The 288,358-nt window shown below is 33.6% G+C and overlaps 19 protein-coding genes across 36 annotated transcripts in view; 8 read left to right on the forward strand and 11 right to left on the reverse strand.

Annotated features, from left to right (window-relative positions):
* Nucleotides 1-730: 730 nt before the first annotated feature.
* On the reverse strand, nucleotides 731-3,626 carry LOC135833780 (histone acetyltransferase p300-like). The gene is made up of 3 exons (XM_065347538.1): nucleotides 3,390-3,626; nucleotides 1,925-2,125; nucleotides 731-1,007 (listed from the first exon to the last, which is right to left on the reverse strand). Exons 1-3 carry the CDS (start codon nucleotides 3,429-3,431, stop codon nucleotides 834-836), a joined length of 417 nt encoding a protein of 138 aa, XP_065203610.1. The 5' UTR covers nucleotides 3,432-3,626; the 3' UTR covers nucleotides 731-833.
* Nucleotides 3,627-6,445: 2,819 nt separating this feature from the next.
* Nucleotides 6,446-60,739, reverse strand: hts (adducin 1-like protein hts). 6 transcript variants are annotated; one of them, XM_065350950.1, is made up of 19 exons: nucleotides 60,507-60,739; nucleotides 32,114-32,281; nucleotides 30,130-30,316; nucleotides 27,323-27,474; nucleotides 23,525-23,899; nucleotides 23,242-23,340; nucleotides 22,928-23,131; nucleotides 22,305-22,438; nucleotides 21,490-21,613; nucleotides 20,083-20,106; nucleotides 19,364-19,477; nucleotides 19,181-19,273; nucleotides 18,890-19,088; nucleotides 18,673-18,777; nucleotides 17,701-17,772; nucleotides 17,301-17,357; nucleotides 7,319-7,386; nucleotides 7,008-7,156; nucleotides 6,446-6,739 (listed from the first exon to the last, which is right to left on the reverse strand). In XM_065350950.1, exons 2-18 carry the CDS (start codon nucleotides 32,222-32,224, stop codon nucleotides 7,031-7,033), a joined length of 2,244 nt encoding a protein of 747 aa, XP_065207022.1. In that variant the 5' UTR covers nucleotides 32,225-32,281; nucleotides 60,507-60,739; the 3' UTR covers nucleotides 6,446-6,739; nucleotides 7,008-7,030. The 6 variants fall into 6 exon arrangements, with proteins under 6 accessions (XP_065207022.1, XP_065207024.1, XP_065207023.1 ...); XM_065350952.1 differs by having other exon boundaries at nucleotides 18,730-18,777; nucleotides 60,507-60,738; XM_065350951.1 differs by lacking the exon at nucleotides 20,083-20,106.
* On the reverse strand, nucleotides 9,296-17,294 carry LOC135836244 (protein PFC0760c-like). Its single transcript, XM_065350949.1, has one exon. It carries the CDS (start codon nucleotides 16,623-16,625, stop codon nucleotides 9,735-9,737), a length of 6,891 nt encoding a protein of 2,296 aa, XP_065207021.1. The 5' UTR covers nucleotides 16,626-17,294; the 3' UTR covers nucleotides 9,296-9,734.
* Nucleotides 60,740-64,749: 4,010 nt separating the features above from the next.
* Nucleotides 64,750-71,363, reverse strand: FANCI (Fanconi anemia complementation group I). 2 transcript variants are annotated; one of them, XM_065350956.1, is made up of 26 exons: nucleotides 71,161-71,363; nucleotides 70,880-71,037; nucleotides 70,702-70,812; nucleotides 70,437-70,612; nucleotides 70,191-70,358; nucleotides 69,898-70,112; nucleotides 69,631-69,827; nucleotides 69,421-69,557; nucleotides 69,110-69,333; nucleotides 68,831-69,032; nucleotides 68,633-68,768; nucleotides 68,389-68,542; nucleotides 68,129-68,289; nucleotides 67,894-68,064; nucleotides 67,620-67,814; nucleotides 67,362-67,534; nucleotides 67,107-67,277; nucleotides 66,885-67,036; nucleotides 66,583-66,809; nucleotides 66,341-66,511; nucleotides 66,056-66,242; nucleotides 65,766-65,982; nucleotides 65,592-65,670; nucleotides 65,388-65,522; nucleotides 65,218-65,313; nucleotides 64,750-65,145 (listed from the first exon to the last, which is right to left on the reverse strand). In XM_065350956.1, exons 2-26 carry the CDS (start codon nucleotides 70,991-70,993, stop codon nucleotides 64,855-64,857), a joined length of 4,260 nt encoding a protein of 1,419 aa, XP_065207028.1. In that variant the 5' UTR covers nucleotides 70,994-71,037; nucleotides 71,161-71,363; the 3' UTR covers nucleotides 64,750-64,854. The 2 variants fall into 2 exon arrangements, with proteins under 2 accessions (XP_065207028.1, XP_065207029.1); XM_065350957.1 differs by having other exon boundaries at nucleotides 71,144-71,363.
* A 10,272-nt stretch (nucleotides 71,364-81,635) lies between these two features.
* Nucleotides 81,636-105,832, forward strand: Vmat (Vesicular monoamine transporter). 3 transcript variants are annotated; one of them, XM_065350962.1, is made up of 13 exons: nucleotides 81,636-81,846; nucleotides 102,478-102,614; nucleotides 102,701-102,814; nucleotides 102,897-103,047; nucleotides 103,122-103,180; nucleotides 103,271-103,354; nucleotides 103,438-103,620; nucleotides 103,696-103,797; nucleotides 103,885-104,059; nucleotides 104,144-104,195; nucleotides 104,282-104,465; nucleotides 104,564-104,697; nucleotides 104,794-105,832. In XM_065350962.1, exons 2-13 carry the CDS (start codon nucleotides 102,488-102,490, stop codon nucleotides 104,857-104,859), a joined length of 1,431 nt encoding a protein of 476 aa, XP_065207034.1. In that variant the 5' UTR covers nucleotides 81,636-81,846; nucleotides 102,478-102,487; the 3' UTR covers nucleotides 104,860-105,832. The 3 variants fall into 3 exon arrangements, with proteins under 3 accessions (XP_065207034.1, XP_065207032.1, XP_065207033.1); XM_065350960.1 differs by lacking the exon at nucleotides 81,636-81,846 and adding an exon at nucleotides 91,705-92,029; XM_065350961.1 differs by lacking the exon at nucleotides 81,636-81,846 and adding an exon at nucleotides 92,378-92,412.
* A 496-nt stretch (nucleotides 105,833-106,328) lies between these two features.
* On the forward strand, nucleotides 106,329-107,754 carry LOC135836249 (uncharacterized). Its single transcript, XM_065350963.1, has one exon. The coding sequence runs from the start codon at nucleotides 106,528-106,530 to the stop codon at nucleotides 107,191-107,193; it is 666 nt and encodes a 221-aa protein (XP_065207035.1). The 5' UTR covers nucleotides 106,329-106,527; the 3' UTR covers nucleotides 107,194-107,754.
* Nucleotides 107,755-108,517: 763 nt separating this feature from the next.
* Nucleotides 108,518-112,798, forward strand: Golgin104 (Golgin 104). 2 transcript variants are annotated; one of them, XM_065350966.1, is made up of 15 exons: nucleotides 108,518-108,906; nucleotides 109,026-109,658; nucleotides 109,729-109,921; nucleotides 109,997-110,209; nucleotides 110,285-110,404; nucleotides 110,482-110,593; nucleotides 110,667-110,794; nucleotides 110,866-111,008; nucleotides 111,112-111,292; nucleotides 111,360-111,599; nucleotides 111,669-111,806; nucleotides 111,883-112,086; nucleotides 112,171-112,185; nucleotides 112,271-112,420; nucleotides 112,500-112,798. In XM_065350966.1, the coding sequence occupies exons 2-15, from the start codon at nucleotides 109,060-109,062 to the stop codon at nucleotides 112,566-112,568; spliced, it is 2,505 nt and encodes an 834-aa protein (XP_065207038.1). In that variant the 5' UTR covers nucleotides 108,518-108,906; nucleotides 109,026-109,059; the 3' UTR covers nucleotides 112,569-112,798. The 2 variants fall into 2 exon arrangements, with proteins under 2 accessions (XP_065207038.1, XP_065207039.1); XM_065350967.1 differs by lacking the exon at nucleotides 112,171-112,185.
* A 666-nt stretch (nucleotides 112,799-113,464) lies between these two features.
* LOC135836254 (E3 ubiquitin-protein ligase RNF38-like) lies at nucleotides 113,465-119,857 on the reverse strand. 4 transcript variants are annotated; one of them, XM_065350969.1, is made up of 15 exons: nucleotides 119,638-119,857; nucleotides 119,378-119,540; nucleotides 119,090-119,254; nucleotides 118,852-119,008; nucleotides 118,636-118,774; nucleotides 118,411-118,446; nucleotides 118,217-118,293; nucleotides 118,008-118,135; nucleotides 117,770-117,929; nucleotides 117,586-117,705; nucleotides 117,337-117,504; nucleotides 117,118-117,254; nucleotides 116,864-117,031; nucleotides 116,659-116,794; nucleotides 113,465-114,934 (listed from the first exon to the last, which is right to left on the reverse strand). In XM_065350969.1, exons 3-15 carry the CDS (start codon nucleotides 119,251-119,253, stop codon nucleotides 114,872-114,874), a joined length of 1,653 nt encoding a protein of 550 aa, XP_065207041.1. In that variant the 5' UTR covers nucleotide 119,254; nucleotides 119,378-119,540; nucleotides 119,638-119,857; the 3' UTR covers nucleotides 113,465-114,871. The 4 variants fall into 4 exon arrangements, with proteins under 4 accessions (XP_065207041.1, XP_065207040.1, XP_065207042.1 ...); XM_065350968.1 differs by lacking the exon at nucleotides 119,378-119,540 and having other exon boundaries at nucleotides 119,638-119,856; XM_065350970.1 differs by lacking the exon at nucleotides 119,378-119,540 and having other exon boundaries at nucleotides 116,864-117,016; nucleotides 119,638-119,855.
* Nucleotides 119,858-120,287: 430 nt separating this feature from the next.
* Ide (Insulin degrading metalloproteinase) lies at nucleotides 120,288-125,250 on the reverse strand. Its single transcript, XM_065350965.1, has 22 exons — nucleotides 124,884-125,250; nucleotides 124,629-124,813; nucleotides 124,344-124,551; nucleotides 124,094-124,263; nucleotides 123,901-124,023; nucleotides 123,619-123,821; nucleotides 123,349-123,549; nucleotides 123,142-123,279; nucleotides 122,961-123,064; nucleotides 122,781-122,883; nucleotides 122,611-122,712; nucleotides 122,435-122,544; nucleotides 122,207-122,351; nucleotides 122,026-122,136; nucleotides 121,836-121,956; nucleotides 121,667-121,758; nucleotides 121,493-121,595; nucleotides 121,270-121,427; nucleotides 121,052-121,186; nucleotides 120,768-120,977; nucleotides 120,597-120,695; nucleotides 120,288-120,509 (listed from the first exon to the last, which is right to left on the reverse strand). Exons 1-22 carry the CDS (start codon nucleotides 124,961-124,963, stop codon nucleotides 120,402-120,404), a joined length of 3,009 nt encoding a protein of 1,002 aa, XP_065207037.1. The 5' UTR covers nucleotides 124,964-125,250; the 3' UTR covers nucleotides 120,288-120,401.
* Nucleotides 125,251-125,449: 199 nt separating this feature from the next.
* Nucleotides 125,450-127,503, forward strand: LOC135836256 (uncharacterized). Its single transcript, XM_065350977.1, has 7 exons — nucleotides 125,450-125,611; nucleotides 125,872-126,011; nucleotides 126,093-126,236; nucleotides 126,314-126,506; nucleotides 126,590-126,691; nucleotides 126,775-126,897; nucleotides 127,248-127,503. The coding sequence occupies exons 1-7, from the start codon at nucleotides 125,552-125,554 to the stop codon at nucleotides 127,338-127,340; spliced, it is 855 nt and encodes a 284-aa protein (XP_065207049.1). The 5' UTR covers nucleotides 125,450-125,551; the 3' UTR covers nucleotides 127,341-127,503.
* A 62-nt stretch (nucleotides 127,504-127,565) lies between these two features.
* On the reverse strand, nucleotides 127,566-194,688 carry LOC135836255 (uncharacterized protein ZK1073.1). Of its 4 annotated transcripts, none has more exons than XM_065350973.1 (9): nucleotides 194,252-194,671; nucleotides 143,897-143,947; nucleotides 140,408-140,471; nucleotides 134,270-134,387; nucleotides 133,948-134,158; nucleotides 133,790-133,864; nucleotides 131,009-131,124; nucleotides 130,454-130,616; nucleotides 127,566-130,326 (listed from the first exon to the last, which is right to left on the reverse strand). In XM_065350973.1, the coding sequence occupies exons 1-9, from the start codon at nucleotides 194,321-194,323 to the stop codon at nucleotides 130,096-130,098; spliced, it is 1,101 nt and encodes a 366-aa protein (XP_065207045.1). In that variant the 5' UTR covers nucleotides 194,324-194,671; the 3' UTR covers nucleotides 127,566-130,095. The 4 variants fall into 4 exon arrangements, with proteins under 4 accessions (XP_065207045.1, XP_065207046.1, XP_065207047.1 ...); XM_065350974.1 differs by lacking the exon at nucleotides 194,252-194,671 and adding an exon at nucleotides 168,480-168,653; XM_065350975.1 differs by lacking the exon at nucleotides 194,252-194,671 and adding an exon at nucleotides 144,562-144,689.
* LOC135836257 (very low-density lipoprotein receptor-like) lies at nucleotides 154,196-158,124 on the forward strand. Its single transcript, XM_065350978.1, has 6 exons — nucleotides 154,196-154,546; nucleotides 154,728-154,852; nucleotides 155,242-155,355; nucleotides 155,707-155,818; nucleotides 155,918-156,067; nucleotides 158,002-158,124. The coding sequence occupies exons 1-6, from the start codon at nucleotides 154,468-154,470 to the stop codon at nucleotides 158,091-158,093; spliced, it is 672 nt and encodes a 223-aa protein (XP_065207050.1). The 5' UTR covers nucleotides 154,196-154,467; the 3' UTR covers nucleotides 158,094-158,124.
* A 4,729-nt stretch (nucleotides 194,689-199,417) lies between the features above and the next one.
* LOC135836258 (uncharacterized) lies at nucleotides 199,418-205,245 on the reverse strand. The gene is made up of 16 exons (XM_065350979.1): nucleotides 204,965-205,245; nucleotides 204,638-204,880; nucleotides 203,598-204,564; nucleotides 203,382-203,515; nucleotides 203,131-203,313; nucleotides 202,932-203,062; nucleotides 202,678-202,861; nucleotides 202,498-202,605; nucleotides 202,228-202,416; nucleotides 201,984-202,161; nucleotides 201,760-201,902; nucleotides 201,489-201,684; nucleotides 201,258-201,411; nucleotides 200,753-201,174; nucleotides 200,409-200,669; nucleotides 199,418-200,305 (listed from the first exon to the last, which is right to left on the reverse strand). The coding sequence occupies exons 1-16, from the start codon at nucleotides 205,046-205,048 to the stop codon at nucleotides 199,584-199,586; spliced, it is 4,299 nt and encodes a 1,432-aa protein (XP_065207051.1). The 5' UTR covers nucleotides 205,049-205,245; the 3' UTR covers nucleotides 199,418-199,583.
* A 20,071-nt stretch (nucleotides 205,246-225,316) lies between these two features.
* On the reverse strand, nucleotides 225,317-227,983 carry mrn (general transcription factor IIH subunit 4 marionette). The gene is made up of 9 exons (XM_065350982.1): nucleotides 227,651-227,983; nucleotides 227,477-227,581; nucleotides 227,279-227,410; nucleotides 227,025-227,210; nucleotides 226,772-226,949; nucleotides 226,610-226,693; nucleotides 226,349-226,530; nucleotides 225,958-226,273; nucleotides 225,317-225,886 (listed from the first exon to the last, which is right to left on the reverse strand). The coding sequence occupies exons 1-9, from the start codon at nucleotides 227,803-227,805 to the stop codon at nucleotides 225,818-225,820; spliced, it is 1,407 nt and encodes a 468-aa protein (XP_065207054.1). The 5' UTR covers nucleotides 227,806-227,983; the 3' UTR covers nucleotides 225,317-225,817.
* An 81-nt stretch (nucleotides 227,984-228,064) lies between these two features.
* LOC135836259 (uncharacterized) lies at nucleotides 228,065-230,798 on the forward strand. Its single transcript, XM_065350980.1, has 3 exons — nucleotides 228,065-228,556; nucleotides 228,650-228,967; nucleotides 229,053-230,798. Exons 1-3 carry the CDS (start codon nucleotides 228,313-228,315, stop codon nucleotides 230,672-230,674), a joined length of 2,184 nt encoding a protein of 727 aa, XP_065207052.1. The 5' UTR covers nucleotides 228,065-228,312; the 3' UTR covers nucleotides 230,675-230,798.
* Nucleotides 230,799-231,082: 284 nt separating this feature from the next.
* On the forward strand, nucleotides 231,083-234,467 carry shop (shopper). Its single transcript, XM_065350981.1, has 10 exons — nucleotides 231,083-231,383; nucleotides 231,472-231,671; nucleotides 231,742-232,017; nucleotides 232,372-232,531; nucleotides 232,621-232,810; nucleotides 232,889-233,017; nucleotides 233,088-233,280; nucleotides 233,365-233,565; nucleotides 233,642-233,814; nucleotides 233,898-234,467. The coding sequence occupies exons 1-10, from the start codon at nucleotides 231,355-231,357 to the stop codon at nucleotides 234,039-234,041; spliced, it is 1,695 nt and encodes a 564-aa protein (XP_065207053.1). The 5' UTR covers nucleotides 231,083-231,354; the 3' UTR covers nucleotides 234,042-234,467.
* A 2,491-nt stretch (nucleotides 234,468-236,958) lies between these two features.
* LOC135836263 (uncharacterized) lies at nucleotides 236,959-257,072 on the forward strand. 3 transcript variants are annotated; one of them, XM_065350985.1, is made up of 7 exons: nucleotides 236,959-237,094; nucleotides 254,987-255,182; nucleotides 255,274-255,539; nucleotides 255,638-255,819; nucleotides 255,896-256,082; nucleotides 256,156-256,375; nucleotides 256,454-257,072. In XM_065350985.1, exons 2-7 carry the CDS (start codon nucleotides 255,053-255,055, stop codon nucleotides 256,852-256,854), a joined length of 1,386 nt encoding a protein of 461 aa, XP_065207057.1. In that variant the 5' UTR covers nucleotides 236,959-237,094; nucleotides 254,987-255,052; the 3' UTR covers nucleotides 256,855-257,072. The 3 variants fall into 3 exon arrangements, with proteins under 3 accessions (XP_065207057.1, XP_065207055.1, XP_065207058.1); XM_065350983.1 differs by lacking the exon at nucleotides 236,959-237,094 and adding an exon at nucleotides 254,770-254,904; XM_065350986.1 differs by lacking the exon at nucleotides 236,959-237,094 and adding an exon at nucleotides 254,798-254,904 and having other exon boundaries at nucleotides 255,007-255,182.
* On the reverse strand, nucleotides 251,768-254,713 carry LOC135836264 (cytoplasmic dynein 2 intermediate chain 2-like). The gene is made up of 10 exons (XM_065350987.1): nucleotides 254,578-254,713; nucleotides 254,422-254,506; nucleotides 254,108-254,323; nucleotides 253,913-254,034; nucleotides 253,716-253,828; nucleotides 253,437-253,635; nucleotides 253,200-253,348; nucleotides 252,981-253,123; nucleotides 252,717-252,907; nucleotides 251,768-252,630 (listed from the first exon to the last, which is right to left on the reverse strand). The coding sequence occupies exons 1-10, from the start codon at nucleotides 254,643-254,645 to the stop codon at nucleotides 252,558-252,560; spliced, it is 1,359 nt and encodes a 452-aa protein (XP_065207059.1). The 5' UTR covers nucleotides 254,646-254,713; the 3' UTR covers nucleotides 251,768-252,557.
* A 2,507-nt stretch (nucleotides 257,073-259,579) lies between the features above and the next one.
* nsl1 (non-specific lethal 1) overlaps nucleotides 259,580-288,358 on the reverse strand; it is a 48,403-nt gene continuing 19,624 nt past the window's right edge. Inside the window, exons 2-11 of the mRNA XM_065350988.1 lie at nucleotides 277,036-277,784; nucleotides 273,502-273,741; nucleotides 268,038-268,148; nucleotides 267,806-267,944; nucleotides 267,600-267,707; nucleotides 267,453-267,519; nucleotides 267,203-267,362; nucleotides 266,859-267,100; nucleotides 263,156-263,290; nucleotides 259,580-260,543 (exon numbers count right to left, since the gene is read on the reverse strand). Of these exons, the coding sequence (XP_065207060.1) occupies nucleotides 260,418-260,543; nucleotides 263,156-263,290; nucleotides 266,859-267,100; nucleotides 267,203-267,362; nucleotides 267,453-267,519; nucleotides 267,600-267,707; nucleotides 267,806-267,944; nucleotides 268,038-268,148; nucleotides 273,502-273,741; nucleotides 277,036-277,784 (2,077 nt within the window). The 3' untranslated portion in view covers nucleotides 259,580-260,417. The remainder of the gene's footprint in view (nucleotides 260,544-263,155; nucleotides 263,291-266,858; nucleotides 267,101-267,202; nucleotides 267,363-267,452; nucleotides 267,520-267,599; nucleotides 267,708-267,805; nucleotides 267,945-268,037; nucleotides 268,149-273,501; nucleotides 273,742-277,035; nucleotides 277,785-288,358) is intronic.

Consider the following 288,358-nt stretch of genomic DNA (forward strand, 5'->3'; position numbering starts at 1 on the left):
CGGGTCCATCTTGAGCAATTTTTGCCAGTTATACTTTGTCAAATAGGTTGCATATTTATCTGCAACAAGGCGCATTTTTTCTTGTTGTTTATTTCAAGAATGAGTGAGCTATTCTAAGTTAAATTTTATTAATACGTAATTATTTTCACGAATTTTTTTAAGGAAAGCGACTAAAGTGGTTACAAGCAGGTTTTCGAAGGTTTTAAATTTATTTCCGAAGTCCTTCTCACAAAATTTGATCAGAGACCTCAAAGTGAGCAAGCAAAACTTGAAAATGAGCTCAAAAGCAATAAAATTGCTGTAAAATTTCAACCTTTTTTTTACTTTAAATGTTTAAAACTGTGTGTTTTTTTTATTCAAGTAGAAAGAAAAAAAATTGATGTTCTGAAAATTCTCTCAAAGATTCAGCTACCTACTTTATTTCAATTTTGAACCAATGCCAAGTAGATATGTTCATAATTTTTTATACAAGAAATTTATAAAATTTTCATTCTATTATTCATGTGCAATAATACAAGTACATAATGTACTTACTTTGTACAGCAATGCCCACACAACATACCATAGAGCAAATATTTTTTTTTTCATTTTTTTTATTTCTCAGTATCAGTAATTCCCAAACGTACAATGCAATATCCGATCCGATACGTCGATTTCCCCTCAATACTCACTCCATGTGAAATAATAATGAATGATAATTTCACCAACCACAGAATGAAAGTATAAATTTATTATCAATCACCAAAGAACAGCTTGAGTTTGCGTGTATATTAATAAGTAGCTTCATATTACTTTAAAAAATTACAAACTAAGCGAATCTTTTTCGTACGCGATTATGGGAGAGGAGACGATCCAGCTCCTGAACTGGATGGCACACCCAATGCAGAACTGCTCGAAATTCTCATATGACCAAGTAACAATTGGGCTTGTTGTAATCCTTGCTGCAATTGATACTGTTTCTTTTTTGGATGCACTGTCAGACATCCAGGCACAACACATTCTGTGTCCTGCAAATTAATATCGAGATTAGGGCACTATAACAGGGGTAGGGCACTATAACAGGAGGTATGCTGGTCCGCCATTTTCTTGCAAAAGAGAATTTTTATTTTAATAAGTCGAAAACGGAATTTACCAAGTTTTCTTGCAAAACAAAAACGTTACCCAAAAGCAGGGATGGTAACTGTAACGATAAAATTTTTAACCAAAATGAATTTTAACCGCTAAAATGAGGCAAAAACTGTAACTGTAACCGTAACCGAAATTATTGATTTAAAATTTTTTAACCATAACCGATTCATTTCTTTGTTTTGATTACTTACGGTTATTTTTTGAAGTAAAAATTTCATTTTTTTGTGTGAAGTATGACATTTATTACGTTTTTTTTGACAAAAAATGGCTCAATTGGTCTGAAACCTTTAAACTCAAAAAATGTGGAAATTTTTTATTTTGAAATTTTTCAGAAATTGATCTGTCTCCAAATTTTAAAGTTGCATAAATCTTCAAAAATGAAGGTAAGCCAATGCCAAAAATTGCAATTTTTTGCTAAAAGAATGCTCTACAACCTCCTCAGGTCAAATTTTTCATTTTGACAATTTTTTATTTTTTGCTCATTTGGTACACTTTAGACACCCGTAGTTCCCTCCCATGAATAGACAGAGGGTCTTGTAGGTAGCGCACTGTGTTCCCTTCGGCGGGAGCCGAGATCTACACGTTGGTACCAAACTCGCCTAGGTCTGCCATACTACCTGTAGCCGGAAACAATGTACTGAAAAATTTCATTTTTTACATAAAAAATTGTATGTGTATTTTTATAGAGTTTTAATGCTCGGGTATTTGGTTCGCAAGAAAATGGTGAACTAGCACACTCCCTGTTACAGTGCCCCGATCGAGATCATTTAGTTTAGAATTGGTTTCTTATACTCACTTCACAATATACGCCATGGTTGTACAATGCTGTTGACACTCCCTTACAAAGTGGACAATTTGTCACAATCAACTTGCAATGTTTGAAGTGTAGAAAAATTTGCTTCATGCGTCGACAGCTTGCTGATGGGCAGTTCCGATCTCGGCATTTGCGCTCGTGCACCACAACTGCAATGAATTTTTGTAGCGACAGCTTCAATTCCTGCATAGCATAAAGTCATACGACATTACAACGAGCTGGTTGATTTTCTGTATCGAGGTACCTAACTACCTACCTATAAAGCTAGTGATGTCAAATTCAACATTTTTCAACTATCGGTAGAGAAAATCTATCATAACTAAACTACTCAGTAATACAGGGTGTTAAATAAATCGTGGGCAATAATTTCACAATAGATGCAACTCGAGTAGACGAACAAAAACCGTTATTACGATAAGTTGCCTATCTTGTAAAATGAAGGCGCTACGTGCTCCGCAAAACTAGAAATTTACGAATTTTGGAAAATTCATGAAAAATAAGAAAACGTTTGAATCATTTAAGTAATGCCCCTAACCCATAGAATTCGAGTGGACGAACAAAAACAGTCATTATGACCAATTGCCTATCTTCAAAATTGAAGGGGCAAACCTGATTCAAAATTTTCAAATTTTGAGTGCTCCAAATTTGAATTTTGAAATTGTGCTGGCCCCTTCAATTTTGAAGATAGGCAATTTGTCACAATAACTTTTTTTGATCATCCACTTAAAAACTATGGGTTAGTGGCATCATTTAAATAATAAGTACAAACATGTTTCTACTGTCTGTGAATTGATGAAATTACCCCATTTTTAGAATAAAATTTACCAATTTTGAAAAATTTATCAAAAATATGAAGATGTTTGAATCATTCAAATGATGTCTCTAACCCGTAACAAAGCAATAAAATTGGTGCTTTCAACTGTATTTTATGTGTATTTTAAAATAATTCCACCTACCTACCCATCTCTCAACTTTTTTTTGGAAAATGACATGGACGCGTATTTTTTGAGAAAATGAGACAATTTTGACGAAAAAATAACTAAGTATATCCATATATTGCTTTTAACTATCTGTATTTTCGATAGCCCTAAAAAATGATACTTGTATCAGTAGTATCGTCGATACTTGGGGCCGAATTCATAGACGTTACTTAAGGAGCACTCGGCTAAGTGGTGAATTTAGATTCAATTTTTCTCACGAACAAATAAAAATTTCATTTTTTTAAAATGATAAATCAATACTTCGGAGTCCAATCTCTCAATTTAATAGAAAACAAAATTTCAAAAATTCAATTACGCCTGGAAAAATAGCTTCAAAATTCACCACTTAGCCAAGTGATCCCTAAGTAACGTCTGGGAATACGGCCCTTAGTATCGTTGATAGTATAATTATTAATTACCACTGACATCATTAATGTATAAAGCATTATTAAAAGGATTGTACTTACTTCATGGTTACCGTCCTCTAGATCTATAGGCAATTTATCCATTTTATTTTATGAGATGATCTGCTTTAGTAAAATAGAAAATACGAAGGTCGAAATCCTGCACAGGAGAAATAAACGCAATGCATAAATATTACCAGAACCTAATACTTATACCAACTGCATGTTGAAAAAAAACTTGGCAACTTCATGGAGGCACAGCAGACCTAATCGAATGTGGTACCAACGTGTAGATCTCGGTCTCGCCGAGGCGAACACGGCGCGCTACCTACAAGCCCTTTCATCTATTCATGAGAGGAAGCTATGGGCGTCTAAAGTGTACCAAATGACTAATGAGCAAAAAATGAAAAATTCGACCTAGGGAACTTGTAGTGCATTTTTTTAGCTGAAAATTGCAATTTTTGGAATTGGTCCACCTTTTTATTTTTGAAGAATCTACGCAACTTTGAAGTTTTGAAACAGCTCAATTTGATAAAACTTCAAAGTAAAAAGTTTCGTCAAATTTTACTCAAATTGATCTGTTTCAGAACTTCAAAGTTGCATAGATTCTTCAAAAATGAAGATGCCCAATTCGGAAATTCCAAACATTGCAATTTTCAGCTCAAAAAATGCAATACAAGTTCCCTAGGTCGAATTTTTCATTTTGACAAATTTTCATTTTTTGCTCATTTAGTACACTTTGGACGCCCGTAACTTCCTCCCATGAATAGATAGAGGGGCTTGAAGGTACCTAATCGTAGCGATTACCCAAGAGTTTTCAAAAATGTTTTGACGCTGAAAATGTGTAGTAAAAAGATAGAATTTTCATTTGCTTTCAAAAAAAAATTTTTTTTGGTCGTTTTTATTGTTTAAGGAAATGTTTAAAAATCTGAGCCATAACTGGTATGTACTTTATCCTACATTTCGGTAGAGAAAACTTTCATTTTGATTGAAATATCCCTTACCTTTCTGAAAAGTTTATTGATTTAAGATCAGGCATCCTGGGGTAATTTATCTGGTTTTGTAACACTTATAATAATGGTTAACTAGTTATTTAGTTATCTACTTGATATTGCAATTTGAATAATTAATCTGGAATTTCAACTAATGAACCTTAGCCAAAGGGTTTGATTATTTTTAAAAATGGTATGTATACGACTTTTTATGGAATTACGTCAAAAACTGTTTTAGCTATTGGGAATGCTTTCCTGCTTCCTTCTCGTCCACAAACGTATCCATATGGTAGGTAGGAGCTCATCGTACTACTTAGTTCAACAAGAACTTGCCCTATCAAAGATAAGCTCAAGGCAATTTGAAATCAAAACCCTTTGAAAAATACTTCACATTGCTTAATAAGTGATGAGTTTCAGAGAAGAGGACCGAGGGGAGGTGTGAGTTGAAAAATCCATGCATACACGAGTGATTTCAATAATATGTTCTAAATACATGTATTCTACACATGAAACATTTCAACCTCTCAAGTGGATCTCGAGCCACGAGTCTAATAATCACCCATTATAACATAAATATGAATTAGGTACAGGGTGGACAGAAATATCGTGAACCCCCAAAAAAGTTTTCTGCTAAATATCTCGGTTGGTCACAGTGAATGATAATAATGATAGTATAAGATTGGTTGTTGGACTGAGATGATAACATTCCACCAACCATATCTACATACTTCACGTTACCAACCCATACATATTTTCAATTTCAATAAAAAACTTTCTCTGGGGTTCACGATATTTCTGTCCACCTTGTACTTTGTCAAATGGGTTGCATATTTATTTGCAACAAGGCGCATTTTTCTTCTGTTGAAATTTTTCTACATACGCAATCAAATGAGCTCGAAACTCTTTTATGGGTTAATAACAGTTTTTTCATGCGTTAGTTTAAAACTACCTATTAAAAAATCGTTTGTTTTGTCTTAAAAAAAGTTTTTCACCCAACACTGGTCATAATATAAAATCTGAAAAATTAAATTGTCACGCCCTTATGGAATATCATAGTACTATGTATTATTCTTTTGACTCTCCAAGCATAGATTTTTGCTTTGGCGAATACACTCATGCCATCAATCTCGATAAAAAATAATTATAAGGCAATTATGTTATTTATTAAAACGATAAATTATATAAAGGCGTACACATAATATTCAATATTAATGTTTAAAATATCTCTGGACAAAAATTAATGCAAAAAACAAGTGTTATAATATAAAATTGTACATTTAAAGCGGGTACACGATAAATTAAAATTTTTTAATTTTAAAAATTAAATAAAAACTATTCACATTTAAAATAATAAATTTTATAGCGGTGATTTTTTTCGTGCTTTAAACACTAAATCCTTACACTTTAAAAAAGAAGTACAAATTACTCGAGAAAAAAAATAATCTTCACATCTTGAGAGAAAAAAAAAACACTGAAACACTTCCTCGCGACAATATCATAAATGCTCAAACTGCATTCTAGCAGTTGAAAGATCCTCGTTCTTCGCACACTGCTGTGTTGAAGAAACATTCGCCGATAAATTTATATTTAGAAAAAAAAAGAGAAAAAAAAGAAACATAGGAGGCAGTAATTTTATACATTTTCACTCAATTTTAACAAACAAAAAAAATATAAATATACTTTGGCATTAAAAATGGTGAAATTTTTTGCCTTCTTTTGAATATGGAACCTTAAAGCGGAACACGTATCAGTCAATTTACAATAGCTGCCGTCACAAGATCAATCTCAACGAAAAAAACGTGTGTCATTTACATACGTAACACTATCGATTAACATTCACATAAATTTCACATAAGAGAGAAAAAAAAATAGAAAAATAAAAACATTAAATAATAATAAAAATAAATAAATAAGTAAAAAAAATAGAAGCGCGATTACGAAAGCGATCAATTGTTAATTAAATATCATCTTGACACATTTTCGCGGAAGATGAGTAATTTTCAATACTGATAGGTTGTGTAGTCGTTTGATTATCGAAAATAAGGTATATAAAAAAGTACAATATCTTAGATACGAGGCAAAAAAAATATTTACGTAACAAAACTGATTTCAATTTTTTTTTCAAAAAAAAAAAAAAAAAAAAAGTACAACGTACAACGTCACGTAACGTACGAATAGGTACGGATTCCGGGGATCACGACGTACAAAAAATTTGGCTTACGTTATTTATTAACAAAATTGCAACAGCTAAAAAAAATAATTGAATAAATAAATAGAACTAAAAAAAAACACGATGCTATCGATGGCTGGTAATTCAGCGAAGTTTTTCTGTTTCAATATACTTCATCGGTCTACGTACTTTGGTGCTCTAGTTGTTAAATAATTCTCGAAGAACGTTTCGGCAAAAATTTACAACAGTATCTGAGAACATATTTCAAATTGAACGTAAATAATATATATTTTATATAATTTCATGTTGAGTAACTATAATACTTTTCAATTTTGAGTCGAAAAGTTCAAAAATATAAGGAAGTTTTTTGAAGAAAAAAAAATTAGTATAATTGGATGAAAATTCTAAAAAAAAAGTATTAGCATAGACGAACAGCCGTGGTAACACATAAAGCGATGAAATTTGTCAACACACACACTCAGATAAATAATTTATATCAAAACGTCTAGCGTCGTTTACCTTTTAAACAAACTGCATACGCCTTAAGCTTCGACTTGCTTCTTCTTTTCTTTTTTCTTCTTTAAGAATGACGGCGTACGAAGACCCTTCTTCTTCTTTTTCTCTTTCTTCGACGAATCTTCCGTAGATATATCTTTACTAGGTGAACCCTGCGTGAGAAAAAAGTTTTCGAAACCGTTTCAATAAATCGCATAGGCAAATCTGTCACTCGAATGAGTTTCGACAGCTCAAAAGCATACATTGTGTATTTCTTATTCCGCAGATATTTCAACGATAAAGAAATAAAGACGAGGAAAAAAAACGATACGTACTTCTTTACTGCTATGAGAAAATGTCGTTTGTAAGGCATCTGAATGATCACCATTGTATGTGTTTTCGCCTGTGAAAATAAAATACAATTTAGAAAAAGAAGAAAATAGCAACTAAATAAATAAAAATATTCGAAAAATAATATTTTTTAAGAAAGTCATTTTACCTGTTGATAGGTACAATATACCAACACCATTATTTTTTAAACTTTCACCATATTGTCTCATTAACATGGTTAAATGCAAAAATGTCGAACACAACTTTTCAAGTACATACAAATATAGGTAGAACCCAGATTTTGAACTTTCAAATTAAACCTATCGAATTAGCTTTTGAGCAGTGAAAATACGCGAAATTTTATTCATCATTTGTTTTTAAAAAACTTCCTGTCAGATAATTTCAAAATTTCAGAATTTTGTGATTTTTTTTCCAATTTTACAAGAAATTGGCTCCATCTCGTAATTGGAATAAATCAGAAATAATGTTTAACAATTTGGAAAATATAAATTCCCAGGGCTCGTACTCGATTCCCCCCTCCCTCGCTCCCTCCAAAAAAAGAAACTTCGGTAACCAAAAAAGTGACAAAACTCGAGCAAAACATTTTCATGCAAAAAAATCACAAAAAAAACAGAATATTACGAATTAAAAAGTTTTCTAATTAAAAAGTTGAACTATTTCGAAACTTTTTGGTGAAAATCGAGAATTTTTGACTATTTTTTTGCAACTTCTGACAAAAAAGACAATTGTTGGAAATTCTTCGGAAAATAAAAACGAGATTGAGAATTTCAACAAAATGGCAAAAAAGCGAGACATTTGGATAATTAAAAAAAAAGTAAAACATTAAAATTTTTCAAAAACGAGTACTTCTAGAAATTTTGTTAAAAAGCGAGGAATTCTTACAATTTTTGGCGAAAAGCGAGACCTTCATAATGAAACAAAAAAATGTGATACTATTGGGCAATTGATACTTTTTAGCAATTTTCAGCAATCACCTAAGCAAGGCTTTTGTGTAATTTTGAAGAAAAAAAAGAATTTCAAAGCAAGAATCAGCAATTTCAAGGATTAAGAAATCACTTCTTTTTGCAATTTATGGCAATTTAATTTAGGTAAACGAGCGAGACTTTCAACAGCCTGAAAACTAGAATTTTTAGCAATAAACTAGACTTTTGGACAACTTTTGGAATTTTTTGCAAAAAAAAACTGAGAATTTTTGACAACTTTTAGCAAAAATCAAGATTGACAATTTTAGCAGAAAGTGCGGATTTTCGGCAATTATTGGCAAAAAATGGCACTTTTTCGCAATTTTTGTTGAAAATGCGAGAGCAATAATTTTTTGGTCATTTTTCTGTTGAAATTTTTCTGCTAAGTTCCCAACAGTGGACTTTCCCCCCTCCCATCCTTGCTCTCAAATGGCATAAAGGTGAGATCTTACACATTATACTGCAAATACCTCATTAAACGAGCTCAAAAACCCAACCCTTCACATTAGAAGTGGTAATTTTGCACTTTTTTACAATTTGAAACTCAGTAGGGGGGGATAGGAGGTAACATTAATTAATAAATAAGCTTTAAAAAAATAAACTGATAAGAATTCCATTTTCTCAATTTAATTATTACCAACAAAAAATTTCATATTTTTTCAGGCTTCTAGCATATCGGCCAAAAAAATGCTCAAATTTTTTTATCTCCTCTCACATCACATCTCCCTTTCCAGGAAAATTGAATTGACTATAATTTTGTTTACAATTTTTACAAGAAAATTTGGTCTAAAAAAATCGATTTGCATCTCCTCATCGTTAGAATGAATTAATTAAACAAGTTAGCGCAGATGATAAAATTAACAACACTATGTTATGAGAGTTCTCTCATGCTTCAGGTAAAATGAAAATGAAATGAATGAAAAAAGTGCAAAATCAGTCAATCAAAAAGCAACGTGAACAATCAAGCTATGTACAAAAAATACGATTTACGCAATATGCACAAAATTACAAAATGTATTTCAAGCTATTACATTTTTTTTTGTTCAATATGCAAAAAACATCAAAAATCACCGGTATACGTTAACACAAGTTATGACTCTAACTACATAAAAAACGTATTTTTTAAATGCCACAAAGTACACGCTAAATAATATTACCAAACAAAAATGACGGTAGGTAAAAAATAAAAAACACACATTCAAAATCTTAACCTTAAAAATACACACAAACACGAACATCTTTGGATCGGGTTCCGCGTTAAGCAATAAATTATAAAAAAAAATTATCGAAAACGAAAATGAAAAAAAAATGACGAAACGATAATAATAAAAAAAAATTATTAAAAATAACGATAGCGCAAAAATAGCTTAAATCGATTAATAACTACAAGAGTCAAATAGTAATAAAAAAATCCAACAATAAAAAACAAAAAACAGTTTCATGTTTCACAGGACGACAATAGAGATTCGATTAGTTCGAATTCTTCGAGCGAATTAACAATAGGCGATAGCGTATTCGAGGTTAAATTTTCGATAATCGATTCTTGGTTAACGAATTGAGCGGCGGTCAGTACGGGCGTGGATGTTTTCAGCGAACTATTTGTATTAATTTGATTACGACTTTTCAACAGTTTTCGATTGACTCGTTTTTTCGAGATGTTTGTCGTTTGATTTACGTTTTTCACGGTAGGCGATGATACATTTCGTTTAGGAGTAACGACGGCGTTGAAGGTGGTACATTTACTATCGACGTTATTTAAATCTCGAGTTGAGATATGACAATAGCGATGGTAACGTCCGCTGGGCGACGAATCGAGCGATAATGATTTGCGAGCGGTGTTTCTGGACGTTTGTTTTTTCCTCGGCGTCGTTTGGAATTTGATCTTGGGCGAGAAATACTCGTACGAGACGAATTTAGGATAATCATTCTTGAAATCGGTCAATAATCGAGTTACCTGCTCGAAACGATGATGATAGTAGGGCTGGCCGTTATCTTTGGCGTCGGCGTTGGTTTTATTTTCCTCGCGAAAATCGCGTTTACCTTCGCTGGTCGATTCGGAGCAGTTTAACGAATCGTCGAAAGACGAAGATTTCGAAGTCGAATCGGACGAGCTACGTTTATTATCCCATTCGATATGCAGCTTTAATTTAACGCTGTATTCGGTCACATCTAATGGCTCGAGTTTGGGTTTCTTTTCGTCTCCGGCACCGTTATTACTGCCGGAGCTGCTGGTAGCGTTATTACGTTTCGACGAATCGTCCTCGTCGGTGGATTCTTTTTTCTGAGACGACGAAGTACGTTTAACGCTTCTACGATTCGTGAACTGAACTCTGGTTTTGACGTTGTTACGTGATTTACGTTGTTCGGGGCTGTATCTTGGCTTTGTCTTGTGTTCCGGCGTCAGCGAAATGGACGATTCGCTTTTATCTATCGAAGCTTCCGATATGGTAACGAAGCTTTGATCGATTTGACTAGACGAAGACGATTCTCGTTCTCGATCTTCTTCCGGTTTACTCGAAGAAGCGTCCGAAATGGTGACGTAATTTTCATCGAGCATTTCGTTCGAAGAGTTGGCGACGGCGGTATCTGCTACTTCTTCTTTTACGTTCGAATTAGCCGTATCGGCGCTGATTGCATTAGCTGTATTGTTGTTGTTAGCGGCGATGTTTTTGACGAAGATTTTCTTCTCGTTTAAATATCCGAGTAAACTGCAAATTTCAGCATTAGTGTCGCAACCGATCGAATACGAAATCGATTGATTTGATACAGCGATTAAGTGTTTGTTTCGTACAAATGCTGGTTCGAATGCCGGATGGTTATTGTCGATAGCATCAGTAGCGTTAGTGTTGGATTCAGTTGACTGCGTAGGATCGATGTTGTTTTCAATTATAGCGGAGTCGTTGTTGTCGCAGGATTCGGCGATGGCTTCATTTTCGATAGTTTGAACTTCCTCAGATTTTTCACTAGAACCGTTCGAAAGCTCGTGGATCGGGTCATTTTCGATAATATTGATATTTTTAGTCGACTGATCATCGACATTATTGGTCGATTCGGTGAGCTCCTGAATAACGTCGTTTTCAACAGCAGCAAAATGATCGCTGTTGCTATCGAATAATTCGTCGGCTTCGATGGTTTCTTCGGGTTCATAAACGATGTAATTTTCTACAGATGCAATTTCACTGATCTTTTCAGCCATTTCGACACTTTCCGAGGACTCGGAAACAGCGTCATTTTCTATCGAACGGTTTTCGACATTTTCGGCCATCCATTCGGGCGGAGGCTGATTACTGACGTCGTCGGTAGTTTCGATGGATTCATCGGTTTCAAGCGATTTTAAGATGTTACCTGTTGATTTATCAAGTTCAGAAGACTGATCCAAGTCATAATGCGGTATCGATACATCGTCAATGTTTTCTTCGGGTTCACAAACAATGTCATTTTGTAAAGATACAACTTCACCGATGTTTTCAGCCACTTCGACGCATTCCGAGGACTCGAAAACAGAGTCATTTTCTATTGAACGGTTTTCGACATCTTCGGCCGTCCATTTGGACGAATCTTTGATGACAATATCGTCGGACTTGACATCATTGTTACTTTCAGGCGATTCGACGACAGATTCCAGGGGCTGATTACTGACGTCGTCGATAGTTTCGATGGATTCATCGGTTTCAAGCGACTTTAGGATGTTACCTGTTGATTTATCAAGTTCAGAAGACTGATCCAAGTCATAATGCGGTATCGATACTTCATCAATATTTTCGATAACCGATGAAGACTGATTTTCAACAGTAGTATCGGTCAATTCAACAACATCGGCGATGGTTTCAGAGAATTCGACGACAGAAGCCGGAGGATCGTCGCTTGTGTCATTATTTTGCACCGTTACAACGTTGTCGACAGTTTCGACGAATTCGCCGGACTCTGACAATTCGCAAATGTTATTTACAACGATGGAGACGTCGTTATCGCCATTTTCGGGCGAATTGACCATTTCCGAAGGTTGATCAATGGCGTCACTTTGTGCTAGTACGTCGTCAACATTTTTGACAATCGATTCGGACAAATCTGGAACAATGATATCTTCAGATTCACTAACGTCATCGTTATTTCGAGTAGATTCGACGATTTCTGAATTTTCACCAATCAAATTTTGCATCGCCACAGTGTTGTCAATTATGGTAGCCGATTCGGCGGTTTCGACCAATTTGTCAGATTCAGGCGATTCGAAAATAACGTCGTTTTCAACGATGGACACGTCATTATCGTCATTTTCGGCCAAATCGGCCATTTCCGGAGGTTGATCAATGGCGTCACTTTGCACTGGTACGTCGCCAACATGTTCAACCATCGATTCGTACACATCCGGAAAACCAATATTATCAGATTCGACAACGCCATCGCTGTTTTCATCGGTCGATTCGACGATTTCCGAAGACTGGCAGATCACTCCATTTTGCACTGCTACAGCGTCGTCGATCATGTCAGTCGATTCGGCAGATTCGGATGATTCATGAACGGGATTGTTTTCGATGATCGCAATGTCATCGCTGCTCTCCGGCGATTCACCTAGTTCTACAAGCTGATTCGCAGCTACATCATCATCATCGTCGATATTTTCGGCAAATTCTGCGTTAACGTTATTTTTGACTATATCTTCGTCGTCGCTGTTTTCGGTTACTTTGAAGAATTCAAAGAGATCAGGAATGCTGTCATTCTCAACGATAGCTGTAGCAACAAAGGCATCGTTGCATTGAGACGGTTCGACACATTCTGAGGGCAGTGGGATGGCATCCTTATCCATCGTTGTTACATCGTCCCCGCTATTTTCGGTTTCCAGATGGGCAGATTCGGATGATTCGGAAGCGGCTTCGTCGTTTTCAGCTACCACAATGTCGTGGTTATTTTCAAATGATTCGATTGATTCGGATGAGTCAGAAACGGCGTCGTCATTTTCGGAAGATTCTATTGATTCGGATGACTCAGAAACGACGTCGTCATTTTCGGACAATTTGTCTGATTCTGACAACTTAGAAACGACGTCATCATCCTCGGCTGATTCGGACGACTCAGAAGCGACGTCGTCATTTTCAGAAGATTCGACTGATCCGGGCGACTCAGAAGCAATATCGTCATTTTCAGGTGATCTGACTGATTCGGGCGACTCAGACGCAACGTCGTCATTTTCGACTTCCATGTCGCAGTCATCAACTTCGGGAAATTCGACTGATTCCGAACGTTCCGGTGAGGATCCATTTTCACTGATTTTCCCAGACGATTCGATCGAATTATGCATCGTCATTTCAACAACCGTAACATCATCATTATTTTCAGAAGATTCTGCTGACGCTTCGAGTTCACAGACAACTTCATTGTCAGCAGCTTCGACATCAGCAACAGTTTCGTGATTTTCCAAGAAATTCGCGTCGTCTACAGAAATACGATTGTTATTTTCTTCGCCAGTGATATCCGCGTCCAATTCAACTTCATATTCTAGTTGCTGACTGGCAAGTACCTCCTCGCTATCGCTTTCTGCCTCTTGATGAGCTACATTTTCAAATGTTTTTATCGCAGATTCGGTGATTTCAGTATGATCGTCAACAACAATGGCGACGTTCGAAAAATTAGCACTTTCGATGACCGAACGATCGTCTTTTTCAGCTTCTGGCGCTCGAATATCATCCTCGCAAGGGGCATCTTTCACAATCGAATTATCAGTTGTTATTTTACACGGGGTTTCTTCTTCTTCTTCTTCGAATTCTGCAGTCAATTCGGGGATATCGGCGATACTCAATTTTGCAGTTTCATCTGCCGCAGCGACGATCAAATTAGAATCTTTACAGACGTACGACGAGTCATCGTCCATGTTGTTATCGGTTTTGAATTCGTCACGAGGTGAAGTTTTCTCGACATCGGGAAGATCGTTGCAGAGGATATCTTGTTCGGTTTCTGGATCATGGGAGGAATCCTCATTGTTGTTCGCATCGTTGAGGAAACTTTCGCCGAAAACTTCAGAGACTTTTTTGAATCCGATAAAAGCCTCGCTCACGTCGCAAGGTAGTTGATATTCGGCATCTGAAGTTCTAATGATTACGCTATCGAAATCAGTTTTTTTAGGCGGTGACTCGGTAACTTCAGAGTCGACAGCAACGTTTGGTTGTTCGATAAATTCGCATACTTCGCCGTTAGCTTGACTTCGGTGCGAAACGTTCAATTCCAAGTTGTGTTCGGAAGTAGGCGTTGAAGATGTTTCAGTTTCGACAGCAGTAGAAGCAGGAATCGGTTGCGTATCATCGTCGCAATGCGCGATGACACTTTCAGGTACATTTGACGTGACTCCTGCGTTAATATAATTATCAGATAAATGATTCGAATCCGAATCAGGTTTATTTACAAGCACCGAAGCACGAATTGAATCGAGATGTTCGTGATCCATATGATCAACACGAGTAGACATACTTTCAGCATCATAACGAAAGGTATAAAGTGCCGGCGATATTTCATCATTGATTAGATGATCATGTAGCGATTGATCATCGCTATCGATTACCGAATCGAACGAACATTCGTCGTTTTGGATGACCGAATCGGCATAATGGTCACTATCGAGATCACTGAAGCGCCGATTACTCGGCTCGCTGTCGTACACGAGACCGAAATCAGTAACTTCTTCTTCTACAGACAGATCAGGTAGTTCGGTGTCTTCGTGATACGCAGCTGACTCGTCAGACTGGTCGAAAAGCGTGTTTAAGCAAAAATCATCGACTTCGAAATCGAATATCTTCTCAATCTGAGTAACCCATACAGCATCTTCGGCCTCTTCTGACCCAGAAGATGCGCGACCATCGAAAGGCACTACGATGGGGCCGATTTCGGTCGAGACGACTTCGCTGTGTAGCTTCATATCGGTATAGTCGCCTTCGGACGAGCACGTGATCACATCTTCCATAAGAATACCCGAATCCAAGACTATTTCATCCGATTCGTCGTTCGCGTCCAAGCTGCAGGAGTCGTTTTTCAACGCTTCTAGGTATTCGGTCGAATCTGCTAGACAGCTGATGAGAGATGATTCGCTGATAGTGTGGGCATCGCTATCGACTCCTGTTCCGTTGACATCGGAAGCTGCGAAATTGGCCATCGGAGATGAAACGGTTTCCGAATCGTTTCGGTTGATTTTCGCGTTCTTCACGTGCTCTAGCAGGATGTCGGCGCAAGCGATACATTTCTCCAAACTATTCCATACGTCGGTGTCGAGGTGATCGGCTCGAGAAGACTCATCTTCGATCACGTACGTATCCGGAGTATCGCTTCGTTCGAATTCTGGCTGGGCTGCGATCGCGATGGAGTCGATTAGTTCGCCCTGTGGTTGAACGAAAATCGTAGCGGAATCTTCCAGAATTGATTTCAACGAGCATTTCGAATCAGAAATATGGCTTTCTTCGTAAATAACAGCTAATTCGGGTTTGTATCTGGCGCCGATAGTCAACGGTGCTTTTTCGATAAACGACGTAACGCATTCGTGATCTATCGTCGGTTTCGCGGCGCCATTTTCATGAGCGAAATAATCCTCGTCGACGTCGTTGAGCGACTCGTACGTATTCCATTCGACATCTGCGACTCCATCGTCGTAGCCGTCGTCTTCATCTTCATCCTGCATCAACGCAGACGATAAACTCGTATCATCGAAGTCATCAATCTCGTCTGCATCGTTGAATTCCGTCTGCGGTGCATCGTCGTCATTTTTCTGTTTACAAATCACGGTTATTTCGTCAAAAGACGTATCATCGGATACGTTGGTTTTCGTCGTACTGGAATTCATTTCGTTCGATTCTTCCGGGTTCTCGAATTCGTGCCCAATATACGAACTCAGCGACAAAAAGCTGCTAGATTTTTCGTAATCCTTTTCTGGTGACGTTGGATCTTCTTCTTCATCTTCGGTGGTTGGATCTGAAGAGAAATCGTGCACAGATCCCAAAGATCCTCGAGAATACCTGCTACCACGCTGCCACCGCGGTAACTCGATCAAAGTCGTAATTTCTGTATCCGAGCAATCGAAACTGGACGACTTGAGAGAAACGTCGCGGAATTCCGGCGCTTCCGGAGCTACCCGCAGGAACGCCGGACGTACTGACCGCTGCTTGAAGATAGAACCTTGTTTAAGTCGCGTCATTAATTCGCGAGCGATTTGTTTAAACACATCCTTCATTTCGCCACCGTCTCTGGATGGGAACGATAACGACGGCGGCGACGAATCGTAGTCTTTTTCACATATCGAAGCGCAGACAGGTCGTATCATCGATTCGCCGATAGTTTTCAAAATAGGACGCATTTTTTTTACCTCCCAAATTCGTACGATAAATTTCTTTAATTCTTCCGAGTAGAAATCGTATGTGTCTGCGAATAATCCAAATACACACAATGATTATACTTTGGGTCGGCGCCAGTCTGACGACCGAAGGTGTTAATTTTCTGCTCCCCGAATACATTCCAAAAAAACACACGTACGTAACAACAAAGTATAACACGAATGCTTTACAAATATCTACGACGACATGAAATCCTCTACGACGCGTTTTACCTGAGTAAAAAGATACACAATAGAGATAGAAAACAAGAGTACAAGTTCCCTTAGGTATTTCCGTAGCATTTTTTATAATTCAAGTACAGCTTAAGCGCAACACCGTGGTTAGTTTTTGATCGCAGGTCATGCAGAAGCGATATAAATAAATACAAAATAATATGGAAACTACGTGTAAAGCGTTTTTCATAAGGTGCGAATTGATCCTTTTTTCCAGTTTTGTAATCACACACCATCTTTTTCCAATCGTCATTAATAAATACAAACACAAACTAAACAATTCAAGTTAATGATTAGTCCACGTGAGATTAATTGGAAAGGTTTTAGGTCGTTATTCAGGAACTCACACACACACATACAGGTCATAAGTGACTTATACGTACGATACACTTGCACGATATCGTTTTGCAACCGTACTTTACATACCTCTGATAAACGCTTTAGTGGCAGCTTGATTTTTTGAAAGTTTACGATTGGCTTTATCTATTCACCAAAATGAAAGAAAAAAAAATGTAAACTACCAGCATACACAACATGCAATTCGAAAAAATAAGAAAATTACAGCATATTCGAAGAGGAACACGTGCTCAGAATATTCCTCTTTTTATAAATTACAAAAAAATGATGAAAAATCGCAGTAAATAATCGACTCGATACAACGCTGAAATATTCTAATAGCAAAAGACAAATGAATCACTTTAACCATGCGAAATGAATCTAACAAAATGAAACCTTCACAAAAATAGAATACTGCAAGATATAAAAAAAACCCTCATCACCTACGAAGATGCAATGCAACTGAAAGGAAAAATTTTCCAACACTTACCATCGCTTAAAACCACTTCAGCTTGGCTGGCTTTTGGTACTGTGGTAGTTTCGATTTGGATAACTCGCATTTCTGGAAAACAAAAATTAAAAAAATTAATTACAAATGCAAATTTGATAATTGTAATACGTCATCTACGAATCAAGTTTTACAGAAAAAGGCAGCCAATTGAAATGTGCAAAGCAAAAATTAAAGGTTTATTATTGATCTCATAAAATTAGAACTGCAAAATTTTGCATGCAAAAATAAAATGCAATAAAGAGACCAATTTATATGGCATGCAGACAAGGTGCAATCTCTCGGCTGAATCAGAAATCATGAGATTTGGATTTCTGTAGAGACAATATTTGAAACTTCCCAAAATGAAATTTCAGCAACCCAGACAGATTCAGTTACAAGACGTGAGCAAAACATTTCAATGCAGAAAAAAAAATCACCCGAAAAGTAAGAATACATATTTCATTTTTAAAAAAGCTGAAAATTTACTTTGTGGCAAATTACCCAAGTACTGGAAAAAAAATGATATTTTCTTTACAGAAATGTTGAGCAACTTCTGGAAAAAAATTGAAACGTTTTGGAAATTTTGAGAAATTTTCAGCAAAAAGGTGACAGTAAGTATCAAAATCAATTTTTGGCAATAAAGTGAGATTTTATGGAAATTTTTGGCAAAAACTAAGACTTTTTGGAAGTTACTCCCAGCCATTATTTTGCTATTTCTGTCGGAAAAGTGAGACTTTTTTGCAAATTTTTAGTTAAAAAAGTGACTTTTTGGGAAAATATGTATCAACGAAACGCTAGACTGACAATTTCATCGAAAAAACAAGACCAAATCAGCAAAAATTTCACCCAATTATCAAAGCAAGCAAAGCACACGAAAAATAATTAAAATCGATACGATATACGTTTGTCAAATCTGCCACCAAAATCTACTATAATATACAGAGAAACCAATGGCATTCGATTAAAGCCTACCATGCGTTAGGCTTTCATCTTCAGTTTCGCTGGTAATTCCGGTATTTTGTCGTTTACCTGAAGGAGGTAGAGATGATGATAACGCGTCGCTTTCATCTTCATCATCTGAAACAATCCCCAAAGGCGACATTAGATAACTTGGAAACTCATCAATAACAATTCCTCTCTTTCCTTCTAGCATCCTACGTCATAGATAATTTCCGCAAATTGTACTTACAGTACGAATCGCCGCGTTGCTTTCGAGTGATATCTTTTTTATAATTTTCGATTTCTTCGTCTGTGACGGCGTCGAAGGGATTCTTAGCGTAGGGAGTTTTATACACGGTAGCATTATGTTGGTATTCTCGTTGGATGATACCTTTTGAGGCGGCACCTACTAATATGACTTGATCACTGGTACCGGAAATATTCGCATCCTGTGTTAAAATCGATAAAATACTACATTACAATCTTGATTCCGATTATTCGAAGGAATATACAGTAATTTCAAGTTTCACGTCACATTTACCTGTAATTTTTTGGCTTCTTCCCACGAAACGCCTTCTAAAATATGTGATTGTGGTCCCGAGGTAATTTTATCAGCTCTTCGGTTTTCTTTGATCTGTGCAAAATAATAAACCACGTTTAAGTACAAACAACATACAATATTTCAATAAATATAGTACAACGAACAGCTTTACGATTTACTCACCTGCTGCTGTAATTTTTTAAATTCTTTCGGGTTCGTATTTTTTGGAACAAATTGTAAAGCATTTTCAATCTTGACGGGCGTACTGGTATGGGAAGGACTACCATCGGCAACCCACTGTCACACAGACAAAACCGGTGCCATTAGTATTTTTACGAAAAATCATACTTAAAATTCCAGAGAAAAAGAACTATAAATAGCTTCGTTAAATTTTAATTCCAAAAAAAAAAAAATGAAAAAAAAACTTCAAAAGCGTTAATTTTGTTACAAATGAAAAAACAAAACAAAAAAATGAAAAATTTTGCAAAAGAAAAAAAAAAAACTCGATAAAAACAATAGCAAACCGGATTCATAGGCTTGGTTTTGTCTGTGTCTATACTGCAACGGAACACTGAAGAAATTTTAGGACAAAAAAGGACAAAAAAAGAAACAAAAAAAAAGCAAGCCGAAACAAAACTGAAAGATTCAATGAATAAAAAAAGCTCAACTATCTCTTTTTTAGATTTAGACACAGAGGGGAGATTTGGGCATTCAGTCCATACAAAGCACATGCAACCTCGTAACAAATCATACCCGGGTTTGCTATTTGAATTTATCGCGTTTTTTTCTATCTTCTTAAGAAAAAAAATGTAAATAAATTCGAGTAAAAAATTACGAATTCGGACATCGACATTTAAAGCCACGTAACTTTCGTTAATTAACAAAACAGCTGCAAGCATTACCTCTTCATTGTTCGCGTCAACCCACTACAAATAAACAAAAAGAAAAACAAAAAAGATAAAAATACAACACGCAACGATAAAAACAAATTAAGGAAACAAAACAAAAAACGAAATTAAAATCAACTCGAGAAAAACTACGAATACGACGACGAAAATAATAAACTACTTAAGAGTACTAAAAAAATGTAGAAAAAAAAATAGAACTAATCAAATAAGTGCAAAAGATTAATACAGAGAAAAAAGAGAGTAAACTATGAACGAACAACTAGATTAATAATTCATGCGGGAGTTTTCGATTGTTTGAGAAAATTATCAACTAAGACCACAGAACGAATTAAGAATCCCGGTCGTATTTCTCTTTCGTTTTCAATTATGCGCTTATTTTCTCAAACAATCCAGCCCACAAGAGCTATTTGTCAATATAATCCAATTCCACGAACAAAATACACGTTTCGGTTTTCCTTTTTCCCCATCAAAATCCATCAACTACTCTCGCATTTCATTCGGAATACTTTTTTTTACATCAGATAAAAAACGCATGCAGACCCCCATTTCGTAATTTCTACAAAACAAACTATAAACCCACATACCGTCTAAAAAAATTTCTACTCAAGCTTTCGAAAAATTCGTAATTTTTATTCTCTTTAAATATTAACCCCCTTCGAGCTCTCGAACGATCCTCATCATCTTCATCTATATACGAAGAAAATAAAAATCCAGAAATGCTCGATAATATTAAACTTTTGTAATTCATTTTTAAAATGCACAATTCTTGTAATGTCATTTAAATAAAAAGCACACAAGCAATGCATACTATGGATAAAACACATTTCTGGTGAACATTTTAAAACATTTATAAAGAAAAAAAATATGTATCTATACCATAATAACTTACTATAAAATAATAAAATAGCGAAAGTTTCTGTATTTTTTTTTTCATCTTTCTTTAAATATAAATCTCAAAAAAGTAGATAAAAATTCTGCTCTATCCTTGGTATCATCTCCCATTCCCCCACCCCATTTTATACATCAACCGCATCAAGCGAAAGAAATCCAACAAAACACAAGTACCATGTACTTGCACATGCCCCAAAACTTCCTTAAAAAAATACTCGTTGCTAAAAATTGACCTAAGAAATTTTTTCTTGGTAAAAAGAAGCGCTTAGTTTTGGAATTTCTTCTTCTACGAGAAGAAAGAGAGTAAAAAATAATAAAAATAAGAATGTGAACTAAAGAAAATTTGCGGAAAACTTAGTAGACGTTTTGATTACCAAATACATACTTTCTATGTAAATCAAAACCACTCGCGATTACCAATTATAATCACCGTTATCTTTACTAAGTATTAAATTACTAGCGTAATTGAAATATTTAATTTTGTGTTCCACCGAAAGCGATGGTTTCTACCTTAGTAATCTTCTTCGGGTCCGACGTTCCGGTTTCCAGGATTTCGACTTTTTGGTACACGTTGGGCGAGTTCAACCATCTAATACGATCGCTTCCTTTGCCTCCGAACGCTTTTTTCCATTGGCTGGAAATTTAATACGAGACAAATACGTTAATGATGTAAAAGATAAAAATGTGCACGGGGCGAAAAAATTCTGAACTCGAAAAGGGACATCTGCTGGAATGAAATTTGAAAATGACTTCTACAGGAATCTCTACAACTTTGAAGGAATCTAAATTTTTCAATCCTCACAGGAGAGAGAAACACATATTTTTCAAGTCATCTTGAGGAGAAAAAATTGAAAGAATCTTAGAGTCAAGATATTTGTTCATCGATTGAACCTGGTTAGAAGTAACGTGAAGCTGAACTAAAATTTTTCAATGGATAAAAAAGTACTTTCATACCCAAATGAAAAATCTTGAAAAATTTTCAACTTTTTGATTTACAAATAGCATCAATTTATCGTGAATCTTATACCGCCCACCCCTCTGAATATGAAAAAATTGATTGAAAAATTGAATATCAATTTCATATTGAAAAGGTATTTTTTTCTTCATAAAAAACCGAGTCAATAAAGAGGCACCTACGAAGAAACTTCTTATTGTTTTTAGATTCGAAATTTCCGTCGATTTATTCCACTCAGAAACTTCCTCAGTTTGTTCAAGTCATATTTATAAAAAAAAATTCAACGCCAATTAAACCTTATTATCTTCATTTTTTCCATATCAATGGGAATTCCACTCGCTAATCAATCAATTAAACTTCGAACACCTACCCTTTGTATAATTCTTCTTCTTCTAATAAATATCCCAAAGAGGATACCGCCGGTGGCACTTCGACATCATTTCGGGGACGCGGCAATTCGCCTTTAATCAATGGCTGACGGTACACATAACCAGTTCGGAAACCCTGTGAATCAGGTAAAAGAAAAAAAAACTCGTAAGCGAACGCCATTCATAACACGTAGCGTATCTAGATAAACATCGTACAAGTACACGCGACGAGTCATCGGTTTATCGGACTCATTATCAGGATAATCAACTCGAAACTCGTAATAATTTAGTACATGTAATATACACGAACGATACAATATCAAAAACATGGAAACAGATTTATCGCGACTAATAAGTTAGGTATCGGAAAAAAGTACCCAATAAACGAATGAATGAAAAAAACAAACCAAATAAAATCACAACAGAGTAGGTAGCTTATCGTGTATCGAACGCAAAAGTAGGTAAACATCGACTACCGAAACAATTTCGCGAGATTAAAATCATAATTTATGAATAATTAATTCGTCATTTTTGCTTACACGTTCGAAAAAAAAATTACGTAACGAGTTGCACTCCAAGTTGGGATATCATTAAGCTACAAAAGACGATTAATCGTTTCGCTTACCGCGTTATCCAGCATTCTCATTAAAGCTTCGAATTCCAGACCACCGATACGCCACCTTTTTTCGGTAGCTGCGGCAGCCGAAGGCACGTGCGATACGGGAGGTGAAATATTTTCGGGTATTTTTCTAGCCGAGTCGTACATCGATTTTCTGGTCTCGTCTGACAGAAGCACCACGTTATCTTTTCCTAGAGGCAATACTTTCAGCTGCGGGGTACAAAAACCACATGACCGAGTGTTAGAAAATTCGCCACATCGATTAATAATGAGCTAGACATTCACGCTGAGTGGAATATTCTCCATTATCATTTACGTACTTGAGTTTCGCACGCGTTCACTGTATTATAAGCGTAGAAAAATGTTTCTTCGATCGTTTCTCCGCAGCACAAAGCACCGTGGTTTGTCAAAAATATAACCTAAAAATGAAAATAAGTATGTAGATCAATAGAGATCGAAATATAAATTTTTTAGTTAATTAAAAATTTGTAGGAATATAAGACAGGTACTTCCCACTTTTTATCATTCAAAGGGTATATTTACAGGTAAATCATGCCGGTAAATACGAAATTTTCGACGACAATGACGAAAATTCATGCTTACTTTATTATTTGGTCCTAAATTTCTGACGATTTTGTCTCGTTCTTCGGGTTCGTTGGGAATGCCGATATAAGAATGATGACTAATTTCGCCGATTACGGCGGCTTCTTGACAAATCGGCAGTAAGCCGTCTTTGAGCGACGATACCGCTAATACGGATGGCGTGTGTAAATGTACAATGCATTTGAGATCCGGCCGAGCGGCGTATATGGCAGCGTGTAGCTGGAATCCCGTCACGTTGACCGAAAAATTCGTCGTACCAGATTCGATAACGTTTCCTTGCATATCGACTTTGACCAGCGACGAGGCGGTTACTTCGCTATACAATAATCCGTAAGGATTTACTAAAAAATGCTCTTCTTGTTGACTCAGACGAGCCTGCGGACATGAAAAATCATAAAAATTAGTAAATTATCAACCACACAGTGCCTACATTTAGTTCTATACAATATCTATTCCATCGAATATTTTTGCCTCGGACGAAACATAGTGAATATTTATTCGTCTAACCGATTGCATTTGCTTTTTTAAACGTGTGTGACGTTCCAAGTCAATTTTCAATTACGTAAAACAACACTCCTTGTATTTTATATTTCATTTTTTTTTTATATTCCTCTACTCGAAAAATATTCGTACGTATCGGAGTTCTGTACATTATCAACTCGTAATTTACCACCTACTTATAAATACGAATCACTTTGGCCCGACTGGCTCCAAGCCAACGTTTCCTCAATGCGAAGGGAAAAACAGGGATTACCATCGGTGAAATTCATTCGTATTCGTATAATAATCGTTTCGTTGATTTCGAAAAAAGCAGAAACAGAAAAAAAGATTAATCGTTAGCATAATACGCGTGTAATCGTCCAGACAAAAACTTCTATTACGATGATTTCGAAATTAATCGGGCGCTTCGAATATCAAAATTATTTTAATCCGGTCGTCTTCCCTAATGAATTCGTCAAAAAAAAACAGAAGGAAATTACAAGCAAAATTTTTTCTCAAGTAATGGAACAACTATCTACAGTAAAAACTCCAGACGAAAATACATCTCAAATTCTTCTCTCAACTTTTCATTCTAACCATATAATTTTCTCTCTTTTACGTTACCTACCTTCTCAAAATCACATAACACGTTTATATTAAAACCATATTTTATGTTATACTTTTCTTTCTACGCATTGCTGATTCATTTTATCAACTTTTTATAAGAGAATTCTACGGCTAAAAAATTTTAACAAATAGAAAAGAAAAAAAAGGCAATTTTTCATCAGAGATTTTCAATTCTTTCGTCATTATTACTTCTAGTGAAATACTTAGTTGAAACTTTAGCATGAGGAAAAAAATTCGTTGTGATTACATAATCAACACATGTCCCATCGAAAAAAAAACGAAAGAACAGAAAAAAACACGCAGTAATTTTTCACTCTGACAATATAAGAATTTCTAAAAATTCGTGAACATTACTCATTCGTTCGCATTTATTTTTCTAAAATAAAAAAAAAACTTTATGTGTTTTCCTTTCCCTCAGAAAAAATATGCTTCTTCAAAAATGAGCTTTCAACATTTTGATGGTATTTTTCGGACTTTCTGAAGCTGTGGCTTATTCCATTAAAGATTTAAAATCTGAACTAAAATTGAGAGAAAAATTCGAAAATATTTCCCTCTCATAGCTTTTTGCTGGATTATTCAGCAAAAAACAATTTTTTCGATTTGTGATGACACTGATGACTGTCTTAAAATCAGGTATGTAAAACAAATCAGGAAAAAAGCTTAAAATCAGGGTCGGTACTGAAATCGAAAAACAAAAATTCGTTCTTTTTTCGAGCTACATTATTACTTCTGAAAAAAAGTTCAAAATTCAATACATTAGCATCCGCCCCGCACCCCCACCACCGATCAAAAATCCAATTATTTTACCTATTGACAGGCCCACGCACAAAACCTACTAGCATTTTTTGTTTCTACGCTAAAATTTTGTGCTTTTAAATTCGTGCATTTTTTCATCATTTCTCTGAATTTTGTGCCGATACGAACCCTTCTCGAATTATGGTGTTTTCAAATTGTGGAAGCAATTTTCAATAGAAAAATATACCAAGTAATCTTGGAAATTGTAAAACACGAACTAATGATTTTTTCTCAACACCGCAAAATAGAAAGTGAGATCCAAAAATTGAAATGCTGGACGTTTGGAGGATCTTTTTGGAATTTCTGCAACACTTTGAACACAGAATTTTTCGGAATTTACTCCTTCCTCAAAAAAATTCCAAATCGGTGTTGACATTTGAGAAAATTTCAAGCAACGTATTTAAAAATTTTTTTTTTATTAATAATTTGCAGTTTCTTTATTCACTCAAAAATACCGCACGGGCAAAAAATCATCACACCAAAATAAATTTAAGCTAAAATATTTTCCCCTAGTCATAAGTGTAATCGACATGTTCATTCGACGGTAAAAATAATTTTCTATCAAAACTCGATGAAATGTTGGCATAATTCAGACACGAACTGTGTTTTCCATTGCGTAGGAAATTTCATTAGGAAACGAACCAATCAGCTGGTTACTGGGTATAAAGGCCCAACACCTTTTATCCCGCACACTCCCATTCCTTCATATCTCGCAATCGCAAGTCTATTTCCGAACCCATCCATCGATACCATCTTTCTACAATAATCCTTTCTTATTCCCAGAAACTGAAATTCTACCACCTTTTCATCGGCTCGTCTCCCCTACACACAGTCGATAAAAGAAAAACCTACCTACCTACATACACCTTTACTTATTATACCTACACCATTAATATTCGTACCCTGTGTTCGAAGGTATTCTGTGCATATTAAGATAGTACTTTCTTCTGCTTTTTCTTCGAAGAAAGAGAGAAGAGAACCACCAAGAACCGAATAATGAGAACTCGTACGAGTACCGTACGTGGGTGAAGAACGAGAAAATGAAACAACTACAATACGAGTACAACTGTTCACAAATGTCCCAACATAATGCATGCTAATTAACATTAATTCAAGTTGAAGGTTTAAAGGTTATCATTTTAGTGGCACGTTGAAATCTATAATAATAATAATAATTTTATACCAGAGTAAGTATGTACAAGTATGATCATCGATCCCTATACGAAGGTCTACACCTTATCAACAGCCCGTATCTGTTTAAAAAAATAATACTAAAACGAGTAGATACGCTGCATCGGGTATCTGCGGTAGCCATTGGCCAGAGGCACTTTTCCCAATAGCACATCAGTCAGAAGAGTGATCATAATCAACGAGGGAAAAAAATACAAAAACAACACGAGCAGTCACCCGCGATATGGCAACGGAAATTCGATTCGAAAACACACATGTAATTAATTCCTACGAGAATCATCTGACTGCTCGGTGCTGTTACCGTCAATTCATCCTTAATCCCAAATGACCGCGAATATCTCTGTACTCGTGCAATAAACAAATCGCGATCCCTAATCGTGTCCTATATATTATGCTATGTACATTACGAATAGTTTTCGATTAGAATATGTACATTGTACGTATGTATTTTTTTAAAAATACACTACATTTCACCTCGACGTGCTATGTACACCACCGTATCGCATCGCCTTACTACGACGCAATCTAAGAAATATCGAAATGCACTCGGTATCGACTTTTGATAAGAATAGAGTAATGTAAACCATTACAACAAAACATATATCCGTCCAAAGAAACAAAATATTCGTGGAAAGTACACTAAATATGTACTTGTTAAATCAATATAAAACGAAGTGAAAGAACAATGATGGTGATGCAACTAACCGTAACATGATTATAGATTCCTTGAGTCCATCCGTATAAATCAATCAATCTAAACAACGCTGCTAATTTACATCTTAAAATTTTCTCGCCTTTTGCATAACCCATAGCTTCGACACCTCGGATATCGTTAATTGGAACAGCGCAACTGGTACCTATTTGACGAACAGAGAGAGAGAAAGAAAAAAAACACCTTTAAAAAACTATATCATACAAACGTTAATTTTTACTTATACTATATTTCATATTTTTTCTATAGCACGTGTTGCTGATTCGAGCTCTGAACACGTGTGTGCAAACGCATACCTTTGGATGATAATCATACCAACCAGGTATAATTAGTAGGTATTAAAATGAACGTATTACATTACGAGACCATGTACTCGTCTGTTCAAGAACACACATTACAACGTTCATTCATTATGTGTACTCGGTATACCTAGACCTACACATTTTTTCCCCTCATCACTAACCAAACAGTGAAATTATTTCGAGTACGAGACGCGTAGGTATAAATAAATACTGTTATTATTCCGAAGGTACAAATTATTCATTACATGTTGAGTACATTGTACGAATAATATGTGGTATATTAACGAAGTTTTCAAGCTGAAGAACATTTTCCAGGGATTATCAATAAAAAGTGGGAAAATGAGCAATATTTTCTATAAAAAAAAGGACGAACTTGAAAAAGAAACATACTATAGGCATCAAAGAGAAAATTGAAGGGAAAAAGTAACTATATTAACTTTTTGTTTTCATTGAAAAGTAACTAAAAAAGTAGCCAACATTTTTACAAATGCATCGATCTTTCCAAATTTGCCATTAGACTCGTTATTGATGATACAAAATTCAAAAACCGAAGCATTTTCGAGAAAATCGTTCAGATTATTCAAATAACTATTTCATAAAAATGCAAGAAAAATTACTTCTCGGGCGAGAATTTTTTGCAGTTAAAATTCAGATGCTAAAATACATTTCTCAATGAATTTTTAAAATTCAGATGGAAAAATCAAAAATTTACCAAATTAACCGAGAAAGATGAAATTTGACGTGTGTACTATTTTCGGCCACCCCCCCCCAATCACCCCGAAAGCGATTGATGACAAATTCAAACCTTTTCGAGCCGTTCTGGAGCCTCCAGAAAATTTCTGAAAGTTGATTTTCCCACGAAGTTGAAAAAATAAAATTTTCATAGAACCCTAATTTCAACATGCCGAGTCGATTGGAGGTGGTTCAAAGTCGTCCTGGAGCCTCCACCCATATTCTTGACATTCCACTAGCAAATGGCCCCTACGGTCTAAACTGAGCTATTGCCATGGGGGTAATAATATAGGCTGTGCGAAATCGAATAGAAGTGATTCCGAGCACGAAATATGCAGAAATCGCTAAGAAAAGTCAATTTAAATTTCAAAAATGCAAAAAGTTCATTTCCAAACATTTTGAGAAAAATGAATTTGAAGTTTTTGAAGCTAAAGAATGTTAAAATTTCAGAATGTTTTCAGATGATTTTTCAGGTTATTTCATCAATTTCGCAGAAGTGGAGATTTTTTCCTGTTTTTTTTTTAGGGGGGCGCATAATTGATCAAATGGTCGTTTTTTCGAACACAAAAAAAAATTGGATGATTTTGATTCATTTCGTGAAAACGCGATTTTCTCCATAATTTGTGACCGATCAAATGGGCCCTGCGCTAGGAAACACCATTTTACAAAATTCCAGATTTCCCCGAAGCGCTATGAAAATTGGTCAATCAAATTAACTCAAGTAAGTATAAACAAAATTGGTCCTCATCACATATCATTTTTCCAAAATCCGTTTCTGCCATTTTAGAACCGCAATTTCCACAGCGATTTCATAATTAAAAATTGAAAAAATACATAGGGTATCCGGTTCTGACCGATGAAAAAGATTCTGGAAAATCAGTGCTTAATCGGTCAAGTGGGTCACTATCAAGCACCAATCGCGTTGATAGGTGGCTCAAGTTCATTTCGACAGATTTTATCGCACTAACTGGAATTTCCAAAAAAAATGCTGGAGGCTCCAAAACGACTTGAAGCCATCTATTTACAATCAACTAAGATATGAAGTAAATTTTTTAATTTAATTAGGTAAAATTTTGCAGAGATTTCAACTTTTAAAAATACGTTTCAGGCTTCTAAATTAATTTAGCAAAATTACGTTGTTTTTTTTTCTATTTCTGAGTCGAATTTGCTTTTTAAAAATTCACACAAAAAATAAACCCAAAAATTAAGTTGCTGATGTATTTTTGCAACCCCTTTCTATTCAATTCGGGCTGAGAAATGTGTCTATCAATACTGCTAAACAAGAAAATGAGGCTCAAATTCAAAGTTATTAACTCGCATTCACCTAGAGAGGGGCAAGGGTTACTCTTACCTTGTCTTCCCCAATTCTAATTTTGAGGGAAAATGGTCGAGCATCCATGAAAAAAAATAACGATTATGATTTAGGTACAACTTATCACATTGATACAGAAATTCAGCAATGAGAATCCGCTCGAAATGAGGATCAAATTTGATCAATAATTGACGACTAAAGTGCCAAAATATGCCGTTTTCACAATTTCGAATTTTCAATTCAACCCTCTTTTTGGAAAAATATTCAATTTTTTTGTTTTTTCAGTACGTAGCACCATGGGGGTGACATTCGACAAACTAACATACAACAGTCATTTTCCTTCTAAATTCGCCAGAAGAGCACAGCAAGGCTCTGGTTATGCAATAATTTAGTTTTGCATGTATTTATCGACTGATTTATTTACTCATCTATTTATTTACGAATATGTACTTACTTCTGAAAAGGTGATTGTTAATACCGCTATATTTCGAGCCGACCATGTCGGATATTTGTTGTAACAGACCAGCCGAACTGTTACCGGCTTTAATTTGCGATTCTATAATTCTTTCGAGTTCTTCTCGAAATAAACGACTATTCATGATTGATTCGACTCGTTTTCGCCTTTCCATTTCTCGCATATCCTGTAGAACAAAAAAAATCACCCTGAGTAAATCAATCCATTCCACCAATAATTAACGTACCTACTTACACTAATCTAATTCTAAGAACGATCATTTCTGCGAATAAAATTCCATCATCTTCTTAATAAAATTAGCCCGAAAGTGAAGATGTATGTATTTTACCTCACAACTTACATAGATGTAGTACCACCGACTGCATCAGCAACGGTGACAATAGAGCCACCAGCCAAAATAACCAGCATCAGATAGTATAGTACCTGCTCCTCGTACAACCGACTACTTTTTCAACCATATACGCCAATTCCCAAGGTCAATAGGTCATCTTTCGTTAGCGCTAATATAGTAAAACCGTTACCAGATCAATTTTTCATTGTACCTCGACATTCGAATGGAATTTGAATTTTGACCTTACGCCATCTTAAAAGGTTAGTTTGGATCGAAGAAGTCGAGAAAATACTCAGTCGTCGAATGTTCCATCTTTTGAACAGCGAATACTTCGTTTCTGTGAGAAGTGTTACTATGAATTTGGATAGGATATGAGAATCGAGACTGCGACATTCTTCAATTTATCAATGACTAATACATGAGTAAATTTTAGTTAATTTTCCCACCATTTCTATGCATAAAAAAAGTATAATTTATTATCGATGCAGTTGAAGTGCCCAAAAAAGTGGTTTTTTTTTGTTATCGTTAATGGTTTTGAAAATGAGTAAGTTTCAAATAGTCGTATTATTAATTATTATACATGCTGTCCATAAATTACATGAATGCAGACAAATTCTTTTACGTTAAAAAAAATGGTATTGGGATGGACCTGAGATGCACAACTTTTTGAGTTATTGAGGTTCGTCGAGTTTGACGACTACTTTGAAAACTTTCAAATCAAATCTCAACTTCCTACATAATTAAAAACATGAAAAGATTCCTGCTCAGCATTATTATTGCTGATAATAGACAGGTCAGAAAAAATGTAAGCTTTTCTGAATGAAGTCAGATTTTAACAAAAAAAGTCGTGATATTGTACTAAAATAAGTCGAGAAAAAAAAATTCGAATTTGTTTGAAAGACTTGGCAAAAGCTGAGCAGGTAAACTGAATCTTGATCCGTTAAATTTACAAAAATTGCAATTCGATTAGGTAGTAGGTAACCTTGTCGGCAAGCACAGTTGTCAGTAGTCGATTCTTAACCCTCCTCCCATAATTTCTTCCTCCAAATAACTTTCCTTTGCTATACGCTCCCAATAATTCTCAACATCGAACTCGCATTCGATTCGCTAAAATATGTATTTTCAAACTCATCGTCAGTATCATCTTCGGCTTTAAATATTAACTACGATTTCGTCGATTTCGATATCGGTCTCATCGTTTAACACCAACTTCACAAACCAGACAAATTTGTCTGATTTATGAACGTAAAACTATTCAAAAAATTCTACATTTTTTTCCGGCTTTAAAATCGAATTCTAAATTTCATCGAAAGTGATTCAATAAGCTAAATTTTAAAATAGCCTTCGACGTTTCACATACACACATCGTGGGTTTCCCTTCGCCTCTTCCACATTCTTTACACCCCTTATAAAAATTCCAACAAATCAAACACATCCAGACAAATCACCGCAGCCTCGAGTGCCTATTTTTAAAACTTTAAATACCTCATTAGGAGTACTTAAAAAGGAGTATTAATTACCAGCTTCCTTTCATATTCGTCCTATTCGTTTGAAAGAGTAGAAAAAACAACAACAACATAACTAAAATGAAAAATCGCCCATTTCAAAAGTATATACATAATATACCCTTACCGCGTCTATATCCGCGGGTCTAACTTTCATTTTTTCATCTTCGTCGTATCCGTCTTCAATTACGCCGTTTGTATGAGACGGAGGAATGCTTTCAGTGTTCACCGCCGACATTTTTCTTTTTGGTACGATTTGCCTTTTTATAATCGTCAAATCCTATGTACAGTTTTCCTGTAAAATGAACAGAAAAAATAATGTAATTACAAGAAAAATAATTGTGTTTTATACCTGAAAAAAACAACAAAAATAAAAATAATTTGCACATCAGTTCCATAATAATTACATTCCCATAAACATTATTTATTATGTACTTGAACTTCTCAAAGAATATGTTTTTCAAAATTTTAGAGATGAAAGAAAAAATTCAACATTATTCAAACAAATTATATTTTTCAAATTTCCAATTTTTGCGATCGATTTTTTCTTAATCAACTTCGTGTGATAAAAAATAGTCAAAATTGACTTTTAGGGTGAAAAATGCAACCAAACGTAACCTTCACTAAAGAAATTTGACAAATACATATTTCGAAAATCTCGACAACTTTATGCAATAAAATAATGTTTCGCTAGATATAGACTTATGCATTATACTTTCACATTTAAATTAGATCACACCATTTTTATTTCACATCTGTATAGGAAGTACACTTCTTCAGTTATTAGGTGACAAAAAATGTAAACCGGGCGTTTAATTTTAAACCAACAACGTAACGGGGACTTCGGTAAAAATGGTACTCATTTCTCGTGTTTTGTGTACGTAATCTCAAGGTAATAGAGCTTCGCATATAATACGTTTAATTTCGTAGCAGCGTATTTAAACATGGTATTACTACTAGTAGCATACATATTTTAAACCTCGAATTTACACGCCGATAATTTTTTGTAAGGTAGTTAAGTCGCCAATAGCGAACAGAATCAGGGGAAAAATTCTTGCTTGTATTGCGGAAATACTACTGAAGCTTTTTGACCGCCGATTGGATTACAATACACTTTGAACCTTCCCCTTGGAGGATTTGTGTATGATTTTTGCTAAAAAAAAAATACTTCTGGAGGTGCGATATATTTTTTTGGAAAAAGGCTTTTTTTGCCCAATAACGGACACTCAATAGCTATCACTTTTGAAAAATTAAACAAAAGCTAGCTAATTTCGTTTGTTTAAAAATCAAGCACAAAAAATTGTGAGCTATTTACCTTACACGTATACATATGTATTTCAAGCTTTACATACCTACATATTATAAACGTAATTACAAAACTTGAAAAGAAGATAACAGCCGAATAAAAGTCCCCAAGTTGCAAATAATGAACTTGAAAATCACGCGATCTCGTACCATTCGGTAGTAAAATAAAATTTCCTCACCGTACAGCTGCTGATAAATGCTCGTATTTCCCTCGGAAAAATTCCCTTCTTTTACCTTAATTCATCGAGCAAATAAGAAAGAGAGTTCGTACATTTATTTTTTTTTTCACTTCATCAATAATACTATAGATAACTGCGCCGGGTCGAGTCGTGGTACGTAATGTTGCTTTTGGAAACTATCGTGGGTAGGTAAGGTATAAGTAAAGTGTATCTACCTTAGACTTTCTGGCGTGTTCGCAATGTTCACAAGAGGCTCGTGAAAACTTCAACTTCGTGACTATAAACATTTTTATAGATGGAAGTTGCCTTCTCAAACGTGCATCTTACGAGTAATTTCAGCGAGCAAACGTGTCGAATTTTTTATCCTTTTCTCATTTTTTTTTCGATAGGTATAAAAAAACCTACAACAGGCATTGGTGGTACACGTACACTTTACACCAACGCCTTTGGTTCATATTTCAAATGAAATGGGTACTTTCACAAATGAAAAAATAAATGGACAGGACGTAGCATTTACGTATACATTTTGAGTAAAATTTCAAAATCAGAAGTTCATATAAACAACGACTTTTTCGTATCCCTCCCCTCCTCCTTCTCCCTATCGATTGTGAAATAAGACGGAAAATTTAGGAAATCAGAATTTTGAGATAGAGATACAGGTAGAGGTACCTAATGTACTCACGAATGGATTGGTTTCTCAGAAATTGATATTGAATAATTGACGAGCTTGGCTGAAAAATGAAATTTTTCATGGGTACTCTTGCCAAAAAATCATGACTTTCGTGACTGATAGAGAGGCACTTTTGCCAAATGAATGATCGTGAGGTCGACAACGATTAATTACTGTAAAATTTTTCAACACGTGATAAACAAAGAATTGAAATTTTTTTCATGTTTTGCAAAATTTTAATAAAATGTCAACTTTAGACATCAAAGTCTTTTCAGATTATTCCGCTAAAAAAAAATTTCAACTCATAAATGTTTCAATTAAAGGACAATTATTAATTATCTCTTAATTTGTAAAATCATAAACAACACACCAATATTATCATCTAAAGGAATCATTCTCTTCCCTTAAAAGAATGCAAAAAATCACCGTCACATTCAAGAAAATTTTCAGATTTCTCCGACTATTTCTAAGAATTAGTCGATTCACTTTCCTAACATTTCCTCCATACCATTTTTCAAGGTTTCTGAATCCTATTCGTAATGCATTTTTATAGAGAATGAATGAGAGAGCAGCAATCTTTTCACATAAGTAGCTGTAAACGTCACAAAAACTTGGTTTTTCAAACGTTATTTTTTACATTTTTCAATTTTTTTTTTTTGAACCCCAAAAACTTAACACAATGAAAAACATGCCATTTCAGCTAAAAAACCATCATCAACGTTGAACGTTACTTCTGGAGACAACTCGTCTAAACATTTCATCGTTCTACAACCGGTTCGAATATTTTATTCTAATTTCACACGCCTCACCGAATCTTCTTCTACGACGACCATCCATCAGAACTTCCAATTCTCAATTCTCACGCAATTATCCAAAAAAACACAGCAATTTCCACACACCATAACCGACATAATCGAAGCAAGAGGCGGGCATTGCGCTGAGCTTCATTTCAATGATATTTTCACACTCATTTACAAATACCTACAATCTACATACGAGCTAAGTGTACCACACATGTGTTTTTCTCTCTCTTTACGAGCTATATGTATGTGCTGAGTCTTCATTTATTCAGTACAACACAACACGCGACTAATGCCAGTTATTACGATCATCATCGCTAGTGAAGCAGATATACTTAGGTTTAGGTATCCGATAAAATATTCGTTCAAATGAGATGTATGGAGAGGTTCACTGGTGGAATACCAACCATGTCTATCAATACTCTGTAGTCTGCAGTGTGTCGACGAAGTCCCAAAAACTGACCTAAAAAATTTTTACCGTGAATTTTCTAAATCTGCAGTTCTCGATTATCAATATTTCAGAAATCTCAAAGGTCAAAGTTGGACTTTTTATCAGGTAACTGGTAATGGTATAATGAAATTGTTTTATTCTGGAGAAAAATGACAGTTTATAAATAATAATGAAGAACTTTCAAGAGTGAAGTTTTTTTTATTACTACCAATCAAAATTTTTCTATTTTACATCACTGGAATTTTCAAGTCACCCTATTTGGTGCATTAGTAGCGTTAGTTGGGTCGCCAAATTTGTTAGGCAACTTTCTCGAAAATTTGTAATGAAACAGGTAATTTTCATTCAACCATCAAAAAGCTCATTTTGAATTAATTTCAGCGAAAAAAATTGTTTATTAATTCAGTTTCATGCTTTTGAACCAGTTGTCATTCATTTTTTTTTTCTTTAAAAAGGTGGCAAAAATTAGCCTACGTATTTCAAAGAGAGTATGATTCAAGTTTGAAACTACAAAGTTATAAACCACTAACATTCAAAAAAAAGAATTGAAAATTTTGTGGTTGCAGAACGATGATTACGAAATGTTATTCATGTTTCGGAACGATTTTCATGAAAAATTTGATTCTGTACCCAGTTTCATGGTTTTAATTATAGAATTACCTAAAAAATATATATGTACATAATTAAAAATAAAATATGATCAATCAGGAAAATGATAATGACCACGAAATAAGATGTTTAGAATCAATATCAACTGACATATTTTATCAATAGGTAATTGAAAAAAAAACACAAAATTGATAATCATGCAGTTGCAGAACTCTAATCATGAAATAAAATCTACTTTTCAACAGTGTGATCAAAAAAATTTCAGAACGGAAACCAGTTTACTACTCTCGGACTGATTGTCAATTTTTTAAAAAGGCAGATAGTTTTGCAATTTTTCAAGAACTCCATTTTCAAAAAAAAAAAAATTCAAATCCAGCATCCAGCACTAAAAAGAAATTACAATAATGAAAGTTTGCAGAAATTCATGAAGCTCCCCACTATCTCCTGCAGTTATTGAGTTATTCTTCTTTAATGATTAATTACGTTCTGTAATTTTTGGGACATCATGTACACAGACCAAAAAAATGTACACGCTGTAAAATGCATCTATTGTACGAATCCTTTCAAAGTTCTAACACCCCCCCCCATCTGTTCTAAAATTATTTAAATTCTGGAACTTTTGCGGCATATTGTATACTACAGATGAAATTGATCAGAAACTGGAACGACTTCACAGCGTCTGTACTTATTCTTCACAGTAATTGGTGAAAAAAAAAGAGAATAAAAAGCACGTTCCCAGTTATATAATGTGTGTGATATATCATCGTACCTATAGTTACCATTGTACAATGTGTACATGTATACTCGTATACACAACACACATAATGAAAACGAGTACAGTACAACACTATGAGATTCTACAGGATTTTTCTTCTATTCGCAGTCACGTTCGTAAGTATTACAATCGTAATTAAGTTTTGTTAGAGGTGCGTACAAAGTACAACGTACTTCGATAAATCGTACTCGTACATCTGGGAGGAGTGCGATAATCGATAAATCACGAGAGAATTTTCCACCTTTTTTTTCTTCTTCTTCTTTTTAAAATCTACATTGCCCACAACAACAATGCTCATCCAACAAATACTCGGCAGCATCCTAATTTCGAATACAAACTCGAGGTTAATTTTCAGTCGCCGTAACAATAGGAAAAATCACTTTAATTCGGCTACTAACGCCAATGATTCGGTGCTTTTTTGCCTCACTCGTACTCGTAACGAGCTGAAGGTTAAAAGCTAACACCATAAGCGACGTACGAACGAAAAAAAAAAAAAAAACTCCAAAACCGGTTTGAAAATTTTCATTAATAATCGCGCGGCGCAGCTTTTGAGACGCGCGTGCGCATTAGCACCGCCGGTTCGCGGTTCAAGTGTAATGTATTGATATAACAGGGTTGCTAACAAAATTTCTCGGAAGAAATGCAGTACTTTTGCAGTACTTTTTGCAGTACTTTTTGCAGTACCTTGTTTTTTTAATCCAGCTTACACCGAGCCCCCCCCCCCCACAAAAATCTTTTTAAAACAGTTGGAATTAAGCAGTAATTTTTTAGTTTACATGGAAAAACTTGTTAATTTCAGTTTGTTTTTAGTTTTCAGTTTCAGCTTTCATATCTTGAGGTTCAAAAAATTTTTTAAAAGATGAATTCCATTTTTTCAGGAGTTTTCAAACACTAATTTGCCACTTGGCAGCAAAAACTTGAAATTTCAAACGCTAAAATTATGATGAAATCCGAATAAGTTGAATTTATAATTTGTAATTAGGGTATTATTCATAGCCTATCATGACTGAAAAAAAATCGTTTTCATTTTTCAATTTTTAGAGGCCTTAAACATAAAAACTTTATCATTTTGAAAAAAAATAAAATAATAACCACAAAAGCAAACAAGAAAGTAGCCCGAGCGTATTAGTGAGGGCAGAAACTTTTGAAAATTCCTGTTTTGATAAATGAAAAAAAAACGGGTTTTTATGGGAAGAGATTGATTTTTTTGACTTAAAAATTTCAGAATTTGAACAATTTTTTTAAATAAATTTCAGTTCCAAAAAAGAAAAGCAAAAAAGCCCGAACGAAGTAAGGGCATAAGCTCTCAAAATTTTCGTATTTCGAGCAATAAAAAAAAATTTTTCATGTGAGGAGTTTATTTTTGGATTTAAACATCTTTTTGAGTTTGAATGATGGATTTTTAGAAAGTTTGATTTTGTAAAAGTAAAACCAATAGACCTATAGAAAATGAGAAAAAGAGAAACTGCATTCAGCCCGAGCGAAGCGAGGGCGAAAATTTTTTTAAATGTGCTATTCAAGTCTCACAAAAGTTGGTAATTAAACCTCTTTATTAAGACTAAAAATCTTCAAAATTTATTGACATTGACGAGTCCCAACACGATCAGCACATTTGGGCAAATTTGCTGACTTTTTATAATTTGACAACTTTGGATAGGTGGTCCGTTGGAAAAATTGAAAGGTATACATAGATGAAAACTGACCAAACATAATGTGATTTTTATGAGTTTTTTTAAAATTTAGAAATATGAAAAGAAAATCAAAATATTGCCCGAGCAAAGCGAGGGCGAAGAAAAATTTTGTAGAATTTTGTTTGAAAAATAGTGGTTTTTAACCATTTTAAGCACAATTTTCGCCAAAAACTGAAATGAGTTTGAGAAAAAATGCAGTACTTTTCAGGCAAAATGCAGTACTTTACAGTACTTGCAGTACCGAGGATTTCAATGCAGTACTTTTACAGTACTTGCAGTACCTGCAGTACCTGTTAGACACCCTGTATAAGTAAACTCTTCTCCATACCTCTTCCATGCTATACCTCTTCCTCTCTTCTTCTTTTTTGCTCCTCTCTAACACCGTGACGCGTTTTAATTAATCATTCGCCGGCTCAATTAATAAAAATTTCGCTACGGCAGACCGAATACCCGCACCCAGGCAATTTTTCCTCCAGTTCGCTCCTCCTCGTTCTCCTCTGCGCTCTTGGATTCTCGACAAGTCGCGAACGGCAGCCTGTATGTCGACTCTAGCTCACACTCGTATATTGTATGAGACGGACAGGGCACCGATGCGGTGCACCACGAGTGTTAAAGCTCTCCTCCTTTACTCTTGTCTATACTTCGGCACTCATCTATATGATCGTCGACATAGTCGTCGTCGTCGTCGCTGTCGTGTGCTCTTTATCACCCGACGTTGCCTCCGCATGATGTAATGAGTTATTTATATTGTACGCATAGACATGCATACGTTGTATACGTACATTACATACTGTGTACGTCTATTATATGTACCATAAATACGATCTCTGGACACCAAAAATTGATTCAATCGAGTTACAAAAGGAAGAGGAGTGGAATCTCTAAATCCTGTACGAGAAATTGCATTAATTTTTCAACGGAGATTACAGTTACAATTATTATTTAAAATTCATTGTTTTTGTAGCCACTTGTTTTTCTGTTGCTGTAGTCATGTGTTTCTTGCATTCAAAAGTTGATTCTTTCAGAAGTACCCTAGTACGAGCATGTCTGCAGAGATTACCAAAAATTGAAAAAAATTCCGAAATGAGTAACAAATCAGTACCGAACTGCACAATATTGTGCTTACCTATGTACATTTACTCCGGCAACATACTACCTATTCCAGGTATAAACATCCCAAGTAAGTACATAATATCGTACGTATTGTTTTCCATACACCGTTGCTTGTACGGCTCCTCTTTTCCGTTACCTACTTCACCTCATCCTTTCCTCTTTTTCTTTTTTTGCAACCGGTTTCATTGTTCAAAAGAAGTAGCGTCAGCGTCCTCATGATCAGTACTTACGACCAAGGCACCATCAAAAAATACATTCGACGAGAAGGGGGGACCCAAACGCGTGGGTTTCGTCATAAGTATCTCCCAGGCTCCCCTTGCGACTAGTTTTTCGCGCAGAATACGCCGCTTTGCGCCTGCGCTCGGGGACTTGAAAACCAGTTCGTTTGAGTTTTCCAGCGTGCGTTTTAAGCGTTCGTTGGTCGGCATTCGCCCATTCGGCAATCGGCAATGGTACCTCTACCTACCACGCGGCAGAACATACACATACGAGACGAATTTATGATTATATACCTGTCAACCAGACGGATAAAATTTTTCAGACGTCCGAAATCGTATAACATATCATTACTACGGTAAGAATGGGAGAAAGTAACGATGCCGCTGCGGTGAGCTGGGTACATTTTTCAACACAGGATGAAATTTCAACACCGGGTGCTGCGTTGAATAAACAATGTAATATTTGTAGGCAGATAGGCGAAAAAAAATCCGTCGGTAATACGGGGAGCGAAGGAGCTGTAGAGGTGAATGTCGCCTCCAACGACTCATACAAAGAAGAAATTCTCGACGAAGTACGAGTATGATTACGGAACGAGTTCTGAATAAATTTTAGCTTTCAACGAAATTTATGCAGTTTTTTTTTCTCTCCCTCGCTGAACTAGGTTTTCTTGAAGGCAGATGCCAGATGTGGGACAAAATTTTAAAGCAGAATAAACTAAGATGAACTGCGTTGAATAGAAATCATTCTTATATTTTTTAATGAAAAAGTATAATATTATCATTCCTATCGTTTACGGATTCTCTTTTATTTTAGAATTTGCATTCAAATATGAAATTCATCATGGGCGAGGAGAGAAAATACGAACCGGTTGAATAATGAAAATCGAATTTTTCGATAAGTGCATAAATTTTGAGATACAGGATGTTCTACCGAATCTGAAAAAATAAATAAATTCCCAGTACAAAGGCCCCCAAATTCTTCGATTTTTTAAAAACATTCTTGGCATTCAAAATCGATTTTGAAATTCTCAAAATGGTCCCCTAGCTGAGTTGAAAAAAATGTTATTTTAATGATCGCAAAAAAGAATACTTAGTATAGTTCAATTCGCTAGAAATATGAATCCGGAATGCATAAATTGATTTTCTGGATGTAAATGAATTTTTCAATTATCATACGCAGTAAAATTTTATGCTCCAAAATTTTCTATTCCTTCATTTTTTTTTTTTTTTTGCATATGATTCTCCAAGAGTTTTCCCAAAATTAATAATAACTTTGAAAAAAATCAAATTTTTCAAGAAAAATTTCTCAAAAACAAAATCATCTCAGTCCACTAGTGAGAAATTTCATGATCAACCAAGTAATTTAGTTTGTTTCAGTTTTCACACAGGAAAAAGTTTCCATTGCGTGGTGCTGAAATACACGATGGTTTCCGAAACAGAACTTAGCCGATTTTGAAAAGATTGCGTAAAATTGATTTGAACAGTTTTTAAAGCACTATTTGAGAATCTGAAATTTCCAAATTATGGCTGTAAGCTCCAAAACCAGCTTGAACTCACCTACAAGCGACTCATCATGTTGAAATTGTGCTATGAAGTAAATTTTAGTCTTCCAACTAAATAGGTGTAGAAATTTCAATTTTCAAAAATCTGCTGGAGGCTTCAGAACTGCCTAAAAATGGAGTAAAACAGATTCGGGGTAGGGGTCAAAAATAGACTACAAGCCAAATTTCAGCTTTACAGGTTAATTTGGTAAAACTTTCATTTTATCCAATTTTTGACCCAAATTTGATTTTTTAAAATTCACCAAAAATCGAAAAGTTCGCTTCAGTAGCTAAAATTTTGGTTGGTGATATTTTTCTATACTCTCTTCAATGTAGATTTGTTTGGTTCAACAATTTTTCAGCCTGTTGGACTATTTTTCTTGTTAGTCTATATACATACCGCGAAAAAAATGAAGAGAAATGAAATTTTAGAATTGGTAGGATCTCCCACTAGTACAGTTCGATTTTTAAAAAAACTTACTTTTTACATTGAGATGTACAGGGTACACACACACACAGTAATAGCTCTTTAATTCAATTTTTTTTACTCACCTGGAACAAAAAAGAAATACAATCGCGGATTAGTAAATTTAATAAAATTAATTCTTTAATCAATGGTAAGTACCTAAACCTATACATTTTCTTATAATAAATAGGACCTGTCTATTTGAATCAAGACTAGAAATTTGAAGGGAAAAAAATCAGCTTATATATTTCAAAATTCATACACAACCACATGTAAGCAATTAGGCATTTACAAGTCGGAATGAAACTAAAAGTATGTACAACACAAACATTCCAGTGAATTTCAAAGACAAAACATATCACTTTTTTTCTAGTCTATTTCTCCTTCTTATTTGACGAATTTTGCAATGAAAATGAACCTGAAAAAATGATGAAACTAAAATTCTTCGTTTTTAAAATCGTTATCGAACGAAACAATCATTCGAAGCGACTCGAGTTCGACATAATAGCGCGTTAAATTTAATCTATTCACGTACACCGCTCATTACTCCTATTTTTTCAGTAATTCGCGCGCATCTGTATAATATTTAGGACACGCCAAACCAACCATATTACCGCTAATTCTGCTAATAAAAAAAAAAATCCGCCGAAAAATTCTCGTACCGCTCAAGTGGCGAATACCTTCGTTTGCCCCCGTCACCGCATCCAAACAGATAAATTTTATAGTAAAACGCCCAAGCTCGATGTCTGTCTATTTGTGTGAGTTTGTAAGTGCGGTTGTCGTTTATTCAATTTATCGAATCGTCGACTGCGTGTAGGAAGCTAATCAACAATCAACGATCGCGAGAAAAATTACAGTGCTTTGTCACCGACGACGACGACGACAACAGCGAGACGTGAAAAATGCCCTACCTTACCCTTCGGTTCTCAAATTTTGAAAAATTTTCCATCTTTTGCAGATACGAGTTGAAAAAAGGCTACTTTAATTGCAATACACGCACCTTTCATTTGGCTGAAGTATCGAGTATAAAAACGTAAGACGAGAGGCCGGTTATGCACCGTGTACTTACAAATCAAAATGTAGGTCATTCGCGTCGACGACGGCGACTGTACCAAACCGAACCTACGTTATTATGTACTATTGTATATACAAAGTTGACTGGCTATACGACAAAAAGATTCCATTTTTCTCGTATACCAGCACGTAGTATACGAGTCTATGTACACAACATACAAATACATAACGAGCATTACCTCCAGGCTGACGTCCAACCTCACAGTACTTATACGTTTTTTTTTTTTAAAGGCTACACCTTTAATTATTACCTTCGCTCATTAACAAAACATAAACATATAGAAACTAGAGAGAATTTATATATAGTAAACGTTTTCTATTCATTATATAATTGCTGCGGTTTGCTCTTCTGCGATATCTTTGTGTCTTTGAACTTGATGGTTCATCGTCCAGCACCGCGATGCCACAAACATGAAATGGTAATTTTCGCCTTGCCATCTTTTTCAAGCTGATGAAAAATGTTTTCGGTTCTTTGGTTTTGTAATTATTATTTCTAATAAAGACAACACACTCTTTTTCTTCGGATTCTTTCAAATTTTTCAAAAAAAAAAAAAAGAAAGAAAAGAAGATCGAAAACGACAACAAGACAACAATGTAAAAAATAGTTGAAATAGTTGGAGTGAATCGAATGCAATAAGAATTCACTTTTTTACGATGATCATTATTTGTTCTCTCTTCTTTCTCCAAAACTGCCGAAATTTTTTTCAAATAATTAGGTACGTAAAACGCATATAAAAATGAAAAAAATTGAACAAAAATCACCTAAAAAAATTTCAAATGCAACAAAAACAGGAAGAAATCGCAAGAATTGTTCAAAATTAGTTGAAAATAGAAAAATACTACGAAAAATTTATCTCAAACGTATGAGAACGAAGGGAAAAATGAAAAATCACAAAAGTTGCTTCAAAATGTTCTAAAGCTACCATTTCAAGGACATTCCTTCCCATCCATTCAACAAGAACCATCGTCCCCGAATATCTTAATTTCACAAATTCCTGTTAATTCTCCATTCGTAATTTCTCACGTTAAAGCATTCAGAAATCATCGATTAACAATAATCTCTACGTCTCCGATCATCGTAAGTTCAATTTCCAACTCGATTACGTTTTCAACTTGAAGTCGAATCAACATTAATGACAATAATCTGCAAATAATTCGTGTTTCGTTCATGGCTATCACGATTATTAATCAGCTCGATTTCGATTGTCGTGTCAACCAAGGTAAGACAAAATTACGAGCCGTATCTAGGTAAATAAAACAATAATTCATTTCCATCCCTCTTCTGACTTATAGGGTTTCTCATACTCGAAAAAATTAAGTAGATTTTTTTCGATCGACGAAAGCAAACATCACTCTTTCTGATCTCATCATCGTAAAAGGTTACGACGACATCCAGATACACACTGAGATACATATTACAAGCTTACTTAGTTACGCATACCATAGAGTACACACGCAAAACGGTACTCTCTCGATTTACCTACACTATTAAACGTTTACCGTGACTCGGTAATGGTCGATATAGGCAGAGAAAGACAGACATCCAATGAGAGTGTGCGAGAGAGAACGAATTGCACAGAGTACGCAGCCCAGCAGCGACTGCAGCGACATCGAGGACGCTAAATTCATTTCACCTTGTAATCGCGTTCACGCTACAATAATTCCGTTAGTTAGGTAAAATTTTGCAAATCTGCTCGACTGAGATGCAAGTATGTAAATGTACTATAATATGGCACCATGTGTAATGTGCCTATATACCGCTTACATCTCGTGTAAATCGCAAATTCGTTTATGGCGAGGCAGAAGGGAGAAGAAGGATCGAAGAAACGTTAATGAGAAAAAGAGCTGCACGATTTCAATTAACCAGCTAAAGGGTTATAACCAAAAGTACATACCTAAAATGTCACTGTCAACTGACACTGATGTTTCGTCTCTTCTGCGAACCTATTACAAGTTCATAATTATACTACATATTTCACCCCCCCCCTTCCCCAGCATGAGAGCTTCTTTCTGAGAAAATTGTTTGGAAAGGGAAAGGTCAATGGAACCTGAAGAAAATTTTCTCAAACTTTGTACGTATGAAAAGCTGACGATTTAAACTTTTTGGCTTTCTGCTGGAGTCTGATTCTAAATTTGAAAAATGAGTTCAACCCGACCCAACAAATTATTTCAAAATATGGCCTGAGAGGTATACATTTGGACCAATGTCCTCCCTACCCCGGAGCTGATTTCGGAAAATTACAAATTTAAATTCAGTAAGTAATTCGAAAAAGAACCATCCACAAAAAATTTGGCCACTTGAAAATATTGATTTATGGATCACAATAAATCATTTCTGAAAAACGACTTCAAATTCGAACTCTAAGAACACACACACATCTTAAAACCATGGAAAATGAATCGTTTGATTTTTATCTCATAAAAATTAAAGACTTCTACTACGTACTATCAACTTCATTATACTTGAAAACATTCAAAACTCAAACATTCTTCTCGCATACATTAGACAATCTAATCATCTTACGCAACAATATCATCTGAACCTTTCACCAATTACCTACTTAAAAGTGCATTATTCATCAGCTTGAATTTCTTTTCGTTTTGTTTCAATTTCAACGTACCTACTCGTCGCACTTCAAAACTATCACCACATTCTTCGACTTCTTCAACCTTGAAGTCGAGAATTTTTTCGTATAAATTCGTACAACTCGCATAACGTCATCGTCGTGCTTCTCTGCTTCTTGCCTTCGAATCAGCATCGAATCATTATCTAAGTATAGTCGTCGGTCCTCGCATATGCACTAATCGAGTAATTATTATTCCGGTGTCACTTTCGATGCAAATGCTAAATATCGCGTCATTGTACATAGATAGATAGCATCTTCTGAGCACCTACTTACAGCACAATGTTTATTCGTACTGCGCTGGCAAAAAACAAATTTCTATATACACACATACACAATCCGTAGGTAAACATTAGAGACGCGTATATTCTACGTACGATAGAATAAGATTAATAATTTTCCCCCAAGTTTCTCATTTCAAATTGAAAAACATAATATCATCTTACCAGTTCAGGATTTTATTATGGAGGGAGGGGGAGGGGGGTCAAAAATATTGTTACTGTTTTGAATTTTTCGTTGGAAGGACATTTTGCAAGCATTTGACCATATTCTACTTTTCCTTGAAAGGTGAGAGGGAGTCGAAATTTTGCATGCCAATTCATTTTTTCCCCATTTTCTTCGGACAGACATTTCAAGATTGTAAGAGGTGAGGGGGGAATATAATACCTTTGCCGTTTAAATTTTTTCTTGGCGGATATTTTTCCAACACTTTACGACTTTTCATTTCGAGGGGGAGGGGCGGAGGTAGACATTTCATACGCCAATTTTTCGCTTTTCCGATGTCTTCAGATATTTTAGTTTTTTGATGGAGGGGGATCAGATGGGAGTGCTGGCAATATTCTTGCTATTTCAATTTTTTGTTTATCAAATTTTTAAACTTTTTCTGAGCACTTTAATGAAATTTTTCATCATACTTTTTCAACGCGTGTGCTATACGAAAAATTGAAATGAATTCTTCGAAAATTATACACTTTTGACACAATATTTATGTAAAATTTTCGGATTAAAACACCAAATGTTTTTTGAAAAAAAATGGAATTCTGATTTAAGTCATCATAACAGAGGACAAGAATGCGTTTCTGCACAAGTTGCTGGACAGGGAGTTCTGAAAAGTTGATAAATTTAAAATATGTATACTTAGATAACTCGAGTTGACAAATTGAGAATTTTTCAATGAAATTTTGAGGAGGATATGAGCTTAAAAAAATCAAAGTTCAATCAATTGGAGAAAAAAAAACAACATTTTTTAGTAAGACAGGATAAAAGCCGGACACCAGGAGGTACAAGCAAAAAGCAGGCCTGCAAACAATGATCTTTCAAATATACTCGTATACTAATTGTAAGCACATCGGTATTTGCAGTTATTTGACATTCAGAAAAATTTTCCAGCGTTCAATTTCTGATAAAATGCTGACGTATTTCAAAAACAAGCAGAGAACTGCCTTTGCACGGCCAGGACGACCAAAAACCTACATTGTCGACATAGAAATCGTGAAAAATAGCCAAAAATTGATGAAATTTCAGGAAAGTTGACCAAAACATGACAAAAATTGTCCAACTTGTTAAAATGACATCAAAGCCACCTAAAAACGACTAAAAGTCAACAAGATGTTTCAAAATTTGGAAAAAAACAAAACAAAAAATCCCACAAAAAACGCGTAGAATATAAAATTGCCAAAAATTAAATAATTATTGGAATGATATTACCCACAAAAATTAAACGAAAATCGCATCTTTCTCAGTATGTATGCATCACATCCAAACACATACATACGTTATGAAAAAGAAAAGAAAAAGGAAACCTTCTGTGATTAACACTCGTAGAATTACTACCCCCCCCCCCCAGAAAAATTCCTTTTTACAGACATTTCTTCGAGAGAAAACCCCCAACGCCAGAATCAAACACTGAAAAAATCGGCTCGCCTGAAAGACATTCCTAAACCCTCAATCCATTCGAATTTCAAAATTATAAACACGTCTACACGTCGTATTTTCCTCCTCCGCCTGGCTACCGGGTCATTTCCGATTCCGCACACGAGGAACCGCGTTCACTCGAAATTGAAAGTGAAAATCTCTAAATGTTGGCAAAATGAACAACGTAGTACAAAAGAAGCAACTACGCATCTCGTTCGGTTCTCTGAAAACAACAACGGATTCGGGATTACACAACCTACAACCTACACCGACTGCCAGAAAAACCACCCCAATATTTCGCATACCAAGTGGGAAATTAGATTTATCATTTACAGCCCATACGTTCGGGCGACCTTCGAGAGACGAAATCCAGCATCCATAGTATCGGCACGACACAACGGTGCGCGTTTTCCAACCCCTCCGAGCCGAAGTTCGAAGGTCTTCGTCAATAGCCACGTAAAAGCCATGCGCACCCTTATACCGGCCAAAAAGCTCTCTTTATATACTATGTACTTCCTGTGGAAAATTCAGCCCTACACCGCGTATACGGACGAAGATCCCTCTACTTCATCGTACCCACTTACGATAAAAAGAGCAGCTTTAAAACACCAGATCCGGCCCGTGCAGACAAAATTCTCACACTACGTATCGTTCGAATAAACCAACCATCGTCGTCGTCGCGAACCAAAATTCTCATACTGGATACATAAAAGACAAAAAGCGAGGGAAAACGAGGAGACAAGACAATCATAAAACTTATTATATCATACTACAGAAAGAGAATCGATTCGGCTGGCAAAAAAAAAAGGATGCTTTTAGCTTTACGCTAATTGAATGAATTAAAAAAACATTTCTCGAACAAACCAGTTCTATCATTTTTTTTAATGCTCTTATACACATACAGTGTACTTGCAACGATAAACTCTTTCGCATCGTTCATCGAAGGCCGACGCGATAGTAAAAATTCAAGTAACCGAAATGAGAAAATACTCGCCATAAAATCCTATTTTTCTTCTTAAGTTGCATTGCAGCATCCACTCGTCCTCTCCTTAGCACCTTATCCGACCACCACACCCAATACTTTAAAATTCAAAACTTCAATAAAAGAGAAGAGTGGATCAGTCTGCTAGTAGTAGTTGGTTGATGGTGATGCGATATTGAACGATATGCCTATTGCCTATACTTCCCGTGCTGGTACGGCAATAATCACGTCATCATATTGATCACCGGTATTGCCGGCACAACCGGTCACGTAACAGGTATAAATTTTTACCCATCATTGCAACCGATAATATGGTGTCGCCAACGCTTCGATGCTTTTCAACGATAACAATACGAGATCATCTCGATCATTTCAGCCAAAAAGTTGACTCACAAGTAACCGCTGAACGAAAAACTGCAATGAGTATTTTGCCACAGTTCTCGGTTCGATATCGTTATCGTACCATATCACTCGAATATCGTAAATTCAGTCACAGGAGAAACCGGCTTCTACAAATCGAGTACAAGTTAAACACTAAACGGTATATGAACCTAATCCTAAGTACTTGTTCGAGTAATAAACATCTAACAAATCGTTGGCTGGCTTCGTTCTTTCAATACAGTATGTAGGAACAGATTTTAACTCCATCGTTTATTTTTACAACGAGGAAAATAAAATACGCTTGCGCAAACTGATAAGCCACCGATATTCATAGTATAATGTACACGAACTATGCATACGCATAGGTATTTATATTTGGTACTGAAAGGCGTGTTTCGATAACCGAATCTTAAAAGCTGCTATAATAATTTTTACACTCTTTTCGGACAATCAACATGGGATATTTTCACCCACGTGGCCTGCATATCGCGCAGTCAACAAACACAGTTCCAATATTCAGAATATTTCTCAAGATGCCAATAAGAGGAAGCTGCGTATCGACTTGAAGGAATCGATTTTTAAAATTTCTCAAAATTCGAGAAAACTTTCCAAAAAACTACTGTAAAATAATTTCAAAAAGACAAAAAATGCTGAGCTTCTAAAAACTCAAAAATTCGAAAATTGTGAAAAATTTCAACAGAAATGCTTGAAAATTATTTGTGGTTTTCATTTGAGAATTTTCAGGCATATCGTTCGTTACTGAATTCGTCCAAAAAAAAGGTGACTTACGTAATCATTTTGATCCATTAAAAACGTAATCAATCGATCACTCAAACAATAATGCATCGAAATAATTCTTCAGGGGAAAGCGAGGGTAAAAATGTTGAAATTGTAACTTCAAGTTGCCACTTTCTTTCGTACGAAAAATTACATAGCTCGAAAAGTTTCAAAACGTAGTTTTCATATCGTTCCGACTCTCAAAAATTCTGAAAAAAATATATTATAAACAACTTTTTGTGCTTGACAATTAAAAAATTGGGATGGCATTACTTCGTAAATACGATTTCAAAAAATTGAGAAAGTTAACGAAATGCGAATTTTTGACATATAACATGAAAAAAAATGTTGATTGGCGAAGTTGACCCAATCTCATTTGACCTTTACTACATATTACGTATCCGTTGAAAAAGTTAAAAAAACTTGTCACTCGATGAAATAAACGCATCACAAAAAATCAAAATTCGAAAAAATTCAATTTTCAATTCCAAACACCAAAAAAAGTTTAAATTTATTCGGTTGTCTTATTTTGACCTCTTTCTGACGTATTTCATGAAAAAATTGATAAAAATTACAATCATAGCAAAAAAATTAAAGTTTGTTTATTTTTTCAATTCACTCAGAATTTTGATTTTTTGGTGATGAATTAAAATTTTTCAATGAATTTGTGTCAGTTCAATATTTCTGCGACTGAATTCATTATTTACCTGGCACTTCATTTGTTGGGGCCTTCGGGAAACGGTGGTTCGGGGCAAATTGTCCCCTTTGCACATCTTTCTTGTTAGAACAGAACTCTATAAGTACACGATGTTCAACAACACTTCCAAATCAATATCAGGATTTCTAAAGAACCTTCTGCTAAAATTTCGCTCACTCCTTCTTACACTTCGTAGTAATTTTTTGTTCTCAAGACCTCTTTTGACACATTCAACACCGCTTACGGTAGGATTCCCTGAACTAGACAATTTGGATTTCCCAGGAAAAGCGATGGGTGCATACACATAGCTCTACCTTGGATGGAGGAGGGGGTTTGAAGAAACTCTAAAAAACCTACCGAGTATTTTGACTGCATAATGTGTACTTCTCGAGAGTCCGGATTCAAAGGAAATACATATCTAAATGAAGGAAATTTTCGCAAATTATAATATACATTTTCTCTGTACCGAGAACCATGAAAATTTACGATATTGCGGCGCGTAGGAGGTAGGCGCAGTGAATGTACATAATATGCTTTCGTATATTCTTTAGATTGAAAAAAATATTTATGAAAAGTCAACAATAGCGGACAAATTGCCAAGAAGCGATTGGCGGCTGCACAAAGACGCTGCTGCGGAACGCGGACTATACGAAGGCTGTTTTATGAGGTAATAAGCTCGTAGAAAAATTTCGATACATTGATCAGAAGGGACGAGAGGAAGTTGAAAGAAAACATTTATTATTTTCAATTTACCCAAATTTCATCTTTCAGCGTACGAAAAATACGACATACATTATTTTTTCAATTGGCCACGATACCTGGGAAAAATTGCAAAACGAATTCCATCAGGGTAGAGAAAGAGTTACGAAAAAAAAACTATTTGCTCTTCTTTCATCCACCATTGCTCGTCAATATTGGCGGAAACGTTGAGGTCAACATTCTTCATCTGTAGGTACTTCACAACGATATGTTGCTCTTGATTTTCTATGTGAAATGTCATATAGGTATACTGGTTGGATAAACGAAGCCGGTCATTGTCGATGTCGGTGTAGCTGAACAGCTCACGTAACGTTTATGCATTACATACGAACGAGTACACATTACTATTTTCATTCATAACCCGATAAAAGCGTATTTATTACGAATGAATAGCGTCATCGAAAGCATAAATTATTCTCCAAGTTGTACATATGATTGTTATTCATTCTGTATGTGTGTGTACAGCGACACACCACCACAGATGTATTATGTACAAGGATACGTTTGTTTGTACATGTTGGATTGTGGATTGGTGAGTTGGATAAAAAAGAAAGGAGAAAGGGCTGAGAAGGAAAAAGGAAAGATCGATGGCGAGCTTTCGGATTCTTCGTTTACTTAGGGCGGGTAAGAAGGAAGCAGACAGGCGTATTGGGCATAGTGTATTATTATTTTATCGTATTTTGGACGTTTGGTATTGTTGATTGATAAGCTATTGCATGAAAATGTCAAACTTGGGTAAATGGAAGACTGATGCCAGCGGAGGTGGTTCGAGGTTCGAGGTTCGAGGTTAAAGCCCTTGAATTACAGGTATGAATTTCTTCTAAGGAATCGATTGATTTCCCTAATGTTTGTGGCTTCTCGTACTATTCCAGCTTTTTTCCAATTCCTCACGAAAGAGATAATTATCCTAATCGTACAAGTGTTCTGAGTCGAGACAAAAAAAAACTGAACTGCATATAAAAATGCTGATTTATATTCTTCAAGCATGAGCAATTTTTGACAATTTTTTTACTCATGGGAAATTAAAATCCTGGGAAATTTTTCAGTCTGCCTTCGCAATACTCAAAAAAATGAATCAAATTGAACTCAATTCTCAATTTCTGCTCAAAATTTCAGCAAAATCATGTCTCGTGAATGTATTTAGACCATAGACAATTTAAAATCACCCAAATTCAATCGAACTCTTCCTCATAACTACACAACTTACGGAGCTATTTTCACTAAAAATAGCCAGATTTCTAATAAAAATGATATCTATCGCGAAAACATAAATCCGAACACTGCGGTTCATCTATCAGCTGAAAATCTCACCACGTATACCTCCAACAAGCACACAAAAGCAGAAAAAATTAAACAAGAAGAGGAAAAAACTCATCACGTAGCTAAGTTCTCACCAAACCCATTCATCGCCCAACGCATCAATAGTATAATCAGGAAATCTCAGCATCGCATCGCTTTTCGTTTCGTACGACTCTACGTACCGTAGTCGTTTTATTTTCACCATTTTCTCTTCATTCGGCCAAACTTTTCAAATCCAAAGCCTTACAGCTGGGCACGAGGTCGTACTGTAAATACCGTCGATCATCGTCGATGAAAAATAAAAAAATAATAAATCATATTCACTCGCTCTCGCTTCTCTTCCTCTCTTCCGACATCTAATTCTTTTCAAAACCATCATCAGCATCGTCACTTGTTTCATTTCGTTCTGTGTTTATGTATTTTTTTTTTTTTTTTTTTTTTTAATTTCGTACACGCCGATGTACAATCACGCACAAGACCACGGTAAATGATTCAATTGACGTCATCCGGTCGTCTCGCAGCGTACTACCGATAGCAATTAAACATCGTACACGGCGTTTGTTCTACATACACTTATACATTCACCAGCATCGGCATTCTTCCCTCGTTGGAATTCATCCGACTAATCGCCGCCAACAGTCGTTGTCGTCGAGTGATAATCATGATGAAAAAAATAGAGAAAACTAAGAGAGAAACAGGCAAGAAAATCCATCCCCGTCAACGTGGCTAAAATCAATAAGCAACCCTTTACCTTGGCTGGAATAATGGCAATATATCTCCTCGTATTATTTGCTCAACAGATATTACTGGCTGACCAATTAGATTAAAACATACGTACTCTGGTCAATGTACATTATATGACCGAAGCTTTGACCCCAGATTGGAGAAACAGTCAAACGGTTCACGATGGAAATCAAATTATGCTAGGATTACGGTTATACAGAGACGTCAAAACATAAATCCTTTTTTCAAGGGTCACTTGCGCTAAACGTGAAATGATTTTTCAATGTAAGTAGGTGCCAACAGATGAATTTTGATGAAAATTTTCAACAAAACTAAAAGAAATTTCGCAGTTTTTGAAAATGGAGAAATTCCTCGCAATTATTCACCGGATTTTCCAAGTGAAACAGATCTAATCCTTTGAAATAATTATTTTCTTTTTTTTCCCTCAATTTTCCCTGATCCCGTTTGAAGCTAACAAAAAATTTTGAGTCAAAAATGTTCAAATTTTGAAAAATGCACATTCAAAAAGGTGTCTTGAGGGAGAGGGTCAAGTCTTTTCGGTTCTGGTTTCCGTTTATAATCAAATTCCAAGAAAAGCGTAAACCCCTCCCCCTTTAATACGTCTCTTAAGATACCACAAAGGCTTCCTAGAACATAGCCGGCTATAGCTCAGTGAGTGTGGAAAAACTGTCTTGTTATGGCGAATTTTTACATTTTTAATCAAAATATTCTTTGTTCAGATGAATCGAACTGGTGGAAACGATGACTTCATCTCAACTTTCGTACCCTCCCAACCGAAAAACAGTCACTTCTGAACTATTTCGAAGCCTCCAACAACGAGTTTTCAATATTATTCCATGAATTTCAAATCACTCTGGAAGGCCAATAATGAACTGAAACACCTAAAACAATAATTCGTGCTTATATCGATGGTTTTTTCGAGTATTTCAGACCGTTACCACTAAATTGTAGGGGCGGCCACCGCTCGGAAAATTCTGAAGACATTATCAAACATAAAAACTACACTAAAAAAAACGTGGATTTTTCCCCCAAATTTCAAACCTTTCTGCACATTGATTCAAGATATTCACAGGGATCGCATTCAATTTTTTAAAAAAACAGTAAGTAACTTTAGTAACCAAGAAAATTCCAAAAAGTAACGAAAAAATCAATCATTTCTATACAAATTTGCTGTGATTACAAAGTGAGGAGGAGGAGAAGAAGGAGGAGGTATGCTTCAGGGGTTTTCAAAATAGCACAATTCAATTTTTTGAGTAAAATTGTAAAATTAAAACATAAAAAAAGTGATGGTCCAAATCGTGAAAAAATTTCAATTCAATATCAAATATTAATTTCACGGTAGTTCTCAAAGTTGAAAAAATTCAGGGTCATTGCCCTCGAGTATCTATGCCTTCATGCGAATTTTCAAGTCAGTTTGAGGCAGCAGAAAACCGCTGAAAATTGTATTTTTGGAGTTGCCCCCCCCCCTTTGACGTAGCTGAAAAATTATCACACGGAAGTAGCAAACAAAAAATAGCATGAAAATCAAAATTCAAAAACCTGTTTTCGAAAATAAGTTTGCAGAAGTTTGAGTTACACATACTCTCAGTTGACAGTGAAAATAATCCATTTTCGTTCTCAATCAACTTTTTCTCCAAATAGGAATTTTCAAAACATTGAAGTTCGATCAAAACTGAGATGTCCATTTCTGCAATTAGCCAAAAGAATCATTTTCTTTTCTCTCACTTTTTTGAAAATTTAATTACCAAATTGTAAGCGGAAATACTGTACAAATTCGATAAAAGAATTGATTTATCCGCACCCTATCAGTATACACGTTTAGCCAGCGTAATAACCTTATCGACAGCCAAGGGTTGGTATCGTTGACCTTATACACACGGTAAGGTATACACGACCGACGACGATACCCGAATCGATAAAAATAATTAATCGTTTCATCTACTTACAAAGGTAGTTGTACTATATCCTTATGGAAAAAAAATTATGCACGAACGGAATAGGTGCACTACAGCGAGAGGAAAAAATAATAATAGTAATAACGTCGCAGCCTAATGGAAAGGGGTGGATAGTACAGGAAAGGGGGAGAAAAGGAACGGCCGAACGAAAATTCTTATCGTTGGTAGACATCAACGGCTGTTTATTCGTGTGTATTCGACAACCATACACGAGCCTTTTAGTCTCTGTGTATACGGTTTTCGTGCTGTCATCGAACTTTTTTCCATCGAACATCGTCGACTTTGTTCAATGTGTAATTTCGATTCGATTTTATTTCTCTCTTCCTTTCTCTCGATCAAATAAACCATTCCTCGGAAGTTCAAACAAGAAATTCATCATAAATTTTACTATCGTCGAATCCGAACGTATATATACAATATACATGTAAGCAATAAAAACCATAAAACACCCAAATCGTCATCAATATCATCAGTCGTTCACCGCGAGTACACTTCGTCGATAAGCATCTAAACAATGTTACTTATAAATTCTCCATTTGGTAAACGAATGCCATATCTTTATTCACCTATCAGAATGTATTTAAAATGACAACCAGTTTGACCACTCGTCATGTATGGAGTGTTAACAGATGCATAATACTAGTCATTGAGGGACGTAATACTAATATTAGTGCATACGAATTATATTGTACGTCAATTTTATGGACGATTTTAGAGGGATTAAAATGCATCATGATGCTGAAAGCTCTGATTTTTTTTCATCTTTCTTTTTATTTTTACATTTAAAATTGATGAAGAACTGTCGATGGAATTTTATTGAAAAACTGAAAACTTTTGGTGAAAAATTGAAAAAGTCCCTCCAAAATATATGTACCACGTAGATTACCACTAAAGATTCGCAGAAAAATTGGCAGAGAAAATTACACAATTTTAGATTTTTTCAACGTAAAGAGAATTTTCCTTGAAATTCCAGCGATAATTCGATGGAAATACTGGAAAATCCTGTGATTTAAAAAGAAGCTAACTCGCATTTCCAATTTTTACATTATCAGGCGAGCAAATTGGCCAATAATGACCTTGATTCACAATTTGACATCATTAGCTCGCGAAATTTATATCGAGAAAATTAAAAGTAATTTAACCATCAGAAAAAGAAACGACATTAGTCCATTAAGGGGTACACTTGACAGTATTGTTGATTTCGCGAACGCTTTCTGCATATAAAAATCACAACTACTCACGCATAGTCACGAAATTGACTGAGTGAAAAATCAAGCTGATTCTTTTTCGTGGTTCGGGACAACTTTCATTCGAAATTACCCCTAATCGAGATTTTTCCAATTTGCAAACTTTTTCATTTAATTGATTAGCTGATTACACAAGACAATGACAGTGATACTAAATGATAGATGTTCAGTATATTTTTTTCATTTTTAAAAAATAAAAAATCTCTGAAAAACACCAAGCTCATTAGGAAAATAACGCTGACAAATCCTTTATAAAAGGAGTAATATTATTGAATGAAAAGCACTCGAATAAACTTATTCAATCGAAAAGCACCCCAAATCCATGAAGGTCACATAGTTTATCCTCGAGGTCATCTCAACTCATTTTTTTCACGTTCATATTGCGAAAATGGAATAACGAACGAATTGAAATGAAATTTCCCTTCTCATTAAAATGTACCCTGAACAGTTTCCCGAAACCCATCTTCAAAAACAGCCAACCTCCTCCTCCTCCTCCTCCTCTCTGCTTCAATCAAGCCAAATCGAAAAAGAATCACTCGATAAACCTTTGCTTTGCTTACGTACTCGTAAAATACACCATTTTTTCTCAACTAGTGGCCTATTTATTAATGTCAAACTTTCTTCGTCCTTCGCTCAACTTGCCCACCACGTTATTCGCACGATACAGTTACTCTTAGCTCGAAACTCGTACAGCACCGTTGGCCATAAAATTTCGTACACGTTGTGCCTATCGTAGCGTACAGAAAGAGGCAAGAAAAATCAGCACAATCGATTTTTCACTAAAAACACGCATGATCGCTGAAAATTATACGACCGTATCACGCGGTCTGAAAAAAAAAACTGCGTTAAGAACCTCCATCGTAGGTATAGCTCCATAACCTAGTTCGAAATATGTAAAATTTTGCGCCATTTCACCTGTGAGTGTAGGTTTAGGAGGCACACGTTGTTGGCTATAATGTTGTAACCAGAATTAAATTTCGTTCCAATGTTGTCACGCGACCGAATCGCTCGGCTCGTATTTGAAAAATTCATCCTGCCAAGCTTTTCGGCCTTATTATCACAAATGACAAAGAAAAAGGACAAAGTATAAATTACCTATTGCGTATTGTATTTTTTTCAACAATACAATCAAAATCAAATATTACCAAAGTAGGATAGTTACCCTTCGAAAAGAAGATTGCCCTAGATACGAAACGACGCCAAACCCAATAGCTCGAAATAATCACACTTCTCAGTTTTCCCCCAAAAAATTTCGCAAATGATTTCATAAGTTATGCTTCTACGTTTCGAGAAAATCCAACTTTTGCAACGCAACAATCTTATCGTCTCAAAAAAAACACACACACATACTTGTACAAGTCTTCCACTCGTCTCATTTCTATTCTAAAACAATATTCAAATTCTACATCTCTATCTTATTTCAACAACAGTAGCGTTTTCATTCTTTTGATACTCGAAAAACAATGATTAAGATGACACATCCGTAACGTATTAATACCATTAAGATAAGAATGGCGTGAAATTGTTAAGATGAGCTTCTGTAAAGAGATAAGGAACCTGATAAGATGGTATTTATCGAACGTTTTCATAGACATTTTTCGAGCGTGACTCGAATATAGAAAACTAATGGTAGAAATATTCTTAATGAAGCAATCATCCACGTTATCATAACGATACATTACCTACTGAATGATGAATAAATTGAAACTAAAATTAAACGAACCATTAGACAAATTGTAAATAAAACTTCATTCAAAAGGAAAAATAATATCAGTCAATTTAATTCGTCAAAAAAGTCAAGAGAATCGAGTTATTATATTATTGAGATTATTCGGTATGTTTCTTCACAGATGGTAGCAGAGCGTAGTTTTTAAGAATATTAAATGCAACTATGGCACCTTTTTGGTCTAGCATGATCCATTCAAAATCAAAATTATCATGAACAGGGCACATTAGGCTACTGAATTTTCCATTTTTCTACTTCTTCAATACAAAATCGTGTTTCAGATGGAATGATTCGGTAATGTTTCGGTTTTTGACATATGGTAGCAGAGCGTGGTTTTTACAAAAATGAAATCATCAATGAAATTTTGGGTTTTTCGACATGCATCATTCCAGATTCAGATCAACGTGATGAGAGAAAAATTCACCCGTTCTTCACAATAAGCATTGCCAATTGCCATTGCAGAGGCACCTAAAACTTTCATTTTCCTTTGCCTTAAATACAAAATTGGATAACGAATGCTACCATGTTTCGCTAAAAAGTTATACAATAATGACTTATCAGTATCACAAAACAAAAATAAAACCACACGCTCTGCTACCATCACACACTATTCAACAAACATATCACCTTGTATGCAGACTCTCTTAATTTCTTTCGGTCGACGACTTGGGTCAACTTTACAAACTTATGGAACTGTGGAACACTCTGAAAAAATCGAATACTACAAAAATATTGTTTTTAATGTCTGAGGGGGAAAATCGAGGACAAATCAAACAACGTTTCGAGCATAAAGTTGAATTTCCAAATCGCGTTTTTCTCACCAGATAAGTTTCCCTTTGAACGAAAAAAAAAAAAAGGAAGGAAAATTACAACTAGGGTAACAAATTCGTGAGTCTACGTCGATTGTGGTGAAAAATCGATAGAAACTGAGTCGCATAGTCTGACCTCGTGGTGCTTGAAAGCGAACTCTACCACCTATCCACCAACCAGAGAACGCAGAGCTGAGGTAATAAAAGCGTCAGATAATTGGAGTACGTTTGCGGCGCCAATAATGTCGCCACAAATGATATAGGGGGGCTCGATACCCAACTTCAATTACAAAATTGTCGGCTTTTTGGTAACCCTTTGGCGGTGACATTACATATTATTGTACTCGAATCTACAAACAATCAGACAACCAAAGGAAAGGAAAAAACTTTCGGACAAGTAGTATGTCTTTACAAATACTTCATATAATAATGACCGAGTTCAACAGTTGACTTGTTTAGAATTAAACACGCATCTTTACTTTTTGATCAACGCCCACCTTCTATTTAATACATTGAAAGCAAGTATCAAATTAATGTCGCGCGATTAATTACCAACATTTTTACACCAATTATTTAACGACATGCATTCTTGAACTGTAACACCAAATCTTTCCAAGTGAACTTTCCAAAAGCAATGTAAGTATGCCAAGCGATAAGCAAATTCTTATCAGCACATAAAAAAATGTATTATACTTTGAAGTTCGATTTGTCAACACGTATGTTACAATTAGTACGAAATATTACTACGTACAACCAACACCGAGGCATTTTTGGATACGAATGAAAAATTCAAATTAATAATCGAAGCGTTGAATAAAAAAACACCTCGTTACGATAACCAGTTATTAATTATTTTCATCGAAGAACGACGAAAGGTTATCAAAAATTACTCATTATTATCTACAATCAAGCACATTGACTACTGAAATGTACGAGTATTTTTATTTGCATAGATGTTTCTTCGAAAACTACATAAATAATTTTATCAGTCGGCGTTACATAATGAAAATGAAATGAACTTAAGCGAAGGCAAATAATCAAGCGTACATAAAATTTTCAACTCTATAATCCTCTACACCGGGTTAAAAATAGGTTTCATTAATAACCTTGTTAAATGCAGTACCAGACGGCTGAAAGGGAGAAAACGATCGTCATATCTTCGTAGCAACGTCATAAAAGCTTGATACATATCAAAAAATACAAAATAGAAAACTACTCGTAGTGGGTAATTGAAAAACATCATCGATTACACGCTCCTTTGCCGTAAAATGATAAATTCGCCGAGTTCGCTATCCGGCTAAGAAATGATATCGAATTAATCTTAAGCTCTCCCATTGCTCCGAGTTCAACGAATACTTTATTATCACCAGCTTGATCAAACAATGTAGAATGATCAATTGTTACCATTAATTAGTGAAAAAAGAATGCACCAACAATATTGTACATTGAACGAGTACCACACAAATTTCCAAGAATCATTCCGGCTACGGATTCGATTTGTACTATGTATTGCATATGAATGCATCGTACTCGGCATCGTGCTAATAGATTGATTATAATTGATGATATTTCTCATTTATTGCAATCAGTAAGCACTTACCGGCATAGTGACACACCCGATAATATTATAATAATAAGTATGCAACCAACAAAACAAATTAAAATGAGCATTTCTCCTATTGTATTACGTACGAAAATTAATCAACCAATAACTCACCTCAATTGTCAGGAGAACATCAGAGTCCGGGTACACTATTTATAAACACTTAAATAATTTCGAACGGCAGGAAAAATTATTAATTACAAACATAAATTATAAAATTTATTCACATAAACAACGATTATAACGACGTTCCGCCATTTTCGCTTCAAGTTTCAAAATATTCGACGATTCACCGCACTTCACACTGAAAGACGCTCACTCGGTTTGAAACTGTAACAAGTGTCGTGAAATTAGAGTTGTTGAAATATCGAAAACTATCGATAACTATCGATAAATTCACTATCGATAAGTTATCGATAACTTTTTACGTTATCGACCTTATAAGGTCGATAACGTAAATTTTTTTAATGCAGATAAAGCCTGAAAAATCGGTGAAAAACCAGTGTTGCCAGGTGCTGAGTCAATGAAGTCGCCCATTTTCTCGCCTTAAAGCCCCAAAAAACGCCAAAAATGAAGAAATTTAACCGCCCAACACATAAATTTGGCGTTTTCAAGCCAGTTGGCGCAATTATGTACAATCTGGCAACACTGGAAAGCTTATTGATAAACTATCGATAAACTATCGATAGTTTTGCCAAACTATCGATAGTTTATCGATAGTTCATTTTTCCGATATTCAACAACTCTACGTGAAATGCAAACGGAAAATGTTCTCAGCCTACACACAAATGCACTAACACACGCACACAATCACAAATTTCCGAAGAAGCGACGACGTCACGTCGAGACGAAAGGGGAGGAAGAATTTTTCACAGGCAAAATCATCAGTACGCTAGGTCCGTCCGTTTACGTTTGTTGAGTGCCTCTGTAGTAAACTGTTACCTCGATTTAAAGCCAAACTTTCTATCTATTTTCCAGGGATTTCCAGCCAGCCAATAGCTAAAAGCCAAAAGCCAATAGCTAATGCAAGCTAAGCGTATTTTGACATTGCACGCAAGATGTGACACTCCGTTCATTTGGAGTGGAAATTCCGATTCTTTTTCGCTCGTATCAGTTTTCTGGACTTGAAAAAATTTTTGTGACTAAATATGATCTATGATTGCGTTTGCGATTACGACATCATTAAAAAATAAAAAATAAAAATGTACATGGAATAATATTAATCATTTTCAATTCTGATTTCTGAACTATGCATATGCAGAAGTGGTTTATTGTATATCAGACATTGAGGAAGTAAATTGTAAATTCGATTCCATGATGTTTTGTTGCTTTGTTTATTTTAAATATCGCCGATGAACTCTGTTCCAGTGCTACATACATAATGCGGTACCACCTCTTGTGTTAGAATAAGGCTTTTGACGTATTGCGGGTTGCATATCGGTTTGCCTGAACTTTATCGGTTTGGTGGGCATTCTTATCAGTGAGTATCAAAATTTCATATTTTGAGCAATTTTCACAAGGTGTTTTTGAAATGTATAGCTTTTATTTAGTTTTTTCTTCAATTTTAAACACTGTTAAACCCTGTAATGGAAAAAGATACTCTCTTCGTCGAGTTTTAAAGAAGTTGACAAAACGTCTTTAAAACTCGACGAAGAGAGTATCTTTTTCCATTACAGGGTTTAACAGTGTTTAAACTTGAAGGAAAAACTAAATAAAAGCTATACATTTCAAAAACACCTTGTGAAAATTGCTCAAAATATGAAATTTTGATACTCACTGATAAGAATGCCCACCAAACCGATAAAGTTCAGGCAAACCGATATGCAACCCACAATACGTCAAAAGCCTTATGGCCAAGTATTAGAATGGTCAAGTTGTAGAAAAAGAGGGAAAAAAAGGGCAAAATATATTTGTTGCCAACCCACTTTGTTTGGAGAAGAAAATTTCGTAAAATAATTAAAATGAAAAGTAAAGCCCAAGTATTAGAATGGTCAAGTTGTAGAATAGTCAAGTAGTAGAATAGTCAAGTATTAGAATGGTCAAGTATTTGAAAAATAGGGGTAAAAGAGCAATCTGTTATAAGAGGATGAGGAAGTGGTACTTAGACTTACTACTTTTTTGGATAATAGGGTACAAGGGTAGCCATTTTCAGGGTTGGGGGGGCGTTGTGTCCGCTCACCTCGGCTTCGCCTCGGTTGCGCGGGTCGCTTTGTTGTTCATACTATGTCTGTTAACTTCCCTCGGCCTTCGGCCTCGGTGAGTACAGTTTTTTAGAAACTACCGCAGGTACTGTCTACATACACGGTAATGTCCAGCCTCCGTCTGAACTCACCAAGGGGAGTAATGCTCATCGAATGAAATATAAATTTTAAACGGCTCGGCTTCGCCTCGCCTAATTCTCACATTCTCCTAATACTTGACTATTCTACAACTTGACCATTCTAATACTTGGGCTTTACTTTTCATTATTTACAAAATTTTCTTCTCCAATCTCCAAACAAAGTGGGTTGGCAACAAAAATATTTTTCCCTTTTTTCTCCTCTTTTTCTACCACTTGACCATTGTTCTAATACTTGTCCATTCTAACACATGAGGTGGTCTCACATAATGCATGCATATCAATAATTATGTATTCTCATTGATTTACACAATATTAATTACATTTTGCTCGTAGAATAATTTGTAATTATCATTTTTGTGTATATGAATATCTGCCATGTGGTAGGGAATAGTCAATCAATATCAGAATTCACTAATTCAGATATTCTATGAAAAGGTTACTGCCATTTTACGAGCAAAATATAAAATAATAAATATTTAATGAATTATTTTATTACATTGTTAGCGATGTGTGATCAACTGATTATAGAACAAACGTTTTTTTCGATTTGAAATTTGAAATGGGTTGATTGTTGCGAAGAGCAAAGATGCTACATCGCATCATATCATATTAGATTAGCATAGTTTTCAGTGTTTTCACATTTTTAAATTTTAATAATGTAGTGATCGAATCGAACTTGATAAATATCTAAATGTCAATGACAACATGAAAGAAATTTGAGGTAAATGAGAATAAATAGACGTGAATAATAAGTACATATTATTTAATTCGGCATCGCCGTACTTGATATTCCGTGTTGAATGTTGATGCTAAAATTTTTCCAAGTCCAGCCTCCACTCCTCCACTCCTCCAGCGGCTCCAGCAAAGCAACAGAAACAGAAACTACAGAAAGTAGATAAGGCGAATCGGTCCTCTGAACGACGCATCTGATTGGTCGAATGTCACATCCCGCGTGCGATGTCAAAATACGCGCAAGCTAATGGTATTCGGCGTTAACATCTCGTGGCGGCGCCACCATCGACTTGCTGAAAGGGGGACTTTTTGCAGAGAATCACATTCATTCGCATCTCGACAAGTCGTGTGTGCGCGTGTGTAAGCGTGCGTGAGTATGGAAATGTCCCCCTTTCAGCATGATAACATGTGTTTCATGCATTTCACCGCCAGAGTGCAACACATGTTCGTTGACTCCGAATTTAAGCCAATAGCCAAAAGCTGGCTTAATGAAAAATTGCCAGCCAATAGCTAATAGCCAAAACCCAAAAGCTAATGAACTTGGGAGTGATTTTCAAATTTTTCAATTTTTTAAAATTTTTTTCTCAGATTTTATTTTTTTTCACTCGTGACTCACGTCTTACACTCACTGACACCACAGAAATGAAAATTGCCCTTTTATTAATCGTCTACACGTCATAACGAGTATTTTGAGGGGTCACAAATCACAATATGTATTTTTGTTTTCGTAAGCCAAAAGCCAGCCAATCGCTAGCCAATGAAATTTTGCCAGCCAATAGCCAGCTTTATTTAAGCTAATGAAAATCAAGCTAAAAGCTGATAGCCAAAAGCTAATCGATGATTGGCTGGAAATCCCTGCTATTTTCAAATTAATTTTTTTTTCGAGTGTTGAAGAAAAATCATTAAAATCAAAAATGAAAATGGAAACATCAAAAATTCAAAATCTACGGAAAAGAAATCTTTGTGATGACAAAATTTTTAAAATCAAAATTCAAAACAAAATAATACATTTTTCTCTAAATCAAAAATTCAAATACACTAAACTTCATTTTCATCAGATTCAGCATTTCAAAGACATAAACGGCATAAACCAGATCGTAAATAAATACATTAAAAATTTGGAAAAAATAATAATACTTAATTCAAATTTATAAAAATCCAAGATAATTAATTAATTATTAATTATGTACAATGAAAATGCGTCATTCTCTTTTTAAAAAATCCGTTCAAGATCAAGAAAGAAAAAGTTCTATCGTCAATATGAAAAAATGCACCAGAGCGGAATTTCTTTTCACTTATTTAATATTTGAGGTATCAAAATTCAAAATTCACGAACATAAAAAAAACATAGACTACGAGTATATAAAAAAAATAAAAAACTGAGCAAATTCAAGAAACCCTTCTACGCTTCTGAGAAGGTTGTGAAACACCATTAACACGACGCTGAGACGTCTGAGAAACTCCATTTGCACGTCGCTGAGACGTCTGAGAAACTCCATTTGCACGTCGCTGAGTCGTCTGAGAAACTCCATTTGCACGTCGCTGAGTCGTCTGTGAAACTCCGTTCACTACTCGCTGAGACGCCTGCGAAACACGGCTAGCACCTAAAGTAGTGGTATTACCATTAGTAACCGACGTTGAAGCGTTTCCAGTCGATTCATCTTCATCTTCGGTAGAGCTCTGCAAAATGTAAAAGCGTGAATTTTCAAAGCACTTTTGAGAATTACTTTCAGTTTCATCCTTATAACCTACCTCATTTCGTCTACTAAAAACTTCGTCGACTTTTTTAGCATTCAATCTAAAATCTCTGGTGATGGTTAATTTCACGTAATTAGATATGGCAGTATCCTAATTACAAACATAAAGTACAAATTGATAAACAGATTTCTCTTTTACAATTTCCAAAAAATCCTGATTCAGACCTTGCACTTTTTACCCAGCTGCATCACCGCTTTTGAGAAATATTCCAATTCGGAAACTAATTTTGGTAACAAAATGTATTGCTTTTTGGCTTGAGTGGCTAACTGGCTGACACTTTTAGTTTCGTTTTCGTAGTCCTGAAAAGGTAAACAGAATACGTTAACATCAATAAATACATATAACATCGATAAAAACATTGTAATCACCTTTTCTACATATAACAATAAATCAGAAGCCTCTTGTCTTAAAAATTGCGATCCAGCTACTTTTACCAATTTATGAAACCTGGAAATAACATATGTAATGAGGATAAAATAAGTACAGGTTGCGAATAATTACAAAATGTACCTCACAATGATGTAGACAAAAATAATACTCACATCGCATTTTGATAAACCAAGTCATTAGGCGACGAACGAAGCGTGAAGTACTTTGTCAAAGAAGTTAATACATTGAAATTACGAGTTAAAACCTTAATGAGTGATTCTAAACAAGGACCAGTTGGCGCAGCTATCGATATTATATTTTTTGTCATTAGCGTCACATGCAGAACGTGTTGACAAAGTTCGCGCTCTCTGCGTTTTAAAATACCGCATTCTAGAAAAAAATTGATATATTAGCTGTTCAAATAGATAGTAAAAATTTGCCAATGAAAAAAAAAAAACCTTACGAGTTAAAGCTCCATCTTCACTGTCTTTTAAATAAGAAACGATTATGTGTTCGGATTTGAATCTAGTAACCATGTAGTCGGCGTCATCTAAATTGGATATCAGTGTACTGCATAGCATTGGAAAAACGGTGGCTTTACTTTGATCTGAGACCATATTTAGGGGCCTTACATTTTTTTCCTCAATGGTCTGTAGAAAATATAATATAAAACATTAATTTTTCATCACATCTGCAAATTACGTATACTCAATTTAAAAAATATTATTAGTCATTTGATCTAATTTACTTCGTTGATAGAAGGAAATATATGACAAAGCTGTAAGCTTAGAGTGTTCAGTAACGTGAGATCTGATCTGCATCGATTTTGCATAGTTAGCAACAGGTTGATGAAAGTTTTAGTACTGTTGACATTAGGGAAAGTGTATTTTTCGGCGATAAAAATCAACCAATCTAAAATCTGAAGATAAATCACAATTAATGGCAATTTTTTGTAAAAATAATTCACTAAAAAATCTGAAAATTGCATACTTTGCCGGTGGTTTCATGCTCAACTGGTAATGTTAAAACAACTGTACTTAGAGCAGTCAATAATACAGTCGTCAGCATTTTGGAGCTAGGATCGATGTCGTCTTCCGCTTCCGTGGTGGCATTACTGTCTGAATTATCTGGAGTTAGAATTGTAGTGAGCAAATTTTTATAAACTTTGAGTATCGGTAACAATTGTTTCGGTAATCCATCATTAGGTGAAACGAACACTAGAATATTAAAAATATGAAAATTATTTGTTGCATACTGAACGAAACAAAACTATAAGGGCGATAGGTACGCACCCGTCTCTTGCAAAAACTGAGGAAATTTGCTATGGTAGTGCAATTGCATCAGAGTGATTACTTCTGAGAAACATTCAACACTAGCAATAGCCGAAGGTCCATCAAACTCAGCTATTTCCTTGTATCGCGACAAGCATCTCAAAAATAGCAATCTGCATGAATAATCAAATATTAGCACAAACTAGGGCATAGTTTATTGTGGAAAATTATTTTCATACGTACTTGGCCAATGAAGTAACATCGTTAAAAACAGCTGACGACCTTTGCTCTTCATTCAGTCGAACTTTCATTTGCCTTATAGCATCCAAGCTGGCATGCATGCAATAATTGAATATGCGTCTTCGAGGTTTTATTTCGTTGAGGGCTTCAGCAGATGACCATTCCACTTCATCTCTTGAAAAAATGAAAATGAATCAAATTTGACGAATACAAAAAAATAATCAAGAATGAATTTTAAGAAGAAAAAAAAACACATACAACAAAAATAAGCTCAGCATTCTGTTGATTGTTTTCAAACTTAAAATCGTCGGCGGCACTTTGAACTGGTCTTTCTTGGAAATCGAACTTCTTTCTTTTTTTGTACTTTTCCTCTTTTTCTCGCCGTTTTCTACCGTCGTCGTATCTTTCTTTTTGGACGATTTATCAGAATTCTGTTTGAAACAAATTAAATAAAGTTGGATATTGGATAATGAAACGAAATTAAAGGAGCATGCATAAATATTTGTTAAGGCTTACTTTGACAAAATCAGAAACTAAATGATACGATCTATGAAGTAATATCAATTTAGAGGCGATTTGAGTTGTGTCGTCTCGATTCCAAGAATTCACAATGTAAGCCATCAAAGCTTCGTAAGAAGATAAAATTTGTCCAACTTTTTCTTGTACTTTAAAACTGTCTGGAGTAGTGTCAAACAAATTGGTAGTTTCATCCTATAAATCAATAAATCAATAATTTATCAAATTAGTTCGACATGAAAAACTCATTTTTCTAGCAGAAAAAAGGACTAACAAGTAAAAAGTGATTCAAATCACACTGCGAAAATCTTTCTATCAGCGACAGCATAATTTCTGTAAATTTTTGAACGCTACGAGGAGTATCGTCTTCGTTATCGTTGGAATGCATCGAATTCGTTTTTAGGAGAACGTCTTGTATTAGTAAGATTAATCGGCCGATAGGTTCCTAGAAACAGAAAAGAAGCTATAATAATGAAAGAAAAATTATTCAATTACGTTGTTCATATTACTTGTAATATCACTTCACTATTCTGAACTGAAATAAGCTTATCGAATGATAATGGTGGTAACGTTTGGCCGTCATTTTCGTAGAACTGATTAAAATGGTCCAATAATACGTCAAGAACAGTTACACATAATTCAGGATTAACGGATATTGCATTAAATAGGCCTGGAAAATAATAAGAATGTAAATATGTCGTTATTCATGGAATAAAAATATGAAATTATTACACTAACGAGGCATAAAATCAACTTCTTGGAACATTACCTTTGTAGAGTGTTGTTTTCACAACAGCTTGCTGCATAAAACAACGTTTGAGGATTCCAATAACTTCTAAGCAGATTGCTTCATTGACATATGGATTAGTATTGGCTCTAATCTGTTGGCTGTACGTTTGTTGTGTATGAACGTCCATGCATATCTATCAAAATAGAAAATAATGCATTTTTTAACAAATAAAATTAAATAGGTAACAATAAAAAATAAAAAACCTTGGACAAAATTTACTCACTTGGGTGAATACACTTGGACCTTGGAAAGAAGTTTGTGTTAGAGTATTTTGACTGAATGTTGATAATTTTTGTAATTTCAGAAATTTTAAAAGTTGAAGGAACCCCAACACAGCTGTCTGTCTGATTTCTATATTTCTAAAGAAAAAAACAGATTTTTAATTGCAATGCAATAATTCAAATTTTAGTCACCAACTTACCTGGAAAACAACGCTTTTCGGAGACACATAATTAAATTATCACGTAAAGTAGATGATATTTGTACTAATGGGATCAATGCAGTGACAATACGTTGAGAAACTATACCAGGCATCGTATTAATAAATTCCAAAATTCGAATCACCGTATTAAAATGATCAACCATGGTCGTAGATGCAACATTACACAAATGAAGAAGACAATCTGAAAGTTGAAATAATTTTATAACCAAACAAGAACACAACAGAAAGAATTTCATTAATAGTAGAAACAAACGATACCTGTATATTGGTTAGAAATGCTACCAGTAATTATCCGATCAGTGAGATTTTGCAGAATAGTTTTAGATATTTTCCTATGTTTCTTTATCAGTGATACTAATATTATACGACCGACTCGCCAAATTTTCTTCAGCGAACTTTCTTTGGTTTTGGGATTGGAGAATGACAATAACGAAAAGGCCAAATTCATCAAACCTTTAACAACTTTATCATTTTCACATAGTCTGAAGGGGAAAAATTAACAATAATTAGAAAAAGGTTGCTATAAAATTATGCAGAAAAACTTGAACATCATATTCATTGAAACCAACCGGCTTTGGATGGTCAAAGAAAACAATTGATCGATATCTGATTTATAGTCAATTATGCCAGACAACCACGCAGATTCTTTTTTCCGTTCTTCTTCACAGATGGCTTGAGTGATCATAATTCGTAGTAAATCTGATACCTAAAAATAAAAATTTTCAGTTGAAAAAGACTGTAATATAAGGAACATACAAAAACCCACAATAATTTCTTACTTGAGTTTCGTAAGCTGGCATGCATGATAAGATCAGCAAAATTGATAACAAAAAAGGATCCAGAAGGAGGCAAGAAGCATTTGAGGCATTTTTGCATAATTTCATCAAATCTGATAAGCGTGAAATTCTGGCGAAGTCTTCGATATTCGAAATAATGGCGTGTTCAGCTTCTATAATCTCAGATCTTGACTTTTCATCTGTACATCACACAGAATTGATTAACAAATACCCACACAAATCTCATAGAACAGTAGAGACAATTCGTACCCATTTCACGATTGGTTTCTTCATCGATAAAGGAATGTAAATATTTTGAAAAATAAGATCTCAATTTTAGGAACACAATAACGCTATGATCGTCTTTACATAGCCGAAGTAATTGTTGCACTAATGACGGTAGATTTTTCACTAGCATGTTGGAAAAAGAATCACACATTTTTCTCACTACTCGTTCGTGTTCATCGCTGGTCATGATGATTTCCCTGAAATATTTTGAAAATCACGAATAGTACGAAATTGTGAAAAAATAAATGAGTAAAATTACGCAAAAGACAACTTACGAGAACATAGCAGTCATTGGTACGATTACTGCTGGATTTAAATTAGCTGTGCATAGAGTTTTTATAATATCTTGAATGTACTCCTTTCCGGTCATATCTGTGCCTCCACAAGAGACTTCCCTTTTATCAGCTAATAAGCTCAAGATTTTGGGGAGTAATTCTTTCCAACTGTAGGAAGATAATATTATTATCATTTCGATGATAAATTCTGGTAACAATAGCCTTAGGCTAATACAAAATACTCACCCTGTTTTTGAGGCAGATTCAGGATCTCGAATTAATTCGATACACACGTTGCTAATTTTAACAAGTTGAGCGGCTGTAAGTTTTTGCAACTCCGGTACCAGTTTATTGAGAACATTCGATTTACTTACATTAGGCGTTTCCTCCAATTCTAAATTAGTGATTACAGCTTCAATAATCTACAATGTGTACAGAAGTGGGGAAATTAGTAATCGATGATAAATAAAAAATACATATTAAAGATGTAGTTATTATAAATTATACTAACTCTGAACCGTTTTTTCTGAGGCATCATCTGCTGAGATAATCCTAAAAACATGCAACTAACTATTTGAACAGCATCCGGTCTGGACAGAATTTTTGGAATAGTGTCCACGATCTGAAAATACATTCATTAGGAAATACTCGTCATCAAGCGATAATTCGGTAAGCTATTTCGAACGTACCTCGACAATTTCGACATTTTCTTCCATAAATTGCTGCAGCGGCTGAATTTCAGCGTCTGTCTTGTATGTTCTTTGAGCAAAGTCAAGAAGTTGTTCATATTTAGCATCATCCATATTGTTGAGTTTCTACTTTCTATATCTCGATGCTTATTAAACGTCTGAAAATAACGAGAAAAACTTAATTAAGCTCGTGAAATTGATAAATAGTGAAGAATGCTCGAAGTCGAAGTATGAAGTGAAAAGTGATTGTACAAACTTACAAACCTTCGTTAAGTACTTACAGATTCACAGGTAAAGTATCTAATGATAATAACTTTCAGCTTTGGTGTTCTTCATCTTATAAGCAGCTACAACATTCATTTACGAGAGATTATTTCAACAGAATATTTCACATTTTATGGAAAAACTTTCCTAAAAGGCGTGTGGTGTTACACCATAAATTCTTTATCACAATTCACAACGTTTTTGCCGCTTTTTTCGAATTTCAAAACAAATTGCGGATGCAGTATCAGTGCGGTTATACACGAGAAATCAAAAAAATTCATGTCGTCATCGTGAAAGAGAAATTAAAATCTGTGTTACGTACGTAACTGTTTGAGCCTTTTGTGTTGCGTACTGCTATGTTGAAGGAGTACTTTTGAAAAAATATGCCATCATTAAAATTTTTTTTTTTTAATTCTGTATTCATTGATCTCGATGTTTATAATTATTATATCATGTGTGCATGATTTCAAAAATATATACCACTTACCATTGAACAAGATTTGAAAGTAAAACTCATGCTATTGAATGAAGTTTTTTTTTTGAAAAATTCTTCGTAACCAAACTTTGAACTTTTGACGTTTGAACAATAAGTTTTATAAAAATGAATTACCTATTTTCTTTTACCGGCCTTTAAAACTAGCAATCTGCAGTGCTTGTACATGCATAGATTTTACTTACAACAGCAAAATAGTGAAGAAAAATCAATTGAAATAAACATAAAAATCGACTAGTCCATTATTTTCTCTTGAAATGGCGTGTTATTTCATTAGTGCACTGAGCAGTGAGCATGGAAATGAAATAACAAATTAAATGAACTTTAACTCACTTCATCACTTGGCTAAAAATGTTAAAAAGAAATGTGTAAAATTAATGCCTACTTAGTTCTTAGCCTTTCCTTACATACCATGCTTCATGAAAATAAAACTGATAAATTGAACGTGATACGACAAAAAAATGAATGGTTGATTGTAAACAGGAATCAGGATTTATCAGGATATTCTATAACCCACCCAAGCAATAATGTTCGAAAAAAAAACAAGTCTAAAATAAGAATGAAAGTTTTCGTTTCCGTTTACCAACCATGATAAATGTATTTCTGCGGGTGATTCATTTCGTTCAAGAGTCAATCACCAAATTGGAGCCATCAAAATACTTGGGGTGAAAATAAAATAAAAGCAAGTGATACCTACAAATGGAAGTGAAATGTTTCTCAGAATAGTGTTTCTGAATTAAATCAGAATTGAGAATATCATCGTCTATACGTCAAAACACAATCGTTGAATAATTTTCATCTTTAATTTCTACAACTATACCTAGGTTTCTAGGTACCATGAGAAAGTCCGAGATTATGTACCTAAGTATATATATCACACGTTCCTATAAATTGATTTCGCATAAAGGATATTTCTATCGAAAATTATCCGCAGTTGGTAAGATTTCCTTCGAGTGAAAATAAAAGAAAAAAAGAGAGAGTAGAGTTAATAACATGAGTCGTTTAAGGTTAGAACTAAAAGGGATATATTACCCTTAAAACAAACAACAATAAACTAAAATTCGTAGTATCACTGACAGCAAAGAATAAAAATTTACATTAAGTAATTCCATCCAGTTAATCCACAATTCCATCTACAGAGGTACAAAAACACTTTCCTTTGTTACTTCATGCATTATGTATTTACTTGCCGATACACTATCTCGGTAACGATAAAATAGTATACTTTTCTAGGCCGGCGTCTATTCCACCCTATATTTAATTTAAAATTACAATTTCTAAAAGTCAACAATATCAAAATAAATCTGTTTAAATCACTGAAATTAAACTTTCATGATTATAGCGTTTAAAAGGAACGATTAATTTTTGGAATCGAAACAAAATTTGTTGAGTGATTCTACATTTGTAAATTATTACATATATAGGAGCAAGAAGCCTAGGTATAACAATGACATGGCTTTCTTTGTGATCGGTAGCGGGTAGGTATAAGTTTCGTACAAATTACTAACACTTGAATGAAAAAATATTTATTTTTGATATCCTTATCCCACGCTCGATGCTTTGGTAGCAAGAAAAAAAAATAATTTAACAACAAAACTAGATAATAATCGAAAATATATTGTGTTGCATCGAAAGGAAATAGAAAATCGTGATAAAAGTAGATTCTGCCAATTAGAAGCATTCGATTTCATCGAATTGTCATAGTATATAAGTTGAAAAGCGATAAAACTAACGACGGATACGTTTCATCTTCGGTACATTCTCTTATGATAAACACGAATGTAAAAATGTCAAATGGTCGTATTTTGCATTTCGTTAAGGTCATTCTTTACTTACCTGGGTATGCTCTCAAACATTTTTTTTTTTTTTTTCTAAATAAGAAAATGAAAATGCAACTTTTATTAAAGCCAAATACCTTACTAGTTAAGGTTAGTAAGTACCTATAGATATCATGAAACAAAATATAATAAATATAAAATTTCAATTCGAAGGAAAAAATTATCGAAAAAATTTATTTCGCGAAAACACGAGTGTATTAAAAATTGCCCTTTGTTCGTATAATAAAGAATAGGTAGCCTAACGAAAAATTCCATTGTCTTTCGTTTTTCTGTATGAATGGCGACGAAGACGAGAGCTCGTTTGTGGAAAATGATGGTGATGACGACAAGAGGGCGTTATAGCGTGAAAAAATTCAAAGAATGATTGTTCCGAGAAAAACGACGAGCGGATGGATGGGTTTTGAAAAACGGGGTTGTAAGACTGTGGATGAGAAAGAATGCGCGGAAGTGAAAATAGGAAATTGAATTCTTCAATTCTTTTTTTCCTAATTCAATGCAAAAAAGGTTTTCTTGTGTATTTCTGACTAAATAAAAAGGGAAATTAATTCGCTGCCAAGATTACATTTTCTTTATAGTTTGATCAAGTTGAGCGTAATAAGCTACATGAATTATTGCAATTAATACGTTCGTCGTCCCTTTTCATGGAACGTTTTAAATAAATTTATACCTACCACGATATTATTAGTGCAGGTAAGCCATAACTTATTATTGCCTGCGTAATTTATACTTACTTTCAAATTTATTCTATTAAAATGAAACCAGAGCGATAGTGTTTTGTTTTTTCATCTTAGAAAATAATCCAATAGATATCTTGAGCAAATTTAATAGCATCCAGTTGTTGGACAAATTGAAATGAGTCCATCCAACAATATAAGTTGATCAAAATTTTATAATTTTTGCAAAATAATACACACGTTTGTAGGTCAAATTGCAACATTATTTACCTATATTAGGTACCTACCTAAACTTTTAAATAAATTTTTAAACACGGAACACTCGGTATGTCTATTAAATTGAATGAAACGTAAAACAATACTCGTTTCTAATTAGGAACCTATTTAATGTTTGTAAAATTGAAGACAATATCTGTTGATATAAATATCTGCCTACCCAGTTAGGTACTTTTCTCGATGTAAAATAAGCCTAAGTTGATCATTGTTTGTGACAATCAAGTCCACTGATTATTTATCTCTGTAAATGACATTGTTACCGTTGTATTCATAATTAAATAAACCAAGCGGTGAAACAAGCTCCATTCTTGGTCGAAATGATATTTCGCAAAATGATAAAACAAAGATGAATAACAATTTAATTCAAACGTTGCCCTTTCAAGATAACGATGTAGTACCTATATTCATACAACTACACAGACATAAGTTGGACGCTTTATACTTACACTTTTACTGTACTTATGTAGTCAAATCGATTATTAAAAAAAAAAAATGCAAGTAAGTACATGGGTAGGCTACTTTAAAAAATCCATAATATTAATTTTTTCGTGAAGTAAGTAGGTATGTACTTACGTTTACTCGGAGTTTAATTCGTCGTACTAAATTTCTATAATAGAGAATCGTTTAACCGCAGCTCAACGTGTGACCTTATATACTATTATTATCTTCTCCGGCACGTAAAAATTTTTGCATGTATCTAAAAATTGAAAAAATTCATAATGCGGAGCAGATATCAATAATTTGAAAAACTACGCCAGATAAAACTGAGAAACGTAATCGCTTCAAAATGTGCGGAATTCTTAATAAAGAAGCGCCCGTCGTACTATATTAAAACCTCCAACTATGATAGATCTTGTAAAGGGTCGGTCTCTTCCAATTTTATCTTTAATCGCATTCCTATCTACTCCAACAAATGATTCCCTCGTTTGCCTGCTGATGCCTCACCCCTTTCTGCTGCATCTTGCTCTTGCTCCAACTTATTGTCCCTGTTTTATTTTTTCACGTCAGTTTGCGCGCGAAATTATGATTTCGCGAATACTTTTCCAGATGTTTTTAATTTATTTTCCAATTGGTATCGACGACGGATCGCGTTAGTTTTAATGATAAGTTCAAAAATGGTGTTGTAATTTTTTGAATCATAATAAGCAAATGTAGAAACGGCGTATAAAATTTATTTTTTAAATTAAAATTTCAACCACTTACCTATCTCTACTCAGTTAGGGTTGAAAATGAAAATTTTTATAAATTCAAATTCTCTTAAATTTCAAAAACGACCGAATTCTTCAACATTGTATTGAAAAAAATAGGCATACCAACATTTGTTAAGTTTCAGGCTCAACGTCTTCATGAATAAAAATTGATACTTGAACTTATATTAGAGAAACTTTATACTTTCGATCAACTTTCATAAACTCTCATAAAACCGTGCTACTTTTTCATAAAATTAAAAATTAAATGAACTTCCACCAGTTGACCATGATAACTGATAAAAAAAAAAAAGAAAAAAAAGAGCTAAACCAAGAGTCGAATATCGACGACACCAACATCTGGAGTTGACAATCACTATAAAATGAACGTCGTTCAGAACATCTTTTATACATAGGAAAATTTTAATCAATTTTATTATGCATTGGAAAATACGTAGGTGGCTATTATATTATAGTTACCTACTCGAAAGTATTTAAAATTTCGTAAATTTTCATCGTTCTTACAAAATTAAATTAAGGAGAAAGTATAACGTGTAGAGAAAATTTAATTGAAAAAATTTCGTCGTTCGATTAACGTAAAATCGTGTTTGGGAAACTGGTGAAAAAATGACCCCGTAGATTCGAATTTTTTGCCCGAGTTTCATGTTGTAGGGGTTTTTAATTGAGTTTGAGTGCCGTTACAAGGAGAAGCACTTAAATCAAAAGTTAATGAAATGACACTTCTGTCAGTGTTGTAATCAATCAAATCAAAAAACTAAAGGATTTTATTTTGTTACTGGACGTTATTTTCTCGTAAAACATTCGCAAAAGCAGCGGAGCGTAATTTTTAAAACCAGGAAGTATTTTTATGAACATATTTTTTCCCCACTGTCGTGTAATCCGTTAGTATTTTTTATTACGTTCGAATTATTGCGGTATGTTTTTTAATTAGGTATTTAAGACCTAGAGGTTATAAGTTACAAAATTTATAGTAAGTTTTTGTCTTATACGGAATAAATTGAAATGAAATAAAAATTTGCAGCCTATAAATAAAATAAGTGTACCTATACGTATATTTTAATATGGAGAAATCGAAATACAATAATCTGACCTTTTCTCACGAAATAGGTAAATTCATTATCGGAACTAATAGCTTCGAAAATTAGATCTTCAACAGCTGCACGAATACAGCGTCTAATTATGTTAAAGAGTCGTTTTAATGACAACCTATTATGAACAGACTTCTCGCGTAGTTTCGATAACAGCTACTACGAAAAAGGGTCTTTTGAAAAGGTCTTCTGAAGTGGCTGCTCATCTCTGAAAATAGACCTCCTTACACGGAGTGTGTAATAATTCAATTATTTTATAAATGGAAGCGCTTGATTATCCATTATGTAAGGCGTTGAAAATTTCGTTTCGCATTGATATTTTCATTTGAAAAAAGAGACGTACTTTTATACATAATTTTATTTCAAGCTGCTTTTCTTATTATATTTCTTCGGGTCATTTTACTCGTATCTTAATAAAAAGCGTTTTGATCGTTTCCTCCTTATACATAAGAATGAATAGATATAGATATCTGTCTTTTATTTTTATAAACACTTCGAGTGGAAATTCTTACATGTATTTTATTTTTAAACCTCGTGCACGACGCGAGACTGCATTAAGTAGAGTGAGACAAATATTTCAACTTTGGATAAGTATGTTTCCTTTTCAAAATGGTATTCATAACAATTGTGTTCATTTCTGGATTGTGATGAGACGAGAGAGGTTATTTCAAAATGAAAATCATACCCCATACTGGGCGTTCTGTTAATCGTTCTGAATATTTTGCCTGCAGAAAGCAACCCAAACAACATGTTTCTATGTAAGTACCCATCGTATAAATTCATTCAATGCCTCTGAAAATTGAAAGAGCAAAATACATACCTACTATTTAAGGTGCAGACGTTCGTGTTTTTAAATCTTTTTATTTATTTTTTTTTTTTGATAATACCTAGGTACCTACTTTCAAATATTTTATAAATTTCACAGTAAAATTTAGATTCAAGAATTTAATATTTTTGACTTTGATAGTTGACTATGTAATTTAATCATTTAAATACAAAATATATTTTTTCTAATCACAATACTGTGCCAAAGGTTCTGTCCCCACTAATGAATAAGTAGGTACAATAAACTACGCTTATGGAAGGCGATCAGGGCATGCCTGCTCATCACAAGCATACGATTTCACTTTTAAAATTTTTTTCAAATACATATTTTCCAAGTTTTTAAACGTCTCAAGTCTGACACAATGGCAGGAATTCGACAAACATTGCTTGGTGAACAATGCCCAAAGGGAGTTGTTCACAAGAATCATTTTTTTTTTTCATAGATGTAACAGGGATAGAAAGCTGAAAGATGAAACTTTTGGCTTTAGCTTTTCAAATTCATAAAGCGGCCAACGGCTAGCTTTATTTAGCTTCCAAAAATCCCTTGGCTTTTGGCTTTTAGCTTTAGGCTTTCAGCTTTCGGGGTTTTCAAGTTTTTTTTTAATGAGGTGAAAGGAAAATGGAAATTCACAACCACAATGGAAAAAAATGAAAAAACTGAAAAAAGCAGAAAAGTAAAATATGAAAATTGGAAAATAACTGAGAACCAAATGAATTTGCAAAAAAGCTGAAAGAAAGCTGAATAAATATAAAGCTTTTGGCTGTAACTTTTAACTTTCAAAATCCCCAAACTTCCTCGGCTTTCAGCTTTCAGCTAGCTTTCCATCCCTGATATTTAATGCTTTTACTGTTAAAAAGAAAACATCTAAAGTATATATATGTACGTAGTATTGATTGTATAAAATTTTTAAATTACCTGTACCTAGGTAATTCAAAGAATTTCTTTCTTTTTACTTTCTTTTTAAACGTCTCGTTATGTCTGGTAACGTCTGGTATAAGGAGGGGTTCAATTTCATTGCTTAGGATCCCTGGAAGAGCCGAGAGCGAGCCGGAGCTAGAGTCTGAAAGAGCCAGATTTTTTGAGGAGCTAGAGCCAGAGCAAAGAGACAAATAAATGAAAGTGCAGAAAAACATCAAGAGCACTCTTGCAAAAGAGCTCCTTATTCTACTCAAGAGAGTGATCACCATAAGGAGTGTTCAACCTGGAAAGAGCTGGAGGCGAGTGAGAGCCCACAAAATTTTTCAGGCTCTTTGGCTTCCTAAAAGTATGTAGGTAGAAAAAAAGTAAAAAATGCGCACAATTTTATCAAAAATTCAACTTTCAACTCACTTTTGTGAAAAAAATGAAGAATTTCTACATTTGTTTTCTCATTGTTAGGATGATTTTGAAGGCTGTATGAATGCTTATAGTTGCAAATCGTTTGTATTTTTTCAGAGATAGTTTGCATTTGTAAGTCATGATGGAGGTCTTTGTTTCTGCTGTATCACACAGTACATTGATGATTCCGATTCTACTAATAGTATAAGATGTTTGTTCTGCATCCGCAGAACTTTTTTATACCTATTCGATGGTGTTGCAGTGCCCCATAGTTGGCAACATGGCAACCATATGCCCTAACAGGTTTGATGATGGTTTTGTAAAGTAGAACTTTGTTACTTAATTTAGCTTTATGTGCAAAGAGCCAGTTCATCTTTTCAATTTTAAGTTTCATTTCATCTTGTTTTTTCTCAATGTGTTTTCCATGTTAATGTCTTGTCAATGTGAATTCCCAAATATTTCGTAGAGTTTTTTTGTGGTATCATCATGTTGTTGATGGTAACTGGTAAACTGCAGATTCTTTGAGTAGTGAAGATTTCAATATGTTCGGATTTGGATTCATTAATTTTGATACTTACACCATCTACTTAGCCATCTTTGTAAAAGGAACACAAAAAAAAAACTTTTACCAAACAAATTTTACATCACATTTTTTCAACTTGAGAGGAGAAGAATCCAGGTAAAACTTTTATTTTCAGTTGAGAATAAAAATGTTCCACATTTTTTCAGGGGGGGGGGTCAAGTGGTATCTTGATGTATTTAGCGCTTTTACGTAATATTAATTTATTTTAAACTAGAGAGCTCCGCTCCCTGAGTTGCCCCGCAGCCCCAACCCTCGGCTCGTGCCCTCGCTCCACTCGGGCTGCTCGCCTTGCACCCCATAAACAAATAAAAATATTTCTCCTGAAAATTCCAAAATTCAAAATCCCTATAAAACTCCAAACGATTTCTGCGGAGCGAAAAATCCCTCTACCTGTGGAGAAATCCCTGCATCTGGCAACCCTGGCGTTCTATGCATGTTTGTTCCTTACAAACACAACCCTGAAAAAAAACTAGTTGGTGTGGTAGCTCCGCCCACAACGAAGCACCGCAACGTAACACCGCGTTCCTTTCAAACGCGATTTTCATAACGTTTTTTTGATTTTTTGGGCCTTGAATTTCAATTTTTTCCCAAAATATTCTTTGACTATCTAGAGTGCAAAAGGAATCGATTTTGTAAAAAAATCGCGAAAAAGGTTCATTGGGAGATGCTGGGCGATTGAAAGTACCTAGGTATGTTTTATTCAAAGATCTTTTAATTTATAGACTATTAGCAAAGCTCAAAATTCATTTTTGCCAGGGTTCTCAATCTCAAACTAGAGGTTCTTTTCAAAATCAAATAATTTTGTGACCATCTTCTTATAATGGATAATGGTATATGTATTTGAAATTGAACAGCTGATTTACACGTACCACGTACATGATAGTGGATAGGTATCAAAAAATCAACTAAGCCAAAAAATTAATTTTTTTTTGAAACATTACAATTTTTTTCAAATTTTTTAGATTTTGAGCTTGAGCTCTCACAGGAGAGGGGGGCCGGCATCGATTTAAAAATATGAAGTTTTTCCTATGCCTTTGTCGAAGTCATTTGATCATGATTTTTCACTACGCTGAGGCTCCATCGAATAACCTAACCTATCTAATATCTTCCTATGTGAAGTGTAATGAGATGTTTTGCCTTTGAAAGCTATAGCTATACATAATTGCATTAATAATTCTATGCCCTACTTACAATACCTACCTTGCAGGAAAAATGCATCCACTTGCTCCTAATCTAAAGGAAATTACGCATGCCTACAGCTGCTTTTCATCATGAAATACTTATATCCTTTGCTTAATCACCTCGTCTTACCCTTTTTCAATTTCATCTGAAATTATACCATTGATTATCCTAATAGGTATCTAACGTTCAACTTATATGCCATTTATATTTCATTCTCGTTCTTAACTGGAAAAAACTGCATACCTGCGTACGTCGAGCATTCAACAATTTAGGCACGAAAGAATTTTTATGTTAGCGCAGTTATATAAGTTTAGCAGTCTTTATTAAATGCAAAAATACGTACCTACTGACGATTACTTCAGCATTCGTACGAATATGTGCAATATTGAGACAAAAAATTGGAATAAGTAGGTACCTAATTTTTGTTACAGGCTCCATGTACTTAGGTATAGGTATTTTATATACAGACTCCTTCGACGATAAATAATTAAAAAGGGAAGTAATCAGTTAATCACCTTATAGAAATAATACAGTACCTATAGGTATTACCATCTATTGCATGAATGAAGTCGAGAGGTGAAAAAAATCATAATAAAATTCCGCCTCGTCGAAGACCTATTTTAATTTACGAATTACCTACGGTTGGTCGAGCTTTCAAAATACCCGTTCGAATCAGCGTAAACTATTTTAATCGTTTTCGAATAATTCATAAACTAGATGCTTTCGGAATTCACTCTCTACCTATAATTTTTACACTCTTATATCAACAAGTGTTACATTTTGATAAATTACGAAGGTGTGGATATGTACAGCGAAGCAACAAAGACAACTTGGCCTAACCTAAACCGAAATGAAAGAAGGAAAAAAAAGGAGAGAAGAAGCATAGTTTTATAATAAAAGCAGAACGGAGGAAATGTGGGTGTTGCAACCGCATCTACGAATTTTTTGGGGGAGGAGGTGCTTGAAAATGATGAAGAGGGTCGCGACTGCGTGACTATCAGTAAATGGGACTTCGTCATTTCGACAAGATTTCAGACTCCGTTCAGATTTCGTATTGTAATCCCATTGCGTTGGGTTGTTCGCCGGGGCCCATTTATTATAATCTTTTTTTTTTTTTACTTACGTTTTTAGGGTTATCGGTAAGTTCAGTTTCGAGACATGAATTTGTTTATTAAACACTTGTAGCTGGTTGTTCGTTTCGCGTATTGAGATATTGAGGTGAGTTATGTATAATGTTCTGTTTTACGTTGGTAGGTAGGTACTTGAATAGGTAGATCGAAGCTATTGTAATGATGGATTTTTTTATTCGTGCGAGTATTTTATGCAGAGGGATTAATTTTTATAAGGGGAAGTATCGATATATTATTGAAAAGAGGGAAGTTTCAAAAAATAATGAGATTACGTACTGACTCGAAAAGGATGCATATTTTCAACAGTGTAATGTGACCAATGAAGCATACTTTTTCAATGCATACAATTTATATTTTATGCATAAATAATTTAAACAAATTCGATTTATTTATCATTTTTTTCAAATTTTAATTACCTATCTATATACCTACTCACTTGTGTTTGTGATTTTATGATTCTAATGCTCAACGATGCTCATAACTTTTTGTTGAAATATCAGCTAATGTCTTATTCGTTGGCCTCTGAAGTATTTTTCAAATCATCTAAAACAATTAAAATCAAACAGCTACGAATGGAACAATATCTATACGTACCGACCTATACCTATCAAATAGAATATTTCTATCGTACCTATAAAAAGAGGAAATCAACTCGAATAAGTTACACTGTGACGATATATGGTGGTTAAATTAGCTTTAGCTATCGCGTATCCAGCTATACCTTCGAGTATACCTATATCGAAGTAAACTAAAAATTCCTCGCGTTTGAAATAGTTTTCGAAATGGGATTCACAAAAACGTCGGTAAACACGAACGGAAGATCAACATACAAACAGCTTATTACATAAATGAAGGCGCCTATTCTATAGGTATAGCGAATACGTTTATGAATGATGGTAACGGAAATTATCAAAAGCATCTAAGGAGATCGCAGCAAAGCTGACGACCGTCTCTCATACCTATAAATGTTTTCCACTCCTCCGTATTTTCTATTTTACTATCACTTGTGTGTGTGTTGAGAAAGTTGCGTAGATAAATCAAAATTATTTTCAATTTCCAATATCAAACTTTTGGTATATAGTTAGGTGTATATATTTTGAGAAAAGCGTGAAAGAAATTATTTCCGATCAACAAGTTACTTACGAGTATGAACTTAAGCCTTGAATGTTAAAGATATTGGGCGTGTAAGTATTTTTACCGAAATCCATACTCGCATACGTACAAAATGAGGAATTTTTTATTGTAAGCTTGGGTGGGTTGAAGTGAACAGAATTACCTACATAATGTTTTTGTGATATCTTTAGTGAAGAGGAACTTTATCGATATGAGAACCCAAGAAACCAAGATGAACAAATTTCAGTCTTTATTCAATAATTTGTGAAAATTCAATCTTTGGTTTTGTAAGGGCATACAAAGTTTTATAATTTCTAATGTATGATAACTCATAAATTTTTCTCACTTTCCCACTTTTCATAAGATTGAAAAAAATGTCAAACACTTAAAATAGGTACCTATGTACCTACATTTCTAATCATCCTACGAAGTCATTATTTATTGATACAGACTAATTCATCTTGATCGGTGATTTTTCAGTTGCAAAAATATTTACTCTCCAATGCATTAAAAACTTCTGCAATAATATCGAAACGAAAAAAAACTACTTAACGTGTTATTTTCGGAGTCAGGTGTGTAATTTTATTAATACAAATCGACATTCAGTTTTGCCTTCACCTTTCACAGCGGTTTTATTTTATTTTTGCTAAATTGACATTTAATTTTGTTGAAGCCTGTACCTATAATGGGCATAACTAATCTTGGCAAAAAAATAACAATTTTTGCTCCGTTCATAAAATCAAAAATTGTTGAAAACGTCGAAAAAATTATGTATAAACCAACTTATTTTTGGTTTCTTATGAATTTTTTTATAGGTATCTATCCTGAAATCAAAGTGTGGTGTATTTTTATTATTTTTTTCCAAAAGGAATAAGTTGGTATCTACTTTTTAAAATGAAATTCTCGAAAATTCCGATTTCATCTATAAATGCCCAAATACCTAACCAAATAATTTCAAATTCCAAAGAAGCACTCCAGTAATTTTTTTCAAGCATAAAATTCTAAAAAAAAAAAAATTTCATCATCACACCCCAACAAAACTTATTCTGAGATCCGAAGCAATCGTTTGTAAACTCAAAAGTCTGAGTCTGCTTATTTTATTGCCTTAAAGAGTCACTGGAGAAACCAAAAATCCTGAGATTTGGTGTTTATTATGTTTTTTTTCCTTTGGGAAAATCCGCTTTATGTAGAATTCTAAATCGTTCAAAAGTTTGTAGAAGTCTAATTGATGGTTTATGATCCCATAAGTCTCAGTTCACTCTTGAGAGACCTTCTGGACTTTGCCTCTTTTTTTTTTAAGGTTCCAGGTTGTTACTACTTTCATAAAATAGGTAGGTGCGTTATATTGACATTGATAACAGAAAAGGTGAAATAAAAGACATGCTTTGTTAGAATTTCGAACAAAATCTTTAGAGTTTTTACTTTTAATTAAAATCAGCTCATACAAAATTCTAATTTACAATTGTCAGAATGCTCGTCACGACGAGAAGCTTGAAATTGAGTTTCAAATTTTTAGCTCGAATTGAAAATTTCCAACACTTTTCACAGTAGATACCTAATGATTTTTTTGGAGTTTTTCAGGAAACCAATATTTTATTTCACCATCTATGCAAAAATTGATCGATATTTCACCAAAATTTTAAATGTTGAAGTTGAAAACTTTTTCACGATCTATGATCAGAAGTTTTTTGTGTCTTTTTTAAATAATTTCTTCTTAACCGGAAAATCCAAAAATCTGCTGGAAGCTCCAGAAGGCTCGAAGTTGATTGGAAGTTCGAAAATGGGGTACAAACCTAATTTCAGCTTTCTCCATTCAATTTTATTGTTTTTTTCAGCTGAAAATTTATCAAATTTAAATTTTGAAAATTTCGCCAAAATTGAAAAATGCAATCAGAGCCTAAAATTTGGCACATTGGGGTCATTTTAGATGATTTTTTGATTTTTTTCAGCCTTTTGTTTACAATCTTCGTGCAGGTTGGAACAACTTATCTTATTGTAGGTGATTTCAATGGTCTCCAGCTGTTGCTCGTGAAGAAATTATTGCCAATTTTGGTTGACAACTTTTATGAGCAAAAAATGAAGATAAAGCTCGGAAACAAATGTTTTCAAATTTATTCTCCTCCTATACACCTGCAAAAAGTTGTCTTACCAGCTGCTTGACTTTTTTTTCAGAATTACGAGTGCTGTGTATTTATTTTTTCAAAAATTAAAAAAACGCAGAAAAATCGACTCGGGTGGTTTTTTGGATTGAAATATTCATAAGAAGACCTTAGACCACTTTAAAATATATGTATACCTATACCTAGTTACCTAATTTTTAAAAAATTGAATTTCTGGCATCTGACTCAATCAAGTAGGCATATTTTATTCTTTATGGTTTTTTTTTTACCCTAACTTACTTTTATAAAAATTCTTTGAAATTCAAAAAACGATACTTATGCACCTGAAACTTTTGTTGGAGGGGGTATTTTTGCTTGCCAATTCAACCTAGTTTTGTCTGATCTGAAACTTTGATACAGGTTCAGATAATACCTATATCTTGTAAGTAGATAGGTACCTACATATAAATACATAATATTATCCATGTTAAAACTTCAGAAAGATGTAAAAAAGAGAAAATGAACTATTGCATTTTGGTTAGCGACTATAATTATATCGCCACCTACCTACTTGTTGAATTTTATGGCATTCCGGTCGATTTTCGGGTTAGATTGTTTCTCATTAATCCGAATATTTGGTCAGGTTGGTCAGGTAATATACCTACCACACAAATACCTATGTTAAACATAGCACAGAACGAGTAATGTGAACCCATGGGCAGGTATTTTGCGGATTTTAGTTCGTTAAATGTTTCAAATTTATCGCATAATATTTCAGAGATCATCTACCTATGTCATTTACTTTTACAACGATACCTATACTTAACGAATTTAGCTCGTTAAATTGAATGTCGCGAGCATATACACGTGTGTTACATTTGCGACCATCTCATTCTCATGAGAGTATCTCGATCGCCGCGGTGATTTTTAAAAAAAAAGGAAAAAAATGTAGAAATTTATTATCGTATCGATAGCCCATTTGAGGGATTATTATAGTCGATGGTGTTATATACGCTGGTTCTACACGAACGACAAAATGTTACCAAAATATAATACAAGTACACTAAATGTAAGTAGTTATAATAAATTATTTCGATTATATGTATTGCTCGAACTCACTGAAAAAAACAATACTCAAGATCAACCGAAGCGTCGAATATTTTTTATAAAAGAATGACTGAGAAATCAAGCGAACGCTTGAATGGTTATTCTATCGAGTATTAATAAAATATTAGTCTATATTCGTGGCGAATAATCTCGTATAGTTTAGCTTACCAGGTAAGTAGGTAAACTAGCAAATTATTTAACCCAGTTCTCGAGACGTTTTAAAAATGTGTTTTAAAGGTGTCAAGAATATACCTACCTATATATGTACCAACAAAGTAGGCCTTGTGAAATTAAGGGTAGGTAAAGCGAATTACAAGCCGAGGAGTGACTTTAGTGGTGTGTTTTAATTTGCAACGAGAAGTATTTTATTAATTACAAACCTCGACATTTATTAGAGAATTTCTAATTTAAAACTATGTAGTTGAAAATAAAATTATTTCAATTTACCAACGAGAAGACGTTATTTACCGGGCTGTTGAGTAAATAACCTGTAATCGCGTCGAATTATTCTTACATTACGTGAAATAATTTCAAAACTAGGCATCTATTTTATCATTTTACACGGATAACCTTTTTATTTAGCGTGTATTTATTTTCTTGCAAAAAAAAAAACGAAAACCACGCGGTGACAATTGAATAAATACCTACCTATCATTTTCTGCAACCGTTAATTTTAGGGTATAAAAAAATGAAATATTTGCAACGCGACGAGATGAGCCCGGCATTAAAGAGGAAACGTACAAAAGTTTTTGAAAAAGTTAGTACGAAAGCAAATTATAATTAAAATAGTTACCGTCGTATAAGCTTTCGAACTGTAATTTCCTGTGCTTTTCCAAATTCTTCTTTTACGTTTTATTCTTTTTGAAAAATTCTGCCCATAATAAGGGCACTTTTCATGTCAAGCGAAGAATAGTACTGTCAGGAAATGATTTTCCGACGTCAAGACAGAACGAAAGTGCAATTTCCTCAAATTTTTCTCCCCAGTTGAGTCAATTGTTACTATGATTTTTGTCAATTACAAAGATTACAAAGATTCATGTTTCGTGCGAAAGAGCGATTTCAAATTGTTACGGATTTTAATGCTAAGGTACCTACGATTTTAACCGCGTGTGGTGAGTGGAAAATTTCGAAAAGTTAATTAAAAAATTACCATCTTGAGAATGTACCTACGGTCTTGGTACATAGAGATATAAATATTGGGTAAAAGTATACCTATATGACCATTCGTGTCTCGTTTGGGTGATTGCGAATGAATTTTCGCTTCGTCATAAATTAAAACATGCACGGAAACGGTAATCAAACCTTTTACAAAACGTTTACAGTAGTGTGTCTTTTGTTCGCTGTGCTGAATGGTTCTTTTTCCAATGTTCAAAGAAAATTAATCTTTTGTAAGGCTTGTCTTTCATATCATTATGAGGTAAAATTAAGCGTTAATTTCAGTCTGCGGCGATGCTGATTGCGCTGTTCATTAGACTCGAAGATATGTTTTATTTTTACCTCAAACAATAATGCCTAAGAATTGTTAGACGTCTATTTGTCATGAAAACAGGGTAGGTTACTTCATCAAATACACAGATACATAGATAGATAGATAGATAGATAGGCAGGTAGGATTTTTTGAATTGATAAATTCCACTAAATTTCTGGTGAATTTTGTATGGATACGAGTAGGTACTTACCTACCTGTTCAATTTGGTTGCTTATAATTGCCAGCTATAGTAATGCTAATGCTGTTTGTTGTATTTCGATCATTAATTAATTGTTTGAGTTGTTTTCTCAAGAAAGAAAGAAGAAGAAGAAAAAAAAACAGAAATCTATTCATTTATACTTGATGTGAGGAAGGGAAAGGAGTTAAACAATAATCAAAAAAACTGAGAAAGTTATGTTTTCTATGGTAAAAAATACCACTAGAAAATTTTATAGGTACCTAATTATCAGTTAGCAGAATAGGTAAAATACATACAAACTTTCTTTCATACTCTTCTTTCCTTCCATTTTTCAAAGAGAGTATTTTTATGGAGTCTGAATTTTTCAAAAATTCAAAACAATAACAAAAAAAAAAACATAAAACTTAAAAGGTGTAATTGAGCAACTGCAATTCTGGGAAGTGTCTATTTTCGTCAAATTGTAGCTAATATCGTATTGTTTCGAAATCTAGTGCTTTTCAATTCCTAAAATTTTTTTGAAATGCTTTCTCGATATGAATGAGAAAAATTTATTTCTTTTGAAAAATTTGAGTCCTTAAAATACACATTTCCTGAAGATAAAACAAAGATATAGGGCACTGAAGCTCATTTTTGGCTCTTCCACAGCGATTTAAAATTTCTGAAGAGGATTAAAAAATCGCTGAAGGCTCCAAAATGGCCTAAGATGACTAGTTGTTGATGAAATGATGACTGGGAGTTGAATTGAGAGAACTATTCGCATTGGTTCACTCAATTCGAAAAAAATCATATTTTATGAAAAAGTTGCAAAATTGCCTTTAAAAACAACAGATTTTTTCAAAAATTTGCCAAAAACCAAAAAATGAACTTTAGAATCTGAAATTTCGGTTACGAAGGTTTTACGTTTTAGGATATGCTGGTTCGATCTAGTTTGGTTTCACTGAAATAGGAGTACAGCTGTCCAATCAGTAATCACACTTCTTGACATTTTACGAATTATATAGACTTTATACTGCCTATGTTTTGACATTTTTTTGAATTGTGATTAAAAACTGAGAATTCTAGTGCCCTTCAAGGATCAAGATCTCATTTTTAGGTAAAATCATCAGATTTTGAATGTCTTATCTATTTTTTTTTAAACCCTGGAAACGGATTTTCTCGAAGTAAGTATCAGTTTTGAGGTACCTAGCCTGGTTCAAAACTTGACAATAATTACATGAATATTCAAAAAAACAGAAGAAATCATTCAAGTGAAATTGTGGAACTTTATTCTATTTTGGGTTCAAGTAGATCATGTGAAAATCTCGTGAATCTTCTGTATTTACGGCGAACTGGTTATGCAAATTTATTAACGTACGACGACACAAGACCAGCAAAACAATAATTAGTAGCCCAGTCAAATAGCGGGGAAAATGGGTGAACCCAGACATAATTGCGACCAAAGGTTTTTTTTGCGAATATTGTCTAGGGCGGTGTGGTAAACAACATACTAAAAGCCCCCGCCCCTACCCCTAGAGCTAATTCCATCCACAGTGGATCAAAGCCCCCCAAAATCAGTTTTTTGTCAAAAAATTCTGAAATGTCAACTTTTGAGTAAAATGAGCGCTGATTATTTAATCTCCTCTCAAATACCTATCAAATAAGCTATCAACCAACTCCCTAGCCCCAAGGGGGGTGCCGCTACGACCCCTCAAAGTGATGTGCATGATTTCAATAAGTTTACATTTCATGACTTTGGGACTTGGAACCTGTTCTAATCGATCAAATAAAGTCAAACTTGGGGAATGAGATTCTTTTGGGACCTAAAGTTGACCCCTAGAGTGGGGAGGGTCAAATTCAAAAATTACGGAAATGTTATTTTTTTGGAGGGGCATAATATGGTCCCAAATGAATGAAAATGGTCCAAAATCATATCATTGGTCTAGTACTCCCATTGTGATCAATATATCCAAATTTCAGCTTCCTAGGTCATCCCCCACCTATTTAGGGCGGAATTAAGGTGGAAAACTCCTCATTTTACCCCTATTTTCGGTTTTTTCCTCCTTAAAAGAAGTGGGGATGACCTAGGAAGCTGAAATTTGGATATGTTGATCACAATGGGAGTACTGACCAATGATATAATTTTTTGGATCATTTTCATTTTCATCCATTTGGGACCATATTATGCCCCTCCAAAAAAATGATCTTTCCGTAATTTTCGAATTTGACCCTCCCCACTCTAAGGGTCGACTTTAGGTCCCAAAAGAATCTCATTCCCCAAGTTTGAATTTGTTTGATTGATTAGAACAGGTTCCAAGTCCCAAAGTCATGAAATGTAAACTTATTGAAATCACATCACTTTGAGGGGTCGTAGCACCACCCCCCTTGAGGCTAGGGAGTTAGTTGATAGCTTATTTGATACGTATTTGAGAGGAGATTAAATAATCAGTGCTCCTTTGTCGAATTTTAAAAATATTTCACCATGTTTTTTGGCTCTGAGATGCATTTTACAGTGTCCTTACACAAAATTTTTTTTGCCACCCTTTCCCTTACCCCAACGTTTGAACAAAGTCGAGCTTTCATTTTATTTTTACTCTCTTATCGATGATATTTTTAATAATAAGTTACCTACCTAAAAAAATTCTGTTTTACAAAAAAATGATGGGCTTCATTTTTCACGGCAACTCAAGCAAAATGACAACAACTGACGCATTTATTATCCAACCCATCTAATTTTAAGAGATTGTTTTTTTTTTCGACGGAAATTTTTTTCTTAAAATTCGTACTTTGGAAAAAATTACTTATTGATCGATAGATGAGTATCAAGGGGGGAAAAATAGCATGAAAAATCTGTGCGGAAATCAATTAATAAAATAATTAAATCGTCGATAATGAGCTAACATCACAAAATGTGAGTGTAGGTAGCTCAGTAGGTATATCTGTTCCCAGCCTATTTTTTTTTTTTTTTTTTTTTGTCGATTCACATGAATTGTGATACGTTGGTGAATATTACAGGTACGGCCCATGCTATAATAAAACAATAATAGCTACATCTCGCCTCATTTTTTAATTTTTTTTTTTTTTTTGCTTTAACGTTGATTAAGAAAACGTGACATTGTTGCATCAAAAACTTATAACGGATAAATGAAAATGTAAAGAAAATAATGACATAATAAGCTTAAAAGCCGAATTGTCAGATTAAGAAAACACGCTAAAAGTGATTCAGAAAGTCTTGCTAAAATATATAAACTTCCCAAAAGTATACTTAAGTTGTGGTAAGCCGCAGTCGTTAATCAAAATATCCCTTAGTTATAAAGCGATTTAGAATAGCATTACCGGTAAACAACCCCTCTTTTAAAAACTACCACGGTTGGCACTTCCTCTCGATATTTCTACTCATAAATTAAAGCTCCATTAGACTTCAATCTTAAAAATGTGAGTCAACCGAATGAATATAAGAATCGAAAATGAGCACCTATTAATCATTAAGAATCATAGACCTCTTATTAGTATAAGATTATCAACCATATTCGGAAAAGGTTATCTAACTTTGATTGAAATCATACTCTTCGAGGTACTCGTATTACTTAGATATAGATTTCCTATCTGGATTAACTATCAACCACGTGTTTATTTTCCAACTACCTACCTAATTTTACTCGCACTGTGTGCTTTTAACGCGTTTTCGTTGGGAGATTTCGTTCGCCATATGTCGGCATAGGTATACTGTTGTTACTTTTTTCATTAATAAAATGGAATTATACATGAAGAAAAAGAGCAACGAAAGAAAAATAGTGTAAATGAGAAGCAGTAAAGACCGTTCCAAAGGTATATCAATCGAATAAAGTTATGGCGGTCTGTGCTTCTCTTATCAGAACGGAACCCTTAGTTTTGGTTACAAAAGGCTTTCGCTATCTCTTTTCAAAATTCCTCTGCAATCATTTCAAGCGGTTTGCTACATTAAATAACTTTCATGGTATGAGTTCTAAAACTGCTCTTGTCTTATTGCGTTCGTACTTGTAGCTAGTTGTTGAAATTTTATCAACTACATACATTCGTTGAGGTATTTCTTTTGGCTGCTGTTTTTTCCATATCACGTGCTCGCTGAAATTTCTGTTTAGTTTTATTTTACGGTTTGAATTCATATTAATAACTCTCGAACTGTTTTTCTAATATCAAGTTTAATTAATACACACCTAGGTGGATAAAAATACATCTAAAAGTTTATTTTGAATTGTTAGTGTAGGTAAATTGAGTCAAGTGTCTAATTATTTATTATGGAGATGGATGTCTGCAATTCAAATGATAGGTACGTACTTTATGTAGTATGTACTTTATTATTTACCCAATTGAAAACATTTTTAACTTAATAGTACTAACACGTAGTAGATAGGTAGAGGTAGTTAGTTATGTACCAAGGTCATTGAACTCAATAGTAAATATTTCTGACAACCTATTTTGAAAATTTGAAGAAATGTGTTAAATTTTCTACTTCAATAAAGAATTGTTGTACGATTCCTTTCGACTGACACCCCCCCCCCTTCTAGAGCTTTCCATCCGGGATTCGAGTTGTTGGTAGGTATCTGAATAAAGTAGCACAAATGCGATTTTTCTGAACGCATTGAACACAAATATGACTTTATTTTTTCAGAGAAATATCTAACGAATTAAAATGACCACCAAAAATTGGAGGTAGGTACACCTCATTATTTTTTCCCAGGGCTCGGTTTACCTATCCCTGTATGGCCATGCAGACTTAATACCTACCTAAGAGTTTGCTTCAGTGTGAAACTCTAAAGTTCAGAAATTGATCATTTTTTTCGAAGTTTTGAAAAGTTGGACGAAATATCGTGAAACTCAAAATATTAGAAATTGATCGAATCACTCGTATTAAAAAAAATAAGAGTTCAACAATTTTCTCTTGAAGTTTTCAAACCGCAGCGTCAAACCAACGCGTTACCAGTATAATTTATACAAAAATTTTCCTGTAATTTATGGAAAATTACCAGTAATTTACCAAGAATTGCCAATTTGTAATTTATCCAGAATTACCTGTTTGTAATTCAATAAAAATTAGCAATCTGTAATTATTCAGAAAAATTACCAGTAATTTATCCAATATTACCAGTAATTTACCAAAAACTACCAGTAATTTACCAAAAATCACCAGTATTTTACCAAAAATTACCAGTATTTTACCAAAAATTACCAGTAATTTACCAAAAACTACCAGTAATGTACCAAAAATTACCAGTAATTAACTAGAAAAACCAGTAATTTACCCAAAATTACCTGCAGTTTACCAAAAATTACCAGTAACTTACCATAAATTACCCGCAATTTACCAAAAGTAGCGGATTGAGTAAATTAGTAGATACGTAGTAGGCAGTAATTTTAATTTTCTGGTAAATTTCTAATAATTTTTGGAATTTTCATGCATTAGTTATAACAATTACTTACGATTTATTTTCCAGGAATTACTGGTGGTTTATCAAAAATTAGTACCTATGTACCTATGTAATGATTTACTGAAGATCATGAAAGAAATTTACATTTGCCAAAGATGAACAGTAATTCACGAAAAACGTACTCGTAAAAATCCTCCAAATGTTGGAAATTGATCCATTTTTTTCCTTTTTAAAAGTTGGACAAAATATCGTAAAATCAAGAAATTGGACTGCCGCAGCCGTTTTTTAAAATTCGCTAAAAGGAACTAAATTTCGAGCTATCAAAGTTTGTTTTTTAAATTTTTGGCGAATTTTGGAAAATGACAGTCCAATTTCTTACAACAGGAGCAAATCGTCGGGTAAAAATCCGAAAATTGGTTTCTGTACTGAAGTCAGTCCCTTTAAATCGATTACGACCACTTTCGAACTGATCTGAAGCTTCCAGCAGTTCCAGCGAAAGTGGTATTCCCTCCAACTCATTAAAATTGCTCCAGCAGCTAAAGACGAAGAAAAACTTCTTATTTACCTGCGCTATTTTGCCCTGATAACAACCTCTTTTGAACCGGTTTGAAACTTCCAGCAATCAAAAATTGAAGAAGATAGTTATTATAATCTCGTATTTTTAAAAATTTGAAATGAAATTTGCTTTGCTTGAAAACTTTTAATTTTCAAGTCACTATAAACTATAGATAGGTAAACGTCGCCAACTTATTGCATAGGTAGGTAAGTAACTGTAATGAAAATTATACGGGCTGTGACCTATATTTTCATAACCAAATGATTACGTATTAATTGAAATTTGCGATACAAAACATAGAATTTTGCGCCAAAAAGAACGAATTTACGAGGGAAAATACCTACACCCAACCAATACAGCTTTCTGTAGCTGACACGTCAACAGATTTTCATTGTTTTGTTGCTCTTTTAGCAGAATAAAAAAAAAAAAAAGACAGGCAGGTAGGTAGGTAGGTAGGTAGGTAGGTAGGTAGGTATTAGTACTCGTATTTTGTGTATGAACTCGCGAATGTCATTAAAATAGCAGCCTCGTTTCTTCGTAGCTTTTATCAAAATGTTTAAAAAATAATTTGCCTTTTTTTTGCATACCTACCAACATGGAGGGTTGATTTTTTTCCATCGTTTGTGAGATAAAATTCTCGAGAAGACCGCACACGATTACCGATGTAAATACGAATATTAAACATTGATAGAATATTGATAAAAAGAGGGAGAAAAGAAGACAGCTTGTATTCTGCGGTAAAGAGAACTTAAAGAGCTTTAAAATGAAATCTATCATTGAGCAACATATTTTTAATATCTCCATTCCAACGTAAAGTAATATTAAAAGAGTTGTCCAATCGTTGCAAAAAGTAACGGTTATATTTTTTTAAAACCAATTCTTTACAACTTTTGCCGCGTATTTTGAAATATGTACTTATCTATCAATAGGTAAATGCAGACGGAGGTACGAAAAGTATGGTTATTAAATTTCCAGCGCTTTTCGAAATATCCGCAGTCGGCGAAGAAAAGAAAAATACCGACGTAAAAAATAACGAATCAAATTTGACCCTGTGCGTATAAGTATAGATAGTTATACACGGTGATTTTTTTCTACAAGATTTGAAAAAGTATTTCGAATACTTACGTTGGCACCCTTTTTTTTTTTTTTGTTCATCTTCGTCTAAAATGTAAAAAAAAAACAAAGGAAAGAAATCAATATAAGTATTCAGAAACGAAGAAGAAAAAAAATTGATAGACATCTAACACACAATGGGAATGTATTAAATTTAGTATTGCATACACGCGTGGGTTAAATTTGGTTATGAAACGATATGGAAATAAAATTTAAAAAATGTGCGTTCAAAGTAATAAATTACTTATCGCGTTAACAGTTGACTCATTTATTTTCCATATTTTCCGGATATTTACGTTTTAGGGTCCGTATTACTCTGTTATGTTAGTCAATTCACGTACGGTCACAGTTGCTACTTTATACTAGAATATCCACTTAAAGGGCTTTCTTTACCATTATTTTCTGTAAGTGAAGTCAACCTTATTATAAGGATTCTTTCGTATACAATATTGCTGGATTAAATTATCAAGGTATTTCTAGGGGCAATGAAAATGGCATGGCGGAGCGATTTTCTTGTGTACTCGTATAGTGTTAAGGGTCGAGTATAGAGGTATGATGTGTATTAGAAAGGGTGCCAGATTTATTAAGTGAAACTCTTGTTTTCGACGAGTGATATTTGATTACTTATTTGACTGATATTATGTTCTAGTACATACATAGGGAGTCGATATTCATGCTGAAGTTAGGAGCTTGTGAACGTAAAACATTCTTAATACACGTGCAAGTTTTCGAAATGTTCATCTGTTTTTTAATTTTTTGATGAAGGTATGTAATATTTTGAAACAACAACGAATCCACAGTTCAAGGCATGGTAAACAAATTGCCAGTTTTGAAATTATTTTGAAAAGATATACCAATCTGACCCATTTTTGTTTCAGTGATTCCAAAATACCGTTACTTTAATGTGGGTAGGTATTAGGTGGGTAATTTGCATGATTTTTAATTTTTTTTTTTTTCAAAGTGAAACAGAATATACAATACACTAAACCACTTATACAAAATGTATTTCAAGAGAAACTTTCGATTTTATTGTTGAAATCAAGCCTCAATAGAACGAAAATTGGCATTTCACATCACATTATTTTTATAAATTTAGGGGTTAGGGGGTAGGAATACTTACTGAAGAATCGTATCCAAAAAAATTAATGAATTTTCGAATTCAACACTTTCGAAAATTTCGCAATGATGTACCACACGTCATTTTTACATCTTTCTGAAGTTTTAACCAGGTTTGGGACACAGATGGTGGGTTCAGAGGAGTATAGGATCAAAAAAAATTATTATTGTTTGAACTCAACGTCTTTAAATTAGGAGCATATGATAAATTATTGTGGGCCTTCGAGTACGTCTTCGTATCCTTCAGAGAAGTAGAAAAGCCATTTTAAAAATCAGTTTGTTGAAAAGTGGGAAATTCCTATGCAAAAAAATCAGCAGTAATACTAACAAGGGAAGGCATCCTGAATGGCAAAAAAATGTGTTAACCAAAAAGGCTAGATCGAAAAAGCATCTAAAATAAGCTTCATCAGACAAGATTGTAGGTACAATAAGATGCACTAAAATGCATAATTTTCTTGGTTTTTGTTGAATTTCCAAAAATCAAATTTTATGGTCAAGAATTTGAAAAAAAATCAAAAATTTTACCAAATTGACCTAGAAGGCTGAAGTTTTGTATTTGAAAATTGAAATTTTTACAAAATTTTACCAAAAATGAAGTTGGAAAGCGAAAATTTATTTTTTAGGTACCCTAATTTCAACATTATACGTATGTAGAATCATTTGGTGGTCGTTTCAAGTGGTCAAAACCTCCATCAATATGATTTTCAAAAAATAGCATAAAAATTGACCAAATTTTTAAGTGAGCCACCTGATCGATCACCCGCCATTTTTCCGAAACTGCCCGGTAAACACATAGAACGCGATACGCCAGCGAATAGAAGGCGATCATCGTATTGGCAGCCGGCGTATCGCCGGCGGGAATCGCGTTCGAATCGCCGGCGAAAATGTCCGCTTTTTCCGCAGCGGAATCCGAAGGCGATACGCCGGCGGGAATCGCAGCGATATCGCTGTTGAAATAGAACGCGATTCGAAGGCGATTCGTCGGCGGAAATCGCAGCGATATCAGAACGCGATTCGAAGGCGATTCGAAGGCGATTCGAAGGCGATAATCGCAATGATGTTTTGCTTTGGTTTTTTCCTAGTTTCTTCTCCCACATTAGAATCAGAACGTATTCTTCAATTAATTTTACGAGTAATTTACTTGTTTACATAATTAAAAATCAAGAAAACAAAATAAATAACGAGTAAATTAAGTGAAGAATGCTTTCTGATTCTGATGTAGGAAGACAAACTAGGAAATAACAAAAGAAAAAACGATGAAGTACCTATACTTGGGTAAATCACTTCACACAAGAATGCAACAACATCAATTGTAATTTATTAAAATAACCAAAAACACAAAAATTGAAGTATGGAGATTTAGAATAATTATTCTAAGTCACCATACAAAATCCATTTGAAATCATCAAAAATTTATCAGAATTCATCACTAAAAAACAGTTCAAAATCACCATGAAAAATTCCAAGCTGAATAAAAAAATTAAATTTGAATCAATACAGTGAAAAATTTATTTTAAAAATCACAAAAAAGTGTCAAAAATTGCTAAAAAAAAAATTCATTAGAAATAATCACAAAAAAATTCCAATCTGACTCATCGCCGAAAAATTTATTCTATGTACACACCACGAAAAAAAATTGTTCGTTATCACTCCAAAAAAATTAATCAAAATTCAACACCAGAAAACCAATTTGAAATAAACACGAACGAAAAGATAAAAAACAAGGGATCAGCGGGTCCGCTGATCGAAGATAGTTTTTGCGATTGCGTTTTGTGTTTCTTTTCATGAGAAATCGTAATTTATTCAACTCAACTAGTGAGTAAAAGTGATTTTCGACGAATTTTGAGGTGTATTGGGAATTGTCGAGCGAAACGAGGGAAATAAACCTCAAAATTCGTCGAAATCTCGAAAATCACTTCTACTCCCGGGTTGAATAATACATCATGATCATGAGAAGGGAATTTTTTGTTTTCAACTTCGCCGTTTTGTATCATTGTCGTTTGGCCAGTTTGGCAATTGGCATATGAAAAAAGGGACCTCAAATTGCTAAAATTTAATATAAGAAATAAGAAATAACTTTGACAACAATTCTGTTTCAACTTTCATTGTGTTATTTCATTTAAGCTACACAAAAAAATATGAAAATGTAATTTATTTCAGTTTATAAATTCAGTCTCGCAATCGGTTTCTACAAATACTAATCGTTGATTGGTTTTATAGAAACGCTATTCTCTGATTGGTTATATTTTCAAATACTGTACGCTGATTGGCTATTGGCTTTCGGCAATAAGTTTAAAATTCACGATTTTCATGGAGTCTGAATCGGACGAAAAGTGAAAACAATATAGTTTTTCGCGACCAGCAACACAACATTCTGCTCCTTATTGCATGCTTGCGTAAGAACATCTGAATGCTCACTCGATTGAACGCGAAACAAATGCGAAAATCGCATGAAAAATATTGTAAAAGAACTCTACTAAATTCGCCTTCTATTCGCCGACGAATAGACCGCGGAAATCGCGCTGAAAAAAATGAAAAAGATCGTTGCGAAATTCGTAGGCGTATCGCCGGCGGATTCAGAAGTGTTTTTTTCAAATTTTTTCAGCGACTCGCCGGCGGATAGAACGCGAGTATCGCGTTGAAAATATCACTGCTGAATCCGCCGGCGATACGCCTACGATTTTCGCAACGAGTTTTTTCATTTTTTTCACTGCGATTTCCGCCGTCTATTCGCCCGCGATACGCCTACGATTTTTGCAACGAGATTTTTCATTTTTTTTCACTGCGATTTCTGCCTTCTATTCGCCGGCGAATCGAACGCGATTTTCGCGAACGCGATTTCCGCCGGCGATTCGCGTTCGGTGTGTTTACCGGGTGGTTTCTACTAGTTTAGAACTGAGTTCAGAACTAGCTACATAGGTACGTAATATTTCTCCAGCGATAACTCCAACATTGATTGGATAAAATTTTGTGGAGATTTCAACCTTCAAAAATCTGCTGTTCAAAATGATTCGAAATCGTTTTTAATCCATTCGGAGGCTTAAAAGTAGGGCACAAAATTTCAACTTTATAATATATGTATAGGTCAATTTGGTAAAATTTTGATTTTGTCATTTTTGACCCAAAATTTTTAAAAATTTACCAAAAATTGAAAAATGCACTTTGACAACTGAAATTTTGGCTGCAACGATCTATTTTTGTATGCCCTTCTAATTTAACGATGTCTGCTGGTTAAAAAATTTTCTTCTGGTAGGGTATAGTTCCCTCTCGTGAACATAATCCACCATCAAAGCTTTTATTATATAAAAATCAAACAATTTTTTTTTGAAATCAGTGAGGAAAAAACGTCAAATGATGCGGATGAATTTTTAAAACCAGTACCTCAATTTTTTCACACTTCTTGCAAATTATGGGATCTGCAATTCCATTCATCATTCGTGTTAATAAAATTGCATAACCAGTTTGCCGTAAAAACGCTATTGAGCAACTATACATCAAATCGATGCATTACATAAATGATGTATCCCGAAGAAAAAAAGTCTACGAATTCTGACCACATTCAGCAGAGATCTTCATTTTGAGTTGAGAGAGACCTTCTCAGAAAAAAAGTTAAGCTTCGGAGATGCCCCTGGAGAGAAGAAATGATCCTTCATAGAGAGGACATTTTCAAAAAAATCTTGGTTTTTTCGCTCCTGTCGGTACCCAACCTGTTTTGGGAAAAATGGTCCACTCCTAAATGAAAAAAATTTGAGATTCTGCATCGGGTCAAAATCCCAAGACCACTTTCATTGTTCCACTGAGTGTTGAAAATTTGCAAATTGCTCATTTTTGGATAAATTCGTGTTTTGAAACGTTTTTTTTCGCAAATATTTCGCATTAATTTTGCCAAAATATTGATAGATATGTTTCCTCAAACTGGAGAAATATTTTGGAACGCAGTGGTAGCAATTTTTTGGTCATTACCGTCAATATCAAACTATCAAGAAAAACGGTCAAAAAGTTATCACGTTTTTTGAAAATTGGCAAAAATGACCAAAATCTTCTATTTGAGGACTCATATCTCTTGTCCAAGAAGACTCTCAGAGATAAATTTTTTTCCCAAGTGAATTTCAAATAAAAATGAGTATATCCACTGAATTTGGTCGAAATTCCCCGGACTTTTTTTGCGATCCGCTACAATCTAAATAATTACCTACCAATGAATTAAGAATAAAAATGCATCATTTTACGATAGGCTATTAAATGTAAGATGAAAATAGCACCAACTGCAAATATATAGCTATCTACATGGGTACTTATGCCTATTTTAAAATACAATGTATAGGAGTAGGTACATTCCCAAATATATAAGACACCGAATAAAATTCTCAAATTGAAAAATGAATGAAAAAAACATCATGTCGAATAAGCCTTTTGAATTAATCTGATTTTTAAATTTCCAGTGTATTCGAGTTAAGTATACGTAGGTAGGTAGGGTATATTGGGAAAGAATATGAAAAAGAGGGAAAGATTGAAAATAATGGTGAAACGATGATTCCGCCAAATTGTCAAGTTCCTTTCTTTCTAAATCCTATTACAAAATTCCCTTGTTACCTTATTATATGCTATTAAGTTCCCAATTTACTTATATGTATTTCAAAATGATACGGATTGAGGGAAAAATATCTTCCGATATAAGTAATTAAAATTTATTTGAAATTAGAGCATATTATACTTATATGTATGTACAAATATTTAATAGGTACCTATCGAGAGTTTAAGTCAAATCACGCCGGTATTTTTGAGAACTTACCTAAGTAATCAAATTATTACTTAGATGCATTGCACAATTATATTTGAGTAAAGAGATCACATCTCATCTCATATCTCACCGTGTGTTTTTCGTCAAAACAATGCTTCGATTTCAGCTGCCTTAATGCAGAAAATTTTTGGGTCAAATTACGAATAAATACGTTTTTTATCGTACAATAATTCGAAATATATACTCTAATCACATTTGAAAGGTAATCGAAAACATTAATTAATTTTTTCCACCAAATTTTAAACTTGAAATTTATTCGAGAATATCGACGAGGCACAAAACTCCCTTTAACCTTATTTCACCCAAGTACGATAATATCGAAAGAAAAGCACAACAAGTTTCCAAAGACACGAGAATGAAAATTACTTCGTTATACAATATGAAGTACCTAACTAATTCTTTTCGTTTGGAAAATTTTCCCAATATTTTATAAAGTAGATATCCTTTTTTAATTATTGTTTGTTCCGAATAATTACTTTATAAGTTAAACGAACAAAAAACTTGCCTCAGCGTAAGGCAAACAATATCTCAATCCCCATAACTCTTTCTATAGATATACCTACGCGTAAAAAAAAACCATCTACACTTTGGCCAACAAAACAACAAGTAGGTACCTCTATGATACCTACAACAAAGTAATACAATTCACGTAGGTACCTAATGAGTAAAAATCGTAATCGTGAAACAGATTTTTAATTTTCAACAGGTGTTTGGTGGGCTTTCGAGAAATAAAGTAATTAAATGGTGAAAAAGTTGGCGGTATGCGCTTTCCAAGGTATTAATAAAATTTATGAAAATCAATATAGCCACGTTTATAGATACCTACCTGTTGAGTAAATATGTAGTACATATAAATAGGTGGGGAGGGGTGTATGTGTATACCTATACGTACGTGAACATTATGTAAAATGGTATGTATAGGTAGGTACGAAAGCGTAATGGAAACCTGTGAAGTGAATGATATCAAACATACTGTTCTCTCGATTTCAAATGAATATTATTTTTAAAGGGGTGATTGATGTATGGTGCAGAGACGTAAAGTATATTTTCAACAACAATTCGGTTAAGCTTATTGTGTTGTTGATTGTACTGTCAACCGCAGATATGAATTAAATTTTGAAATATATCTTCTCATCAGCTTTCCTATTAACAGTGTATGAAACAGGTCACAACAACTTAAATCAAGACCTTATCCATTTTATATTTACACTTTAATTTCATCGGTTAATAATTCATTTTTTTTCGCGGAAATTGTTGTCATTGTATTGATTTTGGGGGGATTGAATAAACTTGATGCTTGAGGTAGATTAAGTATTCGATAAAAAAAAGTCTGTGCATTTTTTTTTTCAAACAACGAAGGATAATGTATGAAGAAAAGGAATTAATTGCAATAGGTCTACAGGTAGGCAATCACTTCGGTACACATTCGTTATATTTTTTTCAAATTTTAGAAGGTCTAGGTAGGCACATACTCATCTTAAACAAAGCTCGCATTGCAGAAATCTTCTTCTTATCGGCCATAGGGTGTCCACTGTCCAAGAATGAGGGAATTTGATTTTATAGATTTTCAGGAAAAAAAAAGTTTATAAAACAAAAAACTGAACTGGCAATATTTCCTTGGAAATATTTTATTCCATTTTTTCTTAGAAAATACTTTCAAACATTTCAAAAGAAAATATTGATTTTTAATTATTATAAAAATGAGCCTGCAAGATGATAATGAAAAAAGCTAATGACCTACGTTCTTGGTATTTTTTTTTCAGTGCCACGAAAATGGATGAGCCTAAAACAGCGACCAAAATAGAGGGTTGGTTGCAGCGATGCAGGGAGTCCAGGAGACTGGTGTTGATAATCGTGGCGATTGCTTTATTATTAGATAATATGCTTTTGACAACTGTGGGTTAGTACATTTTACATACTTATTTAATACATTATATCACCTATGTAATTTACAGAATTTATTCGATTTTTTTTTTTGTAATTTAGTTCCAATCATACCGGAATTTTTATACGACATAAAGCATCCGAATTTACCATTGACTAAGGAACTTCCTATACGACCAGTGGTGACTACGACTACGAATGATACAGCTATAATTGGTAATGATTCGATTTATTATGCTTATTTTCTCGACTAACTTTTATTTCTTATATTTTGTACCTATCTACCAATTTTTTTTAGGAGTTAACGCTACGTTAGCACCTTTACAAAGAGAAATGGAAGAAAGGCATCGTGATTTGATGCACGAAACTGTTGAAGTTGGTTTGATGTTTGCATCTAAAGCATTTGTCCAGTTAATAGCCAATCCCATCGTGGGTCCTTTGACACATAGGTAATGATAAAACATGTTGAAACTCTCGATTTGAGACAGCCAAAAGTTAATAACTTTTGCTTTTTTTTTCTCAGAATAGGATATAGCATACCTATGTTTGCTGGATTTATAATCATGTTCATATCAACTCTTAGTAAGTATTATAGCTGTTTTTTCTTTTAGCAAGTTTTTGAAAAAAAATATGAAATTACAATTACTGGTGATTGTAATATTATTTTCACAGTATTTGCATTTGGAAGAAGTTATAGCGTTTTGTTTCTGGCCAGAGCATTGCAAGGTGTCGGTTCCTCTTGTTCAAGTGTATCAGGTGAGAGCAGATTCTTATATCCTCACGATTCATGATAATAATGATAGGTAATGAGTAATGAAATATTTTCATCTACTTTATAGGTATGGGTATGCTAGCTGAACGATATCCAGATGATGAAGAGAGAGGAAACGCGATGGGTATAGCTTTAGGAGGTCTAGCTCTAGGAGTTCTAATCGGACCGCCTTTCGGCGGAGTCATGTATGAATTTGTAGGGAAGACAGCACCCTTCTTAATTCTATCAGCTTTGGCATTAGGAGACGGATGTGAGTATAAAGAGCAAAATCAGATTCTATAGAATGTAATAGAAAAGATTCTCTAGCTTGTGGTTTGTTTTCAAGGCTTACAATTGTTGGTTTTGCAGCCTGGAGTTAAACAACAAGATGTAGAACCACCTACACTAAAGTCATTAGTGTCTGATCCTTATATTATTATGGCAGCAGGTACCTAATAATATAATCAAAAAATTGTAGTTTTTCATGGTTTCGCGTAGCTTATTTATGCAATTTTTTTCATGTGTGTAACAACAGGTGCCATAACATTCGCTAATACAGGAATTGCGATGCTAGAACCATCTTTGCCTATTTGGATGATGGACACAATGGGTGCAGTTCGTTGGAAGCAGGGTGTAACTTTTTTGCCCGCCAGTATTTCATATTTAATAGGAACAAATTTATTTGGACCATTGGGTCATCGAATGGGAAGGTATTGATCGAGTTTTAAATTCGAGATAAATTTTCATAAGTGTGTACTTACAACAAACGTTCAATATTTAATTTTCTTTTTTAGATGGTTGGCATCAATGTTGGGCCTAATTATAATTGGCGTTTGCCTATTAATGGTATGTTGTATATAGTATTGGAAAAATTTAATTTTAGCGAATATAATTATTCAATTCTGAAAGCTAATTCCGTGAAATAATTGCAGATACCAATGGCCAGAAGTATAAACCATTTAATAATACCTAACGCCGGATTAGGTTTCGCTATTGGTATGGTAGACAGTTCGATGATGCCAGAACTAGGGTATTTAGTGGATATTAGACATTCTGCTGTGTACGGAAGTGTTTATGCTATCGGTGATGTAGCATTTTGTTTAGGATTTGCCATAGGTGAATTAGATGCTTACCAGTTGCATTAAATTTGATCAATGAAAATAAATGGTTCAGTTTTAGAATTTACCTACTTACTCAAAACTTTTTTTGCACAGGTCCTGCTCTCAGTGGAACTTTGGTAAACAGCATTGGATTTGAATGGATGTTATTCGGTGATGCGATACTATGTTTTATGTATGCTCCTCTAATGTATTTCTTGAGATCACCACCTACAAAAGAAGAAAGAAAGGTGAATTTTCAAACTACCAAATTATGAAATTACCTTAATTACTTTTCAAACGTTAGGTACCTATCATTACTATTCGATGATATTTTATTTTTACAGACATTAATTGGAGAAAAATCATCGGTACGATATATAAATTATCAAAACGACGAAGAAGATGAATAAATTGAACAATCAATGAAAATTTTTGGACTGCATATTTTCTTTGATTTTTTTTTCTAACCCGTATAACTTATAATTTAGTATCCTTTATTTTTTATTGATGTGTCGATATACTATTATATTATACTTACAACCTCTGATCTGATGTACATAATCGTATAATCATACATCGCGATTAAGAACATATGAGATGGTACTTCTCATATTCGTTTAATTCTAATGTTAATTTATTGAAATGATTTTCAAAAATTATTTCATAGGACAAATAAGAAATGCATTGAAAATGAAATCGTGTAAAATCGTTTCATTAAAATTTAATCGTAAATGCGAGTGGTTACCTTTTTATTGTTATTTCAATGTTTATTGTTAAAGAATAAGTAAGCACATTTTTTTGTTTTTGTTTTTTATGTTACACTTCACAACGTTTGTTTTTAAAAATTTTTAGATCAACAGCTGGTGTAATGGAACAATATGTTAGACTTGTTTTTTATTTTATTATTACCCTATTGTTATATTATATAAATGACTTTCCTAATTTATTTTTCTGACTTTCTAACTTATTGAAAATTGAAAACGAATCAATCCAGTTCTTGTAGCAAAAAAATCCAAACATCCGTTCCCTGAAAAATTGTTCGACCTGTTCTTCCCTGGATGAAAGAAATTGTTATTTCATAAATAATATGTGTTAGTTAACGAATGCAAATAATTGCTGAATAGACAATAAATAATTTTAATCTTTAATATTTTTATTACTTAAGTTCTGCTTAACGGTAATAATATAAACACTTACGTAAGTATAAAATAAGAATTTAACCTAAGGCCTAATCATTAAGTGATTGATTGTATTTTCTTTAATAGAATGACAAAAAAGTTTTAATTAATATGTTTTAATGACGCTTTTAATCATAAGATTTACGACAGTGCTTATACTTCAATGATATATACTGTGAATAATAAACATTTAAGAGCTTGAGAAGTTAATTTGTTGCTTTGTTAGTACCATACCATACCTACCTATTATTCGGTCCTGGGCTAGAGCTTGCAATTAGCATGACCAAAAATTTGGGTTTGTGTTTGGAATATAGTTTTCATTTAATGGTGATCATTTTATGATTTCTGATTTTCCTCCTTCTCCTTCACCACATACCTACACAATATGTTCGCCTAGATATTAGGTACATATATCATTTTCCTCTTAATTAATAATTTATTCTTAGAGTCAAGAATTTGAATTATTAAATTTTGAAAGTAATTAATAATAATTTGAGGTTGATGTTGGATTATTTTCAAGTTTCTTTGTGGTTTGTGCTTTTCATCGCACTCCTGTAAAAAAAAAATAAAAAATTTATTGCATTTTCAACTTTTCGGTTTTATTGGTAGGTAACTCTGATTTTCGTAACTTGGCAAGGAAATTTAGGTTTTGGTAAACGGTAAAACTGTTTAAAAAATAAATTATTGGATGAATTGCGTTATCACCGATATCAAAATAGCATCCCCATCCCGCCATCTGTTTCGCTGGACCATACCGACCATACGGCATACGCCATACGGACATACAGAAGTAGCTTATACAAAGGTTTTTAATTCTAAAATAATATAAATCGAATCGTAATCGTGTAGTGCTGTGTCGTTATTCTTGGTTTTTAAATATCGCTGTCTAATACGTGAAACATGTCTATTATGAATAAACCGGGTAAATTGATAATCGACGGCAATGTTGGAGAGAATTGGCGGGTTTTTCGTCGCGAATTCGACGAATACATTAATGCATCGGGTTTAGAAAATGCTGAAGATGAACGAAAACTAACACTCCTGCTGAATTTCGCTGGCACTGATGCTCAAGAAATATTAGACAACTCCGATCTAGATACCGAAGATAAGAAAATATTCGATATAGTTTTGAAATTTTTTGAAGATCGCTTTGTTGTCAAGACGAATGAAACTTTACTACGATTTACATTTTTTTCTCGATCTCAGCGAGAAAACGAATCATTCGAAGAATTTTACAATGCGCTTCAGAAGTTGGCGGAAGGCTGCGAATTCGATAACCAAAAAAATTTCCTACTTAGAGACCAAATAGTGATCGGAATACAGAATCAGAAGCTTCGAGAAGAATTTTTGAAAATTCCCCAACTGTCTTTAGAGACGGCGGTTGAAAGATGTAGAACTTCCGAAGCTGTTAGAGAGCAAGCTAGAAAAAGGGCGGCGGAAGAAAAGATAGCAGATGCGGAAAATTTCACGGACGATACGTGGACAGCATCGCATGCAGATGCACGATGCGACTTTCGTAAAAAGAAAACACCAGCTGAATTTAATGGTGGAAGCGCTTTCTATTGAATTAGCTCCTCGAAGAACTTATTATATTATATTTAGTATCTACTCGATTAAAGAAACGTTGTCTATTTTTCTATATTTATGCCCATTTTCACTAGCTTTATCTCCGTAATTTGTATGTAGTATGTTTACTTTATTTATATAAAATGTTCAGTGTGATTTTTATATTGATGACCGTTGGCAATGTGGTGATTATTTCATTGTGCACTTTACGTTGCTGTCGAAAAGTATTTCAGGGAGTAGAATTTAGCTCATTTTTTGCCTAGCCTAAGACTACAAAATATATGTATACCAGATACCTACCTACATTTTATAATCTTTTTGCGGAAATAAATGGTCAAATGTGATAAATAAATTAGTCATGTTCTTTTTTGAGGAAGTTCGTACATGAAAAATATATCCCTACTACGAGATGAGTGTTTAGTGAGCCGTGCATCACTTTTTTATTTTTTAATGCCGAATTTTATTGTTCAAATAGCTGTGTAGTGTGCTTAAACTTGCAATAATTATTTTGAAAATGAATGTACTAAACTAAATGTTTATCAGTAAAGATCATTTTTTGTATTGGTTCTTGTTCTTGAATTTCGTATAAGCAGTTATAATTTTTCAATTTTCATCGAAGGGTAGGTATACGTCTCGAGTATGAAAAAAGCATTTGAATTTCAGCTACGGAACTGAATGAAAATCGAAGAGTTTATCGATCATTGATGAAGGTGCCTATGAAAAAGTTTCTACATTTCAATTATTGAAATCAACCAAGAATTGCTTCCATCACTTGAATAATTTTTAGATTCAATTTCAAGTTGAGTGGTTCAAAGTGTTCAAATTTGAAATCACAACAACTTGTGAATGGTTAATCAGTACATAGCTTTCAAAACAGTAATGAATTACGATTGAAAAAAGCGAAATTAGAGAATCGAATAAGTACCCTATTTTTTTATTGTTAAGTAGTACATAAAATAAAAATCCCGAATCCGTCTCAAGTCAAGAGGAGAAAAATAGAAAATTATTTAGAAAACTCTTTAATTTAATTTTCTGTTTTTGTTTTGCTACAGAAAAAAAGGCAAAAAACATCCGAAACCACTGAACAACATTGTGATTTAATTTAATTTTTTAATTTGTGTTGGCGTTTGATCAAAATTAAAAAAATTTTTAAAAATAAAAAAATTAAAATGAAAGGCGGGCTCGCGGGCAAGCAAAGAAAGGCCCACGTATCAACCAATCAAAGAGCAGAAAATATGAATGACGTCATTTCCATCAGTGTTACCGGTTGACGTTTTGAAAATCTATCCCAACATTCTTATCTCGAAAGTTATCACTAAAAATGTAATAAAAAATCTATGTACATTTTAGGAATAACTGTAATAATATCAGTTGTTTAAATATTACAATTTCATCGTCAGTAACCAATATTGTAATCGAAATCGGTATCGTAAGTGTAACTACTGTACATCTGCATATTCGGCATTCTCTTGTGCTTTGAATGATATCATTAACGTTTATAATTTTGACAAGAGTTTACACGTCGATAAGCATTGCTGCTAACATTCTGTAATTCTACTTATTTTAGTTGTTTACCGTTACTTTGCACTCGAATGAGTTATCAGATCGACAGGTTTGTTGTATTTAGCACTACGAATTAGTAGAATAATGCAACACAAATGGGATGCTGAGTACAGCTGCAGAGTGTTTCAATGATGTCAAACAGCTTGTGATGTAAGTTTCATTTTTTCCCCATCTTGCGGAGGAATGTATCATTTTATGCTTGAACTCCCCCAGTTTTTTACACTAAATTCCATACAAATGATGTAACAAAAATTTTGTTATAATTTCAGCTGAATTCTAAATTATTACTAGAAAATCCACCGAATGGACGTCAACTGTATCGAAGCATTAGCTAATCCATCGGAAGAAGTAATCGATAAATGTAACAATAACGTAGACGAATGTAATGCGGAATCGAAAAGCTTAACACTCTCAGGAAACCCAACTTCGATCAACAATGCTCTTCCATCGAACGAATTGGAAAATCAAACCAATTCGTCTGAAACGAAATTCAACGACGTTAAAATCGAACGCGCCGATAGCTCTAGTAACATCTTCGTTGAAATTCCAGTCAATAATAAAAGCAGCGATAACTATTCTTCTGATTCCGAAGATTCTGTAATATTCAGCAATGACGGCGACGATGGGTTTTCCACCAATTCGAAACCATCTGAGGGCATCGATAAACCTAAAGACTTGTTGACAGAAATTTCAGATATTCTAGTATCGTTATCGGATGACGAACGATTCGTCGAATGTATTAATTTCTCAAACAATAATGGTTTCATTTTACAAAACAATACGGAGAAGAAATCGGGAACTCAAGTTGATATGATCTTCACTTACAACGTACTTAATATTTTATTTACCAAGTTGAAGGAGCTTAAATCGTATTATGAAGTCATACAAACTGATAATGAAAAGTAAATCTTACGCGTTTTGATTTAAAACACTTTGATATTTTGCATTAAATTTTTATTTGTCTCGTTTCAGATTATTAAAAGAAAAAAGCAGAAAAGAAGCTGAACATCTTGCTTATCAAGTTTTAGTGGAATCACTGCAGAAAACTGTCGATGAACGAAACGAGCAGTTATCAAATATCAGGGAGAAATTGGAGCTTGATAATGCTACGTGGCAAAAGGAAAAGAAAGATATTAGCGAAAAATATGAAAAAGAATTGAAATCAGTAAGGATAATTACTCTCTTTTCATGTAATTTAAAAAATGAATAAAAATCGATTATGGCCCTTTTCCTGTTTCAGTTACGAAAAAAGTACGAATTAGCCAATAATGAAAAAAACGATGCTGTAATGCGTTACGCAAAGAATGAATCAGAACTTATTAGCATTAAAGAAGAGAAGGATAATTTGCTTAAAAAGATAAAAAATTTGCAAAATGAAAATCAAGATCAAATTAAGAAATATAAATTATTAATCAACGAAAAAACGTCACTCACTCAATCTTTAGATTCCAAGGTATGAGTATGTTGTTAATTTTCCTCTCGACTGATGAAGGAAAACATTTTTTCAATTACTTTTTTTTTTGTTCAGAAAAAGGAATTGGCTGCTTCTTTGAAAAATCTGGAAAAATGCAGAGAAGAGTTGAACTGCAAAGATATAAAATCTAAATGGCTGGAAGAAAATTCGCAAAAAGAACTAAATCAAGCAAAGGTATAATTTTTTTACGTTTCTAAAAATTTATCTAATTCGATGAAGTGCTTAAAATTGAAATAAATTTGTTCTTATAGGAAAAAAACGATTTACTTACTTTAAAAATTACTACACTTGAAAAAGAATTATCCAAATATAGATCCGAATCAACCTGCAGTAGTCAAAATGCGGACGACAACGAAGAAGAAGGTATCTAACAGAGAATAAAATATAAATAAATTGCCTATTTGCGTATGTTTATATAATAATGAGTATTTTTCAGCTGTTTTTGCCCTGGAAGCTGAAAAAATGGAAAATAACGTGGAAAATTCCGATAAATGCGAAGAAAGAATTTCACTAAAGGAAAAAGGAAACGTTCTGATTGAAGAAAATAATTCGCTCACTTTGAAAGTAAAACTCGTCTCAGTTGACCTTATGAATTTTATTATAGATACAAGTTTTCATTACTTATAATTGAATAGGTACAGAAACTAGAAAAGGAGAGATTGGAGTATGAAAAAAATATCACGAATATGAAACAAACTTGCGAAAGTCAAAACCAAAAAATAACTAGCTTACAGAACGATTTGATAGAAATGGCTACATTACGTTCTTCCTTAAAGCAGTGAGTATCATCTTACGTAAGCGTAGCATTCATAAGGTTCATTGTTAGAACTTTTTTGAACTACATCACAATTTAAAATTGCTTACCAATTTTTATTTTTTAGGCTTCAAGATAGAATAGATTCGTATCAAACAGAAATCGATCGTTTGAAAGAAATCAACGATGAATTACGACAAGATATGGAAAGCTGTCGAGAACGAGAAGCAGAACTTTTGAATTTCACTGAAAAACTCACCGCTAAAAATGTTTCATTACAGTCTGATTACGCTACTTTAGAATCTAAGGTGAATATAACAAGTAGCTGAAATATTCTCGACGTATTCTTATCCTTTTTACGTATCGTCGTTTCAGACAAATGCTTTAGAAGCGGAACGAGCTCCTATTGAAAAACGTATCGCAGAACTCGAAGATAAAATCGTCGAACTTTCTGAACAGCTGAAGAATGAGATCGATTCCAGAAACAATGATAATACTCGTTTAACCAAACTAATTACGGAAAAAACCAAAGAAATAGAATCCCTTGCAGCTCAATTAGAAGAACAACAAGCTGAAAACCAAAGTTTAAAGCATAAGTACTCTACTACCATAAGAGTGAGTTATACTTCGAATTTTCGCTCATCATTTTGTTCTTGTTTTCAACGTTTATTTTTTCTTACGAAGGAATTAACCAAAGAAGTGCAGCAGTATCGTAAAATGAGGCAATTCGATAGTGGAGAATGCAGCAGCGGTAGCGATTCGGTTTGCCTTGAATCGAGAACAAGTTCTTGTAATTCTTTGAACGAACAACAAGTCACTAAAGTAATTTACTCTTCGACCTAATATCAATGGTGATTATTCTGTAAACGTTCATTAATACGGTTCACTCCTCTTGCAGATCGAACCAGATCGTCAAACCCTCATTGAAAGAATCGTCAAGTTGCAAAAAGTCAACGCTAAGCATGTAGAAAAAATTGAATTTTTAGAAGAACATATCGCTCAATTACTTACCGAAGTAAAAAAGAAAAGTCGAGTTTTACAACATTACATCGTTAGAGAACAATCCGGAGCTCTATCATCCGATATGATGGATCAAAATAAGGTAAACTATATTCTATTCTGGAATATTTTAAATCCACCGGTAATTATTAATATTAATAAACTTTCACTTTATTATTGCCACCAGTTGAGAAGGCTTCAGGTTAGCGTTTGGTTTTAGGCTAATATTTTCTCGTGTTCTTTGGTATGTATGAAAATTAGAATTCGTTTTCATTTTTCAATTTCAGGCTGAAATGACTAAATATGGCGGTATTATGGCATCTATTTACACCAATAAATCTGACGATGGTAAAATTCCATTAGAGCTGAGCGTTGAAATTAATCAAAAATTACAAGCTGTTCTTGAAGATACTCTACTCAAGAATATCACCTTAAAAGTAATTGGCCAATGACATGATTTTCTTTCTTGCTGATTTATTGACTAAATCTGATTCATTTTTGTGGTTTTTGTTACAGGAGAACATAGAAACCTTAGGTAAAGAAATTGATAGACTCAACGCTTTAAATAAATCCAAACAAAGCTAGTCTTCGTTTTGAAATTTTTTTCTGTGATAAATACCGTAGGTGTATTACGTTTTTGTATTATTTATTCCACAATTTTGTTCCATTTTCCTTGCGATTGAATTAATTGTAGGTACCTAATTGTAAAAGTTGTGTACTTTTTTCCTAAAAAACTTTTATTACGGATAAATATCGATATTTAAACATTGTACCTAATCAAGAAAATTAACTTATTAAATTATTATTTCACTTTATTTTTTCTTGTCGACATTACCCGTTCCCGTTGTCAAAGTTTTAATTCAAGTTTTTGTTTTCAATGAATTTTTGACTGATTATTTGGAATTTTACGTGGTAAATTTTATGTTCAAAAATTTAAACAACATCCAATACCTACGATTGCTTAGGTTTAGGTATTTGCAGGTTAATGAGTTTGTAATAATCGAAATTGAAAAATTATTCGTAATTGTCTGGGGATTTAGAAAATTGAATAGGCCTACTTATTTGATATTGAAGAATTACGATGTAGGTAGTAGGTACCTAATTTTTTTGAACATTGAGGATTTACAAAACTGAATGTTCAATATTAAAGAAAGAGTGGCTGATTGAGCTATTTTATTCGAAGTACGCTGGGAATGATGTGGATTATTATCCAAAATATCTTTTAGTGTGACAAAATATTTTTTTTCTTCTCCAAGCAAGGTAATCTACGAAATTTTTCGTGGTACCGCTAAGGTACCTTTTCTCATCCGACAGATTAGGAAACACGATAACGAATTTTCATTGTTTTTGGGTAAAAGTACAATGAAATACTACTTCAAAATTTAAGAAAAAAATGAAATCGATTTTTGGACCCTTAGGTGCCTAGTTTCATCCTGAATCACAACTAAAAATTAATGAAATAATGCTCGTCATAACGGTACTACTTGAATAAAAATTTAATGCTAAAAATTATTTCTTAATAAAATGTTCGTAAAATTAAAATTAACTTAATTCTAATAATTACTTGTTAAAGTACTGTAACATTAATACATTATATCCTAATATCGACATAATGTACAAGAAATTTCCTGAGAACTATAAAGCAGTAAAAAAGAAGAAAATTATCGGGAACATTGAATTAAAATGGTGTTACAATATTTTTTTGCGCGTTAAAATTATCATAATCTTGTCACTAACCGCGTTAAAAATCTTACACGTATATTTGTTTTTATCTTTTTCAAACAAGAGAGAAAAAAGTCAATAGACAACCTTTTGCATAGGCGATAATAACGAGAACAAGTAGGTTATTACCGATATCGTAATAATTCTACGTGAAAATCCAGTAAAAAGAACCAACTTATTGCACAATTCCAAAACAATAACAAAAAATAATTCAACAAAAACATTTAAAAACGACGTACAGATGATTCTTTTTTCCAGCGATGAAATATGTCAAATGTGCAATTCTATTCAACGATACATTATTAACAAAAAAAAAAAAAAGAAAAGAAAACACGTATATGTTACGTGAAAAATAATTTAAAATAAAAAAAGAAAACAAATCGAATTGCACGTATCGTTATAAACACACATTTCAACTAAATTACAAACAAAGGAAAATAAAAGCGTAATAAATACATATGAATGAAGCGTAATTCGTAATGTAACGAGAAGTCGCTTTAGCAGAGTGTAATTTTTTAAAATAAATTTCACTTAAATCATACGCGAAAAATATATGTAATTTCGAATTATTGTATAACAAATAAATCCAATTTATCCTTTTATCCGTTATAGGTTTGTAATAATTTTGGCTTTTGCTCTTTAAATATTGGTTTTTTATCTTTAAGATGTTATATATTCTACGAAAAATTTATAATTTACGTAAAATTTTTATCGTTTAAATTTTCTCCTCGAGTTTTCAATCCATCAAAAAACAATACTTTCACACCTTACTAAATACATTAGTGTTCTAAGGGTAAAAAAAAAATAAATTAGCAGGAAAAATAATATAGGGGGAAAACAATCGAAAAATAACAGAAAAAAAAAATTAAAAAAACAAAATTTATAACCGAAAACATAATAATAACCTAATAAAAATAAAAATGAAACATAAAGTAGCAGTCAAAACGATGCTTTTGAAACAGCATTAGATTTTTAAAAAAAGGAAACATAAAGCTTAATCAGGAAAATCAACAAAAGAAAAAAAAATCAAAATAATGATGGTATTAAACGTACACAAAAAAAAACACTTATTTAAAATACAGGCGTATTAATACAAACGTTTTATAATAATTCAAAAAAAAGAGAAAAAAAAACTTAAAAATGAAAATAGTTGAGCTACGAACACATCATTCAGAAAGAGAAGGATCACCAGAAGCATCTCCACGACATATTGGACACGTTCGATTAGTCTGTAAGTAAATTAACAGATTATGTAACATTATCAAGGACAGTGATTCGTTTTAAATTCAAAATCACTGCGTAGAAGTTTCATGTATATTATCTGTATGGTGTTGGTTTAAGTAGATGAATGAAATACATCACATCTGTGCTGCACGTAACGTAGAATCGTCTAAGATACATATGACTCAAATTCCCTGAAATGTGCGCTAAAAAACCTCTTTCGAACACGCCATATGACAAGTTCGAATATGCGTGTGCGTAATATCTAAGAAGTAAGAACATAAAAAACAAGGCTTTCGATATCGTCTGTTCCGATGGAGACATTTTGTTCTCTCGAATTCCTACACGAATTTTGGATCGGTTTTCGAGAGAAAACTATCGTTTGATTTTTCAATTTGCTCACTGTCAACACCAGAATAGGCTTAGATTTTCTATTATTCTTGCAAATTCCATAAAAATAGTCAAAGTGGAATTCAATAGCTACCAACCCAGATTAATATTTGAAGAAGGAAAATTTTCCAGGACACTTGCAACCGCTATTAATTGATTTAGAAGGTAAAAAATAGGTACTGAACCGAAATTCAGCTACCTGCCTTAAAAAAGCTCAAATTTACTAAATAGTCATCAAATAAATCATCTCTGAACTTTAAAAATTCGCCAAAATTCAGCACTCTGATTTGAAAAATCTAAAAATCAAACAATTTTCTGCTGGCTCAGAAATTTCGTCATAAATTGGAAATAAACGTTGACAGAAAATTTTCTAACCAAACAAAGTAATGAAACTCATGAGAGGAAGAAATACAAGCGAAATTTAAAGAAAAAAAACCTATCCAATGCGGTAAAGAAGCTCGAGATTTTTTCTAGGTAGGCAAGAAGAGGAAAAATTCACGAACAGAAACGATTGAAAAAATTTTCGTTTCATCAAAAGAATTTCAATCCTCACAGTTCACAAATTGCACATGTTTTAAAATTTTAGTTTCAATTTTTTACTTCATATCAAACCCAAAATTTATCTAATGTCTTCGATCTTGGAAATAAAAAATGAACTCCATCAAAACGATTGAAATCCAAGTCCTTGTACACACACAAAAAAACTCAAAAATTACGCCAGTTGTTGTCTTCTACAAATAATAAAACAGAATATAGTAACATCTGTTGTTGATCTCCGTTCCCTGTACATTTGGTCTTTGATACTACGATGAAAAAAATTAAAACACAATATTCAAAAATATGTTTCATAGAAATGTGTCGTTTTTTCACTCTATTCGTATTCAACGTTCACACGCAAACACCGAATTGGAATTACATACTTCGTCTCGAAAGTTCTTTTGAGTGGCCATGACCACGTTTCATTCATAAAAATAGTGAAATAATTCCAACAAATGACGAGAAAAAAATAATTCGATTCATTGAGCTCAACAATTCCCCTTTTTTTGTTTTCAAAATCTTTCCATTAATATCGGTTGAGAATCACTGAACCGAACGATCTCCTTTCGATTGAATAACTTAAATATCATTTCATGGATTATTAAACGCCCTATAGATGCGAATTTAATCCCACGCATTTCGTCACTAAAAAGTTCTTTTGAGACGAACAGCTCTCATGTAACTATACCCAGTTTGTACTTCGAAGACAAACTTAATCTCGTGAAAAATGCATTCAAAACCAAAGAATCACGACATGAACTACATAATATCGATTATATATGCCAAAGTAGATGAATTTGCTTACCTTAAGCCACTTATCGACGCATTTGGCATGGAACATATGAGAACAAGGTAAATCTCTGAGAGTTTGTTGCTCTTCGAAGTCGCACATACAAACAACGCAAGTGGTTTGATCACTATGATGTTTTTCCGTATCGAACCTACCAAGAAAAAATTCAATTTAATCCAAAGGTCGATAACGAGCCACATTCTGCGAGTATTATACTTACTTGAAGGATGGAATTTGATTAATTTCAACTTTATTCAACCCTCTGGGTTTTTCTTCGCTTAACCGTTCAGCAACGTGTAATAAAGCCTCATAATTCTCCATTTCCGATTCGGAACTGCCAAGTTCGGGCGATAATGGCGTCGTAATCATCGCTCTATCATGCACAACACTGGATATAAAACGTGTATTAAATAAAAAAAGGAGGTGATTACAGTATCTACGCAGATACCGAACCAGAACTGTTAAAAAACTTACAAGAATTGCAAAAAGTTGGGATATTGGGGCGGGCCAGCGAATGGATGATACCGCCATCTTCTTGCCGATGGTCTGAGTAAATTATTAACCATACCTTGACGAGATCTAGGATTCATGTCAAGCTGAGCGGCACGATTCTAGAATAGGGAAAAAACACTCGGTTCATAAATCCGAATATTTATCAGTTAAAGAAATTACTCATTATCTCAAAATACTTACGTCAGATATGAAAATAGGCGGTGGTGGAGATACATGAAGGAGAGCGTCAGGTCGTGGAGGAGGTGAATAATGGATGGAAGACTGCGGAGGTGGTGTAAGGTAAGTCGGCGTATGACCAACGTGATGTTGATGGTGCTGATGAATACAACTAGCGTACTGCGATGGTATCTATTCAGAAAAAGACGGTGACGATTAGAATCATTTTAATTCATTTTTTCACATTAATTTAGATTCAAATTTTATACTAACCGAACAATGAATAGGAGGATTAGCATAAACATTATGAACTTGCGGAGGAGAATGAGCTCCACCTTGACAAACAGCGATAGGTGGGCCTGTATATATGGATACTGGCACTGTCATTGGTACCTAAAAATCATCCAATTAGAAAAATCAAGCGCCAGAGGGATCTGTACCAGAAGGCGAAACTCACTTGAGAAACATCCACCATTAGAGCTGGCTGCAATGGTGATACGGCTGGCGGAGGGTGTAGAGGATGAAATGCAGTTGCATGAGGTGGCGGACTGATAGGATAGGGATCTGGTCGCTCCCATATGTGATTATTATACGAATTGTATCGTAGCTTACGACCACTGTAGGAGAAAATAAAAAGTTGGTTAATATTTTAACAGGAACAAGTTGTAGGCCTGATGCAAGAAACGAGTTCTTACTTCCGTCTATGATTATGATTTGACAAAGGTTGCCTTTGAGATCGTCGAGCTTCCCAACACGGAGGTGGTGGTGGACTTTCAACTAAATGATGTGACAGTCTTCTCCTTTTGCGCGATGGACTTTCACTCTATACAGAAAAAATACACGATTATTATTAGGTTACAACGGTATACTATTTTAATCAAACCTATTGATCAGCGGTACTCACTTTTTGCCTATCCTCTTGTTGGCTATTATGGAAAAATGAAGAACCATTTTGAATATGAATAGGACTCATGCGAAGTTCTGCGAAAACAAAATGAAAAAATTTACGTTGAGTGATCTAATCAGCATACATTACGCAAACACGACACAAATACAAATATCACAACCGATATGTACAATCTTTACCGTTTTACTTACCAGATACTGGGTGTGACCCAAAATTAATCGTTAACGCTGCGTAACAAGCAACGATATTAAAAAATTACTATCGTGAAATTGTTCATGAAAAATTCACACATTTCCGAACATACTTCCTTAGCCTAATAGGTATTACTTTTTTCCAACACAAGCGATCTCATCAACTAACAAAGCACACCTAATGTAATCCAAGCCTTAAGTCTATAAAAATCCATAGTAACCAACCTGCAGGATTTCTCAAAGAATAATCCAGCGATAAATTCGAACATTGATTCATATCTAAAGTACTGGCCGTTAATATCCCAGGATGACTATTGAGGTTTTGTAATGGAGCTGCTCGAATACCTAACGCATTTTCTTGACCCTAGATGAAAATTTTAGTCGAATTACGTCGTTCGAGGATTATGATTAATAAGAATATACGAGTTGAAAGAAACATACTTGTCCACCTCGAACAGCGAATGGAAGAGGTGGTGTAAGTTGTCGCAGATCTCTCAGCTCGTTCGTATTATCAGCAACGAATATATTAGGAGAATTGGCCACACCGCCGTTAGTTAAAGTTGATTTGCCATAACCATCGAAATTTGTCTCTTTCTCACTACGTAAATAAGAGAAAAATTGAACTAATGCAAATCTATCTTTTACAAGCGAATGTGAATAAGATAATATGTAAACTTACCCTGTATTGAATATCTGTCGATAATCTTTTGAAAATGGTACATGGGTAACTGTGACTGGCCACCGTGACTGATGATTATTTCGCCCTGAATGTTGATTTTGTTGAACATGTCGACTGTAATGAGCAGCGGACCTGCCGTTAGGCGCTCTGGAAGGTTGACTCATTCTGAAATGTAGAATTTTTCCATTAATCATACACGAGTGGAAATGCCACATTCAAACTAGATTATCTACGTGTAATGAAAATAATTATTGTTAAAATAAACGATACGAATACGACTGTAATTACATAATGCATTGGTAGTCGATGATGTAAAAAGAGAATCTACAATGAAAAAACTACGTATTGTTTGGTTTTGAAAGAACTTATTTTTGTCACGAGCACACTAATTACTGAAACTTTTAGTAAACGAATACGAAAAGACTAGAATACTGATCGATGACGAAACGATCTGAAATAAAATTAAGCTCGATACACAAAAGAAAATTAGGAATGCTTGCATAACGCAGTACATCATTTAATTTAAAGCCTAACTAAATGGTACTCACTTATAAAGTAAAATTCGCGACTCCTTGACTCGAACATTCGTAATAATTGCTTAGTAGAAACTTTTAACGTAATATGAACCTTCCTCGGCGCCTAGTAATAAATTAAGGGCCCAAAATTACATTTTTACCTGTCAAACGACAAAGACAGAAATAGGCAAAATCACAATCAAAGTTCTTTATTTTTTTTTTTTTTGATTAAATAAGGAACCACCGCCATGTCGTAATGACTGGATATTCCACGTCAACAAATGAATAAGCAGGTTTCAAGTTGAGGCGAATACCTACTTACTACTTCCGCTTGCGAAATCTTTTGTTTTTCATTTTCAATTCCGCGTAACGGGATATTTTCTTTCAAAATAATTTCATCAATGAAAAAATAGGAAGAAATATATCTAATTTTCAAAATGAGAGTTGAAAAAGAAAAAGACTCTGAAAATTGAAATAAACAAGAGTACGTTGCTTGAGCGCATGCGCGGAGAATGCGGAGATACGATTATTAAGCCAATATTTATTTCTTCTCTTCGTAACTTGAAACGAAATAATAGAGAATGTATTTTCAAAATTCATCTGAAATCATCTTTGAAATGAATATGAAGTTGACCGTATTCAAACTTCAAAGATTATCATCACAGTAACATCAAGTGCAGCACTATTGAAGAATCGACGTTTATTGTAGTACATCACTTCTAACATTTTTCAAAATTAAGAAGACAAGTGAAAAAAAATCATACACTGTAAAATGTACATCGACTATTAAGTGAAAATTACAATTTAGACTTAGTTCCAACGGGAGGAATATTCATGTAAGGTTTTGGCAGCGGGCATAAGCTAAGCGAATTCTTGAACAGAGTCACATCTTCGATCTTTTCAGCCTGCAAATCATATTTTTATTAGTAAAATAAAATCAACTTTCACAAACATAGGCTTAGACCAAACAATTTGAAAAAAACAAGTTTTACTTTTTCTTCCAATTCTTTCGAATAACTGGGATTAGTTACTTTAGATATCACATGAATAGCCAACTTTCGCCTATGAGACGAGTTGATGAGTAGCGAATCCTGCAAACGAAGTACGTCATTAAAATCATCAGCATTACTTATTACTTAACGCAAAAATTAAATTATATATACCTTGTAGAAATTCAAAACATCGTCTTTCTTCAAAGTAGATAAATATTTGACTTCCATTTCAACTCGGTCAAAATTATAATAACGGGAAGATATTTCACCCCAAAATTTGTTAGTTAATTTCGCCAACTGTTTAGGTTTTTCTAATTTCCTAGTCGCCAATGTAGTTTTATGCGTTTCGAATTCTTCATCGGTCATTTTCTCGATGTAAGGCTGAAAAATATTCGTTTTAATTTTTAATTAATGTTCACGGATTGACATAGCAATAAATTCATTTCAAAACCTACCTGCATCGATTTCAAAAATTCCTCTACGCGAGAATTCAAATAAACGGGATGTTTTTCCGATTGTACTAAAATTATCAAACCCTGAACTCCGCTATTTCTGCGAACTCCGCTCATCACGATGTAACCTAATTGTTCCTGTTCAAATATAAATAGTTTTTAATACATATACAACGTACAACACAACATCTGTGCATAATGAAATTAGATTCTCAACAAACTTGAGTACGCAGAACATTAAAACAAGGTTCGTTGATGATTTGAGCGAATAATTCAATAATGGTATTATTCGCTGTTGATTCCAAACTACATTGGTAGTAAGCACAGAAACACGAGCTACTGTGGACTTTATTATAGATTTCGTACACGAAATGAGATCCTGTGAAAATAAAATCGTTTAGAGACATCAATCAGTTGATTTAATCACTGAAATATCCAACTTACCGTATTCTAAGTTGACTTCTCTGTATGGCAACAGTTGTTGAGGTAATAAGCCGCAAGCAGATTTGAACGGATCTTCGCAAAGCTTCACGATATGCAATGCCACCTATCACGGAAAATAATCAAATAAAGTATGGCATGGCGGTTTTGATTGTTATAAAGAAATGAAAAACATACATTGTTACTGCAGTTTCCATGAATCAAAACCTGCATATAGATATGCGAAAAGAAATCCGGTAAAAATCTCATTAGATTTTGTTCATTCAAAACTATAAATTGAAACATAAGAAAACAATAATTATCATAAAATTATCTGATACGCTCGTTTTATTTCACTTTTACTTACCATCACAAGCATCCAACAGTTCTTCTTTATTATATCCGTATTCTGTGAGGGCGTAGGATAAAAAGAAATTAGCGTGCTGATGAGGTTGATCTGCTTCAAAATTTTTCAAGGAACGAATGAACTATAAAAAAAACAACAACAATAAGTAAATCATAAAAATTGCAAGATTTTTAGTTTTCCATCAAATTACCGCTTCTCTAATAATTTCAAAACGTTTGGGATCCACTTGAAAGGTGACCATTCTGTCGATAACTCTATCCAATAACACTGGGAGCTTTTCATTATACCCACTGAGTCCAAGCTATAAAAAATAATTAGTTAACATAACGAAAAACACGAATAAAATATACAATACGTGATGAAATACTAACCAATACACCGTTCTTTGTGCTGGTAATATTCCAACTTAATCCAGCTAATTTCGCAGCGTAAGCATATTCGTTCAGAGCATCTTTCAATAGAAACACGAACATGTTGGTCAAGTTATAATTTCCGGGATCAAGAAAAGCTAGAGGGCTACCAGAAAAAGAAAAGAAACAAACAATAGACCACAAAATGTTACGTGAAGAAACTAAGTAGTCTGAAAATAAACCACTTACCTGAACAATTCAATATGCACGTTGAGCTTTGGTAGTAAATATTCGTCATCTTGCTTATACCAAACTCTCGATGTACGCGATTCGTAAAGAATGGTCGGATTTTTTGGAGCCTAGAGTAAAAAACGTGTTAGTATTTTTTTCGTGAAACAAAGATTCCATGAACGAATTTTTCTTACATTTGCATCTAATGGAAATAGATCAAAATTTTCTGGCACGAATTCATTGGGTGGAGGTAAATGCAAAACTTCTTTAGGAGGAACATCAACTTCCTTCCATTTCTGAAAAATAATTTTAATGTTTTAAAATGGCTGCTATGAAAAATTTACACTTCAGTGGAGAAAATTACCATAATTAAATCATCTGGAATTGGTTCTATTTTATATTTAGTACCATACCACGGCTCAACTTCAGTAGCGATAGATTCGAATGATTTACTAACAACGATTACTCTGAAAAAAATCGATTGAAATTACAATCACTATTCTATAAGAATTCAAAATTATAAAAATAACTTTATAAAGCTTACTTCATGTTTTCTGGGGTTAAATATTTCAATAAACTCGATATTAATTCAGGTTTCCACTCATCGATTATGTAATTGGCAGATAAAATATCTTCAATAGGATAATGCTAGAACAAAAATCATGTACATATTTAACATCATAAAAATGATTTTTGGAAAATTTCAACTATAAAACGATATTTACATGCATTGCAGCTGCTAAAGTCATCACATAAGATGAAGGTGATTCTTTATCTTTAAACATGAACATCATTTCTTCCAACTTTTTATTTTCTTCAAAAATCCATTCCTGAATTCCTTCGGTTTTCAATAGTTTTATGTACTGCAAATATTTAAATAATTTTAGAATTTAAAATACATAATTTAATTTCCGGAATTATGTTCTCAGTACCTGAAATACAAGTGTTATTATATCATCAATTTTGTCCATAGCTTCTTCAGTTAAATCAGCGTTAATGGTGAAAAATCCGAACCCAGGGGCAGTATATGATAAACCAGCGCTCAAGCTATTACATAAACTTCTTTCTCTGAGAATTGCGTGTAAGCTTCCAGGTCCTTCGTGTCCAATCAAATTACTGACGTAATGTTCAGGCTGAAAAATCCACATTTTACTAAATCATCGAGTCATCCAATGTGCCTTTTTTAAAACCAAAACACATACCGAAGTTCGATATTGATCAATAACATCAGGAGCTGAAAAACTTATTTTCAAGGAACGAATATCTTTCACAGGAACAACGTAAAATTTACGTTTCAATTGTTCAGAGCCGTAAGGATGGTCGTTGTATATCGGACATTCAACGTCTTTATTATTAACGTCATCGAAAAGATTAGATACGAGATTTTCCAATTCATCCAATGATTCTGCACAAAAATAACACAAGTAAGGTAAATATAATTTACTTAATGATGCCAAATTAGAATGAAACAAATATATTCGTACCTCTCCCTAATACCGCGAGACACATTATATTAGCGGAATACCAAGTGTTATGAAAATCTAATAATTTTTTACGAATTTCGATCCCCTTGGATTTCGGAATAACATCCAAAGTATCTTTATTTCCTAAAAAAAAAATCATAATAAAATAATCCTTACATGTTTTAAAAAAAAATAATAATCAAAATGATCGAACCTGTAGAAAAATGATTATAAGGATGTCCTGCTTTACTATTCGATTTTTCCAACTGTCGAACACGCCATTGATCAGCTGGGATATTTTTTTCATGCTCTGAATTTACAGCATTCACTTCACGTTGCGTTGCAGAGTCATCGAAAAGCGGTTCGATGAAAAATTGAGCAAACCTAGAACATGAAATCATAAATATGTAAAATAAAGGCTAATTTAACAATGTTATTGGACGATTGCGAATAACAGAAATTACCTATCTAAAGCACCGGGCAGAAAATCAGGACCAATATCGAAAAAGAAGTTAGTTTGGTGTTCGGCAGTATAAGCATTAGTATGGCCAGCATGTTCGGATACATATTTTTGGTAATCGTTTTCTTCTGGGTATTTTTTACTACCAAGGAAAAGCATATGTTCCAAGAAATGCGCTAACCCAGGAAGTTCGGCACCATCATTCAAAGCACCTGTAAAATTGGGCAAAATTATTGAAATTTAATTTCGTTTGCATTTTTTTGTTTAAGCTACTCATCCTATTACTCACCAACATTGACTGTCAAAGATGCTGCTGATTTATCAGTAGTTGGATCGCTGATTAGCAGAGCTCTCAAGCCATTGTTCAATGTGAGGCCTCTGTACAAACGTTTATCTTGAATCGACTTCTTTATGTTTTCATATCGCTTAGGAGTATAGGTACAATTCTTCTGCACGTATGTTCCCATATTGTGTCTGAAAATTGCATTTAAATAAATTTAATTCAACGAACACTTTCATTGGATAGTTTTCGTATGAAACTTACTTCGTTATTATTCGTATATTAAGTTTTTCAAAAGTCAAATCTACAACTCGTATGAATACTCTAGAAGAAATTTTATACATTCCTTATCCTAAGTACATGGTAATCAATTGAATAAATTCAATATTCAATCAAATCAACATGAATCATTCCTTATTTTTTATCCCTTTGACAAAATTTATATGGAGGAATATTTCACAAAAATACCTTCACTACGCACAAAGAACTTATGATTTCAAGCTAGGTGTTCTTATTTATGCATATGAAATATCGTAGAAACGTACTTAAAACATATTTTCATTTAAAAAAAATAATTGAAAAGTAATAAAAAAGCTTTTAAAAAAGTAATTTGGCTACCAAGTGATAAGAATTTTTTTGAAAAAAATTATTGGTCATTCAAACCATTTTTCTTTTTTGCATCATGTTCATGTCACATTGACGTTACAAAAAATTATTTGAAGAAATGATTAGTAGGTATTCAAAAACAGTTGTCAAGTAGGTAACCTAATTTCGTAATTACGCGTAAATATTGGTAATTTTTTTCGTAATTTGCCACCCATTATCAATTTTTTTTGATCGAACGATTTTGCTGATAGTGATTGCTGAAAACTTTGAACTTTCATAAAATAATACAAATTTAAAAGTTTGCGGTTTTATAATCATTTTTAAAAATGAAATGCGTTACGCTGACGAACCAGTTCCTACGTTCGACTAGATTAGTCGCCGTTTCGGTAAGATTTATTGTATTTTTCTGATTCTGATCTACCGAAAAGTAATTCAACTTATGCCTTTGAAACTCAAATTACTTAAATTAATCAATTTTCTTGATCGCTTTTCAATCAAACAATACTTCTCATTCATTGTAACCATACCGCGATTGAATTCAGGTATCATAAAGGCATACACTAGTGAACTTCTGGCAAATTTACTAAGTAATTTCATTCATCTATAAACATTTGACACACTCATAATACGTTATTAATTTTTGCAGTTTAAGGAAATCCACACCGATAATACTCTGTATAATGCTGCTGCATCCGAGAAGATTAAACAATTCTCAATTTACCGTTATGATCCAGCGAATCCCGAACAGAAACCCCGTCTGCAAAAATATGACATCGATTTGAAGAAGTAATGAAAGGCATACGCCTCTCCGGTTCTATGTACTGTATTTCTTAAAAGACGTAATTATAATACGTGTCTTTATTATAGATGTGGACCTATGGTTCTGGATGCTCTAATTAAGATTAAAAATGAAATGGATCCTACGTTAACCTTCAGGAGATCATGCAGAGAAGGTATCTGCGGATCTTGCGCAATGAATATCAACGGTACAAATACACTGGCTTGTATTTGGTAAATATTTTTCTTTCTATATACATATTTTGTATTACGTAAGTTGCGGTGAAACTAAAATAACTAGTTATTTGCAGCAAAATAGATACGGATACTTCACAAACCACCAAAGTGTACCCCCTACCTCATATGTACGTTATTAAAGATTTGGTACCCGATTTGACGAATTTTTACAATCAGTATGCGTCTATTAAACCTTGGCTTCAACGAAAGAAGGAAAATTTTGGCGAAAAGCAATACAAGCAGAGTGTAGAAGATCGCAAACTACTTGTGAGTTTGATTACATTTTGTAAATAAGATATACTTACTTTATGAAGTGGTTTTAAATTTATAACATTTTTTGTTTGTTTTAGGATGGATTATACGAATGTATTTTGTGCGCTTGCTGTTCTACCTCGTGCCCTTCTTATTGGTGGAATGGTGATAAATATTTGGGACCTGCAGCTCTGATGCAGGTAATTTTTCAAATGTACAATATACCGGTTATTTGTGTTTTTATTATTGAATTTTTCTCTAATACTTGAATTTTTCTTTGTAGGCATACAGATGGGTGATCGATTCGCGCGATGAAGCGACTGAGCAACGTTTGAAGAATTTAGCCGATCCGTTTTCGTTATTCCGTTGCCATACGATCATGAATTGTACTAGAACTTGTCCTAAGGTATGATATTTTTTTTATAATTTCGTTTTAATTACCATGTAAGACCGGTTCTGTAACCAAAGTGTGATTAATATTGCTAACTAAGAAGAATAAAAAGAGGAATGATCTTTTCCCAAATCTCTTTACTTTATCTTTTTCTTGTATTGAGGTGAAAAACTCGACTAAAATAATCAGACCTTCGTTTTTTGACGAAACTGAAGCTATAGAGATAGACCTACTTGTAGGCCGGCTCGGTTTTGTCAGGGAATTTTCCCAGCTCGTTCCTATACTGTTTTATGTCCTAAAAAATAATTCTTATACGTTTTTCATCTTATTAATTCATCGTTGGTTAACCTCAAATTTTTTTACAGGGTTTGAATCCAGGCCGAGCTATTGGTGAACTGAAGAAACTCGTTGGTGGTGTTGCGAAGAAAGATGAGCCGGATATGGTGGCGGATTCTTGATAAACAAAATATTAATCTTCGTTATTAATTTATTGCAATTAAAATTGAACATTATAGCTTGCAATAAATTTTTTAGTCCGATTATTTTGTCAACGGTTTACGCAGAGGTTATTAATTCGAGAATAATTTCATTATTATCAATAAAATCTTGCTGGTACTTAAATGCGTGTTTTTTATTCCTCGAGAAATTTTAGAACATCATGTACTAGTACATTTGTATGTAGGTAAGTGAAACGACAAAAAGCTTTATTTGATTCTAATAATGCCTCATTTCTCCAAACTTAGTCTCTTAACAACAATTTTCCAAGTAACCAAATAAATAAAAAAATCTTACTCGAATTTAAGCAATTTAAAAATAATCTATCGAATGAATACTTGTTAAAAATAATATTAAATAAATATATATTTTATACAGAGATACGCCTTAACTACGAGTATTGGAAATCGAATAATAGCCTCTTCAGGAAGCATTAAAATGGTACATAAAAGAGGACTGAAAATATAGATAACTTTTATTTAAAACCATTAACAATAACAAAAACTGCTAACAGGAAAAAAGCACAGGTTGTATTACATTCTAATGATAATTTTTAAAAAAAATTAAATAAATTAACGCTAACATACATTTACAAAATATAGCCAACATTTTTATTATAAATGTTTTACATTTAATCAATACTGAATATCTTATTCATATAAAAAGCATTTCAAAACTACATAGGAAATACAAAAACACTGTATATTTTACTACACATACGTACATTTATAATATATTTTTTTATTTTACATAGAGCCAGCGTGTTATTATAGCACATTCACGATATCCTGGAAATCGTAACAAATGTGAATTCTTAAATATTTGTCAGATAAAGTAGCTGTACTGTATTAGCGTTTATGTGTGCAAGTAATATGTATATTAGGAATGTACGATCTATGTTGTATATAAAATGAAAGATTTATAACAAAATCACATAGAGACCTCAAAACACATTCAATCTCTTCCCTTTCAAAACTCTTATTCCGTACAGAAACAAATAAGAAACAATATGTATAGACTTTACAACAATATTACAAAAATATTTTTAAAAACGTACTTTCCTTTCCATTTTCGTATACTCTTATATTTTGTAATAATTTAAAAAAAATGAAAAGTCATCGCACAATCACAATGAGACCGTTACATTCGATTCCCTCTAGTTACGCATTCTGTTTTGTTTAAAATTAAAATTATGCAACAAAATCACAAAGAAAAAACAATAAATGTTTTTTCTTCACCAATAACGTTCAATGCAAAAATATTTTAAGGCACTTCTTTTCCTCAAAGTCCTCTTAGCGCTGGTATCAAAGAGCGAGATTTCGAATCATAGTTGCGTTATTTTTCATCGAATAAATCATACGTGAAATTATGTAATTGCATCGTTTGGTTCATCACACACTAACGCTTCTAATTTTTTTTTTTCGATATAAAGCAACAAGGCACAATTTTTTTACTCTAAAATTCCAGTATTAAAAACTATGCCATGTATACAGTTTACAGGTTTCCTATTCCATTACGAAAGAAAATCTTTTATAGGAATTAACATTTTAGCAACTCAATCACACTAAACAACATATCGAATAGAAAGCGAAGTGAAATAAATGTCACCAATAGTGAATTAATTCCAACACAGATAAAGTATAGGTACAGCATAATAACAAATTTGCACATGTACAATGCACATTAACTTCAAAGCTGTTGTAATTGCATACAACATTTTTTAGATAGGAATTACTATGGTTTTTCATGTTTCTATAAACAAACTAAAATATAAGTAAAGCTATTCAACTAACTCTGGTAACCTTTTTCACTACGTAGAAAAATTGACAATAATAGCCACGCCTATTCAACTATTTTTGTAAAGTTCTAAAAACTTTTTACATTAAAAAAAAAAACATGAATAAAAGTTTTACGTTATCGCATTACATTGTTTCCTAATTTAGGAAATACCATATAACTTTCAAATGGCTCGTAATTCGGTGATTTGTAAATAGAGCCTTCTTAAAATTTTGTAAAAACGTTTGATTCAACAAGCGTGTACAAGTATATCAAATTTTGTATAAAATTATTATCAAACAAAGTATGAGGATTAAAAAAAAATCTTAGCTCTTTTCTACACAGCCTTACAATAAATATGTATTTTGCTTTTACTGATTTCTTCCTATTTTTATGTAAGACAAATATATTGACAATGTTTTTCTACGTTCAACCAGCTAAGCAGGATTATATATTTAATGTACCTATTTTCAATGAATAATTTACAGAGAGCTTGATCAAATTTTAAAATGCTAAGATATTGTAAAACTGAATCTACACACTCATTTTCCTTCCTCGTAATTATTTTTTTCAGGCATTGAGTATAAGTAGATATACTAAAGCAACGATGAAGATGATACAAATACAATGAAACATTCATTAATTATTTTCAAGAATAGATTGAAACAACGATCGATATAATCTACTTGTAAGTATAGGCAAGTACCTATCTTTTTTCACGCATACGAAATATACCTCTCAGCAAAAGAATATTGCTTTTAATGAACCTCGTTCGTAAAATATAAAGTACGTTTATAAATAGGTATAGGTAGAGATAATTTTGATTTATATATAGGTTCATTAATTTGGTTTGGTTTTAATTAGAGAAGGAAAAAAAAACACTACATTATGCAATGTGTAGTCAAAAAATTATACAACAATTTTTTTACGTCGAAGTAAAACTCATTTTTCCACCGATTGAGGGATTGGTTCGTGGAATGAAAGCGACAACCGTCTAATATTTGGTTTATCGTAGTCTTCCATGCTCATCCCTCGTGATAATCTTCGTGGCTTGTCGCTATCTGTGGAACTGGCTGAGAAAGTCCTTTGCCTTTCTATACCGGGTAAGGTTACCGATGTGAGTAAACCTTGTCCTTTGCAGAATAATAGAATACTCTGGGCCATTTTAGCAGGCTGTAAAATCAAGTTTGCGAATTAGTAAGTTGGAATTTTTAAAAATTATGATGGGATAATTTTTTCGGGTGGAGAAGATAGGGGTTAATGATCTGCAAAAGAAAATAGCGGTACACAAATATATTACCGCTTCAGATAGAACATCTCCAGCTCTTTCAATTTTCAATAATGTGGCCTTATTTTTATCCAAGTCTCGGTGTAATTTTTCCACTACGTTCGCATAAGATCCCAATACTCCGGTTATCAATAAAATATCATGTTTGTAATCTTTTAGCTGGAGATCTTTACGACTGGAAAGAAGAAAAAAATCATGTTAAATTTTAATATGAATAATTACATATCTAGCATGTATTCGTGAATTGATTATACGTAGCTAACGTAAACAAAATAGTGTGGTAAAATTCTATCAATTTGAAAGGTCATTGTTTCAATATATTAGGTACCTACACAAAATGAAAATTTTCGTGGAATGGTAGGATGGTTAGAATATTATACCTGCATATTTAATTAGGTAAAATAAGTAGAAATGTCAATCACATTCGCGCATACAAAACCTACAGTACCTACGAGTAAATAGGTACCTGTAGGCTACCTTATATTTTCAGTTAAAAAATCAATTATTATAGGTAAGGTATAGGTAAGTTAAATATAAATAAATAACGCCGATGTAAAAAACACTTACGTTAAAAATGCATTCACATAATGCCTTAAATTTCCGGAATTTAAATTACTCTGAAGACGATTAACAAAATCAGCAATTACTTGATCTTTATCTGAGCTCGTATCATTTACCATTTGCTGAAAAATAATTTCGATTAATAATCGGAATCGAAGAACAAAGTACGTTTACTATGTAATATATAGGCCTAATTATCGTTTATTATTGCAAAAAACAGCTAACGTAGCGTAAAACAAAAAAAAAAAGTTTAATTAAAACGACAAAACACTGTTGTATAACTTTACCTGATCGATAATCTTTTTAAATAAGACATTAAGTTCAACATAGAAAGAAGAAAGTACATAGAATAAATCCAATGAAAGCAAAACACATGCAAATAAATAGCATTAGACAGTGGTGAGCAAAAATGAAACAGTATTAACTATAATACGGTGAAGAATTTGTAAATTATATTGTTTGCAACGAGTGACGATGTTGTAAGATTAGGTAGGCTGTAGCGTATATTTTTTAATCGATGGTGAATCGTAAACATCGTTTTTGTGTTTTTTGAATCATCGTAATGATTTCTTTTTTTTTTTTTTAGAATTTCAAAGAGGAAGTCTGATTACCTAGATACTTTGAAAATACCTACTCCTGTAAAAAATCGAAGCGCAACAGAAAGAATTGTAAGATAGTAAAAGGATTTCATCATGAATAGGTACCCAAATAACAACAAAAGTACGTAGGCGATGGCATAATTTAATAATAACTTACAAATGAAAAATTTTTCTTGATTTAATATGTACTGAATTTTATTTATTCCAAATAGGTAAATTCAAAAAGCTAGCAAATTCAGAATAATGCAGCAAAAGCAGAAATGTCAACTATGTACAAATTTGATATCAATTTATATTCATATTGTAATATAGGATAGATTGAAAGAGCATGCAAGTCAAAATATGACACCAGTCAAAATTTTAGGAGCTAAAATGCATTTTTCAATTTTTTAGTGAATTTTTAGAAATCAAATTTGATTTTCGAAAATTATTTCAGCTTTCTACGAGGTCAATTTGGTGAAATTTTATTTTTTACTCATTTTTAGTCCAAATTTAACGGCAAAATATTCACCAAAAGCAGAAAAATGTGTTTCAGCAGCTGAAATTTTGATTGGCAGGTAGTTAACATATTTTTGCACGCTTTTTTGATCTTACTGTGCCCAGTTCGAAAATTTTTGTGCGAGTTACGATACCTCCATTGTCAAAAAATAATATAAAATAGGTAGGTATGTTCTTCGTGAGAATGGGTCCCTCTTTTGAAAAATGAACAAATCTAGTTTCAATGAATTTTTTTGCACAAAAAGGATTCCTTTTAATTTTAGCTTATCTTCAAAATTGATAGCAGTACGATTAATTGGAATTTTAAAATGAGATATTCGGAGAATGTACGGATCTATTCACTGGTTTGATCATGATAAAATCTCATCAGATCAGATCTGGTCAGATTCAATCGAATCGGGTCTTCCCTATTGCATCTGAATACGTATGATCAAAATTTTGATCTGATCATGATGAAATGCCCGAATAATCTAATCAAATTAGATCAGATCCCATAATTTTTTACAAGAATGGATCAAGCAGTTTGATAAATTTTATATGCATTTTTATTGTTTTTTTTTTTAAAGAAAGAAAAAAAATGAAAATAAAGATCGTGCAGAGAAGTAAAACATAGCTGACATTTCTGTACGCTAAAAAAAGCCTGAAAAAGTAACAAAATTGCGTTATTTGATTCGTTTTATGATGAAATCCACCATAATTATGAATAATGGCTATTTCCTTACTCTCGAATTGTACATATTTCGTACGTAGGTATGAAATGATCTTCAAAATTCTCGTAATTGCTTTCAAAATTTTCAATTTTTTGGTTAATAAACTAAATATGGATAATCTCAAACGTATACCTATATCTACAATCAAAAACAGAAAAACTTAAAATTTTCAATTTCCGTAATAAATTTTCGTACGAATACCAAATAATTTATTAGCTAGTTTCGTTGGACATAGATAGGTAGGTAGGTAGAGTAGAGAAACCAAATTATAAGATTATCGTAATACCAGCACTAATCCTTTATTACGACGGTACCTATAAAATTTAGTAGGTAGGTATGTTGCGTTACAGGGAGGTAAGAGCAATATGTGTTATTTAAGACTTGAAAGTTATATTGAGACGTTTACGATGACTTTCATTTCAAAATATGTAAGCAATGTACTCGTAATATGGATTCCTAAAAGATTAGACACTATATCGAGTTTGAGTTAATATTCTCATCACGTACCCTACGCTTAAATTTTATAGAATATCTAGAGGTTTCGTGTAATAGTACTTCTTACGACGTAAAAGTGGTTATAGAAAATTTTTCGCCGATGTGTGGGTGTGTTTTATCGGTGAATATTTACTGATATTGAAATTTTTTCGTTTTTCATAGACATACTGCGTGATACCTTGATATATAACGAAAGAATTTTTTCAAATATTGAAGCAATAATAGTGAAGTTATAACATACATATAATTTAAAGTTAACATTAGTTCATTGAAAGGTGCGCTGGACGAAAAATAAACAACGAGTTATTTTCCACATTGGTAGGTACTTATAAAATTTCAACGAAAAAAAAATTATTGTTTTGAACAAAAAAAATCACACAAACGAAGCGTTTATATAGGAGAAAAAAATTCATAAAATCACTCCGAATAAAATTACCGTAGGTATTTTTGTATAAATAAAACGTAATAATGAGAAAATATCTTACATGTCCGAATTTGTGGAAAACTAAATAGTCCATAGCAGATTGGCTGAGCGACGACTGTCTTTTCCAGTTCATAAACTGTAATAAAACGAGTATTAGTTATTTTCGTTCAACGTTGAGATTTATTTTCGTCTGGCTAGATGCGTAAAGAATATTGTTACTTTAGCCTTAAAATTTTCTTTCACTGATATCGCCGACGCTGTGCAGTTTATTAAAATTAACCCGATTGTTCGCGTTTGGTGAGCTAATCCGAACCTAGCGATGACATTAGCTCCAGCCCCTTCACCAAATCCAATTACATAACGAACATGTAAAGTATCCAATACTGTGACCAAATCTTCTCCCAGTGCTTGCAAACTAGGAAATTGATAACTGCGAAAATAAAACGAACGATAAAGAATTAAAATATAGTAGGAATTTTTTTCACGAATAGGTATAGCTCTCTCTAAAGAGCTATGGTATTTCGATATCTGGCCAATTTACTTCTCTGGTAATGCTTCCGAATTATCCTCATGTCCCGGTACGTCGACGTGAATGAATACTGATCTGTCTTTGATCTCTTGCATGCAAGGCAAATTTACGAAATTTTCGAACGAGTGGTCTGCAAAAAGAACAAAAAAATAACGTAATAAAAACGAAATGTCGGTGGGAATACTTATACAACCGCAGATCTGCGAACGTGTTGTAATCAAAATGAAATTACTATACGGTGGTTTCTCGGTAAAATTCCCTTATCGTTGTGATAAAATTTCAAATTACACCGACTTGTGTACTTTCGCGTGAGACTTGTTAATTTATTAGACGTATTGTAAGATTCTCTCGAGACTCGAAGCTAAAAATATACAATTTTAACCGCATAAACTAGATCACTCCACTCTTCAGAAGGGAAGGTTTTTGCCGATGTGGTATTTTTGTAGTATGTGGGTTTCCATTATGGTTTGAATATATCAAATTGGTTGTTTTTTCGACGAAGGAGACTATTTTTTAATCCAAGAGTAGCAGGTTCTTAAGAAACGTGAAATTATATTCAACTGATGGGCGGTTAAAATTTTGCAAACATTTTTTTTTAAATTTTGGTCAAAGCTATTTTTTAAATTCACCCTAAGAATCACTTGAGTATGGCGTACCTGACTAGATAAAAACATAAATCTAAATATGATCTCATCAGCAAAATGTAAGAACAAGAACTACCATCATTATACCTAATTGAATAAATATTAATTCTGTGTCATGTTTTAATGAATATAGCCATTTTATCTATCCATTCATTTTATTTTATCAAAATGTCAAAAACAGTACAGCAAAAAATTATATCCACCCAGCGAGTATTTTGCTCGAAAAATCTTGTATAATAAACCAAGGATAAGATGGATACAAGTAATGTTTTTATACATTTTGTTAAATAAATGATGTATTTACAGTTTTTTCTTGGCATTTCGCCGGTTAATTTTTTTTTTTATGAAGTCAATTTTCATAACATTTACTCGTACGAGACAACAGCACCGCATTAAAAATAGTAAACATAAAAATATGGTAATTATTAATCGACCAAATGTTGGAAAAAATACTCCATGAGGTTTTCTGGTTGAATGTTCTTTGATGTTTTACTTACAACGTGTATTAATTACCTAAGTAAGTACTTAACACGCAAATGCATTACAAAATAATTATGTTCCATTAAGTATTATTGAGATTAGGAAAATAATATGTTTTCATGCAGATGTAGGTAAATCTCCTCATATTTTTTTCTTTGGTGAACTGTCGTGAAAAATAAGCTCAAATTCGTACACATAAAAAATATCATCTCCTTATTAAACTTGGCCAACGTATCTCAAGTCTACAGCAGTAATACATATCAACGAAACGCAGAAAAAAAATCAAAATTTGGCTCGTAATTTTTCTGACCATTTATAATGCGTGTGCATGGGAAGGTGACTATTTATAGCTTTTCTCTCTATGGTATAGTTTATAAGTTTTTTTCTCTTTTTATTTCATGATGAAAAATGACACATATTTTAAAAATTGAAAGATGAAAATTCAGGGGACTTGAGTAGGTACCTACGTATTTACATAATGATTCATCTCCTGCTGGTTCAAAGTTCAAGTCTGATCAAGTTCAAAACAAATGGCGTTGATCCAAAAAGTTGTATAGGGTTCCTGAAGATACCAACGAGTTTCTCCAACTTTGAAGTATAATTTCATAATCAACTGACGTGCTCATCATGAAAAGTTGAATTTTCACGATGAAAGTTGAAATTCGAGCATTTCTAATTTTGATTAGGTAGGTACTGGCATTAAATTTCCCCTTTGTTATGTTAAAAAAATTGCAAACAGATTTGTTCCCAATTTAACCAGCCTTGAGATACGAGCATTTAAAGTTTGACATTTTTGAAAGAAATTCCAAAGCTTGAAAATTATTACGCTCATCCTGCCCAGTAACCATTCACGAGGATTAGAACAGATACGATTTTGATTACGTACTTTATTTAACCATTTAAAAGCACTAAAAAAAAGTTTGACTGAAATCCGAAGATCTGACTTCATCTTAGATTCAAGTTGCGGATACAAAAAACCTGTCTTTAGGAAGGTGAGTTCTGCGCCAGGAGGAGAAAAAACATGCTAGGCATACCTATTTTTTTATTTAAATTATAGGTACCTCTACCTACTCAAACAAAATTGATCAACTTGATGGCTGGGGAAATGAAATATTACCTATTTATTGATAAGAGAACGAGTGTTTGCTGAGTGAGGATTCTGCGCCAGGAGGAGAAACAATTGTTTCTAGTTTTACCAATATTACCTAGTCAATAGGTTGTGGAGCTACGCTGGTGGCGAGTAAATGATGAAATTACTTTCAAAAAACAAAATATGAGTACACAGTTGGTCGGAGTTCTGCGCCAGGAGGAGAAAAACCCATACCAGACATATTATTTTATTTGAATGAGGTAAGTACTAGAACAAAGTTGATCAATTTTATTTCTGACGCCAATGAATATATATTTATTGAGAATAAAGAGCTAGTCTTCACAAGAGTGGGTCGTCGTCTTTGACCTTTTTTTTTTTTTTTTTTTTTTTTTGAAAAATTTGGAGATGGGATTTGAAATGCAAAATCCTCGGAAAAAACTCATTTTTTAAATTTTCAATGTGAATTTTAAAATTTGAACTCCCAGTTAAAAAGCCATGCTAAAAGTAGTTGACCCAAAATTTTTCCCACAGTTTTTTCAGATCTTCCCGCCACTTTTTTTCGAATCCCATGCCCAATTTTCCCAAAAAAACACCTTGAGAGTTCTGCGCCAGGAGGAGAGAAAAAATTATGTGAAGCTGAACTAATGGCGAATAAATGATAAAATTGCTTTCAAAAAACAGAATAATGAGTCCGCGGCGAGTTGGAATTCTACGCCAGAAGAAGAGATAATTCATAATAAGCAATTATTTGTATTGTTTTGTATTTGAACACAAAACAATTTGAATCTAGTGATGACACAGCTATAAAAATAATTACCCTATTTACTGAAAAATCAAAATTGAGTCCTCACTAGTGGTAGTTCTGCACCAAGAAGAAGAGAAAATCATGGAAGGTATTGAAATTACGAGTATTATGAATATCAGGTGCTCGAACGGAGAAGATGGATTTGACGTGATTAAATTCAGTTTGTGAAGAATTTGAAAGCGAGTGCTTGGTAAGTGTGGCTTCTGCGCCAGGAGGAGAAAAAGATCATGGAAGGCATTTTGTAAAAATATTATAAATATTTGATTCTGAAACGAGTAAGTAAAAGTTCTGCGCCAGGAAGAAAGAAAAATCATGTAAGGCACTGAAGGTATCATGGATATCAAATACTGGAACAGCAATAAGAATGATTTTAATGAAATGGAATCTTTTTGTGAAGAGTTGACAGAGCATGAGCCCCATGGTGAGCGAAAATTCTGCACCAGGAGGGGAGAAAATCACGTGAGGCATTGAAAGTATCATGGATATCAGGTGCTAGAACAGATAGGACGAATTTAACATAGTTAAATTCAGCTGATAAAGAATTTAAAAATGAGTTTCTAGTAATAAGGCAGCTTCTGCGCCAGGAGGAGAAAAATCTATGAAGTGTTCTCAATTTTATTGGATTTAAGGGCCGATTCCGCATACACGATTGCATACTCGGTCCGCCTGATTTTCGAGTGTTGAGATCTCGAGATCTATCCGACGAAAATCGATGAAATTTGAAAAATAGGTAGATACTACGAAGCAATTAGAAAAAAAATGTCGGATGGGATTTTTAATTACTTGAATAGTTTTGGAATTATCAATGATTGAAAAGTGTTCAAATTTCGTTCATTTTCAATTTCAAATTCTGCGAAAAATACTCAATCAAATGAAAATCGCTTCCGACATTTTCTTTTAATTGTTTCAAAGTATATATATTTCAAATTTCATCTAATTCTGTTCAGTAGATCTCCAGATCTGAAGATGCATGCTGATAAGCAAGGTTTACACGCTGCTAGTTTATTCAATTCAAACTACCGCAAGTAACTTGATTTTTTAATTAATTGACAGATTATCCATTCTATTTCACGATGAAAAATAATAAATACAAGTAGGTAAATTTATTCGATCAGAGATGATCAAGTACTTAAACGTGAATGTACTTGAATTAAGTAAACTTGCAACGTGTGAATCTTAGTCAAGGATTCTGCCTGCTGCTTATGCAATAAAGTATGCGGAATCGGCCCTTAATCCTCGAACAAATAATTATGCTCTTCAGGCACTGTGAAAATGTAATGAAGGATTTAAAAAATACGATTCATGTAAATGAGGGTTCTGCGCCAGGAGGAGAAGAAAATCTCGAACATCATTAAAAGTAGCCATCATAGGAATCAGCTTGTACTGATATTAAACGCAATGGATAAATTACGAATTCCAGTAGGTAAGCAAGAGTTTTGCGCCAGGAGAAGAGAAAAATCATGGAAGGCATCGGAGGTAGGTATCTTGGATATGAAATACTGGAGCAGCAAGAATGAATTTAACAAGATGGAATTTACTTGCGAAGAGTTAACAAATGTATCCCTGGTAAGTGGGAATTCTGCGCCAGGAGGAGAAAAATATTGATGTTTGGTTATCAAACTACATATTTGTAAAATGGGGACATCGTTGTGACTATCCAAAATCAGAAAAATGATTCTCTAGACCGAACAGGAAGAGAGGTTCTGCGCCAGGAAGAAAGAAAAATCATGAATTCTTTCACTTGCTCCTTCAACTTTCAAATTAGGTAGGTTTCAGAAAAATGGAGCATAGGGTACATGTCAAGTTATATCACGGATCATGCACTAGAACTAAAATAACGACTCTTTGATGATTATTGATATTGAAACACCAGAAAGTGAGTCCTCAGAACGTGAGAGAGTTTTGCGCCAGGAGGAAAAAAATTGTGAAAGGTATTTTAGTTTTATTTGATGAGGTAGGTATTCAAATAAAAATAATAACTCAGACACTGAAAAACACGCAATAAAGACCTGAAAAATGAGTTCTATTCTATGGAAGTTGAAGTTCTGCGCCAGGAAGGGGGAAATCAAAAGAATATAAGAGCTTGGAGGTGAATTTTTTAGCTCGATTATGCCAGTTATTTTGATTAGATACCTAATATCTACGGACCATGGGAAAAGTCCTGCCTTCCTTGTACAATTCTAAAGTGGAACGTTATGTGTGTTCAGAAAAGCTGACGGAAATAAATTCTACTCTTCTCGTGTTAAAATTACCATATTTGTTTTGTCAAAATTATGAAAAATGAAGCGTAAACTGATCCCCTAAACCTTGGCAGCTTTAGTGACAAGTCCAGAAAATGCTTTTCAGCAAAACATCCCTAAATATTTGACAAAATAACGACCAAGTACGTCATTGTGTCGATTATATTATAGTTCTATACCTCGATTCCACTCGAGTGTACAGCCCGCTAAATGTTTTCCGCTTGAGAATTTTTCATCTCGACCACGAGTATACAGTCTAAACACGAAAGTACTTGTGCCAATATAAAGTTGTTTTTCTATTTCATCAGGTGAACGAAGAAGAAGCGGTAATAAGCTTATAGTTTTATTATCGATTCTATTAAAGCTTAATCACGTTTGTATGTGTTTTTCAACGTGAATAAAAAAAGATAACATATTGAACCGCAACGTGACAGCCTAAATATACCATTCGTCCTTGATAAATTGGTTTTCAATGTTACACAGTACAGGCAATTCAACCGAAAAAAAAAAGAGGAGTAAAAAAATAATAATTCTATCTTGTTGATTTGGTGAAATTCCAATACACGAGGTAATATGCGATTACCAGTGGTAAAGTTTTTATCATTTCGATGCGAATTAATTTTCAATTTTGACACATCAGCAAATTGCAAATAGATTACAAGTTGTCAGAATGAAATATTTTTTTTGATAACGTTATTGTTACGATACGTATTTTTCCTTATTTCCTTATTTGATAGAAACCCTTGAAAGAATGAAAAATTCTTCGTTCATATGTATGTAGGTACTCGTATTCTTTTCTATTGTCGTATGCAATAGAAAAATTTATCGATTAAAAATGGCCTAGTACATGTACTTATGCTATATTGAAAGCAATAAAAATCGTGTACATACGGTTGCATCCAAGGTCGTGTACTGTCATAAAAACGGCTCTTTTGTCTTGCTGAGAGAGGTCTCCCTGAAAAAATAAGTGAAAATTAATCAACCCTGTATAGATAAATCTCTCCTTATTTCTAGTCTATACCTTACGTATGCAAAATTTCTCCCTTTGTTGTTATGGGATTTCGTTTCGCCAATTTTTTTTCTCGGTATTTTTAAACCAATAAAACGTTCTCGAACGTAATTCGCTTACGTAGGTAAGAGCTACCTAAGTACGTAGGAATGAGCATTGACGCATTTGAATTCGCTCAGATAAGCATTAAGTATTATATGTACCTATTGAATCTTTCGGGGATGTGATAGAGACACGTGAGTTTGAAATTAATTTCATTAAATATCCAATTTCCAAGAGAACCGTTTGAAATTCCAATCGTGAGAAATTTTCTCTTCAGAGACGAATATCGTGCACGATGAGAATTGAGAACCAAGCAGAAAGTTGTACGAAAACCTAAATAATGGACTTCGAAACAGTAATTGAGTAGATACCACTAAAGCGGTTTTCTACACTTTGCATCGTTGTGGGCTTTCGGAATTTTCTCCCATTTAATATTTCCTTTCATGGAAAGTAAACATTTCAAACGGATTAGTTTGGGGAAAAATTTCAATATCATTTTCCCCACTATTCTTCTGATCAGTTTTTCAATCAGTGAAGGTCATTTCAAACCCAATCAGGGAACCTCTCGAGGTGTTTGCCACCGGTTTAAGCAGGATCGTAATTTTTGGAAAGAGCATGGTCTGAAACCCCATTACCGAAATTTCAACCACCCAATAAATTCATTTTTTGATTTATGACAAATTTTTGTAAATTCGAAATTACCATTTTCGGTGATTTACCTATGCTTTTGAAAAAATATGTATAAATGATTACAATTAGTTCTGAAACTAGAATACAAACTTCCCTGAACCAAATTTCAACATTTTCGGGCATTCATAAGCCTTCAGAACAATTTTCAATTTCGCCAAAATCTTTGAATTTCTCCAAAAAGGTGCGAAAATTATTTTGGGAAGGTAAAAATCAAATTGTGTCTTCTTTTTACCCATTTAATGAATTCATCTTGCACATTTGGACCGATGTCCAAGTAGGCTATTCGGTACGTTTTTTTGATCAAAATATTTTCAAGTGGAAAAAATCATAAAATTTTCTATTTGAAAAGAATTTGGATTTTGAAAAACGCACTCGAGGTGTCCACCTGGAAATCGGTATAAATGAGGATTAACTTCTCAAATTGGGCGAGAAAATCCATAATTTGATTTTTAGTCAAGTATCCAAATTAATTTTTACGCTTTATGGAAAGATTTTAAAATTGTAGGGAAGGCGGTTTTAGAATGTCTCGAAATAAGGAAATTCGAGCACACGATCAGTTTCAGACAACATACCGCGATTCGTGCAAAGTTTCAAAGTTTTTCTAAGAATTGAGAATTTTTAATTTTTTGAATCTCTTTCTGTGCATTTGAACATGCTGATCAAAAAAATCACACACGAGGTTTCCTAAAAATCGTCTCATGTGGATAAAGTCGTTAAAAAAAAATAAGCCACAATCGGATGTTTACCTGCTCAAATTAATTTTCGCGTCTATTAAAAAAATTCAAAAATTATGAAGAAATCGAAAATCGCGCTGGAGGTTCCAGAATGCCCGAATGTGTTGAAATTCAATATTTAGTTTCCGGACTAACTTTCATCATTTTTAGATAAATGCCTAAATAAACATTTTTAAAGCATAAATCACCAAAAATGAGTACATTTTTTTTGAATCTTCAAAAATTGAAAAACGAATTTGGGTCACTTGAATTTTGATTGTGAAGGTTTCAGACCATGCTATTTCTAAAAAAAAAAAACACGGTTCCATTCAAATAGAAGGGGATCACCTCAAGATTTTTCCTTTTTAGAAATTTTCAAACGATAATAAATTGCTTAATATACCACCTAACACATTGAGGGCTTTCACTAGACCTCAAAAATCAATCACGATCAAGAATCAAATAATAAAATCCCAAAAATCAATTCATTTGCGATTTTCAATTTCATATCTACCTAATCGATTATGTTTGAATAGAAAAAATCAATTTTATCCTCAAAACTAAACTTTTGGACCATACTTAATTTGCAAAAATCAGTCATGATCGAAAATCGATTGGCTGAACGTATCAAAAATTTATTCTTTTCATCAGTTAGGTTTGAAATTATCAATTGAAGACGTCATAGCAAAAAGGACATATGTGTGAAAGTTGTATTTTGAGAAAAAACTGTTTGAAAGTTTGAGTGCTTGTGAAGTTTAGAAATGTGCATATTTGAACATGGTGACGATTTTATCTTATTTTCTCACTATCTAACTATATGAAATGCTATGCACCATCAGTCTGGAGGAAACTGTGTGTTAGCAGTAAGCGCTCAAACATTTCGAATTATATGTCCTTTTTGAAGCGAAAAATTGGCCAATTTTTTTTTTGATTTAAAAATGTTTTTGAGCAAATTTTTGGATTTAAACCAGGTAAATAATGGTTGATAACACAAAATCGACCATGAGTAACCCATTATATCTGAAAAAAGATCGCTATGTTGAGTAAAAAAAAAAGACAAAAAAGACAAGTTTTTTTGGCCAATTTTTTTTTTAATTTTTTTATTGATTTAAAAATGTTTTTGAGCAAATTTTTGGATTTAAACCAGGTAAATAATGGTTGACAACACAAAATCGACCATGAGTAACCCATTATCTCTGAAAAAGTAAATTTTTAATCGACTTCGCAGTTTTAAATTGGCGATATCTCACTGGTTTTTCAACTTTGTGAAGTGGGGGTGGTCTCATATGATTAGAGGAAGGTCTGAAGAATAACAATATGGATTCGTCTCAAAAAGGACATATGTGTCATGTATACCCCTTTTTGTTATGACGTCTTCAATTGTTTTGCATTGTTTTATTTCATTTTTGTTTTTGATTAACAAAAATCAAGTTGTTCTAAAAAGAAATCATTTGAAAATCAATAATTTTTTCAATCAATCAATTGTTTTATTTTCAATTTTGATCATAAGAAGTGTGATCGATGTTTTCAAATTCGTCTTATTTGTTTTGTTTAGAAAAAATTGGCCAAAATTCGTTTTTTTAGCTTTAAAAATTGATGTTGTGTTTCTACCTACACAATATTCCTTTTTCTAAATTTTTATTTTGGAGCAATCTATAAGGATTTTTTTCTCAAACAAGTAATTATAGGTCTAATTCATCAGCTTATCGTTGCCTTTCAAGAAAAATAGAACCAGGAGCATCTTCTCGATGGAAATCTTGTATAATCAATAATCAGATAGGTATGATAACGTGAAAGAGAGACTTGCCTTAAAGAATGCTTGAGCAATTATTAATTTATCGTTCAATTATATAAGTATCTATAGATAGATACTTATCTTCAAATACCTAAAAGAAAAACTGAAATAAACCATAATTTAAAACTTACCTGAACGTGAACTTTTACATGGCCACATCGTTCGGTACTTATGCAGTAATTCTGAAAAAGAAAAAAGAAAAACTTAGTAAGCATAGGTAGTACAAGCAGGCAAAACATCCAAAACTTATATAGCGTACATTGTTGGTAATTTTAATAGTATCGTTAACTTATAATGGTGAATACCTAAGCCTCGAATAAATTCTTTTCAAATATTTGCCAAGTATTGAAATGATTTTGCTTTATTAAAATTCATAACGAGTACTCGGAAATGGCGCCATCTCATTATAAATTTTCTTTACGCGAATTTTCCAACGCCGTAAACCTTTTTATTAGATTTTCAAAATAAAGATAAATGAGAGAGCGAATCGGTAAGAATGTTTTTAATATAAACACGACGAGCTATCGCGAGTATCTCTATAGTCTTAAGAATATAAGATCGAATACTGTGTACGTGTCGTCGCGAAACGTGAGATAAATTCAACTGTTGAAATTCTCACGCCTCGTTGGATGAAACGAGTTAAAAAAAAAAAAAAAATGCGGCTAATTTTAAAACGAACTGCTTAGCAAAAAGTATTTATCGAGGGTTTGCGATCGATCTGACGGTCAGTTTATGCAAAATAGTGGCCGCGAACCGGTATGTTGCTATTGTAACGAAGAGCCCGAAATTATTTTACCTTGCGAAAAATGCAGCGATCAGCAGAACGCACCGGATATTTGTGACATTGCAAATGATGACCAATGCCAATCTACGTGTAGATGTTACCCTGAAGGTTACGTTTGTTGTGGTACACCAACAGATGACTGTTGTACTACTGCAAATATACAAAATTACGATTACCTTTGCCCCGAATGCGCTGCCAAAGAGGAGAGCAAAGCCGCCGCTACGCCTACGACGAAACAAGAAAGCGACGATGAGCCTTTCACATTCGCGGGCTTCGTTAAATCGCCTTCCAGGTATTACAAAACGCAACATGATCAAATACCATCGTCACGTACCAATCAAGCGACATACCAAGAATCGCGTAAGAAAAACTGGTGTAAAACGCCTCTAACAACCTATCAAGCCACTCACGGAGCGTTAGCATTGAAGATACTGCTGAAAGAAGTTTCCATACCGGCTATTCTAGGCGGACCTCCTCCTTGTAACATTTGCGAGGATATTTTACCTCTTTGTCGTGACTATCTATGCGAACGCTGTCGTCAACAACAAGACATTTTCGACGATAAAATCGGTTCGGTTGTAGATCGGTATTGGTCTCCACGTTTTATTATACTATAAGCATACGAGTATAATTTTTTTTATTATTTCAGCAAAAAATAATAAACTTGATTATTCTTCTAGTAGTTCTAATGTACCAATAACCTATACAGGATGTCATATATTGGCCGTTGGGTAAGGAGGGTAACATCCCTTGCAGATACATACATACACGTATTTGCCTATTTGCAGTTGCCTGGCTTTGCTATTTAGAAGAGGTAGTTCTTTTTAGAACTTCAAAGACTGAAGGATTCTCACTTTGTAAAAAATTTTAAACACGAGTAATCGGAATTAACGTTATTTTCTGCATTGCAATGATTTTTCATAGCATGGCAAACAAACAGCTTTTACCACATTTCATCGTAAAATGTCACATTAATAGGTCACTTCAAACTTTTTGCTCATCTGAAATAAGCAGTAGATTTCGTTTGTGAAGCGAAGCAGTTTTATGATAGAAAATTTTCACTCCTTTTAAGCTATTGCATCAAATCCTATTTCATTCACAAGTGAACCTTTATAACTCGTCGACTCCGACAGAGCAGAAATTTGGCTCGTTGAAAGAGCACTCATGTCACCCAGACCTTTAGAACCAAATTTTGTTGATGTTCCATTTTTTGGCGAATTTTTATAAATGGCGGAGGTGACTTGTTGGTATCTACCTATTGATTTTCTACAAAAAGAGAAACTTGAGATAGGGGACCCCTCTTCCCCATCAATTGCCGCCATTTTCAAACCAATCGAGAGATTCCAGCAAAAATCAACTTTGGTAGCTGAAATTCTCGGACAATTTTAATAATCATCTAAAATCCAAAATCGTTAATTTTTGCAATAAATTGACCTTATGACGGAGTTTAATTTTTTGCTCCCAAAATTGATTATTAATAAGACTTATTATAACACCTTCCAGAGCAATTTGAAATTGCAGGAGAAAACTGAATTTTTGCTGGAAACTATCGAGAGATGCTAAAATGTTGACCATCGATCTGGAGGGTCAACTTTAAGGTGATCAAATAAGAAACCTGTTCATCACAAGGAAGTGTTTCAAGAGGTCATTGCACTTTCCAAGAAAATCCAGGAATTTAAGTTAAAGCATGTGAGAGTTCGTTGATATGATCATAACAATTTTGTTGCTGATAAATTAGCTCAAAAAGCAGTGTAGGTACTAGTGGTCTGCACAGGGTCTGCCTGGAAGCCCAAAACAAGCCCAAATGCAATACTATGTTGTGAGCGACTAGTGTGATCACTACATTCAAGTCGGGTCGAGCTCTGTTTCTTCAGCACCCGATGTCTGACACAAATGTAGTGATTGCACGAATCATTAGCAGCTTAGAGTTGCATTCAGGCTCGTTTCGGGCTTTATGAGCTGGCCAGTGCAGACCACTAGTAGGTACACTCAAGCGGTGGTAAACTGGTAAATGACAACATAGATAACATCGATGGCTTGGTTTAAATAGCATGTAGGTAAGTCCAAAATCGTAAATTTTTCAGGAGAGCAAAAATACGTTTAAAACATTCAGATGTTGTTATTTGTATGTAGTTTTAGATTGCATTATTATATTTTAGGGGTCTTATTAATGGTATAGCCTGATGATATTATAGGTTCATCAATGTAAGTTGTTAATTAAAGCACTTTGAAAGGACATACCTATGAGGTTTCTAAAGATGGCATACGAGGTTTTCATCGTACTTACATAGGACTTACGTGGTTTTTAACAAGGACTTACAAGGCTTTTAAATTTAAAATTGATGAAATTCTTGTATAGTTACATGGTTTTTATAATAGAAACCTCGAATGTCGGACTTACATATTTTTCATTTATAATAGAAACCTTGTATGTCGGACTTACATGTTTTTCAATCTTAGATTTTCGCCGATTACAGCGCTAGGGTGCATTTTCGACTTACACGGTTTTTAAATTCAAATTCCTCGTTGTTTTTTTTACTACATAAACCACAAAAAAAAACATTTTTGAAAAACCTGGACTTATTACCTACGTGCTATTTCAACCAATCCATCGACATGAAGGTTCAGCAAGTGTTGATTAATTTCATATGCAAGAAGTGAATGCGACAACGAATCAACAATGAAGTTGCGTTCAACAAGCTTCATGAACCCCCCACAATTTCTGAAAATGGAGAATTAATCATGCTGATGTCACATTGATTATCATCATAATATGAAAAAGGATTTTCAAAAAAATTGTTCCAAAAAAGATATGGGACCTTACACTGTTGAACACATAGGTAGTTATGCTGTTTCCGCCATTCAAAAATTTGTCAAGAATTGAAGAATTCACTTCAGCAGATTAAAATTTGATTCTGGCAATACAAACTACGCTCTTTCAGTGTGTAAAATTTCAGCTCAGGTTCAGTCAACAGGTTGCAAAAGTCCCCTTGTTGGAATTTTTAATACAATTGCAAACTTAAAAATTCTATCTCCTATTATTTTGTATCCTTCTTAAGCTTTAATTGGAAATGAGAGAAGGAATTTCTTTCCCTTTAACAGTTTCTTATGATCTCATCTTACTTCTACTAATGACAAAAGAGACAAAAAATTGAGGTTATTGCACTATATACATACCTCGTACCGTTAAAAAGCATAAGGTATTATATTCAAGACAGATTTAGAAATATAATATTTCACAACGTTCTTAAACTTGAAAATAGAACGTTTTTATGGAAAATTCAACTTTCAGACATTGAGACAAACTTTGATAACCACATTAAAATAACTATAGGTAGGTATTAGGTAGGTACCTAAGTACCAGAAACCATTGAAAACGAGCAAATGAAACTTCTTGCAACATTTCAACACAAAATATGTATCATAATACTCTTCTAATTTTAAATTATAGTAGAGAGGAGCGTGAAAAAAATATCGGAGGATTTTGACCCACCCAAAATATGTACTAGTTTTTGGAACTCTGCCATTTTATCCATAACAAATTAGGTAAGAAACTAGAGCGAAAAAAACAGATTTTTTTTTGAAAATGCCCTCTTTTTGAAAACCCGTACCTACTTAACTCCTTTCCAGGGACAACTCCGAAGCTAAAAATTTTCTGAATGACTTTCAACTCAAAATGAAGGTTACCGCCAAATTTGGTCAAACTATAGCCTGCTTCGACATTTTTCTTTTTTCGAAATCGATAGAGGACTCCCAAAATAATGTATCACTGTCCACTATCCAAAATTTAAAATTCGAAATGTATTTTTCGATTTTTGACGAATTTTTAAAAATCACAATTTCATTAAATTGACCTGTAAAACTGAAATTTGGTTTGTTCTATATTTTTGGGCTCTCTAGTAGATTGGTGATGGTCTCTTTACTATTTTAGAGCCAAATTTCACATTTCTAGGTCAATTAGGTGAGATTTTGATTTTTTCTGATTTATGGCACAAAATTTGAATTGTCAAAAATTCGTAAGAAATTTGGAAAATATATTTTAGTGCCTGGAACAGACTGGTGGTGTATTTTAGAGCACTCAATCGATTCCTTTTCGTCTGATTAAAAAATTTTTGTGTTGGTTGGGATACTCCTCTTTTGTTAGGCTACCCATTTTGTTTGTACTTATTTAACACAAGGTGGGCAAATTTTACTCATAGTTGAGCGATGACGAATGCAAAAAAAGTGGTAAAGTTTAATGAATTTGATTGATATTTTTTCCAACTTCCAACTCACCTAAAATGAATTTAAAAATCAAAAATCACAATTTTTTCAAAAAACTTTTTGAAGACATTGAATTTATTGTTTTAAAAATTTAGATATCAAAATTAGACACGAGTAAGTTGACAAAAGAAGAACTTTCTTTTTGAGCACGTGAGTGCAAATAATTCGTTCAATCGTACATTTGAAATTCAACATATATGCCCTAATTTATTTTTCGATCGATAAAATCTACCAAACACTCGCGTAACATGAGAGAAAAGGTCTAACAAGAGAACCACTCAAACTCGAGTTGTACGATTTCAACAAAACCCTGATACTCGAAGATGAAAAGAACATATCAAACCCTGCTCTCTGCTCAAACCAACGCCGTCCAAATTACAATTCAAATTTTTGAAAACTGAGCACGAAAATACATTATACGTATGGTACCGAGGTAGGTACCTACGTAAAACAGGGTGGCTGAAAATTCGCACGTTGGGTACGTAATTTCAAGCATCCGAATCGATCGAAAATATTTCTCCAACACCCGGAAACAGTTCGTTTTAAAGTTGGAATTTTTTTTCGTCACGTGTTTTTGGGTTTCTTGTTGAGAACCTGAAAATACGCGTTTAGTGCTCGAACTCGCCACTTGAAGTGAAATTCTCTACTCGCATGTAAAACAATGTTTAGAATTTTGTTTGCGAAAAATTCCAAGCATGGTGGTACTTTTTTCGAAATTCTTTTTTCATTGCCTGGAATTTTCTCGACCTTCTTTTAAATCGATGACTTCGAGTTCAAGTGTGATACACTCGCTTATAAAAGACGTATAAAAATGTTTCAAATGAAAGACAAAAATGAGAAATATTTTTCACTTTTGATTAAAAGAACTCGGATCTGATATAAATGTACCCTTCGTACCCCTATTCTCTTCAACGTAGACAACCTTGTCTCTGCAGGGAGATAAAAAATAATAAAATTCTGTCATTTTTCACGCTTTATAATGTTTTCTTTATCATCAATTTGCCAGAAGGGTGTTTTTTTTAAAAAAAATACGAGAAAACGCTTCAAAAAATTCTTTTGTTCTTTTGTTTCCATTTCTTTACTGTTGTACTTTATTTCTTATAATTTACGATTGAATTTACAATTTTTTCCTCCCTGACAAACATCATCTCAGTTTTCACTAACACGTTCGCTATAAAATTAAACTTCTACGAATAAATAATTATTTGAAGTGCTTCATTAAAATTGTATACGAGATGATCGATGTTTGAATTTTTAGCAAAATAGCAAAATAAAACGTGTCATAATTTTCGTGCTGAAAGACAACGAAAAGCTGAGTTCAAAAACTGATCAATACAGGATTCGTTGACCCACTTAGCCTGGCGGTCTTCTTTCGTCGAGTTTGGTAAATATCTCGCTGTGTTCGCGGATCAGCTTGGATGGGTATAGGTAGCTACGTGGTATATAAACTGCGAAGCTACGAAAATAGAGAGGTAGGTAATCTTTCGCGGAAAATTTGCGTTTGCACGTTAAACAGGAACAGAATAAAAATATTTCCCTACAGAATCAAAACTTGATAAAATTTTTAAAAGTGATAGATATTTCAGGAAAGACGTATAGTTTATATATTGAGAAAAAACACGCCTATATATTCTTGGCAAAGTATCAAAATCCAAGTTATCTCAGTTTTGGCTTATAACTTTATAAGAAATTTATACAATGTAGCTTGTGCGACCGTTTGAAAAATTATTTTCGTATCGATTTACCATAAAAAATACCTACACCTTTCATTTCCAATCTCTGTAATTATTTTTAAATTATCGTGCAGAAATTTTTTTGAACTGAACATGAGTTAGCTGAACAAAAAGAGCATGACTATCAAAAAAAACACCACTATACCCAAAATTTCAGATGCTAAGATGCACTTTTCGATTTTTGGTTAGTCAAATTTGGGTCGAAAATATGATCATAATTTTCCTAAATTGTCCAAAAAATATGAAATTTAGTTTCTAACCGCTTTGAACAGTTTTGGAACCTCCAGCAGATTTTTGAAAATTGAAATTAACAAAAAAAATTACTCAATGAAGTAGAACAGTTCAAATTTATTCTACCATTGTGGTTTAATGACATTTCAAATTGAAAAAAAATCAAGTTACCGTTTATGAATTATGTTTCAACGATTCGATGCGTGACATTTTCAGTTTCAAAAAACTAAGTAGGTATGTTGAGGTAAAGTAGAGGGGGCATAAAGTCACAAAAAGCAATCTTCTCTTCTTAAATTAAATTTTAAGAAATGATTAATTGGATAATCCCTAATAATAAGATCACTAAAATAGAATTTATAAATTTTTTTATTGAAATACAGAGGGCAATTTTTTAAAAAATAATAAACCAAGTAGGTATTCGTGGGAATTTTTCTTTAAAAACCAGACAAAAATATGATTATCTAATAAAAATGGAGAGAGTTTCAGAATATTGGAGAAGAGATTAAAAAGACGTTAAATTAAAAAGTTTGAAGAAATTGACAAGGAAAATGGTTCTCAAAATACAATGATGAAGCAATGTAGCAATACTCAAAATTCACTATACCTATGAATTTTGTGATTTTTCCAAAATTTTTAAAAAACTTCTTTCGACTCATTTCACGATTTTCTAATATTTTTAAATTGTACGTATTTACACTGAACAAGAGCTCGACTGAGGTACAAAAAGGTTTTCATTGTCGGGGCTAGTATGTATAAACGTAGGTAACTAATACTTGACAGGTAGGTCGGGTACGATGGGTAAGTATAAAGAGAAATGAAATTTCATTGGATGAGTTATAATGCAAAAAACATAGCGTAACTTACACCTTCCTATTTAATTAAAGTTTTGAAAGCAATTCGATTACAAATCATAATGGATGAGGGTCTTGCGAAACACGATCTAGGTGTACAAATACCAACTCATAATCAAGTTTATGTGTATCTTACTACGTAGACCAACATTATACGAGTAGGTATCGTACAGATCAAAAATATACATTCCATTTTCCCACATCCTGTTAACCAATGCCTGTGTACTACAAGTTGAAAATTATTTTTTTACGCCAGGATGAACTTGTGAGTTTTGTGTTTGAAATCGAATCTCGAAGGAAAATATAAATTAACGAGAAAAGTTGTGCTCTCGTAGGCTGCACATAATTACAGACCACTGTCAAGGAACTAAAACCATGAGTAACCGAATAAAGTTGAAATGTTTTCGAGATTAAGTAATTAGGTACCTACAAAGTAATCTTGTATCAATTTGACAATTTTCAGATACCTACTCGGATAACAGATAAACTTCGTTTTTAAAAATAATTTCTTTTGACAAACGTACGTACAACTTACCCACAAGTTAAGTAGGTAGGTATTATATAAACTCGAATTATTTTCAAATTCAAATTAAATAGGTATGAAAAACTTCGCAAACGGAACTTATAAATCATCAATCTCTTATTTTGATTAAGATGAAAATAATCTTCTTATGTTGTAAAAATTGTCGACCAGAGTTCAAAGAAATAATCTTCCTCCCTTATAATAGATAAAGGTTTCACCTTTTCAATTAAGAAAAAATAACTTCAGTAAGTAAATGTAGATGTTTGCATTATGAAATGTTCTTACAGAACATCGTCAAAAAAAATGACGAATACGAGACTACGTAATAACAAATACCTACAATTCAAAAATTCTCTTGGCTGGTTCTTTTGATAAGCCCATAGACAATTTCAAGGTTAAAATATTCGCATTTCGATGCCAATCTCGCTATAATCAAAGGGTTTTGGAATCATCAAATTATATTGAAGGTACCTAAGCTATATTTTTCATTTATTTGACAGGTTGATGGGTATCTCATCTACATGATTGTGTAATGTAACGTGAATTACGTATCGATTGTCATTTAAAAGAGCTGAACCGTCTCCGAGTTATATATTCGCTATAGGTACCCACCTATGTAATTTAATTCAACGCTCGACAAATTGCGACAATTTACCTATTTATTTCTATTAAACGTTAATTTCACGTGGTTCCTAAATTTTCTACATACTCGTACCTCACAAATTTCTCAACGTTTCAAAAAACCACATTCTTTCATTATTAACTCATCTTCGAAATATTCAATGCCAACGACGATGGAATAAATAAAAGAATTGATCTTCCATCGAAGAAGAAAAAACGACAAACAATACGAAAAAATTCACCAAAAATTCATTCGATTTAAAAAAAGAAAAAAAAAGACTATCAGCATGATGAAAATACAAAATACATCACAGTTCAAGACCATTTCCGTACACTGGTGTTTATTTTAAATGTAAACAATCAGACGAATCACATTTTACATTAGCTCGCGATCCTTTTCGCTCACGTATCGACCCTTACGGGATGTTTTGTAAACGTAAACCAAACTCGAAAAACAATTTATATTCATCAAATTGACGTAAAGGTTTAACTTGTATAGCTCAACAAAAGAAGCGAAAATTTCACGCCGTCGTCATCGTCGTCGTCGTATCGCTTATTGAAAAATTCAACGCCAATAAAAAATTCCTTTTTTCGAGGCGATAAATTTATTATCTTTTTTTCGAGTGGAAAAAGCATCAATTATATAATCGATCACAGCAACACCGTCTTCGATTCAATAACCGTCATCGATGATAAATTTAATTGTTTTACTATAAAAGCGAATTTTATGAAAGTGTTTTCTAAATATTGAATGACGTGATAAAGAATGGCTAACGTAATTTCAAGTTCGTAGAAAAAATTGTCGATAGGTGGATTGGATTGGGGAAACGGTTTGCGAAAATTTGATTGATACCTGCTTTTTTTATTGATTGTTCCCTCGTTTTCTTCCTCCTGTATCTAGATTCTTATCGATTATCGTACCTCTACTTACTTACACAATTCTTCGCATGCTATCACCTTCACTTATTCGTTTATTAAAATTTTCCAAAATTCACAATAAGTGATAAGAAAAGATGAATTATGTAATTTTCTATTGCTCTGTCCCATTTCCAGCAGGTATAATATAATTTAACTGGAAAAACATTTTAAATTTTTTTTAAAAGGTTTTTTAGAATTTAAAAATTTGGAACATTATTTTGAGGACTCCAGTCTTAGATATGTACTTAGGTCTACTCAACTCTTTTCTCCCTGCAGATTCAGCATTGGTTCATTGTGTAGATAGGTACACTGTTCATATTTAATGGCAATATCGACCCAATTTATTTGTAGGTAAATAATCAGACAAAGGAAATTCATATAAGTGGGAAACCCGAAAATCTTCTGCATCAGCACAAACCTCCATTCGGTACAAAAATATAGCTTACTTCTCCGATCACAGGGAATACCCATCAAGAAATTACCGTTACAAGTTAAAGTCTTCGGACGACAATGTTCGAATATCACCAAATGGCATTATTTATTTGAGCTACACGTATTGCACTAAACGGTTGGTTTATATATAAATGCATGTTGATTGATTGAATCTTCATTAGTTTCGAACAAAATTCTCTTGCACCGAAGTTTCTATAAGTTATTCACTTCTTTATGAAATTGTGTATTAAATTTTGATCTTTGAACTTTTTTCGTGCATTATAAAATACCTACATTAATAAGCTCGTTTTATTGATACGTTCGAGTTGAAATTTTAATTCTTAAAATGAAAGTGCAATTTACGGGAGTATTAATAGTATGGTGTCTTCATGTTTTAAAATGTCATTCGACCCCTCTGACTGCAGGTAACTATGCTATTCATATAGTCACGATTTTGAATTTTTATTCCAATAAATACTTAGAGCCAAGTACATAGGTAGGTAAGATATTTACATAATTTGGATTTGGTAAGCAGTATTACCTTCACTTACCTAATTACCTACCTATTTTATATACAAATAGGACTTAATTTCAATTTATTTCTAGATTTTGTAAAATGTCGAAGCCCAAAATATTACCAATGCTACGATTCAAAGTGCATCCTTTCCGCATCGGTGTGTAATGGATTCAAAGATTGTGACAATGGTGCAGATGAAATTGGTTGCAATAAAGTAAGTACATACCTACTATAGCCTACAATAATGCCCACTAGAATATTTGGACTAATTTTTTAAATTATTGTTAAATGCCTGTGTACGGAGGAAATGAATAATGCTGGTAAATTATTGACTAAATAAATAGGTATGATACATAGGTAGTTTTTTTTGAGAAAACTTTAATTGAACGACAGAATAAGTGAATCGCACGACAGGACAACCCCCCACGACAAAATAATGCTTTTTGAACGACCGACAGGCGATTTAACGACTATATTTTGGTTGTTAAAACGACAACATTGAACGACAGACCTTTTTCTCGTCGTGCCAATAAATGGCACCTTTTTTTTTTTACTTTTAAATTACCTATCGTTGTGTTTTTTCAATGTTCATTCACTTAATAGACGGCGTCAACTGATTTTCGATGCGGTGATAAGATGTATATTCCGGAATCGTGGACTTGCGATGGCCATACTGATTGCTTAGATAACAGCGATGAAACAATTGGATGTGAACAGGTTTGTTACTGACAATTTTTTAACCATAGAATAAGAAATGGTATCCTATTTCTCGAAAAAAAAATATGTAGTTGCATTTGATCAGATCAGATCAGGTCCGATCGGTCCAGATCGGACGTTCCATGGATCCGATTTGACCAAATAAGATCTGACTAGAACTATTAAGCCTAGTTAATCGTTTTCGCCTGATGAGTTGTAATTTAAAATGGTATTTCACTAGTTGAATAACATATTTTATCCAAACGTGGGAAGAAAACGCGCATTTGATCACTCGAGCAACTAGCGAGAGTGAATAAAATAAAGTAGTGTTTTATTCTACTAGTAGGATAAATAATGGTTTTCTGATTGCAGAAGAAATGCAAATATGACGAGTTCCAGTGTAAAAATAATATATGCAGACCTTTGGCGTTCAAATGTGATGGTATGTTCGACTGTAGTGATCATTCGGATGAAGAAAATTGCGGTAACCAGTTACTTAATACTTACCTACCTATTCAATAATGACATTACATCAAACATTCGAAGCATTTGCTAAAGACCGAATGAATGGTTATGGTTTTAGATTACCCGACTGTAGATATGAGCAACTGCACGTTGAGTAATGGTAAATTCGCTTGCAAAGACAAATTCAAGTGCATCGATATCAACAAAACGTGTGATCTTCATACAGATTGTTTTGATGGTTCGGACGAAAAAGAAGCTTGTTCCACTGGTAAGAGATTGAATAAGATTAGCGGGTTAAAAATGGCGAATTTGCGCTTGACTAGGATTTTAAAATCAGTTCAAGGATATAAGTAAATCTTTGTGGTCCAAAACCCTGTGACAAAATTTTCAGATCACTACATCACCACTAAATGCTCCAAAAGGAGTGCGAAATTAGCATTTTTGTTAAAAATTTTAATCGCTGACATTTTTCAACTAAATTTTTTCGAACTCGCAGGGGTGTAGAACATTACCAAAGAAAATTCGAATTTTTTTCGAACTTATCTTTTTGATGAAAGACAAATTTTCAGTTTTTCAAATTATGCTTTTGGTAACTCCTTTCGAAGGTTCAATTACAAAAAATGAGTATTAGGTATTTTGTGTAAGTACCTGTCTCATATTTAATGTAGATTGGGATGGGGGGAAAATGTTGAACGATTTTGACCAAATTAAGTGGAGACCTTTATTTTGAGTTGAGAGTTACTCAGAAAAAATTTTGACTTTGAAGGTGCGTCTGGAGGGAAAATATGAGTTCTCAAAAAGGGATCATCGTGTTTTTTTCGCTCTAGCCTCCATTCAACCTGATTTCGGGGAAGTAGTCCGGTCTCTAACGGTAGTATTTGAGATTTTGCGTCGACCTAGTACTAGACCATTTCCATCAAAATCCAAGACCGTTTTTCAGGTACTGATGAACGGCTTCACATACCTAAGGCTATTGATGTAAGAAAGGTTGCATAACCATTGGCCTAAATGTTATCAATTTGGTGGGCATTCCTATCAATGAATATTAGAATTACATATTTCGAGTCATTTTTAAAAAGTTTTTTCCCAGTTTAAAGCACTTATGTATACAGTTTTTTCTTCAATTTTAAACACAGTTGAATCATGTGATAGAAAAAGATCCACTCTTTATTGAGGTTCAAAGACATTTCGTCAACTTTTTTGAACCTCGACGAAGGAAGGATTTGGGTAAATTCGTGTTTTGAAAATTTTATTTTCTCAAAAATATCTCATCGATTGTGCCAAAACATTATAAAGATATAATTTCTGAATTTGGAAAAATATTTTTGAATGCAATAGTGTCAATTTTTCGGTCATGAACCTAAAAAAAAATGTTTGATCTAAATTCATGATCTCAAATTTCAAAAAAATGAGAAAACTAGCCAAAAACTTTTCAAATTTACTTGTTCATTTTTTAAAAATTCGCTCTAATAATGGCCAAAAAATTGAAATTGGGTAGGTACTGCATTCCAAAATATTTTCCCAATTTCAGAAAATGTATCTTTCTACGTTTTGACTCAAGTAATGTGAATGAGAAGAAAAAATTTTCAAAACACGAATTTACCAAGAATTATAAGCAGTTTGCAAATTTTCAACCGCTTAGTAGAACCCTAAAAAAAAGTCTTGGATTTTAATGGCAATAACTTAGGCCGACACAGAATCTCAAATATATGTAGGTAGCTATTTTTTGATACGGGTCCATTTTTTTCAATATAGAACGTGTAGAGGCTAGAGCGAAAAAACCACGGGCTTTTCGAAAATATCTCCTTTTTCAGGATCCGTATCTCCCCTCCGTAGACACCTCTGGAGCAAAAAGTTTTTCTGAATGACTTTCAAGTCATAATGAAGGTCTTCCATAAATTTTGTCAAAATCCTCCGACACTTTTTTTTTCGCGATCCGTCCAAATGTAGATGTAAATTAGGGCGGATTGTCAGAAAAAAGTCGGTGAATTTTTACCAAATTTAGCATGAGATCTTTATTTTGAGTTGAAAATTACCTAAAAAAAATTTCAGCTCCGGAGATGCTCCTGGAGGAGAGATTTGGGTCCTCAAATGGGGAGAATTTTCGAAAAAATCGTGTTTTTTCGCTCCTGTCGCTACGATTTAAGTAAATCGAATTTATAAGTACTCATTTAATATGCTTGTACTTGTATGTTTTACTAGGTCGGATTACTATCGCTGATTCTAAATCCAATCTTACCTCATCGAAAAACTCTAAAGAAAATCATTTTGTACTTAGTTTAAGTTTTGATTAAAATACATACTATTTCTATTTTTCGGTAAGAATTTGTTCATTATTTCATTGCAAATAGTTAGTATAGTGAGAATGTGCTCAAACTCGGGATCATACCCCCGAATCGATTTACGACGATTTCCGAGTCAAAAGAGGTCAACTTTCAACAATACATATCCACCAAAAACCATTTTGCTATTTCGCTGGCTCTTGCGGTAATTAGGGCAACGAAACGAAATAAATGGAAGATAAACATTCCATCTTCCATCTGCGAAAATTCGAGTCGAAAAAAAAATTTGATTCGGTTCACATCGCTGTAGCAAAACATGAGAGAGGTAGAAAAACGTAAACGCAGAAAATAATTTAAAAATAAACTCGTCGGCCCGCTAAGTAAACAAATTACTGCAAAATGAAAGTGTACCTAATCGTGATTTGGCGGCGTAAATTATGAAAGTTCAATATCATATCGGGCTAAAAGGTTTTCTTAACGTTAGAGCCATTTCCTACGAAAAAGCACCGAATCACGTAGCATTTAAATGACGTAGGAAAACGTTGTTGTTTTTTACTCCGGCTGGGTGAAAATTTTCGGCTGCAGAAATGTACGCCGCGGCGAACACAGAAAGCGTAAAGTTGGTCGTAGGTCCACCATTGATCCGGCAATAAATAATGACGTCACGCCGAAGCAAAGGGGAACCAAAAAATGTGGCGCCTTGCCAACCCAGTCACAGCCGCACATCCCATCACGAGGAGTTTGCGACACGTTGCGCTGCTCCCTGACTATGCTTATGCTTGTGCTTGCTTGTTGTGTCTCAAACATGATGGTAACACTGTTTTTCCCTCTAGCTACAACCAAAATAATCTGCGTTTTTCTTCTGCTTCTCTCACTCGCACATTTTCTCCATCTCACTCGGGTGTATTGGATTTTTCTTTTCATCCTGCGCATTTCCCCTTGCCCTCTTGCACCACTGTATACTCCAAAGGTACTTACAGTTGTTTACCTATTGTTCAATGAACTTTCAACGTTGCTTAAACCGAGAATTATACATTTTTCCGCAATCTTACTTATCAACACGAATACACTAACACACACTACTTTGAGCAGTCAGTCGGATGTTATTCGGGTTGCTAATTTCGCTAATCTGCTCCTACACAAACGATGCAGCAGCGAGAGCTTTCAACCGACCGCGACACATGTATTTTTCATGCGTGAAACATCAACATATCGGGGGCTCGAGTTCGATTTTGAAAGCGTCGTATCCGGGTTTAACCGCCTTCGTTATAGAGTTCCTCGTACAATAAGAACGTGGAATAATTTTTTCTTATTTTATAAACGCGTGTGAATTTTCAAAATATAATCCTTAATGGGTCACACACGCAACAGTTTATGATTAATTTTTGTTTCGTTTTGTTTTTGAATAATTAACGAGGGCACAAGGCGTAAAATATGCTTGCTGAAAATTTGTACCAAGTTTTTTTTTTAGCGTTTTGATTGTATCAGGGAGTCGTAAAATTAATTGGTTCAACGTTTCGTTGTTTATATTTTCTTTAAAAATCTGAATCAACCACACTAATGACACAATGACTTTAATTTTCAGTACCTTGCTCAATGTCAAGGGAACATTAGAACTACCTACTTGATGGCAATTTCACAGAATCTCATTTAGAAACAACGGAGGTAAGTAGGGCATTACTTAGGTACCTATGTTGAAATTTTAAAGGGACAATTTAAAAATTTCAAGAGATGATAACTAATTTTTTACACATGAGATGTAAAATTTGGTGACAAAACTAGCTACATTCAACATGAAAGGGGCCATGAGAGATTTTTGGCTAGAAGCACCAAGCAAAGGGAAACTAGACAGCTGCGCCAAGCGCAGCTGTAACAGTGTGCGTAGCTTCTTTAGTTTGGAAAGCGCAACGCAATTTTGGAAAAGAAGCATAACAAAATTTCAAAAAAAGGCGCAACTTCGAAAAAAGCACAATGCGACTTCAAAATAATAAGGACAATGCGATTTAGAAAAAAATCACAACGCAAATTTCAAAAATAGAACAAGATTCCGAAAAAAATCAAAATATGATTTTGAAAAAAAAGCATAACGCAACTTTTTAAAAAAAACGATTGGAATTTTGAAAGCAGAACGCAATCATGATTTTTAAAAAAATCACAATACGATTATGAAAAAAAAGCACATCACGATTTTCAAAAAAAGCACAATGCAACTTTGAAAAAAAGCGATTGGGATTTTGAAAGCAGAACGCAATCATGATTTTAAAAAAAACGCACAACGTGATTTCGAGAAAAAAAGCACAATAAGTACGATTTTCAAAAAAAGCACAAAGCAACTTTGGAAAAAAGCAATTGGGATTTTGAAAGCAGAACGCAATGATGATTTTAAAAAAAGCACAACGCAATTTTGAAAAAAGGCACAACGCGAATTTTAGTTTAAAAAAAGCACAACGCGATTTCGAAAAAAAAGCACAACACAATTTTGAAAAAAAGCACAACGCAATTTTGAAAAAAAGCACAGTCCGAACTTTGAAAAATGATCAACGCGAATTCTCAAAAAAGCACAAGGCCAACTTTGAAAAAAAGCACAATGCGTTTTGGAAAGAAAAGCACAACGCAAATGTTGGAAAAAAAACAGAACGCGAACTTCAAAAAAAAAGCACAACGCGATTTTGAACGCGATTTTGAAAAAAAAAGCACCACACAATTTTGGAAAAAAAGCACAACACAATTTCGGAAAAAAGCACAACGCAATTTTGAAAAAAGGCACAACGCGAATTTTAGTTTAAAAAAAGCACAACGCGATTTCGAAAAAAAAGCACAACGCGATTTTGAACGCGATTTTGAAAAAAAAAGCACCACACAATTTTGGAAAAAAAGCACAACACAATTTCGGAAAAAAGCACAACGCAATTTTGAAAAAAGGCACAACGCGAATTTTAGTTTAAAAAAAGCACAACGCGATTTCGAAAAAAAAGCACAACACAATTTTGAAAAAAAGCACAACGCAATTTTGAAAAAAAGCACAGTCCGAACTTTGAAAAATGATCAACGCGAATTCTCAAAAAAGCACAAGGCCAACTTTGAAAAAAAGCACAATGCGTTTTGGAAAGAAAAGCACAACGCAAATGTTGGAAAAAAAACAGAACGCGAACTTCAAAAAAAAAGCACAACGCGATTTTGAACGCGATTTTGAAAAAAAAAGCACCACACAATTTTGGAAAAAAAGCACAACACAATTTCGGAAAAAAGCACAACGCAATTTTGAAAAAAAAGCGAACTTTGAAAAAAATCACAACGTGATTTCAAAAAAAAGCACAATGCGATTTTGAAAAAAAAGCACAACATGATTTTGGAAAAAAAGCACAACGTGAACTTCAAAAAAAAAGCACAATGAGGACTTCGAAAAAAAAGCACAACACGATTTTGAAAAAAAAGGCACAACGCGAATTTTAGTGAAAAAAAAGCACAACGCGATTTTGAAAAAAGCACAACGCGATTTTGAAAAAAAGCACAATGCAAACTTTGAAAAAAAGCTCAACGAGAATTCTGAAAAAAGCACAAGGCCAACTTTGAAAAAAAAGTACAATGCGGATTTTCAAAAAAAAAACAGCACAGCGCGATTTTGAAAAAAAACGCACAACGCGATTTTGAAAAAAAAGCACAACGCGATTTCAAAAAAAAGCACCACGCAATTTCAGAAAAAGAAGCACAACCTGATTTTTAAAAAAAAGCACGACGAGAACTTCAAAAAAAAAGAACACAACGCGAATTTTAGGAAAAAAAGCACAACGCAAATTTTAGAAAAAAAGCACAACGCGATTTTTAAAAAAAAAAACAACGCAAATTTTGGAAAAAAAGCAGGTGATTTTAAAAAAAAAGCGCAACGCGAATTTTGAAAAAAAAGGCACAACAAAATTTTGAAAAAAAGCACCACACCATTTTGGAAAAAAAGCATAACGCGATTTTGGAAAAAAAGCATAGCGCGATTTTGGAAAAAAAGCATAACGCGATTTTGAAAAAAAAAGCACAACGAGATTTACAAAAAAAAGCACAACGCGAATTTTAGAAAAAAAGCACAACGCGATTTTAAAAAAAAAAAAAACAACGCAAATTTGGGAAAAAAGCACGTGATTTAAAAAAAAAAGCGCAACGCGAACTTTGAAAAAAAAGGCACAACAAAATTTTGAAAAAAAGCACCACACCATTTTGGAAAAAAAGCACAACGAGATTTTTTAAAAACAAAGCACAACGCGATTTTGAAAAAAAAGCACAACGCGAACTTCAAAAAAAAAGAACACAATGCAAATTTTAGGAAAAAAAGCACAATGCAAATTTTAGAAAAAAAGCACAACGCAATTTTTTTTTTAAAAAAAGCACAACGGGAATTTTGGAAAAAAAGCACAATGTGATTTTAAAAAAAAAAGCCCAACGCAAACTTTGAAAAAAAAGCACAACGCGAACTACAAAAAAAAGGCACAACAAAATTTTGAAAAAAAACACACCATTTTGGAAAAAAAGCATAACGCGATTTTAAAAAAAAAGCACAACGCGAATTTTGAAAAAAAAAGCACAACGTGATTTTTTAAAAAAAGCGCAACGCGAACTTTGAAAAAAAAAAGCACAACGCGAACTTCAAAAATCAAGGCACAACAAAATTTTGAAAAAAAGCACCACACCATTTTGGAAAAAAAGCATAACGCGATTTTGAAAAAAAAACACGAGATTTAAAAAAAAAGCACAACGCGATTTTGAGAAAAAAGCACAATGTGAACTTCAAAAAGAATCACAACGCAATTTCGGAAAAAAGCACCACACAATTTCGAAAAAAAAAGCACAACGCGATTTTGAAAAAAAAGCACAACGCGAACTTCAAAATAAAAAAACAACGCGAACTTCAAAATAAAAAAACAACGCGAATTTTAGAAAAAAAGCACAACGCGTTTTCGAAAAAAAGCACCACGCAATTTCAGAAAAAGAAGCACAACGCGAACTTTGAAAAAAAACACAATGCAAATTTTAGGAATTGAAAAGCACTAGATTTCGAAAAAAAAGCACAACACAATTTTTAAAAAAAAGCACAACGCGATTTTAAAAAAGAAGCGCAACGTGAACTTTGAAAAAAAAGCACAATGTGATTTTTAAAAAAAAACAACTCGATTTTGAAAAAAAAGCACAACGCGATTTTAAAAAAGAAGCGCAACGCGAACTTTGAAAAAAAAGCACAATGTGATTTTTAAAAAAAACTCGATTTTGAAAAAAAAGCACAACGCAATTTCAAAAAAAAAGCACAACACGATTTTGAAAAAAAAGCACAACGCGATTTTAAAAAAGAAGCGCAACGCGAACTTTGAAAAAAAAGCACAACGTGATTTTTAAAAAAAAACTCGATTTTGAAAAAAAAGCACAACACGATTTTGAAAAAAAAAGCACAACGCGATTCCGAATACACTATGCTATGCTATTCTGAAAGCTCCGGAGCACAACGCGATATATCAGGAAAGCATAAGCACTGCAGTACTGAGAGATTGAGAGAACCTCTTGGGAGCACAGCAAAATCACAAATGACTGGAGGTTTTGATTCTGAAAGGGTAACCACCTGCTTTCAGCATCTACGTGTGTAAATGAAACACCTGCAGGTGTTTCACAAATGACTGGTGGGTTTTCATTCCGAAAGGGTAACCACCTGCTTTCGGCATCTAGTCTAAAATTGAACAATGGGAAAGATAACACTGTAGATAAGAATATTTTAGGACCCCTGCAGTGTTACATTTTAAAACCAATGTCGGCTTCCCTTTTGATACCTTTCTCATTGTTCAATTTTGAAAATTTAAAGTTTAGCTCCACGTGGAGCCGCAACATGCTCTTCAAAATTAAATTTTTACCACCCGTTGTGTTCGCTCAATTCAATAAAAGCCGGCAGATAAGCGAACACATAGGGAAAGGCCATATCAAAAAGGAAGCCGACAAAAGCGAAGCCGACTTTAAATTTTCAAAATTGAACAATGAGAAAGGTATCAAAAGCGGCGCCGACAGTCAGTTAAATTTCCAAATTTATGTAACACCGCATGGGGTTGTAAGAACATTTCCCATTGTTTAATTTCCGAAAAATCACCCCTGTGGAGTTACATAAATTTAGAAATTTAACTGACTGTCGGCGCCGCTTTTGATACCTTTCTCATTGTTCAATTTTGAAAATTTAAAGTCGGCTTCCCTTTTGATATGGCCCTTTTCCCTTTTTTATTCTTTTTTTGGTACAAATTTTCGTAATTAATTGCAATTACTCAAGAAGCTAATTGAGTAATTGCAATTATAATTACGACATTCCCTCCCTCAAGTTATGCCTCACCTACCTACGAAAGATTCAAAAAAATCGGCCCATTCCTCTAAGAGAACATTCGAGCCAAAGAATTTTTCAACTTTCGGAACGAAACCAATAGTGTGCTACGCACACTAATAAAATCGAGTGATGAAACAGAGGAAGCAAGTGGTGCAGTTCTTTCTAGTACTGATTTTAAATAAGAACTAAAAATCGTTGTTGTTGGGAGGGCTCCTACCTACTTATCCGTAGTAAGTACCTACATATTTAAATTCTTCATAAATAATTTTATTAGTTTTCAAAGCGTTTCAAATTCTTTAAAAACTTCAATCAATTTCTTGAAATTTTATCAGGTAGGTAACCTACGATTACTTAATGCGACAGGCCTCATTTTTTCAATTTATTGACAATAACTACCTACTGCGCCTATTAATTATTTTCAAAATAAAAATCATCTCATTTTTGCTGGATTTTCATCGTAATACCCCGGCGGAAAATGATTGAATCTGATCAAGGCTGAACAATCTAATTCAAATTAAAACTCTAATCTGATGAGATCTCTGGCTAGATCTATAAATTGGATCCAGGAAGTGTGGTCAAGTCCGATCAGATCAGATTGGATCCAGGGAGGTATAAAATTTATGGATCTAAACAGGTTTCATCAGATCCAATTTTATTTCCCGCTGCACCAATATCTCTAAAATACCTACCAGAAAATATCTTAAAAACATGATCTGGCCAAAATCAAACAATCTGAATTGAAAAGAACATGTGGTTGAGACAGACACTGTTTCAATCAGTGGGTATGTGTTTAGACCCAAGTTAGGATCTGTGTTTGAAACAGACACTAAGTATTTCAATCAGTGGGAGTTTTCAGACCCAAGTAAGGACCTGTGGTTGAGACAAACACAGTGTGAGTTTCAAATTCAATATTTCCAAAAATTTAAAAAAATGAACAAAAAACCAACTCTACATTCTGGCCAAAATTAAATAATCAGAATTGAAAACAAATGTGGTTGAGACAGACAGTAGGTAGGTTTGAATGCCTCCAAAGATGGAAGAATTTTTGAGTAAAGTATTCCTAGTAGGTACTATAGCGAAAAATGTTTCGATTAGATCAGATCCGGATATTTTCTGAATCCACCCTGACCTGATCAGAGGTTTAAACCTGGTCAAATCAAAGTTCTGATCGGATTAGATCTGTTCAGATCAATTCCTTATCAGATCCAATAGAGAAGACCTGATTGGATCTAACCAGATCTGAACAGACTTGAATTCTGATCAGACAAGACAATATTGATCAGACCTGATCAAATGCGGATATTTTCTAGATCCTATTAAATCTGTTCGGATTTGATTATGCCCAATATGGGAGACCTAATAATTAGAACTGAACAGATCTCATCAGACTTGGATCAAATCCTGGCATTCCTCGAATCCAATAATATATGACCAAATCTAACTCATTAGATTTTATCACACAAGTTTAGACCGGTTTGATCTAATATGATTAGATCAAATCCAGATCTCAAAATTGTCTGGGATCAATTTTTATTTGACCAACTTTCTTTGGGTTTTCGAAAAAAGATCTCAATGGCTGCTTTGATGAGCTGAATAAGCTTTTCAAAAAAAAAAAACAATTTGGGATCGCAATCTTTATAATTCCATTCATTTTTTTTTAAAGTTCTTTTTTTCAATTTTTCAAGCAAGAATTACCTATCTGAATTCGTTTTACTTTGATATCATTACCACTAAAATGTATTGGACAGATTTGCTTATCAAATAATCGAGTTACAAATTACAATACTTAAGTAAGGCTACTTTTTTCTCCTCTTCAGGGCTGAAATACATAATTTTCATTTCAAAATGAAAATTTCAGGTGTGAATTTCGTTTATTGATTTTTTGTCAAATTTTTAGAGACTTGAATTTGATTAATTTCTGGTGAAAAAAATTTATATTCGATCAAATTAAGGTAGAAAGCTGAAACTAAGTCCATATTTCATTATCGACCTCTCAGATTGATTGGTAGTAACTTTGAACCGTTTTCAATGAGCCTTTCGCAGGCTTTTGAATTTTCAAATACAGAATTTAAAAAATTAACACATTTTCTTACAATGATTTTTTTTGAAAAATAGGTATTCAATAATTTGCCTTTCACAATAATGTATGAATGTAGGTATACAGAGCTAAAATTTATTTTAAACTTAATTTTCAACCTCCTGAATTTATTAGTTTCAGTTTTGAACATTCTGAAGCCCTTGGCGATTTTTTCTAGAGGTATAAGACATTCAAATTAATTTCGGCCTTCCTTATCGGTTCTGACAGGAAATGGATTGTGGTACCTATTTGAAAAAATAAAGGCTTTGAAAATCGTATCTTGCGCTTGAGTGCCCCAAACAATAAGGGCTTAAAATTTTAAAAAATAATTGAATGCCAATCAAAACACTTCTTGGTCTACATTTTCAAGGTATATGAAACATGAACAAAGCTTTCATACAAAAATTAAAAAGAATCAAAATATTGTAGAGGATAAGATTTGATATTCTAAGTTATACTCGTTCGTCTCGCGTCATTAGATTTTCAATTTGGCATATCTTTTTTTCAACTTGTTTTAATTACAGCTTATTTTTCTGATTGATTTTTCTATTCGCAATAATAATTGCATAAAAAAAATTGAAAATTCCTAATATTTTTTTGAAATGTTTTCACATTTTTTAGCCTAGAAATACAGTAAGTACTTTAGAAAAAATGTATTGAAAATATCAATAGAAAATGGGCTCAAAATATGGGCTACATTTTATGCAATCTCTACAGAACTTGAAATTGGGCAGTCAAGAGTAAAAATAAGTATGGCATGATGCATATTGAAGTCAATATTGCTCACACTGCAGTCAAAATTTCCCTCTTTTGTAAGAGTACAGATAAACTATAGGTACATTATTTATTCATAAAAATATTCAAAATTTTTCTCCAATTTTAGATAAAATCATATAGGTACCTAATACATATAGGTAATGTGTTTCGTTATTTTTCCTCAAAAGATACAAAATCATCTCTTAAAACGTACATAATGCAAAACATGCTTCCAAATGTTGGAAAAAAATTCATACCAAATACATAAATCATCTCGCACAAAAATGGAAATTTAGCCACGACAAAAGAAACAGTTTACTAGCCAAGTTTCATGCACCAGTTATTGATTACGAAGTAACACGAGTATACCTTTTCAGGTCTAAAAATACAATTCTCATTGATATTTTATCCACGTTGTCGAGCACAAAATCATAAATTGCTGTAAATATGGCATCGACGATCACAACTTTTCTCAAAAAACAATCGCATTAAGAGTATCTTTAAAAAAATATATAAATCGTATTTATTCCAGATGACCTACAATCGAAATCTGAAAAAAGAGAAGCAAATCTAGGCAACATTATTTTTCTATGTGGTGAAAAACAGCAGCTTTTGTTGTTAATCGACCTGTAGGGAAAATGTCGGTTTTTCGAGGCATTGGCATTGATAGGTACCTTACCTAACCTATATATTCTCTCAAAAAGGAAAATTTATTTAACCTAAAAATAATTACATACACAAAATGCGGCGAGCTGAAATATACAGCTTAGAATATGGAAACGTTTAAGCATAAAACGTCCGCAGACTCGATGAAATTATTTCCCCAAAAATAATTATAACTTATTTTCCTTCTTGGACCCAAAAAAATTACAGTCAAATTGAAGAAACTCATACGTATGGTGCATTACTCACCGTACAAATAAAATAAAAAAAATGCACAGAAATTACTTATCATTGCCAAAAAAAATCTGTAAAAACACAATTTTGATTTTTATGAGCGGTACTGCAAATGAATATACGCGCCTACGTTGTGAATCTGATTTAAAAATAACTTTTCAAACTTTGTGTACTTTTTGGCGAGATGACGTGGTTATCAATACACATAGAATGTCTTGTTTACAAATTACAAATCTAATCAAAACCCGTACATATCGAGTAAAATTACGGAAAATAATTTCAAAAACTATATTATTAAGTAAAGAATATTATAGAAAAATTATTAACTTACGGTCGACGGTGTTGTAACCGGAGAAGACATTTTTTTTGCAGAATATAAATAGAGAAAATATACGCGACTTCAATGTATACAACAAGGGTGCTGAACGAACGTAAAATCTTGGGCGAGCTTTTGTTAATATTTCACAAGTTACTAGTACACTTCCTCTCAAATGTTTGCTTATGTGAAAAGATCCCCTGATATTTGAAAATTAAATGGAACAAGGCGCAGACGCGAATCGTCGCCTTTTTTACGTCGTAGTCAAAAGGTCAACTTGGTTTAATTTTTTCAAATTAAGGTAATCTGGCAATTTTTTAATCGTTAAATTCTCTTGCACATCGAATCGAGGTGCATTTTTTGCCCGCAATATTATAAAATAGTCGAGATTTTTACGACAAGCAGACGAATTTTTATCGGATGGTAGCCATAGAATATGGCTAAATGTACGCCGTATAAAGGCGAATCTTACATTAATTGAACTTTTTACGACGTATAAAATCCATCGTTAAGGGCTATCGGTGATTATAAGAGTTACGATGGTTATACGTAGAAGCAGCGTTATGGAGGTGTAATTTCCAGCGATTTATTGACTCCATGCGGAGATTTGAGAAGCGAGTAGATGTATAGGTTTAGGTACCTTTACCTATCTATATAGGTAGGTAGGTACTAGGTACCTATATCGATGAACGTAAATATCATTTTTAATAATAAAGGCTATCAAACAAATCCCTTGAACATTTCAAATACCTATTTATGAAGGGTAATGGTAACTTGTAAGTATTAATTAGACGTTTTTATAGATGCCTACACATACTATTTTTCATATCACAAATTTTAAACGGTATTTCAACCCTATTACAATAATTGATAAGGTAAATTGAAGAAGATTAGGTATTTTTTGAGAATCAAGAAAAAAGGAAAGGGTTCAGAATAAAAATCTGTATGGCTTCGTATTATATTAATGAATAGGTAGGTACCTAACTATGAGACAATGCTTTTTTTTTTGAAGAAAATGCTACTTTTTGCGTACTTCATGCAGGAAATATCTACCTCGATACAAGCAAAATATGTATAACATTTCCAAAAAAAATCAAAAATATATGAACCAAGACATAGTGCCTATGAAATATCATTTCTCACTTCTTGAAAAAATACATCAAAAACAGACCATGAGTCTTAAAGACTGATTGAGAATATCGAACTTATACGGTAGGATTAAATTTTTAGCTGCCAAAGTTGATTACAGCGCCTTCTTCTGGAGCGATTCCAGTGAGCTGGAAAAAATCTAATTTTCACTGGAGGCTCCACATTGACTTGAAAATGGTTGCAATCGAATTGGAGGGAGGGAGGGAAAGTTCGTTTTAGTATACAAATAAAATTTCAGAATTACCATACATTTTTATCGAGTTTTGCCATTTTTATGGAAACTTTATCAGTAAATATGGTATTTCGGCTATTTTCATCCATTTTCAAAAATTGGCCAAAAATCGAAAAATCAACTTAGGCAGCTGAAAATTTGGTTTTGAAGTGTGGGTAACATAAACTTTCAGTGAGCCAAATTTCAGCCAAATCGGAGATGTTGACATTTTGAGGGGCTACGATCCACCATAGAGGGAGGTGCGTAGAGGGAACTCTAGGCTTGGGGACTTTTCCGGTCATTGTGAGGGACATGTGTACCAAATTTCAGCTTGTTCTGAAAATTTTCAAGAAAAATGTCAATTTGCTTGGATTACAGGGAGAAATGATTGGATCACATCAGGTTTGATCATTATCAGAATCATACCAAATTTGGATCTAAGGAATGTACGGATCTGATCCAACAAAGATGCCATCAAAACATGTCTAGAAAAGTTCTAACAGGTCCGATCAGATTTAATCAAACTAGTCTACTCAGGTCTGATCTGATCTGATCAAATCTGATCTGATCTGATCAAATCTGATCAGATTTGGACATTCCACTCAGATCTGATAAAATGCAATAAAGGAAACCAAATTCAACAAACTGATCAAATATATCAAGATGTTGTCAGATATGATTAATCAGACCAGATCAGATTCGAACATTGCATTAGATCTGATCAGATCAGAGTGTTCATAGAATTATACATCTATTCTGACCTAATTAAGATTTAGATTCAATAGGTACTGGAGAAACCATGATTGGATCATGCCGGATCTGAATTGATCTGATCAGACTTAATCAGATCCAGACATCCGTTAGATCCAATTATTAGATCTAATGTAATAAATGCTTTGAGACCTGATTAGATTTAAACATTTTCCACTGAGTACCTATTGTATAATAGATTATTTCATCTGTTCAGATGAACACATGTCTGATCAGATCTAATCAAACAAGTTTAATCAGATCTGCATTTGGACATTTCATTTGAATCTGGTCAAATCCAATGGAGCATTCCTCTTGGATCCAAAAAGTCTTGATCAGATTTTTGTGCTCAGACTTTACGAGGTCCAATAGGGGAGACCCGGGAGACTTGATTGGATCCGACCAGATCTGATGATATTTGATCAAACCAGATCAGACCTGATCAGATCCAGACATTGCATTAGATTAGATCTGATCAGATCAGAGTTTTGATCGGATTGCATCTGTTCTGACGTAATCAGATTCAGATGCAATAGCGGAGAACCTAATTAGATCCTATCATATTCGAATTGATCTGATCAGACTTGATCAGACCCAGACATCCCTTAGATCCAATCAGATCTAATCAGATCAGTGCTTTGAGACCTGATTGATTGGATCCAATCATTTTCTTCTGAGTGCCTATGTAGATTATTTCTTCTGTTCAGATGAACACAGGTCTGATCAGATCTAATCAAACAAGTTTAATCAGATCTGCGTTTGAACATTCCAAATCCGAAGCGTTCCTCGTATCCAAAAAGTGTTGATCAGATTTAATCTCCTCAGATCTGATGAGATCCTATCCAATAGGGGAGACTTGATTAGATCCGACCAGATCTGATGATATTTGATCTAACCAGATCAGACCTGATCAGATCCGGACATCCTCGGATCCTATTTGATCCGTTCAGACCAAATTATATCCAATCATTTTCTCCTGGGTAGATATAGGATTTAATCTATTCTGATAAATGCAGGTGTGATCAAATCAAATCTACTCAGATAGGCTTGGACATTTTGAACTGACCAGGCCCAATCTTTTCTACTTGAATTTTTGTAATAGAGGCATTTTTTTGCACTTTTGCCAGTTTTTGAATTTTTTTTTGCTACCTATTTTTTTTTAAATCATTATTTTTAAAACATAATTATTGTTATGGGATTCTCACAAATATTTCAGCAATTTTCGAAACATTTTATCTCTTTTTATCAAATTTTAGCTGATTATTGTTGGCAAAATTGGAATCGTAACCGTAACGAACTATGTTCGGTAACTTTTAAGTTTTTATTTTTTATTAAAAATAAATTTCGGTTTCGCGATATATATATTGTTGGTTACGTATAAAATGGTTTTTTAGTTCTTTTCGTAAAATCGCGTAAACTGTTGGCTGTTAAATTATTGTTGTTTTTTCGTTGTTTTCGTTAGTTAATAAGTTCGTTCGCGTTAATATTATTCTTGTCGTCGTAAAGTAAAGTCATCGAGCATTTTGCTCAGTCTCTTTTGTCTGGTTTATTGATCGTTAGGTCAATGACCGTTTGTAATAAATATTTACATTTATTTTGTTGAAGTTTGTTTTCGATTTGTCGAATGTTAGGCAAGTTTAATATTGTTGTGAGTCAGATTTATCGATTGTGTATCGATTTATCGTTCATGGTAGCGTAGAGCGTAGTTCGTGAAAGCTCTGTTTCGCAATTCGACGTCCTGTGTGGAATTTTCTGGCTTGTGTAGCTTCAGTGTATTGGTTCGTGTAGTGTTCGACGAAGTAAATGTCGACAGTCCTGTCCTATTTGCGGTCAGGAAAATCGGTCAACGTAGACGACGACGACGAGTGTAAACGTAAATCCAGTACGACCTTTGCTGGTTTCCCTGTAAACGAAAATTCGAACGAAAGTAAAACGAAGTCGTCGAAGGGTAAAAGTACTTCGAAAAGTAACGTATCTGATTCCAGTGGCGACGCTAACGTAGCTGGTACGAGTAGTTCTGGTTCTGGTGAACAAGTTGGTCCAACCGATTCTGCTTCTCCTCTTCCTCCGTCTAATCCGTCATCCGGTCCTCCACCTCCTCCACCTCCTGGTCCATCCGACGATCCGAGCGACGTTAGTGATAGTAGCGACGACGACGACGAGTCCGACGAAGCAGCTGTAGAATCCGATTCGAGTAGTTCGTCTGGTAGTATGTTCGGTGCCGGTGATAATCGTGTAATGGAGTCGATGGTTTTTCGCGGTACGGGCTTCGTGTCCTGGAAGAGAAAAATAAAGGTCATTTTGGCGGCCAAAGGACTTCAAACCGCGATTCTCGAAGTAAATATGTTATCGGCGCGTAAAAAAGCGAAAGCTCTCGAAATTTTAATTAGGCACGTAGCTGAGAACGTTTTCCAACTGGTCAAGGAGACAGAGGACCCGTACGTATTCTGGACGGAGCTCAACTCCTTGTACCAGGCGGAAAACCAAGCAGCAATTATCGACTGTCGAACTCGTATTTCGAAGATTGTCATCGATATGTACAAAGGTCCGAAGGAGTTCTTGGAGGCATTTTATACGTTAGTCAACGATATGGAGAGTTTGGACGTGAAGTTGACTCCATCGGAAACGTATACGTATCTGATAAATGCTTTGGGCAATTCGCCCAAGTACGAGTCAGTGCGTATGACTGCTCGGGGACTGATTCACGTCACAGCTGGAGATCCAAATCCAAAAGTAATCTCCTCGTTGCTTTTGAGTTTGGAAGATACCTCGAAGAACTCCTCGACCTCGAAGAGTTCGACAAGTACCGGTTCAGCGATGGCCGCATCCGATCAATCCGGTAATAATAATAATCGTAATCGTAATCGTAATAAATCGCGTAGTAGTAATTCGAACTCGTCCGGTAATTCGTCGAACGGTAACGGTGATCGTAGTGGTAGTAGTGGCTTCGTACAAGCCAAAGATCGTACCTGCTATAAGTGTCATAAACGGGGCCACATGGCCAAGTCTTGTCGATCCGCCGGAGGGAATTATAGAAACGATACCAACCCTCGGGGAAGTATCGTTTGCTATCGATGCAATCTAACCGGGCATATAGGTCGTAATTGTCCGCAGAACGGTGATTCGTCGCGTAATAACGGTGGTAACGGTTCGTCGAGTGGTACGTCGGGTACGTCTGGTACTGCAGGTTCGTCCGGTTCGTCAGGTCCTCGTCCGTCTATCGCGTTAGGTCTTTTTCCGCCGACATCTGGAAAAAAAGAAAATTTTTCGTTAGATGAAGGTCGTAGGTGTAATATCGTAGATGAATTCGTGAAAGATAGGTTCGGTCGTAGCAGTTTCGGTGATAGTATCGCGATTTCAAATTTCGGAAATTCGCGTAACGTAAATATCGGTTCGAATTATTTTTTAGGTGACTCGACCGCTTTAAACCTCGGTGAAGAAAATGCGTATGTCGAGACAAACGACGACGACGGCGTCGATTTTATCACGTTTGTCGTCGACAGTGGTGCGACTTCGCATTTTCTAAAACATCCCGGAGTCCTACTCGATGAGAGGAAAGTAAACGAAAGTTTGCAATCCGCTCATTGTGAGGTATCTCTGATGAAAGAGGGAGTTGGTAAATTGAGAGTCTTAGCCGATGACGGAAACGTCTATTGGTTAAACGAGGTATACTATGTACCTAGTCTTTCGTTTAGTCTTCTGTCCGTGTCGAAAATCGTAGCGAACGGTTATCGTTTCTTCTTCGATGAAGATCCTCGTTTGGTCGATCCTGCGGGAAATATAGTATCTAGATTAGTTCTTAACGATAATGGATTGTATACGATTCAATTTATGATCAATATACCTCCTCTCTTGTATTCTTGTTCCAATTATTCATCTGCGTTGATTACAAACGATAATAGTGACTCGACAAGTGTAGGTAATACCTCGACGACGATAGGTAATGATTCTGGAGTCGTAGTTTCGAACGTTTCAAGTGTAGGTATAGGAAATACCAGTACGTGTAGTGACAGTGATGTAAATCTGAAAAATAAAAAGAAAGTAAATAGGTTAAAAGGTGAAGGCGACATCTGGCATCGTAGGTTGGCTCATACGAGCAAGACGGTGTTGGATAAGATTCCTGAGTTACGTGGATGTGATTGTCCACCTTTTAATCAATGTCAAATTTGTTGCAAAGCTAAACAGAAAAAACATACCTATGATTCGAGTAGGTATAGGTATCCAAATCCGCTCGATCTCGTTCATATAGACGTAATGGGTGCTATTACTGAAGGACTAGAGGGCGAGCGATACTTGATTGGCTTCGTAGATGACTGTACGAGATGGGGAGTAACGTTCGGAATGAGAAGTAAAGCCAAAGTAGGTACCTACCTAAAAAAATATGTTAATATTAGTGAAACGTTATGGAATACGAAGGTTAAGCGTATAAGGTGCGACAACGCTAGCGAGTTTATCGGAGGTACCTTCAAAGAGTTCGTCGATGAGAAAGGCATATCGATGCAGAACAGTGAGCCGTATGAGAAGCAGCATAATGGCACCGTCGAGCGTTTTTTCCGAACCATCCAGGAAAAAATGCGAGCTCTGTTATACGAAGGCGGGTTAACGAATAAATTTTGGCTTTACGCTGCATACACGGCGAACTACGTGTACAATCGTTTACCGCATTCTGCCTTGAACGATCTGTCACCGTACGAGCTGTGGAATCGCCGAAAGCCGGATTTATCGAGAGTAAGATTGTTTGGAAGCGTTGCACGAGTTCTGGTACCGCCTGAAAAGAGAAAGAAAACTGATGAGAAGTCGATCGATATGGTTTTACTCGGTTTTACAGAGACAGGTTATGTATTGTACGATGTTCTACGAAATAAATTTACGAATTCGAGTTGCGTAGAAGTAGATGAAACGCGTAAGATACACGATATCATCAACGATCATTTGATCAAAACGTCTGTAACTGTAAGTATAAAAGACGTAGATATCATACCTACGAATCAACAAGATGTACGTAGTTCGGTAGAGCCAGCTCCTGGGTGCTCATCTTGGGTAAATCCAGATGAGTTAAGCGAAGCCGAACGTAGCGGTGAAATTAACGTTGATCGTAGTATGATTGATACTTCGGTTACCGACGATCGATCCGATGATTTTGCTTGTTTTGCACTCGCTGGGGTCGATGACCTTACGTATGAAGAAGCGTTAAACGGTCCTGAGTCGAAATTTTGGCGTGTAGCGATAGATGAAGAGTTAAAGGCGATGGAGATCAAAGACGTTTGGTATTCAGCATCTGAAAAAAGCGTAAATAAAGATAATTACTCGAAGGTAGACAGTAAGTGGGTTCTTAAGAAAAAAATCAACTCGAATGGTGGGGTGAAATTTAAGGCGAGATTGGTGTTGCGTGGTTTCAAAGACAATCATTTCTATGAATTGGATGAAATCTACGCTCCAACACCTAATCAACCGATAATACGCTCGATGCTCAATCTAGCTATGGTCAACAAGTGGCAGTTGAGACAGCTAGATGTGAGTACTGCATTTCTCAATGGAGATATAAACCGAGGTATTATGTTCAACCCACCGAAAGGGACTAATGAAGATAAAGGTGTCGTATATATACTCAAACGATCGTTATACGGATTAAAAACGAGTCCCAAGTCATGGAACGTAAAATTGAACGAGTACTTACTTTCGCTCGGTTTCGTAAGGAGTAAAGTCGATCCTTGTGTGTATTTCGATGCCGAAAATCCTCTACGTTGCGTTTTTGTCGTTTACGTAGACGATTTTCTAATTACAGGTTGCGATGATCGTCTTATCGAGTGGTTGGTCAAGCGTTTGAATGAGCGTTTTGGAATAAGAGATCTGCAACAATGTAAGAAATTTATTGGTATGGAAATTAATCGTAGTAAAGACAAGTTAGAAATTCATCAAAACACGTATATCGAGCAGTTAGTAAATGATTACGGGCTGTCTAACTCAAATAGTATTTTAACTCCTATGGAACCGAACTTGAAAATTACCAATCTCAAGCTCGATAAAAGTTATGAAACCAAAGTGCGTGGTCTCTTAGGAAGTTTAAGTTACATAGCAAGGGGAACACGTCCCGATATCGCTTTTGCTGTAAACTTTCTAAGCAGATACCAGCACTTGGCAAACAAGGAGCTATTCGAATATAGTAAGCGTATTCTCAGGTATCTACGTAGTACGTTAGACGTGAAACTTACCTACGTAATACCTGAAGTAGTCGATAAACACTCTGTAAGAGTGTACGTAGATTCGGACTTCGCTGGTGATTGTTTAGATAGGAAGTCAACGTCTGGAATTTTTGTGTTACATTATGGTAACGTAATTGACTGGGTAGTCAAGAAACAAAATTGTGTTAGTCTTTCGTCGTGTGAAGCTGAATACGTTGCGTTAAGTACGTCTGGAAAGGAAGTCTTGGCTTGGCGAAATCTGTTTGTCGAATTAGAAGTTCGTATTGACACCGTACCGGTGTATTGCGATTCTAATGCAGCGATTGCCGTTGCGAATACGGTCGAATCGAAACGTACCAGACATATAGATGTCTGTTATCATCATATACGCGATTTAGTCACAAAACAGATCGTTTACTTGCAAAAGATATCTTCGGCGGATCAACTTGCCGATATTTTAACCAAAGCCACGACACGTACCGTATTCGACAGACTCTGTGAGTCATTATTTAACGCTTAAATTAAGTCTTCGAGTCGATTTTTATGTAATTTAAGTATAGTTTAACTGAAATTTTGCTGTAAAAATATTTTTGTTTCAAAGTGTTTACAAACACCGGTAATGATAAGAAGCAACAAGTTTTACGTTTATTTTAGTGGTACGCGTGTTAGGGAAAATATTTTTATGGTGGGGTGTTGGCAAAATTGGAATCGTAACCGTAACGAACTATGTTCGGTAACTTTTAAGTTTTTATTTTTTATTAAAAATAAATTTCGGTTTCGCGATATATATATTGTTGGTTACGTATAAAATGGTTTTTTAGTTCTTTTCGTAAAATCGCGTAAACTGTTGGCTGTTAAATTATTGTTGTTTTTTCGTTGTTTTCGTTAGTTAATAAGTTCGTTCGCGTTAATATTATTCTTGTCGTCGTAAAGTAAAGTCATCGAGCATTTTGCTCAGTCTCTTTTGTCTGGTTTATTGATCGTTAGGTCAATGACCGTTTGTAATAAATATTTACATTTATTTTGTTGAAGTTTGTTTTCGATTTGTCGAATGTTAGGCAAGTTTAATATTGTTGTGAGTCAGATTTATCGATTGTGTATCGATTTATCGTTCAATTATAGATGTGTAATTATGGAAAATTTTGAACGTTCATGAGATTTTTTCAACAGGTATTGTAGCTGATTTTTCACATATTTCCACTTTTTAGTTGAAATACGGTAATTATACATACGTATAAGTAAAACAACAACAAGAATGGTGCCAGATTACCCTATGAGTGGACAAAGCGGCCGTTTGGGGTGAAAAATTTTGAGGGGCACCAAATTTGAAAAAATAAAAATATTACACTAATCATTAAAGGAAAAAAATATATTCAATTCTCCAAAATTGGATTCATATGGCACAAAAATGTAACCCTCAACACTGCAATAGTCCATCAACGGTGGCTTGGCCAAATTAAAAGGGTGAAGGGGGCAGTCGCTGTCCCCTTTGTGGATGAAAATTTGTTGCAATAAATACAAAATGAAGCGATTGTCACCTTCTGAAGCAATTTGTTCAAAAAATGTTTGTTCTCGCATCCTTATTTTTTAACGTTTTTCAGAAAATTTCGTCAATCTTATCGTTACAAGGTGTGTTTTATCAAGAATTTTTTTTGCATATTTCGAAACTTCTTCCTTTTCAAAATGCTGTGGTGCAGCAAATGGTTCTTAGCTTAGGGGTTCAAAAGCTGCTAATCCACCATTGGGAATAATACTCGATCGACCACGACTCATGTGGTTTTTTGTTTCGTCAAAGACATTCTCTTCAATCTAAAAACCCAGAAACATCCAACATAATACTTAACTTATATTATGCAGTAAAATTACCTCATCAAAAATTTAATTATGCTGGGTAAATAAACACGTTATAGGTACCTATTTCGTTTTGAAAGAAGAGATTTGATTTAATACGAAACAATTTTAAGACACATACCTACTTAATGATTCGCACCTATCACGAAATGAAACCTAAAAAAATCATTTGAATTCAGCGTTGAAAAAAATTCTAATCGAACTTTGAAGTAATTGTCTGTTCCTCTCTTCGACGTAGGCAGGTATTTTGAACTTTTCGATAAGTGTCATTCTATCTCATTAAAGAATTAAATTTCTCAAACTTATTCATATGGCTTAAATTTAATCCAATTTGATCACTGAAAAAAAAAACACGACAAATTCTTCGCTCCACAGAACAATTTATTATAGGTACCTCGGTACCTATCTTTTTTTTAAGAAGTAGGCATTTATATTGAAAAAAAACGTCCTATTAAAAAAAAGCCTGTATACCAAAAGATAAGCAAATCACCCTCAAATGACCAAAAATGTAAAAAATTACTTTTTTCAATTAAAATGAAACAATTATCACAGTCATTGCATTTACATGAAATTGAACTACAATGTTTGGATATATTTTCACCAACAGCTACGATTTTTCGAATAGATAACCGTATTATTTCCGGCAGCAGAGAATGTAAATAAACAAGTAGATAATTTTTCTCTAGCACGAGGATGCTGTTTGTTTACTCGAAAACATAGCTGGTGTTGTGAAATAATGGCGCATTTTCCCAAAATGTAGATGTAGAACCCTCGAATTTCCGCGTGCTTGTGCTGGAGTGAAAAGGGTACGCAATGTTTTCGGCGTATTACGTAAGTGGAGTGCAAAAGCTGAAACGCAGCGGCGAAACAGAAGAAGGTTAAACTACTACGCATTTTCAAGTTCATTCAAAAACGCGTATCAAAACATACAAAACAACTACTACTAGGTGAGTGAGTATTTAGCATTCGGCGATTGTTTATTTCATCAACGAAAACGAAATTTCATCTGGTTTAATTTATTTTTTACCGAAAGTCTACACGTTGAAATAATAACACGCGAATTTATTGTGTTTATTTTCTCTTTATACCTACTCTTTTCCTGTTTGCGTTCGTTATGAATTTTTCATTTCATCGGAGGAAAAACATGGGTTTGAAAATTCGTTATCTATACCTGGGTATTTTTAAAGAAGGAGGTGGGGTTGAGATAATGAAAATAATATACCTACCATAGTATTGTATTAATTTTGGTAGACGATTGTATCGAAATAGCCTTCGAAAAATGGATTAATTAAGGGCAAAGCACGATAATATTTGAACATGATTGAGGTGGTCTAAAACAACAAATTTTCGTACCTGAGAAACCCCATCAATGAACGATGAATTTTTAATACGAGTGAAATTTGATTTCTTCAATCGAATATGCTGAAGATAAAAGTGGATTTATTTACCATACAGAAACTCTAGAGCCTTGTTCAGAATAAATACCTAAGGAGAAGGCAAGAGAGAAAGGAGGAAACAAAACCTGCGACGAAAATACATTTTCTCGCTTGAAATACTTCGCCGGGTTTGGAGAATTTTTGGTAAACAAGTCGATTACATTTTTTGAACTTTGTTTTGGCAACACTGGAAACTTTGAAATTATTGCACGCTATTCCGACATGTGCCGAAAGTTGTAAACATTTCGCAAGTTTCGAACGGTTCGTAGTGGTACCTAAACCTACCTACCTAGTTTGTAAGCGAGCGAATTATTTTCTCCTTCGTGGCATTTTACGTGTAATTTTGTTGAGGAAGAGGACGCTTTAGAGGAGGGAGTGATAAATGATTGCGTCGAGTGTGCCTTTAGAGGATTTCTTTTTTAACTCATCGACATATTCTTCTCTGTTTACGAAATGGGATTTTATGTATTTTGAACGCAAATTTTGTTTTGTTTACCTACTTCGACTGAATTTTGTTTTTGAGATGCGATGTAGAAGGGCAAGTCGAGTCTTCAGATATCAATTTTATTTAATGATTGAGAATTGTTGAAATTGCAAACAAATGTTCCTATTTTTTCATAATAGGTAGGTATTTATTTAATTTCAATAATTTTCCAATTGCTTTTTGATTCATGAGATGCTATTAAGAAAGGGTCTTTAATTAGCACCAATCAAAGTTGCAGGTGCTAAATTACATTTTTTGCTCTTTCAAAAAAATTTTAATTTCCTGGAGGCTCCTGAGAAGCTCAAAATTGGTTATTTTGGAGTTGATAGTTTCTGACCCAACAGACGACATGCTGGAATTTCTAAAAAATAGCAGAAGAATCACGAACAGTTTGAAACCACTTCTAATCGACTTAGCATGTTCAAATTAGATTGTTAAGCAAATTTAGGGCTTGCTAAGAGCACTGTGCGGAATTTTGAGGAAATTCCAACTTTCAAGAATCCATGCTTTCGATTTTTTATGAAATTTTGAAAATAAAACGTGAGCTGAGAATACAAAAAAATTTCAAATTGGTAAATCAATTAAGAACGGTTTCAAAAAAAAAGTCGATGGATTTTGACAAAATTAGGTAGGAACATTTATTTTGAATATTGGATAAGAGCTAGCACGAAAAAAAAATTTTTAAATGTCTCCTCTTTGAAGATTCATATTTCCCCTCCAAAGACACCTCCAGTGCGACATCTTTTTGAGTGATTTTCAACTCTAAATTAGTACCTGAAGGTCTTCGTAAAATTTGCTCAAAAATTTTCCAACATTTTTTTTGCGACCCACACACCAACTTCTTGGAAATTCCTTTTTTCAAAAAAAAACAACTATAATCGGTTTCTGCCGACTCAATACCTTATATTTTTCAAGAGAAAAATAAAAGGTTCCGAATCGTCGATCAAATGAGTCATGAACAAGTATAAATCGCGTTTATACAAGCTCAAGTAAATCTGGGCTATTCTTATGGCATTTTTTGGAAAACTGGAATCTCCAGATACTTGCTGAAAGCTCTAGAAATGGCTTCAAACCACTTTCTATCGACCAGGAATATTAAAATTAGGGTATACAGAAAATTTTAGCCGTTCAACTTCATTAGGTAAAAAGTTGTGGCAATTTCAATTTTCGAAAATCTACCGGAGGCTCCAGAAGTACTCAAAACAGTTGGGAACCATTTCAAATCGATTTGGAAGTTCAAAAATAAGGCTCATACCAAATTTCAGCGTTCTAGATCAATTTGATGGAATTTTGATTTTTTTTCGCTTTTTAGCCCAAAGATTTTCGAAAATACACCATAAGAATCGCAAAATACACTTAAACACCGAAAAATTTTGGCCGGTGATGTATTTTTCTTATGCTCTTTCGAATCAGCTTTATCCGGTTCAGAAATTATTCCGCTCGTTGGAATACCTTCCTTGTAAATGATAGATATGTTTACGTAACTATTGAGAACCCCTGAGAAAAAGAAACTGAACTGTAATTTTTCTAAAATTACGTAGTTCGATGAATCCAATGAATAGGTAAGTAAATTTTTGACTAATCTTCAGGTTTATTCAGCGATGCCTCCACAGTTCCACATTAAGCGTTTCTCTTACCAGAAGAAATCACGCACACCTATTTTTTGATTCCTGGCGCACAAACCGCCATAGTAAATAAGCACTTCTTTTAAATAAATTTAAGGGCCATCTAAACCTAAAAAAAAAAAAAAAAAAAAAAAAAAAAAAAGGAACTGGAAAGAAAAGTACCTGCTAAAAATCTACTTAGTTGAATTCCAGCTTTTATGTTTTTCAAATTTATTATGCACTCTGTGTTCTTTTACGTAGGTACCTATTATACGAGGTGTTTTTATGAAACTACGCGAGAATTTAAAATTTCAATACAATGCCGCGGAAAACAGAAAACTTGGCTACCTAGTTTACTTACCCGCATAATGTTCATTGTACCAAGTTGAATATAGATAGAAATAGCTTACGCAGGGTAGAGGTGTACTTCGCTTTACGCATTAAACAAGCTTACACATTATCTGTACACAATGTTCATATTTACCTATTTAATCTACGTACAGGCTTACATAGGCGTATTCGAGATTGGAGAAAAGGTCATTACATGAAAGCTTCGGTAATATGTGTGTACTCGTTTGAAAAACTTTGAATTGGTTATTTGCGTGCCGAAGTATTATTGTCCAGAGATGATGAATTGCCTAGATATTTACAGGTCTGTGCGTATTGTATTTTATGGCAATCAATTCCGGATACAATTGTGTGCTAAATGTTGATCACGGTTGATCCCATTGTGTGTTCTATTGTCATATGAAGGAAATTTAGTTAGGTAAACAAACTATAACAAAATACAATGTATGATGCGTTTGTTTACTCTAAATTCAAGTATAGGACCATTTGGCTGAGATCCAATTTTGGAAAAATATTATACTGAAATTTCATTTGAACCTATAAATTAAACAAGTAGATAAATTGTTGTAGTATTCAGCCTGATACAAAATGGAATACAAGAATGTTGAAATTTTTGGTAATACGAGTAAAAATTCGATTAAATTTCATTTAAAATAAAAATTTTTCCAGGGCTTCCCAATTTGATAAAAAAAAAGTCACCGAAAATCAAAGAATGGAATTCAACGTCTAAAATTTAGCCTGGTGGATTTCTCTTCGTCTGGTTCAAACATTTTTCTTTTGCTCAAAATTTCTTTCCATGAAGGTGCTAAAATCCTGAATCTGACCTTGAACTTGAAGAATCAAAAATCCGACAGAATTAACCCTCCAGCATCAAAAAGTGTATAAATTCCACCACCATTCCTAACTTTCTTAATCCCATAAGTGGTTGAATTATCGCCGGATACTATACAGTAAAGACCTAATTCAAATTCAGTTCCCAAAAAAAAACCTTTCAACTTGAAAAATAATCCACCCACGGAAAAAATACCTAATTTTTAAAACGTTGTACAAAAACGTGAGTTTAAAAAATAAATCCATTCGTTCGATTAAACATTTCTACTGCTTTGTTTTACGTAATACATATAACACCGAAGACTGAATGAAATACGAGTGGGCGCATATGGGGCTCGTCAAAGTAGGTATTATAAAAACGACCATTTATATCGTTACATGTGAGTTTAATAGGTACCGTCTTCGCGGAAAAGTTGTTGTTTTGTATTTTTTTATTGTCTGCAGATGATGCAAAACGTTATACGCAGTTAGCGTGGCATGTACGCATATATAGATAATTTAAATTGATAATCGATAAAAGTAGTTTAAAAGGCACATTTTGTACGAAAAGGCTTCATCGTTTAGGTACCTATAGAGTTTTTGAATTTCAGGGTTCAAACTTTTTATAAACAAGCTCACAAGGTAACGAAACTTTTAATACATCAAGACGTGGGTAGATATACCTACGTAACCTCTATTCGCTGCAGCATAAAATAAATAACAATTCAATGGAGTTTTTTAATAAGTACCTACCTATCCAACCCCATTATTTCATTGTCACGTTTAAGCAGATATTAAAAAATTACGTTAAATTAGAATCGCATTCAACGATTAAACAAGGGATTTTGTCTAATCAAGCAAAATGGTAGGGAAAAAAACTATTTATAGCCTGGTCAGATGATAACTACGTTAATTTGTGTTGTGGTATTTACTTAATGTAATACCACGTTAATGAGTTATTAGTTCATATATTCGTTGAAACGTGAAGTAATTGATTTGGAAGGTTATCCCATTACATCGGATTACATATATACCTACCAACCATATACGAACAATAGAAATTTTCTCAAATGAAAGTAATTACACTATAGCCTAATTTAAATCATTTTATTATCCTTTTCATCGTGTAAATATGTTGCCCGTTTATACGCCGCGTAAATATGATGTAAAAAGTGTAGGTACCCTAGATAATGCATATTATTTGTAAGAAATAAGTACGTGTAATTTTTTTGTTTACTCCATAAGTATTCTCATATTTAGTATGTTTACTCGAGCTTTTCTTTTTGCGAATATTGGCGTAAATACGAGAGAAATTTTTATAGCTTATTTTCAAACGACGACGACGACGTCGTCGCTGCGTTCATATTACTGTTTTTTCCTTTGCAATTGTAAAGATACATATACATAATGTAGGTACGGATACCTACGCCTGTTGGAAAGGAGGAACGTATAATACTTGCTATTTTACTATTCATATTTTATATACACGGACAAGTATTCAAGCAATACATTACGTATTAGCTTTTTTCTGGTTCAATTCTTCTACACAGTTATAGTACGTAATGATGTAGGGTATAGGTACCTGCATTCTAAATCATCAGTTTACCTCGAATATCTACATACATATCTTCTATAAGTACGTACGTTTTGTAACCTCTGGGGACCGAAAAATGAATAAAATATCTTCAAACATTGCAATTTTTCTTTTTGAAATCGAGTATTGAGTAAAAATGTCTTGACGTGTATAATTCAAAGAGTATGGTACAGCTTTTTCTTAAAAATAAAAATGAACATTTTGATATCGAGGATAGCTAGAACTCAAAAATAATAAGCAAACTGAAATTTTCAAAATGAGAGTTGTTACGAGTATTTTGAAATCGAAGGTGTGAGCAAGTGAAAAGATGTAAACAAACATTTTATATATGGAGCCCTAAAACCTGAAACTAGATTGGGTTTTCTTTGTTGTCACCTTTCTCGCTCACAAAAAAATGTACTCGTAAGTAGGTACTTATACCTACCCAAGTGATAAGTCCCATTTGAGTGAAATTTTTGAATAACTTGAAAGAAATTGTGGAGGGACGAGGGAAGAAGCTGCGGGTAAAGTGAATCGATTTTTTCGAAATTTCTATCTAAACTTTGATAAAATATCATCTTCTGCAATTACCTACTTGTTTAGAAAAACGGTGTAAATTTTTTGTGGAAATTTTCAAGAAAAATTTTTGTAAAAATTGTTATTGTGGCATAAAAAATTTGTGCATCTTGAATATGATTTTACTATGTATTCCATAATCATGATATTTTAACAAGACTTTCATATCTAATTTTTTCATTCCAAAGACACTATTTCCATGTAAGTGTACGCTTAGACCTCTCATAAGAATAATGTGAGAATGAGGTTGAGAAAGCTATACCCGAGGAAAAAGTTGGAAAAATATTTTTATAACTCCCAATGAAGTGAAAAAGCAATTCTCATTTTGTGATATACATGTCGATTTTCTGTGAAAAATGTCATCCCCCACCCCTTAAATGCAGTATCATCCCCTTAGCTTCAACCAAAATGAAAAACTGATAGCATTTCTGAAATCAGCGTCCTTGAAAACCTACATTTTGATATATGTACATGTCGATTTTTTGTGAAAAATAGACCTACTCCCCTATATGGTCTCACCCCCCTCCCCTTGGAATCGAAAAAATGATTGCAAATGCGGGTTCGACGGTACAAAAAACATTGATACAAACATCATTACCTCGGTATAGTAAGAAAATATACACTTACGTTGATTACATTTTTAAAATTGATTCAACATAAGCAAGATAAGGGTCAAATTTGACCCCCTCTACTACCTCCCAGGAGGGGTGTAAAAAGTGCCTCCGAGACTTATTCGATGGCATTTGCTTTGTAGTATTCGAAAATCGACATTAGAACCTTCTCCCGCTAATTGTATCCGGTGCACAGTTCAAAAACCCCGATTTTTGCGAGAAAATGCTGAAAAAACGCCAATTTTTAACCCCTTTAGACCCCTCTGTACACCCACGGTAGAGGTATGCGAAAGTATTGATGGTCGATTCGCATTGTAATTGACCTGTAGAATCCGAAAATGACCATAAAAATGTCGATGGAAGGTCAGCGTGTCGTCTAGGGTTAAAAAACTGTAATTTTGGGGTATTTTTGAGAAAAATGCCAAAACTTCACTCAGAAAATCTCAAATTTGAGGCATGCCTCTTCCTCAGATTTTGAAAGTAATGGTATTTTCGAACTCAGTGGGGTTCAATCATATGGAATTGACACCAATATCGTCCCGTTAGCCCCATTTGGAAAAATGGGTGGTTGAACCCTCCCCCCAAATCACCCCCATTCCCCTCCTATGGGACTTGGCGATTGCCTCCCAGGCTTAAAAATTTTCTTCTGGTGTCCTTGTTCATCATACCAAATTTCAAAGCTTCATCATAATTTGCCGTTTATCGCCCAAAATATACATTTTGCCACTGAACTAAGGTATTTATTTGGAAAATGTTCATTTTCAATGGAATATTTCTCAGAAAACCACCTTAGGAGAAGATTATCATAATTCCTTCTTCTAGCAGTCCCTCTCATCCACACTGTTACAAGTTGAAGAACAGTAATGCAAGTTAGTGTAAAAAAAAAAAAAAAAAAAAAAAAAAGCATACAAGTAAAATACAAAAAATAATTGGAAGTCAGTGAAATTGGATAAAAAATGCACAAAAAAAGTTTAAAAACATGTCAAAAATAGAATAAAAACACACAAAAAAAATTAAAACCAATCAACTAACGGAAACATTTCGTCATAATACAAATATCTACATACATAATAAAACATTGTAAAAATGGCTCAAAACATGAAAAAAGTAAGTATATTAAAATTACGACAAAATGACGAAGGAATGATAAAATTTCAACAAAATTTGCATGATGAAACTTCTCCCAAACAGTAAAACATACCGTAAGTTGAAGTATTACAAAATACAAAACAAAAATAAATATCAATAAAAACTAGAAAAAGTGCTAAAGGAGCACGAAAAAATGTTGAAAAATTATTATTAAAACGTTAAGTGTAAAATTTCTCAAAAAAGCATCAAAATCTTGGAAAATTGACACAAAGTGCTGCAAGTTTTGTGAAATTTGCTAAAAATGCGTGAATTAAAAGAGTAGTTACTTATTGAAAACGTGTTGAAACGATGTTAAAAATATCTACAAAAAAGAGTATCAAAATCACTAAAAATTACCAAAAATTATTTGAAAAATTTGTCAAAAAAAAGTTCAAAACACAGTTGTTTTGTACTCACTTAATTGAAAAAAAAAGAGCTGATCTTTCTTTTTTTTTAATGAATTCTCAAAAAACTTATCACGTGAAGATCTTTAGCTATTTTAAAACAATTTTCATCTGAAATTTTATGGCCGATTTAATCCAAACATTCAAAAAGAAAGAAGGCACCTAGTTGAATTTTGAGAATTCGTCGTTTTTTACACTTTCATATAGAGAGCATTGGCCCTTGGCTCACAGCAGAATTAAATTCAATCAAGAAGGTACATGTCAAAGATCCGCAGACTAGAGACGAGTATAATCGTAGGTCTCAGGTCTTGAAGGAAATTCAAATCATTATAAATGCTCGTGATAATTATGCTTGTTTATTACGTACGATATATTCGTAAGTGAATAAATTTACAGAAGAATGAAGAACATCGCATAAAATTAATTCGCGAATAAAAAACTTTTCTCTTGTTCTCGTCAATACATTAATTAAACCTTATTCTCGAATCGTAAGTTTCAATTTTATTTTCAATTAATTTTGCATAAGTAAGTATCAGACCGTTTACTTATTACTCGAGTAAAATACTTATTTGCGTAAGGTCAAATATTGCAGTACATATTGTCAGTGTCAATATTATCAACACTTTTTACTGCAACAGAACACAACACAGTTGAACTTGCATCTATTTATTTTGAATAAAATTTTTTTCAGTGGAGAAAAATCCTTTTTTTTTTTTTAGAAATCTAAGCTTTTTTGTTGGCCACAAAATAATATAGGCAATCAATTTTAGGGTAAAGCTGAAATATTCTTCTTGCAACTTGATTGTTTTTTAAAATGTCATTTTTAAGGAACTCTGTAAATGGAACAATCAAGGTGAAAAATTCCCTCCAAACAAATTATCTTGTTGATTTAAAATATTCATACTTAGTTCTAAAAATATTTTTATCGACCAACAAAATTTCCCAAAAATAGTTTCAAGACCACTAGGTAGTCATTTTTTATGCAAATTGTTTGAAAAACGTTTAAAAAATACGATCGTTTACTCAAATCCGAAATTGAGCAACCATTGATAGGGCATCGTGAGTAAGTAAATTGAACCACACATAAGAGACATTTTCATGTAGGTGCCTATTATATAAAAACTGTAATAAAAAATTGTTTTTCACCAAACAAAATGGCAAGATAAGTATTATAGAAAAAGCTCGAGCTTTCGTATTTATGTAGCACGTTTCCCAATTGAAACGTAGGTATTACACCTAAAATGGCTCGTTCGAATTTACCCATAAAAAACACACTAAAAAATACACGTTAAAATATAAAACCAAAGCAACAAATGAGAAAAAAACCCTCTTGAAAACAATACCGTTCTACCAAGGTTAAAAATTACGTTCGAAGTAAACATTTACTCGAAAATGAACCAATTTGAAACGCGGATAACCTCGAAATGAAAAATGATTTCGCGATGAAATAAAATAAAGAGTATAAAATGAAAAGATAATTCTTTTTAAAAATCTCTTTTTAAAACCCTCTAGTTGCATTTATGTATTTCCTATTGGTTTTTTTCAAATTGGGAAACGCGAATATATGATGAGAAAGCAAGCAAGGTCAAAAACAACGCAACAAAAGTTCAATATTGTGAATTTCAAAAGCTCGTCTTGGTAAATTTTTTATGGTTTCATAAGCTTTTCTTCTTCAAACAATGTAAAATGTTTTTTGAAATAACTTTGACCTATTTATAATGATGGTGTGTCGGATTATCCGCCGCGTGTACAAATATCCAATGTTGAAACTGACAAGCCATCAAACTGTGTATCAAAAATTTTTCCTAACAGCGCATCATCGTTGTTTATAGGTACTTATATACTTAGTTTGTTTACACTTTTGTGTTTCTCTTTACAGTAATTGGTTGCTTATTATGTTTAGAGGATTACTATATACTGCTTTGAATGAGTATATCTTCACTTTATCGTTGAATCTGCATCAGAATTTTTTTTTTTTTTTTTAATAAACAAATTTTAGTTTAGAATATTTATAAATCATGCTAGGTAGATATACATTTTTTGTGTAGATACGAAACGAAAAGGGATAAAAATGAGCAGAAACAATGCCATAAGAATATGCAAATTATATCATTGACAAAGATAAATGGATAAAATGGTGAATACGAGAAAGTAGAAATATTTTTCGTGGTGAAAAATAGCAGGTTTCCGAGAAATACTCGCATACTCGCGGATCATGGTACGGAAACTTCCGAACGACCTTAAGAAAACCTATGTTAACTTTACAAATGAAAAATATCGTCGAAAGGATACCTACTTTTTGACTAAAATAGAAGTTCCTACGTAAATATGTAGGTAGCTGTGTGTGCAAGTTCACGTCTGTTCTAAAATAGTAGTCTGCACTGATGAGGGAAAATTTCATTTTTTTTTTTTTAATTCATAAAACACACCAGTAGCTAGATATATGAATGAATATGGTAATATGGAATACCTATATTTTTTTCACGAGCTAATTAATTCAGGATTGCATGTTAAGGGATGATTTTTTTGTTGTTGTAGGAAACGACTGTAGAGTTAATTGAAATGACCTGCCGGCCGGGTTTCACGTGGGTAGTTCACTCATTACTAATCCAATTACCAAGCATAGTTATACTTTCAAACATCTTGACGTTAGGCTTTAAATATTTATTTTATTTCAACATTAGCTTTACTAAAGAACCTATGTAGATATAATTACTTGCTTAGAGAGGATTTGATTAGGTATATGCGTACAGATTTGGACGAAAGCTCATTTTGTAATTCAACTTTCAGGGTCGCAAGAAATTTCAAAAACCAATTTTATCAACAAGAGAGGAATCTCAACCGGCAGAGGGACTGGATTTCAATTTGCAATTTTTGGTGAATTTTTGGAAATTCAAATTTGGCTTAAGCTTATCTTCCATTTAAAAAAATCAAAATTTGATCAAGTTTGAATTATAAAGCTGAAAGTTGATTTGTATCCTATTTATGACTTCTTGAATCGATTAAAGTCAGTTTCAAGTCGTTCTGGAGCCTCCAGCAGATTTGTAGAATATCCAGTTTTGGTAAAAAAAAATTGTCATGAAATTCAGCACCTATAATATGAACTCGAATTCGATGAATTAATGACCCTTTTGATCAATTCAGCCAAGAATTAACAAATTACCTGTAATTTACCAAAAATTACCGTAATTTTTGGGGGCCAGCCCTCTATATTCGATCAGGTAAATAGATAAATAGATGTAGATACTCGTTGAAAATGAAGTACCTTTACCTACACCTACTTATATACAAAAATATTAAATTATAAAAACAATTTGTAATTTTAATTATGACTTAAGATCGCCTTTTTCTAATCACCGTGTAATCCGTTCAATTAGTCATTAAAACCAATCTGTTGCAATATAAATCATATCTATAGAGACGGGTAGAGCTGCGCAACATTTGAATCTTTCAAAAGATGAAGTTGTTTTTAAAGGCTTACGAACCATACAAACGATGCGTATGCAAATTTATAGAGATAACGATACAAAACGTAGGTACCTCTAACTACTCGTACTACACAACGTATAATAATGAAATTCTTATAATGTAAGCTCAAGCAGCGCTGATTTTCCAAAACAAAACATCTTTTATCTATTCAATTATTAATCTGTTGAAAATTTATGAGCGTACCTACTCTTCACTCCTCCTCGTGAATTCTCTGAGCGAAACAAATGTTTGTAAAATCAATTCATCTTGGCAAATTCTTGACTTGTTAAGCATCACAAAAAGTGTTACATTAAACAATTTTTAAACGTTAGATACAATTATTATTTTCTCGCTTGCGCTATGACAAAATTTAATGATAATATTTTTAAAAAAACGATCTGTAAGTAAACAGCATTGAAAAAATTTGTTTTAAATTGTTCATTTTAATACGTAGGTATTATCTACTGAAAAAAATTGACGTATTTTGGAACTTGATTTTTTTTTTTGTGAAGTTAGAAACTTTGTATACGAGATCAGTTTTTTTTAGCTTTTGCTGAAATGGTTATCAAAGAAAACTATACTTAATTTTCCAACATTTCAATAAACAATCATCGAGATGACGCAGTTTTTTTTGTGGAACCCTCCTCACCCTTTCACCATAGAAAAAAATCACATCGCTGATCAGTAAATGTCCAACAGTATTAAACTAATGTGATATTGAAATATCAAGGAATTAAGCTTACTTCCATCGAATGATGAAATGATCAACAAAATTATTAATTTGACACTTGTAAGTATTAAAAAAAAAAAAAAAAAAAAAAAATAGACTTGTTGATATGAGATTAAATTAGAACATTTTATTGAAATGCCAGGGTATTTGAAGTTCTAATGCTCGAAATATGTTCAGAAAAAATTACCAAACATACAGCTCTCCAAATGTTGAAAAATGATACATACGAGTAACTACCTATTTTTCACTTGAAACTGAAACTTCAAAATCAAAAGAAGAGAACTTATCTACCTATAATTTCACAATGTTCAACTGAAAATATTCAGAATTACTTACTCATTCGGATCACTTGAAAAGGACTCGTAAACATACCTTATAAATTCAATCATTTTCAAAAAATTTTCAACATTTTAAGGCAAAATTCCAAATTTATACATCAAGGGTGTCAGAATTTAATCATCCTGGATCATTTTTATCTTTGAAATCATTATGAATCTTTTGTAAAGTGATCAACATTTGGCAAACCTGATCAAGATTTGGCAGTCTGCCTAAGTTGAAATTTGTATCCGAATATTGCCTTTAATTCCTCGATTATTACGTCATGTTTCAACAATAATTCCATTATTTCAGTTTCCTGATTCATTTTTCGCATTTCTTCCCCCAACTCCTCTCGCAAAATTGCTTCTTCTCCTATCCCACCTTTCTCTAAAAAGAAATAAGAATATCATCTTTGTCTCAAATTGATTAAAAAATTGGTACCTACCTATTAAAAGTATTTATGAAACAATTTAAAAACTTGGAAAAATTGAAATTGGTTTGTTTGAATACTATGAAAATAGTTTTAATGATTTTAACCAAAAATGTTGTCAAAAATATTCTTGAGATTATGCATTTAAAATTTCATCCCAAAGAAATGAATTTATCTACGAAAACATCAAAACTTATTAAAACTTGGAAATTTGAGTAGGTATCGAACTTTTTTTTTGGCGAGTAAATTTTTTTCCGTTTTTAAAATTAAAATTAATGGATTGTGGCGGTGAGGATAATTAGAAGTAAATTTATTCAAGTGAACCCTAACAAAGTGTAAAATACTTTTGCTGAAATTTATTTCAGATTTTTTTCGTAAATATAAATTGTCTCATATGTATGTTTTCTAAAAATTTATCGAAGTTTGTTTTTATAAATATTTATGTATAATCTCAACTCTGTCAACATTCTTATTTGATGTAGCCTTCTGATCATTGATTAATTTGACAATTATTACAGAATACGGTGTCGCAAAAATTCCATCACGAGTAAATCGATTTCGTATATGGTACCTCTTAATAAAAAGGTTCGAAATTGATTTTCACTCAGAGTTGAATTTAAATTCAGTACATTCTTTTGAAATAGGTATAGGTGGTAATGGTAATGTATATATACCTACAGTACCTACAACGAAAATACGTCAAGTATTTCCACACTGCCAAGTTCGAATACTTCCAATTACATTTCACATCGATTTTTCCATTTAATGAACTTTCACCAACAACTCACTTAAATTCCATCGAGAAATTTTTGCCATCGTAAACTCTGCGGAGAGGACGACAGACGACTCTTATTATCGATAAGGAAAATACAGGTGGATATTAGATAATAATATTTTCCTCCTTATAATTTTTCTCCAATAAAATTACCCGACGATCGAAAAGTTGCCTATTATCGAATTCGAAGGAGAAAACAGGTTGAGCTTTTCAGGTAAATATAATTAATCGACGAACGAATACAAAAAACAAAAAAAAACAGCAATAAAACTGTGTAGAATTGAAAATCTATATAGGTAGACTATAAAGTCACGCACGTTTGAAAAAAATAATCCGAAAAATATTAAGCGAAGAAATAAAGCTCGCAGAAGCTACGAATTGTTTTGTGTATAATGGTTTAAATTCTTGCGTAAGTATTAGGTATAGGAATAAAAACGAAAATATCTATCTGCTGTATCAGTAAGTAAGTAACATACATCGAAAAAAAAAAGAAAGAGAAAACAATAACAACGAATCGTATCAAGCGCAATCTGGGATCCCAAAAATATTCTAATTTTTGAAATGTTTCCAATAATTCGCGTTAATTTCTCGAATCTTGATCAATCTGCCATCGATAAGTGTAACTTTTAGCAGTAATGTTTCTTTTCATCTATACAAACTATTGGTAAATAGATTCTCGAGATAGGATGCTTTCAATAAACGGTATTTTTTTTTTTTTCAAAATCGCATTAACGTGTCAAAGTATTCGAGATAAAAGAACGATATAGGAGACGTGAAAGGCCAAAGAGGATAATTTCGTGTATGTATACGAGACGAACGTGAAGCTAAATTTCGATAAGTATTGGTAATATTTGACGTAATAGTGCTCTAAAGGAGTCTCCGGTTAGTACCTAAACGATGTAAAATTGCTCGTAAGTGTCGTGAAAAAAGCATCAAAAAAACATCTTACCTTTTTAGGAACAAAGGCACCCACACTGCCGCGTCGTTTAGTATTCAAATTCTTTTCTTCGTCAAAAGACATAATCGACGCGAAAAATTACTATAACGACGCACTGTTGGTATATAATATAGGTAATTTATAAGTCGGAAATTTTTTTTTTCTTGTAGCTCGAATTGTCTGGTAAACAGCACCACGTACGAGTATAACACACTATGTACTTGGCAGCCGAAAGCGTTATAAGTTTGCGATTCAATTATCCAAATTGTCTCGCTGGTTCGAGAATGACTTTGATCTAGACGAGCGATTGAACCAAAAATAAACTTTTTACAAGATAGCTGAGTATGAAAAAGCGAACGTACCGTCTCTTCGCTTTAACCTGACTACAAATCGCCAGAAGCGAACGGTAAACACGCGATTTTAAAACAGCGGACAAACACCACGTGACATGTTATGATCTATTTAAGAAAAACACATGGTATGGTATAGTATCGTGATATATACGCGAGTACCTACCCCTGTACCATAGAGGTATAGGTAATTACATTGCTATTAATTATTTCTAATTCTTATACGATTAGATTGACTTGTACGAGCACAGGAAATGTTTTTATCGAATTAACTCGCGAAAAAGAAAAATACAAATGCCGATGCGTTTCCATTGGACTTGATTCGTGTTCGTCGTGACCTACCTAGACTAATGGAATACCTACCTAACGTGGTGATTCCGGTAGAGGGGATAGGTGTTGGTATATTAGGGTTTGTTTTGAGTCGAGTTGAGTTGAGCATGCATGTAAAATATATGGCCTGGTACCTCTATAGTGCTTCTGAAAGTACCATTCTTCGCCCATGTCAATTCCTATGAGAATTTTTGCAATTTATTTATTTAGTTGGCCAGCGGCGCGAGAGATACCTAACTGGAAAATATGTTAAATTTATTCAGGTTTGGGTACCTATTTCGTATAGGTAGCTCTTGAATTTCACATCATTTGTGACCTCGACTCGGCCTCGCGTGAATAAACTTTTCCTTTCCCTACATACTAATAAAATGTCAACAATGGTTTGTACAAATATCAGAATTTTAGCGAAAATTGCTCGTTTCATCGAGCTATCCAGCTGTCAATTTTTTCAGGCTGAGGTAATAGGCTAACAGTTGCTGGTCTACGTAGACAATAGACTCTAGATTTTCAATATTTTTTTTTGTTTTGTAATTTTTTCATTCCTTTTTTTCAAGAAATTTTACAATAACTGAGATATTGGAGGATTCTGATCAAATTCAGTAGAAGACCTTCATTTTGAGTTGACATACGTCCAGAAAAAATTTTTGCTTTGGAGATCCCCTTGATAAACTAAACATGAGTCTTCAGAGCGGGAGAATTTCCTAAAAAATTGTGTTGTTTTTTTTTTTTGCTGCAATCTATCTTCAATCTGCTCTGGGAAAAATGTTGCAGTCCTAAAAGATGATACAAAATTTGAAATTTTGCATCGACTTAGGCCATTTCTGTCAAAATCCATGGCTACTTTTAGACTTCTACAGAGCGATTAAAAATGTTCAAATCACTTTATTTTAGGGAAAATTTCTGAAATTCAGGTTTTAAAAATTATCTAACGTAGGTATAGGTATTAAGGGTTTTATATGGAATTGAACTGATTTTACCTATTTTTTCTTTAAACATGAAATAACAATAAGTCAGTTTGCACTATTTCAACTATTTCAAAAATAAATTCTAAATTGAAGGTACGAAAACACGTCACCTCAATGTTTTGATATTATGTTAACCAGCATAAAAAAGTCTACTTACTCACCTACCTTTGGTAATTTTTTCAGAATTTTTGAGCATATCATTTTTTCACTTTTCCAGAACTAGGTCTTGATGCTCTAAAATGTGGAAACACTGATTTTCACCACGTCTCCAAAAAACATTGATTTGAAATTTTGTAATTTGAAGGTCGTGCAAGATCCACAGATAAATTTGAAATTCGTAATCGATTGTTCATAGTTTGGGGGTCATGCAAGTTTCGAAGTCACATAATATGCAAACTCAAAAATCAAATTGCTTGTCTATATACTTAGTTAAGAGGCTATGTGAATTCCGAAGAATGATTTTAAAATTTTGTAATTTGGAGGATAATGCAAGCTTCAGATATAAATTTGATATTTTATAATTTGAAGGTCGCATTCAAACTCCAAAACTTGATTCGATTTTTCATAGTTCGAAGGTCATGCAAATTCCAAAAAATTATTTGAAATTTTGTGTAATTCGGATTTTAGAGGTTATGCAAACTCCAAAAATTGATTCCATCGGTCATAGTTTGGAGGCCATACAAGCTCCAAAAATAAATCTTGAATTTCATAATTTGAAGGCCACATACGAGTATACAAACTCCAAAAATTGATTTGAAATTTTGTAATTTGAAGTTCATCGTGCAATTTTCAAAAATCAGTTTGAAATTTCGTGATTTAGGAAGAAAATTGTCCACTGCCTGGCGCTCAAATCTAGTCAGTTGGAGCTTAGACAGGAAGACAAGCGACCTGGGAGGCTAGACAGGTAGGTCAGTGACCTCGAGAGACCGACAGGCAGCCAAATAACCTTGAAGGGCCAGATAAACGGATCAATAATCTTAAGAGGCCAAACAGCCATTGCAGGGTCAGATGTCTCCAATCCAATCCGATGTGATCAAGGTCACTGACCTATTTATCTAACCTCTCATAGTCACTTGTTCGCCTGTCTGTCCTCTCGAGGTTGTCTGCGTGCTTGTTTGGCTTCCCAATGTCGGTTTTCTGCTTCTCTGTCCTCTTGAGGTCATTGAATGACCTGCCAAACTGGGCCAAAGTTCTATGAATTTTCATTGATACCGGTTTAGACTGTTTTTCTTTTCTAAATTGAAAGTGATTAAAGAGTACTTCAAAGGGAAATTTAGTGAAGGACCGATATTTATTTCATGGGTCCTAAATTTAAGGAAGAAAGTCTTAAAATATTATTACATAAAGAAGAAAAAAAAATGTTGTTTCTGAATTTGGTCTCAACCTTAAATCAAAAATTTGAACCGATTTGGTCCCATAGAGTACGAGATGTATGTACTCGTACCAACCCCAAAAATTCAGTTTTTTGACCCCTTCCAAAGTTCTGTGAATTTTCATTCGACGCCTAGGTATATTCAGATTACAAATATGTTTGTTTTTTTTTTCTAAATTAAAATTTAGTGAAAGGACAATCTTATCCATTTCAATGGCCCCAAATTTAAGGAAGTAGGTACGTATTAAATATGCATGAAGATTTTCTGGTAAAAAAATATTTTTTTCTGAATTGTGTTTTTACAACTTTAAATAAAAAATTTGTACCAATTCGGTCCCATATAAGAGCTAGAATATATTTTTGTGATACTATAGGTTCAATATGCTCATTTGGAAAGAAAACCCGTGAAATTTCATCACGCGGAATTTCTACCCATCAGGGTCAAAGCACTGGCAAGGTGTACCTTACATTGGCCATGTTTTCAATCGTTTTTGCAGCGGTTCAACTACCTACCTAGCTAACTTTTTAACAGAATACTCGAAATAGTTCGTATAGGAAAATAGAACAGACAGGTTAAAGAACTAGCCTGGTCTTTACGATTCGAAAAATTCCATTGACATTTTCAGTTTCACTGTTATTACCTTTCAATGTTTACACGTAAAACTATTTCGTTAGGTACAGTAAGTGTGGGTTAGGGTGACCCTTAAAATGCAAAAGTAAATATTTTTTCGGTCTGACCCCCTAAATTTTTTAATTATATCATAAAATTCTCGAATACAAAATTTTAGCCCATTTGGAGGTCATTAACCCGTGCCGAATTGACTAGAATGTTTAAATGGGATTTAACATGGGTTTTTAAGTGAAAATTGCATTTAAATTCCTCTTAGGCGCCTAAAAAATAATTCCGAGGGTTTTTTACAAGAAAATGCTACAAAATCATGTCAAAGACCATATAAAACAATAACAGGTTCATGGGGACCCCCCTACCCTTCCTTCCCGCCCTGAAAATATTGAATTTTCCCCTATATTTTTAGGGCAGGAAGGAAGGGCAGGGGGGTCCCCATGAACCTGTTATTGTTTTATATGGTTTTTGACATGCTTTTGTAGCATTTTCTTGTAAAAAACCCTCGGAATTATTTTTTAGGCGCCTAAGAGGAATTTAAATGCAATTTTCACTTAAAAACCCATGTTAAATCCCATTTAAACATTCTAGTCAATTCGGCACGGGTTAATGACCTCCAAATGGGCTAAAATTTTGTATTCGAGAATTTTATGATATAATTAAAAAATTTAGGGGGTCAGACCGAAAAAATATTTACTTTTGCATTTTAAGGGTCACCCTAGTGTGGGTACTCGCTGAATGAGTATTTTAACCCGAAAAATGACCTAATTGAGAAAAAAAATAATAATATCGACAGCATAGATACGCTTAATAAGACGTTTCTTGGAAAATGTTAGGTCTATGTAAGTATGTAGCGTTTTGTAGTGGGTGAAATTATGCCTTCAGAAATAAAGGTAGATAACTTTTACGTTACGTGAGTACGTGAATTACACGAATAACAATAATGTAGGAGGGAAACCACCCAATATTACTTATTCTCCTAGTAGTAAGGTTTCTCGTTTGAATTGCATGAACGCTAGACTGGGTGAAATCTCACCCATGAAAATAGGCTTGAAAAATAGTGAATGACTTCTGATAATCAATTTTATTTACACTTATAATTTTTTTTCAAATAAGTTCATCGAAATGCGTTAATTACTGTACTTTTCAATTTCAACACAACAGCACCTTTAAAAATCTGATCAAAATTGAATATTACCTAACTAAGCTTATTTTCCTGAATGAAATGTACTTGGCGAATTGAAACACTCGTACTCAAATTCATAGTCTTCTGCGTCACCAGGAAAAACCGTTAAAGATCCTTAAAAGTGAAATCATCATACTTACGTTCATGTTTCGCGACCTTTTCCTCGACTATTACCTGTCCTTCATCGCAGGTGAGTAATTTGTTATTCAAAATAATTACTTGACCTTTCCAACACTCGATAATTCTTACTCGGTAAAAAAAAAGAGGCAAACTGCCCACTCTCAGTCAACAAGCGAAATGTCAACAGTTCACGTACCTATCTTTTGCTTCTTAAAAGGGGGTAAAGAATCATCGAAGACTTTCCATGATTTATTAATTATTTTGAAACACCACTAGTAAAAAAAAAACTAAAACAAATAAATAATACACATAATATTCAAGCTAAAAAGGTACACAATCTTACCAAGTAAATATAATACTTTTTAATAATTACACACGACATACGAGTTAAAATTGGCGCTAATTTTTACGTTTTTTTTGGCGAGCCGTTGATTCGGCAGTACACGACGAAAGTGTATTTTCGACGGTTTTCTGGCTACGAGTACGACTAGAAGATGGAGTTTGTTTGACGACGCCTAGCGCAGGATATTTCTTTTCACTCCTAACTCTTGAGGTACTAGAATTGGAAGCAACAGGTTTGCTATCATTGGTAGATGGCATATCGTTATTTTCATCCAAGGACGACGTAACTTTATCCTTTAATGGATTTTTGGAGCGAATAGGTCTACGAGAAGATGGAGTCATTTCAACCGAATCGAGAACACGCTCGCGTGTTTTACTCCCGGTTCTGGTACGACGATTGGATACCGTAGGTTCACTAGGGCTGGTGAAAAGACCAGCATCATTCTTTAGTATATCGGATGAGGGAAATTTACCCTCCATTATTGTCTTCTTATTCGAACGTAAGGAAGACGGAGTCTGCATGACTATATCCGGAGGAGTATTCACATCTTTTTTGTTTTTATTTCTCGTTGCACGACTGGCTTTGGTAGGCTCCTTGAACAACAGTTTTCGGCAGTTTCTCGGAAGAGGAGTTATGGCCATGTTTTCCATCAATTGAGTTAATCTGGAAGATTCTTGTTCGTCTTCGAAAACCGTCACGGTTGTTCTACACGCCGGTGTTTTAGTTGCAGTTGACCCGAAATTCAGTTTCTTGCGGAGAGGTTCTTTCTTTGGTAATTCTATGGGCACGATGAACAAATCCAAGATTAGTGACAATTAAATATGTAGGTAATAATTTTTTCATCGTAATCGAACGATTAATGGTAATGCTTAGTTTAATACCGGCTTTCAGTTTGACGTATTCCAGAGCTAAATGTTGATCGATTAGTTGCGAACGTAATGCGTCGTCTGGTATAATTAAATTTTCGTATTCTTGAATGGCTTCTTTATTCAACTTCCAGGCATCTTCGAATTTTTCGTTCGAAGCCCAGAAATCGCCCAAACGCATTTTCGTTATAATTAGCGTTTTCAAGAAGAAATTTTCTTTGGCACGATCGGTATTTTTCCAACGATCACGTAATCTCGAACACATTTTTAAAGCATCTGCGAACACACAAAATGGTGAGATTATACCATCGAGACGACGAATACAATAGGTCGAACCAAACAGAAGTTGGTACACTTACTACCGAAATGACTCAAGGCTTGACCACAATGCGGAGTTCCCAGTAACCACATATAACTTCCGATTAAGGACATAACTTCGCACGAAACCTGCTGATACTGCACATCGTCGCAGACAGCGCACTCGCATTGAGACTCATGATCGACGAATTCGGGCGTATCGTATTTTAATCCAGTTTCCAGAATCGGAGACGCGTAATTATCTCCAAAATTCGAAACGAAACGAACATCCGTATTCGAGCTGAAATTCGACGGCGAAAGTGTGGCTGTAGTTTTCACAGGATGTTGCTTATCGTAATCTACTTCCTTAACGCCTTCGTCGAACTTCAAAACGCTTTTTAACGAGTTTAACTTTACGTAAATATCTTCCGTTTCACACGTGATGACGCCAACTGTGCATAATATTGTCAGAACTTTGCAGATCCTGCGCAAATAAAAATAATACGTTGAATTTGTGGTTGAAAAAACACAATGCAATGTAATCGAAAACAAACGTAGTTGAAATACCTTAATGGGAGACCTAACTTCTTAATCAGGTACACAGCTTTATCGAGGTAGGTTTTAATGAAGTTTGTTTGAAAGGCAGCTACGTGAAACTGCAGGATAAATGATGTTACATCCAATAAAAGACTCTGTATTTCGGACGCTTCCCACAGATTTCCTTCAAAAACAGAAAATATTTTCAGCACACGTTCAGTTGAAAAATTTCAGTACTAAATAAATTGGATCTTTGCTTACTCCAAGAGTTCCTTTTAATACATGGGATCAGTAAGTAAAAAGCTCGCATAGCTGTTAACAGGGGATAATCGGAGACTTTGAAGAAGCCTGCCAACGTATACTGGCTCACGACGAAATTATATTTGGCTGCAACTACAACATTACTATTCGTGTCTTCTTCGGATATTTGCGATAAAATTGTAACTCCTTCGAGACCCTTTGAAAATAATCCAAAAAAAATCAAAACAATTGAATAAGGCTAATGGAAAAAAATTCTAAAAATTCAACGTACGCGTCCATTGATGAATAATTTACGAATTTTTTCCAATTGATAATTCGCTCGGGTAATTTTTTCAACTGTAGGTAATTTTTCTTCCACTTTCGTTTCCCATTCCGGATCCACCGGAGCATTTAACGATATAAGATTTGATAAAGCTGTTGAAAAATACATTAGATTAAATTAGTACGCAGAAAAGTAGGTAATTTGGTGAATAATCACGACACTCGGCAGCTCACCGTAAACCATCATCTCGTCGTCTTCGCGAATCACAGCCAAAGAATAAAGTAATTTCCAAGCTCGGATTTCTTTCGATTCAGCGCAATACAAACGATACATGAGGGCAGTTTCTTTAATCAGTGTTTGGATATCAATGTCTTCGCGAGTTTCCGAATTTTTTTCGCACAATCCGAGACCCTATAGAAATATTTTCAAATATAAAACTTGAAGTTCGTAAATGATATGTGATTTCATTATTCAAACCATTTCACTGGTAACTTCATTTATTGCTCGAGACCAATAATCAATGGCAGTATCAAGCAAAGAGATGAATTCTTGCTGAGATTTATAATACAGATATTTATGCATGATATCTGAATCGTCTCTCGTTTCTTGCTCCATACCAGGCTCAGATGGTAGAGTTTTCATTGATGAAGTTAAAGCGACTTCTTTCTGTAAGACAAAAAAAAAAAATCAAAACGAAATTTCAAACTCTGATGATAAATTTGAATAAAATATGATGAAGTAATTCACCTCATTTTCACATCTTGCATTCAACAGTTTGATACGAAATTTCACGTAATGTAAACTTCCTAAAGTAGTTGAGTAGTGTACAACGCTTCCATCGAAATCCTTTTTAATCTATGGAAAAAATCTAGGTTGTAATTTTTAATTATTCAGAATCAGACATTAACAAAACAGCAGTCTGTTTACCATTTTTTGATTCAATTTCTTGATATTTTTTTCAACGGAAGGTAATAATTTCATAGCATTACTCAAGAAGTCGCTGGACTGCGTGAAAATAAACCCTCCTAAAATGAACAGCTCGATTTTCGTAATATCATTTTGTTGTGCACCCTGTTCGATGATTTTTTCCAACAGATCAACCGAATGAATTCTGAAATAGGAAAAATTGATGAAAAAATAGCTAAATTATCAAAATTTAAAGATATTTCAATATTATTTACTGATGAGTGAGGCAATGCTTCAGTTCTAATTTCAAAAGAATCATAATATCACGATCGGTGAGATTGATTTTTTCCCAAGTTGATGAGTTCTTCTGTTGTTCCTCTTTTATCAAATCCCAACACGTTTTATTCTGTAAAAAAAAATCTTACTATAGTCAAATATCGAATAAAATTGAATGAATTCAGAGAATATTTTTACCAGAAGCTTAGTATGTCTCTCTCGATTCTCGTCGTAGAAAATTTTTGCTTTAAAAGTAGCGTAGCGACTCATGAACGTAGTTCGAGATTGTGGTAGTTTTGCTGCCCAAGTACATGTTGTTCTTAACGCACTTTCATATTTTTGCGATTGAAACAAGCAAATGGTCAATTTCTCGACGTAAGACTGCAACATAATTTAATTGTAGTTTGAAGAATATTAAAAAAAAAATTTTAATATATTGTTGTAAATACCTGTAAGGAACAATTCAACACAAGATCATTCGAAACAGCAGCAATTTTTTCGATGGCCATTAAAGATACTTCTTCGCATTCGGAATAGAGCTTAGCTTTCATGTACAAGCAACCAACGTTGAACGAATGAACACCTAAAAAAAAAAATGATGAATTAATCACAACACATATACAATGATGCGATGAATACATCGAATTGAAAAATGAGCTGGTTACCGATATTATTAAACAGCTGAGTTTTGTAAGCGTTGTCTACTCCGCAATCATCGTCGTAAGTTTCTAATAACATACTGATGCTTTCTTTCACATGAAAATAAATACTAATCAGTTCTTCTTTACTTAAATCAGGAACTCGGTTAGTGATCAAAATAGCTAAGCTTAATACAGTGCAATACTTTCTCTCGCTGGTATTATTTTGACTAATTTCCATACGTTTTAGTATTTCTGATAATTTGGTGAAAAATGTAAATACATTTGGCAAGAATTTCCGATAAAAGAAATTTTCTCCACTGAGCCAATAATTCTGAGCATGAACAAGCACAAGTCGAGCAAAATTTGCGGCACGATAACATAACATCGAGGAGGCCGACAGTACTGCATCTAATCCTTTGCAACAATTTTCGACGAGAATTGAAGGGTTTGAAGAATCACAGCGGCAAACAGAAAACCGCAGAATGTCGCAGCAGAACGAAATGACTGGAAGTCCGCCGGAACGGTACAATAATGTCATTTGTTCAATATTACAAATCAATTTCGAAATATTTTTCTTCAGCTGATCCGTTTTTGAATGCCGAATTATAATCTCGCATATATTCACAAAGGTGTCGATATCTTTTTCGGTGAAGTTGGCCAAAGGTATTTCACTCAGATACCACATGATAAGTAGACTAGATTTGACACCTTCGGTTGAATTTGCTCTACTGCAAAAATTCCCGAACGATAGTAAAATTGACGAGATATTTGAACTCGTGACCTCGATTACTTTAGGTGATAATACGAATTTCCATATATCAAGTATGACTTCCAAGTCATTCATCGGCATTTTATGCAAATGATGCAGATAAAATAACACCATATCGTCGGTGATTTTTGTGTTCTCATCTTTTGACGATTCGCGTTCATTGTGAACGTGTACAAATTCCATTCTATATTGGCTAATGACTAGAGCTTCGTATACACTATCCTGTAACCAGATTACGATACTTTAGAATAAAAATAATAGTGAAAATGAACATCGAAGATGTTGAAAATCTCACCGAAGCTAGGAAATATTCACAGATGACGCGTAGACAACCTATGAAATCTGGAACTTTACACTTCCATGTTTTTCCAATGATACGGCAACAAAAGTCCGTCATTCGGAATATCTGCTGTGCCATTGACTGATCTTTTATTTTCTTTTTAAGGAATTCATAAGTTTTCATATTCGTGCAAACCAAGCAATAATTAGCCACCTTGTTTTCTTCATCGATAGTCCATTTCTGTTCCGCGATTTCCGACTGAAATTGTTTCCAAATGTTCAAACTTAGAGAGTGATGTTGATCAAAGGAATAGTTCTACTTAGAAGGAAATATTATTATTACCTTCAGCTGCTCATAAGCGATTTCGATTTGGCCATCTGAAATCAACTTGTGCCAGGACGAGAGGCATTTTTGAATGGAGGTCATTTTGGCAGATGAATGTTCTTAGCTTAGTGAATGACCATTTTCCGTGAATTATAATTACAACTATTAATTAAACGAAAATACGATCATATTTTCAGCATGAAATATCGCGAAAAGCAGGAAAAAAAACAAGAAAAAACGTTTGTGATAACGCGAAATTTAAAACGCGGGAACGCAACATTTTTTTAGCTTTGCGTACATAACTTCGAATCGTTTTGATATGAGTAATTACTGGTAAATTACAAATTGGTGAATAATTAAATTTAAATTAAATTTAAAACTTAATTTTTAGTTTTAAATTTGAATTTGAAAATAGAAAATTGATGAAAATTTATTTTATTTTATAAAACGAACGTTTAAATTTTTCCCCCTATTTTTTATTATAAATAATTAAACTTTAACCATGTCAGTTGTCGACTGTCGTCCGTCAGTCCGTCTAGTCTTGCTTATCGAAAAAAGACAAAAAAGACTTCAAAAAGAGAATTGAATTGAATTATTCCATAAAATAAACTATACGAGTAAAGTATTGTATAAAGCATTATAATTCCATATGTTCGCTGATGGCTGAACTTTACTTTACATGTACATCATCAATTCATCATTAATTCATTACAACTTTCTTACTATGGATGTATGGACTATCTACACTCACACAAGTCACACATCACACATCAATAAATTTAGTTGAAGTTATACAGTTATAGTATATCATTAAAAATACAGCAGGTAAATATTGAACACAAGAATTTAATTTGCGCTTTCACTGCTTTAATTTAATTAATTTTATGAATTTATTTTTAAATAAAATTTACATAATTGAGTTTTACATCAATTTTCTATTGGGTTGACAACTTGCTTCGTTTTTATCCCAAAAAATTTATTTCCAAAATTCTAATTTATTTGAGCTTCTTTCTTCTCAAAACTTCAAAAATCCCATTGAGAGGATTTTATTAAGCTCTTTCACCTTACTTGATTTTCTTTGAAATTTATTTGATAATAATTGGCGAACCACTACAAAAATAAAATTTTCATGCGAAAACAGCTAGTTATTAACGATGTTAGAAATGAAAATTTTCGAAGTTCCAATCCAACATTGCGTTCCTCACGGTTCACATTGAAGTAGACTTCAAATAAGTACCAACCTATTGAATTTACTTTTCAAATTTAGGGGGAAAAACAATAAAATGTCTAAAATTATAGGTATGCTCAACTTCCTGTTGGGCTGTTGAGTTCTTTAAATTATTATGTCAAATTTCTATAATCAACTTTCCAGCAAAAAATATATCAATGATTTAAAACATTCTTCGCAAATAAAAGTTTAATACATCGACTTTTTATGATAATTTTTTGAACATTTTTCAAGAAAATGATTAAATGTGGATATATTTGACCAAAAAGACATTATTTTTCGAATTGTTTCCCTCTTCATTTTTTTCTTTCTAACAATAGGTACCAGGTAGGTAGGTCTAGGTACCTTCGTGTACTTAGAGATACATACAAACTTTTCGTTTTTTTTTACTTTTTTGAAGTGATTAAATTTTTGATTTGAATAAAAATAGCTACCTTTCATGTTCCTGCGATTTTAATCCCTCCGAAAAATCATTTGCGCAGAATTTTCAAATTTTTATTTTTCACTCCTCTTTTCTAGAGTAAATGTGTAAAATAGGTACCTATCTCATTTTTCCATTTTTTTTTTGTGTACACTTATTTTAAAAACGTGTCCAACATAGGTACTTACTTAACCACCTTTAAAAATTTCAACGAAAAGTTTACTATTTCTGTTCTTAGGTATTTTGTTGTAAGCATGTTAGCGTCATTAAAATTACGTCAAAAATTGTTTACGTAATAAAACAACTGGTTTGAAGTGACATAAAAAATATTTGTCAATGGGAAACTAAAGCTGAATCAAATTTTATCACCCACAGCAATACTTGAATAGGTATTCGTGAACCTTTTCTTTTGGCAGTAAAATGTCACCCATTTTTGAAATATAAATCAAATTGAGTATAGATCGTATTACCAAAGCATTTAATGTAATTTTACGTCATTTTCCTAGTCACTCTATTCCTCGCTCCTGCACTAGAATGTTAAATCATACGGACACGGACTGCCAAATTTTTCAAATACGCATAACGAACTGTAGCCAGTGTACCTCTACTTATACCTTTACCTACGCAACATAGCGTAGTCCTCAATACGAGTATAATGTATGTGATTTTACGACTTCTGCTATACGATATTTCAGCTTGTAAATTGTAAAAGCATCGCCATCGATACATTTTTAAGAAAACGTAGCCGAGAAGAAAAATAATGATTAGGCCTATTCTTGGTTTTGTCACGAAAACGTTGAAATATAATTTTTTTATGCTCGAGTATAGTTTACATCGAGTGCTACGTAATTTATTACAGAATATTACTTGATGGTCGCGTTCGCGTACCTTCCTAATATTAATATTTACGATAGGTACTCAAGTCTTAGATTTGTTTTTCAACTAGGTCCACATAAATGAAAATTATTGATGATTGTCTTCAACGTTGAGGATTGAGAGGTGTATTTTTCATGATAGGTTTCAAAAATTGTATCCTTACGAGCATCTTTATGATTGGGAATCCATTTCTATCAAGTATTGAGAAATTCATTGGTTGAGTTAATTTTGAATCAAACCTATCTATGCAAGTAGGTACTATTTTTATTTACTAAGCATTTATGCAGCCGGAAATAGACAAGCTGTGCAGTCTCATATAGAACTCGATCGAATTATGAATTAAAATATTTTCTTATAATTTATTATTTGCTCAAATAGAAAACATTATGTATCCCTGTTGTTAGTAATTAGGCATTAGGCACCAAAAATATTTGGGCTTATCACAATAAATATCAGTTGTTACTTTTTTCGTCTTGTTTACAATTTTTTGTGTTGTTGAGTACTTCAATAAGCTAAGTACATACGTTAACAGTAAGACGATAAGATTATAATTCGGCTTGGAAATCTATCGATACATACTTGGTCTTGAAGACGAAAGGTGAAATATTTCGAATAATAGTACCTACTGTGTTTATTAAACTTTACAGATGCAGGAAACCTACTGGAACATGAAACAGCTGATATGTTGCAGAATGCGAAATACACGTAAAATGTATGTAGGTACCTAGACTGAAGAATTGCACCATCGATTCTCTCGCAAAGAAACGAAAATAAGTCTAATGTTCAAATTAAGAGACTGGTTCAGGTGAAATTTGAACATTTTAAACCATATTCCACCTGTAGAATAAAATATTGCAATGTACCTATCTCGCTTTGTAACTCCATGGCCAGAGTCTGTAATAAAAATCGTATTTTGAACGTTTCAAATTTTGGTGATTTTCAATTTCCAAAAATTTCCAAAATTAACTTACGTTACCTATTACCTATTGAAAATTTGGTTTTGGATTTATCTCATTCCTAAGTAAGTACTCTTTAGTTTACAAAATTCAAATTTTGTGTATGCAGAAGCTGTTAGGGTTCACAAAGTCCCTTCTCCAATGTTCGCTTTTTAGTATTTTGCTCAACGCAATAAAAATGCGTAAGAATGGGTACCTAGTTACCCAATCATGCTCACAAATTCCGGAAGCAATAAAATGAAACTGAAACGAAGATGATTTATAGACAGTTTAATCGTAGATACCATTTTTTAAACAAAGACAGTTATGTTCATAACAACTACGAAAATATAATTTATATCATCTTAGCAAATTCTTAGTAGGTACTAATAAAATTAGCTCAACAAGTTACGAATAATCAATATCCGTTCGGCACCAGTCGATCGACAAACGAAGGCCGCGAAGACCGCGAAGTCATTAATTCTTCCAGCATCCGGTGGAGATTTTGGTAAATAAACCACACGTTGACAAAATTGTTGTGTCGAATAAGGAACATAATATCTCTCATAAAAAGAAATTATGTAGAATATTCGACTCCACAATGTCGCCAATTCTTATCGACGGTATTGGTGTTGATACGAATCACATTGTATTCGGAGGGCAATTTTTATCTGAAACAGAACACGCACCAAAGGAAAAAAAACAACTTCTACCGAAAATGTTTACTTTCTTACATCGTATGTAGCATATCGATACTGGAATGTTATTTCTTCCAGTTCAGCGTGTTTCGTAAATAACACGATAAGAAATAACTCGTGTTGATGTCAGCATCTTTGTAGACGATTTCGTTTCTTCGATCGATTTTTGATAACGTGTAGAAGTAATTTCTCAGAAACGTTAGATACGGTACTTAATATCGAAGATTTAAATATGTATAGATATTGAGCACACGTATCTAATGAATCTAAAAAACATGCGTAATAGTTATGTGAGGTATCATAATTCGCCGAAATCCTAATTTGATGGGTCGTGTGGAACAATGTAGGTAGGTAGGTAGTAAAGGGTACCAAAATAATCTGCAACGGTTTCTGCTGATTAAAACTTAACTTAAATAGGTGCAAAATGTAATTATTGTAATAATAGTGATGCTGATATAGGTACTTGACTTGCCCAGTCGAAGAATTTAACTTATGGCTTGACGTGGTAAGGGAAAATTCCTTTTGTACTGGTAACAATTTTTTTTCGTCTGCTGACGCGTGCAAAGAATTTGATTGATGTCTGTTCTCTTGATTATTATAATAAGTTTGCAGTATGCTTCTTCTTTCTATAAATAATTGTTTCTATTCTACTACATCGCGTAGGTACTTTACCTAGGTACATAAACCTGCTTACATATACTCGTATGTACGAGTGTAATGCTCGTAAGTATTCTACAAAGTATACAAAGAAAAAAAAATACAACGACATATACAAATAAATGGATACCTAAAACTTTTAATAATAAAATTAGGTAAGTAGATGATACCTATTACGTAATACCAAATTACTTATATTTTGAGAACAGATATACTGAATAGGTGAATATTTCTTACTTTTTTTGACCATTTAAGGCGGTTGAAAAAAGAAATTTCAACTATAGCCAATCGCAAAATACACCATAGGTGCAACAAATTTTTTCTTCTCAAAATGAAGGATTTTCAAATAAATTTTGCAATTTGTAAGATCAGAAAAAAAATCGATTGGACAGGTAAAATTTTGCTAATTTACGTATTTTTGTGCTCTGTCGTGTCATTTTTCTGCCGTATTGTGACTCATTTTGAATACGAGTAAGTAAAAGATAGGTATCTCTAGGACACATTTTTTTTGTTTTTTTAATTTGAAAGAAATTTCATTGGGCAATAAAAACACTACTATCCGTCCATTTTTATTCATATTTTCATTTTCTTAGTGTTTCGACCTCGGCTCATTTTTGATTTGAACGACCAAAAACTAATTTTGCTTTTGGGATCGCTTTATTCATTCGTGTTTTGAAAAAAGTAGCAAAAAGTAATAAGAAATCGGATATTGTGAATTGTTTCCTTTATATGCCTTAGCCTACTACAACTTACGTAAATACGTACGTAGCCTACATTTTGAACAAGTCTGAAAAAAAAATCGTAAACATAAAGCAGAAAAAAGCTGAAAAAAGAAAATGGTGACATATCTACAAGTACCTATACGTCTTGTAACTGTAAAATAGAGGTATCAACCGAAACGCGAAATGTTGAAAAAATGAAATACTTAGGTAACAAATGAATTTTTCATTCGCGTTGAAAAGTCAGGTAAGTACCAAGTACCTACCTAGGTACTCGTAATTGAGTTAATTTTCTACATTGGGCGGTTAAAATGTAAGAAAAATGAAGTTGTGGATATGTACTTGTTTGTTTGCTTTTTTTAATTACGAGTAAAATGTAATGATTTTTTTTTTAAGTGAAAGCCTGAGGAACTTTTCAACATTTTTCTGTAATTTGAAATTTTATACCTAATTATGGTTTCTGCAATAATTTTTCCCTTTCATTAATTTTTTTTTTAAAAAGCGTGGGAATAGGAGAGAGGCAGTTGACAAAAATAATGCTGTAAAAATTAAAAAATCAAAACTTGATTAAATTTTGAGCATATCGCATTTCAAATACGTAGATAAGTATTTCAGAATTTGCAGTCTAAAAAAATCGAAAATTTATCTCATCAATGGCAACTTTTTTCAGAAAATTTAAAAATTATTTGGTTTTCTGAAGGGGTGGAAGGGAGAGCGGGGGGGAAAGAGGGAAAGATAACAATAAAACAACGCGGTTAAAAATTCAAATTGATAGTGGAAATCGTTTAAAATTTAGTAAATTCCGTACGTCCACTTTTTTTAAAAATAAATTTTGAAATAATTTTTCACGCTGATTTTTATGCTCATGTATGAAAAGATTAGCAGACAAAATGGGATGATTTAAAAAAATTACGTAAAAAAAATCAAAAATTGATAAATACCATTTTAAATTTAGAAAATGTACGTATCAAGTTTTTTTTTGAAAACTGTAAACAATATTTTTCGCATCGATTTTTAATTTTTTCGTAAGTATTCCCGAAATTTTGATAAAACAATTTAAGATATAATCTTACGCACGTGCCCTTTTTAATATCTTTTCTTTCATTTTTTTAAAATTTCTTCCATTCTTCACTTTCCGGTCCTCCTTATGAAACCCTTAATTATGATGAAATGTTAGTTGGATCTAGTGATGAACTGATGAGAACATTGAAGCTCATTTTTTCTCTTCTCTCGTCATCAGTTCAAAATTCCCCCTCTCCCGTCTCCCCCTCTAACACCAAAGCCTAGGGTCAATTTTTCAAATTTCACTCGTTTTTTCAACGTACCTATCTCGTATTATTTTGAAAGAAGTTTATTGTCCCCCCCCCCCTTCTGCCTCTTCCTTGATGTCAAAAAGACACATTTTTTTCAAATTTTTCATACGATAAAAGCATGAGAAAATTACCATTGAATGACGGGACAGAATGTTAAACTGATATTTGAAATCGCATGTATCAATAAAATAGATGAAATTGAATTAGGTGAGTAAGTAAATAAATCATGATTTTGCAACAGAAAAAAGTGAAAAATTCTAAATGTCTATGATGAATACGAATTGATATTCGCCTTATCTACATATTATTTAAAAAATCCTGTTTTTTTTTAAAAACTTGCTTATAGTTATAATTTTAAGGTTGCTTAAGTCAAAAAATGCTGGAATGCGTCCATTTTTGGGAAAATAGTCGAGAATTGTTCATTTTCGGCACAATAGTCAAAAAGTGTAGCATTTTCGGTTAAACTCAAGAAATTCTTGTTTTTTGTCAAAATTGTCAAAGAGTGTTAATTTTTGGCGATTTGATGAAATCGAAAAGTTGTAATGTTTTTTCTTCAGAATTCTCAGGAAGTATAGGTAGTTTTTAGATGAAATAGTCATAATTGTTGTAATTTTTGCCATAACGTCCAAGAATCGTTGATTTTTGTCTTGTTTGTCTAAAAATGTCCACCTTGTTGTTATAAAGCTTGCCAAACAAAAGTCCTGTTTTTTTTGCCAAATATCATGTTTTTTATAGGTAGTAATTTTTCAATATTTTTTTGAAATTTCCTTTGAATGCACTTTGGGGGCACGCACACAACAAAAGCCTTGGGTAGATAGTGATTTGAACAGGTGCATAGGTAATTTGGATAATGTTAATTTATGTCTTGAATATATTTTAAAATTTCGCTGAGACATTTTAAACTTTAACTGACTTTTGTGATCTCATATCAAGAACGTTTTTTTTCCAATTTTACTCGTAATATTTTTTGTTATCAATGTTGAGCACCATATAGTCGTTTTTTTTTTTTTGAAGCAAATATACCAGACAAATTGCACTCAACAGGCGTTAATCTCAGACTGAACACAGTGGCGTAGCCAAGGGGGGCGAAGGGGGCCATGGCCTCTCCCTAGCGAGCGAAAATTTGAAAGAAAATGTGCAAAAATGGACGTTTTTTTGTTCTTCGAACCCATTTTTTCTAAAAATTTTCGCTCTCGCTTCGCTTGAGCAGTAATTTTGCCTTCCTTATCATGAAATCACCACACATCACGATAGGTTTCCAGAAAATTACCCCTCATTTTTATTTTTCATGCTTAAAAATCTGGTTTTGCCCCCTCCTTGAGAAAATCCTTGCTACGCCACTGGCTGAACAGGTATGTACCTAGGTATTCATTTTGTTCCTAGATTTTAAAATTTTCAAAAAGTCAATTTTTTAAATGAAAAATTCAGTAATTGGGGTATTAAAATGGACTCGATAACGTAAAAGTAGTTTCTCACGAGATTATTTGCTGAAGTAGATTTGTTGTCCATTCGAGAATAAAATGCATCGATATAAGAAGAAAAGGGCTAATTGAACGTATTGATCGCCAGTCTAATATCTAAGTATGTAGATATCCTATCACATTACTGCTGTAAAAGATAACATGTTAGTATTATTAGATACCTACATGACGCATTATTAAAATACAGACTACTTATTCGGGCATTCAACACTGCCAAACTTCTGCATCTCCAGACTCAGAGAGATTCATTTATTAACGCTACATTAAGTCTGAGATGCAGATGTATGGCTAGTGTAAGTCGATCACTTCGAGTTAATTTTAAAAATATTTCTCGATGTTTTGATACGATGATGTCTTTATAGTCGATCGTCAATATTGAAAAAAGCATACCCGAGCATTTCATGCAAGAAACATAATAAATTTTCGAATTATGTCGTATTATGTTATGCCTGCATGAAATGTTCGGATATATGCTTTATTTTGTCGGCAATTCTTTCGAAACCAGGCAGTAAGGATGAGAAAACAAGACGAACAGAATCTACAACAAAAAAAAAGTTCTCCAATGAGTCGATGGTTGTTTTACAAATTATTGCGCAATATTTCGTCAAAGTCGTCGGTCGTTGCCATCGCTTTGTCTCTAAAAACTGCAACTGCAACGGGTGGTTGTAAATTAGGTACACATAAACGATAATCGCTGGTATTTAAAAGCGACCGATTATACGAATTATTATACGTAGTATTTCGTCAACGTCGTCGTCGCGTCGTCGCTTTGTCTCTGAAAAGTGCAACTGCAACGGGTGGTTGTAAATCACACATAAACGATGATCGCTGGTGTATTTAAAAGGGACCGATTTTTTTGTTCAGGGTAAGTTCAGGGATCGTAAATGTCTATACCCGGTTCCTGTGTGTCCAAAGTATCGAGTTGAATCAATAAAAGTCGCAGGCGTAGCAAAAAATTAACTATGACCTCTCACGTTTCACTTTACACCCTTGTTGTTAGTTGCAGATGTAGCGGCGTTTGTGCGTCTTTTCAAGGGCCACATAATATAATCGTCTAATACCAATCCAATAGATAGAGAGAGAAAAAAAAACGTCTTGTTGCTCGAGATCGAGAAATCTGTTCAGTGTATTTCTTTCTTATTACAACGTCAACAATCTTGATTACGTATTAGGGATGACTCACATGGTCGCGCTTCGGTCATTATAAATGTATCATAAATACGTACCTAGTAGAACACATTTTATAAATACTACACACCATCGTTTTGTTCGGAAATAATATCAAATCAGCGAATAATCATCAACATTCAATGTTGGCCTGTCTTTTAGAGTTAAAGTTATATTACACAGCAATCTTCATTGGAGTTTGTAATTTTTGTTACGAGTAGGTATTTCTTTTTCGATTCCAGCCTCGGCTACTCCAGGCCATACTACGTATTCGACTTCGAGGCGAATGATTAAAATCCTTATCTTCTATCGATTAAAACCCGCCAATGTGTATTTCCGTCGCATTTGAATTCGAAACCTAGAGTATGTTTTACGAAGAAAAAAATTGCTTGGAATTTATTCCCCATCCACAGGTTACGCCGAAGACTCTATGGATTACCTGCTATGTACCTACTTAATTAGCTGATAGGTATACATTTGACGAATTTCTGAGCTGCTTTGATAAAATTAGAGTAGGTAAGGTACCTAAGGTATTTATCGCATTTTCAAGCGATTACCTAATTGAAAAATTATAGTTCACGCTATTGTTATTGAAATTGACTTTTAAGAAGTACCTAGGTACATTAGGTACTTTCTTGGTACCTAATACCTATTCACATGGAATTGAGTAATTTCAAACACAATTCTGAAATTTAATTACAGAGGGAATGGTCAACGTAAGACGTAACGGGCATCAACATACTACCTATGAAAATTTGTGTACCTTTTGCAAAAAAAAAAAAAAGGGACGACTTTCACCATTGTAGGTGTCTTGATTTTCTAAATATTTCCATCGTAACAGATACAGAATTGAAGGGACGATGTGGGAAAGATCTCAGAATCTGTTTTGACTAATTTACAAATTGGTCAAAAAGTTATTTTAAAACTCGTACTCTTCGAATTTCGAATAAACTAACTAGAATGTTCGAAAAGATGCCGAATAAACACTGAAAAAAATTGTAGGAACTGAAGTTCATTTTTAACCTTCCAGAGTGATTTGAAATTTCTGGTGAAATTTTACAATTTTCTGGAGTCTTCAAACAAGTCGGACACATCAGATGACGATAATCTTGCTCAAACCCCCGCTCTTTGTATCCCTTAGGTAAGATTCGTATTCTTTTCACATTATCTGGAATTTACGCATTGGTCAAAAATTTATACATACTTTTTTATACTCGCACTCATGGAATTCCGCGGTAACCACCCAAAATGGTCGAGAGGATGCTCAATAAGCACTGATCAAAATTTTAGGTCATAAAGTAAAAGTTCACTTTTGGCTTTCCACTGTGATGTGGAGTTTCTGAAGAAAATTCAAACATCAAAGGAGGCTCCAGAATGCCCCAAAATTTCAGTAGTTGTTGATGTGTTGAAGTTGAATTGACTGAATTATTCACATTGGTTCATATTTGATTCACGTTTCCCAAAAAAAATACATTTCATGAAAAAGTTGAAAAATCGCCCTCAAAACTGCCTTTTGAATACCACCATATTAAAAAAAAATTTAAATCCTCCAAAAATCAACTTCGGCTCTTGATATTTGGCTCGCGAGGATTTTAGGATATGATTTGTTTTTTTAATCTAGGTAGTAGGGTTTCGTTCAAATCGGAGAGTGCGAGTTCAGAGAGTCTCCTTGCAAGTAGGCATAGGCATAGGTATAGGTATGTAGATGTACTCAATTGATAAAAACTTGCACTTGAAATAATTCCAGACTCAAATTCGCTGCAAACAGCGGATCTCACATTATTAGATCAGGATCAGATATTTCGAAGCGGAATGAAAAAATGCAGTTTAACCGCTGCAGTCCATTTCAAAGTGTTTGAAAAAAATCAAAAAAATTCAAATGAGATTTCTCAACGAAATTTTCTCGAAAAAATTCAACGAAATTACTAGTTCTAAAAAAACATTTTCAATTAATTTTTCAAAAAACTTTAACGTCAATTCCGGTATAATTTTTGAAATTGAAGAAAAAACATTTATTAAGTACATAGTAACAAAATTACCGACGACATAAGTAATACGAAACTAAAAAAGTTATATAAGTATACGTAACTACCTAGTAAACGAATAAAGTTATTGAAATTTGTGGCTCACACGAAAATTCCGGTTCAAGTAATCTTATGAAATTTTGAAAATAGAGAGGGAAGTGCTTTATTTCAGATTTTTTATTGATAAAAAAATTTGATTTATGCGATTTGAAAAAATTTCTGCTCATATTCAATTTTTTACGAGTGAAACATAGAAGTTTTTGAGACCAATCTGGCTTTAGGAAGTGGTCAAACGTCACTCCTTGGTGGTCATGAAAATTTTTTCATACTCAAAAAAAATTAAGTGCGTCGGAAAAGGAACAGTTGAACGGTTATAAGAAGGATAGAAAAAATTCAACTGCCTACCTACGTATTGAATTCCCAGTTCTGAAAAACGTTTTCTATTCTGGTATAGGAATTATTGACGATGAAGAAAAAAACAATTGAAGTTTATGTCTCACTCAAAAATTTTAGTCTAGGAAATTCTCTTAAAATTTTGAAGATGAACTGCTTCATTTCAGAATTTTTTTGTAATTTTTCATAAATTAGAAACCGTCCTGATAATTTTTCAATTTTGAATGTATTTAAAGCATCGATCGCCTCGCGATTCCTGAACCTTTTTCCAAATCGGTTTTTCCGAATGAACAATTTCCCAAATTGTTTTACGCGAAACCGTTTGTTTGGTGAATACGGATTTTCTCCGCACAGAATTCTCGAATGGACTGATCCCGAATGCGGTAATCCATATCCGTCTAGATTTATCCAAATTTTGACCTTTGATCCGTAAATTTTGTACAAGTTTTTTTTTGTTTTCATGTGACTCATTGTGACTCGTACGTGTGTTTCACTCAGTTCCTATTTTGGAAAGAACACTTTTTTTCCACGTTGGTGATAGTCACTGAAAGCGATCAACTTTGAAATTGGTATTACGCCAAAATTGCCCCAAAGTTTTACTTTTCTGCTAAAATTGTTAAGAAATCCTATTTTTCTCAACTTTTAAATAAAGTTTTAAATTTTCCATTCACCTATTTTCAAAGAACTCCTACTTTTTCATTTTTAATCAAATTTAAAAATTTTTCTTTTGTATCAGTTTTCTTATACTCGATATTAGATATTTTTAATTTAAAAAAAAAACTTTTTTGGGAAACAAAGCATTCGAAAAATCGGTATTCGGGAAAAACTTCAATAAATTGAATTAAAGAAATCACTCTGCACAAAAAAAATTTATACTTCGTGAAAAAAAATTTAATAAATCACCCTCGAGTACATACTATACTACAACAGATTTTTTAAATTTTTCAAAAATTCGTCGAATACCAATCCAAAAATAAAATTCAGCACCTGAAATTTTGGTTAATGTTATTTAAAAAGTCAAAATATTACTCTACTCTGGGAATACTACTAGTATGTACCTACCTACGTATGTATAATGAGTAACAGTAAATCCTGCGAGAAAGTTTTGGGCTAAAAATAAGGAGAACCAAATTTTACGATCTAAATTGGCGTTCTGAAATTAGTTCGTAGTTACGTTTTGAATGGATGAAAAAATAAATGAAAGAATGATTGTAAAAATGAATGGAAGAAAGAAAGGAAGAAAGAAAGAAAGAAGAGAGAACGGAAAAACCAACTGAAATCGAAAGACAAGACAGATTAAAAGACGACCAGACGTTAAAGACGAAAAGACGAAAAGATGAAAAGACATTGACGTATCGTGTCTTCGAAAAAAATCGTCTCTAGGTTAACACGCCTGTGTTAAAAATCCGTTTCTGAAAGCTACTCATGTATTAGATTGTGATTGTGAATTGTTGAGAATCTAGACCACTCTTTTTAAAATCGTCTGGTAAAACGAACAAAAGGATTTTCAGAGACCGATTTTAGATTTGTAAATAGAACAGGATTTTGCCCCACCACATGAATTTGAGCAGCTAAAATTTTATGAGAAAAAAAGTAAAAAATTCTGTTTTCTGACCAGAAGGCCGGATCCGGCCAATGGTAGCATGGGTCGATTTCGTATCTAGCACAGATCGTCTGACCAAAATTTGAGCCCTAGAAGTGCATTAGATGAGCTGCTTTAACAGGTTTTTCAATTTTTCCAATGACTGGCATAAAAAATCAGATGAACAAAAAATATGCTTTCTGATGTAAATTCCGGATCCGGCCGACGGTAGTATTAATCGAGTCGTTTTTGCATACTGTAACCTTCAATACACCACAAACACAGTTTTTGAACTCCTCGAAAGTTTTCCAGCGGCCATAATTTCGATTAGAATAGGCAGTATTCATTCATTCATGCATCGCATCAATTCAATACGATACTTGATCAACCACTGGTCGTCGTTCAAAAACCTATTAAATTCGTCGTTAAAGTCACTTATGCCGTCGTGCATTTAAGGCTGTCGTGCAAACACCCTATTTCGTCGTTGAACTTTGCTGTCCTTCAATATTATTTCTCTGTCGTGCCATTATATATTTCCCCATAATTATTGCAATTTTTTGATGAAAATATTTTTTTTTATCTTACAGGATCATGAATTTTGATTGTACAAACATTTTCTTATCGGAAAGAGTAGGATGGTGTAAAAAAAAGTACACATCAGGTAAAAACATCGTCAATTTTCCAATTTGAGCAGTTTTTAAAAATATTAAAAGCATACCTACATACCTACACTCTCACTTTCCTCCTTTTAAAAATATGAGTTAAGAAAACTGAATACGTCTATTTAAAGTACATACTGTACATTGTTTATTACTGGTGAAGTCTTGTTTTAATTGGTACTTAACTGTCCATTCATACCCATCTCTCGTTAACACCCTTTAAATTTCAATCAAAAGAAACATTTTCAAAAAAAATCGTAGCAGAAGGTCAAATGAAAAGTTAGTTTGAAATTTTGGGAAATACATATTTTTTTAAAACAACTACCTATTAACAAATTGTTTGTTTTGGAAGACCATTGGATTTTTATGATGAGAAAGAACGCGAGGGTAAATATTTCGACTGCCTATTTTTAGAATTTGTTTTTGGAATTTATGATACCTACAGCGAAGTGCCAACGAGCCCCAAAACATAATTACCTATTACAAATTGCCTGCATTTTCAATATTTTTTTTTCCAATTTCAAGTACATACTACCTACTTCATTGCAGTTTTTCAATTTAGTTTTTCCGATCCCCAATAAAATTCAAATTCGATCAAGTTTTCAGTATCATGTTCAAGACCTTTTATGGAATTTTACACGAAAATGCAAAAAAGTTTTTCAAAAAGGAAGTACGGTTCTGGTATTCAATCAAATTCCGGTTAAATAATACATACATTTTATTTTTAACAATTGAATTCTTCGTCTGAATCTCACTTTAAAAGTTGAAAATTTATTTTGAGAAGATCCACAATCTTAGAACCGCGAATTTAAATTTTAGGGTTACGTGCAGCCTGTTTTCATTCAATCTTTCTTCGCCGCACAATATTTGATTACTAGTTTACCAGGTAATTTACTAATCAATCCATTACCGAAACCAACACGTTGTAGTACATACATATCCCCTTCGAAATTATTCAAATTAATTTTCATTGAAAATAAATTACGAGGTAAGTACCTCTACCTACTAATCCTATCGATTACTGAATTATCGACTTTTCGCATTTTTATTTGTTTGTCACCCATACGATTTTGGGATACTGAATTTTCTTAAAAATTTTTTTTTTTTTGGTAATTCCTCCAACGAAATCCAATACTTTAACGAAAAAAATAAGCAAATGAGGGGCTAAATCATCAATATAGGTTCTTTCATATGTCATCACAAGTGATCGTAATTGAATAGGTACCTACCTAGATTTTACGTACCTGCACGTAAGCAAATATTACGAAACTACATAATTTTTACAAGCTGTATAATACAGAAACTGCATTGATATAAAATAATCATAAATTACTTCTAAACGTACCCATTTTTGTGCGATGCTGATCACGTTGCTGGGTGCAGGATAGGCATAGGTATAAGCGAATTGTACAGCTTTATTAAAACGGTTCATATCTAGCTGCAAGGATATTCAAAACTCCTGGCAGTTGGTATGAACCGAGTCCATAAAGAGTTTTACTTTACTCAATTCCATTGGCGCCTTAAATTAATGATAAATTACCATCAAGCCTATTAGCCTATACAATTAAATAGCTACACCATTCCATTACCATCTAATTTACTTAGCTACCTTAATACTATACCTAAATAAAGTAAAGCTACCATTTTTGCACCTTAAAAATGATAATAAAAATAATATACCACTTTACCTAGCCAACTTAAAAATCTACAAAAAAGCTGTCGTATTTGCACCTTAAAAATTACATTCAATATCTAAGTACTATTTGTCTAGTGGTGAAATCCGTGAAGCGTACGTGCGTGTAACTCGATATTCTTTTACAATCCGTTAGGTAATTCGTAAACTTTAGTTAAATTACGAATTAGGGAACGGATAGAAAAGAAGTACCATTAATTCATTGTGTTCAAAACCATACACCAACTGAATATCTAATACTACACACTCACCTTAGTATAATTGAAACAAAATTAAAAAATTTAGCAAAGGTAGGTATAGGTAACTCGTAAAAAAAATTGAAAATAAAATCGTGGAAAATGTCGAAAAACAAGATGATACTCTTCAATTAATCAACTAAATTATACTACGCATACCAATAAACAAAACTCAAAACTATTTCAATTTAAAAATTTGCAAAAAAAATTACAAAATTACAAAATGACACCAAGGTGATTTTTTTTTAAATTTCAACAATATGATTACATTTTCAAGATGGTAGATATGTATACGCATTTATAGTTTGATTTTTTCCCGGCAAAAAACGTGTTTAAAAAAATTGATTGTTACGTAATAAAAAAAAAAAATGAAGAGTAGGATGTTTATTTTCAACTTTTGAATGATCCCCCCCCTCCTCTTCAACATTCTTATTGAACTATAGTTCTCAATTTTATGTTTCATTTTCCCCCGAGAAAAGAAGTGACGATCTCACGCTAACTTTAATTTTTTTTAAGGATATTCATCATCATCATAATTTATTGTTTTTCTTAGAAGAAACTGAAGAAATCTCACGATTTTTTAAATGTTGCATCAAATAGGTTAATCCAAAAGATCAATTCGCCATCTCTTCTAATTTCTCGCCGAAAAAAGTAAAATCTCACATTTTTGCACGTACTTTGTTAGAGTCTTTGTTTTTTTGAATTGTGGGGTGCCTTGAATAATTTGTGGGGTTATTGGAACTTGAAAGAAATAAAGAAAGCGCCCGCAGTAAAATTTGGCAATTAAATACAGATCGTAAGTACCTATTAAATTCCATTTTAAAAATCTAATCCAGGAACCGATTTACTTTTTTCAGTTTTGAAAACATTTTATTTAGTTTTATAAATTTTATTTTTATTTAAATAGAGGGTTTGTAAAGAATTAAATTTGATAATTATTTTTCAAGTGAAACAATGAAATAGAGGAAGGGAAAATTTCTCTTCAAATTAATTACTAAAATGTTGACTATCTATAGGAAAAAATTGAAAATCTGAACAAAAAAAAATAACTGTTATAAAAATACTTTTGTTAAGATGTTAAATTATCTACATAACCATAACCCATTAAGTACCTACGTATTTTGTACAACCTTTAATCATACTACATATATTATACCAACCTATACGTAAATAGGTACATTCATTGAATCTAGGTAAATAATTATAATATGAATATAAATTTAGCTAGGTACCTAAAAATACCTATAATTATGTAGCTACGAGTAAGTTACGTATACCCATATTTTGTGCTATAAATTTACCAATAAGTTAATATATATGGTGCAGGATACTATATGAAGCGTGTATGATAGAACTTTAAGAAACCGGCCCATATTTAGCTGCAAAAATATCTAAAAAATCTTAGCAGTTAATATGAACCGAGTTCCCAAAGATTCAAAAAGCTCGAACCTCGAACTGAAATCCGCGAAGCGATGTGCGTTTACTTTGATTTCCTTTTAAATCCGTTCGAGTAATTCGTAAATAGGTATTAAAAACAATACGAACTACACAACGGATATAGAAGAAAGATCAATTTATTTGTGAAACATAAGTGTGCGTGTGTTTGTGTGTGCGTTCGAAGTGATGTGCGTATTTATTCTAGAAGAATAGCTAAAATGCATAGGTATAGTTTGAAGATAGGTACCATGAATAAAGCAGTTAAATCTTGCGAAATTTCAACAAGTACATAGGTAAAATAAACCGGTAACAAAAAATCAAAAGCTGAGTTCAATGTACGAGAACTGATATTTCAGAAATTAAACTTTAATAAGTAATTAAAAACCCTTCGAAGAGAATTTAAAAACGTGCAGTTGCTGATTTAGAAAAAATTTTTACTATAGTCAGTCTACCCCAAACTTCAAATCACTGTTTAGAGTTTGAAAGATTTGAAAAATGTTAAAACATTATCACAGTGTGGGGAACCACGGAAACAAATTTTTTTCACCATTTCTATCAACATTTTTTTGTTTACCGACAATTTTCTTACATATGTCTCATTCAATTGATAATAGGTAGGCTACATTTTGAAATTTAAAATATCACAATTTTTGAAACAACTTCGAAAAATGAAAAATAGAAAATAATCCTGTAAATTCCTTAAAAACACAAATTAATGAGAGGTTGAAACAGAAAATAGAGGAAATACAAACACCAGGTTACCTTTAATTTTTCAAAATGTTAGATATGATACTTGATAAATAAATAGGTAGCAAGTACTTGAAGTAGTATTCGTTGAAAATAGCTCACCAACTCCACTTAAAAGCAACCTAATTTTTATGATGAATAAGTAGGTACCTAATTAAAAAACGCAAACCACAATTTTTTCGAAAATTTTCACTCAAAATTGAAAAGTTTTCCACGATCACGATGATAATGAAATCGAATGCAAAAAGACCCCATGACCCAACTTTCGAAAAAAATCCGCCAAAAACATTTAAATAAAAATCAATTAGGTGAAGCTTTTTTTCGAATTTGTAAAAACTATAATTATTTTCAAAAGAAATAACACCAAATAAACACAAAATCAAAGTACTCACCGAAACAAATACGATTCAGCTAAGCAACCGATCCTGATGTCCTGCATCCTGCGTACTCACGACATTCGCCAGCAGCACTAACCAGTAACCAGCTTCAAACCAGTCACTAGTGAGATCGTCTCAACTCCGCCTGTAACGTGGGTACTAGAAGTCTAGAACTAGATTACAACGCAATCTGCATTATTCGAAATTAAACGTAATAAGAATAACAACAGAATGAAATTCTTTTCAGGGGGAATCAGGGGAAATGATATATTCTCCAGTGAGTAGGGTAGGAGGTGACATTTATGCTAACCTTCCTGACCAGTGTAAAAATGGAATTGATCGTTTGGAGGGTTGGACGATTAAAAGGAGGAGAAATAGAGACTGAAGTTTTCAAATTTTTAGATGAAACTGGATCCAATCCAATTATCCTACGTTCAATATAAGCACTATGAAATTATTTTTTGAACCGAAAATGGATTTGAACTATCATCAGTTATCCAAAAATGTTGCCTCTTAGTCTTGGGTATGTTTGTTTTCTTTTTCGATAAATTCAATCTGAAAAAAATATTCTAATCAAGTATTAAAACATTTCCTAATGTAGGTGCTGTATGTGAGTAGGTACAGGTAGGTACTTCTGAAATTAGATAGTAGATTTCGATAATTGTGCAACTTTGCAGGAAATGAAGGTAGGTATGAAAAAAATTCAACATGAAAGTTATGAATCATAAATTCAAGCCATCCGTGGCTTACCTACTTGCTCTAACTCAAATCAGAAAACCAATTCTTCTTACCTATCCTATGAAATATGAATAAACAGACAAATTCTCAGATTCTACGCCCAACAAAATGCCAATCGACTCAAAAAATTTTGAATCATACAACACAAGAAGGAATCAAAAAAGGGTTCCAAAATACGTACACCAAGAGCGCAAATTTCAGGTGCTGAAAATTGTTTCTCGATTTTTAGAAAATTTTTGAAATGTTAAAATCTCATTAACTATAGTTTACAGATAAGGTGTAAACTTGGATTTACTGTCTTCGTGACCCTTTTGATCGACTTTGGTACATACTTGCAAAATTTAAATTCAACGTTTTCTTCAGTAAGTTGATAATTATTTTTGGAAACAAATAAAAATTTTTTGCGTACGTACGGAATGAATAAAAAAGGCTTGAATTCAGTTTGTACCCTGTCTTGGACCCTCCCAGCAAAATGGTGATGGATTTAAGGTGTTCTGGAGCCTTAGACAGATTTTTAAATTCTTCCGGTTTTGGTAAGATGCAATAAAAAGGGTCAAGATCGAATTTACCGCCTGCCTATAAACTCAGATTTACCGTCTTTCTTCCACCATCGAAAATAGTAACATGTTGGTTTACAGGCGATTGAAAATTTTCCAGACTTTAGTTGTTGCTTATGAGTGAATGAAATCTAATGACGCAAACACTTCCAGATGTGCATTGATGATTGAAATCCTCGTTTACTATGTTGATTGAAATCATTCATTCAAACATTAAACAATACACTTAGGTATTGAAAGAAAACTTGGATCAAATTTCTTTTTCTTTTGATTAGTAGACTGGAAAACATAATTTTATTGTTTAACGTTAAAGTGGTTCGATCAGTTAGAAATAAGAACAAATTTATTATTTAGAATGAGTTTCTTTGCGTATTTCAAAACAAAAAATCCTACTTGCAAATGAGTTCTTGAGATGAATAAATAGAACAGACATCACTAGAAATTTATCGTTTATTACACAATACACATTTTATAACAAATGTCGAAATAATGAAATTGGCAAATTCCAAAATAAATAATCAATACATACAAGGCACAGAAGTAAAAAAAAATGACATGAAAAACAATGAGAATCATTTAGTAATTAATTACAATGTTTAAAAAAATATATTATGTTTACTTTGCGAAAACGTTAAATTTCAGTTTAATTTTTATACGTATTTACCGGATACAAAAGTAAGAATATGGAGCTATAATTCGATGATATAAACCATTCAAAATCTAATGACATACATATTCTATGATTTTTAATCGTACGCTTATTAAATCTAGACAAATTCACGTTTCATTCGCTCTAAGCGTATTTATTATAGCATTATTGCGTTTTTCCAATGAATTTGGACGTGTTTTCTCAACTTTGTATCCACCATCGTAAGATCTTGACGATGAATAATTTGAACTCTAGGAGCTGAATTTACCCACGTCCCACCTGAATCAAGAATTGCTTCTGTTTTGCCTTTTCCAGAATTTTTTCACATCATCATGACTAGATTTTGTAACAACCTGTTGGAAACAAAACAGGTCAATTTATATTCTGAAAAAAAGATAACTACGGGAAAAACTGTATAACAAACCATGGTTCTTTTTCTTTCATTTTGCCATACGAGTACTCCGAGATCTTGAGCATAATCTCTAAGCGTTTCGAAATCACTTTGGGACATGAATTGAGAATACAGTACTCCTTCGGAGAATATAAATCTGTTTCTTTCTTGTTCCCATAGATAGATTTGGTCGACAACCGTAGGAGGTAGAATTGGAGTACCAGGATGGAGCATTTTTGGATGAGCGTGCATTCGTAAAAATCCGACAATTTGATCAGCTGTGATACCGCTTCGTAAGGCGGTTCGAATAGAATCACGAGTAAGTACACCGACGGTTACGTTTGGGAACCTAAAAAATTACATTTTAAATAATTGAAATAGAAAAAATATCGAAAAATAATTCAAAGTTATCGTTTTCATTCACCTATAAATGAGATTGGTGAACAATCCGACTAAAGCTACTTTTAAATTAGAATCTGTGTATGCGTAAACTCTGTAATTCGTCTCAACAACAATGTAACCTTCTCTTATAACGTTTTCAGCCTGATTTTGTCCAGAGGCCATATTCAACACCAATCGAGTAGGATAGAAACGACCAGCTTTCCTCTAAAATTTAAAAATCGAATAATGTACATGGGACCGTTCGTAACACTAATGACAATAAAAAAATACAAATCAGACGTACCTTTCTCTGATACACCAGACCAAATTCACGAAGATGTTGCAAAAACACTAAAAGTCCTTCGCTCATACCTTCTGTACTATAATCCTACAAAAACAAACAAATTTGTTAATAATTTTCGCACATTTTCGGCGTTTAAAAAATAAATAAATAAACGTGACCAACTTTTCCTAAAATACTGAATCGCAACTGGAATAAGAAATTGAGACAATGCGATAGATTTAATCCCTTTTCTTCTACCGTGCTTAAATATTGAAGAATGAAATACCACACTTGAGCAGCAGTATCCATTAATAAAAATTGAAACCCTTCGCGAGTAATTATAGCACTGCCATCGTTATCGCTACAAACAAAGTAAGAGAAATAACTTTCAAGAAAATGTAATTTAGAAAAATCTGCTCGAATGAACTAGTTTTACCATCTCATTAATCCGGCATGTAATAGATTTCGTACCGCATCTGCAGATATTCCTTCTTGTTGATGAGAACCGACCATATAATGTAAAACACATTCCCAACGTTCCATCGCATAAGCGTCTAAAAAAGCAATATCTCTGGGTTTTGTATCCGCTTCTAAATGAGATGACATGAACAAACTTTTACCCCTGTAGGAAGTAAAAATAAAATGAAAATCAGGTATTGGATTCTTAACATTATTCATAATGATACTAACCCTCCTAATAACGCTACTCTGACGTGTTTTTTGAATATTGGGTTCAATTCCCAGACAGCTAAACCACCAGTGGCCGATGACTCTTTCCATATTTTCAATTCCGTCAGCGCTTCTACAGCTTCTTTGTGTTCTCTGCGAATCAATCAAAGACTTAGATTTGTAAAACAACAGCGAATGATGATTTATTAAAAATATTACTTGGCATAAGCTTTAGAGAGCCAGGATTCAATCACAGCCTGAGGAACCGGTTGGTCAACGAATAATATCCGTATAAGATAGTGTTTGGCTATCTCTGATAGTTCTCTGTAATCATACTTGAAATGTACATGCAATTCTACGTAAACTAATTAATTTCTGCTTCAAATTACTAACCGGTAAACGGCTAAACATGTTATAGGATGAACATATAACTGATCTAGGACCGTAGAGGATAAAGTTTTCATGTATTCGTGAAGATTTTTACACTGCAAAGTCTTGGACTTTAGTTCTATTTTACTCGATTTTTTATTGCTGTTTGACTCTGCCATGATTATGGATGCGGATTTGATTCATTCTCAGAGGTACATGATAACGTATAATTAATACTGTTGAGCAAAAAATACACCAGTTATTTCTTTCTTTAGTTAGGAAATTAGAAATTGAAAACTTTTCGAAGTAAAGGATGCTAATAAATGCGGTGTGATGGTGATAAACTGATAAGGGAAAGGAAACCAACTTATCGATTGTAGACCTATCGATGTTACTTATCGAGTTATCGAGTTATTGATATCGATATTATCGAAAACGTTTGTTATCAAAAATTTTTATTTTTAATTTGATTTTGAGTTTTTTGTTAATCTCTCGAAGTCTCGAATTTTTACATGGTTTTAATATTTTCGTATATTCCGATGAAAAATGCTTCTATTGCAGTCAAAAACTGCTTCTATTTGAGTTATCTTACCTGTTCCAACAATCATTTCTTGTTTCCTGAGCTCAGTCATTGATCATAAAATCAATTTAAATTTTCATTCATCTCTCATCTGTCGGCCTCTTGCATGGATGAGTCGGTTGTCAAACGTTTTGTATGTGAGTATTGCGGGTTTGCAGCGAATAAAAAATTCAACTTGTGTCGTCACATTAAGCTATGTCATTTAAGTGCCAATCATCTTGTGAGAAGTAAAATAGCATGTGCATTATGTGATCAGTCAGTACTGAACAGAGATGATTTAACAACACATCTCTCGGAAGTTCACCAGCAAACCATCAAAACTGAAACATTGAAGTTTTCTTCTCCAATTGGTACGACTCGAGTAATCTTTCATTGACATAAACACTAGAATTATAAGGTATAGTTTTCGTGTAAATGAATTAGAATTCACGTTTTTGTTGCAGAATTTGAAGCATGGAGAAAACGCATAGAAGCCGAACATGTCTGCCGATATGTTCGACAGTCGGGAATTTTGAAACGTAGCAATGGACTCATCATTCAGTACTTGTATTGCCATAGAGATGGTTTCCTTCGTGATCGTTCCACAGGTTCGCGGAAAAGTCAGGGATCCAGTAAGATGAACGGTGCTTGTCCATCTAAAATTACTTACAAGGAACTTCCGTCGGGTGAAGTCGGTGTGACATTTGTGAGCACTCATCTAGGACACTGTGATTTTGTTAGACGATTGTATATACCGAAGGAAGATAGAATAAAAATTGCTGGTAATTGTAGCGAGATAATTCCATAAAGTATTCCTCGTATTAATTGGCAATGCATTGTATCTAATCGTTTGAATTTTCTTTTCAGAAAAAATTAAACAAGGTATACCATACGACGTAATTTTACAGTCTCTTCGTGAAGATGTTTCCGATGGTCCATGGCCGAATGGAGTTATTAATAAACGAGACCTACGGAATATTGCTCGAGATTTCAAACTAGATCAACCAAAAGGCCACGTAAATGATTTTTACAGTGTCGATCTATGGTATAAAAAAATCAGTGCCGTTAATAATCCCGATGCGAGCTCGATTTTATTCTATAAAAAAAGCGGCGAAGCAATCAACGATGAACGACTTCAAAAGAACGATGTAATGCTGATTATTGCGAACGAATTTCAAAGACTGATGCTGAAAAAATACGGTGGTAACGTCGTTTGTACAGATGTAGTGCACGGTGCAAAGCCGGACGATTTTTATGCGATAACCATTATGATCTTAGACCAATCAGGTACAGGATTTCCGGCCGCATATTGTTTCACAAACAAAAAAGATGCAAAAATGTTCTCAGTGTTGTATGGAAAATTACGAGAGCAAGTGGGACAGCTGCGTACAGAGATATTCATATCGGGTGACGAAGAATCATCTTACGATGGTTGGAAGAGTGTAATGGGACCTGTGCCATATCGTTTATTGTGTCCGTGGATCATCGACACTTCTTGGCGACAGAACTTGATCAGTAAAGTGACTAATCCGCAAAAACGTGCGATAATGTACAAAACCTTGAACGATTTGTTGCAAGAACCCGATACTCGAATATTTGATACCTTGTTAACGAATTTTTTGCGACAAATTATGAATGATCCTGAAACGCAATCGTTTGGATCGTATTTTTCGACTTTCTACGCATTTCGGCCAGCTTTCTGGGCATATAGTCATATACAGAGCTGTGGTTTAGACTCCGATTTACCATTAGACGCTGTACATAAAGTGGTGAACAGTTACTACATTCATGCCAAAAGGAGTTTTCGGTTAGCTACATGCTTGGACTCTTTAATGAGATACACGAGGGATACTTCGTGTCTAAGTCAGGGTAAAAAGCCTAAACCTCAACGAACTGCTCACAAAAAGGAGATTATGATCGCTCATGAAAAAGCTCAACAGACTGATTGGAACCAACACTTTGAATATGTCGACGAAGTTATTCCAAATATGTGGTACGTTCGATCTCATACCAATGAAGAAATCAAATATGCGGTCGAGTTGTTGCTAGAACAGCCACAAGTATGCAGTAGTTCTTGTTCATCGACGTGCGAACAATGCATTCCGAAAATCTGCGTTCATACTTTCTCGTGCGAATGCACCGACTATGTGATGAGAAGAAACATTTGTAAACATATCCACGCTCTCGTTATATTCCCCAATGTTCCTAAAGAAATTAGTGTGATACAGTGTGATTCAACTTTTCAAGATGATGACATCATTTTGGACGAAGCTGTCGTGGAGATTGAGTGCGATGTTTCTCCGACATTAGAGACTAGCGGTTTGAAAGAATCCGGGACTTATGATTTACCAGCAGTTGAAAATAAATTAGAACAGGTCGTAGGATATTTGAAATCGAATCCTGATTGCACCAGTGAAGAAACCAGTAGACTGTCACAATTAGCGGACGAAATGTTGAATATCCTGCATTATCGAGCAAAAACGAAATGAATTTTCTACATATAATATTGAGTTTATGAATCATTTTTAATGTAATGTTGTTTTGTTTTCTATTTCTTAATGTTGCGTGAAATTAAAAATAAGATCGCAAATAATATAAATTTGTGACGTTAAAGACGGTGCTTGTACTTATTACCTATCTATTTAATTTTCAAAAATTGCAAGTCGACGAAAATTTTTTCCTAAATGGAGTTTGGAAACGAGTAAAATTTGCATAATCAGTTATGGGATTTATGGTTACCTACCTACTTGGAAATTTATGAGATATCTTCAACGTATTTATTTAATGGAAATTAAAAAAAGCGATAGAGTGAATCTCAGAATCTGAAAACACTGAAGAAAAAACAACTGTTCAACAGTGCAATAAAATCCTAATATCGATAGTGCGATTACATGTATCGACAATTCGACATGCACCTGTCATATATCGATTATTTATTTACACCAGCTGGGCTAATCAACATTTCACGCTAAGTTCGATAAATTATCTAGGTAATGACTTCTCACTCAACTTTATCTGGTCTTATCGTAAATCCATTTTGACGCGTTTAATTAAGTTAATATGTAGCAGAAGCTCATTCGCGTGAGAATCGTGAACGCGTCGATTACTTCAAATCTTCAATTTGCACAATCATCTATTACCATCAATTTTTTTTAATTCGGCTCCAAGTATGCTATTGTTCAAGAACCTAGTTCATAGGTAAGCATAATAATGATTACTTGATTTATTGTAAAAAGCATTGTTTCTCAAAACAGCATCAGAATTACTTACATATTTTATTTCGCAGATCTCAGCTGTTCTTAAAAGCTCAGTCGTTTCCTGCAATCTCATGCCTATCTCAGACAATATTTTTGAAAATGAAGTACTCTACGAGTTTTGATTCAGATACGAAGTATAGAAGATTTAATTCTCGTTTCAAGACTAAAAACTATTACAAATTCGTTTCTGTGATCGTTGTGTCTTCCTGTGGGGCTTATTTATTGAAAGGTAATTACTTTTAGCAATTTGTGTCTTCAAACCGGCAAGTCAATAATTTTTGAAATTTTTTCTGTTCTAGATAGAAAAATTTTCTTGTCAAGTGATGAAACCAGCTCTAGAAAGCCATCCTATCCAATGTACACTTTGGAAGAAGTATCTAAACATGCAACTAAACAGGATCGAATTTGGGTAACGTACGAAGATAGAGTATATGATATTACAGAATTCGTAGATGATCATCCCGGTGGAGATGTTATTATGATGGCTGCTGGAAGTGCATTAGATCCATTCTGGATAACCTACGGATTCCATAAACAGGCTGAAGTAATAAAAATATTGGAGACTTATCGAATAGGTGAATTTTTGTTTGTTGAAAGTCGTGTTCATTTGAAGAAATGACTCAACTTATTTTTCAAAAAAAAAATTGATATAACTTTCTATCATTCAATTATCGTAAACAATTTTAATGTTTTGGAATTAAAATAAATTCGAAGATTGATGGAACATAATCAGAATTCAGATATTTTAATAAGAACATAAATCACGTAGTTTTTTTAAAAAAAGTATCACGCAATTATTTCACTCTACCACTCGAAAGAGCTTAATATACTTTTTCATGCATCATTTAATACGCATATTTCACGTGATAGCGTTTTTTTCTGCGTGCAAGTGGATTACTATGTGCTTGAAATACTATTCTGTTTTCCAGGTAACATCAGTAAAGAAGAAAGTGCTGAAAGTGTGGCCAATTTGATGGATCCTTATGACAGCGATCCTGAAAGGAATCCGATACTGAAAATAAACGCGCACAAACCTTTCAATGCTGAACCACCTTTACCTTTACTGGTGCAGAATTTTATCACACCGTCGTAGGTAGAAAATTAATGACATACTTAAATTTTTGACACCTGGTGATAATAACCTATGAATATGTCTGCTTTCTTTCATTCATTTCTAGAGATTTGTTTTACATTCGGAATCATTTACCTGTACCTTTGGTTGATGAAAAAGATTACGAATTAGAGATCACTGGAATGGGTGTTGAAGAAAAGGCATTAACTTTGGATATTTTGAAGTCGAAATTTGAAAAAGTCTCCGTAACTGCAACTATTCAATGTGCTGGAAATAGAAGGAGCGATATGGTCAAGGTATATGCTAAAGATTAAAAATAATGTAGGTACCTAAAATTTATTCGCAAAAATTCTAATGTTACAATTTTATCGTAGGTAAAGCCAGTAAAAGGTCTCAACTGGGAAGGTGGTGCCATAGGAAATGCAGTATGGTCTGGGGTTCGTTTACGCGATGTTTTGGAATTTTGTGGTCTGAAGGATGTGTCCAAAATTCGTCATATACAAGTAGGCTGGTTTTTTTATCGACCTACATCATATAATATATAGCCACTTTTCTACAGTACGTTTCATTTAGTTTGAAGGATTGGATACAGATCCAACTAATGTCCCTTACGGTGCTTCGATTCCGATAGAAAAACTTTTAAATCCATTATCTGATGTTATATTAGCATATGAAATGAACGGAGAACCATTAAGCAGGGATCATGGTTATCCACTGAGAGTCATAGTTCCTGGAGTGGCTGGCGCTAGGAATGTCAAATGGCTAGGTAAATTTCAATTTTACAGAAAAAAAATCAAAATTTTGAAGAAAAAAAAATTGAAAATTATACTGAAATTTTATTATTTGGCAGGAAAAATAATATTATCGGATAAAGAGAGTGATTCGCATTGGCAACAAAACGATTACAAAGGATTCTGTCCCAGCGTAGATTGGGATACAGTAGATTTTAAATCATCTTTAGCTATACAAGAATTACCTGTGATATCTGCCATTTGCGATCCTTTGGAAGGGCAGAGAGTAAGCTTGCAAAATGGGAAACTAATAGTTAATGGTAATACTCCTCCGCCTATTTTTTGGACTTGATTTTCGTTATTAATTTTAATTCGTTTCTATTCAAATTCTCGTAGGCTATGCATGGTCGGGCGGTGGTTGCAAAGTGATCAGAGTTGACGTTACTGCAAATAAAGGTCAACATTGGCAACCAGCTGAAATAATTCAACAAGAAAACGCTAATCCGGGACGTTGTTGGTCATGGGTATTATGGCGAGCTGAAATTCCTATGAATGAGAATGTTAATGAAGTAAGTTGAATGCGTGGGTGTTGGCGTAATCTTAATGTATTTTGAAACTATGAGTATTGATTATGGTGATGTTTCAATTTCAGGTGGAAATTTGGGCAAAGGCCGTAGATTCTAACTATAACACGCAACCGGAAAGCTTTGAAAATATATGGAATTTAAGAGGAGTTCTGGCAAATGCGTATCATCGAGTTAGAGTTAATGTAATTAATAAAGACAAAATAAGATGAGAAATTCATTCATGTTATTTTCTTGCGAAGTTATTAGGCCAATTTTATTTTTTATTTTCATTTTTATAAAGGTGCTCATTTTATAAGTATTATGTTGGTTGTTAGGTACAAACAAAATTATTCGCTTTTATTTCTATGTAGTAGGTAATTATTTGATTGTATTTTTATCGAGTTATCAATGCGATAACCAAATTCTTGATTGTTCAATTTCAAATTTTTTTGGTAACTTATTGTGATACCCTGCATTTAATTCATTGTGATTTAAATTTTTCGTTGAAGTAATTTAATTGTGAGCTTAGCTGATAAGCTTTATATTATTATTTATGGTGCATCACGGTTCACATACATAAGTTTCACATGTACTCAAATTTATTATGTTTCGATTTCATGGTAGAAATGGGAAATATATTTTATTTTCATCTTTCACCTGAATTTCCTCATTCAATTTCACTTTGGTTATACTTCTATAAATTCGAAGCGAAGTACGTACGAAAAAGAAAAACAGATAATTTTTTCCTAGACAGGAAGACTTCCATTTTTTTTGGTACTTACTGAAGAGTGAAGAACGAAGATATCTGGTTGAACCAAACCAAGGCAAGAACCATAAAAGTAATTTTGAAAGCTGAAATATTTTTTATCGACAGCTTTTTCATTAGAAATTATAGTAAAACTGTAAAACACTTCGAATTAAACAAGTAACAATGGATGAACTACGCAAATTTTTTTGTGAGGATTCATTCATGTTTCAAAAATCAAAAGTCTTAGATCTTTAGATCCTTACGAATTTCATGTACGTCGAATTTTGAGGTTTATGAGAGACTATTGTTCATAATTCACGTTCTTAATTTTCAATCGGTGCAATTAATTTTAATAATTTCAAAGTTTTATTTTAAAATTTAAATTTAAAAAAAAAAAAAAAATTTTCGTCAAAATTTTATTTAAAAAAAAAGTAAAAAAAAACTGAAAAGTAACACCGTAGTATTACAGTGCCAACCAAAAAATGCCACCGTAATAAATTCCAAAGGTTAAAATTTTAGATTATTTTTTCGTGGTCACACTGCGAAGAGAAACTTCCATTGCAAAGTTTTATTTATTTGCTGCGTAAATGGAGATGGTCTATACTCACCACGTTCATGGAACACAAGTGAACGACTGACTGAATCATATGTTCGATTTCCGATCTCATCTGATCCATCACTCAACACTCATACGGCACTGCTTTACGAGCATCCTTTCGCGTATTTTATTTCGATTTAAAATTTTTTTCATTGCAATTTTTGTATTTTGGTAAAATAGCTGTTTTCAGTGTTGGGGGGCGTTGTGTCCGCTCACCTCGGCTTCGCCTCGGTTGCGCGGGTCGCTTTGTTGTTCATACTATGTCTGTTAACTTCCCTCGGCCTTCGGCCTCGGTGAGCAGTGCTGTGAGAACGAACGAAAACGGGAACGGGAACGCATAAAGAACGCAACTTTTCAAATTTCCTTCAAAGAACGAACGGATAATCACACAAATCCTCTTGAAGAACGTTCTTACTGAGAATGAGAACATTAAATTTGTGAGAACGAGAACGGGAACGGGAACGGAGTGCTAATTTGCCATTCTTAGATGTTCTTTCAGGGTTCTCAAATTACCTCCCAAAACTCTGAAAAATAGGAAAAAATATGCTTTTTCCACAAACTTTTAGTAGTTTTTGGGTACAATAGAAGAAAATGAAAAAATTTCCATCAAAAATGGCTTCGCTTGTACCACAGAACCCTATTGGGAACGGGAACGGGAACACAGGAACGTAAATTTTGGAAATTTGATTGAGAACGAGAACGGGAACGGGAACGGGAACGCTTCTGCTTATGAAGCATAAGAACTAGGAACAGGATAACAGGAACGAGGTGTTAGATTTTTGGGAGTGATAAGGAATAAAGAACGGCGTTCTTTATTGTGAGAACAAAGAACGGGAACGGGAACGAGCACTTCCGCGTTCTCACAGCACTGTCGGTGAGTACAGTTTTTTTATAAACAACCGCAAGTGCTACATACACGGTAAATGTCCAGCCTCCGTCTGAACTCACCAAGGGGAGTAATGCTCATCGAGTGAAATATAAATTTTAAACGGCTCGGCTTCGCCTCGCCTAATGCGCGCACTATCCAAAAAAACAGTATTCGTGACGAAAAAGAAGGAAAAAATAAAATAAATTCACATGATCGTTCAATAATCAATTTGAAAAAAATTTGAATCGAAAAAAAATTTAAAAAAATTTTCAGGATCTGGCGGGGATCGATCTCTAGACCTTCCGCACTGTAATCCATATCTTTCACCACTCAGCCATCGACACTGCTTATCGAATAGCGTTTTCGTTCGGTATACAAGCTGGCAAACAGCGACGAAAACTCTTTGACTATATAATACTGGACTGCTAGCACCTACCTAAATTACACGTGAATTTGATAACGTCGCGTTGCCAACATGTATAACGTTATTCCGGTTTATAAGGCTCTGTTCGCACCCTCTCTTACCGCACTTCAGTGGAATCACCAAAGTGAGCGTAAACAACTAGGGCGAATTCCACTGAAGTGCGGTGAGAGAGGATGCGAACAGAGCCTTATAGAACGGACATGTTGGACCCGTCACGTTCATCACTGCTAGCAGTCCAGTATTATATAGTCAAAGCGAAAACTACCCCCCCACGCGCGCGTATACATGTACGCGTACGCGCTCGCAACTAGCAAAAAAGAACGAATCTGCACTGATACTTCATTGTTATGTTCCATGAACGTGGTGAGTATAGACCATCTCAGTATGATATAGTCAAAGCGAAAACTACCCCCCCACGCGCGCGTATACATGTACGCGTACGCGCTCGCAACTAGCAAAAAAGAACGAATCTGCACTGATACTTCATTGTTATGTTCCATGAACGTGGTGAGTATAGACCATCTCGCGTAGATGTGTAATTCTGTCGAACAAAGAAGATGGTGATGTTGTTAGTGAACGTTTTGTTAAATGTATTTAATTTTACAAAGTTCAATTTATTATGGTGGAAATTTAGCGTGGAGCGATGTAAGTACTCACTTTTATCTCAGCCATAGCTACAGTATAGAATTGATCTTGTGATATCGTAAAAATATTCCATAAGTACGAAGTACGCCATTTAGAAAGTGGGTCTGTACATAACGGAAGTGTTGCAAATACGTCGTAACTTTGCTACTCCGTATTCGATTGATGAAATCCATATTTCATTTATTTTACGTGAAACATACAGTTACCTTCGCACATTTAAGATGGCCGATAGTAAAAAAATTGTGTTAAATGGTCAAAGTTACAATAAAGTCGAGCGATATGGCAAACTCGCTAAACATTTCTCCGCTTCGAATTATTCTCGCAAGAAGAACAATTCCTTCAGCAATAGTAATTTCATAGATGTCAACAGTAACAATAGTTTAAATTACTATTCCGATACCGCCGCCTCCAGTAGCGTTCCGATAAACAAGAAATCCAAACCTAAACGAAGTCTGAGCTCGTCGCCTATTCTAAACTCTCATTATGCTGGGGCTAAATTCAGCGAGCCTCCTTCAGCGAATGTTTTACCTCTGCCGCCTGAGCAATGGTGTCTAGAATCTTCATCGTCGGCCAGTTCAACACCTCGATCTACAACTCCGGAAGATTTCCAAGAATTTACCACACCGGAAATCGTATCCAGTACTCCGCTTTCCAAACCCGTTAATATTGCCAATATGAATCAATCTGTCGAACTTTTCTTCAAGAAGTGTAGCTTCAATCAACTCGAGTCCTGCAGGGATTTCACCCATCAGTTGAAAACACTTTTGAACGTGCCTGTATGAAATCTTGTTTTTCTTACTTTCCTTCTTTCATTTGTATAGTTTACGATAATATGTTTAACTTGTTTAGCATTTAAGACCTTCGTATGAGTAAAATAACGTTTTTTTAAATGTGATTATCACATCGACATCATATCTATACCAAAGATTACTTTCGGCCCGAGCTTTTTTCTCTTATCGTTTTTACAATCAAAATTATTATTCCTCGCGCTATTTTACTCATATTTTATTTTTTTTTCTTAGGCGCTGGGTGAAATTTAAAATCTTAATTTTAACGTTTAAGTTCGATTTACTATAAACCTAATTGAAAACGACCAATTTACATTTTCGTCTCATCTATTCTGGGCCTATTTTAATCACTCGTACGAGTTCAGTTTCAAAACTTATTTTTTTTTCACCCATGTTTCTTCGTTTCCAGTACTTACTCTAAGAGTTATTGCCTAAATTTCTTCGTACAATGATTCTTGGTTAAATCAGAAATCTAAATCAAAAGTAATCGTTTCAATTAGATTTATATTGAATCCAACGTAATGAGAACGCATTTGACGTAAATTTTTTTTTCTATATTTTTTAGCAATGTTCGGATTTTTTTTCATTTCAACATTTTTTCCCTAGTAGGTTGTTTTTTTTTGTTTTACTTTTCCTTCGTACTTAGGTTACGTATTATCGAGGGATTTTTTTTTGTTTTTTTGGTTTTGTCGAGTTACCTAAAAAGATGATAAGACTTTAGGTTGACGAAATTTTATTTTATGCTTAGTTACGTTTCACCCAGTTTTAGGTTTAATAATAGGTTTCAAAACGTACGTATTTTCCATGTTTAATTTTACCATATGTGTTAGGTTTTAGTTTGACATCAAAGAATACGACACGTAAATTCCGATTACGATTAGTTTTTAAGTTGAAACAAAGTAGATTGGGAATATGATTTCCACGTTTGGAATTTTTTTTCTTTTGGCTCAAACGCTTGTCTAAAAATTTTGCCTCATTTACGTGTAGGAAATTAGGCCTGTTGTGGAAAAACACTAATGACGAAGTTTTTTTTTTTTTAAATGCAATTTGTAAATTCTTCAAGTCGTACGATTGTATTTTTGAAATTTTTTCATTACTTTTTTTTTACCTTTGGTTTTTTTGATTTTAAAAAATGAATCCTCCCAAACTATTTTCACCTATGTTTATTCGAAATCGAGGGCATTGATTGTTTTCGTTTTTTTTTCTCTCCGTTGTAAATATATTTTGTTTGTACATATACGATCTTCGAGTGTGTGTGTTTATCCAGTCACCCCATTTTTTCAAGGGGGTGTCCATGATAATGTGCGTGCAATATGAAAAAAGAAAGAAACTAGTTACGAACCTTCTAATTGGGTATGATTATTGCAGAAACGAAACGCACTGTCGTAATTTTTTTATAAGGTGGTAGTTTTTTTTTCCTATAATCGAGTGTACTGTCGACTTATTATATCAATTCGTTAATGTGATATTTTTTTTTCTTGAAAAAAGATTATTTTGTTAACGCGGTTTTCTATCTATCTAAAAAAAAAACAACAACAAAATGTTGTACTGGAATATTTTTTTGTGTACAATGAATGTTGATGCAAGAGGTACACTTTGTTATAGTTTTTCATTTATCGTATACTTATTAATTATTTATAAACGCATGTAATTTTGTACCAGTTGAAACGATATTGATTGTTGTTGCAATTCCTCAATATCTAGTCTCTCTCCTCTACAAAAATCGTTGCAATTCTCAATGTTCTGTTTGTATACGTTGGACTTTTTTGAATGGATGTTTTTCGTATGTAATGATTTTTCGTTGTTATCTCTCTTTTATTTTCTTTTTTCTTTCCTTCTTTCTTTTTTTTTTCTATTTTATATATTGAGAGTTGCATTTATCGATGTTTAATTATGTTAATGAAATCGGTTGATTTATGATTATTTTTATATCATTAGTTTTACTACGACTATATTTGGCCCATTTTTTTATGCTTTAGTTTTTTTTTCTTTTTTATACGTCTCTGTGATGGTTTATATTTATGTGTTTAGCTTTAACGTATATTTAATTTTATCGAGAAGAAGATCGTAATTTGAGATTATGTGTGTATTGAGATGAAACAAATGTATAATTTTTAGATCGTCAGTATTAAGTTTTTACCTGTATTTTGGTAGAGATCAGCACAAAAAGCACATACTTCAGTATTAACGCGCCGAAGGCGATTACTATTTTGTTACCTTAAGTATGTGTTATTTTTATAATTATATTCCAAGTCACAAACACCGGTTAAATTATTATTCGAAGTAATTTCTGTGATAATTAAAATTAATAATTATTTAAAAACCAAGTCAAATTGAAGAAAAATCTATGATGGAAAAAAAATCCACAAATCGAGGTTACGATTTTCGAAACATTCATTTTTTTTTTAATTGAAAAAATTTTACAAATTTTTTTTTTTTAAACGCTGTAGGATTATACGATGAAAGAACGGTAATTTTATTATTCATTAGGGTTACGAATTTATTATTATTGTTTATTTTTACTGTTTTATGATTATTTTCGCATGTGTATCGTGTAAGGTAATTTGATCTCCTCTCTGTTTTGATACGTCGTGTTTTTTCCTCCTCCGTTTTCCTGTTATTATTAGTTTTTTTTTTTCGAACGACCTTTTCGTCGCACTTACTCCCCATTTCCCTCTGATCTTTTTATCGTTTTCGTTTTCCTCGTTCCCATTTTCCTTCCCATTTCCATTCCTCGTCGATTCCTCTTTATATATAAATTTTACTCTTTTTTTTTTCTTTTAAACCAAAAAAATCATAAAAATACGAAGTTTAATATTTAAACTTGCAAAAAAAAAATCAAAAAAAAATTCAAATACTTAGTGTTAAGGTCTTTCGATTGGGTTCAAAATTTACAAGTTGAGGCTACTTATTGTGATGTGGGTGGGTGGGGGGAGGGTCAAAGGGGGCAACACCGATCGACGACGAATTCTATAGTTACCTGATTTGCGTCTCGCATTTTGTTTCCGACGCATCGAATTCGTTCTCGATCGAATTGATTTGGTGTTGCGATTACCATATGGCCTCGAATTTCCCGAGCGAATTACTCTCCCCCCCTTTTTTTTTCCTTTTTAAGGGGTGTAATTCGTGCGGTTGTTTTTGAACGAAATGGCTTAGTACTTCGACGATGAGCAGACCCCTTTTGTGATTCGAGTGCGAGAAGTATTAATTTGAAATTGAATGGCTTCGTTGTGTGAGGAAATACTCTTGAACAGATCGAATACCGTAGTATAATCTTAACAGATATTATGGTAACATAATATCGTAGGTGTTTTGTTTCGTGTGTCGTGTTTTTGTCAGTTGAAAGTTTATCAATGAAAGAAATTGGAATATGAAAATTTACTTGATATGTAAAACGTTTTTTTTTCTTTCAATTTTTGGTATTTTTTTGAAAAATTTTGGTTGATTTTGCAGCCTAAAGGCCATAAAATATTTCAGGTATTCGCAAAGTTTTTCTTTGATGCTGTAATAGTATTGACCTTTGGCTGTACAGTGCTCAAAAGTTATCAAATGTTAACTATGCACGATAATTGTCATCATTTAAAATTCGATAGAATCTTTTAAGCAGTGGGGGGGGGGGGTGTTGTATTCATTGGTCAATTGGAGATATTCGAGTTGTTTGAAAAAGTTCAGGTTGAAAATGTTTCGTTATGAAATTCTGTTGAAAAATGTCATCTTGGTGACTTCCCAGGTCACCTTTTTTTTTGTTTATTTTCTGTTTGTTTCAAAGACAAGGGCAGTGGATTGTTTATGGAATTGATTTCGAGTCGTTTTGTTTTGCGAGGTTCGTTGTCGTATCATCGATAAAAAGATTAGCTAGTAGAATGCGTTTATTTTATGCCGAGTTTTCCTTGTTTGTTTTGTTTTTTTTTTAAAGAAATCGTTTTTTTGTACACTGTAAATAGAAAATATCATCGAAAAAAGAAAACTCGGCGACGACGCTTCGTTATTTACGTAATATCTCAAAGGTCGTCGCGGTCGATCCGTGTGGTGTTTATCGAATGGTAGCGAAGACCACCTGCTTTGGTTTCGCTATATTCCTAATTTTTCCCTCCGTTTGTACGAAGAATACGCTACTTTTCTATGTATTATTTATCGTAAACTGTATATATATGTGTATACGAACGACGGACGCTTTCGATGATTTTTATTTTGCAATCGAACAGCGTCACCGATCGAAATTTACGAGCGGAAGTGTGTGCCCCCCTCTGCCTTTTGTAGCGATGGGCCAAGTTAAGAAATTTTGAAGTCTTGTCGACGCGCGACCGACCGATGAGAAAATTACGACGATGATACGATTCGAACATAAGGTCGAAAAAAGCGAACTGTAATATAAGACTGAGAAAGAGATAGCGTTCATTAGTCGAGGAGTGAATTTTGCTGGAAAAATTGAAAATGTTCCATAGTTCGAATATCGTATTTTTTGTTATCATTTACTAATCCAGAAATTGTGCGGAGTGTGTCTAAATGAAAGATTGATATTGTGATTTCCTCCCACACCCCACCCCACCTCCAAAAAATCGAATATTCTATCGTTTGAGGGGGCCAAACCGTAACTGGATTAGGAAAAACCACGAAAAACAGCGCGTGGTAAAGAGGTTTTTGGAACGAATGTGGATAGTCTGTTGAGTTGTGGAACGCATCTCTTTTTGCAAGAAAAAAAAATGTAAAATGTGATTTTTGTAAGGAGCCTGGACCTCGCAAAACGCAAATTTTGTTGAAATTTTGAATCATCTTCGGTAGTTGTTGGGAACAGTTTGGGGATATCTCGAAATTACTTGCACGAATGTTCGCTTTGGCACTTTTTTCTAATTTTAACGATTTACTCAAATATTGGAGAATTTGATACTGATCTAGATGGAAAAGTGAATGGCATTTGCTATATATTTGATGTTGATAAGTTTCGGATTATTTAAAATTAGGAATTCTGAAAAGAGTATAAAAATGATTATTACATTCCCTGTAAAAATTGCGTTCAATTATTACTAGCATTGCCTCGAAATTTGATGAGAATGTTTGACGTAGAAAGAAATCTGATAAATTTTTTGAGCTAAGGTTATAGTGATGGCGAAGATGCAGAATGCTTTAACTTTATCGACAAAATATGAGGGAACAGCGAATCAGGTTGAGAATTGAAGATGAAAAGTTGGATGACGCGAAATACCTCAACTTTATTGATAAGCGATAACTAGAGTAGGTCTTCGAGTCAAGATTAGATTGGATCAGGTGATTTCATCCATCTGGTTGTATTCATACTTTATTTTATCTTCGAATCTTCAACTCCTGATAAGGTATTGTGTGAAGATTAAGGGTTGGGTGAAGTCTACTCTTTATCTTATCTTGAACGTAGTCTATTGTTCTGTTATCAATCAGTTTTTATACCTCATCCTCGAATCTTCAAACCTTGGTGAGATATGTGAAGTTGGATAAAGTCTACTTCTCTTATCCTCTAATGAATCAAGTTGATCAAGTTGAGGTATTTCATTTTACATCTTATATTTTGATCTTCGATATTCAACTCGATGTGCTATTTGCTGGTATTTTACATCTGCCCTCTGAATCTTCATCTATCATCTTCTATTTTCAACCCGAAAGAAAATGCTCTAATCATTCACCAGTTGTGCTGAGGTCATGCTGAGGTATACTACGCTGTTCGTCGTCGTCTGTTTTTCATCCTTACTATAACCTCAGCTTCTTCACCTAACAACAACTGTGTTATTTGGATGTTTGTTTATTTACCAATTTTTTTTGATAAAACAGCGCGAACGGAGCAAGTAATTTCGAAGATATTGCCACTGTACTGTGTACTTTGTACGCAGACGTACAAAGTACATATTTGAATGAGAGATATAGAATTTTAGTAAGAGAGAATGGAGAACCTTGGTGCGTACGTGACTCGAGCCACAGTGTTATTTTGCTCTCTTCTCTTCTGTAGGCCAGACCAGGGAATGGGTCGTCGTTGCCATCGTTGTATTATAGCGTTATATGTATACTCTGTAGTCTGTAGTACTATTTGAGACTCTCCTCTCGCCCTTCTCTTCTCTTGGTTACTTCTCGTCCTCATAGCAACATGCCATTGTGTATCTCTGTTATACTGGCACTGGCTCTCTCTTTTTTACATACACCTAACTCTTGTTTCTCTCTACGAAGTACGTAGTATTTTTTTCCATTCTCTGTCTTTGTTCTGTCTGGCTTTTCTGTCTATGGTTCTTTCTTTGTTTCTCTCGTGTAAAATTATAATTTCGCGTGACTGGTCGAGTCTAGCTAGGCTCTCTGGGCTGTTATGTTGTTGTTGTGTTGATGATGGTAGAGTGGATTAGAGAGATATACTTACGTATATATATTTTAGATGCGGAGTTTCTCGTCTAGTCGACTTGTTTTTGTTGTCTTTGTCGCTGTGGTTGGGATTGCTGGCTGCTGGCTGCTGACTTGCCGCTGCGGTGACTTCTGAGTGTTGTGGATGATGGTGATGGGCTAAAAAAGACTAGTAAAGAGAACGTGTAGCGCACGTAGACGATTATTTACGAGAAGGGTTTCTTTCATATAGCCATGAAAAACTCGTCGACGTCGACGACTCGACGTTTCGACTTTCATCGGCCATATTGATTTCTGCTGTGTTGTGTTTATGCGAAGAGTTGCTGGTTTATGTAGCGTACAGTACTTTATAGGTTCTCGAGTACTTACATACTTTCATCGACGACGACGTAGTGTACGTATATACCCATCTGTGTCTCATTCATACACTTACACGTGAACACACCCGCTCAAAACTCCACCTTATGGTTGTGTGTGTGTCTTGCGTTGAATCTTGATTGCTGCTTTGAAGTATGTGGAATGAAAGGAACAACGACAACGATTTCGCCCTCGCCTTATTCTTGCCTTATGTCGTCGCTTGAAGAGATATTCACTCAATCTGGTCTGCTCATCGTTGGAAAACAATTGCTCCCACGGATGAAAATTTTCTCAAAAGGGGTTAAAAAGGGGGGTGGATTTAATAGTAAACTGTTTGGTCAAATTACAGCTACAGGTATCATTTCTTCGGGTCTTATTGAATAAAGGATCAATTGTACGAGCCATTTCGTGTTGTAATGTTTCAAAAAGTTTTGGCTAATTTAAACAAGGGGATTAAAATTGAAATTTTAAAACGCGGAACTAACTTCTCGCCGCTGCCTACGGGTAGAAAAGAGAGCATGCGCAGGGCCTGATGGGTGGTTCGTCAGGTGCTCAAGTATGAGTTATTTCATAAGTGTCTTTTTTAGGAATAATTGAAGAGATTGCTGCGGAATTGGGTGTCGGATGGGCTGCTTCCTTTATTTTTTTGAGACTGATTAAATGGGAGATTTGGCTTGAGCCTATCCAATGACGCTAAATTTTACTACAGAATCGTCCTGAAACGTAATAAACCCAGAAATTTTGTAAAAAAGTTTTGAAAAATCATAATTTCATCGATGAAAAGAAACTGTTTCAAATGAAACCGTATATAGTAATTTTTCGGCCAATTTGGTCGGTTTTCTTTTTTTTCTCTGGTCATCTTACAAATAGAAAATGAATAAAAAACAGAAATTTCATCTTATTATGAGGTCTTATGCTCACTCAAATGTGAGATGTTTAACGTACACCCTTCTCGCAGTGTTCTCTTCAATTTTAGGAGTCGTAAATCACTTTTTTTTTGTCTGTCCTGAAACGAGATGTTCTGGAGGTACTGAATGGGTAGCGGAAATGTTGGGTTCCTGATTGCACAAGGTTGCCATCTGGGGAATATTTTGTAACTCATGCGTCATATGGTGAAAAAAAATCCACCGAATAGAACAGGGTACGAGTATAACTAGTCCTGGTAAAAATAGATTTTTTTTGCAACAAAATTTTACAAAGTGGTAGTTGAATTTTGGAAAATTTATTTCTCATGGTGGGGGGGGACTAATTCATCGTGTTTATGATTTGAAAATGACGTTACCTACTAAAAAAAAATGTGATTATGGTCGAAAAACAATGGGTAATTAGTCGAGTCCTATTTTTCTGGCTCTTCTTCAGGTACCGAAAAAACATCTCGTGGACAATCATACGAGTATAGTTCTACTTGTGATAGCATAAATGAGTTTTTCTCAAACTCATTTATCGATTTATTTTTTTTCGTCATAAATGTAGGTATAGGTACCCAATACCTACCTAGCTACCGACGTGCAATTTTATAATATTATCCAAAACTTTCGTTAATTTTAGTAGGTGTATTATTCGAAATTTTTAATGTGATTGATGTCGTCGTCGTGCGAAACAAGTTGATTAATGCATTTTTTTTTTGTTGTCAACTTAGTCGATAATTTTAAAAATTTACATCTTGGAATTTTTTTTTTTCGAAACCAGTAGCTAAATTTAGCTCTTATAATGTTATACCTTCGTGTATTTTTTAATGGAAAATTTCCATCTTTGATTTTTTTTTAAATTCTAACGAACAGCGATAATCGTGATGGCGCGACGACTCAGCCAGCATATATGCTCCTTGTATTCGCGTGTTGAGAAATACACAACAAATTGCTGGTATTTTTTCACGGTGTGACCTCAATATTCGCAGTATATGCGAGTGCGAGCCTTTCACGTATACATGATACTGGTTTTTTTTTTTAATGAATTGCATTTATCGTATGCGTATAATGAATGTTTTCGACACATGTGTCGTGTTACCATTTTCTTAATTTTTTTTACGTTGGTTAATTTTTTTTTTTTTTTGGTCAAGTCTACGTACCCGGTGATGAATTTTTGCCTAAATCGAGGGTATTATCGAATGTATTGTAGATTAGATATGATGTTTTTTTTTCTTATTTTAAATGTAATCTTGACTGCCATTTTTTTTTTTTGAAAATTTTGTTTGTTTTTATCGTTAATAATTACAACAACAGCTGCAAATTATATTATGGAAATTGAAAGACCAGTGTTTAGATTATAAGCTTTATAGAATATCAGCTACATACATTGTGTGTTGTATTTTCTAATCTACGCGATGAATAACGCGCTTTATTATGCCGAATGCGTATATTTTGTCGTCGTCGTTGTCGTTGTCGACGAACGAGTTCAAAGCGTTTGTCGTTATTAATGACGTAATTGTAGAAACTGTACTGTACTACCGCTCGTCTCGAAATGAGTTACTTTTTATAGTAATTTAATCCGAAATGTAGTCGATGAATTAGATTTATTGTAGTGTTTGTGTATGTATGGTCTATGTACATTGTACGTAACGTAGGTAATCAAGAGATGGAAATTTTTTCGTGTATGGAATTGTTAACGCAAGTTCCTGTTATCAGTTTTTTTTTAACTTATTGTGATGCGAAAGTTTGTAATAAAAGTTTTATCGAACGATGTAGTCTTAAAGAATTTTCTTTCTTCGACAATATTGAAGTGTGTACGAATGATATAGAAAGTACCTATTATACTCGAGATGGTATTTTTAGGCTGAAAACGTAGGTACTCGAAAATGTAATCGTGGAGCTAGGCTACATTTGAAATTATTCCATTTGATGAACGAAGCAGGATGTGAATCGTAAAGACGAAAATTGTGTAATTAATAAATGGAATACGATGTGTATCGTAAGAAGAAGGAAAAAACATCGAAGAAAAGAATGAATCTAGTCGTCTTGATGATAATACCGTTCCTGAGCTCTCTTGTTTCCTGTTGTTTGTTTGCTGAAAATTGTAGCTGTGTAAGTGTAAGGAGAGAAAAAAGGTAGGTAGCGTACATATTTGATTTGATAGCTGAATTAAATAAAACTGGTGGAAATTATTGAAGACAAAACACCGTAGATTTTTTTGAAAAAAACATGGTCAATAATTTTTGAACAAAAAAAAAATAAAAAATATCCTCGGTTTTATTGGGAGAAAATCTTCAATTCTGTTGGGGGAAAATAGGTATCAGTTTTTTTTTTTTTTTTTTAAATCGATAGCAATTTTTTGGGGAGAAAGTTATCAAATTTTTCCTGGGAAAATAATCATCAGTTTTTTTGAGGGAAAAACCCATCAATTTTTGAGAAACTATGATCATCAGAAAACCATAATAATTTATTTCTTTGAGGAAAAATTATCAACTTTGTTTTAAACAGTAGCTCTTTAACAGAATGTAACCCGGAAAAAAATTTATCAAAATAGAATAATTTTTTTCAGGCAAATTTTTATGTGTTTGATTTGGCTGAAATTTGAAAAAATGCGATTTTTCTACGTGATGAATGATGAGTGGCATCATTAATTATCTATAATTGACCAAAAATAAAATTGAGGATTTGAGCTAAAACAGCTGGGACGTTTCCTCCTATTATCTGATTCGTTAATTTAATTTTTCATTGCTCATTGGTGTTGAATGGGATTCAAAATGAAAATGAAGTCCATGGCTCATGGTGCACGATTAAGTTCAGTAATCAGTAATCACTCATTTCGATTTTTCGAGGTTACTTATCTTGGTTGAAGGTTGATTAATCTCTTACCTGCGATTAGGGATGAAAATAGTAAAAATCTGGATCTCGAATTCTGTACTGCTTCAATTTTTCAGGTGTTTTATTTTTTATTTTATTTGATTGGTTAATTCATTATCACTGATCATTAATCAATGAGCGTAGAGATGATAATGACTCACGTAGGTAGGTACTAGGTAGGTACTGCTCAGTGCATAGTGCTGATAGGTGAGCGTTGATCATAAGGATTTTATTTTCACTTCGGCGAACGTTTTCAAATAATTGGAATTTTGAACTGACGCTGAGCTGTTTACCATTTTATTTTAGGTTTTTCCTGATTAATTGTGATATTTTCACGAAAAACAAAACATTGTTACCTACTCGTATGTAATCAGAGTACCTACCTATTTAAGTTTCAGATTGATTTGAGGCCACTAGAATCAAATCTCTACTTCTCCATTTTCGAACTTTTTGAGAAAAACGCAAATAACCTCCCTAGCATTTATCGTAACATAAAATATCGAGGTAATATGTCTAATATTTTTGTACCAACAAGACGATAGTGACCCACATGTTTGTTTTACCCTACCCGTTGCCGTAAGAGTTCCTGGGCAGTTTGAAGTTAGGAGAAGTTAAGTTTTGTCTCCAACCGTACACTTTTTACATCGTTTTAGGGCACTTGATCAAAAATTTTTCTAGTAATATGGTGCTAAAAGTTGAAGAAAGCTTGGAAAGTTTGAGAAATTAAAATAATATTGCATTTTTGACCATTCATTTGGAAATTGAAATTATTTTCCTTTTTTTCAAAGTAAAAAAAATTAATTTTTGTTAATAAAAATGAAAGGTGTTTTTTTGGGGAAGGGTCCTCACTTGATGAATTTATTCAATTTCAAGCCTAATTTCAAGGCATAACACTAGTCCTTCATTCGAAATCCGCCAGGTTCGTTTGAAAACTCGACTTCTCCATTAAAAAAGTAGAGTTTTGATTCTAACCCCTAACTTTACACGCTGTTTTACCATACTTCCTTGACCGAAATTCAAATTTTGACATTTTCATCAGATGCGGGACATGTTGTAGTATACCAAACCATGCTTAACTCATTTTCGAAAAAAAGTGGAGAAGTAGGCATTTGATTCTATAGGCCTCATTTGTGATGGTTAATCTCTGCTCCCTCGCCTTTTCCTTATGGTTTGGTCTTATCAGTATCTGTCCGTTTTATTGGCTCTCTACAGGGTGTCTGGTAAGTGGTGGTACAAACTTCAGATTTGGATACAATACAACCGGGTACGACTAAGAAAAAAGTTAATGTGAAAGTGTGGCCTATCTTCAAAATTGAAGGGGCAAAATTATGTTTTCAAAATCCAAGAGCCAAAATCCTTTGATCATGGGGGGGGGGGTAGTACTTTGAAAAATGAACATAATTACCTATTATGACTTGTAGCCTAACTTGCAAATTGAAGGGGCTATAAACGATTTTTAATTTCAGAAAAACCAGACGAAAAAAATGAATGCAGGAATGAATACTACGTCAAAAAATAAACAAATTTTTGTTATCATCATTTTTTTCCTACTCGAAAATTTAAGAAGTTTTGTAAGGTCAAAAATTTTCAAATTGCTAAAAATTTCATCAAATTTACAATTTTTGACCATCAAAAACTTCTTAAATTTTAGAGTAAGAAAAAAAATGATGATATCAAAAATTTGTTTGTTTTTTGACGTAGTATTCATTTTTGCATTCATTTTTTTCGTCTCGATTTTTTGAAATTAAAAATCGTTTGTAGCCCCTTCAATTTGCAAGTTAGGCAACAAGTCATAATAGGTAATTATGTTCATTTTTCAAAGTACTACCCCATGACCAAAATTGGATTTTGGCTCTTAGATTTTGAAAACATATTTTGCCCCTTCAATTTTGAAGATAGGCCACACTTTCACATTAACTTTTTTCTTAGTCGTACCCGGTTGTTTCCAAATCTGAAGTTTGTACCACCACTTACCGGACACCCATAGTCTTTGTGTGTATCGATGATAGAACGAATCAAAATTCCATGTTCCATCTTTTTTTAACATATCTAAGTAGCAGGCCTATTTTTCTGAAAATTATTCGAACCCAAACTTGGTATTCTTGTTTTACTAATTGTAAAAAATTGAATATTTTGACGACTTATATAAAATCAAAACATAAAGCTGATGAGCAGAATGTAATTTTGTGACCATCACGAATCATCAAGGTTGAAAATATTGAAAAATTAGAGTAAGTATCCGAACAAAATCACTACCAACTCGTAAGTACCTATCTAGCCTATAATACGCAATCCCTTCATGTACGTTTTTATAGGCTTGAAAATTGTGGTATTTGGTACCTAAACCTATTTCATCGATCGAAATCAAAAGAACATTAACTTACACATTACGGAATAGTGTTCTCTGCAAGGATTTGAATATTTCTTTGCGAAGGTGATTATTTCTCGAGGTACGAGTACGTATATGCGTATTAAGTAATACCTAAGGTAATTGACCACAACGACGACGACGGTTGAATATTGTCTGCTGGAGATTACGTAAGTCGTACAGCCGCCCATTATTTATTCTGCTAGTTGTAATAGGTAAGTGTAAGTTGAATACGAGTATACGTATAATGACGAGAAGAATATACTCGAAATTCTAGCGTATCTGATAACAAGATATTATTTGCCATTGCCATCGCCATCGTATCATTAGTGATTGAAATTATGCAGCAGAAGCGATTTCTAAAATGTGTAATACAGCTACTATCGATAATTCACTGGGAAATGAGGGAGACGAAAAATGAATATGGCGAGTTGATAAAAGTATTTTGATGGAATTTCCTGACGATTCATATACGGGAAATTGATGTAGAATAATTTAAATCGTAGAACGAATGATTCAAGTGTGATGTTATTGTATTTCTTTACGATTAGCCGATTAAAATACTCGTACTCGTACCTATATCTGCGTTCGCGAACGTAATGCAGTCAAGAATAACTATCACGAATTCACCGAGTGATTTTATTTTTCATGATTGCAATTTATCAGCGATTGTTTCACGTTTGCGTCAATACATCACGTGCTGTAGAATCAGCTTTTTTCGAATTTAGATAATAATTATTCGCATCGGAATTGGATAAGGCAATGAGGAATACCAATTTTAAATAATTTTAGCTGAGTTTTCCTGGTTCATTATGTTAGTGAAAAAGGTTTCTTGTTCTAAATGGCAATTACTGATTGTGATCAAATGGTCAGTTGGGTAGAATTTTTCATATTTTTATCAGCATCAGTCTTGTACTATTCAAATTCTTTGATGATCATATCGTCTACTCAGATTCCTCCATGAATTTTCTTCCAACATTCAACGTATTTATCGATGTTTAAAACAACATAATACCTACTTGAATTAAACAAATATGTGGAAACTTTATTTATTATAAAACTTTTGGTAAAACTTCACCGGTGCATAAAATATATTGTTATCACACGTTGATAAGTAATTATAAAGAAAAAAAATATTGTTTCGATTCAATCTCTTCTGCGAATGGAAAATGATACAAAAGCGAATCTTAGGCTAAATGTTTGGATAATTTTCTAATCAATTTTGATATTTGATGTAGAAATGAAAAACAAACTAAGTTCATCTATACCTACCTAGTTTGAGAACGTTGATTTTTGAAAAATTCAAGTTATTATTTCGAAGTTGGAAATCATTTTGGTAAATTCATTAACACACAAAAAAACTGTCAAGTAAATTCTTAAAGTATTTCGTAAAGTTTTTCACGAATAACAGCTCAGAGAAATTGTTTTCGATGTATATGAAACATGTTTATTTTTATTCTCGAATTCACCGTAGCCCGAATCCCAAATCCCTTTAATGATTGTAAATCACATGCAACCTACGTACGACTAAAAATTAAAGCCAACCACCCAAAAAATGATGTTTTTGAAGTATTCTTTCGGAAACGAGCGTTTAAACTTATTGAAGCTGATAATATGTTTAAAAAAGTGGAAAAAAGTGAAACAGTCTCTTGAGAAACAGAAACCTACGCATATTTTTGTTCATCAATGGAAAATGAAATTCGTATATGAAGCGTTTCGTTGAACAAACAATTCATAATGAAGATGGAACATTCGTTCGACTGGAAAATACAGGAAATATACGAGTAGGTAGTTATTTTCCAAAAAACTACTGTTTAGATGAATAGAGATGTTTGCCACAGCGACACATCTCCGGCCGAGTCAGCAATTGCGAACATTTGTTTCATACTGGAAAATAATCAGCGCAATTAGAAAAAACATCCTTTATAAATTATACTATAATAATACGAGAATATCTGCGATGCTGAATTTACCCCTTCACTTTAAAAGCTGCCGATATTATTTCATCGCTAGGCTTCAGAGTTTTGACTAATGCATTTTTGCGATAATTATAAAACTGTATTTCACCGTTCATCGAGCAGTTTTTAAATACTTCTTCTTGTAAGTGATTCCATTCCAAAGTCGAGGTAACGTATTCGGTTGAAATTACACTTATAGGAGTTTTCTGCGAAAACGACGAATAATCGTTGACACGTTACAATGAATCAGCATATCTAGATAGGTAAAGTAATACTCACTTCGTTTAAGTGGTGAACCCTGATTTGTTGATCGATCGAAGCTGTTGCAAAGATATATTCGTCAAATAATGAAAAACGTATGCAAGTTATTAAAGTTGAAGAGCAATCGTACTCGCTTATGGTAGGATTTAGAAATTCGCTATCTGAAAAATAGCAAGATTTCAGGTAATTTTCTAGAAAGTAAAACAGCGACGTATTTATTTTGACAACATCTAATACCTATCAACGAAGACGAAGTAACTGCTGTAGAACATCTTAGCAGTAATTTTCTTTCCAAAGCTACTATAAAATTTTGACTATTGAGAGTAGAAAATTCAAAACAGTTTATTGCTCGTTCGGTGGTATCTTCGATTGATTTGAATGTGAATCTGAGAATTACGTCAAATGTGAGATGAGTAGGTATAGGTATGCCAGCCATACTCGTATTAATTAATAATTACGATTAAATCATTTTACTTTTTCAATTGTTTCCAATTTTCTGCCAATGTTAATTGCACCCATAAGCTCAAGATTCCATCTGCACCGGATACTGCTAAGCATGTTTGAGAATTCAACGTAACCCACGAAATCTGCGTGATTTTTTCGTTATTATGACAGATCACAGTCGGAGAATTATTTTCTTGTTTTTCTGATAAATTATAGTAGTAGACTTTGCCTGTAAATTGATTTTTTTAGATAGAAAAAAAATGCGAAATACGTAAGGATGAAATTCATTCAACGGAACGTGTGTATTACCTTCTTCGGTAGCTAGTACGAATAAGGAATTCAGAGAAGGGTGAAATTTCATATCCATTATACAAGTGTTTATTTCAATGCATTCTTGAGCTTCGTTTGTAAATTCTTCGTTTCTAAACCAACCGTTTCAAATTTATATTATTATTTCAATAATGTTGGCTTTTATTTAGTGGCAGAAATACTTAGATATAGCTTACTTATCACAGCTGTAAATCAAAATATACGAATCGTGTTTACACCAGTCTTCGTGTTTCATATGACTAACACTCAAAGCGATCTTATTTCCATAACAACTCCAAGATATGTGTTTGATCTTCCCCTGAAAATATTATACATTTAATACATAAATGATTCTTTTCAATTCGAAATATTTCTAGAAAAATCAGATTTACTTTTTCCATAGTTTTGTGCTTGACTAACGAGGTAATTTTTTTAGTAGGAATGTCGTCTTCATTTTTAGAGATAGCTTGAGTGTATTCGGAACCGAAGTGTTTGTTCTTTTTTCGTAATTCTTCTTCAACTCTAGGAGCGAATCTTCTCATGAAATCTAGCAGAGCACTATCATCAATCGTTGCTGGTTTCTGCGATGAACGTTCTGTCGTTTGTACCTTCAATAGCATCATAGTGATCAATACAGTTGGGTATTTTTAGTGAATCAGTAAATAATTGAAGGATTGAGTTATTATGGAATAATGTTCCTGCTCACTTCAATACTACGTGTAGCTACTGGTTCAGTCGTTTTATCAAATGAACAGACTTCTGTTGTTGAAATTCCAATTTCAGCGGTTTCTCTGAAATAAAAACATGCATGATTCGAAACCAGAGATTAACAATAATAGTGCCATGAATCAAGATTAATTACTTGCTATCTTCGCAGGTTCTTGAAAAACCAACACATTCGGACTCATGATCGCTGAATGATTTATTCATGTCGAAAGTTTTTTGGGAAAAAATGAAAATTTTGAAAAGAGAAAATTGAAATTTGAATTTTTCGGTTTCGGTTTTATTTCTGTGATAAGATCCATAAACAAAATAAATAAACAAACACACCCGAATTAGACACGATTAAAACCGAGTATACCCGAACTTTAAAAATTAGTCCATGTCGTTGATTGTTATCACTGAAATAGGTTTTTTAAAGCTCAATTTTTTTGAAATTTAGAACGGAAATAGCTGAAATTCAACTTTAGTGAGTTTCCTCAGTACCAAGTATTTTACAAATACTATATTAGCTTCGTACAAAACATACCAATCATTATTTTTCATTTCAGCTTTCGCCATTAAATTACAGGTGAACAGAACTGATCTATTTTACAGTTGTGTACTTCTGCTTCATTATGAAAGATAACGAAGTGAAACTTTCGTCTCCGAATTTGGAAAACACCACTTTAAAAAGGAAAAAACGTCAAAGAACATCTACGGTATCGGAAACAGAAGAAAAAGATACCAGGTTGCAATACGAAAGAGGTACGAATTATGAAAATTTTCAACTTTCAACTACCATTATCAAATTTTTCATTGATTAAAAAACCTACTTAATCATTCCCTTTATTTTTAGATTACGCCGAAGGTTTTATTCGATTACTGTCCGACAGACTGGACGAGACGACTTATATCGAGGTTTTGACAGTTCTGCAAAATTTCGAAGCCAATGCTCTAACCATCGAAGAATTTCAAAACAAGATGGATTCTTTGCTGAAAAATCACGATGATTTAAAGTGGAAATTTCTCGCTTTTTTGAAGCCTAGTCATACATTAGATTGTGGTAGATTGATGGATTACTTGAATATATGTGAAATGAAAGAATTCGTTCTGAAATTAATGGTAATTTTTTCCCCCTTAATTCTGGACGCTGGAATGTCAGGATTTCTTAGCTCGTCGTACTTGAATTTAATTTGTGATGTTGATTTATCTTCTTATAGTTGCATTTCAAAAAACAACCACATCTTTTTAGAAAGGTGATCGAAAAATTATGCGACCTGGTTGAAAATGAGAATCTTCAGTTGCATGCGATTGAAGAAAACGTAGCTCCTTTTTTATCAAAAAATTCAGATTTGATGAGAATTTTTCAAACCCTGCTTCTATCTGATAAACCTTTGGATAAGTGAGTGATATTTCTCGATTCTGTTCTATGTACTTCCGATGGAAAATATTCAGTGTTAATTTTTTATTTTGTGCAGATATTTCATAGGAGAAGATATCTGGGAAGAGTTCAACGTCGATAACGATGTCATGGATGAAGAAACTTTCGACGCTTCTCATTTAAACGATATTATCCCTACAGAATCGTCCGAATCGAAAAATAAATGTCTTTATGGATGTAAAAATAAAAGCAATACTTCGGCTTGTATTGTCTGCGATATCAAGGTAAACAAATTTTCATTTCGATTGCAAAAAATTATTCAATCGATAACGTAATAATTACCTATCTATTTTCTAGTATATCAACGGTCGAATGTACGTAGCAAATGGTAAAGTCTTGAAACCAGCAAATATAATTTTCGATCCTTCTGAAGAAAAAGAACAAACTATAAGATTATGTGGAAAAAACGATTTCGAAGTTTCGTCAACCTCTAGACCTACCAAAGTTCACAAACGAGCAGATCCCAGCAATAAAGAATCGCACGAAGGAGGTCTTTCACCTTTTATTCTTGGAACAGGTATTTTTCAATTGAAATAATTTATTGAATAAAAATTCCTACGATATTTCATACCTGTGATTTTTTTTTCTCGTATAGAATCTGAAGACGAAATTGGTTACACCGAAATGCAGCCAAGAAGTAAAAAAAGTAAACCTACTCGTGGATTGAAAATTCGTTTCAAAAGTAAGAAGAAACTTCGCGTAACCGATTCCCCAGTTGATCAGCCTCAAACCGACGATACAGCTCCGAGCAATGACGATGGCAGTTGCGATGATACCAGTAAAGAAGATAATGATTATAACAGTTGCGACGAATGTTTTTCAAAAAAATCGAATCCGGATCAAAATTTAGGCTTGCCAGCTAAAGAAATTGTCATGTTGGAAGATATGGAATTCAATATTTCAACTTGCGCCGTATCCACTAATCGAAATTCTGGAGAATCTCGTCGTACTCCGGATTCGCAAAAACCTAAAAATCTCAAAACTAATTTAATTTAGACTTACACGTTGAATTTCCTATTTAGGCTATTTACCTTGCACTTATGTTTAAGATACATACCTATTGTTTTATTGGCGTTAGAATATAAATTTTTGTACAGTTGAAAAGGTTCTTGATTGGTCTTCGAATTTTTTAAATGAATTTAGAGTGGTACATATGTTCTTATGGCCAATGTGTTATTGTATGAAAAACATGTTTTTTTGCGTTCTTTATTAAACTCCTCGTCTCCAAAAACATCCATTTTGACATTCTGTTTTTAGAATTCCTTTTTTAAAAAGTTGATAAAGCATAAAAGATGCAAAAAAATGATAAAGATGGCTGAAGTGAAGTAAGCATCAAAATTGGAAGCAGGACTCTGATTGCTTTTTGTAGTGTCCAAAAAATGTAGAGAAAATTCATAACAGCCTGACGAGTTACGAATAGAGCATTGTCATATGGCGCAATGCGGGATAGTTTACCTTAGCGCCTGTGCCACGGTAGGACAACTTGGCCGGCACTACTATAGACGCATACGATTTCTCATGTAAAAAATGCAATTTTTTCGATTGTATGCGAGTTCGGGTGAACTTTCATGTAGTCTCAAATTAAAGGCAATAAAATTCTGTATCGATTGATCTTAAATTTTCATCATTTCGCGTAAAAATAACGATTTTATGAATACTTCTATTTTACTGATTTTTGAATACTACGTACGTCATCTTTAAACTATAAACTACTCGAAATTTTCAATGAGCACATATGTGTTTTGAATGATCAAAATATTCAGAATTTTATCCTCTTTAAAATGAGTTTTTCCCGAAAGCTCTACCTTTTACCGTTCAAAAGTTCTCGAAGCTTTAAGTTGCAAAAACCAGCTGCAGGCAGTAATTATTGAACTTTGAACTAAAATTAATCGAAATATTCAGTGAACACATAGGTACGATTTTAATGCAGCAAATTGTTTGTAATTTTATTTTCTTTAAAATGGGGGTTTCGGTTTCCCGAAAGCTCTGCCTTTACCGTTCAAAAGTTCTTGAAGATCAAAGCTGCCAAAAGTTGTCACTGATCAATACCAAAGTGAACTGATAGGTATTATAAGTACTTACTCAGTGATGATACAATTTGACCATTTTCGGCAACTTTGATCTTCCAGAGCTTTTGAATGGTAAAAGATAGAGCTTTTGGTACAAATAAGTAGGATGAAAATTTCGGTTAATTTCAGTTCAAAGTTCAATACTTATACTGCTCGCCGCTGGTTTTCGCCTTGTTTTTGCAACTTCAAGCTTCGAGAACTTATGAACGGTAAAAGGCAGAGCTTTCGGGAAACCCCCATTTTAAAGAGGATAAAACTACGAACATTTTGCTGTATTAAAATACCTATTGGCCACTGAAAATTTCGATTAATATCAGTTCAAAGTTCAATAATTACTGCCTGCAGCTGGTTTTTGCTAAAGCTCTTTAATACAAGTATGGAAATAGATCATGCTCTTAAGAAAGTCTTAGCATTTTACGTATGTGTTACGTACTGCGCATGGCAGGTTGGTGTCGTCACGCGGTGGAGGTGGGTGGAGCAACCAATGGGGTGCAACGTTGTACGTGAACAGCTGATTTGATGCGTGCTCGCGCACTGCGCAGTACCCAAAACTTACGTAAAATCCTATGACTTTCTTAAGAGTATAATCTATTTCCATACTTGTATTAAAGAGCTTTAGTTTTTGCAAATTAAAGCTTCGAGAACTTTTGAACGGTAAAAGGTAGAGCTTTCGGGAAAAACTCATTTTAAAGAGGATAAAATTCTGAACATTTTAATCATTCAAAACACATATGTGCTCATTGAAAATTTCGAGTAGTTTATAGTTTAAAGATGACGTACGTAGTATTCAAAAATGAGTAAAATAGAAGTATTCATAAAATCGTTATTTTTACGCGAAATGATGAAAATTTAAGATCAATCGATACAGAATTTTATTGCCTTTAATTTGAGACTACATGAAAGTTCACCCGAACTCGCGTACAATCGAAAAAATTGCATTTTTTACATGAGAAATCGTATGCGTCTATAGTAGTGCCGGCCAAGTTGTCCTACCGTGGCACAGGCGCTAGGGTATGCAGCAATTTTGTAAATGCTCTATATTCGAATACCTATTTATGTAAGTTCCTACGAAAGTTTGAAAATATCAGAATTCTGATCACGGTTCAACCACCAAAAAATTTTTTCTCCATCGCCCTTCTAGATACCTACTCATTTTCGTCCATTTTTTCAATTTTCTTTTTTAAAAAAGTCAAATAAAAGGAGAAATTTTTTTTCATTTTTAAATTCATTCAACATATTTATACAAAAAAATAGATGTTTTCTGACAAGCGAGATTCGATGCAATAGTTGTTTTTGAAATTGACTCGATATTACCGAAGGAAAAAAATTGTGATAAACACATTTCATTCAATTTCCACCGTTGGAAGTGTTTCAATGCAGTAAATGAATGAACACGTTATGGCCAAATTTTCATGTTGTAATATTTTCTAAACGTCCTGTAGACTGCTCGAAACTCTGCATCGAAATTTTCATTTCCCAGGAAATAGTACTCCTTATTGCAGGCCAATCACATTTTCCCCTGTAATTCTTCTAAAAGATTTTATTCAACTCGAAATATTTATTAATTATAATTTTTAAATGCTTCTAGTATCATACATATTGATAGAAGAGGGGATCAAGTTCATTCCATTCAATAACCAATACAGTACACGTGAAATGACAAAAAACTTTTAATCAGAATACGTACATAATTTAAAATTTTTCTCTTTAGAGTTGACCAACTTCCAAAAACTAGTAAAAAAAAAAATACATCATCGATTAAGAAACAGAAGTACACAATAATAATGTAAACAACGAAGCTTAGCGTGAAATAATCAAAAAAATAATAAATGACGTCGTAAGTCGATTAATACACAACACACCTCGTCATAGGTAATATATAAATAAATCTTTTGAGAAATTATTAATGAAACGCTCGAAACTTCTGTTGAAGACTAAACAAAAAAAAATTGATAACAAAGTGCATCAACATCTTGCCATTTTAAAAATCATACTCTCTAAATCGGGAAACTGGGTTGGGTTTTAAGACAACAATGAAAACTTTACAAAAATTAAAAACGTAAAAATGGAATATAATCCACAGTAACCATTATACTCATATATAAGATACCACTACAGGATAAATTTTGGAATAGAATTAATCACAAGCAAAATACCGAAATTATGTTAAAAATCAGGGCTCTATATAAACAAACACTAACGCACACAAGTCTACATGACAAATGCTCGCAGAACAGCACTTCGTATTCGTATTCAACTCCTTTCGTCTTTGATTATTACGGTAAAAATTAGAAATACACCAATCAGCAATCAACCAATACAAAAAAATGGGGTATAGACTAGCCTAAAACATCGAAAGCCTTAAAAACCTATGTTCACATACAAAACTATATTATGTACAGGGTGGGGGAGGGGGGAGGAGGAGGAGGAGATGAGGAAACAAGAAATTATTCGTTATAAATATAAATAAAATACATCCGTCTGTTAAAATTATTTTCGAATCAATTCGATCGATGCTCCGCCTAATTCATCGTTCAGCATCCAGTCAGGATCGTCTGGGTCTTCTGAAACGGAATCAGTCGATTCGCTACAAGGTGACCGGTCCCGGCTAACAATCTGTTGAAAACAAAAATCAACCAGATTTGGTCAATACTCCGTTTCGATTGAAATTATATTAGCATACTATAAAAACGCACGCACGTTTAATAACATTAGCAAATATTATACATATAAAAAATCTCTATCTCGACAAATGATGGCAAAAAATTTCTTTTGTTTGCTTCAACACCCTAAAGTTGTTGACTGTTTTGAAAAAAAAAAATGTGAAAAATGAAATTCACCCTCTAAAAAATAATTCCAAGAATAAAATGAAATTGAAAAACTTATTAAAATTTTCAACTTATGATCACCATTCTTCTAAAATACTCCTAAGGATCTTTCGAAAAAAAAAACATCTCCGGGAAATTGAAATAATATCTAGAAAAAAAGTCGATTAAAATTTTTCAAAAATTTCACATTTCTACGTCAAAATTTCTTGGAGCAGTCCCGATTTTAAGAAGAATCCTTCCTCGGTCTACCAAAAAATGTTAATTTTTATATTCCTAACTCTAGGTAGCCTATTTTCAAGCAAAAATCTTTCCTGATTTGGAAATTTTTGAAAAATATTCACACAGGTTTTTCTGACTTCAAACTTTTATTGTTTTTGAAGGCTCTGAACCAAAAATGAACCTGTGGTTAATTTTCTCCAAAATTCATTTTCCAACATTTTTTCTATTTTTTTTTTCAAATTCGGGGGCTCTTAACAGCACTTTTTTTCATTATAAAATTCAACACACCTTTACGGAGTTTTCACCAAATTTTCTTTTCCTATAAGGGATAAAAAAAATTACAAAGTCCTGTATTTTTGCAAAAAAAAAAAAAAAAAAAAATAGAATTACTTTAGTACTGTAAAAAAACCGCAGTTTCATAATTTTTTTTTCAAAAAAGTTTCTGACAGGGAGATTGAGGATTCCAAATGTTGATGTTTTCCAACTACTTTTCTCTATCTCAGAAAGTGGCAATTCTGAAAAGGAGAGGGGATAGCTTGGTAATTCAAAATTTCAAATCCACTTGTAAGAAGATCAAAATAAGTAATTTGCTACAGGCTTCTGAAATTTCAAAATGTCCTAGAAAAATTGATTAAGTAAATTGTGATTTTTTAATTTTAAAAATGAACAGAACGAAAAAAAACACCAAAAAACAAGAATTTGAAAGCACTTAATCTGGCTAGATATTTCAATTCTAAGAGAAGGGGGGAGGGAGTCAAAAAATATCAATTTTAGAGCACGACGAAAACAAATTGAAGGCTAGTAAAAAATGTCAAAAATCGCTCGAAAAAAATAATAAAAAGCAAAAGAAAAACAAAAAATCTCGAAAATACCATTCAAAAAATAAGTAAGAACGATAGAAATTTCCACAATCGCTAGAAAAGAAACAGTAAAAAATGAATTCCAGATGCCAGCTGAAAAACATCAAAAATGATGCTGAAAAAAAAAACAATTTACCCTAAATTCAATGAAAATCCATCTTCTCCACCCCCCCCCCCCCTCTACATCAAATGAAGCCACCAAAACTACGAAAATTATCCCGAAAAACGCAAGAAAATTGAAAACGAAAAAATTCTACAGTAAAATTATAAAAACAATTATACTGAAAAAAACCAATTAAATACATAGAATAAAATTATATATTTTCAACATCTGTACATAAATTTCAGGTACTTTTTTCTATACAAATAACAAGACGCCTGCCGAACAATTATTCGCGGTTTTTTTTTCATTAATTGTGAAATAATTACAATTTTTTCAAATCGCGAAACTAAAAGAACAAAGACTCGATCCAACCACGTACACATAATAAATTAATAATCGAATCTTTACTCGTTAATAATATTTCCGGCGCGCGCGCGTCAACAATAAATTCAAAAAAATAATAAACGAATAGCTGAAGATTCTCACAAATCTTTCTTACAATGACACATCTCGGACTTATTTCTAATTAGAAAGAAAAATGCTTAGAAATTGCGGTCGAATAATTTACGAGAAACAGAAAAAAATTAACACTGAACTAGGTACAAGCCTACAAGGTAATATAACAAGATTCATGAAGAAAAAACAAATTTCATTATGTACCATATTCTGTGAAATTAATCAAAAAAAATCTTCGTAGAATCAATTCGTTTTTTTTTCATTTATTTTATTTTCATCAAAACTTTTTTTAAATGAAATAACCAAAAAAGGCTTGATACAAGATACGTAATTTGTTTTGTTTTTTTCAAAAAAACAGAAAACATGGAAAATCAAACAACGATTCGTATTTCCTTCGAAATCTCCAACGAATATTCCCTTTCGACACGAGGGTATTTTAAAAACATCCTACGAAGATAATATTAAACATAGGTACATATTTTCATGATCGACTGATCGTTAATAAGCGCACTACAAATAATCGAGCAAATATGCCTCCTTCGATCATCGAAGGGATGCAACGATAAATTCTACCATCACCGCCAAATTCGATGATTACGTCAAAACAATTGCTCACGTCGTCGCGAAGTACATATCACGTTAAAAGGAGCGAGAGAATCGCGTGAGTAGGTAGAAATAGACGCGAGTCCGAGCCGAGCCGCGATGATGATAATCGATAAGAATTAAACCGGCAGATTAAGTTCTTCGCAGCAGTATAATTACCTGATTTGGTTTCCCATCGTTTGTATGCTCATTGTCGTCGGTCTCTTTTTCGTCGTCCGATTTATTCGGGTCTTCCAACAGCATCTCATTGTATTCGGCATCTGTTAGAGGGAATTTTCTTTCTTCGAAAGGGGCCTGTGAAAAATAAAATGGTAAATAAGTACGTAAGTAAATGACTTTTCAATTAATTACGAGGGAGGGTGCAAATTTGATCTGATTCTGATTGTGGTTAAGCTATATGAATTCCAACGACAGAAACGAAAAAATGCCCCCTCTTTGAAAGCCCACATCTCCCCTTTAGGAGCATCTCCTGAGCTAAACAATTTTCCAAGTAATTTTCAACCCAAAATGATGGTTTATGCTGAATTTGGTCAAAGACTGCCGACTTTTTCTTCATGATTCATCCTAATAGTTCATGCCTAAAAACTATTGGTCACATTTTTGATTTTACAGCGATTTTCAGGTTGAATCCGAATAAATTTACCGATTGAACACCTTTCATCCTCCGCAAGAGCTAGCAAAATCGTATCTAGGGGGGAGGATGAAAATTATAAGGTACCATTCTATCATTTTTTCAAGATTAAAATTTGAAAATAACACAAAAAAACTTGAAAGAAGAAAACAAACGGCTCAATTGAGAAAATGATGTTCTTTTGATTTCGACTGATCAGCCCCTTCAGTATTATTGGATGTTTGTTTTTCAAAATCGCATCACGTGTGGTCTGATTCTAACCATAATGACATGTTTAGAGTTCGCCAAAATGTGATAAGTCAAGAGAGTAATCCTTAGGCTTCGCATTTTCGAACAAAAAAATTGTACGAAAATTTCAAATTTATTTCAATTTGAACAAAATGTGCATTTTCAGACGACTTTCGCTACCGTATTTAAGAATCTCTCGCTTTCGCTTGAAACGGACACAATTTCAATTTTGAAAAAAAAATGAAATAATAACCCTATGAATTTTGAATTTACTAAAACAGACTGATAGACCTTAAAACTTGAACAATTCATCGAAATTCACGAATTGAAACGCAGGAATTTCAACACCTTTCAGTTGAATATATTTCCAGACTTACTCCCCTCAAAACTAATTGTATATTTGTCGCCAATATGAATTGATTATTTGAATTTTTGCACATCAATATCATGTAAAAAATGAAAGAAATCTGTAATTTTTCCGCATAGCCTAATTATGAATTTTGAAGTAATTGGTCTAGTTCGTGCAATTTCTGAACTTTTTGGCAATTTTTGATATGAAAGTGAGAGTTTTTGACACTCTCTGCGAAAAAGCAGACTTCCATAATTAGCAAATGGCAAAGCTATTTTTTTGGGCAATTTTTGCAAAAAAGCGAGACTTTGAGCCATTCTAATACAAAAAATAAGATTTTTTTTGAAATTTTTGGTAAAAAGGCAACAATTTGAAATTGTTATCTTTAGAGAAACAAGTGAAACTTTTTGGTATTTTTCACCAAAAAAGCGAGACTTTTTGATAATTTTGACATTTATAGATCAAAGAGCAAAATATTTAGCAATTTGGTAAAAAGCGAGAATTTCCGTCAATTTTTGGAAAAAAGACAACTTTTTTGAAAATTTTTGGCTACAAAGCGAGACTGCTGAACAATTTTCGGGAAAAAATGAAACGTTTTAAATTTCATGAAAAGAAGCGATAATTTTTAGCAATTTTTGAGCACGAAACTATACTTTTTGGCGATTTTGACAAAAGCCGTAACTTCGCTGTTTTTTTTTTTTTTTTTTTGCAGAAAGCAGGACTCTGATAGTTTTAGAGAAGTGTAACCAGATTTAAAAAAAAAACAAAACAAATACATCTCTTTTTTTCCCGAGAAGTAGGACCAATATTCAGAAAAATTGAATTTTTGAAAAAAGTACAACATTCTTCATTTCAGGAGTAATTTTAAAAAAAAGAAATTTATTAGCAAAAAGTATAGGAATTTCGAGTCATGCAGAAGACTTTTTCAGCATCTTCATTGCTTTCAAAAACTGCTGAAAACCTTGCAAATTGAAATTCAGAATTTATTCAGAATTTTTACAGGAGTTTTGGCCAGATATTTTCACCAAAAAATGAACGGAATTTCTCGTTTTCTCTACATTTCTCTAAATTTTAGATGGTAAATCAATTCGAATTTTCTGAAAAGTCCCACCATTAAAAAATGGGTGTGATTTAATACCACGACAAAAAAGGGCGTCAGCACGACAAGCATAGGCACTTTCACGCCAGAAAAATCATTTCCACGACTAAATTGGAAATTCCCGACAATAAAGAGCTTACCCCGACATAAAAGGTACTCCAACGACAAAATAATGTATCAAACGACGAATTAAAAAATTCACGACATTTAATTACTTTCCACTGCTATACAAGGCAATGCACGACAAAATTTTTTTATCAAAAACAGGCATTTCACCGACAGAAATAAACGTTTCAAAATATTAAAATGATACCAAAAAAACGAAGTAGGTATGTAAAAAATTGCTCTTTATAGAAGTAATGTTTCGTGGACTTTGATGGATGACCCCCCCCCCTTCGTTTTTTGACCTCAGGTACGAAGCGAAAGGGGGCTAAGGAGAGACAGTTTGCCCCCCTCCGGTTCCGCGAAAGTAGGAAAAACTTGGGAAATTGTGAGAAATTCAAAAAAGTTAGGAAAATACAAGAATTCCAACAATATTTTAGTTTCAGTTTTCAAAAATTCAAATTTTTTACAATCATGAATTTAATTATCGTTTATTTGCCGACAAAATCGCCGATCTATCCTCAAAATTCTCATTTTTCCCCTAAGGTTTTGCCCTCGCTTCGCTTAGGTCAATTTGGTTCTCTTCTACTGAGTCACAATTTCACTCAAATTTTTTTGAAAGAAACCCTCAGTTGATTATTTGTTAAAATTTGTACAAAATATAAACGTAAATTGAACTGATAATGTTCTGTCGTGTATGAAATTATTTTGTCGTGAATACTGCTTATCTCGTTATTAAATCGTAGTCGTTCATAAATACTTTATTGTCGGGCGTCATCTGGCGTGGAACTTCATAATTTTTCGTCGTTCATTCATCTTTTATGAACGAAAAAATGCTTGTCGTGATGACGCCCTTTTTCGTCGTGCAAAAAATATTTCCCCTTAAAAAATATGAAAAACACAATTTTTGAATAAAATTCAATCGAAAAATCAATAGCATCATTTTCGTTTCTTGGACGAGAAATATCGATTGAATAATTCAATACACAACAATCACTGGGTTTTGGTTTTGAGAATTTGATTTTTGAATTTAGTCAATTTCTAAAGACGTTATAATCTCTAAAAAAAAATCAACTTGACGCGAAAAATCTTCTAATTAAACTTTTCATAATAGTTCCCAGCCTTACTCCGATAAGAATGAGAAAATACGTACAAGGCCAAGGTATGTTCTCTCTATGAGCACATTTCGTGGAAAAATCAACTCGAAACATTTTTACGACTCGTCTCTTTAAAATCTAATATTCTTATTAGTAGTACCAAGAAACAGATTATTTCTATGTTTACAGTCTCTAATTAGTAATTAGTTTTTACACATTTCACATTTCATTTATGGAAATAATTTAAAGTAAAATCCCATCAACCCCTCCCTCTCTTTCCCACAACTAGGAGAAGAATACAGATCAAATTTGCACCGCCTAAATATACATCTCGATCATTCTCGATCTAAACTTACTATTTCTGGAGACGCAGACTCGGTAACGGTTGAAGTATCACAGTCCAAATTGGTTTTTGTCTTATTCAAAGACGTAGTTTTAACCGTACTCGTAGTATTCGTATTGGTACTGACGGTAGCCGTTGATACCACAGGCGTTCCTTGACCAGGAAACGTAATCGGCGTCAATGCCACCGTCAAATTGGCCGTCACTGTGGTGGTATCCACTTCGCTAGTCGTCGACACAGGACTAGCTACTCTCTCTGCGTACGAGAAAAACAAAACAATAACGAACGTAAATAATTCGATCAAAAAATCGCAACGCATTCGGCTTCTCTCTCTCTCGTATCATATCAACAACTAACCAGGAGTATTCGCTTCGCTGGTCTCGGGACAACTATCGGTTCGTTTTCGACTCCTTTGTCCCTTATTCCGCGTTGGATTCAATCTAAACTTCTTTCTTTCGTGTTGTTCGAGGATTTCGTGTAATTTATCAATTTTATCCTCGTCCAGATCGTCCAAAATCTACGAAAAATAAAAATCATCGTAATTATGTATTTCGCCAGTGTTTCGAAAAATGTGCAAAAATCACTCTCGTCAGAAAAATATTCTTACATGATCTGGAATAGAATCTTTATCGATATCCTCCAATCTTATAGGCGTTTCTTCGACTATTTTCCACCTGAAAAAAAAAAATTGAATAAATGCCACAAAATTCATTCTCGATTCGACATCTTGAATCCTAATTCGTCGCAAACTTACGTCGGTATGAGGATCTCTTTGTACTGAGGTTTCACTGCAACCGCTGCAGGGGTCGAATTTGGTGGAATAATGAAATTATCGATATCATACGACTGGCCTCTCTTCCTCCTGTAGTATAACCAATAACATCGAACGTTTTAATCACATACGCGTGCTACGTGTATTATTGTACATTTCAATTTCATTCGAATAGTAAAATATCATACCTGTTCGTTGTCGATAGCGTCGTCGACGGATCTTTAACCGTAGAAGAATGTGAACTATGAGGCGAACCTGGTTGCGAACTAAGGGTTTCTTCTTTTTTATAATATAAACCTTCATCTGCTGATTCATCCAATCCGCTTTCTAATTAACATATAACATATTCGTCTCGTACAAATAAGAGTTATCTTTTTAATGCACTTTTCGATAGGTAAATGTGCAATATTTCCAACGTACCGTGACCTCTGAATCGTTTCGTACGTAATCTTTTTCTTCTTCTTTTTTTGAACGATAAAGCTTTATCACTAAGATACTTAGGTAGCCTTCTTTTACCCAACTGACTACGTCCTGAAATCATCGAATAAAAATTATTAGTCAATATTGAAGAAAGTCATCTCACATTATTCTACGCATTATTATCAAAATACGAGTAAGTAAATACATAATTATGTACGATCTCATCGGTAGTGACGAATTCAAAAAAATTACTATCACGAAGTAATCAAATAAGTATATTTTTAATCATCGATCATCGTACGAAAATTGCTATTATTTGTACAAAAATTAGGTACCCACAATTTCACAAATACGTAGGTATATTTTATTATTACCAATACACAATTTCATCGGTAGTGACGAATTCAAAAAAATTACTATCACGAAGTAATCAAATAAGTATATTTTTAATCATCGATCATCGTACGGAAATTGTCGTTATTTGTACAAAAATTACCCACAATTTCACAAGTAGGTACGTAGGTAGGTATATTTATTATTAACAATACACAATCTCATCGGTAGTGACGAATTCATAAAATTACTATCACGAGTAATCAAATAAATAAATTTCTAATCATCGATTGTAATACGTATAGTAGGCAGGTAATTAAATCGATTAAGGGTCATTCCATGCCAAATCGGCGGATTTTTGCACGAGGGGTCTTCGATTTTTTTCAAAATCAGATCATTTGTAGAGGTCATCAAACGATGACGAATGACGCAAACCGGACATTTTTTCGATTTTTTTTGACGGAGCTGTGGCGCTTCAAAGTTCTCCAAAATGGCCGAAAATGGAAAATTTCAGTTGCAAATTGCTCCGGTTGTACGTGGTATAGAATTTTGAACTTTTTTTCAAATTGTAGTACTTTGAGAGGGTAATCGACGAGTGATGTCAAAATCAGTGTTGCCACTTTCAAAAACCTAAAAAAATCGATTTTAAAACTTATAATTTAAATATAACCACGATCTCGGCGAGTAAAAATTCTGAAAAAATTCTCAGTTTTAGTCCCTTTTATGTAGAATAACATATCAAAAAATTAGACTGGCATCTTTTTTCATTTTCGAGAAAAAAAAATTACAAGTTTTACAATTGCTGCAAAAGTACCATCCGAAACCTAAAAAATGAAAATTTTTGCATTTTTGAAATATTTTACCAATGTGTAGACGATAATGTGAAAAAAATCCCCCTCCCCCCAATTTGTCGACAAATTGACGAAAAATGCATTAATTTCACTCTTGAAATAAAAATTTATAGCACGAAAAATGTCAATTCGTTGACAAATGGGGGGAGGGGGATTTTTTTCACATTATCGTCTACACATTGGTAAAATATTTCAAAAATGCAAAAATTTTCATTTTTTAGGTTTCGGATGGTACTTTTGCAGCAATTGTAAAACTTGTAATTTTTTTTTCTCGAAAATGAAAAAAGATGCCAGTCTAATTTTTTGATATGTTATTCTACATAAAAGGGACTAAAACTGAGAATTTTTTCAGAATTTTTACTCGCCGAGATCGTGGTTATATTTAAATTATAAGTTTTAAAATCGATTTTTTTAGGTTTTTGAAAGTGGCAACACTGATTTTGACATCACTCGTCGATTACCCTCTCAAAGTACTACAATTTGAAAAAAAGTTCAAAATTCTATACCACGTACAACCGGAGCAATTTGCAACTGAAATTTTCCATTTTCGGCCATTTTGGAGAACTTTGAAGCGCCACAGCTCCGTCAAAAAAAATCGAAAAAATGTCCGGTTTGCGTCATTCGTCATCGTTTGATGACCTCTACAAATGATCTGATTTTGAAAAAAATCGAAGACCCCTCGTGCAAAAATCCGCCGATTTGGCATGGAATGACCCTAAGTATAAAGAAAAAAAATATAAAATCGTGTACGTCGTGCAGAATGAAAAAGGAGACCTGAAACTAAGATTACATTTTTTCCTCTTCCTTCTTTACTTCACTCAGATGTCGCCACTCGGTACGGTCTGTTGACAGCAATATTTTTCAATTTGCAGTACATAGACATCGTACAGCACACATTTGCACAAAAAAGAACCAACTCGAGTTTGCTATTTGACAAAGAAGACACAGCGGAGACGGGCGTGTCTTCTACTCGTATACTCGAACTCTACTACACACAGAACGATGAATAATTTATTCATCATCATCACCATCGTCGTCAATTTCACGCAGCAGTCAAACGACAACTTTTGACCCATTTATGGATTACAAATTTTTTCCTTCCACCTACAACTACGACAATTAATCCCCTGAGTTTTCAACCGTTCGTGTGAATTGTGAAACACGTCAATGTACAAAAGACTACAGCGGTAATTTAATCCATCAATTTCAAGTGCACGAAGGGGGAGGACAGACGAAATCGTAAAAACAAAGCTTACGTAATTTTTAAAAAAATGAAAAAAAAATAAACTCGACTGTATTCCAGAATGCAACATTTCCTCTCTCATCAAAATTAGTAGCCTATCCTGTCACAAAAAACATTCTGACTGTACCCAAAAGTATACTGCAGTTTTCTTTATTGAAAATTAAATTTGATTGACAATCTTATCCTCTCCCTCTTTAAACCATCCAAACTGAAATTATCATACGTAATAATACATATATTGAAAAAATATTTGGTGATTACACAAATCGAAAAATCTGTCATCAAGTGTGCTTTTCCCTCTTCGCGTATTTCCGAAATTAGGTAGGTATTATTCTTTTTGCCAAAAACCATTTACTGACCTCAAAAAAAGACTTCATTTTGTTCTGCCTAAAGTGAAAAATACACGATGAAAAATTTGAACAGCGTCAAAATTCAATACCCCCTCCCCTAAACCTTCCAATCAAATGAGTAAAATTTGTGAAAGGCCTGGCTTGAGATTTTTCTGGAAAATATGCATTCCTAATAAAGTGAAAATTGAATCATCGTTTTTTTTTTCATTCGAATTTCTACGAGACGAAAGAAAAAAAATATAAATTTTAAAAAAAATTCATGAATTTTTTTTAGTCGGTCTAGGTAGGATTAGACTCGAATTTTTGGGAAAATTCCTCAACATTTACAAAACCTTTTCTCGGTATAACCGGTGCTCGTACTCAATTTTTTCCAAAAAAAAGTACAAAAAAGATCGAAAGAGTACGTAACAAAAAAAGTGGCAAACGTGAGCAAAACGTGTTAATGAAGAAAAAAAAATCACAAAAAAATACAGAACATCACAAATTGAAAGATTCTGCATTAATTTTAAAAGTTGAACTATTTTTTTGCAATTTTTGGCAGAAAATCACATTTATTTGCGAAACAACATCGAGGAAGGGCTTTTTGGCAATTTCTGGCAAAAAAGCGAAACTTCAGGACAATTTTTGAAAAAAAAGAATTTTTTGGAACTTTCTTTGAAAAATCGAGATTTTAAAATAATTTTTGGCAAAAAGCAAGACTGACAGTTTCAGCAAAAAGGAGGACTTCAGCAATTATTGGCAAAAAATGCCACTTTTGCCAATTTCTATAAGCCAATAATTTTTGAAAAAAAAGTTGAAATCTGTAGCAAGTGCAAGAATTGTTTTCAAAATGCAAAAATTGGATAATTTAGCAAAAATCAGCAATTTTTGGGAATCATTCACAAAGTAATTATACTTTTCGCAATTTTTTTCGAAAAATGGAGCTTTTTTGAGCAAAAGAACGACACCTTGTTGTCACTAGGTAATTTGTGGAAATTTTTCACATTAAGATCAGCAATTTTAGAAAAAAGCAGAACTTTTATACTATTACCTATTGGGTAAAAAATGGTATTCTTTTGCAATATTTGTTGAAAATAGAAGACTTTTTTTAGTTCGCAGAGAAGAAGAGAATTTTTTGAAAAAATTGAAAGACGAATGTAGCACTTACAAGTATTGTTGCCCAAAAGAATTATTTGAGCTGATAATTTCATCTGAATCACCGGAGGCAGGTGATGCAATGACATTCAATTTTTATGAATTGACGATATTTAAAAAAAAAAAAATTGAAAGCAACATTTCCATGAATGGAGTAATTTTAACCCCCGAAAAATACGAAAAATGATAAAATCATTCATCGTAATGAAATAAAATTTCGGTATTTTTTTTTCAAATATTGAAGAAATATATTATTAAAAACAATTCGGAAGGAATTGGAAAATCAAAACAAGTCCCTCCTTGCAAAAATTAAAATGATAATTTCTCGACAAAACCTGTGCTGGGTTAAACAAACAAAAAAAAAATACAATTTACTGAAATTAATGGAAAAACAACAGGCTTTTTTTCAATGCTTCAGAGAATTTCTATCTTGACAAAATTGAATTTTTCATTTTTTGTTCTCCATTTTCAGTCCTTGAGCCCAGCTTTTCCCTCATCCCCCCACCCCTCAAAAAATCAAACGCATTTTTTCAAATGAAAAAATTTTCCAATTTTTGATGATTTTTTCATTTTTTAAAATATATTTTTTTCATTTGGCAGACAACAGACACCCCGTTTTTTCAATGTTCAGGAGAGGAACACATATAAATAAAAAACAAATACAGCCAAAATCAGTGAAAATATCATCAAATTAGATTTTTTTTTCAAGAACTCTCGGAGACCCTCCGCTATTTCGACCTTGAGTAGAACCTTCCTGTTTTTAAAATCAAAATGAAAGTACCATTTTTACAACTTGCACCTCCTGCTGAGATTTTCACCTCCAAGGTTTACATAACTCGCCAGCAAAAAATCCATACGTTTGAGGCCATAATCAACTTCACTTTCAAACTCGACCAGCAGCGACCACCCAAATGAAAAACCCAACTCGACGTGAAAAAAAAAAACAAAAACAAAATCTCGACTCGCCGAAGCCCAAAAATTTCAAAAATAATTGCCTCGGATCATGCAACCGGCAAATCGTTACTCGTTAGCCAAAATTCAGCGTTATAAATGTGCTCAGCTCCTCCTTCGCTCTTCGTTCTTCGCCCTTCGCGACGTCCTCTCCAACAACACAAGAACCGGCATCGTTAACGCACACGCGGTTTAAAATTTAAATTTCAACGGTTACTACGTCGACATGGCATCGCATCGTAACGTTACCGCTTCTCAAGGCTGCCAATTTTTTCTTTCTTTCCAACTTCCAAGTTCCAAGCAGCTACACATACGTATTTATTTGTATACGCTATTTTCTTCTACAGGGTACAGTATCGTACAGTACAGCCTACGTTCGCTTATTTACCGAAGGTATGCCCACCATTAGACGTAGGTACTCGTATATGCTATACGTACATAATATACATATTTTACAGCTACGTTTCGAAAGCAGGCTTTTTAATTCGATGTATCGAACTCTGTTCGCTCGAAGACCCGCATATTACAATTTTTACAAAGATAAACTAAAACGAGAACAACTTCCTCGTTTATCTTTTATCATTTTTTTTCCTTTTACTTACCATAAGCCAAGCCTTGCGAATTATTGGGCTGCCGTCGCGCGTACTTCTTTCGCCTTTTGTATAATTCCAAATTTTCCGAATTAGATCTACGTATTTCTTCGGTGGTTTTATAATTGGCGTAATGTCGTTTCTGCAGTACGTTGCTCGGCGTGTACGACCGGCTTTCGATCGTCTTACCGCAAACTTCGATTACGCTGTCGTTATTCAATAATGCGCAAATATGCGTGCTAACAGATACATCTGCGAAAAAAAAAGAAAAGAGAAAAACATTAGCACTAGGTAATGAGTCAAATAAAAAATCAATAGAATTCTATAAATAGAGGTAGGACTTGTATACAAAAATTAAACCTGTTTTTAAAAATACATACTATTATAAATGACAACTTTGTTTTCAATTTCTGAGAAACTTTCTCAATTTTCCAACGTTGTTTTCCAATATCATAACTCATAAGAATTTTTCAATTTTTTACATTTCAACAAATTAACGCATACAAGTAATATGTACATTCTGACATTTTTTCATTCAATTATAGTCGTTTTTCTTTTTTTGAAATATTTCCAAAGTTTGATCGAGGGCAAAACTGTATACGAAGGGCGGAGAGGGGTTTCCTATAAGTCACGAATCGCCAACGAAATTTTATTCACGCAACCTTCTCTCTCAATCCAGATCCTCAAACGCTATGCTAATCATTTCCTTCTCAACTAAAAGTACAACTTTTAGATTAATTTAAAACCAATTTTCGTCATTCGAATAAGAACTTCTATGAGAAAAAATAAAACACCGACAACACTGATTGGTTAACACCATCGCCATCATCGCGTATACGCGGTGCGAACAATTAATACAACATCTCCGCGTACCGTATAATTATGGTACGAGTATTTCTGAAAATGACCTTGTAATGCTAACAGGGTAATGTACTATGTATAGTATACGATATTCATCTTTTAATGTAAATTTTACCATGCCGCTCTCCTCTATCGACTAAGTTATCTGAATTCGCAGATTCCCATTTCCTTCCCCCTTACTCTCGTCCCTTGGACCATGAATACCTCATTCTGAAACTCTTTTCATTTCCTAATCGTTCGCCACACTTATCAACTCATACATATCGTATACGTAGACATATGCACAAGATACAAAACATACGCGTATTTCATCTCACACAACAATGATGAAGATCTTCACATCTTTTAGGTTTTTTTGGCCAATTTTATCAAACGCGCGAGTAAATTAAATACAACGTTACATTAGTTCGTGCTGGTGGAAAGATGAAGGAAAATGAGAAATAAGTAGAAGTGATTCGGCGAATGTATTTCGATACGAACACGTTGTCAAATTTTCATTTGCATCGGTGTAAATCAGGATTCCAAACAGGGTCATAGTAATTGAACTGTTTATCACTTTAATTACTGAATATCGACGCTACACAATTTTTTTCTAATTCAGATTTTCGAATAATCTATTGAGTTTCTCATTCTAATGCACCAAAAATTGAATTGAATTTAAACAAAACAAAATTCGACGACAGACGCAACAGTTTTTTATAGCAGTTTTTTCAAACAAACAACTGTCAATTTGGACACACAAGAATTATCAATATTGACTCAAGAGTCATCATTTTTGGAAGTAAGCTGAGCTTATCCTGATATGATTTTAGCATTGAACAATAAGAAATTTAGCTTTAAAAAATGTGGGAAAATAGTTCATCAAGCATTTTTCCAACTCGTGGAAAAATACATTCATAGCACGAACAAACAAAAAAAATCAAGAAAATATAAAACAATGAAAAAAAATCAACTTGTGATTTGTCAAAACCAAAAAAAAAAATGTTAAAAACAGAAGATATCAACACGGAATAGTTGGAATAAAACGCATGTAAAAAATATTGGTTCAAAAATTGAAAGCGTAATAATATCGTTTGATAAAATGACGATGATTCGTTAAAATTTATAACTACCCCCCTCCCCACTCAAAAAAGTTGAAATTGTAGCACGTTAGGCCAAAAAAATACAGGAATAAATAAATAACATTGGAAAACATTGAAAAAATTATTCCTTCCAAAAAACAAGAATTCAAATAAGTATTTTGAAAATATTTTGCAAAAATATGAAAAAATGGAAAACTTTATTCATATCGCTGATAATCCGTGAAAATATTTCTAAAAAAAAAAAATAGATAAAAATAATGGGAAAAAATTGGAAACATGTCGTTATCAAGCAAAATGACCATACTTTATACAAATGTCGAAAAATTGAGACCTTAGTTCGATATTCAAAAACAAGTTCACTTCTCCACTTCACCAAAAAAGCTAAACACTCCAATCAAAAAAATTCGACTAGTCAAACTAATATTTTCAAATTTTGTTTAAAAAATACGAATCAAAAAAAGCAGAATACAAAAAAATCAATGAAAACTCCCATGAAAATATTTTTAAAACGACAACTCGAAAAATGATACTTTCGTATCTCATCAAGATGAGTATCGACCAAAAAAGCAATATACACAAAAAAAGAACGAAAAAAGATGCAAAAATGAATAAAAGAGATTTTTTTTTAAAATTCTACTTGACAAAATAAACTTTTTTTATTTTATTGAAAATAATATTAACCCTAAGCAACACTACAAAAATTGAAAAAAAAGTTTTAAAAAAGCAAGTGAAAAATCAAGAAAATATATTGTTAAAAAACTGAAAACATAATTTGTGGCGAACAAGAAAAAATATTTTCTACGAAATTTGTAAATCATCAAATAATTTTCATATTACTTCACAACGAAAAAGGCAACTGAATAAATACGAAAAAATATTTTCAAATAACACGCAAACAAACCAAAAAAACTTGAAAAATCATAAACGAATATCTCTTTAAAAAAATTGAAAAATCATCAAACAATTTTTAAATTTAAAAATTTCAGTTTTTCAACAAATACTGAAAACAGGTAAACCGCCAAAAACGCAAACAAACTCAAAAAAGTTCAAAACATTTAAAAAAGATGGAAAATTTATGAACATCGTTTTTCGACAACCATGATTAGTCTATTATTTGTTAAAAGTTCCAAAACAAAAATTAAACCAAAAAAAAAAAAAAAATACAAAAAAAAATGTAAAAAATAGGAACTAATATTAAATACTTCAAACGTCATAGATGAAGGAGCAGGTAAGTATGTGCAGAGAAAAATACGGTTAAATTCAAAAAAATTCAGTCATTTGAAGACCCGCAATTATTTTTCTTGGGAATGGGAACAACTTCACATCGAATTTCTGGGAATATTTTCATTTTTCCGAAAACGAATTGAATATGTGCGTGAGAATCTCTACGTCTGCAGGTGGAAATTCTAATGAAAAGCTTTTTCATTTAGAGAAAATTTGATTCATTTTTTTTATTCACACCCCTGCTTACCACCTCAAGAGTTTCCGGATTCGAATGAACAGAGTTTTAAATTCAGATTTTCAATCGATAGTTCCAATTTTTCAACTACTGTCATAAATTCTACATCGAATCGTAATCACAATCGATGAAAAAAAGACTCACCTTGAGCGAACGATAAGACAGGATGAAAGGTAGGCTCTAGCAATGCGATCTTGGACTGCACAGGTAACAAATTGCTGCAGATATGCTGATTGGATAGATCAACGCCGGGACCCCGGTTCACACACAGTACACAGCTAAGCGGCGCTACGCAATCGCACCTGGTAGATCCGTACTTGGAGCAGGTGCCAATACCGGAGGCTGCGTTCGCTGTGCAATTATTCTGCGTCATCTCGTCCAACCTGATGATATTCCTTTTGCGGAATTTGCTTCTTAAAAACGGCCTGGTTCGGCTGCAAGCGTCGTCCGAATCGCAACACGACGTCGGCGTTGGAGGGCAATAATCCGGCGACATCGTCGAATCGGTTTTGGCAGAACTCGTCGTGGTGGTGGTCGTCGCTGCGGTCGTAACCGCTACCGGCGACGTCGTCAGAGATCCGTGGTAGCCGTTTAGAATCACGTGGGTTGTAGCTCCCGTTACCGCAGGCGTCGCCGCCGCCGCAGCCGTTGCCGTCGTCGCCGATACCGGCGTCCCCGGCGTCGACGTGCATTTCACGACGACAGCACCGTTTTGATCGGTGGTCACGTTATTTAGCAACACAACTTGACCTTTGGCGCTACGCAGCTTCTTATAAATTTCCGTATAATGATGTATTTTATATTCTAACGCCGACATGTGCGATTGCAGCCACGACAATCTATACGCAATACTGGCTCGATTTCTCAACCACCTCCAAATAGCTCGTTTACTTCTGTAACATGAACAACAACAACAATCGTAATTAATACATTATTATAATACGTTATTTTGTACCTACTACATACGAGTACATAAGAGTATTATCTGTATCCTTATTTTTTCTCAGTCGTACTTTCTCATGATCTCTTTTACCTTTTTTACTCCGTACGTGGGCGACCCCTTTTTCTCATCTCTTTCCTTGTCCCCACCCAGCCATCTATAGATTGAAAAATATCATCGTCTTGCTTTAGACTGCCTGTTCTAAGGAACCTAACTGCTAACTACCGTTATATGTACGTCCATGTACATTGTACATATGTAAAAACGTTCATTAGCCGATGGTAACGTTATTCATAACCGTTGGTCAACGTTTCTCTGTTTTTGCCTACTGCACGATGCATGGACTTTTGATTTGTTAAATATGAGCTCGAGTATTGCAACGCTAAGGTTATAATTGGATTTTTCCACGATGATGGTAATTCTAATTCAACAAGTACAGCGCATATCAGATCTAATTTCAGACACGACAACACTAATTGAAGTTATCTCTTAACCTTTCTGACTCTATACCTTAAAATTTTCGGAAATCAAATCATCCCTCACGAACTGAAGAAATACATAAAAATGATGCAATCGAATACGAAAACTCAATACAATAAAATCGAAGAGACGATCCACCGAAAAATAATGAACCTCATTGAACATTATTACAGATTCGAGAAATTAATATTGTTCAATGATTCTAGGCAAACAATGCGGTTGAAATGTCAAAAAACCACCACAGGTAAATTATTCATGCCTAACAGAGCATTTTGAAGCAATTTCATCTTCATATTTCAAGCTACATTTTCTACCATTATTTTCTATTCCATTATACAAATTTTTATGAATTTTACAGCCAAACACCTGCCTTTTTTTCTCAATAACGCACACGTTGGAAATGTATGGGCAAAACTACACATCATGACGTGCTGTTGAAGTAGTTAGATAAATAGGTTAATTTTAAAATGGTCAGTTGGTCGCTAATTCCAAGAAAATCTTATCTAATGTGTCAGCACAAAACTGTCTGCCGGGTAGGTATATCCACTTAGAATAGCAATATTAATTTTGCATTTGACGTTGGTAGGTTGAATTAGCAGTTAAGAGATAAAATTAACAATTTTATAAATCTTGCAACTCAAACTGTGAACTGATAATTCTTCAAGGAATTTTGGCTAGTAGAATGTTTTTGATCTATGTAGGTAATCTGAAGGCTTTGGAGGAGTTGGCAAACCCCCTCTCTTGCCCCACACTCGCATACAAACATACAAAAAGACAAGGCGAGGCTAAAATTTCTCAAAAATGATTTTCCCAGCAAAAAAAAATCGGGCTCGAAGTTGACAGATTCAAGATAATTTCTCACAAACTGGACAGATTTTTTCCTAATCAAGCAGGATAAACTTATGACTCAATTTTCGTTACCTGTTAAAGTTCAAAATTTCTGAAAAAAGTATCGAAAAATTCAAATTCACTGGGGGAAAAAATGCTCAAAGAAAATTGAGGAGATGGATAGCAGAACGCAATAACTCCATTTTTGTTTTTTTTTGGGGAAATTAGGAAAAATGGTCAGGAGGGGAAGGGTGGGGGGTCGAGTTCCAAAATTGGTGTCAAATGAAACAGGAGGGTGCCATAAATAAAATTTCCACTCAATTTCGAAATTTTGGTCACTTGGGTAAGCACAGAGAGGATAAGAAAAATAAGTTATTGCGTTTTGAACGCAAATTTTTTTTTGGGTGTTTTTCTGCAAAAAAAACGTATTTTTTATTTGAAAAAATTGAAAAATTATAGAAAAAAAGTATGTTTAATCGAAAATTTTCAATAAAAAGCTGGAATGCGAAATTCAAACAATTCCTGTCTGTGATATAGCATTCAGAGAGTTGGAACGAAAGCACAATTTTTTTTAGTAACTCCTACCCAATGAGTTTCAGTATCTACCCGATGAAAAAAAACAGTGTTACCACATCTGCGCAACTGAAATGTATAAAAAGTAGTGGAGTTATTGCGTTTTGCAAACAAAATCTCATTTTTTAATGCATTTAGCTCTAAAATCAGACTTGTTTTCCTCGATTGCGCTATGATATTCAACTGATGGACAAAATCTGACACCGGGAATGGATTCCCCGTTGAATTTTACATAAGGATAGATATCTAACTCAATTTTCGTAATTTTGGAGTTATTGCGTTCTGCTATCCACCTCCTCAATTATTCTGTTCATTCCCCTCACAAAAAATTTTTCTAAAAAAAGAATTGGTCTTTGCAATGGCCTACTGCTTACCTCAGATAGTTAGAAATAAATAGATTCAAAACACGTAAAAATTCACGTTTGGTAACATTACGCGGATAGAAGAGGACGGGGGGGGGGGGAGTTTAATAGAGTTTAGTCCAGGGATCAAATCTTGCCAGATAGTTTAAAAATTCCAGCTAGAGCTTCATTCATAATTCTTAGTCGATCATATTATAATGAAATTTTTAGAACGCCAAATCGCCTGTAACCTCTTCAAAAAAGGTGAAATTGCAATTTTAATTAAGAATCTTCAACTGATTTTTTTTCAAGCTTGCAAGGATGTTACACACGATCATAATTTATGGACATTTTTTGAAATTTTTTCAAGCTGGTCTCTTCTTTCAGATGTACAATTATGAAAAAAAGATATATATGTATAAATGGTTTTTCCCTCTCAAATTGGTCAATTTTGACCGAAAACCTTTTTTTTGCAATGTAATATTATAAATACGAATCCGTGTTTTGTTAACACAAAATGACCATTTTTTAGGCTCCAAGTGTTCCCAAAGTTGATGATAAAAAATAATTTTAGGAACCACTGAGTATTATTTTCAAAAACTTTTTTAGCGTAAAATATCTGTTCGAATCCGATAAACGTTATGCGAGGTTATTTTTCTATTTTTGTCCCTCGAGGGCAGAAATGGAGGGGGGTTCGATTTTTGGAAAATTTTGGAACCAAAATTTTGAACTTACCTCCGTGAACCCCTGCTAAAAAGCTTTCAACAGTTTATTAATATCTGAAAGACCTCCATCCTACCAAATTTTGAGCTCAATAAAATTTTCCGCTGGTACTCAAAAATCCAATTTTCCAATTTTTCGTAATTATTAAATATTCTGGGAACTCCTGGAAAATTAGAAACCTGCGATTTGCGCCAAACTTAAAGTTTTTAGGTACATATATATTCAATTATCTAGGTATATGAAAAAGTTTTATTAAGCTTCCTCTATACATATTTGTAATTTTAAACCCATTTTTGAGCCCTCCACTTTAGGCACCCATATTTAGAAAAATAAGTTACATTTGAAACACACTAGCAAATGCTCGATAATTTTTCGTTTGATTTTTCCTGTAATTTTCATAATTGAGCTTTTTTGGGCCAAGTTCGGAGATTTTACTTCGTTGAAATCGTGAAAACGTGATTTTAACGTTTTTTCGAAGAGTAAAATCTCCGAATTTGACTAATATCAAATCGAGATACATCATTTATACCTTTATCAATTATTAGTTTCAGAGAAATTGAACATCTTTAGATTCTTTCACCTGCGTGTTATGACATGACTGCATTTTTCCAAATTAAAACAAACCTGACTTTGACATAAATGAGTAAAAGTTTCTGATATTTTTGAGAATTCTTTGGTTGATTTCCCAGGGAAAAATCAAAATTTCGTAAAATTTAGGTAGAAAGCTGAAACTCAATAGTAATTCTCATTCTTAACCTCATTTCAAACAATCTTATTATTTTTTTTCATTTAATTTCAATCATTTTTTTCTAGCTTTCATATAGCTCACAACGATTTTTTCCCCATCAATTTCGAGGAAATGTTTGTTATAATTTTACGCGACTTTCGACGACTTGCAATTTTGTAAAACACTTATCTCGACTTATTTGAACTTTCATCAATTTTTAATAACATTTTCAACAAATTCTTTCCCTTCAAACAACTAAGTACCTCTACCTACATCATTGCAACGAGTTAAAGGCAATTCAACAATATCTGCCCATATTTCAAACAATTTATACTCAATTTTTCTCAATTTAAATTAGGGTTTTCCAAATTTTACATTTTTTCAAACAACTTTTTCGCCATTTCAACTAATTTTTTCATCATTTCAAGCAATTTGTGCATCGTTTCACTCAATGTAATAAATTCGCTGAAAGCTCCAGAACAGCACGAAACTGCAACCCATCAATTTCAGAGAGATAGAACACCACGTACATACAAATCAAACTTCAGCTGTGTACCGTAAGTTTACCAAATTCTGATAGTTTCATGAAAAATAGATCAAATTTTGAAATGCCAAAAATTCGCCAAAAATTTGAAAATTGAATTTAGCATGAAAATTCAATCTAGCGGTGGATTTATTGCTGCTCTTTCAGTGAGTTTTCTACCTAGTTAAAAATGTTTTCTGCTGATCGTGAGATATCTCCGCCATTGAACCGATCCATCTTATCTTATGAGATAACACCCTGCTGACAAAATCCACCGTTTTCACTTTCAGTTCAGACACCGGCACCCTATTAATCTCGATATTTCACTAGTGATATCGATTCACACATCGATATGCCCATTCCATCACAACAAATGAGCATCGTCATCACGGTTTCTCATCTATTTACGTATTCCTCAAATTTTTTTTCCAACGTGTAGGTAGGTAAAATGAAATAAATAAACATCGAGTAAAGATTCGTTACGCTACGTAAGTACACTACACGCATAGCTCACTAGAGAGATGGTGGTAACTAATTACGAACGGCAGCACCGTCGTCGTCGCTGCCGCCGCCTCCGGCCACATGATGTCGCGGCGGGCAATTTTCTCAGTCATTGACTGAATACGTCATAAGTTCCAACGTGGAGGTGAACAAGTCATACTCGTTGATTAAATGCACGTACCTACACACCGATACACTCACTGTCATACTACATACAATACGTACACGTAGTAAATATACGTCTACGTACATACTACATACGTATTAATACATTTCAACTTATTACTAATATACAAAATATCAGCATCGACACAGTGTTCATTTACACACTCACACATACCTACAAAAATGACAACAACGACAACGCAAGAACGCCTGATAAACCATATCCCTACAACATAACGCACATTACCAAACCAACCGGGGCCGTACAATGTGCTAGGTACTCTTCGTCTCTCAACCAAGCAGTACAGTATAGTTACAGTATACGTAGAGGTACACATCGTGCACAGCACATTATGTCTATGTACTTGTACGTAGTACACTGTACAGTGTACATAGCACTTCAAAGTGCATGCGTTCACCAGCAACGCCAAACGAGAGCGAAAGCCACAAAACATAAACACCCATAGACATAGTACACTGGGGCGATGCTCGTCCAAACATTATCACATCATATCGCGATGGCGACGTCATCGGACGACGTTGGCGTCACCGTCCTTTCTGTCTCTGTCTCTCTACAGCCTCGATCATCCATGCCTCACTTCCCCGTCCATCTCGCCACGATGCATCTAATATAAATGTATTATGTACCATCGCGGCAACCTCACGCGAGAAAATTTCTCGCCAACTGAAAACTCAACTCTCGGTCGTAAAAAGCTCGCTTTCATTCCGTGTTTACCCCGAAGAAAAGCGAGCCAACTAAGGCGAGCGCATGCGCGATCCCATTTCTTCGTAAATTTTCCAACCTTCTACCGTCCTCTCGCGTCTCTCTCACTTTCCATTGCGTTTCATTTACTGCAACGTTTTAAATCGGGTCAATAGGAAAAACCTACGACTAAAACAAATGTGATTTTTTCCGTTTCGTATTTTTTTTTTCTTCAAATTTTAATCTCAATTTTCAATTTTTTTTTTCATTTGATTTTCCAGCACGCTGGATTTTCGCGTCGTAATGCATCAGGCTGCATCGATTTTTAAAAAAATACACCAATTATTTATCAGCAAATAGACGATAAAAATTCAACTTTTTTTATCAGTTGAGGCAAACGTGTGTGTGAGTGCTGTGTGCTGTAAATTAGCGAGGCGTAAATTATTCAACCTTTATCGACGACGTACAATAAAAATACATACCACCACTACCATCGTTACCGTCAATTCTATTCACTGTAATGACCCTTCGAAAAGTATGAATCAACACACCGATTGTTGATCTTTTTCCAGCGTTTGCTATCGTATACCTCATAAATACCTGGACCTATGTACCAATACCTAATCCTACACATGAGAAGCGTATGAATATACATTTTGCATTCGCAGTGTGTGCATATTTGAGAATACGAGGAAGTGTCAAAGAGCAGATCTCAATTTTATCAGTGATAAATCACGATCGAAGTTGGTGATTTCATCAATGATTAATTTGATTGTCGATTAAACCCACAACGTACGAGTATATCACATATGAAAACAAATTATTGACGTCGTGAATTTTCATAAAAAATAAACATTAATTTGCTACGAGACAAAATTTTCAAAAAATCAAAATCACTGAAATACTGTAAATTTGGCTTAGACAAAAAGACCTAAGATTGCAGTGTTGCTCTAAAAAAAATGACTAAAAACCATCACTAAACTTGAAGCTACATTGAAATATTCAAAAATGTAGAGTGACAATTTCAATTTCACAAATACAAAAAAAATCAGACAAAACAACCCATTTGATGAGAATATTTCTCACAAAACACAGCTATAAGAAAAAAGTTATCCTATCCACATCAGACAAAGTGTAAACTAATAATTAAGAACTTGAGATTACAAAACCTCGATACTAGTTTTTTTTTTTTTTACTAAAATAGAAGCGATGTTCATGTTCACGCATTTTTATTCACTCTTATAAACTGATAAGACAAGCGGAAATAATATTGATGATTAATAGCTACAGGGTGTCTAATCGATTTTCAAGCAGTAGAGAAAAAAATTCCTTCTGAGTTATCAATAAAAATGAATATGAATATATCAAGTTGATAGTAATAGAATATTTATCCGTGCATGTAGCAACAATAGCTACATAATTCAATCAAACACATCAATTCGAAATCTCGTAAAAATTGAGAGTAAAAATAAATATGGATTCAAAATTGTATCATGAAATGATTGAAAATCACAAATTTTCGTCGCTTTTGAAGAGGAAGAAATCGATTAGTTGATAATTCGATTTAACCAGGCTCGCTGAAAACCTCCAAAGTATTTACCAAACTGTAAACTAAATATACTCACAAAAACAAAAAACCAGCGTGAAACGTTACGTCCTTGAAAATTGAACATTACAACAAACTACAAGATATCGATAAAACAGAAGTAACCGAGTAATAACTACTGTGTCAATTCTATCGACAATAACGAAGAATACAATAATAATATGTGTATTACATCCATCCATACTTTACAATAACTAAGGTGAATATGTGTCAAAATAAAAAAGTGGGATCAGCAATGCTAATGACTGATAATGATTTTCATCTCTTCTCAAACAATATTTTAAAAAAATGAAAAAAAAAAGAACCAAAATTTCAACAGAAAAAGAACGTTTGATCGACATTATTGTACAAAAAAAAATCCAAAAACCACACCACCAAAAAAATGCTTTCAACTTGAAATACGAAAAATCGTGCGTATCTATGTACTTATTTTATTTTTATTCAATTATTCAACGACGCGTTTCAAGAACGTTCATCGACTCCGCTGTGAAAAAAATTGAATTTCAAGCCGTTCATTTGGTAATAATGTAACGAAAGGGGTATAACGACCTTGACCACGTAACGTACATGATGCTCAGTTTTCTTCCCTTTACCCTCTTTATCAAGCTCGTCGCTGAGGGGATAATATTCACGGCTCATATTTCTGATATCCACCAAATGAAATTTGAGAATAACGAATATGTTAGAACCATTTGTAACTACATGCTCTAATTAAATTCAAAACATACGTCGAGATGCAACTCGTAAATTTTTCGTATCATTCGACACGAATGAATCGGTTTGTAAAATTCAATTTTTAGACATTTTAAAATATTTTTCAAATTTTGTTTTTATACTCGTACAAAAAGTTTTCAAACTGCTTTTACTGCTGACTGATCGTGTTTTATAATGAAAAATAAGTAGGTACTACGAGCAGATATAGATTTTTAAAAATGAAATTCCTACAAATCAGTTGATTTGCATTTCCTTTCTCCGAGTCTCAATTTTCTTCGGTTACCACAAATTGAATTGTAAAATTATCGACTCAACCAGAAGAAAAACATTGCAAAAATTCAAAATTTGCAATTCACAACTTGAACCACTAAACTTGTTTCCAGACCTTTTCGAAGATTTTTTTTTCAAATGAGCATCAACATTCAACAACTAAGAATAGCATTCATTCTTTCAGGCAAACATTCGCGACCACTCAATCACCATTCTACTTTGTATACGTACTATTGTCCATGTCCTGAATTTCCTGGTATTCTCTAACGGTGTACCTTCTTTCACGCTGCAGTAAAACATCCCTTCATTATTCAATGCGGTCATCGCCTCCTCCACGTATCTCTGGGCTTTATCTCTCTTCTTTTGTTAGTTTACTTTCGAACCAGTTTTTTTTTCGATAAGGGTCCAAACAGGCGACTTTGTCGTAAAACCATGAAACAAGCGCCATTGTCCAGATCTAATCTCAATGGGTCTCCTAAGATAGCGTACATTATACAGTCTTCGAGTCCTTACAAGAATTTGGGTCATTTTTTTATTCTCTTCTTTCCGCGAGTTCCAAGAATTTACTTTCGTACGTCATTTGTCTTTCGCTTTTTTTTAAAAAGTGCTTCTCACATTAACATTTGCCTATTTCGTGAACAGTAAAGAACATCGAAAAAAATCAAGTACATAGTAATCCAGCGATTTGATTTTCTAATTCATCATTTTGCAATTCTGAAAATTACATCACACTGAATTGAAATTTTCCCACTCTCCTCCTTCCCGAAAAAATAAAAAAAATATAACATCATCTCGCAGATGCAGGTTTACTACTCAATGCACATAGAATCTCACAGTCAGGTAAACGGAACTAAAATTCAACAAAAACTCATCAAACATAGACAAGAAATTGCATATTGATAAAAAAAACGGAACAGAAACCGAAACATAAGAATAACCTAACAGAATCGAAAATGAAACAGAAACCGAGCTGAAACATAAAAATAACCTAACATCATCAAAAATAGAACAGAAACAGAACTGAAACGTAACAAAACCAAACCAAACACAAACCCAGTAATTCAGCAATAACGTATCAGAAACTGAAACCCGAACGTATGAGATACATAATAACAAACGCCAAAAACTCGATAAAATTTTCATCCCTAAAAGCATTTTGGAAAACACGCAAGATCGTAATTTTTGATACAGATAAAAATATTAACAGGTACCTCGTAGGTGAAGGTAAATAAAATACGTAGGTGTTGAAACATCGAGTGTACAATACAAACTTTTTTTATTCAACCGAAACGCACGATCAAATTTAATCATTATTCATTACCAAAACCAAGTCATTCGTTACAAGACATTAACCCCAGTTACCTTCCATGCACCAAGACCAACACACCAGCATTCGCAATCCCCTCTTCCTTCACAATTAACTCATCCCTACAAGGCAATAACAACAATAACATTTCACCCAAATATCTTGCTCGTTTTCATGTCGTACCGCAGAAGGCCTAGATAGTGCATAACTAAACCATAATGTTCCGCGTTGCAATAATAATATAAAATTTATATTTCTGAAGGCAATGATAATACTCATAGCCATCTTCGTCACCTCGTAGGCGCGTCCTTTGTACAACGACCGGAACGTAATAAAGCTTTTCGTCGACGATTACTGACCCATCCATATCTCATTCATATGAACGAAACTTCAACGATAATCGCCTCAATACCTACACAGGAATAAATATTCGAGACAAAATCAGGTAAAAATTTGAACCTCGCATTACATAATGGTGAATTATCCCACTAGGCATTGAGTTCAAGGCTTGCAATAAAAATTCAAAGTAAAAATAGAAAATTTTGAAATTAGAAATAAAGTTTTGAAATTGATCCGGATTTACTGAGTCCAAACGAGCAAATAAAAATGTGATCCCCTAAAAGTAAAATTCGTTCATCTCTGAGATTTTCAAAATTTTCAATTTGAAATCAAGTTCAGGGTAATTTGACATCGATAAATTACCACTCGTACCATATCAAAAGACAGCTCCTCATTTTAAATTGTATAGCTCGTTTCTCACACATAATCCACACTGTTCATTCTGTTCGAGTGTTTCTTATTCTCGTATTTTATTCATTTCATTCTTCTGAAACTTTAAATTTATACATTACGAACACACGAACACAGATAATTCACTCGTAAGAACACCGGCGATAACTTGTAATCGTAATTCGTAATCGAAGGTAAAAAGAAGGAAGAAACAGTCGCGAAATAACCCACCTCTTTCTCTTTCTACAACAAGTACCTCGTTCGTGAGACGACACGATGCGATACACCGCACATATTTGTGACAAAATTTTTAAAACAGCAGCCGCGCGCCAATTCCA

This window comes from Planococcus citri, chromosome 2, assembly GCF_950023065.1.
Source record: "Planococcus citri chromosome 2, ihPlaCitr1.1, whole genome shotgun sequence".
NCBI lineage: Eukaryota > Metazoa > Arthropoda > Insecta > Hemiptera > Pseudococcidae > Planococcus > Planococcus citri.

What these genes read in the sequence shown, in the direction of transcription:
- LOC135836264 (XM_065350987.1), bottom strand. Translation starts at nt 254,645, where the DNA reads ATGAATAAATCATTCAGCGATCATGAGTCCGAATGTGTTGGTTTTTCA. An exon ending in AGCACAAAACTATGGAAAAA is followed by an intron (nt 254,035 to 254,107) that starts GTAAATCTGATT and finishes TAATATTTTCAG; the next exon opens with GGGAAGATCAAACACATATC. An exon ending in GCAGCTTTTAAAGTGAAGGG is followed by an intron (nt 252,631 to 252,716) that starts GTAAATTCAGCA and finishes ATTATTTTCCAG; the next exon opens with TATGAAACAAATGTTCGCAA.
- FANCI (XM_065350956.1), bottom strand. Translation starts at nt 70,993, where the DNA reads ATGGATGATGCTAAATATGAACAACTTCTTGACTTTGCTCAAAGAACA. An exon ending in AGCATGAAACCACCGGCAAA is followed by an intron (nt 66,512 to 66,582) that starts GTATGCAATTTT and finishes ATTTATCTTCAG; the next exon opens with ATTTTAGATTGGTTGATTTT. An exon ending in TGAAGATGGAGCTTTAACTC is followed by an intron (nt 65,983 to 66,055) that starts GTAAGGTTTTTT and finishes ATTTTTTTCTAG; the next exon opens with AATGCGGTATTTTAAAACGC.
- mrn (XM_065350982.1), bottom strand. Translation starts at nt 227,805, where the DNA reads ATGGCAGAGTCAAACAGCAATAAAAAATCGAGTAAAATAGAACTAAAG. An exon ending in GATTCAGTATTTTAGGAAAA is followed by an intron (nt 226,694 to 226,771) that starts GTTGGTCACGTT and finishes TTGTTTTTGTAG; the next exon opens with GATTATAGTACAGAAGGTAT. An exon ending in GTCTGGTGTATCAGAGAAAG is followed by an intron (nt 226,531 to 226,609) that starts GTACGTCTGATT and finishes TTTAAATTTTAG; the next exon opens with AGGAAAGCTGGTCGTTTCTA.
- Golgin104 (XM_065350966.1), top strand. Translation starts at nt 109,060, where the DNA reads ATGGACGTCAACTGTATCGAAGCATTAGCTAATCCATCGGAAGAAGTA. An exon ending in TTACGTTCTTCCTTAAAGCA is followed by an intron (nt 111,009 to 111,111) that starts GTGAGTATCATC and finishes TTTATTTTTTAG; the next exon opens with GCTTCAAGATAGAATAGATT. An exon ending in ACGAACAACAAGTCACTAAA is followed by an intron (nt 111,807 to 111,882) that starts GTAATTTACTCT and finishes CTCCTCTTGCAG; the next exon opens with ATCGAACCAGATCGTCAAAC.
- LOC135836254 (XM_065350969.1), bottom strand. Translation starts at nt 119,253, where the DNA reads ATGAGTCAACCTTCCAGAGCGCCTAACGGCAGGTCCGCTGCTCATTAC. An exon ending in TTCTTTGAGAAATCCTGCAG is followed by an intron (nt 118,447 to 118,635) that starts GTTGGTTACTAT and finishes CTTGTTACGCAG; the next exon opens with CGTTAACGATTAATTTTGGG. An exon ending in CGCCTATTTTCATATCTGAC is followed by an intron (nt 117,255 to 117,336) that starts GTAAGTATTTTG and finishes TCCCTATTCTAG; the next exon opens with AATCGTGCCGCTCAGCTTGA.
- LOC135836259 (XM_065350980.1), top strand. Translation starts at nt 228,313, where the DNA reads ATGGATGAGTCGGTTGTCAAACGTTTTGTATGTGAGTATTGCGGGTTT. An exon ending in GAAGTTTTCTTCTCCAATTG is followed by an intron (nt 228,557 to 228,649) that starts GTACGACTCGAG and finishes TTTTTGTTGCAG; the next exon opens with AATTTGAAGCATGGAGAAAA. An exon ending in AGATAGAATAAAAATTGCTG is followed by an intron (nt 228,968 to 229,052) that starts GTAATTGTAGCG and finishes TTTTCTTTTCAG; the next exon opens with AAAAAATTAAACAAGGTATA.
- LOC135836257 (XM_065350978.1), top strand. Translation starts at nt 154,468, where the DNA reads ATGAAAGTGCAATTTACGGGAGTATTAATAGTATGGTGTCTTCATGTT. An exon ending in AAACAATTGGATGTGAACAG is followed by an intron (nt 155,356 to 155,706) that starts GTTTGTTACTGA and finishes TTCTGATTGCAG; the next exon opens with AAGAAATGCAAATATGACGA. An exon ending in TTCGGATGAAGAAAATTGCG is followed by an intron (nt 155,819 to 155,917) that starts GTAACCAGTTAC and finishes TTATGGTTTTAG; the next exon opens with ATTACCCGACTGTAGATATG.
- LOC135836244 (XM_065350949.1), bottom strand. Translation starts at nt 16,625, where the DNA reads ATGCGTCCTATTTTGAAAACTATCGGCGAATCGATGATACGACCTGTC.
- hts (XM_065350950.1), bottom strand. Translation starts at nt 32,224, where the DNA reads ATGTCGGCGGTGAACACTGAAAGCATTCCTCCGTCTCATACAAACGGC. An exon ending in GACCCGCGGATATAGACGCG is followed by an intron (nt 30,317 to 32,113) that starts GTAAGGGTATAT and finishes TTTGTTCTACAG; the next exon opens with GATATGCGAGAAATGGAAAG. An exon ending in CACTAAAGCGTTTATCAGAG is followed by an intron (nt 7,387 to 17,300) that starts GTATGTAAAGTA and finishes TTATTTTCACAG; the next exon opens with GCGAAAACACATACAATGGT.
- LOC135836258 (XM_065350979.1), bottom strand. Translation starts at nt 205,048, where the DNA reads ATGACCTCCATTCAAAAATGCCTCTCGTCCTGGCACAAGTTGATTTCA. An exon ending in AGAGACATACTAAGCTTCTG is followed by an intron (nt 203,063 to 203,130) that starts GTAAAAATATTC and finishes TTTTTTTTACAG; the next exon opens with AATAAAACGTGTTGGGATTT. An exon ending in AATTATTCATCAATGGACGC is followed by an intron (nt 201,685 to 201,759) that starts GTACGTTGAATT and finishes TTATTTTCAAAG; the next exon opens with GGTCTCGAAGGAGTTACAAT.
- Ide (XM_065350965.1), bottom strand. Translation starts at nt 124,963, where the DNA reads ATGTATAAAATTTCTTCTAGAGTATTCATACGAGTTGTAGATTTGACT. An exon ending in TCTCGCGGTATTAGGGAGAG is followed by an intron (nt 123,822 to 123,900) that starts GTACGAATATAT and finishes ATTTTTGTGCAG; the next exon opens with AATCATTGGATGAATTGGAA. An exon ending in ATGGAAACTGCAGTAACAAT is followed by an intron (nt 121,596 to 121,666) that starts GTATGTTTTTCA and finishes TTTCCGTGATAG; the next exon opens with GTGGCATTGCATATCGTGAA.
- LOC135836249 (XM_065350963.1), top strand. Translation starts at nt 106,528, where the DNA reads ATGTCTATTATGAATAAACCGGGTAAATTGATAATCGACGGCAATGTT.
- shop (XM_065350981.1), top strand. Translation starts at nt 231,355, where the DNA reads ATGCTATTGTTCAAGAACCTAGTTCATAG. An exon ending in CCAAAATTCGTCATATACAA is followed by an intron (nt 233,018 to 233,087) that starts GTAGGCTGGTTT and finishes CGTTTCATTTAG; the next exon opens with TTTGAAGGATTGGATACAGA. An exon ending in TGGGAAACTAATAGTTAATG is followed by an intron (nt 233,566 to 233,641) that starts GTAATACTCCTC and finishes AAATTCTCGTAG; the next exon opens with GCTATGCATGGTCGGGCGGT.
- Vmat (XM_065350960.1), top strand. Translation starts at nt 91,998, where the DNA reads ATGGAGATGGATGTCTGCAATTCAAATGATAG. An exon ending in GTCTGCAATTCAAATGATAG is followed by an intron (nt 92,030 to 102,477) that starts GTACGTACTTTA and finishes TTTTTTTTTCAG; the next exon opens with TGCCACGAAAATGGATGAGC. An exon ending in TTGTTTAGGATTTGCCATAG is followed by an intron (nt 104,466 to 104,563) that starts GTGAATTAGATG and finishes TTTTTTGCACAG; the next exon opens with GTCCTGCTCTCAGTGGAACT.
- LOC135833780 (XM_065347538.1), bottom strand. Translation starts at nt 3,431, where the DNA reads ATGGATAAATTGCCTATAGATCTAGAGGACGGTAACCATGAA. An exon ending in TAGAGGACGGTAACCATGAA is followed by an intron (nt 2,126 to 3,389) that starts GTAAGTACAATC and finishes TATGCTATGCAG; the next exon opens with GAATTGAAGCTGTCGCTACA. An exon ending in ACCATGGCGTATATTGTGAA is followed by an intron (nt 1,008 to 1,924) that starts GTGAGTATAAGA and finishes ATTAATTTGCAG; the next exon opens with GACACAGAATGTGTTGTGCC.
- LOC135836256 (XM_065350977.1), top strand. Translation starts at nt 125,552, where the DNA reads ATGAAATGCGTTACGCTGACGAACCAGTTCCTACGTTCGACTAGATTA. An exon ending in CTAGATTAGTCGCCGTTTCG is followed by an intron (nt 125,612 to 125,871) that starts GTAAGATTTATT and finishes TAATTTTTGCAG; the next exon opens with TTTAAGGAAATCCACACCGA. An exon ending in GTACTAGAACTTGTCCTAAG is followed by an intron (nt 126,898 to 127,247) that starts GTATGATATTTT and finishes ATTTTTTTACAG; the next exon opens with GGTTTGAATCCAGGCCGAGC.
- LOC135836263 (XM_065350985.1), top strand. Translation starts at nt 255,053, where the DNA reads ATGAAAGATAACGAAGTGAAACTTTCGTCTCCGAATTTGGAAAACACC. An exon ending in AATTCGTTCTGAAATTAATG is followed by an intron (nt 255,540 to 255,637) that starts GTAATTTTTTCC and finishes ATCTTCTTATAG; the next exon opens with TTGCATTTCAAAAAACAACC. An exon ending in GTATTGTCTGCGATATCAAG is followed by an intron (nt 256,083 to 256,155) that starts GTAAACAAATTT and finishes TCTATTTTCTAG; the next exon opens with TATATCAACGGTCGAATGTA.
- LOC135836255 (XM_065350973.1), bottom strand. Translation starts at nt 194,323, where the DNA reads ATGTCTTTTGACGAAGAAAAGAATTTGAATACTAAACGACGCGGCAGT. An exon ending in TCGGAAGCATTACCAGAGAA is followed by an intron (nt 134,159 to 134,269) that starts GTAAATTGGCCA and finishes TTATTTTCGCAG; the next exon opens with TTATCAATTTCCTAGTTTGC. An exon ending in AAGAAAATTTTAAGGCTAAA is followed by an intron (nt 133,865 to 133,947) that starts GTAACAATATTC and finishes GTTTTATTACAG; the next exon opens with TTTATGAACTGGAAAAGACA.